Here is a 225,000-nt window from a genome sequence, read left to right on the forward strand (position 1 = left end):
ACAGCTCATGGCCAATTGATTATAATTAATGATTATTAATACAGTCTTAACTACAGTACAGCTCATGGATAATTGATTATAATTAATGATTATTAATACAGTCTTAACTACAGTACAGCTCATGGATAATTGATTATAATTAATGATTATTAATATAGTCTTAACTACAGTACAGCTCATGGCTAGTTGATTATAATTAATGATTATTAATACAGTCTTAACTACAGTACAGCTCATGGATAAATGATTATAATTAATGATTATTAATATAGTCTTAACTACAGTACAGCTCATGGATAAATGTCTTTGTCACAGCCAGACAAACAGTATTTTATTGGCCACTTGTCACCATAGCTTTGTGTGTGATTTGCATCACTTTGCATGTTGTTGGTGGTTAGTGAGTGAAATACGTCACACAACAGCCTGTACACTCATTGCAATATATATGTGATATATGTAATATTGTATTACATATTCATATTGTTAGTGGTTAGTGAGTGAGTGAAATACATTGTTGGTTCTCAAAGTGGGGTCCGGGGACCCCCAGGGGTACTTGAGGGGGTTCCTGGGGGTACCCAGCTAAATGATGGATAGGAACCAAATGGACCCTTATGGGTCTGTAACTCTGAGAGTAACTCTCAGAGTTAGATTAACATTGATTTTACAATATGAATTGGGGTCCCAGAGATATAAACGCCATTAAATGGGGGTCTGTAGCCCTAATGCATGTCAAACTGGGGGTCCTTGAAATTAAAATGGTTGAGAATCACTGCTATAGAGCCGTAAAAATCTTCTCTTATGGGGGTCCCTGACATATCTTTTCAAATGGGGGTCCGCGGGCTAATAAGTGTCAATTTGGGGGTCCTTGACATGAAAAAGTTTGAGAACCACTGAAATACATCACACAACAACCTGGAAAGTTAACATAAGTATAACCTTTGTATTGAAACTTTAAATACTCAATAATTGTTTGCTAGCTGTCTCTCCTACACAGCTGGTGGTAAATCCCCTTGATTGGGAAGGTGGAAGGTACCAAGAGGAGAGGGGTGTTTCATATGCTTCATGAGTAATGTTTATTTAAATTGTCATTGAGTTGTACCAGGTTGTACTTGTTTAATTGTAAAACGTCTTTAGTAATGTTTAGGTTACTCTCGTATGCAGGTGGGGATTTATGGAAGTATTTGGAAGAAGTGTTAATTGCTAATTGGTTGTGTGTGTTGTGGTAGGATCCACTGCCTATTTAAAGGAGGCTGCAGAGACAGACAGAGTGAGTGACAGACAGGGCCTTAATGATCAAGGTTATCCTGTAGAGAGCTCTTAAACGTGTAGGTTTTGTTCAGTAGTGTTTGCCTTAAGTGTTTTTTTTTCCCCTTCTCATTGCTCTATGTTTTGGCCAGTATTATTATGGTTGCTATTTGTAATCTATTTTTTTGCACTGGAGTTCGGTGGGAGGAGTTTGGCGATAAAAACAAAAAACAAATTGCATCTCTGACTGTTTCTGGAGCCTTGTCCGTTCAGACACACAGTGATGATGTCAGGAAGGAGGCGGGGCCTAGTTTCCCTAGCATCACTGAAGTGACGGTAACACGAAACACCCTTTGAGCACCGGCTTCGAATGCTATCAATGCATTGAATGGGAGATTATCACGTTTTATCAGACCATTGAATGGGCGAAGTAGGCGAGCTACCGTCTACCCCGCGATTTGTCAGACCATTCATTGGGCGTAATCAGGAGCTACTGACCTACCGACGGAGGCAGAGCAGTCCCCACAACAATATTTACGATTCTGTCCATATCGGTACATAACTCGAACGGCGCTGAGTAGGCACAGGCGAGGGTCGCACCGCTCCGGACGGCAACTCAGTCGCCTTAGCTCCTTCGGTGGCCCGTCGCGGGGCTCCACCTCGCCTGAGACTGCGCGCCTCCGTCATGGTCCGAAACCGAAACAACCAAAACCAAAACCGAAACTAAAGTATTTAAGTCATCTCCGTCGGTAGGTCAGTAGCTCCTGATTACGCCCACTGAATGGTCTGATAAATCGCGGGGTAGACGGTAGGTCGCCTACTTCGCCCATTCAATGGTCTGATAGAACGTGATAATCTCCCATTCTATGCATTGATAGCATCCGAATCAGGTGCTTTGAGAGTTATCTCTGTTATCCTGGAAATACATCATAGGGACAGACAGACAGACAGACAGACAGACAGACAGACAAGGGACGTGCACAGATAGACTCTAGGTGGTGCTAAAGCACCTGCCCTTTGCCCTCTTGACCAGAAGTGCCCTTTTGCCCTTTTTTCAGTTTACAGCAGGGGTCTTCCAACAGCGGTCCGGGACCCCTAGGGGGTCCTCAGAGTTACTACAGGGGGTCCGCCAAATCTTTATGTGATATGATTTTTCTTTTTACCATAACCACTCGAAACCTAGCATCCCTTTTCTGAGGAGAACTTTAGCCAAAAATAGCAGATCTACAAGCCCACAACGCCTCGCGCTGCGAGGCGTTGTGAGCTTGTAGATCGGCTATTTTTGGCAAAGAGGTTTAGGTGTAGAGGGAAAAAAGAGCAGACCAAGTGAACAAAAAAAAGTATAATTTACTTGAGCACCTGCCCCTCAAAATGTCTGTGCACGCCACTGGGACAGACAGACAGACAGACAGACAGACAGACAGACAGAAAACAAAGAGCCACATGATTTCTGTTGTTTCTTATTTGATGATGTCACCGCAGGGTGTGGTCAAGGCCAAGGTTGCCCAGGTGTTCACCTGTTTCCTAGGCTGTGTGTTTTCCACTTCCTGTCGGATTTCATTGGATATCATTAGTCATCTGACCAGTTTCATTGGATTTCATTGGATCAAATCGACAGGAAGTGGAACACACACAGGAAGTGAAAAGCCTAGGAAACAGGTGAATATAACAAGGTGCAGGTGTTGCTTGTGGCAGAGGCACACCGTTGTTTGGACTGTGTTTGCGAGGGCTGTTGGTCTTTGTTTAATTGTATTTATTGTGTATGCTAAAGTCACTGGCAATTTCTATGCTACAAAGAATAAAGTAGAGAGACTGTTTCAACCAATTAGAGAACTACCTGTATTTATTACAACCTGTGGACTCATTGTAATGTATAATATAAATGATAAAATATACCAGGAACAGTCATTAGAATGTATGTTACAACCTGTGGATGGGGTCCCCCAGGGCTCCGTACTAGGTGTGCTAGCTAGATGGACGTTGGGCTTGTTTCTCTGTTGAGTGGCTTGTAAATATTGGTAGTTTTGGTAGGATTTTTGGGACTTCCTGTTTCTTAAAGTGTAGTTGATTGTTTGGTTTTTGCTTCCTAATGTTGTCGCGTCGCGTTGTGAGCTTGTAGATCTGCTATTTTCAAATGATTTTATACATTTTGAAAACATGAAATGGAAGATTTCTGCATGAGTACTTTTACCTTTGGTACTTTAAGTACATTTTAATGGCAATACTTTTGTACTTTTACCCAAGTACATTTTGAATTCCGGACTTTTACTTGGAACAGAGTATTTCTACATTGCAGTATTGATACTTTTACTTTTAAAAGAAAAGTGAGTTATTTTCCCACCACAGTGCAGACACACATAAACAGACTGAGTTGATGACAGCATGTTGGAGGAACCTCTGATACTGGACAGGATATCCTGTTAACCATGATTCATGCTTTCACCAGCTGACCAGACAGACTGTTGTTTCATTCTATTGTTTTATTATGACTGTTGTTTCATCTGGAAGCATCTCTACCAGAAAGAGGAAACGGGGTCTCCTACGGCACCTTTCAGGGGGTCAAAGCGTTCCTTAAATAAAGAACAAAAGAGAATCCTCATCAGTTACAACCTGACAGTTTAGTGTCTTCCTCTTCCTGTCAAGATGAGAGGAAGAGGAAGAGCAGTAAAGTTACACATGATGCTAAACGTCAGTATTCACATGTTTTACTTAAAGGGATATTTTTCGATTGGGCGTGTTTTTTTGATTATTTTTTTCGGGCAGGATTTAGTAATAATTTTTCCTCCTTTAAACCTTGTTGTTTACTTAGTTGACCAGAGTCCCACAGGGCTCTGTGCTTGGCCAGCCTCCTTTAGTCACCTCTAAAGCATGTATTTGCAGGATGTTTGTCCTCGTGCAGAACGGGGTTCAGAGGGTTAAACGTGGCTTTTTATAGACGGCGGTTTATTTTTAGACGTTAAAACGCTCTAAGGGAAAAAGCTCATGAAATGACTTTAAATTCAACCCTGAACGTCTCTCTGGAGGCATGAAGATCACTGAGTAAAGCTTTAATACATGAAGATCACTGAGTAAAGCTTTAATACATGAAGATCACTGAGTAAAGCTTTAATACAACCTCTCTCAGTGCTGGGAAGTAACTAAGTACATTTACTCGAGTACTATAAGGTCACATTTACTTTAGTGGAGTATTTACATTGTTTTCCTTTTCTTGTTTTGTACTTATTACTTATTACTTCTACTGCACTAAATCTCAGAGGCAGCTAGAAAAAGTACAGGTCTCCACCAGGTCAGGTACGTTATTGTGGCCTCCTGGTGGCGCTATAACGGGCCAATGTGAAAAAGGGTGGCATTTATTCTTAGGTCGTTCAGGGGTCCCTGCTTCACCTGTCTCTCTGCTAAGGGGTCCCTGCTTCACCTGTCTCTCTGCTAAGGGGTCCCTGCTTCACCTGTCTCTCTGCTAAGGGGTCCCTGCTTCATCTGTCTCTCTGCTAAGGGGTCCCTGCTTCACCTGTCTCTCTGCTAAGGGGTGATGATGATGTCAGGTTTCCTGTATGTGATGATGAGTCACTGCAGAGAGAAGCTTCTCAACCTGTGTGCCAGGGCCCACACACCTGACCCCCATCTGACCCCCATCTGACCCCCCATCTGACCACCCATCTGACCCCCATCTGACCACCCATCACAGGTTGAGAACCAAATGGACCCTAAGTTGGTTCCATTGGTACACTCTCAGAGTCACACACCCATAAGGGTCCATTTGCAACCCCTCAAGGACCCATGAGGGTCCCTGGACCACACTTTGAGACCCACTCTGCTACCCACTGTAGCAGAGTGTTTCCAGTTTGACCCTCTATAACTTTTATTAGTGTTGTCTCCCTCTGCTGACAGGGAGAGGTAACTGCAACCACGTTTAACCACCTGAACCACACTAGACAAAAATATCAGATCTGTAAGCTCACAACGTTTCATAAGGGTCCAATGTGGTTCCATCTTATCACTCAAACAGAGAGCGTCTCCTTTGAAACCCCAATGGTTCTAATCAGCCCCCCGCCCACAGGAGTGGCCCAATTCTTATCACTCAAACAGAGAGCGTCTCCTTTGAAACCCCAATGGTTCTAATCAGCCCCCCGCCCACAGGAGTGGCCCAATTCTCTCACAACTTGCTACAAAAATCCCTCATGAAAAACTATATAATCTCCTACCTTTCATTTTCAACCTTCACATGTGTCTCCTTCTCTAATAATCAAAAAGTGCTATATATTTCATCTCGCAATTTACTTCCGGATGGTTCGTTTTGCACTTTTTTTGCCACATCGGTCACGGGAAAGAAATAAGCGCTGCCGTGGTCCATGGAAACGAGCCCAAAAGTGCACCCAAATAAGCCCAAAATCGCTTATACAAACAGTCAGACCTGGCAACGCAGCCTACGCCAATCATGCGTGAGAGATCTACAAGCTATGGGGCAGAGACGCCACCGTATCTTAGCAACAACTACAGCGCTCACTCTCATTGGTCGTGTCACGCTAAGAGCAGTCTCCAGACAATGGCATCGCAGACAGCTTGCTGTTACTGCTGACAGCAGTGTAGCCATCACAGTTAGTCCCAGCGACGACGGACAGGGCGCTGTGATAGCTGCCATGTCGCTAACGCTAACGTGGTTGTCATGCCTGCAGCGGCTGTGCAATCACTTTGTCAACAATGCACGTTCGTGTGGTGAATGTCAATATTGCTGCTCAGTTAGTCCATTGTAGATGGTGTATGTTTGTGTGTGTCTTCTGGAGAACTATGTAGCTCCACAGCAACTACAGTAACTAACGTAATGGCAGGACCGCCCCGTGCAACGCATGTTAGGCTGCATTATGGTCATGTAGTAATTTCAGATAATTTCGCTCCGATTACAGCAGTGCTTATCAACCCTTTCACGCCCCCCCCCCCCAAATAAACGTACTTGATCTGGGGACCCCCCCATTCTGTTTGACTCCGTTCCACAAGTACATATTGTGAAAATAGCCGATCTACAAGCTCAAAACGCCTCACGTTGAGAGGCTTTGTAAGCTTGTAGATCGGCTATTTTCTACATGACTGCCTCTTTCTTACATTCTTTGACAATGTGGCCCATGTTTTCATAGTATAGTTTGTTGACTACTTTTGTTGCAGAAATGCTCATTTCCTTTACTTTCCTTTTTTTATTGTCTCCGCCAGGCCGAAAGGCATGGCGCAAGACTATGTTTCACCCCCTGTCCGTCCGTCTGTGATAGCTAATCTCTCACATCGTTGACTTGATCGCAGCAAAATAACAGCCCGATGAGTCAGTGAGAGCTGGATAAACGAGGTCAAATGTGTCAAAAGGAGTCTGTACGGCTGTCGATAAATGAACACATGACGTCGGTGGGAGAGGAGATATTGTGTCTTTTGGGCAAACAGCAGCGTCGTGCTGATGTTTGTTGTGTGAAGCAGCTTAATGTCAGAGTGTTTGTGTTGGAGCGCCTCAGTGCGGCTGCAGAGTTCATGTGCAACCTCTTCCAGAGAGAGACAGAGACACTAGAAACTCTGCTGGGGAAAAAAAACACTGCTGGGCATTGACTTTCATATGGACATTGATCTACACACTGCAGGTATATCTGCTACACACACAACATCAAACTACACACTGCAGGTATGATGCAGCGTTTGCATTACAGCCAGCATGCCAGCGTAGTTCCCATATGGTTTCAAGGTGGGCTAAACCATATGGACCCCATGTCAGCAATGTCAGCGGCATCCACTTCAGTCCCAACTGCGATGCCCATGCAGGCTATAAGTAGCTTCTACCTGGCCCTTAGGTGGGCCCCAACTACCCATGTTTATGTGGGACCAATGCGGGTCCTACCTGGGTTTGCCCATGCAGGCTTTAACTGGGTTCTACCTGGGCCCTAGGTGTACCCTAACCAACCACAGTGCAGTGCCCATCGCTCCAATTGTTGTGACGTCAGGGCTCTCAATACTGCACATTGGTGGAGGAGGAGGGGCCGCAGGGCGACCGCACACATCGCTGAACCAATGGTAGCCCACGGATGTTTCCTCTGGGGATTTACAATCTGCCCCTCTATGCCACATATCATCCGCACTACAGGGTCTTCACTGACCGAGCCACGGCCCCACTGACCCTCATGACGCTACGCCACTTATATGAGTTGCCAAGTGGCCGCGGGCGCTACGTGGGCGTGGCCGCGGGCTAGACGCGAGCCCCCGCGTAGCGGGGGCGAGCTTCTAGTTTGTACAATCTCAGAGTCACTGACCTGTAAGACTGTTGTGAGCTTATAGTTTGTATATTTTCAGACTGAAGACTCTACTCTTCACCTCTTCAGACTCTTATAGCTTTTAGCACTTGACCTAGTTATGACCACCATACAGTCTTATGGAAAGTTAATATGTTATTTATATTGTTTAGACTGATGCCTGTGATCCTATAGTTTACTGAGACACTACACTGTCTCTGTATTCTATGATCCTATAGTTTACTGAGACACTACACTGTCTCTGTATTCTATGATCCTATAGTTTACTGAGACACTACACTGTCTCTATGTATTCTATGATCCTATAGTTTACTGAGACACTACACTGTCTCTGTATTCTATGATCCTATAGTTTACTGAGACACTACACTGTCTCTGTATTCTATGATCCTATAGTTTACTGAGACACTACACTGTCTCTGTATTCTATGATCCTATAGTTTACTGAGACACTACACTGTCTCTCTGTATTCTATGATCCTATAGTTTACTGAGACACTACACTGTCTCTGTATTCTATGATCCTATAGTTTACTGAGACACTACACTGTCTCTATGTATTCTATGTATGTCTCTCTGGATAAAGCGTGTCTGATACATGATACATTGTAACATGTTTGTTTGTTTGTCTATCAGATGACAGAGGAAATATGATATTAATAAATGTTTGTGTTCAGATGACAGAGGAAATATGATATTAATAAATGTTTGTGTTCAGATGACAGAGGAAATATGATATTAATAAATGTTTGTGTTCAGATGACAGAGGAAATATGATATTAATAAATGTTTGTGTTCAGATGACAGAGGAAATATGATATTAATAAATGTTTGTGTTCAGATGACAGAGGAAATATGATATTAATAAATGTTTGTGTTCAGATGACAGAGGGAAGGATCTGTCAGGTTCATCTACTGGATGACAGAACGCTGGAGCTGCTGGTTCAGGTAATATTTAATAACTCTATACATATTTACACATAATGAATAACTCTATACATATTTACACATAATTAATAACTCCATACATATTACATGGTTCAGGTACAATGAAAATAACATAATTAATAACGCCATACATATTTATGAAGTTAGTATAGGCGGTTGTCCAGAACCTTTAACACATATGAGTCAATAGATTGCCATGGCAACCCCCAGCCTAAACTCAAATTGGCAAATCCCCCACACCTGTCCAATTCCCCACACCTGCCATTTGATTACTTATTCAGTCACTTTACTGAGTGAGTCTGAACTCTTCTATTAATATTAGGATGAAATGCTTTCTTCCATCTCTCTAGTAATGACGATAATATTTATATTTCTTCCATCTCTCTAGTAATGATGATAATATTTATATTTCTTCCATCTCTCTAGTAATGATGATAATATTTATATTTCTTCCATCTCTCTAATAATATTATTAATATTTCTTCCATCTCTCTAGTAATGATGATAATATTTATATTTCTTCCATCTCTCTAATAATATTATTAATATTTCTTCCATCTCTCTAGTAATGATGATAATATTTATATTTCTTCCATCTCTCTAGTAATGATGATAATATTTATATTTCTTCCATCTCTCTAGTAATAATAATACTATTAATATTTCTTCCATCTCTCTAGTAATGATGATAATATTTATATTTCTTCCATCTCTCTAGTAATAATAATAATATTAATATTTCTTCCATCTCTCTAGTAATAATAATAATATTAATATTTATTCCATCTCTCTAGATAATGATGATAATATTAATATTTCTTCCATCTCTCTAGTAATAATAATAATATGAATATGTCTTCCATCTCTCTAGATAATGATGATAATATTAATATTTCTTCCATCTCTCTAGTAATAATAATAATATTCATATTTATTCCACAGCCAAAGCTTCTGTCTCATGAGCTGCTGGATTTGGTTTCTTCACATTTTAACCTGAAAGAGAAAGAATTCTTTGGATTAACATTTACAGACGACAAGTAAGTAGTGTGTGTGTGTGTGTGTGTGTGTGTGTGTGTGTGTGTGTGTGTGTGTGTGTGTGTGTGTGTGTGTGTGTGTGTGTGTGTCAGGGTTAGACATGTTAGATTTAGGGATTAGAGGGATTAGCCAATCTGTAAACCCAGGGCTATTGTTCGGCATTATTATTATTATTATGGTAAAAAATGGAAGTTAAAGAATAAATGCCATTCATATTGTCTTCAATCGTTGATGTCCTCACAAGAATAGTAATACAAACGTGTGTGTGTGTGTGTGTGTGTGTGTGTGTGTGTGTGTGTGTGTGTGTGTGTGTGTGTGTGTGTGTGTGTGTGTGTGTGTGTGTGTGTGTGTGTGTGTGTGTGTGTGTGTGTGTAGTGGTCAGTGTAAATGGTTACAATTAGACCGCAGGGTTCTGGATCATGATTTCTCCAAGAAGGCGGGGCCTATCGCCCTCAACTTCCTGGTCAGGTAAAGGTTCTTATATATACTTTATGGTTTAAAGTTCTTATCTACCTATATAAAGGTTCTTATATATACTTTATGGTTTAAAGTTCTACCTATATAAAGGTTCTTATATATACTTTATGGTTTAAAGTTCTTATCTACCTATATAAAGGTTCTTATATATACTTTATGGTTTAAAGTTCTTATCTACCTATATAAAGGTTCTTATATATACTTTATGGTTTAAAGTTCTTATCTACCTATATAAAGGTTCTTATATATACTTTATGGTATAAAGTTCTTATCTACCTATATAAAGGTGACGCCATACCCCTAAACACAACACCTATACATCACATGTCAGCACAACACCAGCCACAACGTGCACGCTGAATGTACGGGTGGCGTAGGGTACTTCTCATTGGTCACTACACATGGCGTAGGGTACTTCTCATTGGTCACTACACATGGCGTAGGGTACTTCTCATTGGTCACTACACATGGCGTAGGGTACTTCTCATTGGTCACTACACATGGCGTAGGGTACTTCTCATTGGTCACTACACATGGCGTAGGGTACTTCTCATTGGTCACTACACATGGCGTAGGGTACTTCTCATTGGTCACTACACATGGCGTAGGGTACTTCTCATTGGTCACTACACATGGCGTAGGGTACTTCTCATTGGTCACTACACATGGCGTAGGGTACTTCTCATTGGTCACTACACATGGCGTAGGGTACTTCTCATTGGTCACTACACATGGCGTAGGGTACTTCTCATTGGTCACTACACATGGCGTAGGGTACTTCTCATTGGTCACGACACATTTGCCTCCACGGAACATAATTCATTCTACTCACCACATTACGACCACAACGGACGGGGAAACACTTTGGCACCGTTTACCGCGCGCACCACCGAACGCCGACGGCCATAGCCCAAACAACACGAAGCGGCGGCCATTGAAATCTCTCCATCGCCACAACAACAACAACACAACAGAAGCGTGTCCTTCGCTTCAACCCCCCCTTCAACCCCCCCCCCCCCCCCTCTTGCTTACCTTTTTGTTCGACCCACGCCCTTGCTTTCACTTTAGTCATGTCTCTATCACACCACACTCATGGTAATATGTCCGTCATTCACGTGCCATGTACATCCCAAAGACAACCAACACCACGTAATGTCCCCACAACAACACACAACAACACAACAACACACAACACCACGCAGCCCATTGTGTAATGTCCCCACAATGTCCCCACAATGTCCCCAAAAAACAAAAACCAGTCGAAGGGGTCGGCCATGTTTCACGGGGGTCCGCAGTGGTCCCAACACTCCCAGGTCCCCGGACCCCCTGGCAGATATAAGTGTTGCCAGACGTGCGCCAGAAACAAGCAACCACCTTCATGAAAAAAACAAAAACCAGCCGAAGGGGTCTGCCATGTTTCACAGGAAATTTTTATCCCACGATTCTGGTACCCCAAAATAAGCGTGACCTCGCTAGAGCCCCGTGCGGCGGGCGCCCGGACCTTTAGTATAATATATAAGAAGAGTAGTGTACTTTATGGTTTAAAGTTCTTATATATACTTTATGGTTTAAAGTTCTTGTATATACTTTATGGTTTAAAGTTCTTATATATACTTTAGGGTTTAAAGTGGTGAAGAAAACAAATGACTTGTGTGTAAAATAGTCACTAATAATGTTTAGTTAGTCACTCCATGGAGATTTTAATTCATGGATATTTTTTAGTTTTTGTCTCATTCATAAGCCAATAATTTGATAGGTAGGCAGCAGTTCCGGTAGGAGACACAAAGGAGACTCTTTGTGTCTCCTACCGGAACCACTGCCGATCATCAAATTATTGTCTTATGAATGAGACAAAGAACTACCCCTTTAACACCCTTAAAATGTCCTCTTGTTTTTATTTACAGGTTTTACATAGAAAACATCACACAGCTTAAAGACGTCATTACTGTGGAGTTATTCTTCCTGAACGCGAAGTCTGCTGTTTACAATGTGAGTGTGCTGTTTGTGTTGTTTGTGTTGTTTGTGTTGTTTGTGTTGTTGTTATTGTTAAAGGGCTAGACCCTTTAACAATAACCTTGCCATGATGGAACTCCAAAGGTGGACAATAAAATCCACCTTTTAAGTTATATAAAAAAATAAAATAATTGCTCCATTGATTAGAAATTGATAATGCTAATGCTCCTAATTGACTTGCATTGTACGCTGAAACAGATCTCAAAGTCGCTCTTTTAGCACATAAACAAACACAAACAAAGCTGATTCAGACAATATACGTAGAACATCACCAAACCCAGCACTGTTTTTTTTTTAATACAAATGTTAACTTCCTGTTGATTTTACTATTTGAAGATCCGGATCCGGATCCGACGATCCAGTCCAGGTATTCTTCTTAATAAAAACATTGCAAAATCAACAGGAAGTTGAAATTTGTATTAAAAAAAAATAAACAGTTCTGGGTTTGGTGATGTTCTATATTGTCTGATTTTATTTTATTTGACATGTTTATGTAACATGTTTAATGTTTATGTAACATGTGTTTAATGTCTCCTAGGGGAACATCGAGGTGGAAAGTGAGAATGTCTTCAGATTAGCTGCCAACGCCTTACAGGTCAGAGGTCACTGTTCAGCATGAATATAATAATGATAATAATAAAAATAATATATTATAATAATATCTGTACAATAATGAATACAGCAATAACTGTAGTCTAACTTTTTAAAAGCTTGTATTAAATAACATGTTTTAGTAAAATAGAGTTTGTAGAGCTATAGTTGTCTAGAACACACTCTGGCATCACACACAGTCAAAAATAATGAACATGTATTTAATGTTTTGTTGTTTTTGTCAACAGGAGGCAAAAGGAGATTACACAAGGTAACAGCTTTCAACCTTCTAAAATAAACATTCATTAATTAAAGGTATTTAACAACAACATTAATTAAAGGTATTTAACAACAACATTAATTAAAGGTATTTAACAACAACATTAATTAAAGGTTTATTAACAACAACATGAATTAAAGGTATTTAACAACATTCATTAATTAAAGGTATTTAACAACAACATTAATTAAATGTATTTAACAACAACATTAATTAAAGGTATTTAACAACAACAGTAATTAAACGTATTTAACAACAACATTAATTAAATGTATTTAACAACAACATTAATTAAAGGTATTTAACAACAACATTAATTAAACGTATTTAACAACATTCATTAATTAAACGTATTTAACAACAACATTAATTAAAGGTATTTAACAACAACATTAATTAAAGGTATTTAACAACAACATTAATTAAAGGTATTTAACAACAACATTAATTAAAGGTTTATTAACAACAACATTAATTAAAGGTATTTAACAACAACATTAATTAAAGGTATTTAACAACAACATTAATTAAAGGTATTTAACAACAACATTAATTAAAGGTATTTAACAACAACATTAATTAAAGGTATTTAACAACAACATTAATTAAAGGATTTAACAACAACATTAATTAAAGGTATTTAACAACATTCATTAATTAAAGGTATTTAACAACATTCATTAATTAAAGGTATTTAACAACATTCATTAATTAAAGGTATTTAACAACAACATTAATTAAAGGTATTTTAAAAACAAACAGGACAAGAAGCCAATTTGTTTTCAATAATCCATGAGTTAGTGTGTCTGTAGAGCTGTTTACTGTACTTACTGTAACATGGTTGTAACTGGGATGGATGAATGGCGTTATGATGTTATGTTTATGTTTATGTTTGTGTCACAGTGATGAAACAACCAGATGTGACTTAAAGAAACTGCCAACTCTTCCTACCAAGGTGTTAAAAGAACATCCATCTCTGGCTTACTGGTATGTAAAATGTGTATGTCATATATAATGTAGACACAGGCCGGCATTCATGTCCAGCATTTGCATAGAGGTTTCGATTGGCCTGGCTATAGGCATTGTTCTCTAGTTTCACACACCAGAGTACCGTTTATTAATGTTGCTACAGTATCATTGTTTATTCATTCATTTTTACAGTAATGTTACACTGTGCAAAAATTCTCCTACAAATGTTGTCCAAACATCATGCAAATTGGTACATATTATCTCTTAGTGACTCACTCTTTAAGTGATCAAGACGGACCCGTCCGATTTTGGTCGAATGGTGAATTCTGAACATTGCTGGCCCACACTAAACTGTTTCTAGTTATTATTATTATATTCATGTGTTGCTTCAGTGAGGACAGAGTGATCGAGTTCTACAAGCAGCTTAAAGGAGTATCCAGAGGACAAGCCATCGTACAGTGAGTATTATTATTATTAGTAATTATTCATATTATCCATCTTAAAGTGAACATTTATCTACAGTGAGTATTATTATTATTAGTAATTATTCATATTATCCATCTTAAAGTGAATATTTATCTACAGTGAGTATTGCTGCTCTGTCTCAGTCTTCAGATAAAAGACACTCAGGCTGATTTCAGACTCGTAAATGTTCTTCTTCTTCTGCTCTACCAGCCTGATCATGTTCTTCTTCTTCTGCTCTACCAGCCTGATCATGTCTTCTGGCTCCATGCTCACATTCTCTCTCTACCTCTCTCTGCCCCCCCCCCTCTCTCTCTCGTGCTCACTCTCTCATTCTCTCTCTACCTCTCTCTGCCCCCCCCTCTCTCTCTCTCTCTCTCTCTCTCTCATGCTCACTCTCTCTCTCTCTCTCTCTCTCTCTCTCTCTCTCTCTCTCTCTCTCTCTCTCTCTCTCTCTCTCTCTCTCTCTCTTTCTCTCTCTCATGCTCACTCTCTCATTCTCTCTCTCTCTCACTGTATGATAAAAATCCATATTGGTGTTCATGTCTGCCCAGTGAATCATTATCATTATAATACACTGTAGTGTAAAGCAGAGGTTCTCAAACTGTTTCATGTCAAGGACGCCCAAATGGACACGTATTAGCCTGGGGACCCCCATTAGAAAAGATATGCCAGGGACCCCCATAAGAGAAGATTTTTTTTACAGCTCTAGCAGTGATTCTCAACCATTTTAATTTCAAGGACCCCCAGTTTGACATGCATTAGGGCTACGGACCCCCATTTAATGACATTTCTATCTCTGGGACCCCAATTTATATTGTAAAATCTATGTTGATTTAACTCTGAGAGTGTACAAATGGAACCAAATGGACCCGTTAGGGTCCATTTGGTTCCATTTGTACACTCAGAGTTACAGAACCATAAGGGTCCATTTGGTTCCTGTCCATCATTTAGCTGGGGACCCCCTGGAACCCCCTCAAGTACCCCTTGGGTCCCCGGACCCCACTTTGAGAACCAATAGTGTAAAGAATCAGTAGATCACTATATGATCCACTGTGGTGTAAAGAATCAGTAGATCACTATGATCCACTGTAGTGTAAAGAATCAGTAGATCACTATGATCCACTGTGGTGTAAAGAATCAGTAGATCACTATATGATCCACTGTGGTGTAAAGAATCAGTAGATCACTATGATCCACTGTAGTGTAAAGAATCAGTAGATCACTATGATCCACTGTAGTGTAAAGAATCAGTAGATCACTATGATCCACTGTAGTGTAAAGAATCAGTAGATCACTATGATCCACTGTAGTGTAAAGAATCAGTAGATCAATATGATCCACTGTAGTTGATCCACTGTGGTGTAAAGAATCAGTAGATCACTATGATCCACTGTGGTGTGAAGAATCAGTAGATCACTATGATCCACTGTAGTGTAAAGAATCAGTAGATCACTATGATCCACTGTGGTGTGAAGAATCAGTAGATCACTATGATCCACTGTGGTGTAAAGAATCAGTAGATCACTATGATCCACTGTGGTGTAAAGAATCAGTAGATCACTATGATCCACTGTGGTGTAAAGAATCAGTAGATCACTATAATCCACTGTGGTGTAAAGAATCAGTAGATCACAATGATCCACTGTGGTGTAAAGAATCAGTAGATCACTATGATCCACTGTGGTGTAAAGGAATCTTTAAAAGCCTGATATACTGTATACACTTGGTTGCACATCATGTCAGGTGAAAATAGCCGATCTACAAGCTCACAGCACATGTGTTGTAGATGTTGTAGATGTTGTAGATGTTGTAGATGTTGTAGATGTTGTAGATTAGGCTGTTTTTGCTCAACTAACTAAGTTAATGTTGAACCAATCTGTGTGAGTTTTACAAAAGAATCAGTAGAGGAGTAATTAGAAAAGTGTTTGGCCTTTAGAGTTATAGGCTAAAACGTAAAGAGGCTTGGTATAGCGCCACCTTGAGGCCGGTGTGAACACTTCGAGGTGGAGTGTGCGTGTATGTGATGCAAATTGATACAGCAGACAGACAGACAGACAGACAGACAGACAGACAGACAGACAGACAGACAGACGGGTGGAGAGTATGTTTTTGCCCCTGTTTGTCCGTCCATCATTGTGTTTCTTTTTCAGGTATTTAACTTTAGTGGAATCACTGCCTACATATGGAGTCCATTACTATGAGGTTAAGGTATGTATATACTGTACTGTACTGTACGCGAACAGTCTTCTACCGGGCTGTTGAAGGCGCAAGGGGGCGGGGGGCATGTGGGGAGAGAGTCAGCGCACTGAAGTCAAGGCACAGACTAGTGTTGACTGTTACTGTGTTGTTACTTGTTGACAGACGGATGCACGCTTATGTGAAACAACAAAAATAAATCCTGGCAAAACAGTTGCGTGCATTAGCGCAAGTCGAGAATAAAGGAAACATTCAGTCTAAATGTATAGTAATTTGCAACTACTACTACTACTTTTGTATTTGAAACTTTACATTTCTCTAAATATTATAAACTTTCAGGGCAGCGTAATATATATATCATTTATAAAAAGGCTACTATAGGCTACAGTGAAGTTGGACTGAATGACTGAATCGTTTTTTCTTTTCTTACTCTCTTGGTGATTATCTGGCACAGTAGTTGTGAATTAGCAAACAGGACATTTAGACTGAATGTTTCCTTATCCTAATCTTGCGCTAATGCACGCAACTGTTTTGCCAGATTTTATTTTTGTTGTTTCTCATAAGCGTGCATCCGTTGTCTGTCAACAGCACAGTAGTCTGTGCCTTGACTTCAGTGTGCTGACTCTCTCCCCACACGCCCCCCGCCCCCTTGCGCCTTCAACAGCCCGGTAGAAGACCGTTCGCGTACTGTACTGTACTGTACTGTGCTTTTATTTTGATAGAACAGGAGCTTTTATTTTGACAGGACAATATGCTTTTATTTTGATAGAACAGGGGATTTTATTTTGACAGGACAATGTGCTTTTATTTTGATAGAAAATGTGCTTTTATTTTGACAGGACAAGCAGGGCATGCCATGGTGGTTGGGGATCAGCTATAAAGGAATCGGACAATATGATCTACAAGATAAACTGAAACCTAGGAAGGTAAATATTATAATAAATATTATAATAACTATTATAATAAATATGATCTACAAGATAAACTGAAACCTAGGAAGGTAAATATTATAATAAATATTATAATACATTAATTATAACACACTATGGTTTACAGGACAAACTGAAACCCAGGACGGTAAACATTTGTAATAAATATTATAATAAATACATTATAACACAATATGATCTACAAGATAAACTGAAACCTATAGGTAAATATTATAATAAATATGATCTACAAGATAAACTGAAACCTATAGGTAAATATTATAATAAATATGATCTACAAGATAAACTGAAACCCAGGAAGGTAAACATTATTAATACATTAATTGTCTATTTATTCCAACATATTCCAACAACAACATGACTTTCTATCCACTGTGAGATCAGTTCAACTTGTCATCATATACAAAACATTGTTTATGTTGTGAGCTTGTAGATCCACTGTTTATACTGTAGATCCACTGTTTATACTGTAGATCCACTGTTTATACTGTAGATCCACTGTTTATACTTTAGGGCTCACAGTGGTTCACATGTCTGAACAAAACGTGTGTGTGCGTGCACTCATAGCATGATGACTCATAGAGAGGTGTGTGTGTGTGTGTGTGTGTGTGTGTGTGTGTGTGTGTGTGTGTGTGTGTGTGTGTGTGTGTGTGTGTGTGTGTGTGTGTGTGTGTGTGTGTGTGTGTGTGTGTGTGTGTGTGTGTGTGTGTGTGTGTGTGTGTGTGTGTGTGCGCTCATAGCATGATGACTCATAGAGGTGTGATGGTGTCACAGCTGTATTCTGTCAGTAAGGGTAAAGCATGAAGCTGGGTTTGTGTAGCCTGAGGCTACAGCACCCTGTCTCTGAGGTGATGCTACAGCACCCTGTCTCTGAGGTGATGCTACAGCACCCTGTCTCTGAGGTGAGGCTACAGCACCCTGTCTCTGAGGTGATGCTACAGCACCCTGTCTCTGAGGTGCTGTAAGCACCCTGTCTCTGAGGTGAGGCTACAGCACCCTGTCTCTGAGGTGATGCTACAGCACCCTGTCTCTGAGGTGATGCTACAGCACCCTGTCTCTGAGGTGAGGCTACAGCACCCTGTCTCTGAGGTGATGCTACAGCACCCTGTCTCTGAGGTGAGGCTACAGCACCCTGTCTCTGAGGTGATGCTACAGCACCCTGTCTCTGAGGTGAGGCTACAGCACCCTGTCTCTGAGGTGATGCTACAGCACCCTGTCTCTGAGGTGAGGCTACAGCACCCTGTCTCTGAGGTGATGCTACAGCACCCTGTCTCTGAGGTGATGCTTCAGCACCCTGTCTCTGAGGTGATGCTACAGCACCCTGTCTCTGAGGTGATGCTACAGCACCCTGTCTCTGAGGTGAGGCTACAGCACCCTGTCTCTGAGGTGCTGTAAGCACCCTGTCTCTGAGGTGAGGCTACAGCACCCTGTCCCTGAGGTGCTGTAAGCACCCTGTCTCTGAGGTGAGGCTACAGCACCCTGTCTCTGAGGTGATGCTACAGCACCCTGTCTCTGAGGTGATGCTACAGCACCCTGTCTCTGAGGTGATGCTACAGCACCCTGTCTCTGAGGTGATGCTACAGCACCCTGTCTCTGAGGTGAGGCTACAGCACCCTGTCTCTGAGGTGATGCTACAGCACCCTGTCCCTGAGGTGCTGTAAGCACCCTGTCTCTGAGGTGAGGCTACAGCACCCTGTCTCTGAGGTGCTGTAGAAGTTCCAAAGGTTTGGCCATCATGAAACCTTTCTATTAACTTGTCTAGCGTGTCTGTCTAGATATTATGACACTTTGACATTCATTCTTTTATGTAATTCTGATGTTATAATAACTGAGATGTTATAATAACTGAGGTGTTATAATAACTGAGATGTTATAATAACTGAGATGTTATAATAACTGAGATGTTATAATAACTGAGCTGTTATAATAACTGAGGTGTTATAATAACTGATGTGTTATAATAACTGAGATGTTATAATAACTGAGCTGTTATAATAACTGAGGTGTTATAATAACTGAGCTGTTATAATAACTGAGATGTTATAATAACTGAGATGTTATAATAACTGATGTGTTATAATAACTGAGATGTTATAATAACTGAGATGTTATAATAACTGAGGTGTTATAATAACTGAGGTGTTATAATAACTGAGGTGTTATAATAACTGATGTGTTATAATAACTGAGATGTTATAATAACTGATGTGTTATAATAACTGAGATGTTATAATAACTGAGATGTTATAATAACTGAGGTGTTATAATAACTGAGGTGTTATAATAACTGATGTGTTATAATAACTGAGATGTTATAATAACTGAGATGTTATAATAACTGATGTGTTATAATAACTGAGATGTTATAATAACTGAGGTGTTATAATAACTGAGATGTTATAATAACTGAGATGTTATAATAACTGAGGTGTTATAATAACTGAGGTGTTATAATAACTGATGTGTTATAATAACTGAGATGTTATAATAACTGAGATGTTATAATAACTGAGATGTTATAATAACTGAGGTGTTATAATAACTGAGCTGTGAACCAGCTGGTCTAGTTTGTTGATGAGAGAAACACCCAAAATCACTCATCTTTAATACTGTCATGCTTGTGTTCTCTACATAAACATTTTATTATAAATACTGTCATGTTATTATAAATACTGTCATGTTATTATAAATACTGTCATGTTTAAACAGATAAACAATAATTGAGTGAATGTTTGTGTCATTAAAATGTCACCAGTCTGAGCAGTGGGCTGTCAATCACTTTATTGTGGGGATCAGAGGAGGGCGGGAGGTTGTGATGTCACAGGGAGGCGGGACTAAGGAGGCAGGGTAAGGAGATAGGGGACAGGGTAAGGAGACATCAGAGGTAGAAGTGGGTGTTCTCCAGAGTTCTTGTAGCGTGAACAGACATGCACCGAAAATATGTGTGTGTGTGTGTGTGTGTGTGTGTGTGTGTGTGTGTGTGTGTGTGTGTGTGTGTGTGTGTGTGTGTGTGTGTGTGTGTGTGTGTGTGTGTGTGTGTGTGTGAGAGAGTGTGTGTGTCAGTGTAACATCGGACGGAGTGTAACATATGTGTTTGTGTGGAGCAATAAGTAAGAAGCTTCATGTGGTTAAAATAAACACCAACAGGACGTGAGACACATCCTCTGGTAAGATTTAAACCCACAGGATCAATGATCTGTTGTAATACAGATCTACTGTAGATACATGTAGAGATCTAGTGTCTATTTTATCTACGTGTTCTGTGTGTTTTAGTTTTTTTTTGCTCTAAACATTTCCAAATGACTTGTAATGAATTGTTAGTTTCAACAGTATGTTAAAGGTTGGGTAAGTGATTTTTATGTTTTTGTTAAAAAGGTTAAAGTACTATATTGTGATAGTAATCATTGCTACATAGTGTGTGTTGGGTCACAGAGGTCTCTCCAGCTCTTTAGTAAACACAATATAGTACATTTTTAGGTAGGTGACAACATTTAAGCCAATCAGGAGAGAGTACTGAAAATGTGTTTTCTGTTTAATAAAGAGCTGGGGAGACATGGAGACTCCTTATATGGACAGAGACTCCTTATAAGGACAGGACACTCTATAGTAACGAGCACTATCAGAACATAGACCCATTTTGCTCTTATTTGAATAATTGCAATCTTACCCTACCTTAAGTAGGTGGTGTTGAACTTATGTACGTGTTTTAGCCCAACTAATATTCTATATTCTTATAGTTGCATGATTATTATGACGCATACAGTATGGTAGCTAAAAGAACACAAACATGTTGATTTAAAACATGTCTATGTTATACAATAATACAATGGTGGACATACGTACAGGGCACAGGAATAGCAGTGTATTGTGGACCTGTAATAATATAATGTAATAATAATGATAATAATAATATGTAATAATAATAATGATATAATGTAATAATAATAATATGTAATAATATAATGATATAATGTAATAATAATAATATGTAATAATAATAATGATATAATGTAATAATAATATGTAATACTAATATAATGGTGGACATAGGGCACAGGAATAGCAGTGTATTGTGGACCTGTAATAATATAATGTAATAATAATGATAATAATAATATGTAATAATAATAATGATATAATGTAATAATAATAATATGTAATAATATAATGGTGGACATAGGGCACAGGAATAGCAGTGTATTGTGGACCTGTAATAATATAATGTAATAATAATGATAATGATAATATGTAATAATAATAATAATAATAATATAATGTGATAATAATAATATGTAATAATATAATGGTGGACATAGGGCACAGGAATAGCAGTGTATGGTGGACCTGTAATATTATAAAAGAGCTCCATTTATTCACTCCTTTAGTTAAATGAACACTGAGCATTTTACTGTGTATAAAAGCATAAGTTGTGTTTCTCATCACAAAGCTTCTAGTGACTGATCCTCCTCACTGTGACTCACACAACACCTGGTGTCTTACATTACATTACATTACATTACATTACAGTCATTTAGCAGACGCTTTTATCCAAAGCGACTTACAATAAGTACATTCAACATAGGTAGGGAACTGTAGAGAAGTACTTTTCTTACAATGGTTCAATACAGTTATACTCAGTACTCCAGTACTTTATTTACAATGGTTCTACTCAGTACTCCAGCACTTTATTTATAATTATTTATAATGGTTCTACTCAGTACTCCAGCACTTTATTTATAATGGTTCTACTCAGTACTCCAGTACTTTATTTATAATGGTTCTACTCAGTACTCCAGTACTTTATTTATAATGGTTCTACTCAGTACTCCAGTACTTTATTTATAATGGTTCTACTCAGTACTCCAGTACTTTAACTCAAGTTAAGTACAAATGTGCCAGAGCAACTTTCACTTGTAGTTTAGTAATAGTGTTTGACCAGGACTATTTATACTCTGACTCAAGTACTTGAGTACTTTGTCACCTGGTGGTTGTGGGGGGGTGGGGTGGGGGTGAGACATGGTGCAAACACCTGGATGTTTTATATCTTCTCCTGTACGGTGGCATATCCTCTGACTCAGTCAGCCCAGGACACTGTATAATATAATAATGACAGCTCATGTTTCTGTCTGATGGTTTTATCTGCCTGTGGTTTAGACCAGTGTGGTGTTTGAATGTGACTCATGATGAAAACTATTCAGTGGATCTCCTCTGGTGTTGATCAGTGGATCTCCTCTGGTGTTGGTCAGTGGATCTCCTCTGGTGTTGGTCAGTGGATCTCCTCTGGTGTTGTCAGTGGATCTCCTCTGGTGTTGATCAGTGGATCTCCTCTGGTGTTGATCAGTGGATCTCCTCTGGTGTTGGTCAGTGGATCTCCTCTGGTGTTGATCAGTGGATCTCCTCTGGTGTTGGTCAGTGGATCTCCTCTGGTGATGTCAGTGGATCTCCTCTGGTGTTGATCAGTGGATCTCCTCTGGTGTTGATCAGTGGATCTCCTCTGGTGTTGGTCAGTGGATCTCCTCTGGTGTTGTCAGGGTGTTCACTCTCCATTCCGACATCTCACCACTCCGACTAGTGGCTTCCGCGTGCGGTTAGGGTTAGGTATAGGGTTCGTCAACGTCGGAAAGGCGACATGTCGGAAAGGAGAAATGCACCCGTTGTCAGTGGATCTCCTCTGGTGTTGTCAGTGGATCTCCTCTGGTGTTGGTCAGTGGATCTCCTCTGGTGTTGGTCAGTGGATCTCCTCTGGTGTTGGTCAGTGGATCTCCTCTGGTGTTGTCAGTGGATCTCCTCTGGTGTTGGTCAGTGGATCTCCTCTGGTGTTGGTCAGTGGATCTCCTCTGGTGTTGGTCAGTGGATCTCCTCTGGTGTTGTCAGTGGATCTCCTCTGGTGTTGGTCAGTGGATCTCCTCTGGTGTTGGTGTGGGCGTTTGTCACTCTTTTGCATTTCTTGTCTCATCAGCTCTACCAGTGGAAACAGTTAGAGAATCTTTACTATAATAATAGTAATAATAATAATAATAATAATAATATCATGTTGTCTCCTCAGCTCTACCAGTGGAAACAGTTAGAGAATCTTTACTATAATAATAATAATAATAATAATAATAATAATAATAATAATAATAATAATAATAATAATAATAATAATATCATGTTGTCTCATCAGCTCTACCAGTGGAAACAATTAGAGAATCTTTACTTCAGGGAGAAGAAGTTTGCTGTCGAGGTCAACGACCCACACAGGTCAGTAGACGTCAACGACCCACACAGATGAAAGCTTTATTAGTGTTAATGTATTACTTTATGATTGTGCCTTTATTAATATGAATGTTGTATCTCTGTTGTTTAAACCTTATAGACTTATTAATATTAATATGAATGTTGTATCTCTGTCGTTTAAACCTTATAGACTTAGCCGACATAATCACAACGCTTGTGAAAGTGTGTAGATATGCTAATATGTATTTGTTGTGTAGATATAGTGTATTTACATACATATTTGTATAGTGTATATATAGTGTATATGTAGTGTGTGTTGTTTTTTAACCAATAGGAGGGCTGTAACCAAGCAGACCTTTGTTTTTTAACCAATAGGAGGGCAGTAACCTAGCAGACCTTTGTTTTTCAACCAATAGGAGGGCTGTAACCAAGCGGACCTTTGGGCAGACAGGGCTGCTCATCCACACCTGGTACGCCAGTCATTCTCACATCAAAACCATCTGGGTGATGGCTATCAGTCAGCATCAGTTCTACCTGGACAGGAAACAATGCAAAGTAAGACTTACACTCATAGAACATTATAGAACCTCATAGAACCTCATATAAACCTCATAGAACTTCATATAAACCTCATAGAACCTATAGAACCTCATAGAACCTCATAGATCCTCATATAAACATCATAGCACCTCATAGAACCTCATAGAACTTCATATAAACCTCATAGAACCTCATATAAACCTCATAGAACCTCATAGAACCTCATAGATCCTCATAGAACCTCATAGATCCTCATATAAACATCATAGAACCTCATAGAACCTCATAGAACCTCATATAAACCTCATAGAACCTCACAGAACCTCATAGAACCTCATAGAACCTCATAGAACATCATAGAACCTCATATAAACCTCATAGAACCTCATAGAACCTCATATAAACCTCATAGAACCTCAGAGAACCTCAGAGAACCTCATATAACTCCTCCTTCTTACTTGGAAACATTGAGCCCTGTGATGTTATTTGCTCTCTGGGGCTATTTTATGTTAAATCAATTTAAATAATTGTATGTAAAATATATTTAAAGGTTGGGCATACCTGGGGGGGGGGGGGGGACTGACAGGTTCATGAGCTCCGGCACCAAATAATTTACAAATTAGAGCCAAATATCAAACTTTATAGATATCTAGAAACGCTCCGGAAGGCATCGCCGAGCCCTATTATGGCTGGTTCTTCTCCAGAGTCTTCGTCAGCTCGGGGGTTTCTCAGCGAGCGCCAAAAAAAGGTCCCCGACCGCATAATCGGACCAAATATCTTGCAGTGTGTTCTAGCCTTTAATCACGTTACCAAGATGGCCTTCTTTCAGCTTAGAAATTAGAGCGAATCAGAGCCTATCTGTCGTTGGACGATGCAAAAACATTGATCCACACTTTTGTTTTCTCTCGGCTTGATTACTGCAACGCACTCTACTCTGGCCTGCCAAAGAAAACAACTGACAGATTACAACTTGTTCAAAATGCGGCAGCCAGAGTTTTAACTAAAACTAAGATGAGAGAACATATTACTCCAGTGCTAGCTTCACTACACTGGCTCCCGGTTGTTTTTAAAACATTTTTTCTAGTTTATAAAGCTCTAAATGGTCTGGCACCTTCCTACATCTGACTGCCTGCCTAGATATGTTCCAAACCGACCTCTCTCGAGGTGCCTACAATGACATAAAACATCACACCCAGTGTGAAGTGGTGCTATTTATAGGTTATTAATTTCAAGGCTTGTCTCTCATGATTCTCATTTGCTCTGACATGCACTATGAGATATACTGTTTTATATAGACAGGTGTGTGCCTTTTCCAATCAAGTCCAATCAATATATAATTAAACACAGCTGGATTCCAATGAAGGTGTAGAACCATCTCAAGGATAATCTGACAAAATGGACAGCATCTAAGTTAACAAGACCAGGAGACCTGGTTCTGCCAGACCCAGAATAAATTCCTAGTACTTTATAAGAAGCACTACCGATCACGCCGGACTTCGCATGACGTGTCAACCTGTGTCCCTTTTATGCCCATGTATGGAGAAGAAAGGGACAGACCGAGGTCCCTTTTATGCCCATGTATGGAGAAGAAAGGGACAGACCGAGGTCCCTTTTATGCCCATGTATGGAGAAGAAAGGGACAGACCGAGGTCCCTTTTATGCCCATGTATGGAGAAGAAAGGGACAGACCGAGGTCCCTTTTATACATACAGTCTTTTTTGCCCATGTATGGACGAAAGGGGGCAAAGCCTCAAGTAGGGCCGTCCCTCTGGGTCTGGCAAATATACTAGTGTCACATCAAAGTGGTTTTAGATTCATGTCATCATGTGTCTCACTAGCCAATCACAGCACGTGGAATTGGAGCACTATGTCACTGTTGTTATTTAACAGTGGTCATCACAGTGATGGAAGCTCACTTAAAAAGAAATGTGTTTTTTTTAAGTGCATAGTCCTATTTATAGGTTATTCATTTCATCATGTGTCTCGCTGGCCAATCACAGTGCTGAATAGAGTCAGCCTATAGAGTCATGCCAGGGGCAACCCATTGTGGGTGGAAGGGGTGTACAATGGGTGCACAGTGCAGGGTTTGGCGGGGTACAATGGGTGGCTAATTGGGGGTACAATTGGGGGGGTACAATGGATGGCCTATCACAGTGCAGCAAATGTCAATGTCCCAACCTCACATATAGGGGCGGCTAGACCGCCCATAAATATAAAAAACACTGTGAAGCAGCATTCTGCTTCTACAGGCTGACGGCGTGGAATAAACTCCCGTTACACCTCAGACAGACCTCTGTGGATAGCTTTAAAGCACCATTACATAGACCCTCCAGAAAAATGCGTTTATGCGATCGCAGAATTTACCGCATAATCAGCAAAATGGCGCATAATTATGCGGGGGTAACGTTTTTTCAAAAAGGCCGCATCGCATAATATGCGCATCGCATCGCATAATACGCACATCGCATCGCATAATACGCACATCGCATGGCATAATACGCACATCGCATCGCATAATATGTGATTCGCATCGCATATTTCCGCATATTTCGCAACTTTTAACATATTGCGCATTTTTCGCAACTTTTCGCATATCGCATATTTCGCATATTTCGCATATTGCCGCATATTGCCGCATATTGCCGCATATTTCTGCATATTTCGCAACTTCCCGCAATTTCACCGCATAAAATTGCAAAAAAAAAACGCATATTTCGTCGCAGAATCAAGGATTTTAGCCCGCATAATCAAGAGTTTTAGCCCGCATAATCAAGGATTTTTGCCCGCGTTTTTCTGGAGGGTCTAATTACACTAAGACAGGCCTCTGTGGATAGATTAAAGCACCATTACACTAAGACAGACCTCTGTGGATAGCTTTAAAGCACCATTACACCTAAGACAGGCAGCCTCTAATGGTTTTAAAGCTTTTCCTTCACGGTAAACTATAGATCTCACAGATCATGTCCTTGTCTTCAGGATAAACTATAGATCTCACAGACCATGTCCTTGTCTTCAGGATAAACTATAGATCTCACAGACCATGTCCTTGTCTTCAGGGTAAACTATAGATCTCACAGACCATGTCCTTGTCTTCAGGGTAAACTATAGATCTCACAGACCATGTCCTTCTCTTCAGGGTAAACTATAGATCTCACAGACCATGTCCTTCTCTTCAGGGTAAACTATAGATCTCACAGACCATGTCCTTGTCTTCAGGGTAAAGTAGCGTCAGTGAGGAGTGTGGAGGACATGGCAGCAGATCTCACAGACCATGGAGGATCCAGGTCAACTCGTCTAGATGTGATGAAGAACAACGTGATCACAGCCAGCAACGGAAGCCTGGTCTCTACAGGTCAGTGTGTGTTACTGCACCCAGCTGATGGTGGAAAGTAACTAAGTACATTTACTCAAGTACTGTACTTAAGTACAATTTTGAGATATCATAACATAGCACAACTGCTGTTGCTGTGAATTTGAACTGGAACATACAGTGTGTGTGTGTGTGTGTGTGTGTGTGTGTGTGTGTGTGTGTGTGTGTGTGTGTGTGTGTGTGTGTGTGTGTGTGTGTGTGTGTGTGTGTGTGTGTGTGTGTGTGTGTGTGTGTGTGTGTGTGTAGGTTCTGCAGACTCTGAGGCCAACGATGAGCAGAAGAAGGAGAAGATCTCTGAGCTGAGGAAGAAAGAACAGGAGATCCAAGGAGTTCTGAACAAAAAGACTAAAGAGCTGAAAAAGATTTGCCTGAGAGAGGCGGTGAGCATCATATTATTATAATAATATATTATTATTATTATCAGAAAGATTTGCCTGAGAGAGGCGGTGAGCATCATATTATAATAATAATAATAATAATAATAATAATAATAATAATATATTATTATTATTATTATCAGAAAGATTTGCCTGAGAGAGGCGGTAAGCATCATATTATAATAATAATAATAATAATAATATATTATTATTATTATCAGAAAGATTTGCCTGAGAGAGGCGGTAAGCATCATATTATAATAATAATAATAATAATAATATATTATTATTATTATCAGAAAGATTTGCCTGAGAGAGGCGGTGAGCATCATATTATAATGATAATAATAATAATATATATTGCCTAACACCAGCAGGGCCGGTGTTAGGCAATTTGGCGCCCTAGGCAATATATTTCCTCAATAATCTGTATATTGAAACTATACAAACTACAGGATGCCAGATCTACAATGACCTGCTATCAGTCTACACAACATCCATCTAAATAACATTTTAACCTTTGCACCAACAATTGAGAAAATAGCTGATCTACAAGCTCACAATGTGTCACCATGTGGAGCGTTGTGAGATTGTACATTACATCTATTTTCTAATGTGTTAGATAGTTACAGGACATAGTTTTATAATAATGTGTTAGATAGTTACAGTACATAGTTTTATAATAATGTGTTTTCCTTCCAGGAGCTGACAGGCAAACTGCCTAAAGAATATCCTCTGTCTTCAGGAGAGCGCCCCCCTCAGGTCAGACGACGTGTTGGGACCACCTTTAAGTTAGACGAGCTGTTCCCATACAATGAGGTGTGTTCACTCTCTCTCTCTCTCTATCTCTCTCTCTCTCTCTCTCTCTCTCTCTCTCTCTCTCTCACTCACTCACTCACTCACTCACTCACACACACACACACACACACACACACACACACACACACACACACACACACACACACACACACACACACACACACACACACACACACACACACACACACTCACTCACTCACTCACTCACTCACTCACTCACTCACTCACTCACTCACTCACTCACTCACTCACTCACTCACTCACTCACTCACTCACTCACTCACTCACTCACTCACTCACTCACACACACATCTTTATTATCTATATACTATGTTTCATATATTTGTTATGTATCTTTTAGGACCCATACCTGTATTCTTTATGATTCATATATTTGTTATTGTCTCCACCAGGCCGAAAGGCGAGAGAGTATGTTTTACCCTCCGTCCGTCCGTCCGTGTGTGTGTATGTGTGTCCGTGTGTGTGTCCTGTCCGTGTGTGACCAGCTAATCTCTGGCATCGTTGGCCCGGTCGCTGTGAAACTGTGCACACCCACTCCCTGGATGCTAATTCAGAACCTCTGCCCCACATTTTTCACATGGGCCTGTTATAGCGCCACCTGGAGGCCGATTAGTGCAAAACCCATTTTTTTTACATTACTCCTACAGATTTTATCCAAACGTCACACAAATCGGTACACAGTGTCTCTATAGTCATGTGATCAACACGAATCTGTCCGATTTCCCATATTCCATCCTCATTGGCTAAGGTTCGCTTCCAAAATGTGTAGGATTGGTCCGTTTTGAACAAAAGGCCTCAAATCATGAACGCAGCTTGTGATTTCCGTGAAATTTCACACACATTCCCACTAGGCCGAGGAAGAAATGCCACCCTTTTTCACATTGACTTGTTATAGCGCCACCAGCAGGTCAAATTTAGCAAAACATATTTTTGGAACAAAATGCCTCAAATCATGAATACAGTGTCTGATTGCCGTGAACGACCTAAGAATAAATGCCACCCTTTTCACATTGGCCTATTATAGCGCCACCAGGAGGCCATAATAACCTACCTGACCTGGCGGAGACCTGTTTTTTCTTGTTTATCTTCTAGGACCCGTACCTGTGTTCTTTATGACTCATATAGTTATTATGTATCTTCTAGGACCCGTACCTGTGTTCTTTATGACTCATATAGTTATTATGTATCTTCTAGGACACGTACCTGTGTTCTTTATGATTCATATAGTTATTATGTATCTTCTAGGACCCGTACCTGTGTTCTTTATGACTCATATAGTTATTATGTATCTTCTAGGACCCGTACCTGTGTTCTTTATGACTCATATAGTTATTATGTATCTTCTAGGACCCGTACCTGTGTTCTTTATGACTCATATAGTTATTATGTATCTTCTAGGACCCGTACCTGTGTTCTTTATGACTCATATAGTTATTATGTATCTTCTAGGACCCGTACCTGTGTTCTTTATGACTCATATAGTTATTATGTATCTTCTAGGACCCGTACCTGTGCTCTTTATGACTCATATAGTTATTATGTATCTTCTAGGACCCGTACCTGTGTTCTTTATGACTCATATAGTTATTATGTATCTTCTAGGACCCGTACCTGCGTAACTTAGAGAGCAGGTTTGCTCTCCAGAGGAAGATCGTAGAAGCTGCTAAGAAACTGGCCAACGAGGCGGACATCTGTAAAACGGTGAAGAAGAAGCGGAGGCGGAACTGTCTGGACGCCATGACGACGTTACAACACATCGAGAACCAGATGAACGCCTATCGCATCAAACAGGGAAAGAAGCCGACCCAGAGAGCCTCAGTCATCATCGCAGGTACATTAAATGAACACCTATCACATCAAACAGGAACATTAAATGAACACCTATCACATCAAACAGGTACATTAAATGAACACCTATCACATCAAACAGGAACATTAAATGAACACCTATCACATCAAACAGGTACATTAAATGAACACCTATCACATCAAACAGGTACATTAAATGAACACCTATCACATCAAACAGGAACATTAAAGAGAGACATTTCCCTTCAGAAGGAGACCGGGTCATTCAGGAGTCTCCTGATCAAATCACAAGTGTTGCCAGGTATGAGATAGAATCAAACAGGGAAGATTAAATGAGAGCATATAGAATCAAACAGGGGAAAGTAAATGAGCGCCTATAGAATCAAACAGGGCAATAAGTCAACCCAGAGAGCTTCAGTCATCATCTCAGGTACCATGCAATCCGTGATTGATCGCTACATAATGTCTGTTGACACCATTGGCAGCCGTCTGTTGGCAGCCATTCTTACTTGTTTGGTTCTTTGTGCTGCTTCCTGTGAGCTGGTTGGTTCTTTGTGCTGCTTCCTGTGAGCTGATTGGTTCTTTGTGCTGCTTCCTGTGAGCTGATTGGTTCTTTGTGCTGCTTCCTGTGAGCTGGTTGGTTCTTTGTGCTGCTTCCTGTGAGCTGATTGGTTATGTGTGATTTGTCTTCTTCTTCCAGATGAACTGGGCCGTTCAGACTGTAGTTCTGTCTCCAGTCTACCACTAGAGGACGATGGTGAGTCACACCCATTTAAACACTTAACGTCCAACATGTCACATGACCAAAATAGTCGATCTACAAGCTAGTAGATCTATTGTTTTGCTGTGCAGCACTGGCTGATAACGAAAAAACATCACATGGATGCACCTGGGACGTATCATCAGTGTTGTAGCCTGGGACGTATCATCAGTGTTGTAGCCTGGGACGTATCATCAGTGTTGTAGCCTGGGACGTATCATCAGTGTTGTAGCCTGGGACGTATCATCAGTGTTGTAGTCTGGGACGTATCATCAGTGTTGTAGCCTGGGACGTATCATCAGTGTTGTAGTCTGGGACGTATCATCAGTGTTGTAGCCTGGGACGTATCATCAGTGTTGTAGCCTGGGACGTATCATCAGTGTTGTAGCCTGGGACGTATCATCAGTGTTGTAGTCTGGGACGTATCATCAGTGTTGTAGTCTGGGACGTATCATCAGTGTTGTAGCCTGGGACGTATCATCAGTGTTGTAGCCTGGAGGACGTATCATCAGTGTTGTAGCCTGGAGGACGTATCATCAGTGTTGTAGCCTGGGTCGTATCATCAGTGTTGTAGTCTGGGACGTATCATCAGTGTTGTAGTCTGGGACGTATCATCAGTGTTGTAGCATGGAGGACGTATCATCAGTGTTGTAGCCTGGGTCGTATCATCAGTGTTGTAGCCTGGGTCGTATCATCAGTGTTGTAGCCTGGGTCGTATCATCAGTGTTGTAGTCTGGGTCGTATCATCAGTGTTGTAGTCTGGGACGTATCATCAGTGTTGTAGCCTGGGTCGTATCATCAGTGTCGTAGTCTGGGTCGTATCATCAGTGTTGTAGTCTGGGTCGTATCATCAGTGTTGTAGTCTGGGTCGTATCATCAGTGTTGTAGTCTGGGTCGTATCATCAGTGTTGTAGTCTGGGTCGTATCATCAGTGTGGTAGTCTGGGTCGTATCATCAGTGTTGTAGCCTGGGTCGTATCATCAGTGTTGTAGCCTGGGGTCATCGGGTGTTTCAGGTCTCGTAACATACACCCTCGCCCAGGTGACCCAGCCAGGGTTGATCAAGCCCTGACTCCCAGTAGCTACTGTACCCACGGTCAGCCCTCTGAGGGAAAGACAGAGCCACTCAATACGTTTGTCCCAAACTACTCTGCGGGAGAGGAGAGGCTCTGGCACGTGGAGGGACTAGGCTCTGTGGATGCCTGGCCTCCTGGCCGGCCTCTCCTCCGTCCAGGACCTGAGCGTTGCACCAGACTCCCCCGCTCCAAACATTTCATTCTGGTGTGATGTTGTCTTGGGCCGTGGTGGTACTGCAGGCTCCCTTTGCGGCTTGCTTGAATGGCCCTCCTAAAGGCCTCACCGTGGGTTTGTTGGGCTTCTTCCTCACGGAAGACGCAGACTGGGGCGCTAACCCAAACATTTAATCATAATACTAACATATAAACACATGCCCAGAATAGGAAGGAAAGGATTCATCCTACATATCATTTAAGGAATGTCTGTCTGTCTGTCTGTCTGTCTGTCTGTCTGTCTGTCTGTCTGTCTGTCTGTCTGTCTGAAGTGCTTGGTTCTCCTCAGTGGCTGAAGCAATTGCAAACATTCAAACATTAAAACAAATAAATCAATAACCTGATCAAACATGTCTCACTGTCACACACCAAGCAAACACACTCTTATTCCACTGAAACCTGACCTGCACTGACACACATCAGTTACACACAGTGTGTAGGAACATGTTTACATGTTGCCTGGCAACTGGCCACACCCACTGCATAGTGGGAACTATGTGTACTGTGTGATATGTACGAAATATCACTCCACATGAGTCACACAGTAGTAGAGTAAATGTACTCAGACAGTAAATGTACTTGGTTCATTTCCTCACACAGTAGTAGAGTATATACATGTATATACATGTCTAACAACATACCATGGTATATGCCACAGTAATTCAAGGTATTAAATATATATTTTTAAACGTTAACTGTCAGTGTATCATTTAGAATATTAAAAACAAATGTTAAAATAATTATTTTTTTGATAGTAAATCAGTAGTTTTTTAATGTAATAAATGTACTCTATGTTTAGATGACTCAGACAGTATAAATGTAATAGAGTAATAAATGTACTCTATGTGTAGATGACTCAGACAGTATAAATGCAATAGAGTAATAAATGTACTCTATGTTTAGATGACTCAGACAGGGACCAGAGACCTCGGTCCCGGTCCGTCCAGGGCTCTGCGTCTCCTCAGCTCAGCCCCGCCCTCAGCCCCATGGTGGACCTGGACAGACATGTGTCTCCTAAAGACAGACACCTGGCCAGGTGAGTCTCACACACACACACACACACACACACACACACACACACACACACACACACACACACACACACACACACACACACACAAATTGCTACACGTTAGGCCTGTCACAATTATTACATAATCGCCTAATTGCAATTATTTGAGATAATCCCAATAATGTTTTGCATAATAAACATAATCGTCATAAACATTTCCATGTAAATGAATGTTTATGATAGATTCAGTGATTCAGATATCTGGTACCAACAGCTCACCATGCATTTATATTTTATATTTATCTTATCTCATGTTATTATAAGGTATGATATCTTATCTTATCTTATGTTATTATAAGGTATGTTATCTTATCTTATCTTATCTTATCTTCTAGGTTTGCGTTTGAAGGCCACCAGGAGGCGGGTCTGTACTACCAGAGCCCCAGAGAAGCCTCGTCCAATCACAGCAGCCCTTATAAGACCCTGCCCCGCCCCCCCAGAGACCCCCGCAGCATGCCCCCCACCCCCGTCATGACCCGCAACGCCTACAGCAGCAGCCAGCTCAGGTACGACCCCTGACCTTTAAACCACTACGCAACGCGACCCGACCCGACGTTTTGGGCCGGGCCCAAACTACATGCTAACTAGTCAGGCCTAGCCTCCAGTTCGGTGAAGAAAAAAAGAATAAAAAAGGAAACTAAAGTCTATTACCCTCCAAAAAATGATTTAAACTGCTCCTAGTGGCCTAACGGGAAGGCAAAGGGAAATGGCAGTGGATGTGTTGGCTGTGTTGGATGTGTTGGATGCAGATCAAAGTGAACGTTACTCAGGTGTCTAGTTTGTCGCCGTACGACCTTCCTAACCCGTGTTATTAAAGACAAACAGGCGACAATGACCAAAACTCAATCTAAAATCTGATATCGAAAATCTGTGTTTGGTCCAATATCTCTGGAACAGAAGGTCCAATCTGTTCAGTTCAAAGCTTGTTGGATGCGTGACTTTGAGGACATTAAGCACATAATGACACCTTTTCAGGGTTTTATGGTTTTCGGGCCTAATAGTATGGTACTTTTTTTCCGGCCGAGCCTCGGGCCGGTCCCGTGGGGCCCAGTTAGGGCCGGGCCTTCATATTCAGGCCCGTTGAGAACTCTAGAAGGAGCAACGACTCTACTCTGAGTCTCTACTCTGAGTCTCTACTCTGAGGCTCTACTTTGAGTCTCTACTCTGAGTCTCTACTCTGAGGCTCTACTTTGAGTCTCTACTCTGGGTCTCTACTCTGAGTCTCTACTCCGAGTCTCTACTCTGAGTCTCTACTCTGAGTCTCTACTCTGAGTCTCTACTATGAGTCTCTACTCTGAGTCTCTACTCTGAGTCTCTACTCTGGGTCTCTACTCTGGGTCTCTACTCTGAGTCTCTACTCTGGGTCTCTACTCTGCGTCTCTACTCTGAGTCTCTACTCTGGGTCTCTACTCTGAGTCTCTACTCTGAGTCTCTACTCTGAGTCTCTACTCTGGGTCTCTACTCTGGGTCTCTCACTGATCACACTTATTTATTTATGTATCTCCAGGTCAGAGGTCACAGGTCGTGATACTGTATTTATGTACTTCCAGGTCAGAGGTGGGAGGTCACGGGTTCAGGCATCGTAGCGGCAGTCTGGAGTCTCAGCCTCGGCTGGGTAAAGACCTGGACTCAGAGAAGCCGGTGTTTACGTTGTCACCGCGTCACCGTAGCAACAGCACCGAGGCTCTGGAAGACCTGGGATCAAACTACACCAGTCTGTCCAGTCTGGATTACTGTGGACCCCCCACCCAATACAACCACCCCAGGTATGTACCCCCCCCACCCAATACAACCACCCCAGGTATGTACCCCACCCAATACAACCACCCCAGGTATGGACCCCCCCCCCCACCCAATACAACCACCCCAGGTATGTACCCCACCCAATACAACCACCCCAGGTATGTACCCCCCCACCCAATACAACCACCCCAGGTATGTACCCCCCCACCCAATACAACCACTCCAGGTATGTACCCCCCCACCCAATACAACCACTCCAGGTATGTACCCCCCCCACCCAATACAACCACTCCAGGTATGTACCCCCCCACCCAATACAACCACTCCAGGTATGTACCCCCGCACCCAATACAACCACTCCAGGTATGTACCCCCCCACCCAATACAACCACTCCAGGTATGTACCCCCCCACCCAATACAACCACTCCAGGTATGTACCCCCACCCAATATATAATTGGGTTAGCTTTAATAATGCATCATTTATTTGTTTCTGTGTAACAGGAGGGTGGAGGTGTATGGAGGAAACACATGTTTATTATGTATTATTATGTATTATTATGTAACAGGAGGGTGGAGGTGTATGGAGGAAACACATGTTTATTATGTATTATTATGTATTATTATGTAACAGGAGGGTGGAGGTGTATGGAGGAAACACATGTTTATTATGTATTATTATGTATTATTATGTAACAGGAGGGTGGAGGTGTATGGAGGAAACACATGTTTATTATGTATTATTATGTAACAGGAGGGTGGAGGTGTATGGAGGAAACACAGGTTTATTATGTATTATTATGTATTATTATGTAACAGGAGGGTGGAGGTGTATGGAGGAAACACATGTTTATTATGTATTATTATGTAACAGGAGGGTGGAGGTGTATGGAGGAAACACATGTTTATTATGTATTATTATGTAACAGGAGGGTGGAGGTGTATGGAGGAAACACATGTTTATTATGTATTATTATGTAACAGGAGGGTGGAGGTGTATGGAGGAAACACAGGTTTATTATGTATTATTATGTATTATTATGTAACAGGAGGGTGGAGGTGTATGGAGGAAACACATGTTTATTATGTATTATTATGTAACAGGAGGGTGGAGGTGTATGGAGGAAACACATGTTTATTATGTATTATTATGTATTATTATGTAACAGGAGGGTGGAGGTGTATGGAGGAAACACATGTTTATTATGTATTATTATGTAACAGGAGGGTGGAGGTGTATGGAGGAAACACATGTTTATTATGTATTATTATGTAACAGGAGGGTGGAGGTGTATGGAGGAAACACAGGTTTATTATGTATTATTATGTATTATTATGTAACAGGAGGGTGGAGGTGTATGGAGGAAACACATGTTTATTATGTATTATTATGTATTATTATGTAACAGGAGGGTGGAGGTGTATGGAGGAAACACATGTTTATTATGTATTATTATGTATTATTATGTAACAGGAGGGTGGAGGTGTATGGAGGAAACACATGTTTATTATGTATTATTATGTATTATTATGTAACAGGAGGGTGGAGGTGTATGGAGGAAACACATGTTTATTATGTATTATTATGTAACAGGAGGGTGGAGGTGTATGGAGGAAACACAGGTTTATTATGTATTATTATGTATTATTATGTAACAGGAGGGTGGAGGTGTATGGAGGAAACACATGTTTATTATGTATTATTATGTAACAGGAGGGTGGAGGTGTATGGAGGAAACACATGTTTATTATGTATTATTATGTATTATTGTGTAACAGGAGGGTGGAGGTGTATGGAGGGAACACAGGTTTATTATGTATTATTGTGTAACAGGAGGGTGGAGGTGTATGGAGGGAACACATGTTTATTATGTATTATTATGTATTATTGTGTAACAGGAGGGTGGAGGTGTATGGAGGGAACACATGTTTATTATGTATTATTATGTAACAGGAGGGTGGAGGTGTATGGAGGAAACACATGTTTATTATGTATTATTATGTATTATTGTGTAACAGGAGGGTGGAGGTGTATGGAGGGAACACAGGTTCGATGCCCAACCTGGTCCATTCTCCCTCTAGCTACGCCTACGAGCCTCCGGCGCCCCACTACGCCCCCTGTAGTTCATTCTACGCCGCTGCAGGTTTCCCAGGCAGCTCAGACAGCGAGGCCTTCTCCACCGCCGCCGCTTACGTCTACGAGAACGAGGTCGAAGGTCACTACAACCTCAACCCTAACTACCAGGTAAACACAGTGAACAGCAGATCTACAAGCTCACCCCTAACTACCAGGTAAACACAGTGAACACAGCAGATCTACAAGCTCAACCCTAACTACCAGGTAAACACAGTGAACAGCAGATCTACAAGCTCACCCCTAACTACCAGGTAAACACAGTGAACACAGCAGATCTACAAGCTCAACCCTAACTACCAGGTAAACACAGTGAACAGCAGATCTACAAGCTCACCCCTAACTACCAGGTAAACACAGTGAACAATGCAGATCTACAAGCTCACCCCTAACTACCAGGTAAACACAGTGAACACAGCAGATCTACAAGCTCAACCCTAACTACCAGGTAAACACAGTGAACAATGCAGATCTACAAGCTCACCCCTAACTACCAGGTAAACACAGTGAACACAGCAGATCTACAAGCTCAACCCTAACTACCAGGTAAACACAGTGAACAATGCAGATCTACAAGCTCACCATGCGTTGCATCACGGCACAATGTGAGCTTATGGATCGACAATTTTCGACCATTTTCACTCATTTTGAACACGGTTTGTTTTGACATTTTTTGAAACTTCTTGCCTATGATGTCATGATGACATCATGATGTCATCATGATGTCATCATGACATCATGCTCCAGATAGGCACTGATTACTAATCATAGGCATGTAACGAGTCACTCAACTCACGATACGATTCCAATCATGATATTAGCTTCACAACCATTTTTCACCATTTTTTAAAACACAAAATTATTTTCCAGACAATTTTTTTTACGAAAAATATATATTTTTCTCTTTTCTTTTACACAAATCGAGTATTTTCTTCTCTTTTTTAGTTTTTTTGTTTTCTCTAATCCTCTTTTCAATACAGTAGCAAATGACTGAAAACTCTTTATCAATTCTCCTGTATTTTATTTTGCACATGTCAGTGACATCTTTATAACCTATAAAGCTATAGCTTCTAACATAATGGCGTACGTCCGTGCTACTTCTGGGTTGCATAATAGTGACATCACTGACGAATCCTTGGTATCTTTTGGTAAACGTGTGTTTACCAGCAGCGTCACTACAAGCTGTATTTAGATGTTCATGCTTGTGCTAATGAAACACTAAACATTTCAACATTCAGTACAACTATCAGAAGATGTATTTAGATGTTCATGCTCGTGCTAATGAAACACTAAACATGTCAACATTCAGTACAACTATCAGAAGATGTATTTAGATGTTCATGCTCGTGCTAATGAAACACTAAACATGTCAACATTCAGTACAACTATCAGAAGATGTAACCCTATAGTAATGCGTCACTCTGCAAGTTTAAATAAAGTTTTCCACCTGTGCAAAAAAAAAATATCTGGCAATTTTTCACATCGCAATACATTTTTAATTAAATAGATTTAAATCATCACCCGTTTGTAAATTATTTAGTAAATTATTGATTTATTGTTCATAATTTATTCAAACAATTAGTTTTGATTGACTGATTAACCCCTTCCTCCCAGGTGAACGGATACCACGGTCACGACAGATACAGACACTACAGCGTGGACCAATCAGACGGCCTGTCTCAGCAGAACCCGTACGCCACGGTGCGCCCGCCCCCTCGCAGCAGGAAGGGGGCGGGGCCCCGGAACCAGCTGCTGGCTAAGAGCATGCAGAAGGCTCTGGTGGCCGAGCACCTGAGGGGCTGGTACCAACGCAGCGGGGGGCGGGACAACGGGCACAACGACGGGCACAAGGGTACGGGGGGGTACGACGGGTACGACGGCGGCTCACAGCTCAGCCTGGGCTACCAGACCCTGCCGGCCCCCTTCAGCCCCTCCAGCCGGACCACCTCCTACTCCTCAGGCAAGAACCTTCATGTGTTCATGTTGTGTTTCTGTCCATTTCCTTTCTGCCAGACCCAAGGGGCCGGGCTTACATGAGGCTTTGGACCTGTGTTCTCCATACATGGGCATGTTTTGTACCTGTTTTCTCCATACATGGGCATGTTTTGTACCTGTTTTCTCCATACATGGGCATGTTTTGTACCTGTTTTCTCCATACATGGGCATGTTTTGTACCTGTTTTCTCCATACATGGTCATGTTTTGTACCTGTTTTCTCCATACATGGGCATGTTTTGTACCTGTTTTCTCCATACATGGGCATGCCCCCTTTGCCCTTAGGCCCCAGCCATAAAAGTCTGTCCCCCTTCCGTCCATACATGGGCATACACCGTGACGTAGTGCTGGGTCTGGCAGAACCAGGTGGTCTTGTTTGCCAGACCCAGAGGGTCAGCCTACATGAGGCTCTGCAACGTTTCGTCCATACATGGGCGAAAAAGACCGGCTGTATAAAAGGGACAGACAGCCTACATACATGGGCATATAGGGGACCTCGGTCTGTCCCATTCTTCTCCATACATGGGCATATAGGGGACCTCGGTCTGTCCCATTCTTCTCCATACATGGGCATATAGGGGACCTCGGTCTGTCCCATTCTTCTCCATACATGGGCATATAGGGGACCTCGGTCTGCCCCTTTCTTCTCCATACATGGGCATATAGGGGCCCTCGGTCTGTCCCATTCTTCTCCATACATGGGCATAAAATGGACACAGGCTGACACGTCATGTGAAGTCCGGCGTGACGTAGTGCTCTGAACTTATAAAGTACTAGGACTTTATTCTGGGTCTGGCAGAACCAGGTCTCCTGGTCTTGTTCACTGACCAAAACTAAATAAGAACTAAGCTATGACGACTAAAATACATTTTGGTCGACTAAATCAACTGTATATTTAGTTGACTAAAATCTTGGGTGAAGTCGTCCTTTAATGGTTTCATTGTGTTAATGTTTTTATTGTTCAGTGTCGTCAGTGAACAGCACGGGCACAGGGACCTGGCGCAACAATCTGTCTGTGGGCCTGACAGACTACGACAACACACCGGAATCTCCTCCTTACGGACAACAGGGGGCGCCATACAGCCGCAGTCCCACACACAGCAGGTAGGGGGCAGCATACAGCCGCAGTCCCACACACAGCAGGTAGGGGGCAGCATACAGCCGCAGTCCCACACACAGCAGGTAGGGGGCAGCATACAGCCGCAGTACTAGAATGTAGTGGTACAAGTTGATATATATTATATTTGGCCGTGAACCCACAATCCCAGAAGAGAAGATTTATGTAAAGATTCAGATTAAAAAATATTTTAAAAATTTCAAACATTTTCGAAGCTCACAGAAGTGACGTGCTGTGAGCTTGTATATCTGCTGTTTTTGAATATCCAACATATAAATGGATAACGTTTTTTAAATGAGTGTGATGCTATACCAGGCTTTTCCCCGAAGTGGGAAGTCTGGTGATGCGAGGTTAGCCTCCGCAAGCTAGCTCGTGAGTCCATCCCATTGGTTGAAGCCGTTTTCGCTCGTTCATGTAGAGGGCCCTAGCTGTAGTAAGCTACTTTAAGTCACTCTGAATAAAGAGCGTCTGCTAAATTGCCTCAATAGTAAATAAATAGTAAATAAATAGCAAATGAATAGTAAATTGTGCCACAGTTATCACACAGCATCTTTATAAAACATGTGTGAGTCACTTTGTAATCAGAATGACTCACCGGCGTCACAGTTTGTCACTCAATGGCTCCGTGGTTCATTTACACGTTCTTATAATCTGATCCTTTATCCTCATGTTTTTCCTTCATAAGTAGCAAAAAATGTTAGATCTGCAAGCTCACAACACGTTCCGAGGTTGTAGATCGTTTTTTTCCCACTATTTGTCGAATGACCAATTACGTGTGTGTGTGTGTGTGTGTGTGTGTGTGTGTGTGTGTGTGTGTGTGTGTGTGTGTGTGTGTGTGTGTGTGTGTGTGTGTGTGTGTGTGTGTGTGTGTGTGTGTGTGTTAGCCCTTCATAAAGAGTTGATTCCTTCCTTCCTTTCCTTGCTTCCTAACCTCATGGTCCTCAGGGTTCCTGGCTCTGACACACTGCCTCCTACTAACACTACAGAGTCAGTATCAGAGGTGGCCAGAGGGGGTGCTGTTTCCTCAGACAACCTTTCTAACACTTAAAGGGTGAGATCCATCGTGAGGTTCAGGGTGTCTGCAGGGTCCTAAAACATCTGAAATATTATTAAAGTCATATTAGTTAAAAAACAAAACAATAAGGCCATTCAACATAAATGTGTGTTTTCTGTTTGACAACATTGTATTGTTCTTTAAGGTCTTTTAGATTGGATTAGAGTCTAGGTAGGGAGTGGAGATCTTTAATGGGTTTTGGTACAGTAGGTCATTCTACATTATGGTGGCAGCAGCAGAATGAGGTTTTACCCATGTTTGAGCCCAATTTAGGGGGAACAAGGTCATATGAGCTGGGAGAAGGAGGAGCCTATCTTATTAGTTTGTTTTTAGAGATCAGGTTTTAGTGACATTGAGATGTTAGTAAACCCCAGGAACAATCTTCACTGTGTGATGAGGCTCCATAGAGTCCTCAGTGTGGTGATGAGGCTCCATAGAGTCCTCAGTGTGGTGATGAGGCTCCATAGAGTCCTCAGTGTGGTGATGAGGCTCCATAGAGTCCTCAGTGTGGTGATGAGGCTCCATAGAGTCCTCAGTGTGGTGATGAGGCTCCATAGAGTCCTCAGTGTGGTGATGAGGCTCCATAGAGTCCTCAGTGTGGTGATGAGGCTCCATAGAGTCCTCAGTGTGGTGATGAGGCTCCATAGAGTCCTCAGTGTGGCGATGAGGCTCCATAGAGTCCTCAGTGTGGTGATGAGGCTCCATAGAGTCCTCAGTGTGGTGATGAGGCTCCATAGAGTCCTCAGTGTGGTGATGAGGCTACATAGAGTCCTCAGTGTGGTGATGAGGCTCCATAGAGTCCTCAGTGTGGTGATGAGGCTCCATAGAGTCCTCAGTGTGGTGATGAGACTCCATAGAGTCCTCAGTGTGGCGATGAGGCTCCATAGAGTCCTCAGTGTGGTGATGAGGCTCCATAGAGTCCTCAGTGTGGTGATGAGACTCCATAGAGTCCTCAGTGTGGCGATGAGGCTCCATAGAGTCCTCAGTGTGGTGATGAGGCTCCATAGAGTCCTCAGTGTGGTGATGAGGCTCCATAGAGTCCTCAGTGTGGTGATGAGGCTACATAGAGTCCTCAGTGTGGTGATGAGGCTCCATAGAGTCCTCAGTGTGGTGATGAGACTCCATAGAGTCCTCAGTGTGGCGATGAGGCTCCATAGAGTCCTCAGTGTGGTGATGAGGCTCCATAGAGTCCTCAGTGTGGTGATGAGACTCCATAGAGTCCTCAGTGTGGCGATGAGGCTCCATAGAGTCCTCAGTGTGGCGATGAGGCTCCATAGAGTCCTCAGTGTAGTGATGAGGCTCCATAGAGTCCTCAGTGTGGTGATGAGGCTCCATAGAGTCCTCAGTGTGGTGATGAGGCTCCATAGAGTCCTCAGTGTGGTGATGAGGCTCCATAGAGTCCTCACTGTGGTGATGAGGCTCCATAGAGTCCTCAGTGTGCCATTTATGAAAGGTCTTAATTATGTTATGAGGTGATGTCTCCATTCTGACAACTATTATACCACCTAGTTTATCAAGTGATAAACTGAAAGAAAACCAAGTATCTATTAGTGTTTTTTTCAATACCAGAACCAGTAGTGTAGCTTCATGTTTGTAGCTTCATGTTTGTAGCTTCATGTTTGTAGCTTTAATGTCTTAAAAAGTCTTAAACTTCCTGGAACCTGCAGACAGCCTGGCCTACGTCTTGTTGTCATGGTGACCGCCAGCTTATTATGAGAACCCGTCTTTGCTAATGCTTTGCTAATGCTTTGCTAATGCTTTGCTAAAGCATGCTAATCGCTGTGTTGTCTGTCATCACTTATGTTTTCATATTTCATATTGTCAGATGTGGTTGTATATGTCTAGACTGTCAGATCAGATGTGGTTGTATGTGTCTAGACTGTCAGATCAGATGTGGTTGTATATGTCTAGACTGTCAGATCAGATGTGGTTGTATATGTCTAGACTGTCAGATCAGATGTGGTTGTATATGTCTAGACTGTCAGATCAGATGTGGTTGTATGTGTCTAGACTGTCAGATCAGATGTGGTTGTATATGTCTAGACTGTCGGATCAGATGTGGTTGTATATGTCCAGACTGTCAGTGATTGCCGTGAAACTTCATGCACATTCCCACTACGCCAAGGAAGAAATGCCACCCTCATCACATTGTCCTGTTATAGCGCCACCAGGAGCCCGATTTTTGCAAAACATTTTTTTTTATATCACTCCTACAAACATCATGCATATCGGTACACATTATCTCTATAGTCATGTGATCAAGACAGATCCGTCTCATCTTTCATATTCCATTCTGATTGGCGAATTCCGAACATTGCTGGCCCACAATAACCTACCTGACCTGGTGGAGACCTGTGCTCCGACGAGCACTTTTTATACTTATGGTTCTGACATGTTTGTTTTTAAACATTTTAACATGTTTGGGTTACATTTCCACTCAGGTTCCTGATGGACAGAGTGGACAGAGGGTTCCTGGTGGACAGAGGGTTCATGAGTCTCCACTGAAGAGCAGAGGACCAAATTAAACCCTGGAGCACATCTTCATCATCATCAGCCCTCCAGAGACAACAGGAGACAGATGAGGTCTTCTATATTAAATGGTTCTCAAAGTGGGGTCCAGGGACCGTCTGGGGCCCTTGAGGGGCTTCAGAAAGGACCCTTACAGGTCTGTAACTCTGAGAGTGTACAGATGGAACCAACATTTGGTTCCATCTGTACACTCAGAGTTATGAGGGTCCTTGTTGACAACCTGTTGTGTTCTAAACTAAGTGTCACTTCCTGCCACGACTCTGCTGTGTGTGTGTGTTGAGTGGAGACAGAGTGGGGACAGTCCATGTTAATTACATGTTAATTACATGTTAATGAAACTCTCAACACAACAGAAAGACTTTCCCACGTGCCTTTAGACCGGACTGGACTGGATGGGTCAGAACTGATCGCAGAGGAGAATGTGACTTTATTTAAACTTTATGAATCTTAAGACAAACTTTATGAATCTTAAGATGTTGCACAACAATAGTATTAATATTAGAGTTGAACCTTTTGTGTATTAAACACTTGCCCTGTCATAAACAACAACAACAAAAAAAAATCTCAATTTTCACAAAAAAATCAGAAGATAAGAATGAATAACTATTAAAAAAATACCTATACTGGCAGATCTACACGTTCACAATGAATCATGATGCATCATAGGCCTGTCACAATTATTACAGTTATTAATAATTAATAATGTTTGAATCGTTAACATAAATAATCTCCATAAAAACTGTGAAATAAAATGAACAGAAACGTCATAATTATTTCCATAATCTTTTACATATTTTTTCCATGCTCTTTTAACAACCTGGCATCCCTAATTTGCAACATTTTTCTAAAATGTTTCAAACATTTTAATTGTTTTTGTTAAAAATAGTGAAAAGAATAAAAGCAGATCTACAAACTGTGAGCTTATAGATCTGCTATTACCGCTATTTTGGAAGATTTCTGTAAGTATAACATTATTAATCAATCATTATTAGTCATTTGTGTGTATATTATAGTTATTTTTCATAATCTGTTCTGTACAAGTTTTATTTATGAAGCCTAAAAACAAAAACATTTTTATTTACATGTTAAAATGTTCAACGCCAAAAACAATGTTTCACGACAAGACGGCCCATAGACTGTAAAATGAACATAGTCATATAAAGGCCCATAGACTGTAAAATGAACATAGTCATATAAAGGCCCATAGACTGTAAAATGAACATAGTCATATAAAGGCCCATAGACTGTAAAATGAACATAGTCATATAAAGGCCCATAGACTGTAAAATGAACATAGTCATATAAAGGCCCATAGACTGTAAAATGAAAGGACAAAGTGTTGGTTTCTAACATAGACATATAAAGGTCGACGCCTCCTCCGGCTCTGAGGCGTCTGTATCTCGGGGGAAGCATGTGTCAGCTAAAATCTTTGAACTTTGAAATGAAACCGGAAACAACTGCTATTGGCTGCAACCGCAGCGAGGGGGCGGGTCTTTACTCAGTAGAACCAGTAACCATAGAAACATACCATACTTCATCATTCAGTTTTAAATGAATGGGAGCATAATTTACTAACCCTACGCATATGATGATTTATAAAAGACTTTAAACTAGAGATTGAAAACATAAAGTGTTTATGAACATGTTTACTAAGGTAATAAAATCAACTGTAATGTCCGGCCAAAACCTCCTTGACTTCTATTGAGAGTAATTAGTTCTACAGCCAGCACTGCCCTGCAGAAGGTGAAATAGCGACATCTGCTGGTTCATTGATAGGAACTGCATGTTTTAAAGACGGGGTGCCGTGATTTTCAGTGATCCCCCCCCCCCTAAAACATAATCATCAGGTATTATGGTTATACTAGGAGGAAGATTGTTTTCAAAAAAGTGTACAGAAAGTGTTAAAATTATGTTTTTATGTGGACATGCCTCCAGTTCATCAAGTATACCTGGTTCTCACCTTAGCACCTCCTCCACCACCTTAGCACCACCCACATGTCCTAGTCCCTCCTCCTCCTCATGCCCACACCTGTTGTGATATGATAATGAGGGGGAGGGTATCTTTTTACTTTTTACTGTGTCATTAAAGGGCTGTTTCTCTATTGGCACGTTTGACCCTCAAGGTTTCAGCCTCCAGGAAGAAACTCAAAATAGTCAGAGAAGACATAAAACACCATAAAAACACCACCAGGGGGCTTAATGAAGTTCTATCAACCTCATAGACACATGAAAAACAAGTGCAAAACCATGACACCACCTCTTTAAGAGAACCTGGTGACAGCCCTAGTGACGCAACTCATTGTGAGCTTGTAGATCTGCTATTTTCACTCATTGTTGTACAAAGCAGTATATTATAGGGCTATGAGAAGGAAAGAACAACAATGCTACTGTATTGTACTGTACTGTATTTATAACTATTGCCTTATATGAAATGCAAGGTGATAGGATGAAAAAATGAAACATTTTCAGTACTTAATGTCATTAAATATGATAAGAACGAACACAAGGGGTTAATGCCATTACATATGATAAGAACGAACACAAGGGGTTAATGCCATTACATATGATAAGAACGAACACAAGGGGTTAATGCCATTACATATGATAAGAACGAACACAAGGGGTTAATGCCATTACATATGATAAGAACGAACACAAGGGGTTAATGCCATTACATATGATAAGAACGAACACAAGGGGTTAATGCCATTACATATGATAAGAACGAACACAAGGGGTTAATGCCATTAAATACGATAAGAACGAACACAAGGGGTTAATGCCATTACATATGATAAGAACGAACACAAGGGGTTAATGTTCACAACGTTCACAATGATGACAAAAAGAGAATAGTAAAACGTTCTTCACAAGGTGTGTATCTTATGACTTTAGACTATGAATCAGAATGTATGTTCATATTGTTTATAGAATATGGTTTCTTTCATAGTGAGGTAAACGTGGTTGCATGTCCAGAAAAAAACAATTTTTGATAAAGATTGTTTCTGTTTTTTTTTTCCTTTTGTTTTTTTTGTACAAATACAAAGTGACTGCCCTTTAATTTGTTGACACATTTGTACAGTGAGTGTGTAGATCAGTTGTGTGTTTCTCTTTCTCATCTCTTAATAAAATACTTTCCATTTGGAACAAGAACAAGAATTACAAACTTCTGTCAGACTTGATGCAAAATATCTGGAGTAATCTTTAGTTTAACGGTGAAGTTACAAGCATGAGTATTTCTACTATATCTTAGAGTATTTCTACTGTACCTTACAGTATTTATTTTACAGTATTTCTACTGTATCTTACAGCATTTATTTTACAGTATTTCTACTGTATCTTACAGTATTTATTTTACAGTATTTCTACTGTATCTTACAGCATTTATTTTACAGTATTTCTACTGTATCTTACTGTATTTATTTTTACTGTATTTCTACTGTATCTTACTGTATTTATTTTACAGTATTTCTACTGTATCTTACAGTATTTATTTTACAGTATTTCTACTGTATCTTACAGTATTTATTTTTACAGTATTTCTACCGTATCTTACAGTATTTATTTTACAGCCTTTCTACTTGTGAGCTTGTACAGCATTGTGAGCTTGTAGATCTGCTATTTTCAAATGGCCAAAATGTACATAGGGCTGAAGTGGTTAATGTATGTTTTGTAATAACTATCAAAATCTACAAAGTAACTAAAGTTTTCATATAATTGTAGTGGAGTAAAAGTACAATACTCGCCTCTGAAATGTTGTGCATTGTACTTAAGTACAGTACTTGAGTAAATGTACTTTACACCACTGGTGACGTGTCAACCAACCAAACATATGAAGTGTCCTGGAGACAAACAAACCACCCTGGGGTGACGGGGGCCTTCTCGGTCCCCCCCCCCTCGGTGCCCCCCCCCCCCCCCCCCCTTCTTACCATTTCAGACTCATTTCTACATAAATCCCCCTTTTGTACCTTTCTTTGTTTTATAGGTTTTTTTTTTACACCTTTTTCTCTTCCTGATAAAGTATTTTTTATCTTGTTCTGTAAAGAGACTTTGAGTTCCTGGAAAAGAGCTTCATATCCTGTGTATTATTATCATTATCAACCAACTAGTCCTGTTCCACTGGGCCTGTGAGTCCAGATCCACCAACAGGTGTTAGTGTCAGTCCCCCCAAACCCCCCCAATGCAACCCCCCCCCCCCCCCCCCTGTAGAAACACCCAGAACAGCTGACACATGCTTCCTCAAATATCTTCCATGTCTCTCCACGTTTAATTTTAGACTCTCCAACAACAGAGAGACAACGTCTCAACACTCTGTCTTCACTGTAGAGTACTGTAGACTACTCTACTCTGTCTTCACTGTGTTCAGACTCACTGTGTTCTGGACCTTCAGCTTCTCTCATCAATAGGAATAAGGACTTTAGAGTTTTAATCTTCAATAGAAGCAAGACGTTTGGTTTTCTCTTTAACAGAAGCAACACCTTTTGAGTTTTCTTCTCTAATAAGTAAGGACTTTAAAGTTTTCTCTTCAATAGAAACAAGAAGTTTAGAGTTTTCTTTTAATAGAGGCAACAACTTTAAAGTTTTCTCTCTAATAGAAGCTCTTTGATAGAAGTAAGAAGTTTTATCTTTAATAGCAGGAAGACGTTTAGAGTTTTATCTTTAATAGAAGTAAGAAGTTTAGAGTTTTGTCTTTAATAGCAGGAAGACGTTTAGAGTTTTATCTTTAATAGCAGGAAGACGTTTAGAGTTTTATCTTTAATAGCAGGAAGACGTTTAGAGTTTTATCTTTAATAGCAGGAAGACGTTTAGAGTTTTATCTTTAATAGCAGGAAGACGTTTAGAGTTTTATCTTTAATAGCAGGAAGACGTTTAGAGTTTTATCTTTAATAGCAGGAAGACGTTTAGAGTTTTATCTGTAATAGCAGGAAGACGTTTAGAGTTTTATCTTTAAAAGCAGGAAGACATTTAGAGTTGTATCTGTAATAGCAGGAAGACATTTAGAGTTGTATCTGTAATAGCAGGAAGACGTCATGTCTAAGGACAGAGACGTCATGTCTAAGGACAAAGAGGACAAAGAGGACAGAGAGGTAGAAGAGGACATGGAGGAAGGAGAGATGGATGAAGATGAGCTCCTGGCCATGTTGTCTCCTGAGGAGCTGAAGGAGCTGCAGAGTGAGATGGACATCATCATCGCTCCAGACGAGAGGGTCCCGGTGGGACAGAGACAGAAGGACCAGACAGAGAAACCTCCAACCGGGACCTTTGACCACCGCTCTCTGGTGGATTACCTCTACTGGGAGAAGGAATCTACTCGTATGTTAGAGGAGGAGAGAGTACCTACTACTCTACTGCCTAGTCAGGTAATATATTACTATAATGTAATGTAATATAATGTAATATATCTGTACTGGGAGAAGGAATCTACTCGTATGTTAGAGGAGGAGAGAGTACCTACTACTCTACTGCCTAGTCAGGTAATATATTACTATAATGTAATGTAATATAATGTAATATATCTGTACTGGGAGAAGGAATCTACTCGTATGTTAGAGGAGGAGAGAGTACCTACTACTCTACTGCCTAGTCAGGTAATATATTACTATAATATAATGTAATATAATGTAATGTTAGAGGTTCATACTCTACTCTTCTGCCCATAAGACTGTTAGATCTACAAGTCCATTACTGAGTAGAGAGTTACTCAAGCTGTAGTGAGACTATAGAAACATTACCGTAGATCTACAAGCTGTAGTGAGACTATAGAAACATTACCGTAGATCTACAAGCTGTAGTGAGGGGAGACAGGAGGCCTCAAACTATTCATTAAAGCATCACAATGCCATGTGCTGTGATGCTTTGTGAGCTTGTAGATCTGCTAGAGGGGGGGGGGGAAGGAGGTGACCAAGTACTGACCCCTGGGGAACCCCGGTCAACAAAGTTTTTAGGGTTTAAATTCCAATAGAAGACGTTTGTCCTTCACAATATTTATATATATATATATATATGTATATATATATATATATATATATATATATATATATATATATATGTATGTATGTATGTATGTATATATGTATATATGTATATATGTATATATATATGTATATATATATATATATATATATATGTATGTATGTATGTATGTATATATGTATATATGTATATATATATATATATATGTATATATATATATATATATATATATATATATATATATATATATATATATATATATATATATAATACTGTAACAGGCTCTATGACCAGCAGCCATAATGGACACAAAGTGGGCCTCTTCCTTACTTCCTTCACAGGTCTTACCAATGATACTAATGAAGGCTCTGTTCTATTTAGTGTAACACAGTGGTTCTTAAACCATTTAATTTCAAAGACCCCCATAACTCTGAGATTTTACACATGGAACCAAATGGACGTGTACACTCTCAGAGTTACACACCCATAAGGGTCCATGTGGAACCCCCACAATGACCCATGAGGGTCCGTGGACCACACTTTGAGACCCACTGGTGTAGCAGAGTGTTTCCAGTGAGTCAACACCCTGACTCTGTTTGACCAGAATGGAACAGAGCCTTCATTAGTATCATTGTAACAACCAGAATGGAACAGAGCCTTCATTAGTATCATTGTAACAACCAGAATGGAACAGAGCCTTCATTAGTATCATTGTAACAACCAGAATGGAACAGAGCCTTCATTAGTATCATTGTAACAACCAGAATGGAACAGAGCCTTCATTAGTATCATTGTAACAACCAGAATGGAACAGAGCCTTCATTAGTATCATTGTAACAACCAGAATGGAACAGAGCCTTCATTAGTATCATTGTAACATCCAGAATGGAACAGAGCCTTCATTAGTATCATTGTAACAACCAGAATGGAACAGAGCCTTCATTAGTATCATTGTAACAACCAGAATGGAACAGAGCCTTCATTAGTATCATTGTAACAACCAGAATGGAACAGAGCCTTCATTAGTATCATTGTAACATCCAGAATGGAACAGAGCCTTCATTAGTATCATTGTAACAACCAGAATGGAACAGAGCCTTCATTAGTATCATTGTAACAACCAGAATGGAACAGAGTCTTCATTAGTATCATTGTAACATCCAGAATGGAACAGAGCCTTCATTAGTATCATTGTAACAACCAGAATGGAACAGAGCCTTCATTAGTATCATTGTAACAACCAGAATGGAACAGAGCCTTCATTAGTATCATTGTAACATCCAGAATGGAACAGAGCCTTCATTAGTATCATTGTAACAACCAGAATGGAACAGAGCCTTCATTAGTATCATTGTAACAACCAGAATGGAACAGAGCCTTCATTAGTATCATTGTAACAACCAGAATGGAACAGAGCCTTCATTAGTATCATTGTAACAACCAGAATGGAACAGAGCCTTCATTAGTATCATTGTAACAACCAGAATGGAACAGAGCCTTCATTAGTATCATTGTAACAACCAGAATGGAACAGAGCCTTCATTAGTATCATTGTAACATCCAGAATGGAACAGAGCCTTCATTAGTATCATTGTAACATCCAGAATGGAACAGAGCCTTCATTAGTATCATTGTAACAACCAGAATGGAACAGAGCCTTCATTAGTATCATTGTAACAACCAGAATGGAACAGAGCCTTCATTAGTATCATTGTAACAACCAGAATGGAACAGAGCCTTCATTAGTATCATTGTAACAACCAGAATGGAACAGAGCCTTCATTAGTATCATTGTAACAACCAGAATGGAACAGAGCCTTCATTAGTATCATTGTAACAACCAGAATGGAACAGAGCCTTCATTAGTATCATTGTAACAACCAGAATGGAACAGAGCCTTCATTAGTATCATTGTAACAACCAGAATGGAACAGAGCCTTCATTAGTATCATTGTAACATCCAGAATAGAACAGAGCCTTCATTAGTATCATTGTAACAACCAGAATGGAACAGAGCCTTCATTAGTATCATTGTAACAACCAGAATGGAACAGAGCCTTCATTAGTATCATTGTAACAACCAGAATGGAACAGAGCCTTCATTAGTATCATTGTAACATCCAGAATGGAACAGAGCCTTCATTAGTATCATTGTAACAACCAGAATGGAACAGAGCCTTCATTAGTATCATTGTAACAACCAGAATGGAACAGAGTCTTCATTAGTATCATTGTAACATCCAGAATGGAACAGAGCCTTCATTAGTATCATTGTAACAACCAGAATGGAACAGAGCCTTCATTAGTATCATTGTAACAACCAGAATGGAACAGAGCCTTCATTAGTATCATTGTAACATCCAGAATGGAACAGAGCCTTCATTAGTATCATTGTAACAACCAGAATGGAACAGAGCCTTCATTAGTATCATTGTAACAACCAGAATGGAACAGAGCCTTCATTAGTATCATTGTAACAACCAGAATGGAACAGAGCCTTCATTAGTATCATTGTAACAACCAGAATGGAACAGAGCCTTCATTAGTATCATTGTAACAACCAGAATGGAACAGAGCCTTCATTAGTATCATTGTAACAACCAGAATGGAACAGAGCCTTCATTAGTATCATTGTAACAACCAGAATGAAACAGAGCCTTCATTAGTATCATTGTAACAACCAGAATGGAACAGAGCCTTCATTAGTATCATTGTAACAACCAGAATGGAACAGAGCCTTCATTAGTATCATTGTAACAACCAGAATGGAACAGAGCCTTCATTAGTATCATTGTAACAACCAGAATGGAACAGAGCCTTCATTAGTATCATTGTAACAACCAGAATGGAACAGAGCCTTCATTAGTATCATTGTAACAACCAGAATGGAACAGAGCCTTCATTAGTATCATTGTAACAACCAGAATGGAACAGAGCCTTCATTAGTGTCATTGTAACAACCAGAATGGAACAGAGCCTTCATTAGTATCATTGTAACAACCAGAATGGAACAGAGCCTTCATTAGTATCATTGTAACAACCAGAATGGAACAGAGCCTTCATTAGTACATACAGAGTATCTCCATTTGATTTGATTTATTTGAAATGCAATAAAAACTACAGGTTACAGTTCAAGGATAAACAGAGGATGATGTGATGCCAGAGTGAGATCTAACCAACACCAACTCACCACACTCTATATGTAACATCAGGTCTATAGATCTACACACTCTATATGTAACATCAGGTCTATAGATCTACACACTCTATATCTAACATCAGGGTCTATAGATCTAAACACTCTCCTATGTAACATCAGGGTCTATAGATCTACACACTCTATATCTAACATCAGGGTCTATAGATCTACACACTCTCCTATGTAACATCAGGGTCTATAGATCTACACACTCTATATGTAACATCAGGGTCTATAGATCTACACACTCTATATCTAACATCAGGGTCTATATATCTACACACTCTATATGTAACATCAGGGTCTATAGATCTACACACTCTATATCTAACATCAGGGTCTATAGATCTACACACTCTATATGTAACATCAGGGTCTATAGATCTACACACTCTATATCTAACATCAGGGTCTATAGATCTACATGTGACGGTGGCCAGGTTGTCACATGTAACTTGCCACTTCTTTTTAGAATGCTGACACTCTTTACTTTGTCTCAATAATAAATAAATAACAATACACATTAAACTCACAACAATAAAATATCAGTTGCACGGTAAAGTGCGGGGTGCGTAATTACTGTGAGAATAATACTGTTTGTTAGGTACTGCAAGACTACGCCACCTTTTTATTTAAGAGGTAGGGTCCTCTGTAACACTCTTTCTTAGGCTATTCACAGGTTCGAGTTTACCCAGGTAAGTACAATACTTTTAAATGAGAACAACACTTCAACACGTATCCCTTGGAGAAAGCTGGACGGAAACAGGTTTGTATAAAAAGGTAATCTATTTTATTAAGCTAATACAGTGGCGTCTATAAGCCATAAAATATTGAAAAGCATAAACAAAATATAACACTAATTCTAAAACCTCAACCTCCTAATGCGCCCACTAACTAACTAAAATACAGGAATACAGACAATCACCAAACACTAAAAACAGACAGGGCTTGTGCAAACTATAGCAAATAAATAATGAATTTAGCGTTAAAGTGCCAACTATTACTGAAGCAGTAAAGTGCCAAGTGCCAATTCAATTGCTATATGTCATATACTCATCACGGTTCAATGCAAAAGGTGGGAATGTCCTTATATGGGGTTTAACTGGAGCGGGGGTTTAGGCCAGGAATCACCGTCTCTTCTTGTCTTCGTGCGTATTGCCTGCAATCATAGAAACTAGAACCAGTTCATCTGTTCAGGTATATTTCACATATGAGGTTTAGGACCGTGGGTTTATAAAGGTAACGTTGCATAGAAGGACACTTACTCGCCCGCCAGACTGTACGTCTGGCTTTGAGGGTGTGAAGCGCGCAACGTTATCGCCACTGGACCTCTCCTCCGTTCCTTGGTTCGTCTGTCTGTCCTCCCCGTCTCTGCTGCTACTGCGCCGTCTGCTCACCGTCCGCTGCTGGTGGCTTGGTACGTGCCGCGATCACTGTATTCCCCACCTCTGCTCCGTGGTATGTCTGCTCCTCCTGTGCACAACCGTCCCTTCTGGCTGTCACTTCCACACTGCCCTGTATGCCTGTCTCTCTGCTGTCCAAGTGGCTCGCGCTCACTTTTGAATAAGGTGGGCCACACCCTACTCCGCCCTCATTCGCTCTGCCACCAGCGTGACCTGGGGACATTGGCCGTCCGCTGTCACAAGGCCAATGTCACACAGCCTATAGGGGAGTCCAATGTCAAGTGGCTCGGGGACCGGGGGGAAATACATTGTCAACCATAAAACATGCAGTGCAGAAATATAGTTAAGAGAATGATGTTTTTAAGTGCGTAATACAGGTTTTTCATCATCAATAAAAAATGTTACAATTTGGTTTCACCCCCCTGCTTTGACCCTGTCACATCCCCCCCCACTTTTCCGTTGCCAGTCCCTGCAACTGTCCCTAATCATGTCCATACCTCTGGGGTGGCTGGCCTATATTTGCTCTTCCCGAGCGCCGTGGCTCATCTGGTGCTCTCGGGACGGAGAGAAACCCATAATACTGCGGCGTTGTTGCTTCTACCTGCTCGGGCTGCACTACAGCTGGGGGGTCCTCGTGGGGCGACCTGGGGGCTACACACACTTTCAACGCATTTCTATGTATGGTCTTTTCTCGCCCCCCCTTCTCGGGTCTGACTCGGTACACCAACCCCGTAGCTCCCACCTGTTCCATCACTGCGTAAGGCTCGGGGTCCCACCACGTACTCAATTTCCCCTGGCCATCTCTCTTCCTATTTCGAATCCACACTCTCTCTCCTGGTAATAGGGGTGTAATACCGGCCCTACGGTCATAAACCTGCTTTCTCCTCTTGGCCGTTTCTCCCATCCTCTCCCCTGCGGTCCTATAAGCTGTCGCCATTCTCTGTTGGTGGTCCTGTACCCAGCCACCCACTCCCATGCGCTCTTGCGCTGACTGCACTCCTAACTGGACATCTATAGGGCGCCTCAAATGTCGGCCAAACATTAAGTAGGCGGGGGCATAACCCGTAGCACTATGGATCGTGTTGTTATAAGCATGAACTAACTCGGGTAAGTGCTCATTCCATCTTCCTTGTTTATCAGTGTCTAGTGATCGCAACATGTTCAGTAATGTCTGATTAAATCGTTCCACTCCACCGTTCCCAGCCGGGTGGTACGGAGTGGTGCGACTTTTTGCAATACCATAAGTCTGACATAAATGGTGCATTAACTCGGACTCGAAGTTGGGGCCTCGATCTGAGTGGAACCGGGCCGGACAGCCGAACGGCTGGATAATATGCGTCCATAACGCACGGACAGTGGTGTGCGCAGTCTGGTCTCGGGTGGCAATAGCCCAACTATAACGGGTGAATAAGTCAGTAGCTACCAGAATGTTTTGCCACGCATCAGCAGGCCTACCTAATGTGAGGAAATCAATGGCTATTACTTCTAGTGGATATGAGACTTCAAAGGGTTGTAAGGGGGCCCGAGGCTCTGACCTGTTCCTCTGCAGGCTGCAGGCGACACAACCCTGTTGTAACTGACGCACCGCTCCCTCCATGCCTGGCCAATAGAACCGACGTCGCAGCTGGGCCAAGGTCCTCTCCAACCCAGCATGCGCCGCGGCCGTGTGGATTCCTCTCCATACCTCCTCTCTGCGTGAACCTGGACAAATGATCTGTGAGTATTGTTCTTTGGTATAAGGATCGGTCACCTTCCTATATAACACATGATTTCGTATAATCAGTTTGTTCCACTGGCGTAACAGTTGCCGCGCTCCCCGAGTCCAATTCTTCCTCTCCACCATATTAGGGGCTCTCCCCCGTTCCACGCACCTCTTCACCACCTGCACATCTGGATCCCGATCCTGCGTCTCTCTCCACTCATCCTCCCGGGCTGCTGGCGTCGATTGTACAGCCGCCACATCTACAGGCTGCACTGGGAACCGCGATAGGGCATCAGCGTTGGCGTTGTTTTTGCCCGGTCGATACTTGATGTCGAAAGTAAACGACGCAAGTTGAGCAGCCCACCGTTGTTCCACAGCTCCCAATCTAGCCGTTTGGAGATGCGCAACAGGGTTATTGTCCGTGAATATTGTGAATCGAGCGCCAGTGAGATAATCTTTAAACTTCTCGGTCACGGCCCATTTAAGGGCCAAAAGCTCCAATTTGAACGAGCTATAATTTGCGTCATTCTGCTCGGTCGGGTGGAGACTGCGGCTTGCATAAGCTATTACACGTTCGTGACCGTCTTGGACCTGGGCTAGAACCGCTCCCAACCCACGGCCACTCGCATCAGTGTAAACCACAAAAGGCTGTGTATAATCCGCATACGCTAACACCGGGGCTTGTGTGAGGGCACTCTTTAACGCATCAAACGCCCGCTGGCACTCCGAAGTCCACTCGACTTTACACTGGTGGGATTTTACGTCATTTGGGATTCCTATCAATAAGTTGTTTAAGGGTCGTGCTATAGCAGCAAAAGAGGACACGAAACGCCTATAGTAACCCGCTAGACCTAGAAACGCGCGGACCTCGCGGACCGTTGAGGGTGGTGTCCAGTCCCGCACTGCCACCACTTTCTCCGGATCGGGCCGCACTCCCTCTTTGTCCACGACATGGCCCAGAAATTGCACTTCCCTCCGCAGAAGTTTGCATTTGTCTAACCGCAGCTTCAGTCCATGTCTCCACAGGCGTTGGAAGACGAGCTCGAGGTGCTGTAGATGAGAGGAGAAGTCAGGTGAATATACTATAATGTCATCAAGATATACCAGCAAGGATTCTGTCACCTGACCACTCAGACACTGCTGCATCAGCCTCTGGAACGTCGCGGGCGCATTACAAAGCCCGAACGGCATGCGTTGAAACTCGAACAGGCCCAGCGGGGTCGTAAAGGCGGTCTTCTCCCGGTCCCGGGGATCCATTCCTACTTGCCAATACCCGCTGGCCAGGTCTAACGTGGAGAACCATTGCGCCTTCGTCAGGCTGGTGAGCGTCTCTTCTATCCTGGGTAGGGGGAAGGCGTCCTTGTGCGTCACGGCGTTAAGTTTCCTGTAGTCGACGCAGAACCTCCAGCTGCCATCTTTCTTCTTGACCAGTACGATAGGTGCCGCCCACGGACTGCAACTCTCCTTGATGACTCCCTTCTCCAGCATCTCATTCAGGAGGGTCTTCATCTCCCGGTACATGGAGGGCGGCAACGGCCGGTGTCGCTCTCGTATGGGTGCCGCGTCTCCGGTCGGTATCTGGTGTTGCACGACGTCCGTCCGTCCGAAATCCTCGTCATGGATGGCGAACACCTTCTTCCACCGACACAACATCTCGTGTAACTCTCTCTTCTGCGCCTCCGGCAGGTCATCACGCTCCGTCAACACTTCCATCTCTTCGGGCAGGGTCTTCAGTGGTCCATCATCTTCCACACTGATTACGGCCACTTCCACCTCTCCGTCGGTCCCCAGGGACAGGCTCAGGTCCCTGCCGCCTCGGACATCCGCTTCTTCCACCGGGTACAGCCTCCCCAGCTTCTGGTGGCGGTCCAGGACCAGACTATATGCGTGTGGGTTGCACACTCGTATGGGAACACGTCCGTGGCGCACCGTGACGAGGGCACGGGCCACTCCCAAATCTTTTCCATCCGGCAAGGCTTCCATCAAGGCCTCGTAGTCCGCTCCATTTGGTCCTCTCCAAGCGCGGCCCCAGATCATCACTTCACTCTGCGCGGGGATTCGAATCTTCCGCCGGCCGACCGGCCACACATAACCGATGGACCCATCTTCGTTCGTCACTGCCTCCACCCTCCTACAGGTGGCGAATGCGTCCTTCCACAGCGTCCTTCCCTGCTGACATGGAAACACAGGCCTCCCAGGCCATTTAAAGAGGGCATGCCATACAGCGTTCACGACATTCATCCCAATAATCAGCGGTTGAGTACAATGTTCATCTTTCACGATTACAACTCCTCTCCCTGGGATCTTCATTCCCTCCAGCTCTAGGTCCAATATGGCATAGCCAGTGTACGGCAAGTCAAGACCATTAGCGGCGCGTAATTTAAAAACAAGGGGCCCATTTCCCAACGTTAGGTGTGAGAATTTTTCCTCAAATAAGCTTTGCTGCATTAATGTGACTTGTGACCCAGTATCCAGTAACCCCCTTAAGTGGACTCCTCCCATAGTGATCCCAATAGTCGGACAGTCCCCAATAAACACTTCATTAGCCCTTGATCTGGCGAGTGCGCGCTGCACCCCTGTCTCCCGGACCTCGGCGACAGGGCGTACTAGTTTAAATGATTGGGGCCAGATTTACAAAAGCGAGCAATGTGCCCAGACTGCCTACAGCTCCTACAGATCGGCCTACCTCCCTCATCCCACTCGTTGCGTTGGTACGGCTCCCGGCGTCGTTCAGATGGAGGCGAACCGCGAGGTCGTGTATCGGTGGTGTTGGGTCGAAGGAGCGGTCTGATCTCTTTCATGAGCTCCTGCGTAAACCCCTGCATTTGCGATTTGACGTCTTCCATAATCTCCTGTTTCAGTTTCTCTCTCCATTCAGATTCCTGTGAGGGTGTTGGGATAGAGACAGGTTTAACAGCATGGCACAAGATTTCAGCAGTCCCTTCTCTTCTATGTTCAGTGTCTAGTAGGAAGGCCTCATTTTTTAGGGCGGCGAAGTCTTCTGTGGGGTTTCGACGGGCATATATTCTTAAGGCTTGACCCAGAGGGCCTTCAGACAGTCCTACAAGTAACTGCTCTCGCAGAATGGCATCGGAGGGAGCGGTGTCTGGGTCGAGCCGCCGCAGCCCGCAGAACAACTCTCTAAGCCTCAAAATATAAGCCTGCACACTTTCGCCTGCGCGTTGCGCACAGCCATAGAACAAGGCACGAGCTTGGGAAGCAGAAACAGATGTTTTATACAACGTGTCTAAACATTTAAAGACTTTGGCCACTGTATTGCGATCTTCCTTGTCAATTACACTAATTTGTCGCTTAGCTTCCTCAGTAAGGGTCTGTACTACAAAAGCAACTTTTTTCTCCTCTGTTAAATCCTGAGTGCCCAATAATCCTTTAATCTGTTCTCTCCATTCCCTGTATTTCTCCTCACCTTCTATGCCCGAAAACTTAGGTAGCCACGGTGCCCCTGGATACACTGGCATCATCATCATTACTTTCTTGATTCAACCAAACAAAACAAAACAAAAAGCAGCAAAACAGCAAAATTTCAATACAGTTTCTCTTAGGGATTTTGTGTTGTTCTCTACCCAGTCCTGCCGCGCTACGCCAAATATGTGACGGTGGCCAGGTTGTCACATGTAACTTGCCACTTCTTTTTAGAATGCTGACACTCTTTACTTTGTCTCAATAATAAATAAATAACAATACACATTAAACTCACAACAATAAAATATCAGTTGCACGGTAAAGTGCGGGGTGCGTAATTACTGTGAGAATAATACTGTTTGTTAGGTACTGCAAGACTACGCCACCTTTTTATTTAAGAGGTAGGGTCCTCTGTAACACTCTTTCTTAGGCTATTCACAGGTTCGAGTTTACCCAGGTAAGTACAATACTTTTAAATGAGAACAACACTTCAACACGTATCCCTTGGAGAAAGCTGGACGGAAACAGGTTTGTATAAAAAGGTAATCTATTTTATTAAGCTAATACAGTGGCGTCTATAAGCCATAAAATATTGAAAAGCATAAACAAAATATAACACTAATTCTAAAACCTCAACCTCCTAATGCGCCCACTAACTAACTAAAATACAGGAATACAGACAATCACCAAACACTAAAAACAGACAGGGCTTGTGCAAACTATAGCAAATAAATAATGAATTTAGCGTTAAAGTGCCAACTATTACTGAAGCAGTAAAGTGCCAAGTGCCAATTCAATTGCTATATGTCATATACTCATCACGGTTCAATGCAAAAGGTGGGAATGTCCTTATATGGGGTTTAACTGGAGCGGGGGTTTAGGCCAGGAATCACCGTCTCTTCTTGTCTTCGTGCGTATTGCCTGCAATCATAGAAACTAGAACCAGTTCATCTGTTCAGGTATATTTCACATATGAGGTTTAGGACCGTGGGTTTATAAAGGTAACGTTGCATAGAAGGACACTTACTCGCCCGCCAGACTGTACGTCTGGCTTTGAGGGTGTGAAGCGCGCAACGTTATCGCCACTGGACCTCTCCTCCGTTCCTTGGTTCGTCTGTCTGTCCTCCCCGTCTCTGCTGCTACTGCGCCGTCTGCTCACCGTCCGCTGCTGGTGGCTTGGTACGTGCCGCGATCACTGTATTCCCCACCTCTGCTCCGTGGTATGTCTGCTCCTCCTGTGCACAACCGTCCCTTCTGGCTGTCACTTCCACACTGCCCTGTATGCCTGTCTCTCTGCTGTCCAAGTGGCTCGCGCTCACTTTTGAATAAGGTGGGCCACACCCTACTCCGCCCTCATTCGCTCTGCCACCAGCGTGACCTGGGGACATTGGCCGTCCGCTGTCACAAGGCCAATGTCACACAGCCTATAGGGGAGTCCAATGTCAAGTGGCTCGGGGACCGGGGGGAAATACATTGTCAACCATAAAACATGCAGTGCAGAAATATAGTTAAGAGAATGATGTTTTTAAGTGCGTAATACAGGTTTTTCATCATCAATAAAAAATGTTACAATTTGGTTTCACCCCCCTGCTTTGACCCTGTCACATACACACTCTATATCTAACATCAGGGTCTATAGATCTACACACTCTATATGTAACATCAGGGTCTCTAGATCTACACACTCTATATGTAACATCAGGGTCTCTAGATCTACACACTCTATATCTAACATCAGGGTCTATAGATCTACACACTCTCCTATGTAGCATCAGGGTCTATAGATCTACACACTCTATATGTAACATCAGGTCTATAGATCTACACACTCTCCTATGTAGCATCAGGGTCTATAGATCTACACACTCTCCTATGTAACATCAGGGTCTATAGATCTACACACTCTCCTATGTAACATCAGGGTCTATAGATCTACACACTCTCCTATGTAGCATCAGGGTCTATAGCTCTAAGCTGTGTCACCACAGTGCTTCACCTCCTACTGGCTCTACTGTAGCAGATAGACGATCTACAAGCTCACAATAGATTTGCTATTTGCACTTTCTGAACGTTTTGAAAAAGGTAAAACAAGATTGATCATCAATACTAATAATATCAAGGTCTTCAAACAATATTGTGATATTTGATTTCTTACATAATCCACAGATATTTTATTATTACATTATTAAACACACCAATAGTTGAAATCAGTGTTAATTTTGACAGGAAATATTGATGTATTTTTAGTCAGGCTTTTGAATACAATTCTATTTAGTCTCTTAGTCATATTTAGTCACCTGAAATGTTTCACTTTTAGTCTAGATTTAGTTTAACTAAATATTATATTTTAGTCGACTAAACCTACAGTTGATTTAGTCTACTAAAATGTATGTTGGCCTTGATGGCGTCGTAATGCTTGATTTAGTGTGCCGAAAATAGCAGATCAATGTAGATCGGCTATTTTCGGAGCGTAAGACCCACTCACAACCAAGCATAACACGACTAGTCGTAGTTCTACTGGATCTCTTCTCCACTAGTCTTAGTTCTACTGGATCTCTTCTCCACTAGTCTTAGTTCTATTGGATCTCTTCTCCACTAGTCTTAGTTCTATTGGATCTCTTCTCCACTAGTCTTAGTTCTATTGGATCTCTTCTCCACTAGTCCCTCACTGACATTTTAGACTAGTTTGTATTTGTTGCCAAAATTGTCAGTGTATTTAGTCATAGTTTTTGTCATCATTTCTCATCATAGTTTTAGTCGATGAAATTAACACTGGTTGAAATTGACTTAACTTATTCTGTTTCTTTGTCTTCATCAGAAAACTCTTAAAGAGGAAGCGGAGAGGAAAGAGGAAGAGGAGAGGAAAGAGGAAGAGGAGAGGAAAGAGGAAGAAGAAAGGAGAAAGGAAGAAGAGAGGAGAAAGGAAGCAGAGAGGAGAAAGGAAGCAGAGAGAAGAAAGGAAGCAGAGAGGAGAAAGGAAGCAGAGAGGAAAGAGGCAGAGGAAAAGGCTGAGGAAGTGGAATACGTCTATGAAGTGATAGATGAAGAGTTGGAGGAAGAGGAGGCTGACAGGGGTGGAGAACAGGAAGTGGTCGAGGAAATCATTGAGGAAGTGGAGGAAGAAGAGGAAGTGCCGGAGGCCGAGGAGGAAGAAGAGAACGGGGTCAAACCGGCTGCAGAAAAAAGCGAACGTGAAGAAGCTCAGAATAACACAGACAGCAACAAACAGCAACCGTCTACAGAACCAGAGAAGAAGAAACAGCCGTCGGAGTGTTTAGACTCGAATCAAAGTTCGGCACAAATTCAAGACAAAGAAGAAGACATCCAGTCCTCCAGAGAAGTTCTCCCTTCGTCTCCGGACGAAACCAACAAAGAAACCCCCCCGCAGACCCCCCCGCAGAGAGTGGACGTGAAGAAGATCAACAAACTGAAACTCCCAACACTGTCGCTCCCAGGAATGATGGGAGGGGGAGGGGCCATCAAACTGTCCTCTAGACCGTCTGGAAACGAGACCAATCTGGACACGACGCTGGACAAGATCCGCAAGAACAACCCCATCGTGACAGAGGTCAATAATATTAATAATAATAATAATTATAGACTCATGCAACGTTTAAAAATGTCATTTCAATAGCAGGTTATCAGTGGTTCTCAAATATTTACATTTCAAGAAACCTCCCTTAACTCTGTCAGTACACTGTCAGAGCTACAGACCCTGAAAGGGTCCATTTAAAACCCCCTCAAGGAACCCAAGAGTCTTTGGACACCACTTTGAGAACCACTGATTTAGCCGGATGCTAGGGTCATTGTTTACCTCGTATCCTATAGTTTCAAATGTACAGATTATTATGTTGATAGTATATTGTTTAGACAGATTCTAGGTTCATTGTTTACCTGTAATCCTAGTTAACTGAGACACTACACTGTCTCTCTACATTCTATGTATGTCTTTACCTTGTTTACTGTAAGTCACTCTGGATAAAGAGCGTTTGATAAATGATTACATTGTAAATTTCAGGTCAACCTCAACAACATCGAGAACATTCCCAAGGCGATGCTCCTGGACTACGTCAACGCCCTGAAGAAGAACAAACACGTGAAGACCTTCAGCATCGCCAACACTGGCGTGGACGAGAACATCGCCTTCAACCTCGCCAACATGCTCCGGGAGAACCGCAGCATCGCCACGCTCAACATCGAGTCCAACTTCGTCACGGGGAAAGGCATCGTGGCGATCATCCGCTGCCTCCAGTTCAACGAGACGCTCACGGAGCTACGCTTCCACAACCAGAGGCACATGCTGGGCCACCACGCCGAGATGGAGATCTCACGTCTGCTGAAGGCCAACAACACCCTGCTGAAGATGGGGTATGTAGTCCATAAATACCCTGATGAAGATATGTAGTCCATAAACACCCTGCTGAAGATGGGGTATGTAGTCCTTAAACACCCTGCTGAAGATAGGGTATGTAGTCCATTAATACCCTGCTGAAGATGGGGTATGTAGTCCTTAAACACCCTGCTGAAGATAGGGTATGTAGTCCATTAATACCCTGCTGAAGATGGGGTATGTAGTCCTTAAACACCCTGCTGAAGATAGGGTATGTAGTCCATTAATACCCTGCTTAAGATCTCTGGAAGACTCAAAAGAAATTACACTCATAATCACATTTATCAAAGTGCACACAGACAGACATTGTAGTCAGATTAAAAGCCGCCAGGCAAACCCTTCTTAACATCATAGGATTCATCAGGGGTTCAAAGGCTTGTGAATATAGAAGGGTTTTGAGCCTGGAGCCTGGAACCACTCAACGGAGGGGGCAGACCCTAACAGACCCTACAGACCCTAACAGACCCTACAGACCTAACAGACCTAACAGACCCTAACAGACCTAACAGACCTAACAGACCTAACAGACCTACAGTAACAGCGAAGGGAATACTGTTCCATAGTTTAGCGACAGCAAAGGCGTGAACACCCCTGAACTTCAGTCTCCAAAGTGGCCCTGTCTGCTGACCTGAGGGTCCTAGTGGTGACCTGTCTGCTGACCTGAGGGTCCTAGTGGTGACCTGTCTGCTGACCTGAGGGTCCTAGTGGTGAGGGGAAAGGACAAGAGGTGAGCGAAGATATGATGAGTTTATTATTTTCTTACAATAAAGGAGAGACAAAACAGGAGGTTTTATACACATCATTTGCATATACTTTACATTCAAAATACACAATGTATGGTACAACGTGACTTACACTGAACTTCTGAAACCTTCAGCTCCATGGACCCACTTTCCCAGAAACAAAAACTCCACTGGGTCTTCAGGTCAATACCTCCATGACCTTTGTTATGGTGCTTTTAGCACAACCAAGTCACCGGCAGCGACAGAAGCAATGTGTCATTTACAGATAAGCTGTTAGAAACAGAACTAGTTCCTGCACATAAAAAGCATATAATAATAATGAAACGTGTGTTTTTTTTTTTACCAGGTACCACTTTGAGCAGCCGGGGCCCAGGATGGTGGTGACCAACCTTCTGACCAGGAACCTGGACAACCAGAGGCAGCAGAGGAAGGAGGAGCAGAGACTGCAGGAGGAGCGTGAGAAGAAGGAGACCCTGCAGATGTACGAGAACAGCCTCAACCTGCCTCCCGGGCTGCTGCAGATGTTGGGGTACGTCCCGCCCATCGAGGTTCTGCAGCAGCACGGCCTGGTTCCCCCCGACGAGATACTACGTAAGAACGGCCTGGTTCTGCCCAACATGGAACATCTGCAAGAACAACGAGAGAACAACGCGTCGTCCTCCAAGTCACAACAACAACAACAACAACAACAACAACATAAACGTACGCCGAACAACAACAACATTCCAAAGACGCAGAACGCAGCCGAACCGGCCAATCCGCTGAAGGACGTGCAGCTTAAAAAGACGCCAAAGAAACGTAACCCTCTGTTCGTCATGGACGACCCCGAGGAGGAGAGGAGGAGACCTCTCCCCGATGTCCAGCTGAGGAGGACCTCCAGGGCCAGGGAGGCGGGCGGCGAAGACGACTTCCTGCGGTACGAGAAGCCCAACCTGAAGGCCGTCATCCAGACCCTGAAGCCCGTTCCTCGTCGCAGGGAACCGGCCAAGGTGGACGAGACGCCCAGAGACCACCTGCTCAACCAGATCAAACAGAGCAACATCGCCTACCTGAAAGCTGTGAGTACTGAAGTCTGACATCACTGCCACTAGAGGGCGCTATGCCCCTGGGTCACACATTATTTTCCCAACAGAAATTCCCCATAGAGAAATCTTAGATCACGTCGTATAAGAACTGTGTTCCAATAATAAACTAATCAGCGTTTCAGTGATTTGACTGGATATGAAGCATCAACTGACTGTGAAAAAAGTACAAATTTATCTAAAGAGTAAGAACATTTAAATATATTCTCAAACAGAGACGTTATTAAATGTAACTGAATATCATAAATATCACATGACCTGACAGTCACATGACCACACAGAACATTTAGAACACAATTCTTATGATCATGTGATCTAAGAAATTATATTGGGAAAATACTGTTCCAAATGGACCCATATGGGTGTGTAAATCTGAGAGTGTACAAATGTGTTTGTACACTCCATTTCACTCTCAGATGTATGGGGGTTCTTGAAATTAAAAGGTTTGAGAAACACTGTGTTACACTAAATGGAACAGAACCTTCATTAGAACCACTGTGTTACACTAAATGGAACAGAGCCTTCATTAGAACCACTGTGCTACACTAAATGGAACAGAGCCTTCCTTAGAACCACTGTGTTACACTAAATGGAACAGAGCCTTCATTAGAACCACTGTGTTACACTAAATGGAACAGAACCTTCATTAGAACCACTGTGTTACACTAAATGGAACAGAGCCTTCATTAGAACCACTGTGCTACACTAAATGGAACAGAGCCTTCCTTAGAACCACTGTGTTACACTAAATGGAACAGAGCCTTCATTAGAACCACTGTGTTACACTAAATGGAACAGAGCCTTCATTAGAACCACTGTGCTACACTAAATGGAACAGAGCCTTCATTAGAACCACTGTGTTACACTAAATGCAACAGAGCCTTCATTAGAACCACTGTGTTACACTAAATGGAACAGAGCCTTCATTAGAACCACTGTGTTACACTAGATGGAACAGAGCCTTCATTAGAACCACTGTGTTACACTAAATGGAACAGAGCCTTCATTAGAACCACTGTGTTACACTAGATGGAACAGAGCCTTCATTAGAACCACTGTGTTACACTAAATGGAACAGAGCCTTCATTAGAACCACTGTGCTACACTAGATGGAACAGAGCCTTCATTAGAACCACTGTGCTACACTAAATGGAACAGAGCCTTCATTAGAACCACTGTGTTACACTAAATGGAACAGAGCCTTCATTAGAACCACTGTGTTACACTAGATGGAACAGAGCCTTCATTAGAACCACTGTGCTACACTAAATGGAACAGAGCCTTCATTAGTATCATTGTAACACAGGTGAAGGAAGTAAGGAAGAGGTCCAGTTTCTGTCAAATATGGCTGCTGTGCATAAAGACTATTATTACCTCTGTAATCTGAAGGTTTTTAAATATATATTTTTTACAATCACTAATTATCAAATCTGTAATAAGATTTACCAGCTGTTGTAATTATTACTCTCCGCCAGGAGAGTATTGTTATCACTGCGTTTTCACTTTCTAAACATGACACACCGATTGGTCAAGCCTCACGTGACACGTGAAATACTGTGATGTGATTGGCTAGTGACGCCACCGGGCCTATATATACATGGCATCACTCTGACAGTGTCTCCGCCACTGTCAGAGTGAGGTAAGACGGGAACCATGAAATGGGTGCATGGCTGATACATAATTGGCAGATAGGACAGATAGGACATTTATATAGACAGGAGGGATATGACATAGGACACTTATACAGACAGGAGGGATAGGACACTCACACAGACAGAACGGAAGAGGACACTTACCCAGACAGGTTGGATAGGACACTTACATATACAAGAGGGATAGCGACCTATAAATACATGTGTCACTGTGATAAGCCAGATTCCAATACCGAAAATCCGGCCACTAGCTCACTCCCAGACCTTCGAACCGGAAGTAGTCAAGTAGTCGCGGTCCAATTGTTCCTATCTGTCTTATTGGACAGATAGGACAGATAGGACACTTATATAGACAGGAGGGATATGACACTTACATAGACAGGACGGATAGGACAGGAGGGATAGGACACTTACACAGAATGAACGGAAGAGGACACTTACCCAGACAGGATGGATAGGACACTTACATATACAAGAGGGATAGCGACCTTCGCGACCTTCGAACCAACACAAGTCTTCTGGCGGAGAGTTGTGCTCCGAGGAGCACTTTTTCTAGTTAATAATCTTATTATTTACAGTGTACTGTATTGAGGCCTGAGGGGTCCCTGAGGGAGGGGTCCCTGAGGCCTGAGGGGTCCCATAGACAACAACACGGGTTCTCAAACCTGTTCATGTTCTTCTTCTTCTTCTTCTCTCTCCAGGTTCCTCTTCCCAAACAGTTGGAATCTCCTGAAACGAGTCTCTTCTGAAATAATAAATCCATATTCCAGATACTGTGTATTTTAATGTTTCATTTCTTCCTTTGGTTTGTATTTATTTACCATCATATAATAATAACAATAATAATAAGGGTAATAATAATAATAATAATAATAATAATAATAATAATAATAATAATAATATATATTTAACATCATATAAAAGGCCAGGATCAGTACTATTAACCAAGCATACAGACTGTTTAGAAAAAAGAAAAGTGAAATATACATTTATCGATTTATTGTGGTATGTATTTATGTATCTATCTAGTATTGTGGTACAGTATGTATTTATGTATCTATCTAGTATTGTGGTACAGTATGTATTTATGTATCTATCTAGTATTGAATGATTACATGATTAAAAGTCTGTTGCTATTAAAGCAGTGTTGCCATGTCTGCTTATTATAAGCTACTTGTTTGTAAAGTTGCTTGTAAATATTGGTATTTGGGGGGTTTTCATACTGAGGCTGATCAGACCCCGGCCTGTGTCCAAGTGACATGGTACTGCCCCCTAGTGGCATGCTACTGCCACCAGTGTCTCTTGGGGGCTTATGGTTAGCCTGGCATTGGCCAGACTGATAACGTGGATTCACTCTCAACTCAGGTGGTGGCACTGTGACACTAGGAGCTTCTGGGCTGTGGGTTTCCTCCAGGCCACTAGGAGGCTCTGCTGTGGGTTTCCTCTAGCCCTAGTCCAGAGCGTTAGTGATTCTCTCTAACGCTCTGCCAGGCGCTGGGCTCTGCGCTTGTACAAGGAATTCCACTGTCCTGCGAGGGCTCCAACAGTGAAAATAAACAAAACCATTTCGTTACACACCTAACCAAAGGCTGTTTTGTGTTGTTGAAAGTCTATTCTCGGAGGTGGGAGGCCTCTCAGCACCACCTTCTCTGTAAAATACACTTTTTGGCCAGAAAAGGAAATATTTCACCGGAAGGAAAACATATTTTTGGTTGCTCCACAGTGCCCTCTACAGAGGGTCAATGGAATTTTTCCAGAATTATTTATTTTCCCCCAGAATTATATATATATATATATATATATATATATATATATATATATATATATATATATATATATATATATATATATATATATATATATATATATAATTAAACAATAAAAAATAAATACATACATAAATAACGTAGAATGATAAATATTGTGGACAAAGGAATGTGTTTAAAAACTGACAATAAATTCTGCTTCCTTAAAGCAGGTAAACTTTTATTATCATGGTGGACAGACAGCTGTGTTTATTGATAATGTTATCAATGTGTTTACACTCAATGTTATTAATTAATGTGTTTGTTTACACCATCAATACTCAATAACATAGAAAAACGTAGAATATGGAAGAATCCTCTGTGAGGTCAGCATGCACACACTCCTGTTAATGTGACACATATGTGTTAATATATGTTAATATATGTTAATGTGACACACATATGCACTTAATGTGAGAAATGCCAAAATATAAAACGCACATCAGTATCTTTTCTACTGTACAAGGAAAAACCATGTGATCCTATGTATTACTGTAACAGAAAGTAAGGAACATTGATGTTGAGTTATTATTATAATGCAGGGGAGAAATACACATAATACTGTACACACTTCAACCCTTTATTATGTTCTCTGCATGCTCTATTATGAGAATAAACACGTGAGATTAAAATGTAAAAGAAGAACAGACATGAACTCAAATGAATGAATATTCAAACAATAATAAAAAGCATTTGCCGTTCATTTTAAATATTGCATAGCTGTGATCAGAGGTTTTTACTGAGTGTTCTAGATTAAAGACAAAATTAATACGGCATAAATATGATATGTTAATTATATTCTATTATGGTCATTGGTCAGGTCACAGAAATATACAAACTCCAGAGGAATTGAACCCCTCTCCAAATATACATGATTCCAAGTTATTAATAGTAGTATTATTGCTATTATATATAAATACTGTATTTCATCACCTCGAGGGAATAGAAGAACATAAATAAGTATAACTTGTTTTGAGGCAAAATGTTTAGTTCTGATTTCCTCTATGTATTCATTTATTTATGTTGACACATATATTTGATAATATTTCCAAGCTGCAGTAGTACATGTATATCTAATTGCTTTAACATGCACATAGATATTTACTTCTGTCTCTCTCTAAACTAAATGCAGCTGCAGCTCGTTAATGTTTGGTTTAATTAGCAGGTTTTCTTTGGACTCTTTGAACCTCTTAGAGCCTCTATTTGTATCATTCACAGTGAGTGTGAAAACTTAACATTATGTAAACCAACATTTGACATAAAGGTGATTTAGCATTACATAACATTATATTACATAAATAATAATAATAATAAAGGATAACTCTTAAAGCTGAATGTATCTCCAGTATAAATGAGTCATTAATCACATTATAAACAAACAACAACATGATGATGAAAAAACTTTGACCCCTTGACCTCTCCCTCATCCTCTCATGACCCTTGACCTCTCCCTCATCCTCTCATGACAGGCGTATGCTTCGCCGTACGACAGTGTGCCGCGCGCCCAACATAACCGATCTACAAGCCCACACTGTGGGTGCTATGTTGACCGATCTACAAGCCCACATTGTGGGTGCTATGTTGACCGATCTACAAGCCCACACTGTGGGTGCTATGTTGACCGATCTACAAGCCCACACTGTGGGTGCTATGTTGACCGATCTACAAGCCCACACTGTGGGTGCTATGTTGACCGATCTACAAGCCCACACTGTGGGTGCTATGTTGACCGATCTACAAGCCCATGTGCTATGTTGAGGCGCAGTGCCGTCATACAGAGATATAATATATATATATAGAGATATAATATATTTATTATAATGTTACATTATTATTATTTGGCTTCACGTTGGTCAGCTGCTGGGGGGGGGGGGGGGGGGGACATTTGGCTTAGGGCCCATTATGAAACCCAGGGGGGGGGGGTCTTCTCTTCACTCCTTTAACTAGCTCTCTATGGGGGGGGGGGGTCTTCTCTTCACTCCTTTAACTAGCTCTCTATGGGGGGGGGTCTTCTCTTCACTCCTTTAACTAGCTCTCTATGGGGGGGGGGGGGTCTTCTCTTCACTCCTTTAACTAGCTCTCTATGGGGGGGGGGGGGTCTTCTCTTCACTCCTTTAACTAGCTCTCTATGGGGGGGGGGGGGGGGTCTTCTCTTCACTCCTTTAAACCCAGGGGGGGGGGGGGGGGGGGGGTCACTCCTTCATCTTGCTCTCTATGAAACCCGGGGGGGGGGGGGGGGGGGTCTTCTCTTCACTCCTTTAAATCCAGGGGGGGGGGGGGGGGGGGTCACTCCTTCATCTTGCTCTCTATGAAACCCGGGGGGGGGGGGGGGGGGGTCTTCTCTTCACTCCTTTAAACCCAGGGGGGGGGGGGGTCACTCCTTCATCTTGCTCTCTATGAAGTCCTGGATCTTGTTGATCCTGTCCTCCTGTTGATCCAGGAGATCCAGGATGACTCCCATGGGCGTCCTCTTCAGCCCCGCCCCCTCGATCTTGTTCTCCAGACGGTTCTTCATGTTCCTCAGCCTGAGGGAGGCGTGGACCAGGACCACTGTAGACCACATAACAAGGGGTTAATGTAGACCAGGACCACTGTAGACCACATAACAAGGGGTTAATGTAGACCAGGACCACTGTAGACCACATAACAAGGGGTTAAAGTAGACCAGGACCACTGTAGACCACATAACAAGGGGTTAATGTAGACCAGGACCACTGTAGACCACATAACAAGGGGTTAATGTAGACCAGGACCACTGTAGACCACATAACAAGGGGTTAATGTGGACCAGGACCACTGTAGACCACATAACAAGGGGTTAATGTAGACCAGGACCACTGTAGACCACATAACAAGGGGTTAATGTAGACCAGGACCACTGTAGACCACATAACAAGGGGTTAATGTAGACCAGGACCACTGTAGACCACATAACAAGGGGTTAATGTAGACCAGGACCACTGTAGACCACATAACAAGGGGTTAATGTGGACCAGGACCACTGTAGACCACATAACAAGGGGTTAATGTAGACCACATAACAAGGGGTTAATGTGGACCAGGACCACTGTAGACCACATAACAAGGGGTTAATGTAGACCAGGACCACTGTAGACCACATAACAAGGGGTTAATGTAGACCAGGACCACTGTAGACCACATAACAAGGGGTTAATGTAGACCAGGACCACTGTAGACCACATAACAAGGGGTTAATGTAGACCAGGACCACTGTAGACCACATAACAAGGGGTTAATGTAGACCAGGACCACTGTAGACCACATAACAAGGGGTTAATGTAGACCAGGACCACTGTAGACCACATAACAAGGGGTTAATGTAGACCAGGACCACTGTAGACCACATAACAAGGGGTTAATGTGGACCAGGACCACTGTAGACCACATAACAAGGGGTTAATGTAGACCAGGACCACTGTAGACCACATAACAAGGGGTTAATGTGGACCAGGACCACTGTAGACCACATAACAAGGGGTTAATGTAGACCAGGACCACTGTAGACCACATAACAAGGGGTTAAAGTAGACCAGGACCACTGTAGACCACATAACAAGGGGTTAATGTAGACCAGGACCACTGTAGACCACATAACAAGGGGTTAATGTAGACCAGGACCACTGTAGACCACATAACAAGGGGTTAATGTGGACCAGGACCACTGTAGACCACATAACAAGGGGTTAATGTAGACCAGGACCACTGTAGACCACATAACAAGGGGTTAATGTGGACCAGGACCACTGTAGACCACATAACAAGGGGTTAATGTAGACCAGGACCACTGTAGACCACATAACAAGGGGTTAAAGTAGACCAGGACCACTGTAGACCACATAACAAGGGGTTAATGTAGACCAGGACCACTGTAGACCACATAACAAGGGGTTAAAGTAGACCAGGACCACTGTAGACCACATAACAAGGGGTTAATGTGGACCAGGACCACTGTAGACCACATAACAAGGGGTTAATGTAGACCAGGACCACTGTAGACCACATAACAAGGGGTTAATGTGGACCAGGACCACTGTAGACCACATAACAAGGGGTTAATGTGGACCAGGACCACTGTAGACCACATAACAAGGGGTTAATGTAGACCAGGACCACTGTAGACCACATAACAAGGGGTTAATGTAGACCAGGACCACTGTAGACCACATAACAAGGGGTTAATGTAGACCAGGACCACTGTAGACCACATAACAAGGGGTTAATGTAGACCAGGACCACTGTAGACCACATAACAAGGGGTTAATGTAGACCAGGACCACTGTAGACCACATAACAAGGGGTTAATGTGGACCAGGACCACTGTAGACCACATAACAAGGGGTTAATGTGGACCAGGACCACTGTAGACCACATAACAAGGGGTTAATGTGGACCAGGACCACTGTAGACCACATAACAAGGGGTTAATGTGGACCAGGACCACTGTAGACCACATAACAAGGGGTTAATGTAGACCAGGACCACTGTAGACCACATAACAAGGGGTTAATGTAGACCAGGACCACTGTAGACCACATAACAAGGGGTTAATGTGGACCAGGACCACTGTAGACCACATAACAAGGGGTTAATGTAGACCAGGACCACTGTAGACCACATAACAAGGGGTTAATGTGGACCAGGACCACTGTAGACCACATAACAAGGGGTTAATGTAGACCAGGACCACTGTAGACCACATAACAAGGGGTTAATGTGGACCAGGACCACTGTAGACCACATAACAAGGGGTTAATGTGGACCAGGACCACTGTAGACCACATAACAAGGGGTTAATGTGGACCAGGACCACTGTAGACCACATAACAAGGGGTTAATGTAGACCAGGACCACTGTAGACCACATAACAAGGGGTTAATGTGGACCAGGACCACTGTAGACCATATAACAAGGGGTTAATGTAGACCAGGACCACTGTAGACCACATAACAAGGGGTTAATGTGGACCAGGACCACTGTAGACCACATAACAAGGGGTTAATGTAGACCAGGACCACTGTAGACCACATAACAAGGGGTTAATGTGGACCAGGACCACTGTAGACCACATAACAAGGGGTTAATGTGGACCAGGACCACTGTAGACCACATAACAAGGGGTTAATGTAGACCAGGACCACTGTAGACCACATAAGAAGGGGTTAATGTGGACCAGGACCACTGTAGACCACATAAGAAGGGGTTAAAGGGATAGTTCATCCCATGACTTGAACTCATGGATATTCTTTAGTTGGTCATCACATTATTGTTTTAGGAATGAGACACAAACATTGTCATAGAGGGGGTGAACTATCCCTTTAATGGTGGGGTCTGTTATGTCTCATTTCTCTATAAAGTATAAAGTGATCAATGTGTTTGATGACATTATTCATTATTATTCATACATTATTCATTATTATTCATACATTATTCAGGTTAAAGTCATTTACTGGATAGAAACTCATTACCTTCCTCTTTGCCTACTTGTTGTTAACTAGTTGTACGAACTCTTGTTTTATTGTTGTATTGTTTTATTGGATCTTGTTTAGTCGATACACTTATTTGTTTTATCTCCTGCTCGTTTGATTTTGCTATTTTGTCTCATCTGTTTAAGACAGTAGGAAGCTGATATATTACACTTTTACCTTAGCGTTAGGTATACTCTTAGTTACTTGTTTTAGAAGAGAATGCATTTCAGACTTCTGGTGATTAGTAGTTTAGTTCCATAACTATGGTGAATGTACTTATTGTAAGTCTCTATGTTGAATGCACTTATTAAGTCTCTTTGGATAAAAGTGTAGCTAAATGACTGTAATGAAATGATTAAATCTGCCTGTTGAATATTCATTAATACCATTATGTTTGGGGAGGTGTGGCATTATGAAGGTGACACACACACACACACACACACACACACACACACACACACACACACACACACACACACACACACACACACACACACACACACACACACACACACACACACACACACACACAGCATGACATCAGCCTACTAAAAACACTTTGTGTCCAGATCAACAATCCATGGCAACGTCAACACAACAAGATAACAGCTGCTGTAATCATGTCCATCAATGGTGTGTGTGTGTGTGTGTGTGTGTGTGTGTGTGTGTGTGTGTGTGTGTGTGTGTGTGTGTGTGTGTGTGTGTGTGTGTGTGTGTGTGTGTGTGTGTGTGTGTGTGTGTGTGTGTGTGTGTGTGTGTGTGTGTGTGTGTGTGTGGGGGGGGGGGGGGGTGTGTGTGTGTGTGTGTGTGTGTGTGTGTGTGTGTGTGTGTGTGTGTGTGTGTGACATCAATAAAACGACAAAACGTTTTATATTCTGATGATATGTTGATCATCATGTATGATCACACGTGCTGTGTCGGGTCAATGAAAAAAAACGAGATGAGACGTCATGACTGTACAGTATCTCTGCTGCCATGCACCAAGCTCTCTCTCTCTCTACAGTATCTAACAGTATCTAACAGTATCTAACAGTATCTCTGCTGCCATGATGCACCCAGCTCACTCACTCTCTCTCTACAGTATCTAACAGTATCTAACAGTATCTAACAGTATCTCTGCTGCCATGCACCAAGCTCTCTCTCTCTCTACAGTATCTAACAGTATCTAACAGTATCTAACAGTATCTAACAGTATCTAACAGTATCTCTGCTGCCATGCACCAAGCTCTCTCTCTCTCTACAGTATCTAACAGTATCTAACAGTATCTAACAGTATCTCTGCTGCCATGATGCACCCAGCTCACTCTCTCTCTACAGTATCTAACAGTATCTAACAGTATCTAACAGTATCTAACAGTATCTAACAGTATCTCTGCTGCCATGATGCACCCAGCTCACTCTCTCTCTACAGTATCTAACAGTATCTAACAGTATCTAACAGTATCTCTGCTGCCATGCACCAAGCTCTCTCTCTCTCTACAGTATCTAACAGTATCTAACAGTATCTCTGCTGCCATGATGCACCCAGCTCACTCTCTTTCTGACCAAACGTTTAGACAACACAGAATTGTAAATCACTTCCATAGGATATTCTTTTAGGACTAAGATAAGATCACAGGCTAGGAGATGAAGTGTCAGTAGAAGCAGAGAAGTCTTCCTCAGTTTGCAGCAACGATGTGGTCAAACACACACATCCAGGTTCACTTTGTTATATTCTGACATAATAATAAATGGTGTAACTAACTCTGCTCTCCTCTGCTCCATTCAGCCCTGCAGTACCTACTGGGGAGGGACTGAGGTTTGTAGTCTAGACTGGTCAGAAATAACCCTACTGTAATAACCCTACTGGGGAGGGACTGAGGTTTGTAGTCTAGACTGGTCAGAAATAACCCTACTGTAATAACCCTACTGGGGAGGGACTGAGGTTTGTAGTCTAGACTGGTCAGAAATAACCCTACTGTAATAACCCTACTGGGGAGGGACTGAGGTTTGTAGTCTAGACTGGTCAGAAATAATCACAACCAGAGCGCATATGTCATCATCATCATCATCATCATCATCATCATCATCAGTCATTATTAGAACGTCCCAAATTGATTAACATTTCATGCGTTGCTTTATATTGCTTTACATTTAATGTGTCTGTATTTGAAGAGTTTAATACTGGGAGGCAGACCATTAGGATACATTTATTTTGATAAATAAAATGCCAAATATCGTCTGAAAAATCGCCTGATAAAAACATTCAACGATTGGACTCATCCAATCGCCCAACCTTAGTGTGTGTGTAGTGTGTATGTGTAGTGTAGTGTGTAAGTAGTGTGCAGTAGTGTGTACTCACACAGCAGAGGGAAGCTCAAACCAAAGATAAAAACCATAACTCCTCCACACAGTGTGTAGTGTACGTGTAATGTAGTGTGTATGTAGTAGTGTGTACTCACACAGCAGGGGGAAGGACAGACCAAAGATAAAGACCATAACTCCTCCACACAGTGTGTAGTGTACGTGTAATGTAGTGTGTATGTAGTGTGTAGTAGTGTGTACTCACACAGCAGGGGGAAGCTCAAACCAAAGATAAAGACCATGACCCCCCCACACAGAGACAGCAGGAAGTAGGAGGTTCCCATCACGGCCACCATGAAGAGCGTGGGGTTCTTCTTCTTAAACGTCTTGATGATGGATTTGTTTTCTCCGGCCCAGACCGACCCCGTGAAGACCAGGGTCACCACGGTACCTCCTAGGAACATCCCTAAAGGGTTCATGAACCTGAAACAATACAAACATAACATATTACTGTATATATATATATATATATATATGAAGACCAGGGTCACCACGGTACCTCCTAAGAACATCCCTAAAGGGTTCATGAACAATACAAACATAACATAACAACATAATATATTACTGCAGGGGTCTTCAACAGGGGGTCCGGTACCCCTAGGGGGTCCTCAGAGTTACTATAGGGGGTCCGCCAAATCTTTGTGTGATATGATTTTTTTTTTTTTTTTCCTGAGGAGAACTTAAGCCAAAAATAGCCGATCTACAAGCTCACAACGCCTCGCAGCGAGGCGTTGTGAGCTTGTAGATCGGCTATTTTTGGCAAAGAGTTATAGGTGTAGAGGGAAAAAAAGAGCAGCAAAAGTTTATCTGAAACACATTTTTTTTACAATACAGAGGGGGGGTCCCTGCTTCATCTCTTTCTCAGCTAGGGGGTCCTTGGCCTGAAAAGGTTGAAGACCCCTGTCTTACTGTATATATATATATATATATATATATATATATATATATATATATATATATATATATATACATATATATATATATATATATATATATAACATGAAGCATAAAGCCCATAGCTTCATGGTTCATGTTGGTATAATGACAGCTTATAAGAACCTTAAATAGATGGTTAGTCATTTACATGTTTTAATCATGAGTCATGATGGTGTGTGTGTGTGTGTGTGTGTGTGTGTGTGTGTGTGTGTGTGTGTGTGTGTGTGTGTGTGTGTGTGTGTGTGTGGGTCAGAATAGAATGCAGCCTCATGTAAAGCCTCATCTATACCTCGTGGTACGGCCGTGTCCCACACAGATCTCTAGTTAATCTGTATCAATGCATAGACATGACAGCTTATAGATCTGTGCTTTTTAGGGCCAATACGTGACACAACAAAGCCTGGATATGTATGTCATCATATATAACACTTCTTACCTACTATGAATAATACATTATATGATGATATAATTACCCTACTATGAATAATATTATATTATATGATGATATAATTACCCTACTATGAATAATATTATATTATATGATGATATAATTACCCTACTATGAATAATATTATATTATATGATGATATAATTACCCTACTATGAATAATACTATATTATATGATGATATAATGACCCTACTATGAATAATATTATATTATATGATGATATAATTACCCTACTATGAATAATATTATATTATATGATGATATAATTACCCTACTATGAATAATACATTATATGATGATATAATTACCCTACTATGAATAATATTATATTATATGATGATATAATTACCCTACTATGAATAATATTATATTATATGATGATATAATTACCCTACTATGAATAATATTATATTATATGATGATATAATTACCCTACTATGAATAATATTATATTATATGATGATATAATTACCCTACTATGAATAATATTATATTATATGATGATATAATTACCCTACTATGAATAATATTATATTATATGATGATGTAATTACCCTACCATGAATAATACATTATATGATGATATAATTACCCTACTATGAATAATATTATATTATATGATGATATAATTACCCTACTATGAATAATATTATATGTTATGATGATAATAATAGATCTGTAGTTTACCACACTATGATAAATAATATGATATTATATAAATAATAGATATATAGTTATATGATGATAATAATAGATCTATAGTTATTACATTATATATAAATAGATCTATAGTTATTACATTATATTTAATAGATCTATAGTTATGAAATGATATGGTATAAATAACAGATCTATAGTTTACCCCACTATGATGAAGACCAGGATGGTAAATATATTATATAAATAGATCTATAGTTATTATATGATATTATATAAATAATAGATCTATAGTTGTTATATGATATGGTATAAATAACAGATCTATAGTTTACCCCACTATGATGAAGACCAGGATGGCCGCTAGGAAGTAGTTGGTCTGGTAATACAGCAGGTTGTTTATAACTCTGTTATTCCATTTGGTCAGATCTCCAACGTCCGGCCTGGCGAAGCGGTCCGAACCCGGACAGAAGTCATCCCATGGTCTGAGAGGAGCCAGCTCCATCCTGCCTGAGGCCGCCATGTTGGGTCTGGTTCTGTTACAGTTCTGGTTCTGGTTCTGTCTCTGTTCTGTTGTTCTTCCTCCTTCTACGCTGGGTGCATCCACACATTTACGTTTACGAACGTACGGCGTCCGTTTCCGTTCGCCGGAAGTCCCATCCACTACCATGTTAAAAAAAAACGGGACCCGGTCCCGTTTTTTTTTAACATGGTAGTGGATGGGACTTCCGGCGAACGGAAACGGTATGAAACGGACACGAAACGGTCGCGAACGGACATGTGTGGAAGCATAAAGGCTAGATGGCTCAAGGGGGCGGCGCAAGCGTAGCTCAACCGCGGCCATCTTGCGACGGTCACTCATAACATTATGTCTATGGTGCATATACTTTGAAATAACCATAGCGTGCTCAATTTTCATCCGATTTTCAAACGGTTTGGTGTTTTGTAAACACCAAAGACGTAGTTATGATATTGCATACTTATAATTATAATCATGTTTTTTTTTTTATACAATAATATCATAACTACATCTTTGGTGTTTACAAAACACCAAACCGTTTGAAAATCGGATGAAAACTGAGCACGCTATGGTTATTTCAAAGTATATGCACCATAGACATAATGTTATGAATGACCGTCCCAAGATGGCCGCCATGTGGCGACGTCGTACTCCATTGGCCAGCAGCACGGGTGAGTCATCTAGCCTTTATATATATCTATGTGTGGAAGCATATATCTATGTGTGGAAGCACCCACTGGTCCGTGTGACCACGCCCCCAGAGCCACGGTACTATAACAGTGACGCTGCCGCGGCCTGGCGGTCAGATCTGGGATTGCAACTTTCTCCGCGTTTATAAACCTACTGCGCATGCTTATTTTGTCTGAAATGCTAGTGCGCATGCTCTGTTGGCTCCGATATTGGAGCCAAGCCAAGCCTAGGAAGGAAGGTGAGCACATTTCATTGAAATGAAAGGGTGGGGGCGGGGCCGTCCATTCTCTAGATATATTATAACTATGCGTGACATCCGGTTTAGAAAAAAAGGAAGGAAACAAAGAATCGTGTTTCCGGTAGTGGGTTCCGGTTGAAGTCGCATTGTTTTTGTTCCCAACATAACGATATTAAATTAGTTTAGTCTCACTAGTCACACTACGAGTTATATGTGTGTGTGTGTGTGTGTGTGTGTGTGTGTGTGTGTGTGTGTGTGTGTGTGTGTGTGTGTGTGTGTGTGTGTGTGTGTGTGTGTATATATATATATATATATGTACACATTTCTCTCTGATAAAAACATTAATTTCAAGTTACTTTCCACGTTATTTTCTTGCTAGTACATTTATGCACCGTCGTATGATGGTGTCGCGCGCCAAGAACAACCGATCTACAAGCCTACAGCGCGTTGTGGATGCGACGCGCTGTGGGCTTGTAGATCTGCTATTCTTTTCATCGGAAAAGCCCATCCCTGGCTTCTCTTCTTTGACACTCAGACAGGACAACGGCTCAGTGTCGCCCTCCTGTGGTTCATCATGACCTCCACACTCTGTGCTTTGAGTCAAAATGTATTAAAGAAGTGGATGATAGCGCCCTCTGGTGGGTTTGATTGATGTACTTTATTTAGTGACATGAAGCACAGATTCACAAATCTGGACCCGTTAGGGTCCATTTGGTTCCATTTGTACACTCTCAGAGTTACAGAACCATAAGGGTCCATTTGGTTCCTGTCCATCATTTAGCTGGGGACCCCCTGGAACCTCCTCAAGGACCCCTGGGGGTCCCCGGACCCCACTTTGAGAACCAACGCTATACAGAACACATAAGAAATAATCTGCTACATTTAGGCAGGTTATTATTGATCATAATTTCACTACAGAGATCGTCGCTGCGCAGAGAGGATGCGCCATAGAGGTATGATGCGCAGTCCGTTGGTAGATGCGTTGTTTACAGCGCACCGTTGAGTTGCGTCATCACTCTACGTCATCACTGTGCGTCCATCATTCCATGGAGGACATGATGGTTGTTTAGAAGAATGGATCCGTGAGTAGAAACATTAATATATCTTTATTTACATCTATAAATACATTCATATTTCCATACGTGACTGTATAACATGTAGAAGAATGTCTGAGGTGAAAGAGCCGTGAGTAGAAATGATTATTAGATCAATAAATGACTTTATGTCATGTCAACAATCACAACATTCTCATTTATTCAACTGGATAACTGGATACTATACATAATTGGTTCTCAAAGTGGGGTCCGGGGACCCCCAGGGGTACTTGAGGGGGTTCCAGGGGGTCCCCAGCTAAATGATGGACAGGAACCAAATGGACCCTTATGGTTCTGTAACTCTGAGAGTGTACAAATGGAACCAAATGGACCCTTAACGGGTCCATTTGGTTCCATTTGTACACTCTCAGAGTTACATTAACATTGATTTTACATGTGAATTGGGGTCCCAGAGATATAAATGTCATTAAATGGGGGTCCGTAGCCTAATGCATGTAAAATTGGGGGTCCTTGAAATTAAAATGGTTGAGAATCACTGCTAGAGACGTAAACATCTTCTCTCATGGGGGTCCCTGGCATATCTTTTGAAATGGGGGTCCACAGGCTAATAAGTGTCAATTTGGGGGTCCTTGACATGAAAAAGTTTGAGAACCACTGCTGTACATTATATACATTATATATATATATATATATATCATTGTTTAATGTATGAAAGTCTGAATCTGCCCTCTCCCACTATAAGACGACAGCGCCACTGGTTACAATTTATTGTCTCCGCCAGGCCGATAGGCATGGCGAGAGAGTATGTTTTACCCTCCGTCCGTCCGTCCGTCCGTGTGTGTGTGTGTGTGTGTGTCCGTCCTTCTGTCTGTTAACAGCTAATCTCCGCCACCGTTGGCCCTGTCGCTGTGAAACTGCACACACACACTCCCTGGATGCCACAGCAGAACCTCTGCCCCACATTTTTCAGATCAGCCTGTCATAGCGCCACCATGAGGCCGACTTCTGCAAAACACATTTTTAATGTTACTCCTACAGATTTTCTCCAAATAACACACAAATAATACACAGTATCTCTATAGTCATGTGATCAACACGGATCTGTCCGATTTTCCATATTTCATCCTGATTGGCTAAGATTGGCTTCCAAAGTTAGCAGGATTGGTTCATTTTGAACAAAATGCCTCAAATCATGAACACAGCATGCACTTTCCATGCAATTTTCCACATACATTCCCACTTGGCCCAGGAAGAAATGTCACTTGAAAACTTTCAAATCAGCCTCATGGTGGCGCTATAACAGGCCGATTCACGTTTTTAGCTATAACTGCACCGATCTGCGTGCAACTTTGCATGCACACTCCTTGGCCAAGGAAAAACCTTTGCCGTGTATTTTTCACATATGCCTTTTAGAGCGCCACCAGGAGGCTGAGTTTTGAAAAACACATTTTTTGCTCTTACTCCTTCAGATTCTGTTCAAAAATCACGCAAATCAGTACACAGTCTCTATAGTCATGTGATTAAGATGGATGTGTCTGATACTTCATATTCTATCCTACTTGGCTAACATTGGCTTCTAAAGTTTGCAGGATAGGTCCGTTTTGAACAAAATTCTTCAAATCATGAACACAGTGTGCGATTTCTGTGAAATTTTGCACACACATTCCCACTAGGCCGAGGAAGAAAAGCCACCCTTTTCATATTGGCCTGTTATAGCGCCACCAGCTGGTCTAATTTAGCAAACCACATTTTTGGAACAAAATGCCTCAACTCATGAATGCAGTGTCCTATTAACGTGCAAGGCCTAAGAAGAAATGGCACCCTTTTCACATTGGCCTATTATAGCGCCACCAGGAGGCCATAATAACCTACCTGACCTGGCGGAGACTTGTGCTCCGAGGAGCACTTTTTCTAGTCTTCAAATGTATTCATTTCAAATACCCACAATATTTAAAACAATACATGGATCGATTTTCCTCCGGTTATCTCTTGAGGCATTCCAGCCAAATCTACTTTACTGTTCCCACTTTTACAAAAGCTACAGCCAAGAAAGCCTTTATGTTTAAAGCTCCTTCAGATTGGAATAACCTACCGGCAAATATTCGTTCCATTTCATCTTTTTATCTTTTCAAAAATACGCTGTCTTCTTATTTTGAGAGTGTATGTACATGTCTATAACTAATTAATAACTATAACTGTCATATAACCTCCACTAATCACTCTAAATATACTGAAATTCACGATATTGATCTGTATGTGTTGACTTGATGTTCCATTTTTATGCTTTACATGTTCTGTTGTTTTATGTGTTTGTCCTGTCTGTCTGTCTGTCTGTCTGTCTGTCTGTCTGTCTGTCTGTCTGTCTGTCTGTCTGTCTGTCTGTCTGTCTGTCTGTCTGTCTGTCTGTCTGTCCTGTTCTGTTGTGTATCTTGTCATCTGTCTTGTTGTTTAATTGGTTGTTGTACTTGCTTTTTGTTGTTTAATGTTTTGTTTCCCCCTCTGTTTTGTTTTTGTTTTGTTTTGTTTTCTTTGTTTTGTTTTTGGAAAATGTCTATAAAGTGTATCATGTACCTAGGATCCCCTCTAAAACGAGATGCTACATCTCAAGGGGCTATTCCTAATAAAGAATTTCAATATATATACATTATATATACATTATATACTGTTTATGTGGAAGGCTCAGGCTCCTTAATTCACCCAAACAAATCTTACATGATGAACTGTTTATATATATATATATACACACACACACACACACACACACACACACACACACACACACACACACACACACACACACACACACACACACACACACACACACACACACACACACACACACACACATGCGTGTGTTTGTGTAACAAACCATAGATTATTTGGGACTGACAAAGGTTTCAGTGGTTCAGCTTTTATTTTGTTTTAAACGTGTAATCATGTTTATTTAACCATCAACACTTTGTTATTAAACATGATTTAATTTATTCTCTTTTAGAGAGAAGAAAAGAAGGAGAATAGAAGAGGACCTGACTGGAAAGTTAGTGACAATATGTTACAATATATATCTATATTATTTATTATTAATGTTACAATACTGTTCATACTGCTAATATATATTTATATTATTTATTATCAATGTTACAATACTGTTCATACTGCTAATATATATTTATATTATTTATTATTAATGTTACAATACTGTTCATACTGCTAATATCTATCTATATTATTAATTATTAATGTTACTATACTGTTCATACTGCTAATATCTATCTATATTATTAATTATTAATGTTACTATACTGTTCATACTGCTAATATCTATCTATATTATTAATTATTAATGTTACTATACTGTTCATACTGCTAATATCTATTTATATTATTTATTATTAATGTTACAATACTGTTCATACTGCTAATATATATTTATATTATTTATTATTAATGTTACAATACTGTTCATACTGCTAATATCTATCTATATTATTAATTATTAATGTTACTATACTGTTCATACTGCTAATATCTATTTATATTATTTATTATCAATGTTACAATACTGTTCATACTGCTAATATCTATTTATATTATTTATTATTAATGTTACTTTATTATTTATGAGTGTGTGTGTGTGTGTGTGTGTGTGTGTGTGTGTGTGTGTGTGTGTGTGTGTGTGTGTGTGTGTGTGTGTGTAGTATGGCAGACACTGACTGGGACGGCAGATGGAACCATGTGAAGAAGTTCTTGGAGAGACCCGGACCCTTTACCCACCCGGACTTTGAACCCAGTACAGAGGTGACCTTTAACCTTTAATCCCTGACCTTTAACCCTGGACCGACACTAATGAAGGCTCTGTTCCATTCTGCTCAAACAGAAGGAGTTCTATGTATATATATGTATATATATATATATGCTACACCAGTGGGACCCTCATGGTTCCTTAAGGCAGTGGTTTTCAACCTTTTTTGCATCAAGGACCCCCAAATTGACACACATTAGCCCAGGGACTCCCATTTGAAAAGTTTGCAGGGACCCCCAATAAGAGACGATTTTTTACGGCTCTAGCAGTGATTCTCAACCATTTCAATTTCAAGGACCCCCAGTTTAACATGCATACAGACTACAGACCCCCATTTAATGACATTTCTATCTCTGGGACCCCAATTTTTATTATAAAATCAATTTTGATTTAACTCTGAGAGTGTACAAACAGAACCAAATGGACCCGTAAGGTCAGAGTTATGGGGATTGTGAACATTGAACCACTAAATGGAACGGAGCCTTCATTAGTATCATTGGTAACAGCTGTGAAGGAAGTGATACTATGGCTGCTGTGCATAGAGCCTATTACCCATCCTGACTTTGTAATTCTATGAATGTATAGATCAGTCTGTACAGTTCTTATAGTCAGGGGTCACATCATTGTTTTGGTCTAGTTCTCAGAAGAGCAGCTGGAGATGTTACTTGGTGCACAAAATAAATGGTAAAGGTCCGGTGCCCTCCGACGCTGTTTTGCAGGGACGTGCACAGATAGACTCTAGGTGATGCTAGATCACCTGCCCTTTGCCCTCTTGACCAGAAGTGCCCTTTTAAAAAAAAGAAAAAGAAAAGTTTACAGCAGGGGTCTTCTACAGGGGGTCCTCAGAGTTACTACAGGGGGTCCGCCAAATCTTTATGTGATATGATTTTTCTTTTTACCATAACCACTCGAAACCTAGCATCCCTTTTCTGAGGAGAGCTTTAGCCAAAAATAGCAGATCTACAAGCTCACAACGCCTCGCGCTGCGAGGCGTTGTGGGCTTGTAGATCTGCTATTTTTGGCAAAAAGGTATAGGTGTAGAGGGAAAAGAGAGCAGTAGAGGGAAAAGAGAGCAGACCAAGTCAACAAAAAAAAAGTATAATTTACTTGAGCACCTGCCCCTCAAAATGTCTGTGCACGCCACTGCTGTTTTGTCAACGGGGGGGGGGGGGCGCTGCGCTGCGCGAGAAAAGAGGACTCTTCACCGGTGCGTTTCAATGTTGTAGCGCCTAAATTCTGCCATCCACCAGACTGGGACGTTCGTTCACGGCATATTTTGCACCATCACGGTGCGTTCATCATCGGTGACGAGTGTCTGTACTGTAACACAGCCAACAGCGTGCTGCGTGCGAGTCGCATGACTGACTGTCAGGATTGGAGGCCACACTCACACAATGCACTGCAGCATGCGTCCCCTCCACCTCCGCCTCCTCCCCATGGCTGTGTGTTGTGTATGGGCGTGCATCACCGTGCGTGTGTGAGTGTGGCTTCAGGAAGTAAATTCCTAGCCTCCATCTCCAGGCTTTTATTTTTTTTGTTTTGCTAAAAAATAAAAGCTTGGAAATTCCTGTCCCAGCTGTTGGGACGCAAAAGCGCCTCCCGTCTCCTCTGATGTGCCGCGCAGAGTTTATTTTGGCGACGCATGCGCACCTGTTATGTATGTGCACCCCTGATTATAGTACTTTATGAATGTATTTATATGTATTTCTATGAATATAAATCAGTCTCTACAGTTCTTATAGTAGTATATGAATGTATTTGTATATGTTATGTATATATATAATATATATATATGTTTATGTTTAGTCTCTACAGTTCTTATTGGAGACGTGTAAGATCCTGGTGATTGGAGCTGGAGGTCTGGGATGTGAACTGTTGAAGAACCTGGTAGGAACACATTTAATCATGTATTTATTTATGTCAACATAAGAGTCCACTGCCCCCTGTAGGATGCTCTTTGACAGGGAGGTATGTCATGTGACATGACCATACCAGGCCAGTTTGAGACGTTTTACTTTAGAGTGTAGAAAGGCCTTTCTGTACCCTGTGCTCAGTGTCCGCTGTGAGTGTCCATCTCTCACAGACATAGAGTAAGATGTGAGTGTCCATCTCTCACAGACATAGAGTAAGATGTGAGTGTCCATCTCTCACAGACATAGAGTAAGATGTGAGTGTCCATCTCTCACAGACATAGAGTAAGATGTGAGTCTCACAGACATAGAGTAAGATGTGAGTGTCCATCTCTCACAGACATAGAGTAAGATGTGAGTGTCTCACAGACATAGAGTAAGATGTGAGTGTTCATCTCTCACAGACATAGAGTAAGATGTGAGTGTCCATCTCTCACAGACATAGAGTAAGATGTGAGTCTCACAGACATAGAGTAAGATGTGAGTGTCCATCTCTCACAGACATAGAGTAAGATGTGAGTCTCACAGACATAGAGTAAGATGTGAGTGTCCATCTCTCACAGACATAGAGTAAGATGTGAGTGTCTCACAGACATAGAGTAAGGTGTGAGTGTCCATCTCTCACAGACATAGAGTAAGATGTGAGTGTCTCACAGACATAGAGTAAGGTGTGAGTGTCCATCTCTCACAGACATAGAGTAAGATGTGAGTGTCCATCTCTCACAGACATAGAGTAAGATGTGAGTCTCACAGACATAGAGTAAGATGTGAGTGTCCATCTCTCACAGACATAGAGTAAGATGTGAGTGTCTCACAGACATAGAGTAAGGTGTGAGTGTCCATCTCTCACAGACATAGAGTAAGATGTGAGTGTCTCACAGACATAGAGTAAGGTGTGAGTGTCCATCTCTCACAGACATAGAGTAAGGTGTGAGTGTCCATCTCTCACAGACATAGAGTAAGATGTGAGTGTCTCACAGACATAGAGTAAGGTGTGAGTGTCCATCTCTCACAGACATAGAGTAAGATGTGAGTGTCTCACAGACATAGAGTAAGATGTGAGTGTCTCACAGACATAGAGTAAGGTGTGAGTGTCCATCTCTCACAGACATAGAGTAAGATGTGAGTGTCTCACAGACATAGAGTAAGATGTGAGTGTCTCACAGACATAGAGTAAGGTGTGAGTGTCCATCTCTCACAGACATAGAGTAAGGTGTGAGTGTCCATCTCTCACAGACATAGAGTAAGGTGTGAGTGTCCATCTCTCACAGACATAGAGTAAGGTGTGAGTGTCCATCTCTCACAGACATAGAGTAAGATGTGAGTGTCCATCTCTCACAGACATAGAGTAAGGTGTGAGTGTCCATCTCTCACAGACATAGAGTAAGGTGGAGAGGACAAGTCTGACCTTCACTGAGAAGCTGATGGCAGTGATGTTGCTAGGTTTTCAATGTAATGGGTCCCGGGACCCACAGGTGGATTCAAATGGGTCCCAGAAACATTTTATAGGTCCCCAATTACACCCCCCCCCCCTTTCTATCGTTTTCTTTGATCTCCAATCTCCATATCTTCTATGTGTGTGTGACTGTGTACATTATATCCTAATGCAGTGGATCTCAACCTTTTCAGGTAGCGACCCCCCAAAATAATCATTGCTGGGGACTGGGGACCCCCCACCCTAAGAAGCACTTGGAATTAGGAGTTGAGGCATTTCATTTAGGTTAACTCAGTTCCACAGATACATATTGTGAAAATAGCAGATCTACAAGGTCGTATTTTTTTTGTGTAAATACGATCTACAAGCTCACAACGCCTTGCTTGTAGATCGGCTCTTTCTTATATTATTTAAACATTTGGCCCGTATTTATAGGATAGTTTGGTCATATAGTTATAATATATGGGGTTTGGTGCGTTGCTCGCGGCTCTTTGGTTGTATGCGTCCCGTGGACGCTGTGATGGTTGCTTTAATGCGTCCTTTATTAAAAATGTGCGTCAGAGACGCAGGACGCAGGGCTAAAGCATCTCTGTGATGGTGTTACTGTTCCAAATACTGTCCAGTCTCCTCATGGCTGATGTTGCCATAGACCGGATTCCCACGGCGGCCATGTTGCTGTTAAGTCAATGAAGTGCCACCCCGGTTGCCACGGCAACGGGGAGGAACTTTCAATGTTATATTCCAAAATGGCCGCCGTGTGAATATGGTCTATGCCAATTCTTGCTTTTATCTCTTTCGTGGAGCTGAGCTGCCATCCAGAGGTTCTTAAAGTCCTTTAGTTCCTCCAGAGGTTCTTAAAGTCCTTTAGTTCCAACACACACACACACACACACACACACACACACACACACACACACACACACACACACACACACACACACACACACACACACACACACACACACAGAGCTGCCTCTGTTCAAACACACAATCCACTGGAATAAATAAAAGACGTCTGTCTGTCTGTCTGTCTGTCTGTCTGTCTGTCTGTCTGCCTGCCTGCCTGCCTGCCTGCGTGTCTGTCTGTCTGTCTGCCTGTCTGCCTGCCTGCCTGCCTGCCTGCCTGCCTGCCTGTCTGCCTGCCTGTCTGTCTGTCTGTCTGTCTGTCTGTCTGTCTGTCTGTCTGTCTGCCTGCCTGCCTGCCTGCCTGCCTGCCTGCCTGCCTGTCTGTCTGTCTGTCTTTCTGCCTGCCTGCATGCCTGCATGCCTGCCTGCCTGTCTGTCTGTCTGTCTGTCTGTCTGTCTGTCTGCCTGCCTGTCTGTCTGTCTGTCTTCTATAATGCTGCCATAAGCTTTGTAATAGTTTGTTGTTTCTTTGTTTCAGGCTCTGTCTGGGTTCCGTCTCATTCATGTGGTCGACATGGATACGATAGATCTATCTAACCTCAACAGACAGTTCCTCTTCAGGTAATGACGATGATGGTGAACATGCTGCTTCTTTATGAAACAATACATACAGTGGGGCAAAAAAGTATTTAGTCAGCCACCATTGTGCAAGTTCTCCCACTTAAAAAGATGAGAGAGGCCTGTCATTTTCATCATAGTTATACATCAACTATGAGAGACAAAATTAGGAAAAAAAATCCAGAAAATCACATTGTCTGATTTTTAAAGAATTTATTTGCAAATTATGAGGAAAATAAGTATTTGGTCAATAACAAAAGTTCATCTCAATACTTTGTTATATACCCTTTGTTGGCAATGACAGAGGTCAAACGTTTTCTGTAAGTCTTCACAAGGTTACCACACACTGTTGCTGGTATGTTGGCCCATTCCTCCATCTCCTCTAGAGCAGTGATGTTTCGGGGCTGCCGCTGGGCAACACAGACTTTCAACTCCCTCCAAAGATTTTCTATGGGGTTGAGATCTGGAGACTGGCTAGGCCACTCCAGGACCTTGAAATGCTTCTTACGAAGCCACTCCTTTGTTTCCCGGGCGGTGTGTTTGGGATCATGGTCATGCTGAAAGACCTAGCCACGTTTCATCTACAATGCCCTTGCTGATGGAAGGAGGTTTTCACTCAAAATCTCACGATACATGGCCCCATTCATTATTCCCTTTACACGGATCAGTCGTCCTGGTCCCTTTGCAGAAAAACAGCCCCAAAGCATTATGTTTCCACCCCCATGCTTCACAGTAGGTATGGTGTTCTTTGGTTGCAACTCAGCATTCTTTCTCCTCCAAACACGAGAAGTTGAGTTTCTACCAAAAAGTTCTATTTTGGTTTCATCTGACCATATGACATTCTCCCAATCCTCTTCTGGATCATCCAAATGCTCTCTAGCAAACCTCAGACGGGCCTGGACATCTACTGGCTTAAGCAGGGGGACACGTCTGGCACTACAGGATTTGAGTCCCTGGCGGCGTAGTGTGTTACTGATGGTAGCCTTTGTTACTTTGGTCCCAGCTCTCTGCAGGTCATTCACTAAGTCCCCCCGTGTGGTTCTGGGATTTTTGCTCACCGTTCTTAAAAAAAAAAAAAAAAAAATTGATCCTACGGGGTGAGATCTTGCGTGGAGGAATGGGCCAACATACCAGCAACAGTGCGTGGTAACCTTGTGAAGACTTACAGAAAACGTTTGACCTCTGTCATTGCCAACAAAGGGTATATAACAAAGTATTGAGATGAACTTTTGTTATTGACTAAATACTTATTTTCCTCATAATTTGCAAATAAATTCTTTAAAAATCAGACAATGTGATTTTCTGGATTTTTTTTCCTAATTTTGTCTCTCATAGTTGATGTATAACTATGATGAAAATGACAGGCCTCTCTCATCTTTTTAAGTGGGAGAACTTGCACAATGGTGGCTGACTAAATACTTTTTTGCCCCGCTGTATATGAAACAAACAAACAATACAACAGTGTCACAGGTCATAGTTTAAAGGTCATAATGTGTTCAGACCCTCAGATGTAGGACGCTCTAAAGCAGAGGTCATAGGTTAAAGGTCATGTTGTGTTCAGACCCTCAGATGTAGGACGCTCTAAAGCAGAGGTCATAGGTTAAAGGTCATAATGTGTTCAGACCCTCAGATGTAGGACGCTCTAAAGCAGAGGTCATAGTTTAAAGGTCATGTTGTGTTCAGACCCTCAGATGTAGGACGCTCTAAAGCAGAGGTCATAGGTTAAAGGTCATGTTGTGTTCAGACCCTCAGATGTAGGACGCTCTAAAGCAGAGGTCATAGGTCATAGGTTAAAGGTCATGTTGTGTTCAGACCCTCAGATGTAGGACGCTCTAAAGCAGAGGTCATAGGTTAAAGGTCATGTTGTGTTCAGACCCTCAGATGTAGGACGCTCTAAAGCAGAGGTCATAGGTTAAAGGTCATGTTGTGTTCAGACCCTCAGATGTAGGACGCTCTAAAGCAGAGGTCATAGGTTAAAGGTCATGTTGTGTTCAGACCCTCAGATGTAGGACGCTCTAAAGCAGACGTAGCAGAGGTCATAGTTTAAAGGTCATGTTGTGTTCAGACCCTCAGATGTAGGACGCTCTAAAGCAGAGGTCATAGTTTAAAGGTCATGTTGTGTTCAGACCCTCAGATGTAGGACGCTCTAAAGCAGAGGTCATAGGTCATAGTTTAAAGGTCATGTTGTGTTCAGACCCTCAGATGTAGGACGCTCTAAAGCAGAGGTCATAGGTCATAGTTTAAAGGTCATGTTGTGTTCAGACCCTCAGATGTAGGACGCTCTAAAGCAGAGGTCATAGGTCATAGTTTAAAGGTCATGTTGTGTTCAGACCCTCAGATGTAGGACGCTCTAAAGCAGAGGTCATAGGTCATAGTTTAAAGGTCATGTTGTGTTCAGACCCTCAGATGTAGGACGCTCTAAAGCAGAGGTCATAGGTCATAGTTTAAAGGTCATAATGTGTTCAGACCCTCAGATGTAGGACGCTCTAAAGCAGAGGTCATAGGTCATAGTTTAAAGGTCATGTTGTGTTCAGACCCTCAGATGTAGGACGCTCTAAAGCAGAGGTCATAGGTCATAGTTTAAAGGTCATAATGTGTTCAGACCCTCAGATGTAGGACGCTCTAAAGCAGAGGTCATAGGTCATAGTTTAAAGGTCATAATGTGTTCAGACCCTCAGATGTAGGACGCTCTAAAGCAGAGGTCATAGGTTAAAGGTCATGTTGTGTTCAGACCCTCAGATGTAGGACGCTCTAAAGCAGACGTAGCAGAGGTCATAGGTTAAAGGTCATGTTGTGTTCAGACCCTCAGATGTAGGACGCTCTAAAGCAGACGTAGCAGAGGTCATAGGTTAAAGGTCATGTTGTGTTCAGACCCTCAGATGTAGGACGCTCTAAAGCAGACGTAGCAGAGGTCATAGGTTAAAGGTCATAATGTGTTCAGACCCTCAGATGTAGGACGCTCTAAAGCAGAGGTCATAGTTTAAAGGTCATAATGTGTTCAGACCCTCAGATGTAGGACGCTCTAAAGCAGAGGTCATAGGTCATAGTTTAAAGGTCATGTTGTGTTCAGACCCTCAGATGTAGGACGCTCTAAAGCAGACGTAGCAGAGGTCATAGGTTAAAGGTCATGTTGTGTTCAGACCCTCAGATGTAGGACGCTCTAAAGCAGAGGTCATAGGTCATAGTTTAAAGGTCATGTTGTGTTCAGACCCTCAGATGTAGGACGCTCTAAAGCAGACGTAGCAGAGGTCATAGGTTAAAGGTCATGTTGTGTTCAGACCCTCAGATGTAGGACGCTCTAAAGCAGAGGTCATAGGTCATAGTTTAAAGGTCATGTTGTGTTCAGACCCTCAGATGTAGGACGCTCTAAAGCAGACGTAGCAGCAGACTTCATCAACACTCGTATTCCTGGATGTACGGTGGTTCCGTATCCTTTACACTGTGTGTGTGTGTGTGTGTGTGTGTGTGTGTGTGTGTGTGTGTGTGTGTGTGTGTGTGTGTGTGTGTGTGTGTGTGTGTGTGTGTGTGTGTGTGTGTGTGTGTGTGTGTGTTACTATAGATGTAGAATATGAGAAATAGACGTTGTGTTGTTCTTAATAAATTCATAACAGACACTTTAACAAGATACAAGACTTTGATGATTCTTTCTACAGACGTAAGTACACTCACATCTACACACTACATACACACTACATCTACACACTACATCTACACACTACATCTACATCTACACACTACATCTACACACTACATCTACACACTACATCTACACACTGCATCTACACACTACACTACATCTACACACTACATCTACACACTGCATCTACACACTACATCTACACACTCACATCTACACACTCACATCTACACACTGCATCTACACACTACACTACATCTACACACTGCATCTACACACTACACTACATCTACACACTGCATCTACACACTGCATCTACACACTACACTACATCTACACACTGCATCTACACACTGCATCTACACACTGCATCTACATCTACACACTACATCTACACACTGCACTACATCTACACACTACATCTACACACTGCATCTACATCTACACACTACATCTACACACTACATCTACACACTACATCTACACACTACATCTACACACTACACTACATCTACACACTGCATCTACACACTACATACACACTCACATCTACACACTACATCTACACACTACACTACATCTACACACTGCATCTACACACTACATCTACACACTACATCTACACACTGCATCTACACACTACACTACATCTACACACTACATCTACACACTACACTACATCTACACACTACATCTACACACTACATCTACACACTACATCTACACACTACATCTACACACTACATCTACACACTACATCTACACACTACACTACATCTACACACTACACTACATCTACACACTGCATCTACACACTACACTACATCTACACACTGCATCTACACACTGCATCTACACACTACACTACATCTACACACTGCATCTACACACTGCATCTACACACTACACTACATCTACACACTGCATCTACACACTACACTACATCTACACACTGCATACACACTACATCTACACACTGCATCTACACACTACACTACATCTACACACTGCATACACACTACATCTACACACTGCATCTACACACTACATCTACACACTGCATCTACACACTACACTACATCTACACACTGCATCTACACACTACACTACATCTACACACTACATCTACACACTACACTACATCTACACACTACACTACATCTACACACTGCATCTACACACTACACTACATCTACACACTACACTACATCTACACACTGCATCTACACACTACACTACATCTACACACTACATCTACACACTACACTACATCTACACACTACATCTACACACTACACTACATCTACACACTACACTACATCTACACACTACATCTACACACTACACTACATCTACACACTACACTACATCTACACACTGCATCTACACACTACACTACATCTACACACTACATCTACACACTACACTACATCTACACACTACACTACATCTACACACTGCATCTACACACTACACTACATCTACACACTGCATCTACACACTGCATCTACACACTACACTACATCTACACACTGCATCTACACACTGCATCTACACACTACACTACATCTACACACTGCATCTACACACTACACTACATCTACACACTACACTACATCTACACACTACATCTACACACTGCATCTACACACTACACTACATCTACACACTGCATCTACACACTACACTACATCTACACACTGCATACACACTACATCTACACACTGCATCTACACACTACACTACATCTACACACTGCATCTACACACTACACTACATCTACACACTGCATACACACTACATCTACACACTGCATCTACACACTACACTACATCTACACACTGCATACACACTACATCTACACACTGCATCTACACACTACACTACATCTACACACTGCATCTACACACTACACTACATCTACACACTGCATCTACACACTACACTACATCTACACACTGCATACACACTACATCTACACACTGCATCTACACACTACACTACATCTACACACTGCATACACACTACATCTACACACTCACATCTACACACTACATCTACACACTGCATCTACACACTACACTACATCTACACACTGCATCTACACACTACATCTACACACTACATACACACTACACTACATCTACACACTGCATCTACACACTACATCTACACACTACATACACACTACACTACATCTACACACTACATCTACACACTGCATCTACACACTACACTACATCTACACACTGCATCTACACACTACATCTACACACTACATCTACACACTACATCTACACACTGCATCTACACACTGCATCTACACACTACACTACATCTACACACTGCATACACACTACATCTACACACTCACATCTACACACTACATCTACACACTGCATCTACACACTACACTACATCTACACACTGCATCTACACACTACATCTACACACTACATACACACTACATCTACACACTGCATCTACACACTACACTACATCTACACACTACATCTACACACTACATCTACACACTACATCTACACACTACATCTACACACTACATACACACTACATACACACTGCATCTACACACTACATCTACACACTGCATCTACACACTACATCTACACACTACATCTACACACTACATACACACTACATCTACACACTGCATCTACACACTACACTACATCTACACACTACATCTACACACTACACTACATCTACACACTGCATCTACACACTGCATCTACACACTACATCTACACACTACACTACATCTACACACTGCATCTACACACTACACTACATCTACACACTACATCTACACACTACACTACATCTACACACTACATCTACACACTACATCTACACACTACACTACATCTACACACTACATCTACACACTACATCTACACACTACACTACATCTACACACTACATCTACACACTGCATCTACACACTACACTACATCTACACACTGCATCTACACACTACATACACACTACATCTACACACTGCATCTACACACTACATACACACTACATCTACACACTGCATCTACACACTACATACACACTACATCTACACACTACATCTACACACTACACTACATCTACACACTGCATCTACACACTACATACACACTACATCTACACACTGCATCTACACACTACATACACACTACATCTACACACTACACTGCATCTACACACTGCATCTACACACTACATACACACTACATCTACACACTACACTGCATCTACACACTGCATCTACACACTACATACACACTACATCTACACACTCACATCTACACACTACATCTACACACTACATACACACTACATTTACACACTCACATCTACACACTACATCTACACACTACATACACACTACATCTACACACTCACATCTACACACTACATCTACACACCATGTCAACAGTATACTCATTTTAAAAAACACCACTAGTACCACTTCTCCCTGAGACCCTTCCTTTGACTCTGTTATACAGTGTTGTTGTTTCTGTATTTTTGTTTGGTGCTATTTTATGTGTTTATCAACTGAATACAAGGACCTCAATGGAAACAAGACGGCAAGCACTATTTTGGACGCACCTTTTAGACAAAGTGTTTTAACTGTACTAAAATATTCAATCAACATGTGAACGGTACTAATTTAACCATTATAAACATGTGAACGGTACTAATTTAACCATTGTAAACATGTGAACGGTACTAATTTAACCATTGTAAACATGTGAACGGTACTAATTTAACCATTGTAAACATGTGAACGGTACTAATTTAACCATTGTAAACATGTGAACGGTACTAATTTAACCATTATAAACATGTGAACGGTACTAATTTAACCATTGTAAACATGTGAACGGTACTAATTTAACCATTGTAAACATGTGAACGGTACTAATTTAACCATTATAAACATGTGAACGGTACTAATTTAACCATTATAAACATGTGAACGGTACTAATTTAACCATTGTAAACATGTGAACGGTACTAATTTAACCATTGTAAACATGTGAACGGTACTAATTTAACCATTGTAAACATGTGAACGGTACTAATTTAACCATTATAAACATGTGAACGGTACTAATTTAACCATTGTAAACATGTGAACGGTACTAATTTAACCATTGTAAACATGTGAACGGTACTAATTTAACCATTGTAAACATGTGAACGGTACTAATTTAACCATTATAAACATGTGAACGGTACTAATTTAACCATTGTAAACATGTGAACGGTACTAATTTAACCATTGTAAACATGTGAACGGTACTAATTTAACCATTATAAACATGTGAACGGTACTAATTTAACCATTATAAACATGTGAACGGTACTAATTTAACCATTGTAAACATGTGAACGGTACTAATTTAACCATTGTAAACATGTGAACGGTACTAATTTAACCATTGTAAACATGTGAACGGTACTAATTTAACCATTATAAACATGTGAACGGTACTAATTTAACCATTGTAAACATGTGAACGGTACTAATTTAACCATTGTAAACATGTGAACGGTACTAATTTAACCATTGTAAACATGTGAACGGTACTAATTTAACCATTATAAACATGTGAACGGTACTAATTTAACCATTGTAAACATGTGAACGGTACTAATTTAACCATTGTAAACATGTGAACGGTACTAATTTAACCATTGTAAACATGTGAACGGTACTAATTTAACCATTGTAAACATGTGAACGGTACTAATTTAACCATTATAAACATGTGAACGGTACTAATTTAACCATTATAAACATGTGAACGGTACTAATTTAACCTTTATAAACATGTGAACGGTACTAATTTAACCATTATAAACATGTGAACGGTACTAATTTAACCATTATAAACAATTCAATTCAATTCAATTCAATCTTTATTAGCGGACTCAGGTCCAAATACAGATACAAGGAATAAACATAAAAGAAACACCACAGGCAATAAAAATCAATAAAATATATAAAAAATAATACATAACTTATCCCACAGGCAAAACATACAGGCTTTTTAGCCAGTGCACCCTTAGTCTGGATGCATACCGAGAACTGCTCATTATGGGACTTGAGAGAGCCACAATGATGCTGTTAGTGGATACATCCAGCCGTTTCATGAACTTGAACATTAAATGTCTTAGGAGTGCTTTAAAAGTCCTCACTCCAGCAGTGACAAACATCTGACTAGCACTGCCCCCTCTGGGTTTTTTAAGGAGTATTGTTGCATCATTATATGCAACTTGCAGCCTTTGCATACTAGATTTCTTATAAGACGACCACAGATGAGCAGTGTAAAGCGGTGTGCAATATGTCTTAAACAATGACACTTTCACATTAGTAGAACAGTGACTGAACTTACGAGCAATAGTGTTTGCTTGAGCATACAACTTTCGACACTGTCTGTAGATATCATCATCATCAGTCATTTGATCAGTAACAAAGTGACCAAGATATTTGATTTTATTCCAGACCTCAAGATTATTGTCTGACAATTTGAACACAGGAAAATTAAGACGCTTGTCCTCTTTAGTTCTACAGATTAGGACAGCGCTTTTGCTGTGAACATGTGAACGGTACTAATTTAACCTTTATAAACATGTGAACGGTACTAATTTAACCATTATAAACATGTGAACGGTACTAATTTAACCATTATAAACATGTGAACGGTACTAATTTAACCTTTATAAACATGTGAACGGTACCATTATAAACATGTGAACGGTACCATTATAAACATGTGAATGGTACTAATTTAACCTTTATAAACATGTGAACGGTACTAATTTAACCATTATAAACATGTGAACGGTACCATTATAAACATGTGAACGGTACTAATTTAACCATTATAAACATGTCAACGGTACCATTATAAACATGTGAACGGTACTAATTTAACCATTATAAACGGTACCATTATAAACATGTGAACGGTACCATTATAAACATGTGAACGGTACTAATTTAACCATTGTAAACATGTGAACGGTACCATTATAAACATGTGAACGGTACCATTATAAACATGTGAACGGTACCATTATAAACATGTGAACGGTACTAATTTAACCTTTATAAACATGTGAACGGTACCATTATAAACATGTGAACGGTACCATTATAAACATGTGAACGGTACTAATTTAACCTTTATAAACATGTGAACGGTACCATTATAAACATGTGAACGGTACCATTATAAACATGTGAACGGTACTAATTTAACCATTGTAAACATGTGAACGGTACCATTGTAAACATGTGAACGGTACTAATTTAACCATTGTAAACATGTCTGCCTCTTACAGAATTCCACATCATCGTCTGTGGACTGGACTCCATCATCGCCAGACGCTGGATGAATGGAATGCTGGTACAGTAATACAGTAAATATACATTGTGTGTGTGTGTGTGTGTGTGTGTGTGTGTGTGTGTGTATATATATATATATATATATATATATATATATATATATACACACACACACACACACACACACACACACACACACACACACACACACACACACACACACACACACTGTGAAAATATAACATTTTATAAAGTAATTTAAACAAACTGCTTTAACAGTCATTCAGATAAGATTGTAGATCTGGCTGCGACAACCCGTCGCGATGCAACGCTGGCTTGTGAGCTTGTAGATCTGCTATTTTCAAAATATACGAGCGCTTTTGCGCCGGGAGTCCCGCGGTCGGGACTCCCGGTCGGACCATCTTTTCATGGACAGTGAGGTCTACAAACTTACAGTAGCTTGTCCTATGGTATGGAGTTATGTCATAGAGACTTATATAGGCTACAACCTGGCTGGGTTAAGGATATAAACCTGACGTCTCATGGGGAATATAGCCTACATGACTGCTTTAGTACACGCACTGCTCGGTATGGGTTAAATACATTAATATACAAACGTATTCCATTCATGGCGATGTCATTGGTATCATAATATGTCATACATGTAGGCTACAAGCCTACGTGATTGACTAAGATTGTACCGTAACAGATTATGAAAGACACAGTTGGGCGCATGTGTGTTTGTGTGAGAGAGAGAGAGAGAGAGGTGTGTGTGTGTGTGTGTGTGTGTGTGTGTGTGTGTGTGTGTGTGTGTGTGTGTGTGTGTGTGTGTGTGTGTGTGTGTGTGTGTGTGTGTGTGTGTGTGTGTGTGTGTGTGACTTGACAGGCAGCGAGGCGAGGTCGTATTCTGGTTCTTCATGTCGTAAAATCGGGGTGTTTCGAAAATATTTAAGGGCTCTTCCCACTAAGGACTACTGTCCTTAGTGGGAACACTCTTCCCACTAAGGACTACTGTCCTTAGTGGGAACACTCTTCCCACTAAGGACTACTGTCCTTAGTGGGAACACTCTTCCCACTAAGGACTACTGTCCTTAGTGGGAACACTCTTCCCACTAAGGACTACTGTCCTTAGTGGGAACACTCTTCCCAGGAAAGTAGTCTTTCAACATCTTAAAACCGTCTTTGTTTTGCAAAGTTTATTTCCAGTGTTCTTCAGATCTCTGCTGAGTTATGAATCCTCTGTTGTGTAGATCTCTGCTGAGTTATGAATCCTCTGTGTTGTGTAGATCTCTGCTGAGTTATGAATCCTCTGTGTTGTGTAGATCTCTGCTGAGTTATGAATCCTCTGTGTTGTGTAGATCTCTGCTGAGTTATGAATCTTCTGTGTTGTGTAGATCTCTGCTGAGTTATGAATCTTCTGTGTTGTGTAGATCTCTGCTGAGTTATGAATCCTCTGTGTTGTGTAGATCTCTGCTGAGTTATGAATCTTCTGTGTTGTGTAGATCTCTGCTGAGTTATGAATCCTCTGTGTTGTGTAGATCTCTGCTGAGTTATGAATCCTCTGTGTTGTGTAGATCTCTCTGCTGAGCTTTGATGACGGGGTTGTGGATCCCTCCTCCATCATTCCTCTGATCGATGGAGGAACCGAAGGCTTCAAAGGAAACGCCCGCGTCATCCTGCCTGGCATGACCGCCTGCATCGACTGTACCCTGGAGCTGTACCCTCCTCAGGTAACACTGTACCCTGGAGCTGTACCCTCCTCAGGTAGGACTGTACCACCTCAGGTAGGACTGTACCACCTCAGGTAGGACTGTACCTCCTCAGGTAGGACTGTACCTCCTCAGGTAGGACTGTACCTCCTCAGGTAGGACTGTACCACCTCAGGTAGGACTGTACCTCCTCAGGTAGGACTGTACCTCCTCAGGTAGGACTGTACCTCCTCAGGTAGGACTGTACCTCCTCAGGTAGGACTGTACCTCCTCAGGTAGGACTGTAGCCTCCTCAGGTAGGACTGTACCTCCTCAGGTAGGACTCTACCTCCTCAGGTAGGACTGTAGCCTCCTCAGGTAGGACTGTACCTCCTCAGGTAGGACTGTACCTCCTCAGGTAGGACTGTACCTCCTCAGGTAGGACTGTACCCTCCTCAGGTAGGACTGTACCTCCTCAGGTAGGACTCTACCTCCTCAGGTAGGACTGTAGCCTCCTCAGGTAGGACTGTACCTCCTCAGGTAGGACTGTACCTCCTCAGGTAGGACTGTACCTCCTCAGGTAGGACTGTAGCCTCCTCAGGTAGGACTGTAGCCTCCTCAGGTAGGACTGTACCTCCTCAGGTAGGACTGTACCTCCTCAGGTAGGACTGTACCTCCTCAGGTAGGAGGGTACACCTGTACCCCGGGACTAAGCGGCTCAAACATTTCTGTAGCGTGAGTGAATGTTCAGAAGTCCGGCGGGATGAAGCAGTCTGTTCAGTAGAGTTTAGTTGTAATCTGTGTTGTCTTGTCTGTAGGTTCAGTATGTAGGTTCAGTGGCCCTCATTTATCAACGCGGTGCAGCCCAAATAATGGGCGTACGGCGAGATCACCGCACCTTTCGGCATTTATCAATATATCCTGACGTGGGCTTCATCCTGCGGTATGCTGAAATCTCACGTCTGGTCGAGACCAGTTGTTGACGTTGGCTGAACCCGTTTATTCCATTCTAGACCTGCGGAGCAGCATTGTCTGACTGTCTGACAGGCATCTGGACACATAATCCACTCATAAATGTATATCTACACTAATAAATAATCCCTGTGAAAATATATCATTTTATAAAGTAATTTAAACAAACTGCTTTAACAGTCATTCAGATAAGATTGTAGATCTGTCTGTATTGAAAATAGCAGATCTACAAGCTCACAAGCCAGCGACGCGTTGTGAGCTTGTAGGTCTGCTATTTTCAAAATATACGGGCGCTTTCTGCGAGAGCACTCTTCTGCGCGAGCACCGGTCTAACAGGCGGCGCTGCTGTTATATTTTCATGGCCACCGGGAGATCAGACATTTAACCCATGGTCCAACACACACCAGCCTTCATTCATTAATGTTCTCTCCAGGCTATCTCTCATTAATGCGGAGCGGGACGGGACTCGCCCGTCCGACTGTCCGAGTCTCACTGGGAAATGGGAATAGCCTACATGACGGCTTTATTTTAGTGTAACTCGAACGCGCACTGCTCGGTATGGGCTAAATACATTAATATACAAAAGTATTCCATTCATGCCGATGTGATTGGTATCATAATATGTCATTCATGTAGGCTACAAGCCTACGTGACAATACGCTACGGGCGTGTGTGTGTGTGTGTGTGTGAGAGAGAGAGAGAGAGAGGGGCGTGTGCGTGTGTGGCGAGCAAGGGAAACTCTTTCTTATTGGCTTTTCATGATGTCTTCTTTGGTCGTATTCTGGTTCTTCAATCTTCATGTCGTAAAATCGGGGTGTTTTGAGAATATTTAAGGGCGTGTTATTTAAATGACGCTTGGTTTCAGCCGTGACATTTATCAACGCTGGGACCAAGTGTACGCTCGGATCAGCTGTGTAGGATGCGTTGATAAATGTGACTTCGACGTTGGTGTACGGCAGAATATATGGAAAAATATACGCCGGTTTATACGCTGCGTTGATAAATGAGGGCCAGTATGTAGGTTCAGTCTGTAGGTTCAGGGTTAGGGTTAGGGTTCAGTAGAGTTTAGGGTTAGGGTTAGGGTTCAGTAGAGTTTATTTTTTTATTTAACCTTTATTTAACCAGTAAAAACACATTGAGACACAGTCTCTTTTTCAAGTGGGAACTGGCCAAGATGCAGCGTTAAATTTACACAGTCTAAGCTTAACATACAAATACAAAAACAAACAACAAAATAGTCATCCAAGATACATCACAAATACATAAGATAACTCCTAATGATACACTTTTCACAATAGAAAAAAGCCAATAGTCAAACAAGAAATAGTAATACACACAGTGTACAACCAATACAAATAACCAAGAACCTACCGCTAGGCTAGTAAACCTCCGGACAGGTGCAGTTGTTTGTGAATAAAACTAAGGTGATTCTTTTGAAGCTTCTCAAGGGAATTAGAGCAGCCAATTTGAGTTTGGTCTGGAGATCATTCCACGACCAGGGGCCAAAGAAAGAAAGACATTTTTTACCCCCCTCAGATGAAAATGAGGGTACTTCACAGCGTAACCAAGCATTTGATCTGAGGTTTAAGCCATTTCTAACCAATTTGAATTTGGAGGTAATGTAGTAGGGGAGCTCACCAAGAATCTAACTATATAAATGGCGAGCGACTTCCGCACCCTCGGTGGCGACACCCCACAGCTCTGTTATCGAATAAACAACGCACCGCCAGACCACATGTCGCCAACTGACTCGCCACGGCGGCCGCGCTGAATTTACGCGTCGCGTAGGGGATATCTCATTGCTCACTACACCTTTTCCACCGCGCAACATAATTAATTCTACTCACCAAATGTCGGACAAAACGGAAGGGGAGGCAGCTTCGTACCGTTTACCGTGCACACCACCGACACCGCACGGCGACGGGTTTCGCCGAAACAACACGAGCGGCCGCCATTGCACTCTGCCCATGTCCTCCACAACACCACACACACAGCTCCTTTGCTTCAACCCCCCCCCCCCCCCCCTTCTTACGTACCTCCTTTGTTCCACCCAGGCCGTTACTTTCACTTCACTCATGTCTCGATCACAATATGTCCGTCCTTCACGTGCCATGTTCATCCCAAACACAAAAACAAACAGCCACGGCCACACCACAGCACGCTGCCCACGGTAATCTGGTAAACAAACCTGCCTAGGTTCATGACACCACAGGACTCGACAGTGATGTCATCATTATGCAACCCGGAAGTACAAATACCAAGGATAGGTCAGTGATGTCAGTCGGGTTGCCAAGTTTGCTGCCAGGTTTTAAAAAACAAGCGACAGAAACAAGCAAACCGTGCATGAAAAAAAAAAAAACTGCCGAAGGGGTCCGCCATGTTCCAGGGGGGTCCCCGGGGGTCCCAACACTCACAGGGGTCGGCGGACCACCAGGGGGTCCGCGGACCACCAAAGTAACAATCACTATTAACATTTTTTCCATTTTTTTTTTTTCTTTTCCTTTTGGACACTTTTACTCCGGCGATTTGGGTACCCCAATATACACCCACCCACGCTGGGCCCCGTGCGCGGCTGGGGTTGAGGGGGGCGTAGCCCCCCGAAACTCTAGTAGCTTTATAAATGAAATTATACCAATGTTGCAGCCTGCGCGTAGTCAAAGAGGACCAATCAACTGCAGCATACAGCGTGCAATGGTGAGTTCTAAAAGGAGAATTCTTTATGAATCTCAGTGCAGCATGGTACAGGGGATCCAGCTTGGCCAGTGTGGAGGCATAAGCAAACCTGTAAATATTGTCACCATAATCCAGCTGGGACAAAAACAGACCAGTGACCAATTTTTTACGAGCGGTGCAGGCAAAACAAGCCTTCAGTCTGTAGAAAAAACTTAGAGTAAATTTTAGCTTCTTACTCAAGCCATCAATATGGAATTTAAAATTTAGATGTTTGTCCAACCAGAACCCAAGGTATTTATAGCGATCAACCCACTCAATTGGGGGGTTAGGGTTAGGGTTCAGTAGAGTTTAGGGTTAGGGTTAGGGTTCAGTAGAGTTTAGGGTTAGGGTTAGGGTTCAGTAGAGTTTAGGGTTAGGGTTCAGTAGAGTTTAGGGTTAGGGTTAGGGTTCAGTAGAGTTTAGGGTTAGGGTTAGGGTTCAGTAGAGTTTAGGGTTAGGGTTCAGTAGAGTTTAGGGTTAGGGTTAGGGTTCAGTAGAGTTTAGGGTTAGGGTTAGGGTTCAGTAGAGTTTAGGGTTAGGGTTCAGTAGAGTTTAGGGTTAGGGTTAGGGTTCAGTAGAGTTTAGGGTTAGGGTTAGGGTTCAGTAGAGTTTAGGGTTAGGGTTCAGTAGAGTTTAGGGTTAGGGTTAGGGTTCAGTAGAGTTTAGGGTTAGGGTTCAGTAGAGTTTAGTTGTAATCTGTGTTGTCTTGTTGTTTCTTTGTGTCCACAGATAAACTTTCCCATGTGTACCATCGCATCCATGCCCAGGCTGCCTGAACACTGTGTTGAATACGCCAGGATGCTGCAGTGGCCTAAAGAGAAGCCCTTTGGAGGTATTTATGCTGATGATATTACAGTACACACTACATAGTGTATCATATGTTAGGAGGTATGTGATGATATTACAGTACACACTACATATTGTATCATATGTTAGGAGGTATGTGATGATATTACAGTACACACTACATATTGTATCATATGTTAGGAGGTATGTGATGATATTACAGTACACACTACATATTGTATCATATGTTAGGAGGTATGTGATGATATTACAGTACACACTACATATTGTATCATATGTTAGGAGGTATGTGATGATATTACAGTACACACTACATATTGAACCATATGTTAGGAGGTATGTGATGATATTACAGTACACACTACATACATATTGTATCATTATGTTAGGAGGTATGTGATGATATTACAGTACACACTACATATTGTATCATGTGTTAGGAGGTATGTGATGATATTACAGTACACACTACATATTGTATCATTATGTTAGGAGGTATGTGATGATATTACAGTACACACTACATATTGTATCATGTGTTAGGAGGTATGTGATGATATTACAGTACACACTACATATTGTATCATTATGTTAGGAGGTATGTGATGATATTACAGTACACACTACATAGTGTATCATTATGTTAGGAGGTATGTGATGATATTACAGTACACACTACATATTGTATCATTATGTTAGGAGGTATGTGATGATATTACAGTACACACTACATAGTGTATCATTATGTTAGGAGGTATGTGATGATATTACAGTACACACTACATAGTGTATCATATGTTAGGAGGTATGTGATGATATTACAGTACACACTACATATTGTATCATTATGTTAGGAGGTATGTGATGATATTACAGTACACACTACATATTGTATCATGTGTTAGGAGGTATGTGATGATATTACAGTACACACTACATATTGTATCATTATGTTAGGAGGTATGTGATGATATTACAGTACACACTACATATTGTATCATGTGTTAGGAGGTATGTGATGATATTACAGTACACACTACATATTGTATCATTATGTTAGGAGGTATGTGATGATATTACAGTACACACTACATAGTGTATCATTATGTTAGGAGGTATGTGATGATATTACAGTACACACTACATATTGTATCATTATGTTAGGAGGTATGTGATGATATTACAGTACACACTACATAGTGTATCATTATGTTAGGAGGTATGTGATGATATTACAGTACACACTACATATTGTATCATTATGTTAGGAGGTATGTGATGATATTACAGTACACACTACATAGTGTATCATTATGTTAGGAGGTATGTGATGATATTACAGTACACACTACATAGTGTATCATATGTTAGGAGGTATGTGATGATATTACAGTACACACTACATAGTGTATCATATGTTAGGAGGTATGTGATGATATTACAGTACACACTACATAGTGTATCATATGTTAGGAGGTATGTGATGATATTACAGTACACACTACATAGTGTATCATATGTTAGGAGGTATGTGATGATATTACAGTACACACTACATAGTGTATCATATGTTAGGAGGTATGTGATGATATTACAGTACACACTACATATTGTATCATATGTTAGGAGGTATGTGATGATATTACAGTACACATTACATATTGTATCATATGTTAGGAGGTATGTGATGATATTACAGTACACACTACATATTGTATGTTAGGAGGTATGTGATGATATTACAGTACACACTACATAGTGTATCATATGTTAGGAGGTATGTGATGATATTACAGTACACACTACATATTGTATCATATGTTAGGAGGTATGTGATGATATTACAGTACACATTACATATTGTATCATATGTTAGGAGGTATGTGATGATATTACAGTACACACTACATATTGTATGTTAGGAGGTATGTGATGATATTACAGTACACACTACATAGTGTATCATATGTTAGGAGGTATGTGATTATATTACAGTACACACTACATAGTGTATCATATGTTAGGAGGTATGTGATGATATTACAGTACACACTACATATTGTATCATTATGTTAGGAGGTATGTGATGATATTACAGTACACACTACATAGTGTATCATATGTTAGGAGGTATGTGATGATATTACAGTACACACTACATAGTGTATCATATGTTAGGAGGTATGTGATGATATTACAGTACACACTACATAGTGTATCATATGTTAGGAGGTATGTGATGATATTACAGTACACACTACATAGTGTATCATATGTTAGGAGGTATGTGATGATATTACAGTACACATTACATATTGTATCATATGTTAGGAGGTATGTGATGATATTACAGTACACTAGGGCTGACCTTCGATTATAATTTTGGAAATCGAAGTTTTTTAGGCAAAAAAACGATCAAACTTCGAATAATCGCCGTTTAAAAAAAAAAAACGTCGAAAAATGACGACATTTAGGGCTGCTAAAGGAGCGCCGTGACATTGAAACGCACCACCCCCCCCCCCCCCCCCCCGAACCGGGTCCGCACTGAACCCACCCAATTGACAATAAACGTATGCTCAGGTTCTTTTGCATTAAAATGAACAGCGGAACACTTGCTATGTTTGTCAATTGGAGATTCGAGAGGATTTATTTGTCAGTCACAAAAGTCGTTGTAAAATAAACTTTTATTTTCGTATCTACGAGAGTCTTAGCGACCACCCCCCCAGTTCGCCCTGGAATGTCACCAGTAAAGCCCGTATTTCTCCAAACATGTACAAATGCAAAATATAAGGTGCTTGCCCGCTTGCCTCAAATGTTAACTAGGTGTCCGGAGTATTTGTGCAATATATTAGTCCATATTTTTCAATTAAGAAGTGTTTAAATCCCGTCTGTGACCGATTCTGTCGGAAGTTCCCAATGAGCGGTAGTGACGGGGCGCATCCGGTGAAAGTCGGAATTACACTCAATGTAAACAGGAATTAAACGAGGGGGGGAAATGGCGTTCGTCCACAGACGGGATTAAAACACTTCTTTATTCAAAAATATGGATTAATACATTGCACAAATATTCCGGACACCTAGTTAACATTTGGGGCAAGCGGGTAAGCACCTTATATTTTGCATTTGTACATGTTTGGAGAAAAAAATATAAAATTTAAAAAACCACCAATTACTCGGTTTTTGAAAAAAAAGTTTGAATCATGTGCCATCGAACGAAGCTTCGAATATTCGAGTTATTTGGGTCAGCCCTACAGTACACACTACATAGTGAACCATTATGGTTGATTATTTCTCCCCTCCTGGCAGTCTGGCTGAGAGGTGTGTGACTGGCACCTGAGCATGGGTTCTATAACTCTGACAGACAACTGTCTGTGGTTCCGTTGTGTAAATCTATGCCTGTAAATCTACAGTATGCATAATGTCAGACTGTTCTCTGCATAACGGAACACCAGCTTCTACTTGCCCTGTTGCATCATGGGTCTTATCCTGAAGGGACACATGTGGCATCTGTCCATGGACACACACACACACACACACACACACACACACACACACACACACACACACACACACACACACACACACACACACACACACACACACACACACACACACACACACACTCTCAACAAAGTTACAGGTCCCATGCTCAGGTGCCAGGCACACACCTCCACAAAGAGGAGACATAATAATGTCTTTGTCTCTTATAGAAGACGTGTCTCTGGACGGGGACAGACCATAATAATGTCTTTGTCTCTTATAGAAGACGTGTCTCTAGACGGGGACAGACCATAATAATGTCTTTGTCTCTTATAGAAGACATGTCTCTAGACGGGGACAGACCATAATAATGTCTTTGTCTCTTATAGAAGACGTGTCTCTAGACGGGGACAGACCATAATAATGTCTTTGTCTCTTATAGAAGACGTGTCTCTGGACGGGGACAGACCATAATAATGTCTTTGTCTCTTATAGAAGACGTGTCTCTGGACGGGGACAGACCATAATAATGTCTTTGTCTCCTATAGAAGACGTGTCTCTGGACGGGGACAGACCATAATAATGTCTTTGTCTCTTATAGAAGACGTGTCTCTGGACGGGGACAGACCATAATAATGTCTTTGTCTCTTATAGAAGACGTGTCTCTAGACGGGGACAGACCATAATAATGTCTTTGTCTCCTATAGAAGACGTGTCTCTGGACGGGGACAGACCATAATAATGTCTTTGTCTCTTATAGAAGACGTGTCTCTAGACGGGGACAGACCATAATAATGTCTTTGTCTCCTATAGAAGACGTGTCTCTGGACGGGGACAGACCATAATAATGTCTTTGTCTCCTATAGAAGACGTGTCTCTGGACGGGGACAGACCATAATAATGTCTTTGTCTTATAGAAGACGTGTCTCTAGACGGGGACAGACCATAATAATGTCTTTGTCTTATAGAAGACGTGTCTCTGGACGGGGACAGACCATAATAATGTCTTTGTCTTATAGAAGACGTGTCTCTGGACGGGGACAGACCATAATAATGTCTTTGTCTCTTATAGAAGACGTGTCTCTGGACGGGGACAGTCCAGAACACATCCAGTGGGTTTTCCAGAAGGCTGTGGAGAGAGCTGCTCAGTTTAACATCACTGGAATCACCTACAGACTCACACAAGGTTCAACACTTTATTATTATTAATGAATAGACTCACACAAGGTTCAACACTTTATTATTATTAATGAATAGACTCACACAAGGTTCAACACTTTATTATTATTAATGAATAGACTCACACAAGGTTCAACACTTTATTATTATTAACTAGACCATACCCGGTCGGCGCAGCGCATCCGTGGGGGGATATGTGCACATGATCTGGCAACCCGGGAGGCGACATTGTTTGACACATAAACGCTAATAAGAAGCTGAGATTTGATGAAATTGAAAAACGGGCTTCACAGTTAAGTTCAGATGGTAATGGTCAATGGCTGTGTGCAAAATCAGAGCAATTGGTCCAGCCAGTGAGGAGAACCGGGTAGCTTCACCACCACTACAGAGGTTACTAGAATTATAGTAGGATGAACAGACTCACACAAGGTTCAACACTTTATTATTATTAATGAATAGACTCACACAAGGTTCAACACTTTATTATTATTATTAATGAATAGACTCACACAAGGTTCAACACTTTATTATTATTATTAATGAACAGACTCACACAAGGTTCAACACTTTATTATTATGAATGAATAGACTCACAAGGTTCAAAACTTTATTATTATTAAAACATTGCCAGAGTTTATTCATAATGTACTCACCCCTGTGCCAGCCATTTGCGTTTTATAACCCTTTTCAACGGCTCACAGATCGTTTGTCTGGCTGTGTTTATAAACACACAGGACAGATAGAGAAGCACTGAAACAGTTAAGTTTTCTCTCTACGTCACAATTTTCTTCTTCTCCGTCTCGCAAATAGGCTGTAAACGTGGGCTCTCCTTTCGTCTTTGAAACCGTGTGAAAAAACGTGTTTTGGCCTAAAAAACACATTTTTCAAGATAAAACCGGAAACGTAAATCGCTGATTTTTCTTCCGGCTGAGGTGGAAATGAGTGGAAAGCGAAACTGAATCTCTCTAAATGTGTAGAAAACAGCACGATCTTCTATTAAACCACAATTAAACAATTGTTTAATTGCTTATTGTTTTACAGGAGTGGTGAAGCGCATCATCCCTGCAGTGGCTTCAACCAATGCAGTGATCGCTGGTAGGAAAGATTCTATTCTATTCTATCATCATAAAGCTCTGATTCTATTCTATTCTATTCTATTCTATCATCAGAAAACACTGATTCTATTCTATTCTGGCTGTGGCCAGTAGAGTGAGGCTTGTTTTTGCCATAAAGCAAGAGGAACGGAGATGAATAGTCATTTTCCCAGAGAGAGAGAGAGAGAGAGAGAGAGAGACAGAAACAATGAGAGAGGGAGAGAGAGAGACAGACAGAAACAAGCGTGCACATCACTGTTGCCATGTATGCTAATTATAAGCAGTGTTGCCATGTCCACTGATTATAAGCAACTTTGGCCTACTTTTACAGAATGCTCTCTCTCACACTGTGAGGTGGCTGTGAAGTGGATTTGCTGTGAAGTGGATCTGCTGTGAAGTGGGCGCTATGTCACGCTAGACCTCTAGTTATTATAATTATTATTATTTTTGTTATTAATTCAACTGTATCAACTTGTCTTCATAGCTGCCTGCGCCACTGAAGTTTTTAAAATTGCATCAAGGTAAGTTTGTACAAACTAATGATCTTTGTTTTACACATTAAAGCTGCACTAATATGTTTTACACATTAAAGCTGCACTAATATGTTTTACACATTAAAGCTGCACTAATATGTTTTACACATTAAAGCTGCACTAATATGTTTTACACATTAAAGCTGCACTAATATGTTTTACACATTAAAGCTGCACTAATATGTTTTACACATTAAAGCTGCACTAATATGTTTTACACATTAAAGCTGCACTAATATGTTTTACACATTAAAGCTGCACTAATATGTTGGATTTCCACTGGCATATAGTCACCCGATATAGTCAGACAGGTACATGTCTCACTCTAGTGAAGCAGACAGACAGGTACATGTCTCTAGTGAAGCAGACAGACAGGTACATGTCTCACTATAGTGAAGCAGACAGACAGGTACATGTCTCACTATAGTGAAGCAGACAGACAGGTACATGTCTCACTCTAGTGAAGTAGTCAGACAGGTACATGTCTCACTCTAGTGAAGCAGACAGACAGGTACATGTCTCTAGTGAAGCAGACAGACAGGTACATGTCTCACTCTAGTGAAGCAGACAGACAGGTACATGTCTCACTCTAGTGAAGCAGTCAGACAGGTACATGTCTCACTCTAGTGAAGTAGTCAGACAGGTACATGTCTCACTCTAGTGAAGTAGTCAGACAGGTACATGTCTCACTCTAGTGAAGTAGTCAGACAGGTACATGTCTCACTCTAGTGAAGCAGTCAGACAGGTACATGTCTCACTCTAGTGAAGTAGTCAGACAGGTACATGTCTCACTATAGTGAAGTAGTCAGACAGGTACATGTCTCACTCTAGTGAAGTAGTCAGACAGGTACATGTCTCACTCTAGTGAAGTAGTCAGACAGGTACATGTCTCACTCTAGTGAAGCAGACAGACAGGTACATGTCTCACTATATTGAAGCAGTCAGACAGGTACATGTCTCACTCTAGTGAAGTAGTCAGACAGGTACATGTCTCTAGTGAAGCAGACAGACAGGTACATGTCTCACTATAGTGAAGCAGACAGACAGGTACATGTCTCACTATAGTGAAGCAGACAGACAGGTACATGTCTCACTATAGTGAAGCAGTCAGACAGGTACATGTCTCACTCTAGTGAAGTAGTCAGACAGGTACATGTCTCTAGTGAAGCAGACAGACAGGTACATGTCTCACTATAGTGAAGCAGACAGACAGGTACATGTCTCACTATAGTGAAGCAGACAGACAGGTACATGTCTCACTCTAGTGAAGTAGTCAGACAGGTACATGTCTCTAGTGAAGCAGACAGACAGGTACATGTCTCACTCTAGTGAAGTAGTCAGACAGGTACATGTCTCACTATAGTGAAGCAGTCAGACAGGTACATGTCTCACTATAGTGAAGCAGTCAGACAGGTACATGTCTCACTATAGTGAAGTAGTCAGACAGGTACATGTCTCACTCTAGTGAAGTAGTCAGACAGGTACATGTCTCACTATAGTGAAGTAGTCAGACAGGTACATGTCTCACTATAGTGAAGCAGTCAGACAGGTACATGTCTCACTATAGTGAAGTAGTCAGACAGGTACATGTCTCACTATAGTGAAGTAGTCAGACAGGTACATGTCTCACTATAGTGAAGCAGACAGACAGGTACATGTCTCACTATAGTGAAGCAGACAGACAGGTACATGTCTCACTATAGTGAAGCAGTCAGACAGGTCCATGTCTCACTATAGTGAAGTAGTCAGACAGGTACATGTCTCACTATAGTGAAGCAGTCAGACAGGTACATGTCTCACTCTAGTGAAGTAGTCAGACAGGTACATGTCTCACTATAGTGAAGTAGTCAGACAGGTACATGTCTCTAGTGAAGCAGACAGACAGGTACATGTCTCTAGTGAAGCAGACAGACAGGTACATGTCTCTAGTGAAGCAGACAGACAGGTACATGTCTCTAGTGAAGCAGACAGACAGGTACATGTCTCACTATAGTGAAGCAGTCAGACAGGTACATGTCTCACTCTAGTGAAGTAGTCAGACAGGTACATGTCTCACTCTAGTGAAGTAGTCAGACAGGTACATGTCTCTAGTGAAGCAGACAGACAGGTACATGTCTCACTCTAGTGAAGCAGTCAGACAGGTACATGTCTCACTCTAGTGAAGCAGTCAGACAGGTACATGTCTCACTATAGTGAAGCAGACAGACAGGTACATGTCTCACTATAGTGAAGCAGTCAGACAGGTACATGTCTCACTCTAGTGAAGTAGTCAGACAGGTACATGTCTCTAGTGAAGCAGACAGACAGGTACATGTCTCACTATAGTGAAGTAGTCAGACAGGTACATGTCTCTAGTGAAGCAGACAGACAGGTACATGTCTCTAGTGAAGCAGACAGACAGGTACATGTCTCACTATAGTGAAGCAGTCAGACAGGTACATGTCTCACTCTAGTGAAGTAGTCAGACAGGTACATGTCTCACTCTAGTGAAGTAGTCAGACAGGTACATGTCTCACTCTAGTGAAGTAGTCAGACAGGTACATGTCTCTAGTGAAGCAGACAGACAGGTACATGTCTCACTATAGTGAAGCAGTCAGACAGGTACATGTCTCACTCTAGTGAAGCAGTCAGACAGGTACATGTCTCACTCTAGTGAAGCAGTCAGACAGGTACATGTCTCACTCTAGTGAAGTAGTCAGACAGGTACATGTCTCTAGTGAAGCAGTCAGACAGGTACATGTCTCACTCTAGTGAAGCAGTCAGACAGGTACATGTCTCACTATAGTGAAGCAGTCAGACAGGTACATGTCTCAGTCTTGTGAAGTAGTCAGACAGGTACATGTCTCTAGTGAAGCAGTCAGACAGGTACATGTCTCACTATAGTGAAGCAGTCAGACAGGTACATGTCTCAGTCTTGTGAAGTAGTCAGACAGGTACATGTCTCTAGTGAAGCAGACAGACCGGTACATGTCTCACTATAGTGAAGCAGTCAGACAGGTACATGTCTCACTCTAGTGAAGCAGTCAGACAGGTACATGTCTCACTCTAGTGAAGTAGTCAGACAGGTACATGTCTCTAGTGAAGCAGTCAGACAGGTACATGTCTCTAGTGAAGCAGACAGACCGGTACATGTCTCACTATAGTGAAGCAGTCAGACAGGTACATGTCTCAGTCTTGTGCATATATTATTATTATTTTTTTACAGTGCATATATTAACACATCGGGTGCCAGAGGTTTATTAAAATATTATACGTTCAGTGCCTGCATTTCTTCCATCCACTTACGTTATACGTTTCGTGCTGTAGAAACCCCGACGTGGAAGTGCATGTAAACAAAGTGTGCGTGCGAGACGGCGGAGGGTCCTGACTAACGCCTGGAACATTAATATTTCCAACACGATCCTCCATTGCGTTGCGATCATTGAGTGATCGCCGATCGAAAACGGCTCGCTTCCACCACGTTAAAAAAAAAAAAATCTGTTTATTAAAGAGCTGGAGAGACAGGGAGACATCTGTTACTGAAAAAACACTCTATAGAGCGTCGCAGTTCCCGCCCACTTCCAGTTGCCGGAAGTAAATACTCAATGCATTTTTCCCATTGACTTTTCCGAAAATATTTATATAAATTAATTTAAGCCTAGAATCAAGCTATCCAGGATCCTGGTGAATCATGACCATAAAACGTTTGATTCTGTGAAAAAACTTTTTTGAAAACGGCAAAACAAAGGGTATTTATTAAACATAGTATATCATATCATTAAATATAAAATTTAAAAAATCACAGAAAAAAAGGTTTTATGGTCATGATTCACCAGAATCCTGGATGTCTTGATTCTAGGCTTAAATTCATTGATATAAATCTTTTTGGAAAAGTCAATGGGAAAAATGCATTGAGTATTTACTTCCGGCACCCGGATTCTGCGCAACTGCGATGCTCTATAGCAATGATTACTATCAGAATGTAGTATTTTAACCTTTTAACAAAATACTTTTTGTTTTAACCAAACAATATCACTTACCCTACCTTTAATAATCATAAAATAATAATACTCCTAAATACGAACATTAAAAAAATATGGTGATATATAGCCTATCGTCTATCGTGATATTTCTTGAAAAATATTGTGGTAGTATTTCTTTCAATATCGAACACCCCTAGCCCCACGTATAAAAATAGAATTGGGTCAAAAACGGTCCGGACCGTTTTCGGCACTACTCGTTTGGATTCTCAAAAACGGTCCGGACCGTTTATGGCACTCAATGTGTTAACTGTTTTTTTTTTTACAGTGCATAAATAGAGTACTGAAGTCCTGACGTGACTCGCTCATCCCCTGGGTTGCGGAAGTAATTTCTCTATGGAGAATAACATTGGAATCGTCTCATATAAGAATTGTGGTCCAAAAATAAACACACTGTCCCGGCGATATTGTCAGGGAGGTGTCTCTGTATCGTTTATGATAGTTAGTCACTCAGTTAGTCAGTAACATTAGCGTTTTCTCACCGTCAGTTGATGCTTCATATCCATAAGAGTCAAACCGCCGGGATCATTTGTTTATTTTTGGAACACAGTTCTTATTTGACGCGATATTAAACAAGTCTATGGGGATTCTGAATGGGGGAAATAAACCGCAACCCAGGTAGGATGTGTACATTACGTCAGACTTCGGTGGTCTATTAACTGTTTTTTTTACAGTGCACATATTAACTGTTTTTTGTTTTTTTTACAGTGCATATATTCCTCTAAATAATTACCTGGTGTTTAACGATGTGGAAGGACTCTATACTTACACCTTTGAAGCAGAGAGAAAGGTTTGTGTTACAAATTAAATATTTTACTTTTATAATGATGTTTGCATATTGTTATCTCTGCTTTATTATAATTATTATTATTATTACACTGTTATCTCTGCTTTATTATTATTATTAGTGTTTTATTATTATTGTGTTTGATTGACAGGAGAATTGCTCGGCCTGCAGTCAGGTTCCACAAAATCTCCAGTTTTCACCTTCTGCCAAACTACAGGAAGTACTCGAGTATCTGACTGAGAACTCCTCTCTGTGAGTAATATATTACTTCTCTAGAGTATCTGACTGAGAACCTCGCGGTTCCCATCCGGCCACTCTACCCCTGAGCCACTGCCACCCCTAAAGTTACAGTATATAACGTTATATAACGTTATATAAAGTTATAAACCCTCAAACTAAAAATAAAGCCTGTCCGTCTGGGGGTTGAGACATATAAAGACATTTAAACTCCTGTAGATCTAGCCTGGGCAGACGTCTCACCCCAAAATAGGTCCGTCCTATAAAATCCTTGATGCGGCGTAGTTTAGCTTATTTTTTAAATATAAATGTGAGTGTACTTTCCGGAGACTATTTAGCGTCTGTATTATCCATATTATCCCACAGGGAAATTCTTTTCCATTTAAATAGGGATTGGGGAACCAAAACAAAGCGGCACCGCAAAACCGGATTGCGACAATCCGGAAAGAGGATTCTTTTTTCATTTTTTTTCCAGTAGGCGTGGCCTAGACTGGATCATATGGGTCTTTAGTAACGCAGACCAGGCTTTCCTCCGAGGTGGAAAGACTGGTGACGCGAGGTTACTGTAGATCCACAATGGAAGCTCTGAGACATTTAGAACTTGGCATACCCTCTACATTCTACACATGACTGAATGTCAATATGAACATACACATCTATGTAGAATAGTGTTGTCTTTACTTTGTAGTGACTCTGAAATGGGTTGCCATAGTAACACATATGAGGGCCTGTTAGGTAGAAGGATTGAGCATTAAGTGATTTAAATTGTTTTTCAGACAAATGAAATCTCCAGCCATCACCACCACTCTGGAAGGGAAGAATAAAACTCTGTATTTACAGGTAAAATATATTCATATGTAGATATGTATTTACAGGTAAAATACATTCATATGTAGATATGTATTACAGGTAAAATACATTCATATGTAGATATGTATTTACAGGTAAAATACATTCATATGTAGATATGTATTTACAGGTAAAATATATTCATATGTAGATATGTATTTACAGGTAAAATACATTCATATGTAGATATGTATTACAGGTAAAATACATTCATATGTAGATATGTATTTACAGGTAAAATACATTCATATGTAGATATGTATTTACAGGTAAAATACATTCATATGTAGATATGTATTTACAGGTAAAATATATTCATATGTAGATATGTATTTACAGGTAAAATACATTCATATGTAGATATGTATTACAGGTAAAATACATTCATATGTAGATATGTATTTACAGGTAAAATACATTCATATGTAGATATGTATTTACAGGTAAAATATATTCATATGTAGATATGTATTTACAGGTAAAATACATTCATATGTAGATATGTATTTACAGGTAAAATATATTCATATGTAGATATGTATTTACAGGTAAAATACATTCATATGTAGATATGTATTTACAGGTAAAATACATTCATATGTAGATATGTATTTACAGGTAAAATATATTCATATGTAGATATGTATTTACAGGTAAAATATATTCATATGTAGATATGTATTTACAGGTAAAATACATTCATATGTAGATATGTATTTACAGGTAAAATATATTCATATGTAGATATGTATTTACAGGTAAAATACATTCATATGTAGATATGTATTTACAGGTAAAATACATTCATATGTAGATATGTATTTACAGGTAAAATATATTCATATGTAGATATGTATTTACAGGTAAAATATATTCATATGTAGATATGTATTTACAGGTAAAATATATTCATATGTAGATATGTATTTACAGGTAAAATATATTCATGTAGATATGTCTGTTATTCATGTTCACGTTCCTCTTTATTTTCATTCATAACTTTACATCAGAGGTAAACAACAGAAATGTTATCATTTCTTTACAGTTTAATATAAATGTTATCATTTATTTACAGTTTAATATAAATGTTATCATTTCTTTACAGTTTAATATAAATGTTATTATTTATTTACAGTCAGTTAAATCTATTGAAGAAAGAACGAGGCCCAACTTGTGCAAAACTCTAAAAGGTAAAAAAGACTTTTATGTTTATTTTCCTACATGAAGATGTTTGATATAAATGTGATGTTTATTTTCTCCACCAGGCCGAAAGGCATGGCGAGAGTATGTTTTGGTCTTTCAGATTTTTCCTATTCTATCCTGATTGGCCAAAAATGGCTTCCAAAGTTTGCAGGCGTGCTCCGTTTTGAACAAAATGCCTCAAATCATGAACACAGTGTGACATTTCCATGAGATTTTGCACGCACATTCCTAGCCTGGGACCAGACGAATCTACGAGTGCAAAACAAAATGCACTCTGCGATTTGAGTCTGGCACCGCTCCATAGAGAATCCATTTCCTGCTCCAGAAGACGTGGGTAACCAATCAGGGCCCAGTATTCGAATATGGGAGACTGTAATTGGTAGTTGGTTGTAGGTCTAACCCTTGGGGAAAAAAACTTCCTCATGGAAACACCAGACTCATATCCACGCAGTGATATAGTCTGTATATATATATACACACACACACACACACACACACACACACACACACACACACACACACACACACACACACAGTGATATAGTCTAGCTACGCCAGGCTAACACATTCCCACTAAGCTGAGGAAGAAATACCACTTGAAATGTTTCAAATCAGCCTCATGGTGGCGCTATAACAGACCGATTTGTGTTGTTATCTATAACTGCACCGATCTGTGTAAAACTTTGTAAGCGCACCTAGAGGCCAAGGAAAAACCTTTGCCCTGGATTTTTCACATCTGCCTTTTATAGCGCCACCAAGAGGCCGACACATGATCTCTATAGTCATGTGATCAAGACGGATCCGTTTGATTTTTCATATTCCATCCTGATTGGCTAAGATTAACATCTAAGTTTGCAGTAGTGGCTTGTTTTGAACAAAAGGCCTCTGTTCATGAACGCAGCGCATGATTGCGGTCAAACTTTGCACGCACATTCACACTATGTTGAGGAACAAATGCCACCCTTTTCACATTGGCCTGTTATAGCGCCACCAGGAGGCCACAATAACCTACCTGACCTGGTGGAGACCAGGTCTCCGAGGAGCAATTTTTCTAGTTATAAATGTAATGTGTTTGATATAAATGTGATGTTTCTGACTCTGATATAAATGTGATGTGTCTGACTCTGATATAAATGTGATGTGTCTGATATAAATGTGATGTGTCTGACTCTGATATAAATGTGATGTGTCTGACTCTGATATAAATGTGATGTGTCTGACTCTGATATAAATGTGATGTGTCTGACTCTGATATAAATGTGATGTGTCTGATATAAATGTGATGTGTCTGACTCTGATATAAATGTGATGTGTCTGATATAAATGTGATGTGTCTGACTCTGATATAAATGTGATGTGTCTGACTCTGATATAAATGTGATGTGTCTGACTCTGATATAAATGTGATGTGTCTGATATAAATGTGATGTGTCTGATATAAATGTGATGTGTCTGATATAAATGTGATGTGTCTGATATAAATGTGATGTGTCTGATATAAATGTGATGTGTCTGACTCTGATATAAATGTGATGTGTCTGACTCTGATATAAATGTGATGTGTCTGACTCTGATATAAATGTGATGTGTCTGATATAAATGTAATGTGTCTGACTCTGATATAAATGTGATGTGTCTGATATAAATGTGATGTGTCTGACTCTGATATAAATGTGATGTGTCTGACTCTGATATAAATGTGATGTGTCTGACTCTGATATAAATGTGATGTGTCTGACTCTGATATAAATGTGATGTGTCTGACTCTGATATAAATGTGATGTGTCTGACTCTGATATAAATGTGATGTGTCTGATATAAATGTGATGTGTCTGACTCTGATATAAATGTGATGTGTCTGACTCTGATATAAATGTGATGTGTCTGATATAAATGTGATGTGTCTGACTCTGATATAAATGTGATGTGTCTGACTCTGATATAAATGTGATGTTTCTGACTCTGATATAAATGTGATGTGTCTGACTCTGATATAAATGTGATGTGTCTGACTCTGATATAAATGTGATGTGTCTGACTCTGATATAAATGTGATGTGTCTGACTCTGATATAACTGTGATGTGTCTGATATAAATGTGATGTGTCTGACTCTGATATAAATGTGATGTTTCTGACTCTGATATAAATGTGATGTGTCTGACTCTGATATAAATGTGATGTTTCTGACTCTGATATAAATGTGATGTGTCTGACTCTGATATAAATGTGATGTGTCTGACTCTGATATAAATGTGATGTGTCTGACTCTGATATAAATGTGATGTGTCTGATATAAATGTGATGTGTCTGACTCTGATATAAATGTGATGTTTCTGACTCTGATATAAATGTGATGTTTCTGACTCTGATATAAATGTGATGTGTCTGACTCTGATATAAATGTGATGTGTCTGACTCTGATATAAATGTGATGTGTCTGATATAAATGTGATGTGTCTGATATAAATGTGATGTGTCTGACTCTGATATAAATGTGATGTGTCTGACTCTGATATAAATGTGATGTGTCTGACTCTGATATAAATGTGATGTGTCTGACTCTGATATAAATGTGATGTGTCTGACTCTGATATAAATGTGATGTGTCTGACTCTGATATAAATGTGATGTGTCTGACTCTGATATAAATGTGATGTGTCTGACTCTGATATAAATGTGATGTGTCTGACTCTGATATAAATGTGATGTGTCTGACTCTGATATAAATGTGATGTGTCTGACTCTGATATAAATGTGATGTTTCTGACTCTGATATAAATGTGATGTGTCTGACTCTGATATAAATGTGATGTGTCTGACTCTGATATAAATGTGATGTGTCTGACTCTGATATAAATGTGATGTGTCTGACTCTGATATAAATGTGATGTTTCTGACTCTGATATAAATGTGATGTGTCTGACTCTGATATAAATGTGATGTGTCTGACTCTGATATAAATGTGATGTGTCTGACTCTGATATAAATGTGATGTGTCTGACTCTGATATAAATGTGATGTGTCTGACTCTGATATAAATGTGATGCGTCTGACTCTGATATAAATGTGATGTGTCTGACTCTGATATAAATGTGATGTGTCTGACTCTGATATAAATGTGATGTGTCTGACTCTGATATAAATGTGATGCGTCTGACTCTGATATAAATGTGATGTGTCTGACTCTGATATAAATGTGATGTGTCTGACTCTGATATAAATGTGATGTGTCTGGCTCTGATATAAATGTGATGTGTCTGACTCTGATATAAATGTGATGTGTCTGATATAAATGTGATGTGTCTGACTCTGATATAAATGTGATGTGTCTGACTCTGATATAAATGTGATGTGTCTGACTCTGATATAAATGTGATGTGTCTGACTCTGATATAAATGTGATGTGTCTGACTCTGATATAAATGTGATGTGTCTGGCTCTGATATAAATGTTATGTGATTTCATGACATATTTGATCATAATTTATGAATATGATTGATTTAATTTCAGAGCTGGGTTTGTCAGACGGACAGGAGCTGGCCGTAGCGGACGTCACGTCACCTCAGACCGTTCTGTTCAAACTCCACTTCACCCCCTGAATTATTATTATTATTATTATTATTATTACTACCACACATTTATAACATCTGTATGCAAACTGATGTTGTAATACATTTATAACATCTGTATGCAAAGAATCTGTGTTCCAATGGATCCAATGTAGTTATTTTGTATTATTAATAACATGTGTTCCAATGTAGTTATTATTTAGTCACAATCTCTTAATGCTTTACATTGGTTACATATTTATGAAACACACACACACACACACACACACACACACACACATACAATGTTTTCACAATAGTTTGTTCTATTGAAAATAGCATATCTACAAGCCTAGCTTGTAGATCTGCTATTTCCAATACGTTAGCGTGACAACGATCATACGCAGAAAGTAAGGAATTATGAGGTCAAAATGATTTCACATATAGAGGATCTACCAGCTTGTGAGCTTGTAGATCGGCTATGTTTGAACAAAAGGGCTTCAGTGGTTCAGTTTGTCTGAATGTTTATAATGTAATGGAGGGAGAGACTCATTCATAGAATCATTAAAATACTGTTTGTCCTGTGTTTCAACTAGTGGACTTTCTCTGTTCCTCTCAGTGAAGTCAAGATATGAATAATACATATGAATACATGGTATATATATATATATATATATATATATATATATATATATATATATATATATATATATATATATATATATATAACCGCTCACAAAATGTAAGGAAACTTGAATTTGGGCCATTATATCTCCCCTTTACTAATACCAATCAGTAAAGTGTTATATATCATTTTTATCGTTGATTAGTCTCCTACAACGAGGTACAGCTTGTAAGCAACGGGCATTCATGGAATGAGCAACACAGGCAAACGTGTGGGTAGCGCCGAGCAAAAATGTGCCAAAATCACCCAATATGCTTTTGCTGGTAATCGCTCTTGTTTTGAGCGACCTGCCAGCACACACCTGCTGAGAGGTGGGTTCTGCAACTTTGCGTTCTGCAACATGGGTTCTGCAACTTTGTTGAGTTTGTGTATGCTCCAAGCAGCAACACTGCCCCCATGGAAAGATGCCACGTTTGTCCCTTCAGGATAATGCCCGTGCAATAGGGCAAGTGAAGCTGGTGTTCCGTTACGCAGATTACACATTATTTGATGTCAGCCCTGGTAGCATTTGCAGGCCGGTGTGTGTCAGTCAAAGGTGTGTGTCTGGCACCTGAGCATGGGCCCTGCAACTTTGACATCTGTCTTTGGTACCGTTGTGCAAATCTTGCCTGTAAATCTATGGTTCCTCAGTGAAGCAAGGGGTCTGGGTTGTTGTCTTCCTTGTTGACTTCACCAGTCTCACAGAACTGAGTGGAACCAAAGTCGTCTCCAAACACCGCGTAGCCATCATGATCATGGTTTCCCGTTCAGCCTCAGGCTGACCAGGAAGAAGTGTTGTCATGTCAAGGACCCCCAAATTAACACTTGTTAGCCCACGGACCCCCATTTGAAAAGATAAGCCCCCTAAGAGAAGATTTTTACGGCTCTAGCAGTGATTCTCAACCTTTTTTAATTTCAAGGACCCCCAGTTTGACATGCATTAGAGGCTACGGACCCCCATTTAATGACATTTATATCTCTGGGACCCCAATTTATATTGTAAAATCAATGTTAATTTAACTCTGAGAGTGTACAAATGGACCCGTTAGGGTCCATTTGGTTCCATTTGTACACTTTCAGAGTTACAGACCCATAAGGGTCCATTTGGTTCCTAACTATCCATCATTTAGCTGGGGACCCCCTGGAACTCCTTCAAGTACCCCTGGGGGTCCCCGGACCCCACTTTGAGAACCAATGGTCTAGGCTGAAGGAAAGAACTCTCTGAAAGTTTATCCAGATTGAATAATGACATTAAATAATGAAGCTACTGTAAATCTTACAGCTGCCACATGTTTCTGAAGTCAAACTGTCACTCATGTAATCTAATGTTATGTGTCATGTTTAACATGTAGATTAGTATGAACATGGTCTTTACTTCTATATATTAATACAGGTTTACTGGAACAGATGTTATACATTTTAATAATGTTAACTGAAAAATAAACCTTTTGACAACTCACATGTGAAGACCTGAATCAATGTTTGGATAATGTAAGAGAGGTATCATTGTTTTACATTTATTTTGCATTGGTTTTAAATTTATAGCCTATGTATAACATAGGGTTTTAAAATATAATAATTTATATAATAAGTAACTAGTAACTGAAGTTTTCAAATAATTGTATTGGAGTAAAAGTACAATATTTGCCTCTGAGATGTAGTGGAGTAGAAGTAAAACCTCAAAATTGTACTTAAGTACAGTACTTGAGTAAATGTTCCTAGTTACTTACTTAGTAACAAAAAACAGTGACTTGTCATGGACAGAGTGGAAAACTGCTGCCATCTAGTGGCCATCAGCAGACACTACATGTGTCTAGATATTATAATGGATCTATAAATCAGTTCTCAAACTTTTTCATGTCAACGTCAAGGACCCCCACATTAATAATGTATGTATTTGCCCACGGACCCACATCTGAAAATATGTTGTGCCAGGGACCCCCAGAGGCAGAAGAGAAGATTTATGTTGAGAAATTCAACATTATTCAAACTTTTCCAAACATTTTCGGGATTTTTCAAAACATTAAAAACACATCAGACCTACAAGCTCACCGCGCGCCACGAAGTGACGCGCTGTGAGCTTGTAGATCTGATCCAATGTGGAGCTTTGTGACTCACACAGGTGTAGATGTTTATATTAGTGTTGATGACTGACAGTCTGGGGATCAATTCACTCTGCAGGTTCAACATCCGGTCAAAAAACGGAAACGGAAATGGTTCGTCCATGTTAGGTGAACGTGTTCAACACACCGGATCCAGTAGGCGGGGCTTTAAACCGGAAGGGAACACGGATTTAAAGTAGACGCATGCGCGCGACGCTCGTTTGCTCTGAATTGTTTGGTTAGCAGTGCGGCACGCTGCTGTAGAAGGTATTTATAATATATATATATATATATACATATATTATAGAAGGTAAACTAATGTTTGATTTATATCAACATGACACGTTTTTATCACCAATATTTAACACCATTATTATTTAAGCTTTCAAGGTGTTCTAGTACTATGAATTATTATGACACCAACATGGATAAATATAATAAATATTGTGTTTTTAACTAAGGGAGAAAATGCATCAAACTAGTCCTTTTTATCGAGTCTGACTTGAAATGAAATGTATAAATGGATAAAATACATCTAGGATAAGGATAAGGATAAGGATATCTATTATTGATCCAAGGCTATCAAACATGTGTTCCAAATGATCACAACTAAATTGTCACCTAAAGTTTAAACCTTAAACCACACTCACTGTGAGGGGGTTTGTAGATCTAACCCCGCCATATATACATTAATGTGCGTTTATAATCTATTTAAACTTGATCAAGACGGCCAGGGATTTTATTGATGGTGATCGAGTCTAATGTTTGTTGGTAGTTTTAAACGGCTCATAAATCCCCATAAATGAACCCAATCCGACACATAAAGTGTTAAAACCAAAGCCACGCATGTTACCCTTCCATACGGGTCTGTTGTGTTCCATAATATTGCGTTAAGTTGAATAAAGACGCGTTTTAATCCCGTTTGTGTCTGAACCAGTCAAAAAAACTGACCAGGGGCGGCCATAGCTGAGTGGTTAGTGAGCCCGCCTAGGGAGCCAGAGGCCCTGGTTGCCCCAGGTTCGATTCCAGGCCACGCCAGCATGTGTGTCGATGAAATGAAATTTGTCCCTGAGCAAGACTCTTAACCCCTAATTGCTCACAGGTTCTCATTGGAAACAAGACCGCAAGGACTTTCATGAACGACCTGTTAAAAGGAATTATCCTTAACGCCGTTCTATTAACACGTTTACATGGTGTGTAATACCTGCGTCCACCTGCTGCGCGTCACTTTATCAAATAGTTTGTAGTTCTGTGTTTAAGGCTCGTGCGTCTACATTTATGTATACATTGTAATTATAAAGTGACTATTTTAAAGCCACAGATGTTATCTGTACATACGGGGTGTTAGTGTTCAGTTAATGTTCAGTATAGTTTAATAAAAGTGTTTTAATTCCGTCTGTGGAAGAACGTCATTGTATTTCCTGGATTACATGGGGTGTAATACCGGCGTCCACCTGCTGTACAGCGCCACTTACACCCATTGAATGATACTGTGATGTTCAGACAGACGGTCAGACCAGATTGAAACATTTATTAATTGAATAATGTGGAATATTACTGAACATCAACATACGGTCCGTATGGTGGGATAACATCTGTATATTAATATGACTGAACATAAAGGGTCCGTATGGTGGGATAACATCTGTATATTAATATGACTGAACATAAAGGGTCCGTATGGTGGGATAACATCTGTATATTAATATTACTGAACATAAAGGGTCCGTATGGTGGGATAACATCTGTATATTAATATTACTGAACATAAAGGGTCCGTATGGTGGGATAACATCTGTGGCTTTGGGATAAACACTTTATATCTAGATTGTATACATTTATGGATTTATGTTTGCTGTGGTGTAAAGTAACTAAGTACATGTACTCAAGTAGCCTACTGTACTTAAGTAAAATATTTAGGTATTTTTACTTTACTGGAGTATTTTCAGTTTGCAGTACTTTTACTTCTACTCCACTACATCTCAGAGGCAAATATTGTGCTTTTACTCCACTACAATTATTTGAAAACTTTAGTTACTATTGTAGTTACTTTGCAGATATAAATTATTATATTATAAAACATACATTAACCACTTTAGCCCTATTTTATACCTATAGGCTGTTTGAAAATAGCCGATCTACAAGCTCACAACGCGTCACAATGCGACACGTTGTGAGCTTGTAGATTTGCTATTTTCAAACATTTTAGTACTTTTACTTTTGGTACGACAAGGCGACAACAACAATATGTAATGTGTTCCTCTGGAGTGAGTGTGGAAATATAGTGCCTCTGCATCAACAAAGTTGCATCACCCCTGCACTATAGCCTAATTAAAAGCTATATTTTCTGTTATTATTGTTATTATACAATATATTAAATGTAATGTTGGTGTATATCTGTGTCTTGCAGGTTAATCATGAGGTGACCTTCAGCAGAGTGGACTAAATCTACTTCATACAGTGAGTTTAAAACGCTGAGTCATGGCTTCTAGCTATGACTCAGCGTTTGACTCGCTGTATGAGTTCTACAGTGAAGGTCCTGGATGGATGGAGTCATCAGGAGATAGCTGGTAATAGAGTGTCTGTAACTCAGGACAAGGGGCTTGAAGATGGAACCTCGATGGAGTCGACGCAGCAACGAGCCCTGAGAGCTGAAACGTATAACGGTGCCAACGAACGCTCTCCGTTGAGATACGAGGCGTACGGTGCTCGGGACGTGGTGCCATACAACCTACGCGGCTCTATTAATACCAGCTATCTTCAACCACGCGGTGGAAGGCCCCACACGGTACGTACCTGGATCACACCTGGTCAGTATAAACTAGGGCTGTGTCACCATTAGAGAAGTTGATGATTAATTGTCACACAAATGATTGCGATTTAACGATTTAATTGTGTTTGACGTTGAACATTGGTACATTATAAATACAAATTTGATCTATTTTTGGCTTCTAGGGCTTCGTAAACAACATTTGCACCAGACAGATATGACAAATAATATACATAATTTAATTACTTTTATACTTTCAAAAAATAAATTAATAGTGGAATTAGCCGAGTGGAAATGGCCGATCTACAAGCTCAAAACGTGTGGCGATGGGACACATTTTGAGCTCGTAGATCCACTATTTTTGGAAAGATGGTTGAAAATATATGAACATTTTTAACATGGTAATGATCATGACGATTATGCAAAATACATTTTTAATTCCGATATCGAAAAATAATTGCAATTAGGCATTTACGTAATAATTGTGACGGGTCTAGTATAAACCCTAGGGTTTATACTCATGGTAACTGATGACTGATAAGCTGTGGGGGTTATCAGACCACACTTTGAGAATCACTGGTCAAACGGCTGAGAGGTGAACCAAGATGGAGAAATTGGTGACCTGACAAAAGATGTGTCCATCTTGTTGACTTCACATAATGTCAAACACACACAGTAAATCACTGCTGTTTATGAACAGTTGCTCGGTTAATAAACAAAACAGTGGTTATTTAGATTTGGACATTGATCTTTATGTGAAGTCCAACGAGATGGTCGCATGTTTTCTGAAGGTCACCAATTTCACTAACACCACCATTGTAGGAGGGGGCCCAAACTGGGAGTTTGCCATATTGGAAATAAATTGGGCTCGCTTCCCTTCACAGGTGTTACCAATGATGCTAATGAAGGCTCTGTTCCAAACGGCCCACGGGTGTTTAAAGGGATATTTCACTTTCAAAAAAACTTTTGGTCATTTTATTGTCTACTCAGGCTTTTGTGAGCCCCCCAGACCGTTTTTAAGTTGCTTGATTCAGTATTTAGACATTTGATATTCATTTTATCAGACATGCCCCCTTCCTATCTAACATGCTAAAAATGGAGTTTGAAGTTAATATGGGTTTGTATAGGAAGGGGGCGTGTCTGATAAAATGAATATCAAATGTCTAAATACTGAATCAAGCGACTTAAAAACGGTCTGGGGGGCTCACAAAAGCCTGAGTAGACGATAAAATGACCCAAAGTTTTTTTGAAAATGAAATATCCCTTTAACTCCGAGTGTACAAATGGAAACAAATTACGGGTCCATTTGGTTCCATCTGTACACTACACTCTTAACTAGTATCATTTGTAACACCTGTGAAGGAAAGTATGGAAGAGGCCCAATCCTTGGTCAAATGCATTTTCATTTGGGGTCCTTGATATGAAAACCTTTGAGAGCCACTGTTTAGTTGTTTCTGAAACTGCATTAAATGCTAAGCATTGTATATTTACTTGAAAATGGTGTTTGATACAGGAATAGTGGGCACGTCTTTGTTAAATTGGCTATTTTTGTTTCTCAAATGTTAAACAAATTAAGAATTTGCTAAATGGTCTTAAGTGATGTAAAGTATGTACATGATGTGAACATGTGTACTGTACATCATTATCAGACCTAAACGTACCCTTCAACGTATTGTTTTATGCCCACAGTGGCTGTATTAGGCCTTATTCACATCGGGTCTCGTGACGTCTATTTACTTCCTGGTTTCCATTAGGAGGGGATCAGTCTATTTTCTCCATTGACTTACATGCATTCTGCTCATCAGACACAAGCCAACTAACGTCTTATTTCAAATGGTAAAGTTATTCTAATACTGTGTGCTGTATTATCTTGTTTTCTTGATGATGTTATTGTTCTTTTACATCTTACCATTTGGAAATTGACTTTAATAGATAGATTGAGAATGCTAGCAATGTTACCTGCCTGTGTAGAACACATAGGCTTATTTTAGCATTTCCTTTTTATACCAATATATATACTCACCATACAGTGGTGTAAAGTAACCAAGTACATTTACTCAAGTACTGTACTTATGTACGATTTCTTAGGTATTTTTTACTTTACTGGAGTATTTACAATTTCCAGTACTTTTACTTCTACTCCACTGCATCTCAGAGGCAAATATTGTACTTTTCACTCAACTATTGCATTGTGAGCTTGTAGATCTGTGATTTTCTTAAGATTTTTGTATACATTTGAAAACTGGGACATTCTACATATGTACATAATGCGTACTTTCTACTTTGGTACCTTAAGTAGCCTACATTAACATTTTGATACCAATACCTTTTACTCAAGTAAATTCTGCATTTCTGACTCTCACTTGTAGCATATGTGTGTATGAATGTATGTATGGTCAGAAATTCAGAATGTACTTGAGTAAAAGGTATTGGTATAAAATGTTAATGTAGGCTACTTAAGCTACCAAAGTAGAATGTAATTATTATGTAGAATGTCCCAGTTTTCAAATGTATAAAAAATAGCAGATCTACAAGCTCACAATGCAATAGTGGAGTGAAAAGTACAATATTTGCCTCTGAGATGCAGTGGAGTAGAAGTAAAAGTACTGGAAATTGTAAATACTCCAGTAAAGTAAAACTTGAGTAAATGTACTTGGTTACTTTACACCACTGTATGGTGATGTGTTCTACACAGGCAGGTAACATTGCTAGCATTCTCAATCTATCTATTAAAGTCAATTTCCAAATGGTAAGATAAAAGAACAATAACATCATCAAGAAAACAAGATAATAATACAGCACACAGTATTAGAATAACTTTACCTTTTGAAATAAGACGTTAGTTGGCTTGTGTCTGATGAGCAGAATGCATGTAAGTCAATGGAGAAAATAGACTGATCCCCTCCTAATGGAAACCAGGAAGTAAATAGACGTCACGTGACCCGATGTGAATAAGGCCTATTGTCGAATGTGAGGAAAATAAATGGCCAATTACACATTGAAGTGCCCACTTTTCCCAGGTGCCCACTCTTCCGGTTACATAATCGCAAATTATTTGAGGTAATTGCAATTATTTTGCATAAAATCGTCATAGTTTCCAGTTCATAAAATGGAGGAAATGGCCGATCTACAAGCTCACACCGTGCCGTGATCGCGACACGTTGTGAGCTTGTAGATCGCTTTTTTTTTACATTAGAAAGTCAAGTCAGATAATATGGCATTCATTTAAGTTATTTGTCATATCTGCCCTGTTTACGAAGTTTAAAATCCAGCCAAAAATATATTATTTATGTTCAATGCCAAACAAACACAATTGAATCATTAATTGCAATTATTTGTGACAATTAATGAAGTAAAATGTCATAATGGTGACACAGCCTGTCAGTGACTAGGTTATGACATGTCACTATGGCTTCCAAAATGTCACCCTGTGGGACTGGCACAACTCAACCTTTTGTTTTCTTTTTCTTGTGTCTTTACAGAACATGAAGTTGACAAGAAGAAGACGTCTGTAGATGGCAGGAAGGTAGGAACCTTTTCATTTCTGCTGCTGCTTGTTAAGGGGGCTACATGCTACATGCTACCATACCATGTATGTCGTCATTCGCGTCGTCTATCGTATAGTTTCACGTCATTTGCGTTGCCACAAATGACAAATGTCTGTCCAAATCACATTTATGTGATTTATTTATCGTTTCACGTAATTGTTCGGCTAAAGCTTTGATCACATCGGTCCACATCACATACGACCATATGTGGTCGTAACTTCTCCTCTTTTTCTCTATTCTTTGCTTTAATAAAGCAATAACAAAATGATTTGTTTTTATTCACTTTTGTGTCTGAGTTATTTGATCGATTTTTTATTTTTGTCTTTCTTTCTTTTCACAAACACATTTCTTTCTTCTTGCCTGTCTATTGCACTAGTTCTTCACTAGTGGTTTGTGTGTAGAAATGTATGTGATGTGGAGGTATGTGATTTATGTCTGGTATCATTATGGTAGCATGTAGCCCCATTAACACCGTGTTTACATCCATCTGTGCTGTAGGTCTGTGCAAACTAATAGAGAAAGCAAATGATGTCCGACGTGTCATTTGCTTCTTTCTTAGTGTTTTTTTTTTCATTTGCTGCTGTTTGAGTCGTGGCTGCTGTTGAAGGTAAGTGCTAGTAGTGACACGGTCTATCATTGGTTGTCGGGCAGAAACCTTGTATCTCCATATTTAAACATTATTTTTTGTAAATACATTTCTTTACTTGGTCATACTACAGTGTCACACACTAAAGCAGTACAAACAGCTGATCTACAAGCTCACAAAGCAAAGATCATGATAATTACATTGGCTCCATTGGAACACAGTTTATTTTGTGTCCATTTTAACCCATTAAGACCTGGAACTGTGTCATTTTTAGATTTGAGCTAAAAAGCATTATTTTACACTTTGGGCTATTCAAAAATAGTTAAAATGTGTGCAAATCTTTGAATATATATATATATATATATATATATATATATATAATTTTTTTTTTTTTTTTTTTTTTTTAAGCTAACATTTTTAACTCAAATCTTTGCTTCTGGGGGGTTCCTGGAACGAAATATTTTGATTGGGGTCCGCGGCCAAATACATATAATTTTGGGGGTCCTTGACATGAAAAAGATTGAGCACCACTGATATAGAAACATACGTTTTTCAGAAAACTGTTGAGATTTAGGAGACATGTAGAATCGGCTTCAGGTCTCAATGGGTTAAAAAGTAACAGTTTTGGTTTTGGACATAAAAGGTTTCTACCTGACCTCCATACTTTAACTTTCCCTCTTTTCTCTTTATTATTTGCTTTAATAAAGTTATTACTTTTTTTCCCCCTAGTGTGTCTTTGTGTGGTTTTTGTGTGTACAAATGGAACCAAATGGACCAGTCATTGGTCCATTTGGTTCCATTTGTAGTACTGACAGTATACGTATCCAGGCTGTTTATGTAATGACAGGGTACAGTATATGTAGGCCTACGCTAAGCTGTATAATATAGTGACAGGGTACAGTATATGTATACTAGGTTGTATAATATAGTGACAGGGTAAAGTATATGTATACTAGGTTGTATAATATAGTGGCAGGGTACAGTATATATACTAGGTTGTATAATATAGTGACAGGGTACAGTATATGTATACTAGGTTGTATAATATAGTGACAGGGTACAGTATATGTATACTAGGTTGTATAATATAGTGACAGGGTATAGTATATGTGGCTCTTGGTCACATAGCAAACTCACATAGTTAAACCTATTTGTGCTTTATCTGTTTTTGATAAAGTAAAAAATATAGCTTTTTTTGCCCTGTCATAGTAAACTAAACATTTTTTTAGCTTTAACCGTAAAATTTGCACTATCGTTCGCGTAGCACCGCTTGCGTTGCGTCATTTAACGGGTGGCGGGCCAGCGGTTTGCGTAGTTTGCGTTCAATGCCCGTCATTCGTGAAGAATAAGTAAGAAGGGACTGGACCAGTGTTTTTTATTATTGGGTCACGGCCAGCGTTTGTGTGATTTATGTCTCGTAGCATTTCGCGTCATTTGCGTTAAGTAATTTGATTTGCGTCGCGTCTCAGGATTTCACGTGACCGTGCAGGTAAGTCTTCATCACGTCAGCCCACATCACATAAGTCCATGGTGTAGTGTAGTGTAGTATGTGATGTGGATTGATGTGATGTATGTGTTGTCATTTCACAACACATTACATTTGATTTCACGTCGCTTCCGTCATATGCAGGTAAGTCTTCATCACGTCAGCCCACATCACATATGACCGTACAGGGGGGCCGTATGTGATGTGCATTGATGTGATGTATGTGTTGTGTTGTGTCATTTCACAACATATGCGGGTAAAACATCATCACGTTAGTCGACGTCACATATGAACATATGTGGAGGTATGTGATGCATGTCGTCCTTTACGTCGTGTGTCGTTTCGCGTAATTTAATTGGCGTTGTACCGTTTCAGGCTATTTACGAGCAAAGCTTCATCACGTCAATCCACATCACATAATAATAATAATAATAATAATAATAATAATAATAATAATAATAATAATATCACATTACTGGTCTTATGTGATGTGGATTTATGTGATTTTGTGATTATTTCACGACATTTGCGGATAGCTCGTCATTCACATCGGTCGGCAATTTTTTCTTTTAGGCGAGGTACACGCCGTTGTTTACAGTAGGTCAGAACAGGGAGAGATGTAGGGCCATCATTCATATCATATGCATTTAATGACTTTGGTTATTCCTGTTGCTTGTGTTGTATGATACAACACAAGCAACAGGAATAACCAGTTGTATGTTGTGTATTAATGTTATTCATAGTATTGTATGTTTACTAATGTCATTCATAGTGTTGTATGTTGTGTACTAATGTCATTGATGCTGTTGCTGTATTGCTGACAAATATTGGCACAATTGATTTTGCGTTGCGTCATTTGCGTTAAAGCTTAATCACGCCAATCCACATCACATATGACCAGTATGTGATGTGAAGGTGTGTTTGACGGATGTCGGCATGTGCATCACGTATAGTTACTCGTTATTTGTGCCGTCATTTGCGAGTAAAGCTTCATCACGTCAATCCACATCACATCATAATAATAATAATAATAATAAGGGTAATAATATAAACGATACATATGACCAGTATGTGATGTGGACTTTGTTTCACGTTGTTTGCGTACAATGCTCGTCATTTGGCAGGAGAATAATGCAGAAAATGGACTGATGCTGGACTGAGACTGATGCAGAGAACATGAAGCAAACAATGCTGCTGCCATTGTGTCATATGCGCCTCGTATAATTTATGTCAATCGTTCACAAATGATGTAAATTATACGAGTCTCTCTATCTCTCTCTCTCTGTCTCTCTATCCCTCTCATCTCTATCTCTCCCCCTGGTAAGTATGTTGGTGAATGTAATGCACATTACAAAGTGCTTTGGTTAAAGGTACTATAGATAAATGCACCATTTAAATTGTAAACTTTGAATTGAACTCATAGGCATCAGCTAGCAGCCACTGTGACACTGTGTAAGAGGCAGTTCAGTCACTGTAGACTGTATTACTCCTGGAAAATAAAATAAACATTAGTCATAACTGTGTGATTGCATTCTAAACATTACAGTCATAACTGATGTCATTCAAAATGTGTAAGCTCTATATTTAACAGCTACCAGGCATTGTGCCACTGCAGAGGTTCCCAAACCTTTTAGCTCAGGACCCAAACTAGTGAAGATAATAGATTTGCAAGCTCACAACGAGCATGTAAATCTATTTTCACAACCTCTTTTTTTTTTGTTTCTAATGTATTTCACGAAATAGCATATGTTCTATTTTGCTTGCTTCTTATATGTGCTTTTAATTTATTTTAATTTTACTATTTGACCCCAGGAAAAATAGTCACTGTTTGAATCTGGATCTGAAATTATCAATAAACAAGCAATGGCAAAAACACACTGGAATGTAAACATTTCAGTGTAAAGATTTTCATAACGTTTAGCTCGAGACCCAAAAGAGAAATGTGATGTCTCCCTGGGACCTAGTGAGAATAGCAGATCTACAAGCTCGGCTTGTAGATCTGCTATTTTCATTACTCTTATTTTAAGATTTTAAATGGAATTTCTTTGATTTTTGTTTTTAAATGTATCGGGTTCTTTTGAAACATAAGAACGTTTTACTACTCTAAATATTTTTATTTTATTCATGTAAAACAAATGTAGGATACTAAAAGGAAAGAGGAATATTTACTGACTGATCTCAAAAACAAATGAAAACTGGCAGAAATAAAGACTCACTCCATAAAAACCTTAAGGAAAACTCCTCAGACAGAGACTAAGAACATATATTTTTATTTTATTTTTTCTATGTTCATCAAGTGCTCCAAGTGCTCAAAGTGAAAAGTGCAGCAACACACATTTAGGTCGTAGGACCATCGTCAGTGCTATATCATCAGATGTAATCATTTGCAATTAAAGCTTCATCACGTCAGTCCACATCACATAATGACCGTAATGTAGTGTAGTGTAGTATGTGATGTGGATTTCTGTGTTGTCATTTGTGGGTAAAGCTTCATTATTCATGCCGGTCAATAGGCGAGGCACTGGCGATGGTCCTTTGACCCAAACGTTTGCTGCTGCACTTTTCACTTTTAGCACTCTTGGAGCTCTTTATGAGCATGACAAAATAAAACACTAATATATATTTTTTTGTCTCTGTCTAAGCTGTTTTTCTTAAGGTTTTTGTGGAGTGAGTCTTTTCTTCAACCGGTTTTCCTTTCGTATAAAGATGTTAACATGGCTTCACATTTATGGTCTGTAAATGATTAAATTATTACAAATTTCTAAATGTTTTTGTTTGGAAGAGTCAAGATTGTATTTCACACTTGTAAGTTCTGTGGATATTTTTGCTTTTTTTTTTGATAAAAATATGACGTATTGTTTACCCGATGATTAAATGCATTATCAGGTTGTCATTAAAAAAACAAAAGTAAAACACAAAATCCACAGAGCTTTAAAAAGTGTTGAATAAAATAACCCTTTAAACCCTTTAAAAACAATCTTAATTGTGACACTTAACTACATTTTGCTCATGTACAGAGCGTGAATCGATAGGGTTATGTTTTGATGTTGTAGATCTTTGAAATGTGTAAATCAGTGCTTCTCAACCTTATTCTGGAAGTGGACAGATGGGTGGGCCTTTTCAGAGCATGCTTTAATGACCAATCAATCCATTGGAACCAACTTATTTAATTGGTATCACTTTTTTATATTAAATCTTTGTTTTTGACAATGACTTAGGTGGAGAAACACTGGTTTAAATTTCAACTAAATGTAAGTTTTAGTTGAAAGAGGAATATTTAATGAAGAAAATAAATAAATGTTTGCTGATATTTTCCCCCTACTTTATGGAATTGCTTTTTTTTATTATTTACTTTATGAAATGTGTTTGCGCTTGTGAGCTTGTAGATCTTCACTCGGAGATTTTCACTCTATTTTCTTTTCTTTATGGATTTTTTTATTTAGCATTTTCTTAAAATACATTCTTTTGAATGTTTTTGATTATTTTCGTGACATTGATCTTGTAGATCGGCTATTTTCACTTTTCATGTTTTTGGGACAGCAACAATATTCCAATATGTCGTATCTGCTCTGTGCAGAACCAACGGATATCATTTTCAAATGTATTTAATGAATTACAATGTTCAATGAACTGTAATCCACGGCCAATTACCTTATGGAAGCCTTGATTGAATACTTTATTAACAGGTTCGGGGGGGGGGGGGGGGTGTTATTTACTCATGACCCAAGAAAATGTGTCCACAATTGAGTCCCGACCCATAACTTGGGAAACAGCGGAACAGGGTCCATTTGTTGCCTTAAATCTATGAGGTTCTTTTGAAATATGAGAATTTTCTGTAAATGTTTTATTTTAAAAATTGTAGGAAACTAAAAGGAAAAAGAGGAAGATTTATAGACAGAGATTAAGAAAATCTATTTTTGTTTTATTTGTTTCATGATCATACAGTGATCCAAGTGCTCAAAGTGAAAAGTGCAGCAACACACGTTTAGGTCATAGGACCATCGTCAGTGCTATATCATCAGATCTAATCATTTGCGGTTAAAGCTTCATCACGTCAGTCCACATCACATAATGACCATAGTGTGTGTGTGGGGTGTAGTGTAGTGTAGTGTAGTATGTGATGTGGACTTATGTCTAGTATCGTTTTGCATAATTTGATTTGCGTCTCATCTTATCTTTTCAAGTCACTTAAGTCATTTGCAGGTAAGTCTTCATCACGTCAGTCCACATCACATATGACCAGGCATAGGCCATATGTATGTGATGTGGATTTATGTGTTGTCATTTGTGGGTAAAGCTTGATTATTCACGGCGGTCAGTAGGCGAGGCACTGACGATGGTCCTTTGACCCAAACGTTTGCTGCTGCACTTTTCACTTGGAGCACTTGGAGCTCTTTGTGAGCATGACAACATAAAACGCTAATATATTTGCTTAGTCTCTGTTTAAGGAGTTTTTCCTTAAGGTTTTTGTGGAGTGAGTCTTTTCTTCAACCTATTTTCCTTTTGTATATAGATGGTAACATGGCTACCCATTTATGGTCTGTAAATGATTACATTATTACAAAAAGAAAATTGTTTGGAGGAGTCAAGATTTTATTTCACACTTCTAGTTCTGTGGACATTTTTGTTTTTTGATAACAAATATGATCTATATGTCGTTTACCCGATTAAAAGCATTATCAGGTTTTTATTAAAACAAAGTAAAACAATTTCCACAGAGCTTTAAAAGTGTTGAATAAAATATAGTTCCTCTAAAAATGATCTTAATTGTGAAACTTAATTACATGTTGCACATGTACAGTACAGAGTGTTAATCCATAGGGTTATGTTTTCATCTGCTGTAGTTGTAGATCTTTGAAATGTGTAAATCAGTGGTTCTCAACCTTATTCTGGATCTGACCACTTAACATGGCAGCCGTGTTAAGTGGACAGATGGGTGGGCCTTTTCAGAGCATGCTTTAAAGGCCAATCAATCCATTGGATCTAACTTAGTACGACGTTATTTATTTAGTTTCACTTTTTTATGTTAAATCTTAATGTTTTTGCCAATTATTTAGGCGGAGAACCACTGGTATAAATTTCATCTAAATGTAAGTTGTATGTTAAACAAATGAGAACAATAAATAAATGTATGCTAATACCTTTCTTTTTTCACTACTTTATGGAATTGCTTTTCTTTTTTTAAATTTACTTTATGAAATGTGTGTGAGCTTGTAGATCTTCACTCTTGTAGATTTTCATTTTCTTTTATGGAATTAGCATTTTCTTAAATTACATTCTTTTGAATGTTTTTGATTATTTTCGTGACATTGATCTTGTAGATCGGCTAGTTTCACTTTTTATAATGTTTTTCGGACATCAACAATATTCCAATATGTCATATCTGCTCCATGCAGAACAAACCGATGTCATTTTCAAATGTACTTAATACATTACAATGTTCAATGAACTGTAATCCACGGGCCAATCACCTGCTGGAAGCTTTGATTGAATACTTAACAAGTTTGGGGGGAGGGGATTTTTTTACTCATGACTCAAGAAAATGTGTCCACGACCCACTATTGAGTCCCGACCCATAACTTGGGAAACAGTGGACCAGGGTCCATTTGGTTCCATTTGTTGCCTTAAAGTTTCCTTTGAATTCTTGAAATATTTTTATCATTTGTTTTAATTGTAGGAAACTAAAAGGAAAGAGGAATATTTACTGACTGTAGCTGGTCTCAAAAACAAAGCAAAACTGGCAGAAAAAAAGACTCCCTTCACAAACTCCTTAGACGGAGACAAAGAAAATCTATTTTTGTTTTATTCGTTTCATGTTCATAAAGTGCTCTAAGTGCTCAAAGTGAAAAGTGCAGCAACACACGTTTAGGTCATAGGACCATCGTCAGTGCTATATCATCAAATATAATCATTTGTGGTTAAAGCTTCATTACGTCAGTCCACATCACATATGACCATAGTGTATGTGTGGTGTGGTGTAGTGTACAGTAGTGTAGTATGTGATGTGGACTTATGTCTAGTATCGTTTCGCGTAATTTGATTTGCGTCTCGTCTTATCATTTCACGTCACTTCAGTCATTTGCAGGTAAGTCTTCATCACGTCAGTCCACATCACATATGACCATAGGCGCTGTATGTGATGTGGATTTATGTGTTGTCATTTGCGGGTAAAGCTTCATTATTCACGCCGGTCAGTAGGCGAGACACTGATGATGGTCCTTTGACCCAAACGTTTGCTGCTGCACTTTTTACTTTTAGCACTTGGAGCACTTTATGAGCATGAACAAATACAATGCAAATATATTTTCTTAGTCTCTGTCTAAGGAGTTTTCCTTAAGGTTTTTGTGGAGTGAAAACATGGCTACCTATTTATGGTCTGTTCATGAATTTTCCATGGAAAGTCATTTGGGATCAATATAAGTTAGTTTATTGTATCTATCTGTATTTTGTTTTAGTTTTTCTCCTTTTTTTTTATTGTTGTACTGTTAATTATTGACATGTATTTTGTGCTATTGTTTTCCTGTTCTTCTTGGTCGTCATAACTTCATAGGCCTGTCAAAATTACATAATAGTATTAGTCTTTGATGGATAATATCATTGGAAATTATGTAATATTTGCACAAAAAATATTTCAGTTGTGATGTATGTTTTGTTTTAACTTCCATTTTTATTGTATGTATTGTTTATTTATTGCTTTCTTTTTTTAATAAAGGCGCTATATCATTAAACATTACCGTATCTAATCTCAACAGGCTCCTTATCTGTAACTGTACAGCTGTGCTGCTTCAGGAATTCTATGTGACCAACAGCGTAACTCATCATTGTTGTAATGTGAAGAGACTCATCTTCAGACTCCACCTCGGCCTGTAGCACTTAGACTATGTTCTTGGTTTACCTGTGATCCTAGTTTACTGAGACACTACATTGTCTCTGCATTCTATGTATGTGTTTACCTTGTTTATTGTAAGTCACTCTGGATAAAGAGTATAGATGAATATCTACATTGAAAATTGTGAAGTGACTTTACTGTTGAAATGTAAATGAGTGTGAATGTTACCATGTGATTTGTAAATAACAACAAAAAAAAAGGCTCTGGTGTGGTTCTCCTGGTTTACCGGGATGGGGTTCAATTCCCTGCAGTGCCCTACTCATAGTGTTGTATTTACCCTTTTATATGGTTTTATTCTTTGTGTTCATTGTGTTGTATTTACCCTTACATGGTTTATGTTTTCTTTGTTCATAGTGTTGTATTTACCCTTATGTGGTTTATTTTATCTGTATGTTCATTGTGTAGGGTTGGGATCCTTCATTATCATTGAGGACCACTGGTATTGTAATGGTTTATCAGACGTGAAGTCCACACACCAGCTCTGACAGTGTGATGGATACGGTTCCAAATGCTAACGCAGCTACAAGCTCTTAGCCTGTCTCAAAGTGGGGTCCGGGGACCCCCAGGGGTCCTTGGGGGGATTTCAGGGGGTTCCCAGCTAAAGTAGTTAAGGTAGCATCATAAACATTTTAACCACTTTATCCATTTATATGTTTATACGTCACTTTGTGCTGCGCTGTGAGCTTGGACATCTGCTATTTTTTTTACATTTTCGAAGGTCCGCTCTTGTCCCCCGACGGCCAGGACACGCTCGCCTCTTTCGCTGTTTCCACGCTATGATCCCTGCCGAGACAAAGGGACGATCTCCCACCACCCGGCTGGGTGGAGGGTTTTCCGCGAAAAAGTCCGGAATTCTGCGTGCGATCGCTGTGCTGATGTCCAGAAGTGCTTGTCTGTCATAACTCCTTAGACACCCGACGGTGTAGGAAAAAAAGAAAAGGCTTAAAAATACTAAAAAGGAAAAACGCTGCCACGCTGAGGAGTGTGTATGGAAGCAGCCTTCCCCCTCCATTGGCGCTCCCATATAATGATGTCACATGTGTACTTTTTATAGAATGTCATATCAGAAGACAGAGCCTCGCAGCGTAAAGAATAGTTATAGAGCTCCTATGTCTTGAAGGACCCATGTCTGTCACGATAGAGCGAGCTCTGAAAGCACAGAGATGACCGAAAGGAGCCTTGCCTTTAGGGAAGTGTGTTGTTAGGCTTATGTTCTAACATTAATCGAGTATTGATTCCAAGTCAATACAATACTCTTGGAATCTATAAGCGAATAATAGTTGCCCCTCCCTACCGGCGTCTATAAGGTATATGTTGCATTCTGACTTTGACTCTTGCCTTGAAGACGACTGTGTCCGCCGGGATATGACTCTTGTCTGGAAGGGTATAACTATTCTCTACGCTGCACGGCTCTGTCTTTTGATATGACATTCTGGTCATTAAATTCATGCAATAATAATCCTGAAGTCGTAAAGACTGCTAGTTTGGGGTGTGGCGATCAAGCTCAGCGTAGCCATTTAGCACGAATATAGTATTTGAGTTGATATAATAAATACATATATTTAATTAATCATGAATAAAAAGTACATGTAGTACTAACTACAATTATTTGAGTAAATCATGGTTATCGATTTACAGAAGTACAAGTAACTAAAAGGTTTCAGTTCTGAATACATCTGACTTTTGAGTTTGGTAATCTATATATAGAAGTACAATTAACAAAAAAAAGTTCAAGTTCTGATTATTTAACTTTAAAGGAGACACACCATGAATTTCACTTTTTTTTATTTATTTGGTATTTTTTGGGCTCCCCAGTGTCTCTTGTAGCCCAAAAAATATTTTTTTAACATTCAGTCATTCATTCTCATTTCAGAGATTTTCAGAATGGGCTTGTCTGAACAGGCCATCTCAGAATGGCAAGTTTGCTTACCTCACGAAACTTTCTACCCATGTATTTTGACAGACAGAATTGCTCAGTACCGCAGTACAGCACCCCTCTGCCCAACAGGACGTTTTGGTATTGCAGCTGAAAGTGCTTTATAAGCCTGAGAGAATTGACTTGGGATGAGTATATCTGAGTGTTGATTTAGGCTCAAACCTTTTGAAAATGGTTTGAGGGACATACACCATATGATATTAAATATCACATTTTTTTTTTATTCATGGTGTGTCTCCTTTAATACAAACTGTATAAATGAAGCTGATAAATGGGTACTCTCTCTTGATTAGAGTTTTTGTCGCCTACCTGAACATGTTTATTAAAGAGCTGGAGAGACTGGGAGACTCCTATTACTGAAAAACACAAGTTGAAAATAACTTTATACTTAACTTTTTATTCTGGGTGGAAACATTCGTCAAAAATAGCAGATCTACAAGGCTAGAAGCTTGTATATCTTCATTTGTTGTTTCTGGTTTATTATTGTTGTTGAAGACAAACTATTGGAACTACATTCAGCGAGCGAGTAAGACACAACATCTCCGCTGGACAATTTAAACCTGGTTTTGATATATTTATATAGATATATGTTTAATCGCCCAGCTCTACCATCCGCACTAGATTTTGACCTTACAATTCAGGCGTTTAGCAGACGCTCTTAATCCAGACCGACTTACAGTAAGCAAGGAAAACAACACAAGGTAATACATCAAATGCATAGAAACATCAAATGAATATAAATTGTAAAAAAGGATCATAAAGGTAAACCAATAACCTATCATCACAGTCTAAGCAGTATCTATGATCTGTACATTGAACTGTAACCTTGTTTGGGACCTTGACTGTTCATGTTTAATACTAACACTAGCAGTCCTCTCCTCCTCCACCCCCTCCTCGGCCTAAACTGGCCACGACCCCAGTCATCCCACGACCACAGAAACCAGCCTCCTCCATGTCGGTGCTGAGGAGACGCAGAGTCCGGTAAACACACACACACACACACACACACACACACACACACACACACACACACACACACACACACACACACACACACACACACACACACACACACACACTCACTCATACACATTTGTGTATTTCTTCTGCTGAACTACAAGCTCACAATGCTTCACATTGCCTATAATCTAAAACATGTCCAAAATAGGAATGCCAGGTTGAAAGTGGTTAAAATACATATTGTTAGGGTATAGAATGTGCCTCTGTATTAAGAAATCAGGTAGCACTTTACAATAATGACCCGTTATAAAGCATTTATAAACGTTTATAAGTAGTTTGTAGACTATTAACAAATCATTAACAACCTGTTTGTTGACATTCGTAAATGATTACTAAAACCTTTATAACTACAGTTACAAATCATTTGTAAAGTATTAGTAAGTAGTGAACTATTCATGAATAAGCCATTTATATACATCTGTAAAAGATTATTAAATCATTTGTAACGACCCATTCTAAAGCATTTATAAACGTTTATAAGCAGTTTGTAGACTATTAACAAATCATTAACAACCTGTTTATTGACATTCGTAAATGATTACTAAAACCTTTATAACTACGGTTACAAATCATCTATAAAGGTATTAGTAACTATTCATGAATAAGCCATGTATAATACATCTGTAAATGATTATTAAATCATTTGTAACTGATGTTACATAATATATACAAGCTATTGGTAGCTTGTTCATGTTTAACATATGCTTTGTTAAACATTCCTAAAGTATCTATAAATCCTTAGTACATGTTATTATGTGCCCTATAGTAAAGTGAAGACAGTTCATCATTTACAACTGTCTGTTAATGTGTTTGTTCATGTTTAACATGCTTTGTAAAACATTCCTAAAATATCTATAAATCCTTTGTACATGTTATTATGTGCCCTACAGTAAAGTGAAGACAGTTCATCATTTATGACTGTCTGTTAATGTGGACTTTCTCCTTACCTGTTGCAAACTACCTGGCTTTCATGAATGCAGACACCAAACAATTACTAGAATTATCATTCATGTTAAGCAAATGATGCGTAAGACATTCGTAAAGAGTATGTAAACCATTTGTGGTGTTAGGAACCAAAAAAGTCACTACAAAGTACTACCAATCAACTCTAAATTGCCTGAAACATACTCCTAACAGGTTTTTGGGGGGACGATTTTGGCCTCCACACTTAGTGATTATTTCGGATTTAACTTTCGTTTCGGTGGTGACCAACTTTCGTTTCGGTAGTTTGATTACAAAATGTAAGTTGTGTAAAAAATAATCTGACTATACTAGTTTGTTATTTGTTTGTTTAAGTCAGGCTATACTTTACTCAGAGTCATAAGTTTACAAAATGTACTAAAGTACAGTGAACGTCTGTGCGGTTTGTCTTCATCACTGAAAATAACGTACATGTAAACTGATGTCATGTGCAGTTGGATTGAAGAAACACAACCATTTCACTCCTAATAATACCTATTTGATTTGACATCCTGACTTGCTGCTGTAACTGAGGCTTGAACCTGTTACCTGCGGCTCACTAGTCAGTGACTCTATCAATTCACCTACAGCTATTTCCTTGGAATCTGTGGTTCTGAAACGTTTTGTTGTCAACCCCCTAAATTGACATGTATTTGGGCAGTGGACCCCAATGTGAAAAGATGTAGTGTCAGGGCCCCCCATGAAAAAGATTTATATTTATGCTGTAACACATTTTTTTTAAAGTTATTTGTCTTGTTTGTTGTTCAAGTCAAAGCACCAGGAAGGCTGTACTTGTCAGCCATCTGTTAGCTCAATGGGTTGAGACGCAGTATTCATGATCCAGAGGCCATGAGTTCAAATCCCATTGATGTCTTTCCTATGATTCTTTCCTTGAGTGGGTTCGATTCCCACTCCGAGTCATGTGTCCCCGGTAACTTGGGGCAACGGATACATTGACTGATATCCTTAGTGATGCTTCCCTTTGCAGACTAACTTCTAGAAAAACAAGTTAATTCTAAAAAAAACAAAAAAACAAGTTATAACCACCAGGAAACCTGTAACTCTCAGCCAACAGCATAGCTCAACTGGTAGAGCGTCTGTCCAATAACATGACTTGACTTGACTTGACTGGGTTCGATTCCCACTCGAGTCAAGTGTCCCCGGTAACTTGGGGCAACGGATAAATTGACTGATATCCTTAGTGATGCTTCCCTTTGCAGACTAACTTCTAGAAAAACAAGTTAATTCTAAAAAACAAAAAACAAGTTATAACCACCAGGAAACCTGTAACTCTCAGCCAACAGCATAGCTCAACTGGTAGAGCGTCTGTCCAATAACATGACTTGACTTGACTTGACTGGGTTCGATTCCCACTCGAGTCAAGTGTCCCCGGTAACTTGGGGCAACGGATAAATTGATTGATATCCTTAGTGATGCTTCCCTTTGCAGACTAACTTCTAGAAAAACAAGTTAATTCTAAAAAATAAAATAAAAAGTTATAACCACCAGGAAACCTGTAACTCTCAGTCAACAGCATAGCTCAACTGGTAGAGCGTCTGTCCAATAACATGACTTGACTTGACTTGACTGGAATCGATTCCCACTCGAGTCAAGTGTCCCCGGTAACTTGGGGCAACGGATAAATTGACAGATATCCGTAGAATAACTTGTAGGAGTGTGCTGGTTCAAATCCAGTTCAACCCAGGACTGAGTGGTCCTGGGTTCGATTCCCACTAACGTCAAGTTCCCGGTAAATTGGGGCAATTTATCCGTTGCCCCAAGTTACCGGGGACACTTGACTCGAGTGGGAATCAAACCCAGTCAAGTCATGTTATTGGACAGACGCTCTACCAGTTGAGCTATGCTGTTGGCTGAGAGTTACAGGTTTCCTGGTGGTTATAACTTTTTTTTTTTTTTTTAGAATTAACTTGTTTTTCTAGAAGTTAGTCTGCAAAGGGAAGCATCACTAAGGATATCAGTCAATTTATCCGTTGCCCCAAGTTACCGGGGACACTTGACTCGAGTGGGAATCGAACCCAGTCAAGTCAAGTCAAGTCATGTTATTGGACAGACGCTCTACCAGTTGAGCTATGCTGTTGGCTGAGAGTTACAGGTTTCCTGGTGGTTATAACTTGTTTTTTTGTTTTTTTTAGAATTAACTTGTTTTTCTAGAAGTTAGTCTGCAAAGGGAAGCATCACTAAGGATATCAGTCAATTTATCCGTTGCCCCAAGTTACCGGGGACACTTGACTCGAGTGGGAATCGAACCCAGTCAAGTCAAGTCAAGTCATGTTATTGGACAGACGCTCTACCAGTTGAGCTATGCTGTTGGCTGAGAGTTACAGGTTTCCTGGTGGTTATAACTTGTTTCTGAACTCATGGCCTCTGGATCATGTATACTGCGTCTCAACCCATTGAGCTAACAGTTGGATGACAAATATAGCCTTCCTGGTAGTTTTCAGTTGATCTTCTGGAGCCAGTCTGCAAAGGAAAGAATCATAGGAAAGACATCAATGGGATTTGAACTCATGGCCTCTGGATCATGAATACGTAAAATATCTTTTTACCGAAACGATTTTCTTTTTACCGAAACGAAAGTTTCGGTAAAATTTCTTTTTACCGAAACAATTTTCCTTTTATAGTAGTAGTATGTATATTAGCATGCAAGGGGCTCTCTCTCTCTCTCTCTCTCTCTCTCTCTCTCTCTCTCTCTCTCTCTCTCTCTCTCTCTCTCTCTCTCTCTCTCTCTCTCTCTCTCTCTCTCTCTCTCTCTCTCTCTCTCTCTCTCTCTCTCTCTCTCTCTCTCTCTCTCTCTCTCTCTCTCTCTCTCTCTCTCTCTCTCTCTCTCTCTCTCTCTCATATATTACCTTTCAGTAATATTCTAGCTGTCCGTTTGGAATTTTACTATAACCCCTCTGCTTTATTGTCTGGAAACCACCGGGAGGAGACGGCCCTCCCGGTGCCCACTGCTCGCGCATCGATGGGTTATTTTTCAGTACCTGACATGAGGCTTGAACCAAGTACATTGTACAAGGTGCCCTGCGCCACTAGCCCTGTGACTAGTCCGCTGCGCCATTGGTACCGGCCAATCCTCACTGCTTTCCGGGTGGCTTTAGAGTAGTTCTTCTGGAACTCAGTCTTTAAAGGAAGGTTTCGGGGTAAAGAGTCAGTGGGGTTTGAACCCACAATCTCTGGAACATGTTAACAGTGTTGACAGTGACTCAACCCACTGTGCTACCAGCTGCCTTGCTGTGATGAGGTCTTCATTCCTCTTTGGGGAACAACACACAACAATACAAAAACAAAAAAAAAAGATATTTACAGCATATTATTTTGTCTATGGTTTGTTGTGCTGTTGCTTCTGAATGTTTAATGAACCCCAATGGAAACAAGCCTTTGGCTTTTCTGTCATTATCTAATTGGCCTTCAATCTTTAGCATGGCACAGTGGCCCACTGGATAAAGAGCCTGCCTGAGAAACAAAAGGTTAGGAGTTTGATTCTTAACCCTGACATTGTGTGAAAATAAATATATATATTCTTTTAAAGTTTTAAATATAAATCTTTTTCATGGGGGGCCCTGACACTACATCTTTTCACATTGAGGTCCACTGCCAAATACATGTTAATTTGGGGGGCCCTTGACAACAAAATGTTTTAGAACCACAGATCTAAGTAGAGCTGTAGCTGAATGGTTAGTGTGACTACCTGGTGAGCCGTAGGTTACAGGTTCAAGGCTCGGCCACTGCAGTCGTCACAGTCCGTCGATTCCCTACAAGACCAAAGCACTGATTAGATCAGAAAGTCAGAATATAGAGCTTCAACCTAAAGCCAACCAAAAAAGATTATTTAACACCTTTCAAATAACCCATTATGCACAGAGTTGAGAAGTATTCATCTGGATACAGTGTCTTCATATACATTCACATTGAAGTAATCTTTAAAGATACCTTTTTTTTAGGTAAGTTAAAAAGTTAAAGCTCTACATTGTGATACATACTAACTTTCGTTTCGATAGTGACACAAAAACGTTTCGGTAGTGACACAATGGTGACATTTTTTTTACTCCACTACAAAGTACTACCAATGAACTTTAAATTGCCTGAAACGTACTCCTAACAGGTTTTTGGGGGAACAATTTTTTTTTTTGGCCTCCACACTTAGTGATTTTTTCGGATTTAACTTCGTTTCGGTAGTGACACAATGGTGTCACTACCGAAACGAAAAAAAAAAGACTAAGTCCAGAGCTCGATGAATGTTAGGGACCAAAAAAAAAGTCACTACCAATCAACTTTAAATTGCCTGAAACGTACTCCTAACAGGTTTTTGGGGGAACCATTTTTTTTTTGACACAATGGTGTCACTACCGAAACGAAAAGAAAATTACTAAGTCCAGAGCTCGATGAATGTTAGGGACCAAAAAAAAAAGTCACTACCAATCAACTTTAAATTGCCTGAAACGTACTCCTAACAGGTTTTTGGGGGAACAATTTTTTTTTCGTTTCGGTAGTGTCACTACCGAAACGGAAAAAAAAATTCACAAAAAAGTCACTACCAATCAACCTTAAATTGCCTGAAACGTACTCCTAACAGGTTTTTGGGGGAACAATTTCTTTTTTCGTTTCGGTAGTGTCACTACCGAAACGGAAAAAAAAATTCACAAAAAAGTCACTACCAATCAACCTTAAATTGCCTGAAACGTACTCCTAACAGGTTTTTGGGGGAACAATTTTTTTTTCGTTTCGGTAGTGTCACTACCGAAACGGAAAAAAAAAAATCACAAAAAGGTCACTACCAATCAACCTTAAATTGCCTGAAACGTACTCCTAACAGGTTTTTGGGGGAACATTTTTTTTTTCGTTTCGGTAGTGTCACTACCGAAACGGAAAAAAAAAATCACAAAAAAGTCACTACCAATCAACCTTAAATTGCCTGAAACGTACTCCTAACAGGTTTTTGGGGGAACATTTTTTTTTTAGTTTCGGTAGTGACACTACCGGTAGTGTCACACGCTGGTGACGAAAAATGACAAAAAATGCTGGTGACGAAAAAATGCTGGTGACGAAAAATGACGAAAAATGCTGGTGACGAAAAAATGCTGATGACGAAAAATGCTGGTGACGAAAAAATGCTGGTGACGAAAAATGACGCAAAATGCTGGTGACAAAAAATGACGAAAAATGCTGGTGACGAAAAAATGCTGGTGACGAAAAAATGCTGGTGACGAAAAAATGCTGGTGACGAAAAATGCTGATGACGAAAAATGACGAAAAATGCTGGTGACGAAAAAATGCTGTTGACGAAAAATGCTGGTGACGAAAAAATGCTGGTGACGAAAAATGCTGGTGACGAAAAATAACGAAAAATGCTGGTGACGAAAAATGACGCAAAATGCTGGTGACAAAAAATGACGAAAAATGCTGGTGACGAAAAAATGCTGGTGACGAAAAATGACAAAAAATGCTGGTGACGAAAAATGACGAAAAATGCTGGTGACGAAAAAAATGCTGGTGACGAAAAAATGCTGGTGACGAAAAAATGCTGGTGACGAAAAAATGCTGGTGACGAAAAATGCTGGTGACGAAAAAATGCTGTTGACGAAAAATGCTGGTGACGAAAAAATGCTGTTGACGAAAAATGACGAAAAATGCTGGTGACGAAAAATGACGAAAAATGCTGGTGACGAAAAAAGGCTGGTGACGAAAAAATGCTGGTGACGAAAAATGCTGGTGACGAAAAATAACGAAAAATGCTGGTGACGAAAAATGACGCAAAATGCTGGTGACAAAAAATGACGAAAAATGCTGGTGACGAAAAATGACAAAAAATGCTGGTGACAAAAAATGACGAAAAATGCTGGTGACGAAAAAATGCTGGTGACGAAAAAATGCTGGTGACGAAAAAATGCTGGTGACGAAAAATGCTGGTGACGAAAAAATGCTGTTGACGAAAAATGCTGGTGACGAAAAAATGCTGTTGACGAAAAATGACGAAAAATGCTGGTGACGAAAAATGACGAAAAATGCTGGTGACGAAAAAAGGCTGGTGACGAAAAAATGCTGGTGACGAAAAATGCTGGTGACGAAAAATAACGAAAAATGCTGGTGACGAAAAATGACGCAAAATGCTGGTGACAAAAAATGACGAAAAATGCTGGTGACGAAAAATGACAAAAAATGCTGGTGACAAAAAATGACGAAAAATGCTGGTGACGAAAAAAATGCTGGTGACGAAAAAATGCTGGTGACGAAAAAATGCTGGTGACGAAAAAATGCTGGTGACGAAAAATGCTGGTGACGAAAAATGACGAAAAATGCTGGTGACGAAAAATGACGAAAAATGCTGGTGACGAAAAAATGCTGATGACGAAAAATGCTGGTGACGAAAAAATGCTGGTGACGAAAAATGACGCAAAATGCTGGTGACAAAAAATGACGAAAAATGCTGGTGACGAAAAAATGCTGGTGACGAAAAATGACAACAAATGCTGGTGACGAAAAATGACGAAAAATGCTGGTGACGAAAAAAATGCTGGTGACGAAAAAATGCTGGTGACGAAAAAATGCTGGTGACGAAAAATGCTGGTGACGAAAAATGACGAAAAATGCTGGTGACGAAAAAATGCTGTTGACGAAAAAATGCTGGTGACGAAAAATGACGAAAAATGCTGGTGACGAAAAAATGCTGGTGACGAAAAATGACAAAAAATGCTGTTGACGAAAAATGACGAAAAATGCTGGTGACGAAAAAAATGCTGGTGACGAAAAAATGCTGGTGACGAAAAAATGCTGGTGACGAAAAATGCTGGTGACGAAAAATGACGAAAAATGCTGGTGACGAAAAAATGCTGTTGACGAAAAATGCTGGTGACGAAAAAATGCTGTTGACGAAAAATACTGGTGACGAAAAAATGCTGGTGACGAAAAATGACGAAAAAATGGTGGTGACGAAAAATGACGAAGAATGCTGGTGACGAAAAATGACGAAAAATGCTGGTGACGAAAAAATGCTGGTGACGAAAAATGACGAAGAATGCTGGTGACGAAAAATGACGAAAAATGCTGGTGACGAAAAAAGGCTGGTGACGAAAAAATGCTGGTGACGAAAAATGCTGGTGACGAAAAATAACGAAAAATGCTGGTGACGAAAAATGACGCAAAATGCTGGTGACAAAAAATGACGAAAAATGCTGGTGACGAAAAAATGCTGGTGACGAAAAATGACAAAAAATGCTGGTGACGAAAAATGACGAAAAATGCTGGTGACGAAAAAAATGCTGGTGACGAAAAAAATGCTGGTGACGAAAAAATGCTGGTGACGAAAAAATGCTGGTGACGAAAAATGCTGGTGACGAAAAATGACGAAAAATGCTGGTGACGAAAAAATGCTGGTGACGAAAAATGCTGGTGACGAAAAATGACGAAAAATGCTGGTGACGAAAAAATGCTGGTGATGAAAAATGACGAAAAATGCTGGTGACGAAAAATGACGAAAAATGCTGGTGACGAAAAAAGGCTGGTGACAAAAAATGACAAAAAATGCTGGTGACGAAAAAATGCTGGTGACGAAAAAATGCTGGTGACGAAAAATGACGAAAAATGCTGGTGACGAAAAAATGCTGGTGACGAAAAAAAGTCACTACCAATCAACTTGAAATTGCCTGAAACGTACTCCTAACAGCTTTTTGGGGGAACAATTTTTTTTTCGTTTCGGTAGTGTCACTACCGAAACAGAAAAGAAATTTCACAAAAAAGTCACTACCAATCAACTTTAAATTGCCTGAAACGTACTCCTAACAGGTTTTTGGTGGAACAATTTCTTTTTTCGTTTCGGTAGTGTCACTACCGAAACGGAAAAAAAAATTCACAAAAAAGTCACTACCAATCAACCTTAAATTGCCTGAAACGTACTCCTAACAGGTTTTTGGGGGAACAATTTTTTTTTCGTTTCGGTAGTGTCACTACCGAAACGGAAAAAAAAAATTCACAAAAAAGTCACTACTAATCAACCTTAAATTGCCTGAAACGTAGTCCTAACAGGTTTTTGGGGGAACATTTTTTTTTTCGTTTCGGTAGTGTCACTACCGAAACGGAAAAAAAAAATCACAAAAAGGTCACTACCAATCAACTTTAAATTGCCTGAAACGTACTCCTAACAGGTTTTTGGGGGAATAATTTTTTTTTCATTTCGGTAGTGTCACTACCGAAACGGGAAAAAAAAATCACAAAAAAGTCACTACCAATCAACTTTAAATTGCCTGAAACGTACTCCTAACAGGTTTTTGGGGGAACATTTTTTTTTTCGTTTCGGTAGTGTCACTGCCGAAACGGGGAAAAAAAATCATAAAAAAGTCACTAACAATCAACTTTAAATTGCCTGAAACGTACTCCTAACAGGTTTTTGGGGGAACGATTTTTTTTTCGTTTCGGTAGTGTCACTACCGAAACGGAAAAAAAAATCACAAAAAAGTCACTACCAATCAACCTTAAATTGCCTGAAACGTACTCCTAACAGGTTTTTGGGGGAACAATTTTTTTTTTCGTTTCGGTAGTGTCACTACCAAAACGGAATAAAAAAAATCACAAAAAAGTCACTACCAATCAAACTTAAATTGCCTGAAACGTAGTCCTAACAGGTTTTTGGGGGAACAATTTTTTTTTCGTTTCGGTAGTGTCACTACCGAAACGGAAAAAAAAAATCACAAAAAGGTCACTACCAATCAACTTTAAATTGCCTGAAACGTACTCCTAACAGGTTTTTTGGGGGAACAATTTTTTTTCCGTTTCGGTAGTGTCACTACCGAAACAGAAAAGAATTTTCACAAAAAAGTCACTACCAATCAACTTTAAATTGCCTGAAAGGTACTCCTAACAGGTTTTTGGGGGAACATTTTTTTTTCTCGTTTCGGTAGTGTCACTACCGAAACGGGAAAAAAAAATCACAAAAAAGTCACTACCAATCAACTTTAAATTGCCTGAAACGTACTCCTAACAGGTTTTTGGGGGAACAATTTCTTTTTTCGTTTCGGTAGTGTCACTACCGAAACGGAAAAAATAAATCACAAAAAAGTCACTACCAATCAACCTTAAATTGCCTGAAACGTACTCCTAACAGGTTTTTGGGGGAACATTTTTTTTTTCGTTTCGGTAGTGTCACTACCGAAACGGAAAAAAAAAAATCACAAAAAAGTCACTACCAATCAACCTTAAATTGCCTGAAACGTACTCCTAACAGGTTTTTGGGGGAACAATTTTTTTTTCGTTTCGGTAGTGTCACTACCGAAACGGAAAAAGAAAAATCACAAAAAGGTCACTACCAATCAACTTTAAATTGCCTGAAACGTACTCCTAACAGGTTTTTGGGGGAACAATTTTTTTTTAGTTTCGGTAGTGTCACGCTGGTGACGAAAAATGACAAAAAATGCTGGTGACGAAAAATTACGAAAAATGCTGGTGACGAAAAAATGCTGATGACGAAAAATGCTGGTGACGAAAAAATGCTGGTGACGAAAAATGACGCAAAATGCTGGTGACAAAAAATGACGAAAAATGCTGGTGACGAAAAAATGCTGGTGACGAAAAATGACAACAAATGCTGGTGACGAAAAATGACGAAAAATGCTGGTGACAAAAAAAATGCTGGTGACGAAAAAATGCTGGTGACGAAAAAATGCTGGTGACGAAAAATGCTGGTGACGAAAAATGACGAAAAATGCTGGTGACGAAAAAATGCTGGTGACGAAAAATGCTGGTGACGAAAAAATGCTGGTGACGAAAAATTACGAAAAAATGCTGGTGACGAAAAATGACGAAGAATGCTGGTGACGAAAAATGACGAAAAATGCTGGTGACGAAAAAATGCTGGTGACGAAAAATGACGAAAAATGCTGGTGACGAAAAAATGCTGGTGACGAAAAATGACGAAAGAATGCTGGTGACGAAAAATGACGAAAAATGCTGGTGACGAAAAATGACGAAAAATGCTGGTGACGAAAAATGACAAAAAATGCTGGTGACGAAAAAATGCTGGTGACGAAAAATGACGAAAAATGCTGGTGACGAAAAATGACGAAAAATGCTGGTGACGAAAAAATGCTGGTGACAAAAAATGCTGGTGACGAAAAATAACGAAAAATGCTGGTGACGAAAAATGCTGGTGACGAAAAATGACGAAAAATGCTGGTGACGAAAAAATGCTGGTGACGAAAAATGCTGGTGACGAAAAATTACGAAAAATGCTGGTGACGAAAAAATGCTGGTGACGAAAAATGACGAAAAATGCTGGTGACGAAAAAATATTGGTGACGGAAAATGACAAAAAATGCTGGTGACGAAAAAATGCTGGTGACGAAAAATGCTGGTGACGAAAAAATGCTGGTGACGAAAAATGACGAAAAATGCTGGTGACGAAAAATGTCGAAAAATGCTGGTGACGAATAAATGCTGGTGACGGAAAATGACAAAAAATGCTGGTGACGAAAAAATGCTGGTGACGAAAAATGCTGGTGACGAAAAAATGCTGGTGACGAAAAATGACGAAAAATGCTGGTGACGAAAAATGACGAAAAATGCTGGTGACGAAAAATGACAAAAAATGCTGGTGACGAAAAAATGCTGTTGACGAAAAATGACGAAAAATGCTGGTGACGAAAAATGACGAAAAATGCTGGTGACGAAAAATGCTGGTGACGAAAAATAACGAAAAATGCTGGTGACGAAAAATGACGCAAAATGCTGGTGACAAAAAATGACGAAAAATGCTGGTGACGAAAAAAAGCTGGTGACGAAAAATGACAAAAAATGCTGGTGACGAAAAATGCTGGTGACGAAAAAAATGCTGGTGACGAAAAAATGCTGGTGACGAAAAAATGCTGGTGACGAAAAATGCTGGTGACGAAAAATGACGAAAAATGCTGGTGACGAAAAAATGCTGGTGACGAAAAATGCTGGTGACGAAAAATGACGAAAAATGCTGGTGACGAAAAAATGCTGGTGACGAAAAATGACGAAAAATGCTGGTGACGAAAAAATGCTGGTGACGGAAAATGACAAAAAATGCTAGTGACGAAAAAATGCTGGTGACGAAAAATGCTGGTGACGAAAAAATGCTGGTGACGAAAAATGACGAAAAATGCTGGTGACGAAAAATGACGAAAAATGCTGGTGACGAAAAATGACAAAAAATGCTGGTGACGAAAAAATGCTGTTGACGAAAAATGACGAAAAATGCTGGTGACGAAAAATGACGAAAAATGCTGGTGACGAAAAAAGGCTGGTGACGAAAAAATGCTGGTGACGAAAAATGCTGGTGACGAAAAATGACGAAAAATGCTGGTGACGAAAAAATGCTGGTGACAAAAAATGACGAAAAATGCTGGTGACGAAAAAATGATGGTGACGGAAAATGACGAAAAATGCTGGTGACGAAAAAATGCTGGTGACGAAAAATGACGAAAAATGCTGGTGACGAAAAAATGCTGGTGACGAAAAATGACGAAAAAATGCTGGTGACGAAAAATGACGAAAAATGCTGGTGACGAAAAATGACGAAAAATGCTGGTGACGAAAAAATGCTGGTGACGAAAAATGACGAAAAATGCTGGTGACGAAAAAATGCTGGTGACGGAAAATGACGAAAAATGCTGGTGACGAAAAAATGCTGGTGACGAAAAATGACGAAAAATGCTGGTGACGAAAAAATGCTGGTGACAAAAAATGACGAAAAAATGCTGGTGACGAAAAATGACGAAAAATGCTGGTGACGAAAAATGACGAAAAATGCTGGTGACGAAAAAATGCTGGTGACGAAAAATGACGAAAAATGCTGGTGACGAAAAAATGCTGGTGACGGAAAATGACGAAAAATGCTGGTGACGAAAAAATGCTGGTGACGAAAAATGACGAAAAATGCTGGTGACGAAAAAATGCTGGTGACGAAAAATGACGAAAAAATGCTGGTGACGAAAAATGCTGGTGACGAAAAATGACGAAAAATGCTGGTGACGAAAAAATGCTGGTGACGAAAAAAAGTCACTACCAATCAACTTGAAATTGCCTGAAACGTACTCCTAACAGGTTTTTGGGGGAACACATTTTTTTTCGTTTCGGTAGTGTCACTACCGAAACAGAAAAGAAATTTCACAAAAAAGTCACTACCAATCAACTTTAAATTGCCTGAAACGTACTCCTAACAGGTTTTTGGGGGAACATTTTTTTTTTCGTTTCGGTAGTGTCACTACCGAAACGGGGAAAAAAAATCACAAAAAAGTCACTACCAATCAACCTTAAATTGCATGAAACGTACTCCTAACAGGTTTTTGGGGGAACAAATTTTTTTCCGTTTCGGTAGTGTCACTACCGAAACAGAAAAGAATTTTCACAAAAAAGTCACTACCAATCAACTTTAAATTGCCTGAAAGGTACTCCTAACAGGTTTTTGGGGGAACATTTTTTTTTCTCGTTTCGGTAGTGTCACTACCGAAACGGGAAAAAAATTCACAAAAAAGTCACTACCAATCAACTTTAAATTGCCTGAAACGTACTCCTAACAGGTTTTTGGGGGAACAATTTCTTTTTTCGTTTCGGTAGTGTCACTACCGAAACGGAAAAACAAAAATCACAAAAAAGTCACTACAAATCAACCTTAAATTGCCTGAAACGTACTCCTAACAGGTTTTTGGGGGAACAATTTTTTTTTCGTTTCGGTAGTGTCACTACCGAAACGGAAAAAGAAAAATCAAAAAAAGGTCACTACCAATCAACTTTAAATTGCCTGAAACGTACTCCTAACAGGTTTTTGGGGGAAAAAAAAAATCACAAAAAAGTCACTACCAATCAACTTTAAATTGCATGAAACGTACTCCTAACAGGTTTTTGGGGGAACATTTTTTTTTTCGTTTCGGTAGTGTCACTACCGAAATGGAAAAAAAAAATCACAAAAAAGTCACTACCAATCAACTTTAAATTGCCTGAAACGTACTCCTAACAGGCTTTTGGGGGAACATTTTTTTTTCGTTTCGGTAGTGTCACTACCGAAACGGGAAAAAAAAATCACAAAAAAGTCACTACCAATCAACCTTAAATTGCCTGAAACGTACTCCTAACAGGTTTTTGGGGGAACAATTTTTTTTTCGTTTCGGTAGTGTCACTACCGAAACGGAAAAAAAAAATTCACAAAAAAGTCACTACTAATCAACCTTAAATTGCCTGAAACGTAGTCCTAACAGGTTTTTGGGGGAACAATTTTTTTTTCGTTTCGGTAGTGTCACTACCGAAACGGAAAAAAAAAATCACAAAAAGGTCACTACCAATCAACTTTAAATTGCCTGAAACGTACTCCTAACAGGTTTTTGGGGGAATAATTTTTTTTTCATTTCGGTAGTGTCACTACCGAAACGGAAAAAAAAAATCACAAAAAAGTCACTACCAATCAACTTTAAATTGCCTGAAACGTACTCCTAACAGGTTTTTGGGGGAACATTTTTTTTTTCGTTTCGGTAGTGTCACTACCGAAACGGGGAAAAAAAATCATAAAAAAGTCACTAACAATCAACTTTAAATTGCCTGAAACGTACTCCTAACAGGTTTTTGGGGGAACGATTTTTTTTTCGTTTCGGTAGTGTCACTACCGAAACGGAAAAAAAAATCACAAAAAAGTCACTACCAATCAACCTTAAATTGCCTGAAACGTACTCCTAACAGGTTTTTGGGGGAACAATTTTTTTTTTCGTTTCGGTAGTGTCACTACCAAAACGGAAAAAAAAAAATCACAAAAAAGTCACTACCAATCAACCTTAAATTGCCTGAAACGTAGTCCTAACAGGTTTTTGGGGGAACAATTTTATTTTCGTTTCGGTAGTGTCACTACCGAAACGGGAAAAAAAAATCACAAAAAGGTCACTACCAATCAACTTTAAATTGCCTGAAACGTACTCCTAACAGGTTTTTGGGGGAACAATTTTTTTTCCGTTTCGGTAGTGTCACTACCGAAACAGAAAAGAATTTTCACAAAAAAGTCACTACCAATCAACTTTAAATTGCCTGAAAGGTACTCCTAACAGGTTTTTGGGGGAACATTTTTTTTTCTCGTTTCGGTAGTGTCACTACCGAAACGGGAAAAAAAATTCACAAAAAAGTCACTACCAATCAACTTTAAATTGCCTGAAACGTACTCCTAACAGGTTTTTGGGGGAACAATTTCTTTTTTCGTTTCGGTAGTGTCACTACCGAAACGGAAAAAAAAAATCACAAAAAAGTCACTACCAATCAACCTTAAATTGCCTGAAACGTACTCCTAACAGGTTTTTGGGGGAACATTTTTTTTTTCGTTTCGGTAGTGTCACTACCGAAACGGAAAAAAAAAAATCACAAAAAAGTCACTACCAATCAACCTTAAATTGCCTGAAACGTACTCCTAACAGGTTTTTGGGGGAACAATTTTTCTTTCGTTTCGGTAGTGTCACTACCGAAACGGAAAAAGAAAAATCACAAAAAGGTCACTACCAATCAACTTTAAATTGCCTGAAACGTACTCCTAACAGGTTTTTGGGGGAACAATTTTTTTTTCGTTTCGGTAGTGTCACTACCGAAACGGAAAAAAAAAAATCACAAAAAAGTCACTACCAATCAACTTTAAATTGCATGAAACGTACTCCTAACAGGTTTTTGGGGGAACATTTTTTTTTTCGTTTCGGTAGTGTCACTACCGAAATGGAAAAAAAAAATCACAAAAAAGTCACTACCAATCAACTTTAAATTGCCTGAAACGTACTCCTAACAGGCTTTTGGGGGAACATTTTTTTTTCGTTTTGGTAGTGTCACTACCGAAACGGAAAAAAAAAATCACAAAAAAGTCACTACCAATCAACCTTAAATTGCCTGAAACGTACTCCTAACAGGTTTTTGGGGGAACATTTTTTTTTTCGTTTCGGTAGTGTCACTACCGAAACGGAAAAAAAAAATTCACAAAAAAGTCACTACCAATCAACCTTAAATTGCCTGAAACGTACTCCTAACAGGTTTTTGGGGGAACAATTTTTTTTTCGTTTCGGTAGTGTCACTACCGAAACGGAAAAAAAAATCACAAAAAAGTCACTACCAATCAACTTTAAATTGCCTGAAACGTACTCCTAACAGGTTTTTGGGGGAACATTTTTTTATTCGTTTCGGTAGTGTCACTACCGAAACGGGGAAAAAAAATCACAAAAAAGTCACTACCAATCAACTTTAAATTGCCTGAAACGTACTCCTAACAGGTTTTTGGGGGAACATTTTTTTTTTCGTTTCGGTAGTGTCACTACCGAAACGGAAAAAAAAAATCACAAAAAAGTCACTACCAATCAACCTTAAATTGCCTGAAACGTACTCCTAACAGGTTTTTGGGGGAACAATTTTTTTTTCGTTTCGGTAGTGTCACTACCGAAACGGAAAAAAAAATCACAAAAAAGTCACTACTAATCAACCTTAAATTGCCTGAAACGTAGTCCTAACAGGTTTTTGGGGGAACAATTTTTTTTTTCGTTTCGGTAGTGTCACTACCGAAACGGAAAAAAAAAATCACAAAAAGGTCACTACCAATCAACTTTAAATTGCCTGAAACGTACTCCTAACAGGTTTTTGGGGGAACAATTTTTTTTTCGTTTCGGTAGTGTCACTACCGAAACGGAAAAAAAAATCACAAAAAAGTCACTACCAATCAACTTTAAATTGCCTGAAACGTACTCCTAACAGGTTTTTGGGGGAACATTTTTTTATTCGTTTCGGTAGTGTCACTACCGAAACGGGGAAAAAAAATCACAAAAAAGTCACTACCAATCAACTTTAAATTGCCTGAAACGTACTCCTAACAGGTTTTTGGGGGAACATTTTTTTTTTCGTTTCGGTAGTGTCACTACCGAAACGGAAAAAAAAAATCACAAAAAAGTCACTACCAATCAACCTTAAATTGCCTGAAACGTACTCCTAACAGGTTTTTGGGGGAACAATTTTTTTTTCGTTTCGGTAGTGTCACTACCGAAACGGAAAAAAAAAATCACAAAAAAGTCACTACTAATCAACCTTAAATTGCCTGAAACGTAGTCCTAACAGGTTTTTGGGGGAACAATTTTTTTTTTCGTTTCGGTAGTGTCACTACCGAAACGGAAAAAAAAAATCACAAAAAGGTCACTACCAATCAACTTTAAATTGCCTGAAACGTACTCCTAACAGGTTTTTGGGGGAATATTTTTTTTTTCATTTCGGTAGTGTCACTACCGAAACGGGGAAAAAAAATCACAAAAAAGTCACTACCAATCAACTTTAAATTGCCTGAAACGTACTCCTAACAGGTTTTTGGGGGAACATTTTTTTTTTCGTTTCGGTAGTGTCACTACCGAAACGGGGAAAAAAAATCATAAAAAAGTCACTAACAATCAACTTTAAATTGCCTGAAACGTACTCCTAACAGGTTTTTGGGGGAACAATTTTTTTTTCGTTTCGGTAGTGTCACTACCGAAACGGAAAAAAAAAAATCACAAAAAAGTCACTACTAATCAACCTTAAATTGCCTGAAACGTAGTCCTAACAGGTTTTTGGGGGAACAATTTTTTTTTCGTTTCGGTAGTGTCACTACCGAAACGGAAAAAAAAAATCACAAAAAGGTCACTACCAATCAACTTTAAATTGCCTGAAACGTACTCCTAACAGGTTTTTGGGGGAATATTTTTTTTTTCATTTCGGTAGTGTCACTACCGAAACGGGGAAAAAAAATCACAAAAAAGTCACTACCAATCAACTTTAAATTGCCTGAAACGTACTCCTAACAGGTTTTTGGGGGAACATTTTTTTTTTCGTTTCGGTAGTGTCACTACCGAAACGGGGAAAAAAAATCATAAAAAAGTCACTAACAATCAACTTTAAATTGCCTGAAACGTACTCCTAACACCGGCTTCGAATGCTATCAATGCATTGAATGGGAGATTATCACGTTTTATCAGACCATTGAATGGGCGAAGTAGGCGAGCTACCGTCTACCCCGCGATTTGTCAGACCATTCATTGGGCGTAATCAGGAGCTACTGACCTACCGACGGAGGCGGAGCAGTCCCCACAACAATATTTACGATTCTGTCCATATCGGTACATAACTCGAACGGCGCTGAGTAGGCACAGGCGAGGGTCGCACCGCTCCGGACGGCAACTCAGTCGCCTTAGCTCCTTCGGTGGCCCGTCGCGGGGCTCCACCTCGCCTGAGACTGCGCGCCTCCGTCATGGTCCGAAACCGAAACAACCAAAACCAAAACCGAAACTAAAGTATTTAAGTCATCTCCGTCGGTAGGTCAGTAGCTCCTGATTACGCCCACTGAATGGTCTGATAAATCGCGGGGTAGACGGTAGGTCGCCTACTTCGCCCATTCAATGGTCTGATAGAACGTGATAATCTCCCATTCTATGCATTGATAGCATCCGAATCAGGTGCTCCTAACAGGTTTTTGGGGGAACGATTTTTTTTTCGTTTCGGTAGTGTCACTACCGAAACGGGAAAAAAAATCACAAAAAAGTCACTACCAATCAACCTTAAATTGCCTGAAACGTACTCCTAACAGGTTTTTGGGGGAACAATTTTTTTTCGTTTCGGTAGTGTCACTACCGAAACGGGGGAAAAAAATCACAAAAAAGTCACTACCAATCAACCTTAAATTGCCTGAAACGTACTCCTAACAGGTTTTTGGGGGAACAATTTTTTTTTTCGTTTCGGTAGTGTCACTACCAAAACGGAAAAAAAAAAATCACAAAAAAGTCACTACCAATCAACCTTAAATTGCCTGAAACGTAGTCCTAACAGGTTTTTGGGGGAACAATTTTTTTTTCGTTTCGGTAGTGTCACTACCGAAACGGAAAAAAAAAATCACAAAAAGGTCACTACCAATCAACTTTAAATTGCCTGAAACGTACTCCTAACAGGTTTTTGGGGGAACAATTTTTTTTTCGTTTCGGTAGTGTCACTACCGAAACGGAAAAAAAAATCACAAGAAAGTCACTACCAATCAACTTTAAATTGCCTGAAACGTACTCCTAACAGGTTTTTGGGGGAACATTTTTTTTTTTCGTTTCGGTAGTGTCACTACCGAAACGGGGGAAAAAAATCATAAAACAGTCACCACCAATCAACTTTAAATTGCCTGAAACGTACTCCTAACAGGTTTTTGGGGGAACGATTTTTTTTCGTTTCGGTAGTGTCACTACCGAAACGGAAAAAAAATGTCACAAAAAAGTCACTACCAATCAACCTTAAATTGCCTGAAACGTACTCCTAACAGGTTTTTGGGGGGGAAAAAAATCACAAAAAAGTCACTACCAATCAACCTTAAATTGCCTGAAACGTACTCCTAACAGGTTTTTGGGGGAACAATTTTTTTTTCGTTTCGGTAGTGTCACTACCGAAACGGGAAAAAAAATTCACAAAAAAGTCACTACCAATCAACTTTAAATTGCCTGAAACGTACTCCTAACAGGTTTTTGGGGGAACAATTTTTTTTTCGTTTCGGTAGTGTCACTACCGAAACGGGGAAAAAAAATCACAAAAAAGTCACTACCAATCAACTTTAAATTGCCTGAAACGTACTCCTAACAGGTTTTTGGGGGAACATTTTTTTTTTCGTTTCGCTAGTGTCACTACCGAAACGGAAAAAAAAATCCCAAAAAAGTCACTACCAATCAACTTTAAATTGCCTGAAACGTACTCCTAACAGGTTTTTGGGGGAACAATTTTTTTTTCGTTTCGGTAGTGTCACTACCGAAACGGAAAAAAAAATCACAAAAAAGTCACTGCCAATCAACTTTAAATTGCCTCAAACGTACTCCTAACAGGTTTTTGGGGGAACATTTTTTTTTTCGTTTCGGTAGTGACACCATTGTGTCACTACCGAAACTGAAAAAAAATTACTAAGTCCAGAGCTCGATGAATGTTAGGGACCAAAAAAAAATGTCACTACCAATCAACTTTAAATTGCCTAAAACGTACTCCTAACAGGTTTTTGGGGGAACATTTTTTTTTTCGTTTCGGTAGTGACACCATTGTGTCACTACCGAAACGGAAAAAAAATTACTAAGTCCAGAGCTCGATGAATGTTAGGGACCAAAAAAAAAAGTCACTACCAATCAACTTTAAATTGCCTGAAACGTACTCCTAACAGGTTTTTGGGGGAACAATTTTTTTTTCGTTTCGGTGGTGACACCATTGTGTCACCACCGAAACGGAAAAAAAATTACTAAGTCGAGAGCTCGATGAATGTTAGGGACCAAAAAAAAAAGTCACTACCAATCAACTTTAAATTGCCTGAAACGTACACCTAACAGGTTTTTGGGGGAACAATTTTTTTTTCGTTTCGTGTCACTACCGAAACGGAAATCAAAATACTAAGTCCAGAGCTCGATGAATGTTAGAACAGACTATGGCCCTCATTTGTCAACGCGGTGCAGACCAAATAATGGGCGTACGGCGAGATCACCACACCTTTAGGCATTTATCAATATATCCTGACGTTGGATTCATCCTACCGTACGCTGAAATCTCATGTCTGGTTGCTAGCAGTTGTTGACGTTGGCTGCACCCGTTTATTCCATCCTAGACCTGCGGAGCAGCATTGTTTGACTGTCTGAGAGGCATCTGGACACATAATCCACTCCTAAATGTATCTACACTAATAAATAATCCCTGTGAAAATATAACATTTTATAAAGTAATTTAAACAAACTGCTTTAACAGTCGTTCAGATAAGATTGCAGATCTGGTTGCATTGAAAATAGCAGATCTACAAGCTCACAAGCCAGCGTCGCATCACAAGGCGTTGTGAGCTTGTAGATCTGCTATTTTCAAAATATACGAGCGCTTCTGTGAGGGCACTTTCGGGAGTTTAGACCGGTGCAGCGGCGCTGCTGTTATATTTTTATGGCCACCGGGAGATCAGACATTTAAGCCATGGTCCAACACACACCAGCCTTCATCCATTAATGTTCTCTCCAGGCTATCTCTCATTAATGCGGAGCGGGACGGGACTCGCCCGTCAGACGGTCCGAGTCTCACTGGGAAATGGGAATAGCCTACATGACGGCTTTATTTTAGTGTAACTCGAACGCGCACTGCTCGGTATGGCTTAAATAGATTAATATACAAGCGTATTCCATTCGTTTTCAGACGTGAGATTTATCAAAGCGCCGACCTGATGTACGCTAGGATCAGCTGTATAGGATCCTTTGATAAATGTGACTTCGACGTTGGTATACGGCCGAATATATAGAAAAATATACGCCGGTTTATACGCTCCGTTGATAAATGAGGGCCACTATCTGCACATTTCTAAAGTGACAACTTAAAGACTTTTTAAAAAATCTGCTATTTTAAAAACTCACAAAATAAAATGTGACAAATGTGGAAGTATTTTAGATATACAAGGGGTAGAAAATAAGGGAAATAAAATGAACAGTCCTTTTAAGGTTTGTTTTATTCTTTGTTCATAGTGTTGTATTTACCCTTAAATGGTTTATGTTTTATTCTTTGTTCATTGTGTTGTATTTACCCTTACATGGTTTATGTTTTATTTTTATATTCATTCATTGTGTCATTGTGGTTTATTCTTCATGTTTATTGTGTAGGGTTGGGATCCATCATTATAATTGTTGATGACCAAATGGACTATTATTATTATTATTTTACTCAAGCAAAATGAGAATAGATGGACTGTTACTTGTAACAGAGTATATAGGCTATTTTTATATTATCTCTACTTTTACTTAAATAAAAAGTTTATCATTTATTTATAAATTTAATTTAATATAAAAAGTTCGAGTAGGAGCTACTTCTTCACCTTTAATTGCGAAAGCAGCGGAAGGAGGCGCGCCTCCGCAAGTGGAGCTTACTATGACACCGTGCTCGGCTTGTGTGTCTGTCTGTGTGTCCGTGTGCACTATTGTGTGCACTGCCTGTGTGCAGCCAAGTAAATGTCCAATATAGACGTACCATACATCAAATGAAAGGTCTTTGAAAACTGAACACACCTGTCAAGGTTGCGTTTAAGCCTGCCCCTTCCCCCGGAAGCCACGCCCCGGAGAAGGCTCCTAAAAACTCCCCATTGAAACCCCATGTTAAATGAAAAGTGCCCGAATCGCTCCAAAACTTTTTCTACCCCCCCTAAGTGGGGGTCTACGAACAAATGTTTCGCGATTGGATTTTGTCTCCGCCCCCCGGAAGTGGGTCAAACAGGCACTTCAAACACTTTGTTGAATTGTTCAAAAACATTCAAAGTTTTTTTTTTGTGAATTTGTATTTTTATAAGATGCTCCTTTTAACGCAGATTTTTTTTGTATTTTTTTTTATTGGTTACTTTTTTCATTAAGGTTTTTTTTCATTAATATTATTTTTTTTGCGTTCGCTTCCCGCGTTTGCGCGTCTTACTTGTTTCTACTATCACAGGGTGTGTGTGTGTGTGTGTGTGTGTGTGTGTGTGTGTGTGTGCGTATGAACAGTGTTGATGATTGAAAACTCTGATGGATGAAGATCCGGTCAGGAAACGGTTCATGTGTGTGTTTAAGGAACCCAATGGAAACAAACCATATTGTCAATTCACGCAATATCCATGAATTGAAAAAACAGGTCAACATAATTGGTGATAAGCAGAAAGACCAAATAGATGTACAAGCTCATTCAAATAACCACAGCCCAGTCTCACTCTGGCATTTATTCTAATGCATAATTATACTGGACATGTGAATGTAAATTTGACATAGTCTGTTTGATATAGCGTTTGAAACATCAGAACCAATCTCCATGGCAACATGCTCCATCATGTGATCTTTGGCCTGATGACGTCATGCTAGACCACACATTATATTTATATAACGGCTCACAACCTCCATTAATCATTTTGTGTTTCAGAAACGGCTCTAGTTAGATTTCCCTGTGAAAAGACACCAGAAACCAGAACGTCTGGTTTAAGCAGCGTTTTAACCTCAGTCCGGGTTGCGACAGCGACAGCTGAACCCGAAGCTTCCGCTTCAGAAACAAGACAAACGATAAAGATGGAAGCGGAGCATCTCTCGTCTCTGTCCGGACCGGCTCTGGCCCAGGCAGTCAGCTCCGCTCTGGAGACTCCGGGTCTCTACGTCTTCTCCGACATCCTGGATCTTCCCAACGTCAGGGAGCTGGAGAGCGGTCCCCACGCCGCCGTCTACCAGCTGCTCCGCCTCTTCGCCTACGGGACCTACAGCGACTACGTGGCCCGGGCCGCCTCCCTCCCGGAGCTGAGCCCCGCCCAGAGGAACAAGCTGCGCCACCTGTCCGTGGTCAGCCTGGCGTCCAGCCGGCTGCGCTACCTGCCGTACTCCCTGCTGCTGCAGCAGCTGGAGATGAAGAACGTGCGTCAGCTGGAGGACCTTCTGATCGAGGCCGTGTACAGCGGGGTGATCCGGGGAAAGCTGGACCAGAGGAACCAGCAGGTGGAGGTGGACTCCAGCGTGGGCAGAGACCTGAGCCCCAGCCGGCTGCCCGCCATCGTGGCCACCATGCAGGAGTGGTGCTGCGGTTGCGAGGAGGTGCTCGCCGACATCCAGGGTCAGGTGACCAGAGCCAATCAGCACAGGAAGAACCACCTGCAGCTGGAGGCCGAGGTCTCCAACCTGCACAGGAAGTTAAAGGCCGCCAGTAGCTCCGCCTCTTCCTCCTCGCCGCCGTCCTCTTCCGGCCAACGCTTCGGTGGCCCCGCCCACTCCAGAGGAGGAGGGCACGGCGGCGGCGGCGGGTACTCCTCGTCCAATCAGGACGAGGACATGCCGTGGGGGGACCCGCCCTCCTCCTCCTCACAGGAAGCCAACAAACAAGCGGGTGGTAAGAAGAGTTCAAAGGGCAAAGGGACCAGCGGGAAGATCTGGTCCAAAGTCCTGAAGACGTTTAAGAGACAACCGGAGATGAGTCCTGTTGGAGACGAAGGACACACCGTCCAGATGAACCCTGACCCTAACTGACTGACCTTTGACCCTAGCTGACCCTGACTGGACCGTCACACCATCCAGTTAACAGCTAGACCGCCATGAAGCCAGGCACATGAAGATACCAAGTTACACCTTCCAGTTAACAGTTAGACTGCCATGAAGCCAGACACATGAAGATATCAAGTTACACCTTCCAGTTAACAGCTAGACCGCCATGAAGCCAGACACATGAAGATACCAAGTTACACCTTCCAGTTAACAGTTAGACTGCCATGAAGCCAGACACATGAAGATATCAAGTTACACCTTCCAGTTAACAGTTAGACCGCCATGAAGCCAGACACATGAAAATACCAAGCTACAAGCTACCATTCATTTTCAGTGGAAGCCACATGAAGACACATTCAATCATTTCCAATGGGAATCATGAACTGCTGCACGACCAACGCGGAGAAAAGTGGGCGGAGCGTCCATAGAATAAAAGTGAATGGGGAGACACGTCCCCAAAGCTATGATCCAAGCTGGCTTCAACTTCAGCTACAAAACCACTAAGCATCGTTTAATAATCCTCTCTTCACACAGTTCCTGCTTCTCCTTGTTCTTTTTAAACCCATGCAGGCTTGTTATTTTACTTTGTATTTTTCTGGCTCATCAGACGCATGCTTGCCGTCATCATGTTGTTCAACACTTTGACGTCAACATGTTGTTCAACACTTTGACGTCAACATGTTGTTCAACACTTTGACAGTGACTTGACGTCAACATGTTGTTCAACACTTTGACAGTGACTTGACGTCAACATGTTGTTCAACACTTTGACAGTGACTTGACGTCAACATGTTGTTCAACACTGACAGTGACTTGCCGACAGACACTCTTTTGTAGCTGGCAGTGGGAACGCAGCATTAAAACAAGCACATTTCTTTTTCACCTTTCAGATATTGTAGGAGGAGCCTCTGAAGAAATTAAACTGTCTTTTTAGGATGGAAATAGGTAGTTGTCTATAAGAGGGTCTTTACGTATTAATTTATTCATTTCCTTCCTTCTTTCTTTCTGGAGCTAATCTCGCTAACCGTTGTTGCACTCCGTCTGTCACTAGGCTAATGTAGACTCCCTCTACTTTTTTGTTAACTTTATGTTTTACATATTTAACTCCTTCAGGACACTGGCTTTCTTTGTTTTTTCCAAATTACATTTAAGTGCTTTTTTAGGGGTAGTTGTAATGATTTAATGTTCTATTAGTTTTGCTTTCATGCACATCCTCCTGGACCTGCCGTGTGAATGTTATGTTATGGTGTCAGAGACAATATAACACAGTGAATGTTATGTTATGGTGTCAGAGACAATATACGTTATAACACAGTGAATGTTATGTTATGGTGTCAGACACTATACGTTAACACAGTGAATGTTATATTATGGTGTCAGACACTATACGTTATAACACAGTGAATGTTATATGTAGAACACACATTAGTTATAGGGATGTTATCGATATCTATTTTGGGTTATGATGAGGTTTGGAAGACACCAATCTAAGAGGAAAACACAGATCATAGGCTTGAGAGATACATTTTAAAAACAGAGTATAAGATTCTTGTGGGTCTTCAGAGTGAAGTATATCTGTCCATGGATACTTGCTGATCACTGATTCAAATTTAGCTGTATTTGCTACATTAAACGTTCTCCTATATTTGGGATATAGGGTAGAAGTAGACTCAATATGTTCCTTGAATGTTATTAGAAAAATTGGACAATGATCAGCAACCTCCACACACAGGACCCCTGACTTACTGTTAACACCCAACACATCTGTAAGAATATTATCAATCAGAGTGGCAGAAGTCTCTGTCACTCTGGTTGGAACTGAAATCATAGGATGAAAGTAATACGAGTACATTGTATCAATAAAGTCCTTGGTTAGATTATTAGTTAGATTATTATTTATGTAGTTTGCAATGTTGATATTTAGATCACCCATTAAATAACAGTTTTTCCCTTCTTTAGAGATAACGTCAAGAACCTTTGCTAAATCCCTATTGAAATCAGGCAGACTAGAGCTAGGTGGTCTATAGATACATGCAATAATGGACTGATCGGTTTCAACAACCACGGCTTCAGCAGAAGACATGAAAAAGTGTTCAATGTCATGTCTTTCTTTATAGAGCAGATTAGAATTGAGATACAAAGAGACACCCCCACCCCCTTGGTCTTCTCTGTGTCTATATATGGTTATAGTTATTCATTTCATACAAATCAGCATTGTCTTCATTCAACCAAGTTTCAGTTAGTCCAATCACTTTGAATGAGAAATCAAGTTTGGTCAAACAAAGGGATAAAGTGCCATAATTTGCCTTCAGGCTACGAACATTGAAGTGAATGATGGAAAAATCACTATTCATGTTTTGATGGTCAATAAAGGATTTAAATTCCTTCTCAGTGTAATAATCAGATATTCCAATAGAAACTTGTTTGAGCTGAGTAAAACAGTTTGTATCAGGGTCAGTATTATATAAGATGTTCGATGTCATGGTAACCTGTTAGGGAGGAAAAAATGTTAAAGATGAAAAACAATCACAACTAGAAAATGTGCTCCTCGGAGCACAGGTCTCCGCCAGTACTGTTCCTGATTAATCCTGTCTTAAGTGTTACTTGATTAATCCTGTCTTAAAGGGTAAGACCACTTTGGTAGAGGTTTGGGTTGTGTAGTTACCTTGCCATGATGTAACTCCAAAGGTGGGCAAGAAATCAAAAAGAATTGCTCCATTGATTAGAAATTGATAATTCAAAATATGCTTGTACGGTAAAACAGCTCTCAAAGTCACTCTTTTAGCACATAAATGAACCCAAACATGGCTGATTCAGACAATATAGAGCATCACCAAACCCAGTACTGTTTGTTTTTTTAATAAAAATGTAAACTTCCTGTTGATTTTACTATTTGAAGATCTGGATCCGGATCCGCCGATCCAGTCCGGGTTTTCTACTTATTAAAAAATGGCAAAATCAACAGGAAGTCGACATTTTTATTTTAAAAAAAACAGTACTGGGTTTGGTGATGTTCTATATTGTCTGAATCAACTTTGTTTGCGTTCTTTTTTGTGCTAAAAGAGTGACTTTGAGAGCTGTTTTACCGTACAATGTAAGTCAATGAGGAGCATATTTTGAATTATCAATTTCTAATCAATGGAGCAATTTTTTTAAATTTCTTGCCCACCTTTGGAGTTACATCATGGCAAGGTAACTACACAACCCAAACCTCTACCAAAGTGGTCTTGCCCTTTAAGTGTTACTCCGCCATTTCTCATCCATTTCGTGATTACTCCTGTCTTACCTCACTTTGAAAGAGGCTAAGACTCTTTCAAAGTGACACATCTATTTATAGGCCGCTGATACGTCATGCGTCTCACTAGCCAATCGGAGTACACTCTTTCAACGTATTGTCACGTGTCACGTGAGGCTTGACCAATGTTAGCTTGGCCGAGGGGGGGGGGGGGGAGGGGGGGGGGGGGAGTGAAAACATAGTCTCCTGGCGGAGACAATAATATTGGGATACATAGATTCACTCATCCTGTGGCTTTCATGGTTTGATTACCAGCCGGTCATAGTTTATGACAGCATAGTTTCCACTTTCCCTGGCCTGTTTCATTGCAGGAATGAGGTCTGCTCTCTTCTTCCTTATCAGTTCAGAGAAGTCCTCATTTACATAGATTGAAGTGTTCTTAAGGTGGGCTCTCGCTTTGGCCATTATAAGTTCTTTGTCTTTGTACCTTAAGAATTTCACAACAATTGGTCTAGATTTTCCAGTGTTCTGTTTCACAGCTCCAGTGCGGTGGGCTCTTTCAATTTCAATAGACTTAGAGTCAATTTTCAGTTTATTGTTCATGAGCTCTCTAACCTTCTGTTCAGTGTCTGCCCAAGACTCATATGAGTTTTCCTGTAGCAGACCGTCAATAATTACATTGTTTCGTCGACTCTGGTTTTCTATTTAATCAATTTTGGAAATAATGTCTTTGTTTTCATAGTTCATACCCTGAGAGGGCAGAGACTGCAGTTGTGTTTCAAGTGAACCAACTTTCTTCTCCATCTCTCTCAGGTCATCAATTTGGCCTTGAGAGAACTGAAGGCTGGATTTGATCTCCTGTACCTCTTTCATGAGTCCATCGATTCTGGAAGTTGCAGATTCCAGGATCATCTTGGTGAAGTTCATGAAGTTTGTTTCTTGCCTGTTGAGCATTTCCGTGTAGAACACCTTCTGCTGTTCCATGATCTCTTTCATGGTCCCCATAGTGACAAAATCTTCATCATTAGTGATGTTTCTTCTGTCACCACGTGGCATGGTTACCCGCTGTTTGGGGATGAGATGAACCTGAAGAAATACTAGGGCCTTCACAGTCAGAGTGTCTTTGTCTCTGGTTCAGGCTACTTCAAGCACAGCAGATGAGTAGGCCGAGGAAGAGTGAATCCACCAAATATCCGGAATCACAGAAACCATCCACCACTGTTGTCTGCTTGTAGTCTTAGCTTGTCACTCAATTATTGAGTAGCAATTTGAATTAAAAACGTTAAAGTCTATGGTATAAAATTATAGTTAAAAAACAGGTTGTGGTGCCAGGAGCCCAAACAAATTCAGCTGCCAAACAGGAAACAGGAAAAACAGTTACAGCCATACATCACCAAATGGAGAGATATTAAGCCAATGGGCTTCCAGCGCTAATGCGTTGCTGCTGTTTGACCCGAAAGAACCCCCAAGCTTCTTTTCCGCACACTGGAATACCCATACCAACCCAGACCTGGCCTTTGCTGTGTGTCACACGGCCCAAAAGCCAGAGAGACGAGTTCTGGAAAGTTCCCCCGCCCACACCATCGGCCATAAAGATAAGATAAGATAATCCATCCATTATAAAAGTTCCGTCTCTGGTGCATCCTGTAGCAGGGAAACCTGTCAGAAGATGGAACTTTCGGAAGGCAAACTGGCAGTCATTCACTGAGGAGACAGAAAGAAAATCAGTCTGCCTCCCAGACCCAGCCTACTGCAAAGTACTCCTTGGGGTAGCAAGGAAAACCATCCCCCGTGGCTTTAATGCAAACTACATCCTGGGCTGGGATGAAGAAGCCACCTCCTGCATGTCCACCAGCAGGCAAGCTCCAGGGAAGAAATGGATGAGTCTGCAACGGCTCTCCTGCAGAAGCTGGAGGCCACCCGAAGGTCAAGGTGGACCGAAGTTGTGGAGTCAATCGACTTCACCCACTCTAGCCACAAGGCGTGGCGGACAATTAACCAACTGACAGGCAGAACACCATCGGCCCCCAAGTGCCCAACAACAGCCAATGCCATCGCGTCCCAGCTCCTTAAGAACGCCTGCTTCCCGGATGCAAATAAAAACTTTGCCCGCACAACATCACACAAGGTATCCTCCTAATGTAGGGCAGCCAGTGTGGATGCTAACATGTCAGGAGACTTTACAACAGCTGAGGTCCAGGTGGCCATGGACAAACTCAAACAAGGGAAGGCACCAGGTCATGATTACATCCACCCTGAGTTTGTGACCCACCAGAGTGCAAACACATCTGCATGGCTCTGCTCGTTCTACTCAGCATGCTTCCGGAGGTCCAGGCTCCCAAAGATCTGGCGCCGTGCTGCGGTTATAGCCCTTCCAAAGCCAAACAAACCTGCTGAGGACCCTAAATCCTACAGACCCATCTCACTGCTCTGCGTCCCATTCAAGATCTTGGAGAGTGTAGCGGACCCAGCTGGACATAAAAGGAGTTGGAGCTCGACTGATGAGTTTACCATTTTATTTGTATTCCCAACGTGATAACTAAGAACAAAAGAAACATACAATACATAAACCACAAGTCAAATAAACATCATTGCATCATGAAGCCTGGCAAAACGTATCTAAAATTCAAATAAACTCCTAATCATTAAGGGTGCAGTACGTTAGTCCGACAGCGCATTCCTCCGACAGCGCATTGCTCCGACGTTAAACAGTACACCCGAACCAAACCCGCACCCTAACCCTAACCGCACGCGGATGCCACATAGTCGGAGAAAAGGTCTGTCGGATTAACGCATGCCTCCCAATCATTAATACATCATCATTATGAATACATTATCCCACATTAGATAGAGCATACATAAACAACCATAAGAAACCAATAAAACTCAATGAAGCATCCACAGTGACAAAAACATTTATACAAAAATATCTTTTTCCCCTTCCAGCTAGGCGCTAATGCAGAGTTCTGTAACTTTCTGTCCTTCTATTGACCATCCTTTCAGGTCCATTATTAGACATGTGTGCAGTCTTTCCTTCCGTGCCGTCCGTAACAAACATTTCTCCTGCCATGCTGTCACTGAACTGGTTTAAATAGCCCCCTTTCAGGAAGCCAGCCGCCCTGACTTCCGTGTTCCGGCTACAGCCTTCAAAATAAAGGTTTGGCCGTACCAGGGTCCGTTACACTCCCACCAAATTATACAGTGATTTTAAAAAACGTTAAAATTACAAATGATTTACACTCAAAATCATGTGACCCCAGACGCATTCAAAATTCTTAGAACAGGTAGCAATGACCTGTACCATTGTTCTCCCACCTTGAGTCCTTCTCCCACCTTGATGATCAGGTTTCCCTCCTGGTGTTTAGGAAGGGATGCCTTTGCTTCGTCCGATTGTCCTAGTTGCAGCGGCACTCTAGCCCCCCGTTCCGCCTCTGCTGCAGCAGCTGGGGCGGTTTCCTTGGCGTCCTCCTTGCAAGCCACCAGAGCCACTACTTTAGGGGCCTGGCCCTCTGGACTCCTGGCAACAGCCTGGGTTTGCTTCTGAGGGACGGCATGAAGCTTGGCCCCTGCGACGTGCGGAACATCAGCTTCAACCGAGTCCCCAGGTGCCATGCCAGCTGCCCCCTGCTGGGCTGGGTCTTTGGGCTTCACTGCTGCTCCCTCCATCGCCTGGTCTTTGGGCTTCACTGCTGCTCCCTCCATCACCTGGTCTTTGGGCTTCACTGCTGCTCCCTCCATCGCCTGGTCTTTGGGCTTCACTGCTGCGCCCTCCACCACTTCCAAGTGTTCCTTGATGCCCTTGTCTTCCAGAGCACTCGGGCCTGGCCGTTTCTCCTTGTGTTGCTGCTCTTGATCCATCCGTGCCTGATCCTCCGCTTCCCTTGTGGTGAGCTCTGCTGCTGCCTCAGATGAGGGTGTGGAGTGAAAAGGATCATAACTAAACCGTTCATGAAAATATGGCACTTCCATTCCATTAAATTTTCCTTCTACCATACCCTCATGAACAAGTTCAAAAATATCATTCGATATAGATTCACATGCATCCACTTTCCATCGTAGACCATTTTCTGGTGTGATGCATTTTCGGATTTCAGAATACCTTTTAGAGATGTCCTTACTTTTCTCCAATGTGTCAATGACAAGTTTTGGGTCAGTCTCAGCAACATTGGACTTTAACTGTTTCTTTGCTACTCGTACCAGGACCTTCCACTGGTCAAATAGGCAGAGAAGCGCTTTTACTTTTTTCTCAACCCCCGAGTCTGTATGGTCATCTGGATCATTTACCATTGTGCTAACATCTGGCATTCTGCCTTAGATTTTGCCCACAGTAACTTATGAAAAGCTAAGCTTAGCTAACTAAATACAGACCATAAATAATCAGAAATAAAAGTAACAATGAATAATATTTTCCTCATATAACTGTATTGCAAATTTAACAAGGCCTTGGAAATCATAAACAGCTGAAAAATTAAATTAAACAATCCTTATGCAAAACATTTCCAAAGTTAAATTCGCTTTCCATATGGTTTTCCATTATCTTTTGTTTCCCGACCTTGAGTATAATGTTAGCTGTAGCTGTACCGTTTGTGTCCATGTAACTGTTCATCAAATCCATGAAACAGGTTTGATGTATTAGAAGTTGAGCTCAGATGCCACTGAGTGAGAGAAGTCCATTGTATTGTAGGTGTAGACAGCAGGCCCTTTGGGTGAAGTGTGGTAGATGTAGAGATGATGGGTAAAGTTTTCGGGGAGTTTATTTGAATTTTAGATACGTTTTGCCAGGCTTCATGATGCAATGATGTTTATTTGACTTGTGGTTTATGTATTGTATGTTTCTTTTGTTCTTAGTTTTCACGTTGGGAATACAAATAAAATGGTAAACTCATCAGTCGAGCTCCAACTCCTTTTATGTCCAGCTGGGTCCGCTACAGTGAAAACTTTGGGTGCAGTACGTTAGTCCGACAGCGCATTCCTCCGACAGCGCATTGCTCCGACGTTAAACAGTAAACCCGAACCAAACCCGCACCCTAACCCTAACCGCACGCGGATGCCACATAGTCGGAGAAAAGGTCTGTCGGATTAACGCATGCCTCCCAATCATTAATACATCATCATTATGAATACATTATCCCACATTAGATAGAGCATACATAAACAACCATAAGAAACCAATAAAACTCAATGAAGCATCCACAGTGACAAAAACATTTATACAAAAATACCTTTTTCCCCTTCCAGCTAGGCGCTAATGCAGAGTTCTGTAACTTTCTGTCCTTCTATTGACCATCCTTTCAGGTCCATTATTAGACATGCAGTCTGTGTGCAGTCTTTCCTTCCGTGCCGTCCGTAACAAACATTTCTCCTGCCATGCTGTCACTGAACTGGTTTAAATAGCCCCCTTTCAGGAAGCCAGCCGCCCTGACTTCCGTGTTCCGGCTACAGCCTTCAAAATAAAGGTTTGGCCGTACCAGGGTCCGTTACAGAGAGGATGATTCACAGCCGCATCGAGCCAGTAGTAGACCCACAACTCCCACGGGAACAGGCCGGTTTCCGTCGCGGACGGTCAACGGTCGACCAGGTGACACTGCTCACTCAAGATATAGAGAGCTTTCAGCTAAAAGAGAAGGCTGGAGTAGTGTTGCTGGATCTTACAGCTGCCTATGACACCGTCTGGCACCGTGGACTCCACCTGAAGCTACTGAAGACCATCCCCGACCGGCATATGGTTAAGTTCATCATGGAGATGCTGACGAACCGCAGCTTCACCTTAAAGACCAGTGATGGACAATGCAGTAGGCTCAGGAGGCTGAGGAATGGCATCCCGCAGGGGTCTGTCCTCGCACCGATGTTGTTCAACATATACATCCACGATCCACCAGAGACAACATCCCGGAAATATGGCTACGCTGATGACCTGGCCATCATGACGTGACGACCAACATGGGAGGCGATGGAAGTCGGCCTGAACCAGGATATGGGTATCCTTGAAGCCAATCTGCGCAAATGGCGCCTACAGCTCAGCATTGGCAAGACAGTGTCAGCTGCGTACCACCTCAACAACCGCGAAGCAAAGTTCCAGCAAGCCCCGCGGTACCTTGGTGTACGTCTGGACAGGACACTTTCCTTGAAACAACACCTTGAAGAAGTGACAGCCAAAGTGTCATCAAGGGTCTCGTCGGTACCATCTGCCAAGATGCATCTGCGCAAGCCCTGGTCTTCTCCGCAGCTGAGTACTGTGCCCCAGCATGGTGCAGAAGCCCACATGCCAGGAAGGTCGACGTTGCCATAAACAACGCTCTTCGGACCATAACTGGCTGCCTGAAGCCCACCCCTGTATTCCACCTGCCAGTACTAGCGGGAATTGCCCCGGCCGGCTTCCGACGAGAGGCTGCTACCCTCGCTAGTGTTTAACACCGGGATTCCCGGGATGCGGGAATCCCGGGAATTCGGTTTTTTTTACCATCCCGGGAATTCACTTCGGTTCCCGGGCTTCCCGTTTTTTTTTTTCTTGTTAGAAATGAATACTAATTAGTAGAAAGACCTATCTACAGCGTGGAGGAATTACTATTATAATTAGGCAAGTTACTTGCCGCGTTGCCGACCAGGGCAGGGTCCCATCGTCCCGTTGTGAACCAATATGGGACGCACTGAATGAATGTAACAGTAATGAACAAAATAAAACACAAGTGGCCGTGATGCCCCATGCCTGCCCTGCGCAGTACGCACGCTGATTTCACTGTTTCCTCTGCTGTCAATATGGTAGACACCAGTTGACTAGTTCAGATTCAACATCATCAAGTGAAACGCTGCATAAACAGTAGGTAGGTTTGATCGAGCCTATATTCCAGCTTAAAATGCGCACAAGCCAAGCAATGCTTTTGATAGAGAGAGAGAGACAGACCGGAGAGCTGGAGAGAGAGAGAGCAAGACAGAGAGAGCGCGTGCGAGAGAGAGAGAGAGAGAGAGAGAGAGAGAGAGAGAGAGAGAGAGAGAGAGAGAGAGAGAGAATTAGACCGATGTGGTCCGATTTTTTTTATCATCATTAATGTAGCCTACCCTACCTACACTTGCATTTTAGAACGTTCAAACTACCATTTTACTAGAACTACCCAGTAGAACAAGTGAACTGCACAACAGCTGTCTGTCTCATTGATTGTCAGTGCTGCATGGCAGCGCATGCATGTGCACATCAAAATCACACTACAAAACCCCACATCTCTACCACTCAAACAGAGAGCGTCTCCTTCCCAAACCCCAATGGTTCTATTCAGCCCCCCGCCCACAGGAGTGGCCCAATTCACTCACAACTTGCTACAAAAATCGCTCATTAAAAAATATATAACCTCCTACATTCCATTTTCCACCTTCACATCTGTCTCCTTCTCTAATAATCAAAAAGTGCTATATATTTCATCTCGCACTTTACTTCCGGATGGTTCGTTTTGCACCTTCTTTGCCACATCCGTCACGGGACAGAAACAAGCCCTGCCGTGCTCTATGGAAAACAGTCCAAAAGCGCGCCCAAATGAGCCCAAAATCGCTTACACACAAAGCAGACCTGGCACCCCATTTCAACGTCACAGCAACATGCAGCCAATCAGCGTCGACGGCAACGCAGCCTACGCCAATCATGTGTGAGATCTACAAGCTATGGGGCAGAGACGCCGTGTGCCATGCACCGTATCTTAGCAACAACAAAAGCGCTCACTCTCATTGGTCGTGTCACGCTAAGAGCAGTTCCCAGACAATGGCATCTCAGAGAGCTTGCTGTAGTGTTTATATATCTATGGCTGTAGCCATCAGAGTCAGTCGCAGCGACGACGGACAGGGCGCTGTGATAGTTGCCGTAGCTAATGGCAGGACCGCCCCGTGCAACGCACGTTTAGGCTGCATTATGGTCATGTAGTAATTTCAGATCATTTCGGTCCGATTAGGGCAGTGGCTACCCCCCCCCCCCCCCCCCCAAATAATCATATTTGAACTGGGGACCCCCCCAATTTTGTTTGACTCCGTTCCACAAGTCAATATTGTGAACATAGCAGATCTACAAGCTCACAACGCCTCACGTTGAGAGGCGTTGTAAGCTTGTAGATCGTCCATTTTCAACATGTTTGCCTCTTTCTTAAATTTTTTGACAATGTGGCCAATGTTTTATAGTATAGTTTGTTGACTACTTTTGTTGCAGTAATGGTATTTTCCTTTACTTTAGCTTTTTTATTGTCTCCGCCAGGCCGAAAGGGATGGCGCGAGAGTACGTTTTACCCCCTGTCCGTCCGACGGTCTGTGGATAGCTAATCTCCCGCATCGTTGGCTTGATCGCAGCGCAACTGTGCACACACACTCCCTGGATGCCAATTCAGAACCTCTGCCCCATTTCTTTCACATGGCCCTGTTATAGTGCCACCAGGAGGCCGCTTTTTGCAAAACACATTTTCTCACAGTACTGCTACATATTTTGTCCTAACATCACGCAAATCGATACACAGTATCTCTATAGTCATTAAAAAAAACACGGTATTTCAGATTTCTCATTTTCCATCCTGATTGACTAAAAATGGCTTCCAAAGTTTCCAGGACTGCTCCGTTTTGACCAAAATGCCTCAAATTATGAACACAGCATGCACTTTCCGTGCAAATTTGCACCCACATTCCCACTATGCCGAGCAAGAAATTCCACTTGAGATTTTTCTAATCAGCCTCATGGTGGCGCTATAACAGTCCGATTTGTGTTTTTACCTATACCTGCACCAATCTGTGTAAAACTTTGTATGTGCACTCTCTAGAGGTCAAGGAAAAACCTTTCCCCTGCATTTCTCACATCTACCTTTTATAGCTCCACCAGGAGGCCGCCTTATGTACAACATATTTCTTTACATTACTCCTTCCGATTTTATCTACATTTCACGCAAATCGGTACACATGATCTCTATAGTCATGTGATCAAGACGGATCTGTTTAATCTTTCATATTCCATCCTGATTGGCTAAGATTCACATCTAAAGTTTGCACAAAATGCCGCAAATCATGAATGCAGCGTCCGATTGTGGTCAACTTTGCACGCACATTCACACTATGTTGAGGAACAAGTGCTACCATTTTAACATTAGCCTGTGGGGGGTCCCCACCGACTCTACCTGGCCCTTAGGTGGGCCCCACCTAGGCAATTCTATGTGGGGCCGAGGTGGGTCTTAACTGCGATGCCCATGCGGGCTATAAGCCGCTTCTACCTGGCCCTTAGGTGGGCCCCAACTAGCCACGTTTATGTGGGACCAAGGCGGGTCCTAACTGGGTTTGCCCATGCAGGCTTTAACTGGGTTCTACCTGGGCCCTAGGTGTACCCTAACCAACCAGAGTGCAGTGCCCATCGCTCCAAATGTTGTGACGTCAGGGCTCTCAATACTGCACATTGGTGGAGGAGGAGGGCCCGCAGGGCGCCCGCACACATCGCTGAACCAATGGTAGCCCACGGATGTTTCCTCTGGAGATTTAAAATCTGCCCCTCTATGCCACATATCATCCGCGCTACAGGGTCTTCACTGACCGAGCCACGGCCCCACTGGCCCTCATGACGCTATGCCACTTATATGCGCTGCCAAGTGGCCGCGGGCGCTACGTGGGCGTGGCGGCGGGCTAGACGCGAGGCCCTGCGTAGCAGGGCCGAGCTTCTAGTTTGATCAACAACAAAATATAGATTAATAGACAACATACAGTCAACATCCCAAAATGGAGTCTTATAATATCCAGCAAGTAGCCTAATATAAATGAATAACTGCAAACAAATGACAAGTTTAGGATATCAAATCAATATCCTACAAAAGTAGAGAAAAGCTGTGACCTCACCGGCGCTCTGATGGACAATATACATATTCCTTTTGCAAATTCTCTTGTCAATAATGATACAAATGGAACGTTTATTTCAGCTGCTAGAGTTTGACATTGTTTGAGTGCGTTTTGAGCGCAGCTCGTTAAGTTAATTGTCTTCACCCGCTGCGCAACAGGGCAGATCTCCGCCAGGGCAGGGCACTATAGGCTATTATATTTATATTTATATGATTTTAAAAAATCAAATTAAGTCATTATTAGTGCAAGTTCATAGGTGGACACAATAGGGATATTTGGGCACCTCGGTGTAAAATTGGCTATTTAAGTATCTACATATAAATGCATTTTGGTGGGCACTTTTTTTTTTTTTTTACCCTTTAACGGGAATTCCCGGGAAGCCCGGGAAAAGGTCTGAAAATTCCCGGGAATTAAAATTAGCTATTTCCCGGAAAATGTTAAACCCTAACCCTCGCCCTTGCAAGGAAAGCCCGTAGACATGACTGGCAACACCACCACAACAGTGTTGCCTCTAGATAGGCTGCTCAAGTCCCGCCACCCGTACAACAAGGCGGTACAAGAGCTGCTCAGGTCCATCCCTGAGGACCTGTCTACAGAGGCATGGCTGGCGGCAGCCTGGAAGCAGGAGTGGGAGTTGGCCGGGCCCACACGCATCCACCGTTACATCCAGGACCCGGGAGGCGGCATTAAAGGAGAGGAACTGCCACGCCGGCAATGGACCCTGCTGAACCGCCTGCGAACCGGGGTCGGACGCTTCAAACCATCCATGAGGAAGTGGTGCCTGGCGGACGGACCAGCATGCGAGTGTGGGGAGCCGGAGCAGACCGCTGAGCACATAATCACAGTCTGTGGCACAACCAATGGGACAACCTAGGCAGCCAGACAACCCAATGGACCGAGAGAGGCATCATCCCAGATGAATGTCTCGGTACTGGCCACGACCAACCTTGGACTGTTTGGAAAACCCGGAAACGCCTGCGGGTCGGCGAAGGACGCTGCAAGGCATCCATGAAGAAATGGACATTAACATCTTCTGATGCATGTGTGTGCGGTGAACCACAAACCATGGACCACATCATGAGCTGCAGCTACGCTCCACAATGTACTGGAGTTGACCTGGCCAAACCAAATTCCGCTGCACTAGCCTGCGCCAACCACTGGAAAGACGAGATATAGAAGATGGCCGGACATGAAGAAGAAGCTGATATATTGCACTTTTACCTTAGCGCTAGGTATACTCTTAGTTGCTTGTTTTAGAAGAGAATGCACTTCATACTTCTGGTGATTGGTAGTTTCGTTCCCTACCTATGTTGAATGCACTTATTGTAAGTGGCTTTGGATAAAAGTCTGCTAAATGGCTCTAATGTAAAAGTTAAAGAGCCGATACAAAGGAACAAATGTACTTACGTTAAAGAACTGATCACAACACGTTAAACTAGGTTAAAGAACAGATGAAGAGGAACAAGTTAAGTTTGTGTGGATTTTCTGCCAAGAGATTTCATGTAGAGGAATAACGGAGGGTTCAAGTATTGAGCCCTGGGGGACCTTGGTCTGATTTATTAAGAAAGTTGTTTCACATCCAATCATATCAAACATTGTGCAGTTTTTTTCCATTGAAAGCAAGCAATTTATTTACTTAAGGATGGAAGCGTTATGAGTCAAATCAAGTATTTATACATGGTAAATATAATTAAAATAATAATAATAGTAATAACAATAACATATCATTATTATCATTACTATTAAACACAGTAAAGAACAATAATACTATCATATCATTATTATCATTATTATTTAACAGTAAAGAACAATAATACTATCATATATCATTATTATCATTACTATTAAACACAGTAAAGATGTTACATATTAAACATTAGTTGTTTCCATGTGTCTGAGTGACAGGGATTGCCAGTTGGGGGCAACATTACATACAAATGTATCTATGACTGATTATATGGCTGCTTTTATCAATACTTTATGAATATAATATAACACACAGAATGATCAATATGTATCCTTTATCAATACCTTATGAATATAATATAACACACAGCATGATCAATATGTATCCTTTATCAATACCTTATGAATATAATATAGCACACAGCATGATCAATATGTATCCTTTATCAATAATGTATGAATATAATAGAACACAATGATCAATATGTATCCTTTATCAATAATGTATCAATATAACACACAGAATGATGATGATCAATAATGTATCAATATAACACACAGAATGATCGATATGTATTCTTTATCAGTAGAAAGCACAGAATGATAATAAAACTTGCTCTTACCACACTGACGACAAAGTCAAACTCCCAAATGACACTTTTATGGTGTTTATTTATGGTCATTTGTCAGCATTTTTTTAGGATTCATATACGAGTTAGATATTCCCAGAAAATATGAACCACTTTCAACCCTATTTCAGGCATGTGTCATTAACAGTATAAATGAAACTCTGAAATGATAATAAACAAACACATCTTCAAAAATAGCTAAAATGGCAGATCTACAAGCTGATACAAATCACCAAATACATTTTAGTCAAATATAATTTAAAATATTTCTGACAAAAATAAAATCAACAACATAACACTTTGCTGTCAAAATGAACAGTAACTGTAGGAATGGCAATGTTTTTTGTAAATTATTGCCCTACTTTAAATTAAATGAATTATGTCACACATCACGGCACGGTGTGAGCTTGTAGATCGCCTATTTTGTATATATTTTAAAATGTGTCTGTGATTTGTGAATAATTAAACAAAGAAGAGTATTAACAAGAGTTGGTGACTAATTAATAACTACATTGGATCTATTGGAACACAGTTTATTAATAATAAATAATAATTACACTGTTGTTGTTTTTTTACATTCCTGAAAAGTAACAGTTTTGGACATACAAGGTTTCTACCTTATGACAGATTTATGGAGTATTTTCATCAGAATATTTCAGGCATGGTTTAGAATGTAGTTCTAAACCAATAATATATTATTATTTTATTATTATTCTCTTATGAAAGAACTTCTCATATAAGATGAGAACTCATATTGAAGGAAACACAGAATAAACTGAATAAATAAAGTCAAATGGAAACAGGAAGAAGCGATGTAGTTCAGATGCTCATTATTATTATTATTATTATTATTATTATTATTATTATGGTCTCCTTTTTATCAACATGATAAAACTGTCACTATGTCTCCATTAGTAGGGTACTGTATGTACACACACACACACACACACACACACACACACACACACACACACACACACACACACACACACACACGCACGCACACACACCCACATGCACACGCACAGTATGCGTGACTATATACAAGGAGCACGATAACAAAATGTAGCCTTCTCTTTATCAAATATATAAGTGTATCATATCCATAAGACTCTGTTAAAATGCTTGTGTGTCGGCGTGTCTCGTCGTGCCACATCGGCGCATTGTCGTGTCGTTGTGTCGTGTCGTGTAGTGTTGTGTCGTTGTGTCGTGTCGTTGTGTCGTGTCGTCGTGTCGTGTCGTCGTATCGTGTTGTCGTGTCGTGTTGTCGTGTCGTGTTGTCGTGTCGTGTTGTCGTGTCGTGTCGTCGTGTCGTGTCGTTGTGTCGTGTCGTTGTGTCGTGTCGTTGTGTCGTGTCGTTGTGTCGTGTTGTTGTGTCGTGTCGTTGTATCGTGTTGTGGTGTCGCCATCGTGTCGTTGTGTCGTGTCGTTGTGTCGTGTTGTGGTGTCGTGTCGTTGTGTCGTGTCGTTGTGTCGTGTCGTGTCGTTGTGTCGTGTCGTTGTGTCGTGTCGTTGTGTCGTGTCGTTGTGTCGTGTCGTTGTGTCGTGTTGTTGTGTCGTGTCGTTGTGTCGTGTTGTTGTGTCGTGTTGTTGTGTCGTGTCGTTGTATCGTGTTGTGGTGTCGCCATCGTGTCGTGTCGTTGTGTTTTGTTGTGAAAGTGAACTCATGGATACTCGTGGTAGTTCAGGCTGCATCCAGTTCCCTCTTGCGCGCACGGCACGGTTCAGCAGGGATCAGACCCGACAGTCCACAGAGTTACAATTCAAACCACAGCTTCTCAAACTATGGGTCAGGACCCCAAGTGGGGTCGTGGGAAGGTGACGGTGGGGTCTCAAATTGACAAAGAAGGGGGAAAATAACACCCTTCCCATGGAGTTTTCTTAATAAGGTCCTGACAACAGATAAAGGCTAATATACTGTATGTATACTGTATGTTTCCAATTGCAAAGACTAACAAAGAATGATTTACTTTTAAATATGTTTAACAGGCTCTATGAACAGCAGCCATATTGTAAAGAAATTGGGCCAAACATTCCGCTAAAATAGCCGATGTACAAGCTCACAACGCAACACATTGTGAGCTTGTAAGACATTTGGTATAGAGGGGGACAAAAAGAGAGGACCAAGTGCAGACCCCTGGGGGACCGCGGTCAGGGTTTGAGTGGTTTTAAGAGAGTTGATGGTTGAAACGCTACACCTAGGCTGCAGTTCTCATGCCAGGCTGTAGATGGCGCTCATAGGAGAGTGCAGCTCCAGACTGTCTCCGAAGTCCGGCTCCTCTCTGACGTCCCGCCTACTTCCTGTGTACTGGCCAATGAAAGAGCCATCCTCGTTGAACTGGATGTCTCCGCCCTCCCCATACTCCACTAGGCTGTCGTCACTGTCGCTCCGTTTCATCATCATGGCCTCTAGCGCTGGTCTCTGGATAGACCTCTCCTCCTCTCTATGAAATATATATATATATAATATATATATATATATATATATATATATATATATATATATATATATATATATATATATATATATATATATGTATATATATATATATATATATATATATATATATATATATATATATATATATATATATATATATATATATATATATATATAGCAAACTGCTAATAACTGCAAACTGCTAATAAAGTATTCAATCAATCAAATACATTAATACAATAGAATAGTGTACATGTTTATAATGTTTTATACGTACCGTCGTGAGTAAGGCATTGTGGACACACGTGCTATCCTGTTTGTTCACATGAGAAGATAAATATAAATTAATGGCACAATCAAACTTCATTTATTACCCAAACGCAAATACACTTCATACAGTGTGTAAATAAATAAATGAACAAATCCTAATATATATAAACCATATAGTATATATACAATAGAGTCAATGTTTAGTCTTTTCATACCTTTCCAGAGACCTGGAACGATGATATCCAATGAAGAAATGAAGTTCATTTAGGAAGAGAAGAGAAGAATAAATGGGTAAAGAGAAAAAGAAGGGTAGAATAGATAGAGAAAAGTAAGAAATGTTGGTTAAATCATGGAGTTATCAAACTATATGGATAATATTATCATTATCATTATATAGACTATAGTTTAATGTGTGTTTCTCTGTCTCAATACATTCATAATGTAAGAAACAAGATGCTTTGTCATTGTTGTTTTCATACTGTATCAATGACAGTAGAGTGTGGAAATACACACACACACACACACACACACACACACACACACACACACACACACACACACACACACACACACACACACACACACACACACACACACACACACACACACACGCACGCTGACCCTCTTAGAGGCAGACTGTCAAAACAGAAGTGAATGAGACTGAAGTGAGTGATAGTTTAGCAGCTACTGAAGCTTCTTCAAACGTACATGTATTTGTGGTACTTATAGTGTTTATATAAGTACATGTATTGGTGGTGTAAAGTGTTTATATACGTAGCTACATGTATTTGTGGTATAGTGTTTATGTACTGTAAAAACTGTAAAACTCACCGATAGTCAAAGGTTCCTTCCTGATCCTTGTCATCTACTGGTTCCAGTGAAATGTCTTTTTTATCTCGAACTGAAAGAGACACCAGAAGCTTGTTAATTTCATCCACATTGTCCTTTAAGATCTGAACATCTGTGTGTCTGAAAAACATCTGAACATCTGTGTGTCTGAAAAACATCTGAACATCTGTGTGTCTGAAAGACATCTGAACATCTGTGTGTCTGAAAAACATCTGAACATCTGTGTGTCTGAAAGACATCTGAACATCTGTGTGTCTGAAAAACATCTGAACATCTGTGTGTCTGAAAAACATCTGAACATCTGTGTGTCTGAAAGACATCTGAACATCTGTGTGTCTGAAAGACATCTGAACATCTGTGTGTCTGAAAGACATCTGAACATCTGTGTGTCTGAAAAACATCTGAACATCTGTGTGTCTGAAAAACATCTGAACATCTGTGTGTCTGAAAGACATCTGAACATCTGTGTGTCTGAAAGACATCTGAACATCTGTGTGTCTGAAAAACATCTGAACATCTGTGTGTCTGAAAAACATCTGAAAGACATCTGAACATCTGTGTGTCTTAAAGACATCTGAACATCTGTGTGTCTGAAAAACATCTGAACATCTGTGTGTCTGAAAGACATCTGAACATCTGTGTGTCTGAAAGACATCTGAAAGACATCTGAACATCTGTGTGTCTGAAAGACATCTGAACATCTGTGTGTCTGAAAGACATCTGAACATCTGTGTGTCTTAAGGCAGCTCTCCACCACACCGCTTTTGGGCCTAATTGGCGTCGGAAAGCATTGGAGCATCTGCCACCGACAAATTGTTGTGGCATATCATGGTTTTGTCGGGTCAGACCTCGTTCGGCCCGACTCAAAGAAACCGAACATGTTCAGTTTTTGGGTCGACTCACCGACTGGAAGAGACGTCGGGTAGTGAAGAGGGGGGAGAGAGGGGGGTGAAGGCTCTGTAGAGCACCCCGATTGGCTGTTTAGCTTGTTTGACAGACCTCTCCTCTCTGTTACTACTGGTGCAGAAGCAAGCTAACTAAAAACTAACTAAATAATCCAGAGACATTTCCCCGTCGCACATTTGAACTAGATACCATATTCTCAATCTCAACTCTCAATTCCTATACCAATCGATCGTTTCACCACTTGAGCCCCATTAAATCAGCTCTTTTCAAAAAGAATCTACACTTCAGAAACAAGCCAAAAGCAACCAGCAACTGAATATTTACAAGCGACTTTACAGGAAAACAAGCCCAAAGCCGCTTATAATAATCAGACCTGGCAACACTGGCACAATCCTGCAGGCCAGTTCTGCCAGCTCAAAGGCATTAGCACAACAATGTGTGCATCGGCCGACTGCTTTTGCTGAACTAAATGCCAACTTTTGCCAACAGACTACCAGTCTGAAGTAGTCTGAAGTAGACTGTTTGGTGGAGAGTCACCTTTAAAGAGAGGTCTCACAGCTCGTAGCCACGATGCAATAACTTGTTTTATTTAGAAAGACAGCAACGTTTGACACAATAAGTCTTCTTCAGGGTATTCATACCCTGAGCTGTGCGACCTCCTCTTTTATACAGTCCTCACAGCACCTCCTCACTGCTGGTGTGCTCTCCTGTTCCATTGTTTTCTTTGAAGAAATCTGAACATCTGTGTGTCTTAAAACAGATCTGACAATCTGTGTGTTTTAAAACAGATCTGACAATCTATGTGTCTTAAAAGAGTCAAATGTAATTATGCACCTTGTTTGTCAACAATCTAAGGTTCAAGGAGTATATATACATAGATATATATAATATATACATACAATGACAGACATCAGCCTCCTCCGAACACACAAACAATACAATAAATAAATACCTGGATATTTTCCTCCTCGACTCCTCTTGATGAAACACACAATGAGCAGGATGAGAACCATCACGGCTATAGCACACATGATACCGATGAACCATCCTTGAGTACTGATGTCCACCTGGTCCCTGGCGTACGCTGAAAATATATAAATATATGTGTTACAGGGAAATTGGAGAACCAGGGAAATTGGAGAAGGAGCACTCGTTTACACCGCCCCCCAGGCAATTCTGTAGAACCAACACTAGAGGGCAATGCAAGCCACGAGGCTTCCCAACCACAGTGCACTAACATATATGGCCCCGACCACACACACACACACACGCGTGTTCAGCGTTCCCCTAGCGTAGCTTCCTGGTTGCTATGTGGGGAACAACAACAAAAGACAGGTCGGCCTCGCATCAAAGCCCCGTAATAATACCCTCAGTAGTATAGTGCAGAGACTCCTCTGTATGCCACACAGGTTAAAAGAAGAAGAAGAAGAAGAAGAAGAAGAAGAAGAAGAAGAAGAAGAAGAAGAAGAAGAAGAAGAAGAAGAATACCCTCAGTAGTATAGTGCAGAGACTCCTCAGTATAATAATAGAATACCCTCAGTAGTGTAGTGCAGAGACTCCTCAGTATAATAATAGAATACCCTCAGTAGTGTAGTGCAGAGACTCCTCAGTATAATAATAGAATACCCTCAGTAGTATAGTGCAGAGACTCCTCAGTATAATAATAGAATACCCTCAGTAGTGTAGTGCAGAGACTCCTCAGTATAATAATAGAATACCCTCAGTAGTATAGTGCAGAGACTCCTCAGTATAATAATAGAATACCCTCAGTAGTATAGTGCAGAGACTCCTCAGTATAATAATAGAATACCCTCAGTAGTATAGTGCAGAGACTCCTCAGTATAATAATAGAATACCCTCAGTAGTATAGTGCAGAGACTCCTCAGTATAATAATAGAATACCCTCAGTAGTATAGTGCAGAGACTCCTCAGTATAATAATAGAATACCCTCAGTAGTATAGTGCAGAGACTCCTCAGTATGCCAGTCTCCTGTTCCCTCTTGGGTGCGAGCTGAGAGTGAGAACCTGTAACGGGTGTAGCGGTCGTAACGACGCACAGAGAAGCTGGTGACGTTAGGAGGAAACTCTTCAACCTTCATCTCCTCTCCTCTGGAGGTGTTTACTGTGGAGAGAAGAAGAACATAACACATTTACTGTGGAGAGAAGAAGAACATAACACATTTACTGTGGAGAGAAGAAGAACATAACACATTTACTGTGGAGAGAAGAAGAACATAACACATTTACTGTGGAGAAGAAGAACATAACACATTTACTGTGGAGAGAAGAAGAACATAACACATTTACTGTGGAGAGAAGAAGAACATAACACATTTACTGTGGAGAGAAGAAGAACATAACACATTTACTGTGGAGAGAAGAAGAACATAACACATTTACTGTGGAGAGAAGAAGAACATAACACATTTACTGTGGAGAGAAGAAGAACATAACACATTTACTGTGGAGAAGAAGAACGCCGTTAACTGCATCTATTGTATCGCTGTTAACTGTAACTATGGTAACGCTGTCAACTGTAACTATGGTAACGCTGTCAACTGTAACTATGGTAACGCTGTCAACTGTATCTATGGTAACGCTGTCAACTGTATCTATGGTAACGCTGTCAACTGTATCTATGGTAACGCTGTCAACTGTATCTAATAATAAACTTTATTTATATATATATAGCACTTTTCAAAAACAGGTTTACAAAGTGCTTAACAATACAAATACAATACATGCACAGGGAATATAAAAACAATTCAGTGATGGAAAATGTACAAACAAAGGAACCATACAAAAATAATAACATCAAAAATAAGACTGAAAGCAGAGAAATAGCAGACTAATTCCTTCTAGGTAAAGGCCGTTCTAAAGTAATGGGTTTTTAAAGGTGGGCACCGAAGTGGCCTGTCTAATATGCAGGGGGAGTTGGTTCCACAGAAATGGAGCCCTAGCAGCAAATGCCCTGTCACCTTCTGTCACAAGGTTTGTCTGGGGGGTCTAGTAAAAGTTTGTGTGCAGATCTGAGATTGCGGGTGGGTTTGTGGGGAGACAGGAGGTCAAAAATATAAATAGGAGCAAGTCCGTTCAGAGCTTTAAAAACAAACAATACAATTTTAAAATCAATTCTGAACGCCACTGGTAGCCAGTGCAGTGAAGCAAGAACCGGGGTGATGTGGTCATATCTCCTGGTTCTAGTAAGAACTCTAGCTGCTGTGTTCTGAATGAGTTGGAGGCGATTGATTGACTTTTTGGGGAGTCCAGAAAAAAAGTGAATTACAGTAGTCCAAGTGGTTAGTGACAAAGGCATGAATAAGGGTTTGTGCATCGCTGAATGAGATAAATGATCTGATTTTGGAAATATTCCTAATTTGGAAGATGGCTGTTTTTGAAATGTTAGAAAAATGCTTTGTGAAGTTTAGGTCTGAGTCAAGTAGGACACCCAGGTTCCTGTAACCCCTGTGTGTGTAGTAACTGCGTTACCCTGTCTCTACGGGTTTTTGGTCCAAACACAATCATTTCGGTTTTGTCATTGTTAAGCATGAGAAAGTTGTTTGACATCCAGGATTTTATAGCAGAAAGACAGGCAATCAAAGGGGAGACAAGAGAAACCGGAGAAACAGCGTTATCTATGGTACCGCTGTCAACTGTATCTACGGTAACGCTGTCAACTGTATCTACGGTAACGCTGTCAACTGTATCTACGGTACCGCTGTCAACTGTATCTACGGTAACGCTGTCAACTGTATCTACGGTAACGCTGTCAACTGTATCTACGGTAACGCTGTCAACTGTATCTATGGTAACGCTGTCAACTGTATCTACGGTAACGCTGTCAACTGTATCTACGGTAATGCTGTCAACTGTATCTACGGTACCGCTGTCAACTGTATCTACGGTAACGCTGTCAACTGTATCTACGGTAACGCGGTCAACTGTATCTACGGTAACGTTAACTGTAACTATGGTAATGTTGTTAACTGTAACTACGGGCAGCAGTGGATCAGGAGCCAGAACGGCCGTCTGGGAATCTGAAGATTCCAGGTTTGATATGATGACTCCATGTTAGGGTATAAATGTTACCTGTCTGGTATGTTAAAGTGTATTTCAGGGTGTATTCTAAGGTATAAATGTTACCTGTTTGGTACTTTAAGGAGTATTTTAGAGTGTATTCTAAGGTATAAATGTTACCTGTTTGGTACTTTAAGGTGTATCCTATAATCACTCCATTGGGTTCAGCAGGAAGGCTCCAGTCCACATAGATGGTGTCCAGATGTCTGAGCTGGATCCTGAAGTTCTTAGGAACAGATGGCACTACACACAGAAAGGAGATTTTAATCATCTCCACTGACACCGTCACTCTCTTCCCGCTCACTACACACAGAAAGGAGATTTTAATCATCTCCACTGACACCGTCACTCTCTTCCCGCTCACGTCTGTACTTTTGGAGACGTTGTGTCTTTGGAGACGTTGTACTTTTGGAGACGTTGTGTCTTTGGAGACGCGGTGGAGTATCGGCTCTAGACATTTCTAAAATGTGCGGTGCTGGTGCAGTGAGCAGCGATGGTGTCGGTAACTAGGCAACCATGACAGCGCAGGGCACACACAGACAGAGGATTGGCACAGAGACAGGGCACACACAGACAGAGGATTGGCACAGAGACAGGGCACACACAGACAGAGGATTGGCACAGAGACAGGGCAGGCACAGACAGAGGATTGGCAGAGAGACAGGGCACACACAGACAGAGGATTGGCAGAGAGACAGGGCACACACAGACAGAGGATTGGCACAGAGACAGGGCAGGCACAGACAGAGGATTGGCACAGAGACAGGGCACACACAGACAGAGGATTGGCACAGAGACAGGGCAGGCACAGACAGAGGATTGGCACAGAGACAGGGCAGGCACAGACAGAGGATTGGCAGAGAGACAGGGCACACACAGACAGAGGATTGGCAGAGAGACAGGGCACACACAGACAGAGGATTGGCAGAGAGACAGGGCACACACAGACAGAGGATTGGCACAGAGACAGGGTTGCAGCCACGGCCACAGGAAGTGTACATGCACAGCCAAAGATCACGTGATCATAACAAAATCGAGCTGGTTTCGTTTAGTATTTATATAAATAAAACTGTATCTGCTTTCTGTTGCTTTTTCGAGAAAACAATCAACATTCAACTACCAATAACTATGAACGGATGATCACGACGGTTCTTTGGTTGAACGTGCAGCTATGGGAATCAAACGGGTGAATGTATTCATCATAAGGGCTTATGTCATCATGCAGTAGGTCTTTGTTTACTGTAAGAATACAAAAAAATGTATTAAAAAATCTATAAATTGGCATCTATTGTTATGTCCGTATTATGACCACGGATATCTAAAAGTGTGAAAAACATATTGTTCATTTCACCGTCTTTTAACCGACCACTTCAGCTGTAGAACACTGTACGGTATAATAATAATAATAATAATAATAATAATAATACTAAACGTACCTCCTTCAAGTGTAGAGAACTGTATGGTGTTACTGGCCGGTCCCTCATAACGGTTGTTGGCCACAACGATGTACATCTTATAGTTACTGTAAGAGAACAGATCCTCTACGACCCCCGAGGTGTCGGGACCCTCCGATGGAAACGACTTAGATTTCAACCCCCTGCTGACACCCAGCCATCTGAGCTGACTGCTGTCTCTCCAGTAATATATCTGTAATAACACAATGATTATAATATAAATAATATGATTATTATTATTGTTATTATTATTATCCGTCCTGTAAGACCACTTACCAATTGTGAAGCATTTATCACACTGGGAACTGGAGTTATGGCTGTTTAAACCCCAGCTAACCTCGCGTCACCAGTCTTTCCACCTCGGAGGAAAGCCTGGTATGCGTTACTAAAGACCTGTGTGATCCGGTCTAGGCCACGCCTACTGAAAAAAGAATCCCTATTTAAATGGAATCGAATTTCCCCGTGGGATAATACAGACGCTAAATAGTCTACGGAAAGTGCACTCACATTTATATTTAAAAAATAAGCTAAACTATGCCGCATCAAGGATTTTATTAGGACGGACCTATTTTGGGGTGAGTCAGGGTGAAGTCTTTCCGGCTCTGCCCATCCGGCCGCTTGATGACGCGGATGACGCCCCTGGTGACGTAGAGTTACTTCCGCTCCCGACCGGATCATAGAACCGAAAAGATATGCTGCCCAGGCTAACCCCAGCCAATAGGGACACAGAGGAGGCGGGGCATCAGCAAATTACAGCCTGTCCCTATTGGCCGTCTAAGAGCACCTGAAAAGTTTTGGGCCTTTAGCATGCTGGGAACTTGAGTTATGGCTGTTTAAAGCCCAGCCAATAGGAACGTAGAGGGGGTGGGACTGTGCTACTAACCGCAAATAAAGCCCGTCCCTATAGCACCCACTAAGTTTGGGGCCTTTAGCATGCTGGGAACTGGAGTTATGGCCAATCTTGGTGCTTTTAGACGGTCGGCCAATAGGGACAGGCTGTACTGCCCCCTCTGTGTTCCTATTGGCTGGACTTTAAACAGCCATAACTCCATTTCCCAGCATGCTAAATGCCCCAAACTTGGTAGGTGCTCTTAGACAACCAATAGGGACAGGCTGTAATTGCTTAAGCCCCACCCCCTCTGTGTTGCTATTGGCTGGGGTTTAAACAGCCATATCTCCAGTTCCCAGTATGATAAATGCTTCAAAATGAGTAAGTGGTCTAACAGGACGGGCTCCAGTTACACTGTGTAAATAAATCAAGTATGATTGATTTAAACACCTTATATTCCTTCAGTTCTCCCATGAGGGATCCTCTGGCCACGGGGTCCCACTGAGCTGTGACCTGGGTGCTCTCTATGTCTGACACCATGAGGTTGAGAGGGGCTTCTGAAGGACCTAGAAATATAATAATAAATATTAATTATTATAATACATATATGCTCTCTATGTCTGTTCTGAAGGACCTAGAAATATAATAATAAATATGAATTATTATAATACATATATACTCTCTATGTCTGACACCCTGAGGTTGAGAGGGGCTTCTGTAGGACCTGGAACTACACATCAAATACACATTAAAAATCACACCCAGTGTGAAGTGGGCGGTGTGTGGTCATCACAACATGAATCACTTTTTTTTTTTAAAGCATAAATTCCTTTTTTTAAAGTCCATACTGCTATTCATAGGGCTGCACATGTGTCATTTGTTTCGCTAGCCAATCACAGTCCTGAATTTGCAAAGTCAGCCAATCACATTACAGTTAGTGGTGATGACACTAGCTGTAATGTGATTGGCTGACTTTGCAAAAGTATCGATTTGCATTAACAATGGAAGGGTTAGGGGGTATACAAATATTTTGGTTGGTGTCCAAAACTCACTTATAGGGGGCGGCTACACCGCCCCAAAAATATGCAGAGAATACATAGAAAATACATGGAAATACATATACTCTGAGGTTGAGAGGAGCGACTGAAAATACACAGAGAATAAAATACACAATTCTTATTTCTTTCTCCTTCTCCTTGAGCGTCAAGGCTTTCAAATAGAACCCACTGACACCACAGCCTTATAAACAAAGCTTTCATTTTGACATCGCCTTAAATGACACAAGACATCAAACATCTACAGTACGTTTATTTTTAATCCCTTATTTCTAGTGCTTCACTGTATATAATTTATATGCAATATATTTCCCCAACATGTTCCATCCCACCCAAATGAACCAATAAAGATGGTTCAGTAGGAAGCTTTAACTTACGGTCCTCTCCAGAGTAGCCAGTGATAACGGCAGACTCTGGACCCAGACCAAAGTCGTTGGCTGCCTGGACTTTGATCTCGTAGGGCGTGAAGGTGTCTGCATCATAGATGTAATATCTGAGCCACTTCGTGGTGGCGTTCTTCCATTCCTCTCTGGAGTCTTTCCTCTTCCACCACACCAGGTACTTCAGATGAGGCCCGTTCCACTCTCTGTACGTTAGAGGCTATGATATATAATAATAACAACATAATCATTATTTATACATCTACACAGTCACACCAGGTGAGGACGTTAGAAACTAGAACATATGAACTATAATAATGAATAATAATAATAATCACAACATCACAAAGGTAATCATTATTTCAGAGTTCCATTATCTGTAGGTCAGAGGCTATAAAATAATCATAATTAATAATCATTATTACCTCCCAGCTGATCTCCATGTTATTCCTCCATGTTCCCACTCCTTTGATGTTCCTGGGAATCACATCTGGAGCTGTGGGACAAAACAACTTCTGTTAACTACAGTTATCACTTCAATAAAGGACACGTCTTTTAGTGTCCAAATAAGGGACGATTCTGAATGTTTTGCCTTTCTATGACAATTGACCCCCCCCCCCCCACACACACACACACAGACACACACACACACACACACACACACACACACACACACACACACACACACACACACACACACACACACACACACACACACACACACACACACACACACACACACACACACACACACACACACACACACACACACACACACACGTGTAGACACTCGACAAAGCGGGTGCACCGCGGTGGATTCGAACCCACAGCCCTAGTTGTAAAGAGCCTCAGACTCACGCGCTCCGCTGGTCTGCAGTCGGCTGGAGGTTCGACTGGGACGACTGGGACCGATGGCGTTGACAGCGATCACTCTGAACGTGTAATACGTGAACGGAGTTAACTGCAACATCACCGAGTTCAGACTTCCTGGATACGACGACAGGTTCCTCCACTTCCCCGGCAACCAATCGTCATCGTCGTACTGAATCAGGAACTCTGTGATTGGACAGTATTAACAACAACCAGTCAACTTCATCCAGTGAATATCATCCTGTTATAGGACTGTGTTAATATCCAGGTGTTTCATACCTGTAATAGGACTGTGTTAATATCCAGGTGTTTCATACCTGTAATAGGACTGTGTTAATATCCAGGTGTTTCATACCTGTAATAGGAGTGGGTTATTATCCAGGTGTTTCATACCTGTAATAGGACTGTGGTTTGCATCTCCTGGGATCCAGGTGAGTCGTACGCTGCGTTCATAAGGATCAGACAGCTTCAGGCCAGTGGGAGGGTCCGGGCGGTCTGACAGAGACAGCACATGCTCAGTACGATGCATTCGTTACCTTAATTACATTTAATGAAGAGAATGCAGCTTGTTTTAACAACTTAAACCCAGGGTCCCCCAGGGATCTGTACTTTGTCCTCTCCTTTTTTCCGTCAACACCAACTGGTGGTCTGTGACTTATTTTCCATCACACTGAGGTGGGTAGCATTAGGGTTAGGCCTTACCCTTTATCCCTAAACGTATTAGCCATGTTTCTCTTTTTTTAAAACATTTTTAAATAGTTAAACTAGCCGATCTACATGGAAACGTTGTGATATTTATATTGTATTGCTTGTATATTGGCTATTTGAACTATTTGAAAATGTTTTTCAAACTAGTAAAAAATGGCGAATAAGTTTAAAGATAATAAGGGGATAAGGGGTTCCTATCCATAAGGGGTTAACGGTAGGTTTTTAGGGGTCCTACCCATCACGATGAGGTGAGCAGAGGCAGACTTGGTCTCCATGTCAGTCTGAACCAGGCAGGTGTAGTTTCCTTCATCTTCCCTGTTTACACTGGTGATGACCAGGTTAGAGTCATCTAGAGAGATCCTGAAATATAATAAAATAACATATAATAATAATATAACTATGTTTATGAGACCCCGCTACGTCTATGAGACCCCTCTACGTCTATGAGACCCTCCTACGTCTATGAGATTAAATATTAAATATTAATATATGCATTATATAAGGTTAAATATTTTGTTTAAATATATAAAGGTGAAAATACTAATGTGGGGAGTTCCATTCACAGCTTTACCCCCAGTTTGATATAATTATAATGATTATTAAAAGTGTGTATTATAATAATTGTAATATAGAATAAGATAGGATAGGATATGATATTAAAAGTGTGTATAATAATAATAGTAATATAGGATAGGATAGGATAGGATAGGATATTAAAAGTGTGTATAATAATAAGGGTAATAATATAATAATAATAGTAATAATAATAATGGTAATAATAATAATAATAATAATAATAATAATATAATATAGGATAGGATATAAAAAGTGTGTATAATAATAATAGTAATATAGGATAGGATATAAAAAATGTGTATAATAATAATAGTAATATAGAATAGGATATTAAAAGCGTGTATAATAATAATAGTAATATAGGATAGGATATAAAAGTGTGTATAATAATAATAGTAATATAGAATAGGATATTAAAAGTGTGTATAATAATAATAGTAATATAGAATAGGATATTAAAAGTGTGTATAATAATAATAGTAATATAGAATAGGATATTAAAAGCGTGTCACCTCCATCCAGTGCTGACCAGATGTCTGTTCTTCATCCAGCTGGTGGAAACAGCTGTACTGGGATCAGATGTTACGCCACATTCCAGCCGCACGTCTGTTCCCCGAATGACCCTCATGTTCTGAGGTCTTTTAACGATCACTGTGGGCTCTGTGAGGAAGAGCACACAAACCATACCGTTCAGACAGTATATTATGTTTTAATATATTATATATTATATTATAGACGTCATTTCAATGGTTATAATATAGACGTCTATATATATATTTGATTTGATTTGATTAGATTAGACGTTATACAGGAGAAAACACATTTTACATCATGTTCATCGTAGAAACGTCAAGGATACAGACACAAAGTCTTAAAAAAATAAAAGGCGACTTATTTTCATTGTGGTCCTTGGTCTGAGACAAACAACATTGCAACAAAATACATACAGGTAGACAGTACAGTAATAAATAAAACATATAAATAGACACTTAAAAACAGTTCATCAACGTCTAGCCTAAGACTAGACGTTGAAAAAAACAGGTATAACCCGGTTTTAGCCTCTAGCCGTTAGATATATTTTAGACGTCTAATAGCCTGGAAAATGCTCATTTGGAAAAGACTATGACACTGATAACATTATGATGTTATTTCTGTGAACATAAAGACTATGACACAGATAACATTATGATGTTATTTCTGTGAACATAAAGACTATGACACTGATAACATTATGATATTATTTCTGTGAACATAAAGACTATGACACTGATAACATTATGATGTTATTTCTGTACACATAAAGACTATGACACTGATAACATTATGATGTTATTTCTGTACACATAAAGACTATGACACTGATAACATTATGATGTTATTTCTGTACACATAAAGACTATGACACAGATAACATTATGATGTTATTTCTGTACACATAAAGACTATGACACTGATAACATTATGATGTTATTTCTGTACACATAAAGACTATGACACTGATAACATTATGATGTTATTTCTGTGAACATAAAGACTATGACACTGATAACATTATGATGTTATTTCTGTACACATAAAGACTATGACACTGATAACATTATGATGTTATTTCTGTACACATAAAGACTATGACACTGATAACATTATGATGTTATTTCTGTGAACATAAAGACTATGACACTGATAACATTATGATGTTATTTCTGTACACATAAAGACTATGACACTGATAACATTATGATGTTATTTCTGTACACATAAAGACTATGACACTGATAACATTATGATGTTATTTCTGTACACATAAAGACTATGACACTGATAACATTATGATGTTATTTCTGTGAACATAAAGACTATGACACTGATAACATTATGATGTTATTTCTGTACACATAAAGACTATGACACTGATAACATTATGATGTTATTTCTGTGAACATAAAGACTATGACACTGATAACATTATGATGTTATTTCTGTGAACATAAAGACTATGACACTGATAACATTATGATGTTATTTCTGTACACATAAAGACTATGACACTGATAACATTATGATGTTATTTCTGTGAACATAAAGACTATGACACTGATAACATTATGATGTTATTTCTGTACACATAAAGACTATGACACTGATAACATTATGATGTTATTTCTGTGAACATAAAGACTATGACACTGATAACATTATGATGTTATTTCTGTGAACATAAAGACTATGACACTGATAACATTATGATGTTATTTCTGTGAACATAAAGACTATGACACTGATAACATTATGATGTTATTTCTGTACACATAAAGACTATGACACTGATAACATTATGATGTTATTTCTGTACACATAAAGACTATGACACTGATAACATTATGATGTTATTTCTGTACACATAAAGACTATGACACTGATAACATTATGATGTTATTTCTGTGCACATAAAGACTATGACACTGATAACATTATGATGTTATTTCTGTACACATAAAGACTATGACACTGATAACATTATGATGTTATTTCTGTACACATAAAGACTATGACACTGATAACATTATGATGTTATTTCTGTACACATAAAGACTATGACACTGATAACATTATGATGTTATTTCTGTGCACATAAAGACTATGACACTGATAACATTATGATGTTATTTCTGTACACATAAAGACTATGACACAGATAACATTATGATATTATTTCTGTACACATAAAGACTATGACACTGATAACATTATGATGTTATTTCTGTACACATAAAGACTATGATAACATTATGATGTTATTTCTGTACACATAAAGACTATGACACTGATAACATTATGATGTTATTTCTGTACACATAAAGACTATGACACAGATAACATTATGATGTTATTTCTGTACACATAAAGACTATGACACTGATAACATTATGATGTTATTTCTGTGAACATAAAGACTATGACACTGATAACATTATGATGTTATTTCTGTGAACATAAAGACTATGACACTGATAACATTATGATGTTATTTCTGTACACATAAAGACTATGACACAGATAACATTATGATGTTATTTCTGTACACATAAAGACTATGACACTGATAACATTATGATGTTATTTCTGTGAACATAAAGACTATGACACTGATAACATTATGATGTTATTTCTGTACACATAAAGACTATGACACTGATAACATTATGATGTTATTTCTGTACACATAAAGACTATGACACTGATAACATTATGATGTTATTTCTGTGAACATAAAGACTATGACACTGATAACATTATGATGTTATTTCTGTACACATAAAGACTATGACACTGATAACATTATGATGTTATTTCTGTACACATAAAGACTATGACACTGATAACATTATGATATTATTTCTGTACACATAAAGACTATGACACTGATAACATTATGATGTTATTTCTGTACACATAAAGACTATGACACTGATAACATTATGATATTATTTCTGTACACATAAAGACTATGACACTGATAACATTATGATGTTATTTCTGTACACATAAAGACTATGACACTGATAACATTATGATGTTATTTCTGTGCACATAAAGACTATGACACTGATAACATTATGATGTTATTTCTGTACACATAAAGACTATGACACTGATAACATTATGATGTTATTTCTGTACACATAAAGACTATGACACTGATAACATTATGATGTTATTTCTGTACACATAAAGACTATGACACTGATAACATTATGATGTTATTTCTGTGAACATAAAGACTATGACACTGATAACATTATGATGTTATTTCTGTGAACATAAAGACTATGACACAGATAACATTATGATGTTATTTCTGTGAACATAAAGACTATGACACTGATAACATTATGATGTTATTTCTGTGAACATAAAGACTATGACACTGATAACATTATGATGTTATTTCTGTACACATAAAGACTATGACACTGATAACATTATGATGTTATTTCTGTGCACATAAAGACTATGACACTGATAACATTATGATGTTATTTCTGTGCACATATACATAGAGAATCAGTTTGAAAACACTGTGCTTGACCTTTGACCTCCACTCGGATCTGGCTCTCGTCCCGTCCGGCGATGTTGCTGACCACACAGAGGTACGTCCCCTCGTCGTCTGAACGCAGACGTTTGATCTCCAGAGTCCCGTTGTCATGAACCTTAAAACGGTTTCCTTCCAGGTTCCCCTGTCCGTACTTAGACCTGTGTAGACACACAAACTGCCAATCAAAGTGACTGTACTGGCCAATCACAGCGCGTCTTTTCCGGGACTTTGCAAAACACATAACATCTGTTTAGCAGACTACGGTGGCTCATGTGGGACAACCAAGGCATGGCTGTGTGTTTAATAATGTCAACTTGTCAGCAATGTAGCTGTGTTAAAGTTTAACATGTAATGTTCTCACCATGGATACATAATAACATTACATAACTCAGTATATAAAGCTTAACATGTAATGTTCTCACCATGGATACATAATAACATTACATAACTCAGTATATAAAGTTTAACATGTAATGTTCTCACCATGGATACATAATAACATTACATAACTCAGTATATAAAGCTTAACATGTAATGTTCTCACCATGGATACATAATAACATTACATAACTCAGTATATAAAGTTTAACATGTAATGTTCTCACCATGGATACATAATAACATTACATAACTCAGTATATAAAGTTTAACATGTAATGGATACATAATAACGTTACATAACTCAGTATATAAAGTTTAACATGTAATGGATACATAATAACGTTACATAACTCAGTATATAAAGTTTAACATGTAATGGATACATAATAACGTTACATAACTCAGTATATAAAGTTTAACATGTAATGGATACATAATAACGTTACATAACTCAGTCTAATGGATACATAATAACATTACATAACTCAGTATATAAAGTTTAACATGTAATGGATACATAATAACGTTACATAACTCAGTATATAAAGTTTAACATGTAATGGATACATAATAACGTTACATAACTCAGTCTAATGGATACATAATAACATTACATACCTCAGTAATGTAATGGATACATAATAACATTACATACCTCAGTAATGTAATGGTTACATAATAACGTTACATACCTCAGTAATGTAATGGTTACATAATAACGTTACATAACTCAGTAATGTAATGGATACATAATAACGTTACATAACTCAGTAATGTAATGGATACATAATAACGTTACATACCTCAGTAATGTAATGGTTACATAATAACGTTACATAACTCAGTAATGTAATGGTTACATAATAACGTTACATACCTCAGTAATGTAATGGTTACATAATAACGTTACATACCTCAGTAATGTAATGGATACATAATAACGTTACATACCTCAGTAATGTAATGGTTACATAATAACGTTACATAACTCAGTAATGTAATGGTTACATAATAACGTTACATACCTCAGTAATGTAATGGTTACATAATAACGTTACATACCTCAGTAATGTAATGGTTACATAATAACGTTACATACCTCAGTAATGTAATGGTTACATAATAACGTTACATACCTCAGTAATGTAATGGATACATAATAACGTTACAAAAGTATCTCACCATCGTAGCTCAGGAACTGGAGAACCAAAGTAGCGACAGTCTATGAAGACACGACTTCCCTCCACCAGCTTCACATGCTCCACCCGGGGGCCCAGGATACGAGGGGTCGAATCTGGAGATATAAACAACACTATGACCTCTGACCCCTGACCCCGGGGGCCCAGGATACGAGGGGTCGAATCTGGAGGAATGAACAACACTATGACCTCTGAGCTCTTCACTCTTCCTCATCTTTGGCTCTTCCAGAATGTGGAAGAGCCAATCACAGGGCCCTGAGCTTATAGAGCCAATCACAGCAGGGCCCCGAGCTTAAGAGCCAATCACAAGGCCCCGAGCTTAAGAGCCAATCACTGGGCCCTGTGGAAGAGCCAATCACAGCAGGGCCGTGAGCTTATAGAGCCAATCACAGCAGGGCCCTGAGCTTATAGACGCCGATTGGCTCTTCCACATTTTGGTTTCTGCAAAACGCCCGCCCAGCGCTCTGGACCAATAGACCGCTCTGCAGGAGTTCAAGCTCCTCCTACACATGGAGGAGGAGCTCCAGTGACACGCGCGCGCGCCCACACACACACACACACACACACACACACACACACACACACACACACACACACACACACACACAGTGGTTACGTACGCAGCACGTTGACAAAGGCGTTGGCCAGCAGGTATCCGTACTGGTTAGAAGCGTTGCACTGATACACTGCAGTGTTCTCTAACGTCACTCCTCTGAACATCACTGTGTCCCCAGAGACCTGACGACTGGGATGGACCGTGGCCGCTGTGTGGAGGACATTAATACACATTATATAAAGTATAATAGATGATGGCTGTCTGGAGAACACACATTACAATGTTACATCACATACAGTCATTTAGCAGACGCTTTTATCCAAAGAGACTTACAGTAAGTACATTCATTACATTACAACATCAGATTGACCAGACGTCCCGGTTTGGCCGCGATTTGAAGCTGCATGTCCCGAGTCCCGACAAATATCTTTAAAACACTAATACTGTACGTCCTGGTTTTAACATTCACCACAACACTGTCCTGGTTTTAACATTCACCACAACATTGTTCTGGTTTTAACATTCACCACAACATTGTCCTGGTTTTAACATTCACCACAACATTGTCCTGGTTTTAACATTCACCACAACATTGTTCTGGTTTTAACATTCACCTCAACATTGTCCTGGTTTTAACATTCACCACAACATTGTCCTGGTTTTAACATTCACCTCAACATTGTCCTGGTTTTAACATTCACCACAACATTGTCCTGGTTTTAACATTCACCACAACATTGTTCTGGTTTTAACATTCACCACAACACTGTCCTGGTTTTAACATTCACCACAACATTGTTCTGGTTTTAACATTCACCACAACATTGTTCTGGTTTTAACATTCACCACAACATTGTTCTGGTTTTAACATTCACCTCAACATTGTCCTGGTTTTAACATTCACCACAACATTGTCCTGGTTTTAACATTCACACAACATTGTCCTGGTTTTAACATTCACACAACATTGTCCTGGTTTTAACATTCACACAACATTGTCCTGGTTTTAACATTCACACAACATTGTCCTGGTTTTAACATTCACCACAACATTGTCCTGGTTTTAGCATTCACCACAACATTGTCCTGGTTTTAACATTCACCTCAACATTGTCCTGGTTTTAACATTCACCACAACATTGTTCTGGTTTTAACATTCACCTCAACATTGTCCTGGTTTTAACATTCACCACAACATTGTCCTGGTTTTAACATTCACCACAACATTGTCCTGGTTTTAACATTCACTACAACATTGTCCTGGTTTTAACATTCACCACAACATTGTCCTGGTTTTAACATTCACCACAACATTGTCCTGGTTTTAACATTCACTACAACATTGTCCTGGTTTTAACATTCAGCACAACATTGTCCTGGTTTTAACATTCACACAACATTGTCCTGGTTTTAACATTCACCTCAACATTGTCCTGGTTTTAACATTCACCACAACATTGTCCTGGTTTTAACATTCACCTCAACATTGTCCTGGTTTTAACATTCACTACAACATTGTCCTGGTTTTAACATTCACCACAACATTGTCCTGGTTTTAACATTCACCACAACATTGTCCTGGTTTTGACATTCACACAACATTGTCCTGGTTTTAACATTCACCACAACATTGTCCTGGTTTTAACATTCACACAACATTGTCCTGGTTTTAACATTCACACAACATTGTCCTGGTTTTAACATTCACACAACATTGTCCTGGTTTTAACATTCACCACAACATTGTCCTGGTTTTAACATTCACACAACATTGTCCTGGTTTTAACATTCACATAACATTGTCCTGGTTTTAACATTCACACAACATTGTCCTGGTTTTAACATTCACCACAACATTGTCCTGGTTTTGACATTCACACAACATTGTCCTGGTTTTAACATTCACCTCAACATTGTCCTGGTTTTAACATTCACCTCAACATTGTCCTGGTTTTAACATTCACCTCAACATTGTCCTGGTTTTAACATTCACCACAACATTGTCCTGGTTTTAACATTCACCACAACATTGTCCTGGTTTTAACATTCACCTCAACATTGTCCTGGTTTTAACATTCACCACAACATTGTCCGGGTGTAATCAGTGTAATAATAATTATAATAAATACATTAAATACTTACTTTCGATTGGCTCTCCGTTGATGAACCAGCGGATGGAGGGTCGAGGAACGCCGTCAGAGCGACACGTTAAACTACCGCTTTCCTCTGGAGCCAAAACCAGATCTACAGGTTTCTCCAACCAGAACGGAGAGGCTGGAAGTACATGTTATCATCTATATATCTAATATTACATCATTACTAATCAAATGAGCTAAAACAATTAAGTGCATCAAACGATAAGTGTATCATAACAGTGATGGTGTGTTCAATATATGGTAGTTTATAACAGTGATGGTGTGTTCAGTGTATGGTAGTTTATAACAGTGTGTGTTCAGGGTATGGTAGTTTATAACAGTGATGGTGTGTTCAGGGTATGGTAGTTTATAACAGTGTGTGTTCAGTGTATGGTAGTTTATAACAGTATGTGTTCAGTGTATGGTAATTTATAACTCACCTTTGACTCGGACAGCGATGGTGTGTTCAATGTATCGTAGTTTGTTGGTAGCGGTGCAGGTGTATTCTCCCTGGTCGTCAAACGAAGCTTTGGGGATTTGAATCATCTTGTTGTAGTTTTTCACTTTCATTCGTGAAGTCACCACTAGGGGCTCTCCGTCTTTTATCCAGCTGATGTGAGGAGTGGGCCTTTAAGGGAGGGGTCACAAGGTCATTCACAGCATCTCCTCTCAAGGCTTTCTGACAGAAACCTTGGACACACCACATGGCCGTGCCCAAGTCTTTCCTTGTTTATCCTTGAGTCTACGTGTATCTGTGGAAATATTTTGTTGCGCTTTTGCAAATTAAACCTAACCGTAAACTCTGAAAAACTATGCCTAAACCTAACTGTAAACTCTCAAAAACTATGCCTAAACCTAACTGTAAACTCTGAAAAACTATGCCTAAACCTAACCGTAAACTCTCAAAAACTATGCCTAAACCTAACTGTAAACTCTCAAAAACTATGCCTAAACCTAACTGTAAACTCTGAAAAACTATGCCTAAACCCAGGGTTGAGCTGTAGGGGGTACGGGGGGGTACGGCGTACCCTTAGTTCTGACACTATGGGAGCTGGGGGCGCGCGTGCACGCACCGTCAGCGGCGGTCTTTAACGCCTTAAAGTTTAAAAACAATAGCCTCTCAAGGTTCGCGCCGTCAGTGGCGAGCCGTTCTCAATAGCCTCTACCTGGCTGCTTTGCATAACATTAGGCTACTCGAGAAAAGACACGGACTTGAATTGAATGTGTTACATTCCTCTCACAATGAGAGACAACATCTCTGCACTGCAAGGTGTGAAGGGGATCGCTTAGCAGAGGACCCAGTTCTCTGAGACAAGACAAAGACAAGTTGTCTGATTATTTTAAGTAGGCCTACTTATGTGTGGGTGAGTCTATGTAAAGGGCTTTTATATAAAATTAAAAGGAAAATAAAATAATTAAAAAAACAAAAAAAACAAATTAACAATACAACAAAATAATAATACATATGATTACATTAATAATCACATGTTGAATACAATATTTCAACTAGCACTGAGCTGAGTGGCTATGTGCGCGCACGTGCGCGCGCGTGACGTCATAAAATACAGTACCCATAGTTCAAAAATCCACAGCTCACCACTGCCTAAACCTAACTGTAAACTCTGAAAAACTATGCCTAAACCTAACTGTAAACTCTGAAAAACTATGCCTAAACCTAACTGTAAACTCTGAAAAACTATGCCTAAACCTAACTGTAAACTCTGAAAAACTATGCCTAAACCTAACTGTAAACTCTGAAAAACTATGCCTAAACCTAACCGTAAACTCTCAAAAACGATATATATAGTACCTTTATTGAAAGGATAGCCCCTTGAGATGTTTCATCTCATTTTAGAGAGGGTCCTCTTTACAGAAATACAAAGAAATACAATGGACGATACAATACAACAGATACATCCATGCAAGCTGTACATAAACAGGACAAAACAAACGTGACAAAACAAAACACAAACATAAGACATATGCTCTCTTGAAACTGGCCGCTCCCACCCCGCCTGAATACTAACAAGTTAACAGACTTCATGCATTAATAATGTAGACATGTAAGGCTTAGAGAACAAAAACAGGAGTAGGAGCTACAGACATTATATACATGCACATGCGGTAAACATGCAATGACATGCCCAGGCAGATACACATAATTCAGTCATGCACATGCGGTATATAACTCATTATTCACAGGATAGATTGTAAGAAACAGAAATCAATCAGAAGCCAATTAGAAGCAAGAACAGGTTATTTGCAGATGTGTAAAAATGGATGCTTTAAAAGTATTAAAGGAGTTAATAGATCTAAGGGAACTGGGGAGATCGTTCCAATCGGATGGGGCTTTATATTCAAAGGCACGTCGGCCAACTTCTTTATCGATTCTGGTAGGGATAATGAAGTAAGGGTACTCTGTATTTCTTAGGCTGTATGGTGAGCTGAAGGGACGTAGATATTGTTTTAAATAGTGAGGATAATTAAAGTATATACATTTGAAAAGAAATAGCAGCCAGTGAGAGTATGCCTAAACCTAACTGTAAACTCTGAAAAACTATGCCTAAACCTAACTGTAAACTCTCAAAAACTATGCCTAAACCTAACTGTAAACTCTCAAAAACTATGCCTAAACCTAACTGTAAACTCTGAAAAACTATGCCTAAATCTAACTGTAAACTCTCAAAAACTATGCCTAAACCTAACTGTAAACTCTCAAAAACTATGCCTAAATCTAACTGTAAACTCTCAAAAACTATGCCTAAACCTAACTGTAAACTCTCAAAAACTATGCCTAAACCTAACTGTAAACTCTCAAAAACTATGCCTAAACCTAACCGTAAACTCTCAAAAACTATGCCTAAACCTAACCGTAAACTCTCAAAAACTATGCCTAAACCTAACTGTAAACTCTCAAAAACTATGCCTAAACCTAACTGTAAACTCTCAAAAACTATGCCTAAACCTAACTGTAAACTCTCAAAAACTATGCCTAAACCTAACTGTAAACTCTCAAAAACTATGCCTAAACCTAACCTCAACGTAAGAAAAAGGAAAACAATTCTATTACAAAGGTTTTCTGTCAATAAGCGTTAAAAAAAACTGCTTTATGTCAAAAAGCATAAAAAAAACTGCTTTGTCAAAAAGCATTGTTCTGTCAGAAATATTTCTGTCAAAAACCCCACTAAGGGGACCGCCCTTTCTTATAGAGAGCCTTGATGGGAGATTTTGACCAACTGTGTCAACCCGTGTGTGTGTGTGTGTGTGTGTGTGTGTGTGTGTGTGTGTGTGTGTGTGTGTGTGTGTGTGTGTGTGTGTGTGTGTGTGTGTGTGTGTGTGTGTGTGTGTGTGTGCTGACACTCACACTCCTGCTGCGATGCATTCCAGCAGTAGCTCCTCCCCCTGAAGAACCCGGATGTGGCTGGATGCACCTTTAGGAGACAACCAGGAGGGGGCAGCCTCCGCTATGGAGCGCACTGGAGAGACACAACCACCACATGCACGCACGCATGCACGCACACACACACGCACGCACATACACACACAATTCAGCATGTCAACAAAGTTGCCTGACAAACAATAACAAATAGTTAATCAGCACAACAAGCAGAGTGTGATTATTTGAGCAAAGATAGTTTTATAAATGAAAAAACTCATAATCATAAATGAAGCAGAACAACGCACTCACCACAACCAGTCAGTAACATGTGGAGAAAAATGTTGAGTCATTTTAGAGGATTGTCTGAAATAAAACAGCATGTTGTATAAGTCCATTAGTTTGTAAATAAAACAGCATGTTGCATAAGTCCATTAGTTTGTAAATAAAACAGCACGTTGCATAAGTCCATTAGTTTGTCATAATTATAAACACACATGGTTACTGGTGCTAGTGGGGAAAGTGAGTGGTACAATTAATTAATTCATTCATTCATTCATTCATTCTGAACTTGATACATGACTGATACATATTATAATGAGCATTCGTGAGGACCAATTATATGAATATAGGTTTAAAATGGGTGAATTAAGTGATCCTATAAGCAACACAGTTAGTGTTACGGCTCGCTCCTCCTCGCCTTCACTTCCCCCTCCCCCGTTATTGGCTACTCACCTGTTCTCCTCAACCAATCCCTGCACCTGTTCTCCTCAACCAATCCCTGCACCTGTCCCTTGTCTCCTCTACCAAAGCCCAGTCTGCATGTCACTCTTTGCCAGAGCTGAACTGTCTACTCGTATGGTAAAGTATAGGCCTTGCTGTACTAGTGTATCTAACTTTACTATTTAGCTGATTTTTTATTTTAGATGTTTTTGCCAAGATGTACAACTTCACACTGTTGTTCTCCTGTTGTGGTTGTTTCCACTGACACTACTTCTCCTCTCCAGTATTCCTGACCCCAGAGCTGAGTTATGTCAACCAGCGGAGCCACCAACCCTCACCAACTCCAATGACCCCCCCCCCCCCCCCCCAAAACACTTGAATAAACTCGCCCATTCGGCCTTCACCAAACTGTACACACCAGCCGTAACAGTTACAGCAATGTGCAGTTCTCTTTATTGATCTATACGGTGGATCACCTGATATTATTACAAAAACTATCTTCCATTGGCTTTGATGAACTCTCTGTCAGCTGGTTCTCACAGTATCTGTCAGGGAGAACACAGGCAGTTGTTGCTGCCTTTTAAAACCTAAAACACGCTCACAGACTCATCTCTCCACCAATGAACAGTGAACAAGGAGAGACGTTCATCTTTTATGCTCCAGATGAAACATTGGTCTCTATAGAGACATTTAGGATGCATTAAACTGCACCTACTGTATCTGTATTATGATGCTTTTAAATTGCACCTTATTTAAAATAGCATTTAGTTGTTGTATATGTTGTGATCATGTTGTACTCAGGGCGTCCTTGAAAAAGAGAGCTTACTCTCAACGGTCTTCCCTGAATAAATAAAGGTCTCTATAATAATAGATCTACAAGCGAACTCACTTGTGAGCACTTTGACCACCACAGGTCTCTTCTGGTGAACAGCGTTCTTGTGGGGGAAGCGAGCGTTGCAGCAGTAATCGTGCACAGAGTCGTTGAACAGAACGTTAGAGAAGTACAGATCTCCATTCACTCCCATCGACACCCTGCGGTCCTGGCGGACAGGTTGCATTGTGGGAAATGCAGTCTGAATGGGCCAGTTGAAAGGCCTGGCATAGGAACCTGTAATGACACACAGCAATGCTTTGTGGGAAATGCAGTCTGAATGGACCAGTTCATAGGAACCTGTAATGACACACACTGAATGTATTATGGTAAAGGGTTAGTGGGTTGGTGTTCCTCAGGTTATTGTACAGTCAGTGGGTTGGTGTTCCTCCCAGGGATTCCGTTAGCCGGTATATACCGGCCATTGACCGGTAAAATGTTTAATTGGCCGGTAAATATAAACACCACCGGCCACCGTGGCCGGTTGGGAAAATGCTGTTATTAGGCTATTTTATCATTTAAGCCTATTATTAATATTATTATTTGCATAAAGTAGTTGGCTACAACCGTTACAATCATAATCATTTAAAGTTTTTATCATGTTCTGACTGTGTGGTTTAATTCCGACAGCCTGCTCGGCTGCTGCTGTGCGCTGCAGTTATAGAATAGCCTATTCGTTGTACGATGGTGTCGCGCGTTGAAAATATCAGAGCTACAAGCTCACAGCACGTCACAACGCGCCGCGTTGTGAGCTTGTATGTCTGCTATTTTTGATTCGCCACAACACTGCTAAAGAGACACAGCTGTGTCTCTTTAGCAGTGTTGTGGCGAATCAAAAATATCAGAGCTACAAGCTCACAGCACGTCGCAACGCGCCGCGTTGTGAGCTTGTATGTCTGCTATTTTTGATTCGCCACAACACTGCTAAAGAGACACAGCTGTGTCTCCTCCTGATCAACGCTGAGTAGGGTGGCTCGCTCGGGTGTTGATATACAGAACCGGGATTTTCCGAGGTGATAGAATCTGAACCAAACCGGACCCAATTGTCGATAAAGGGACCCGTCCCGTCCCGAACACGTGTGGGTCGTGGATATTATGCAAAGCACAGTTACTGCAATGGATAAAGTGGTGAAAGTTGGTGAAAGCAACTATAAAGGCAAGTAATCAACCTCGCGCAAGGCCACATATATAATTAACGTTAACAAAACAAAACAAAACCTACTTTTGTATATCAAGGTTGAATGAGAATCGATGTAAAGCCCAAAATATATATGAATTTGTTTATACTGTGCGACGGTGTTGCGCAGGGAAACCACAGCCCGAATTTGTTTTACTGAGGATAAGGGTAGAAATAGGTTTAGGATTAGGTATAGTTTTACTGAGGTTAAGATCAGGAATAAGGTTAGAGTTAGGCATAGTTTACTGATATGTTTAGGAACACCAGGCGAATACCGCCGGATTTTCCCCGGGGCGACTGTTTTGGGGCGCGCGTTTTGGTATTCGTCACGCAGCAGTTCAGCAGCACAGCAGCGCAGCTCTAACGTAGCGAGGTGTAATGAGCCCAATCAGTTGGGTGCATGTATGCAGTGCAAACACGCATGTGACGTTAATTATAATATGGCCGGTAAATTTATTCTTTGGCCGGTAAAATATAATCCTGCCGGCCATGGTGGTGCCGGTCCCAAAAATGCCTATGCCTAGTGTGTGTGTGTGTGTGTGTGTGTGTGTGTGTGTGTGTGTGTGTGTGTGTGTGTGTGTGTGTGTGTGTGTGTGTGGGGAGTCTCTGTTTTCGTCAGGGGCTCCAAGGATAAAGGTTGGAAGCCACTGACTTGCAAGACCTTTAACAAGATGTAACATAAAGTGAGGCTCATCCAGTAGGTCTCAGGTCTCAGGGGTTAGGTTAAGGGTTAGGGTACTAGGGTTAGAGTATTGGGGTTAGGTTAAGGGTTAGGGTACTAGGGTTAGAGTATTAGGGTTAGGGTACTAGAGTTAGGTTAAGGGTTAGGGTACTAGGGTTACAGTATTAGGGTTAGGTTAAGGGTTAGGGTACTAGGGTTAGAGTATTAGGGTTAGGTTAAGGGTTAGGGTACTAGAGTTAGGTTAAGGGTTAGGGTACTAGGGTTACAGTATTAGGGTTAGGTTAAGGGAGGGTTAGGGTACTAGGGTTAGGTTAAGGGAGGGTTAGGGTACTAGGGTTAGGTTAAGGGTTAGGGTACTAGGGTTAGAGTATTAGGGTTAGGTTAAGGGAGGGTTAGGGTATTTGGGTTATACTTACAGCTACTCATCCAGTAGGTCTCAGGGCGGGGGGGTCCGGGTGGGGGCTCACATGACAGAACTAGAGGCAGACCTGCACTGACCACAACTGGTTCTAGAATCTCTCTGGGCCACAGTGGAGGTCCTGAAAATATATCATTTATATAAACTATAGATATACTGTATATAACACTAAACATGTAAACTATAGATATACTTTATAGAGCACTATTGAGTACAGAAGTCTTGACGTCACTCGGCCATCCCCTGGTTCGTAAAGTAATTTTTCTATGGAAAAGTCTCATAATGATAAAGGTACTTACTGGACAGTCTCAGAATGATAAAGGTACTTACTGGACAGTCTCATAATGATAAAGGTACTTACTGGACAGTCTCATAATGATAAAGGTTCTTACTGGACAGTCTCAGAATGATAAAGGTACTTACTGGACAGTCTCATAATGATAAAGGTTCTTACTGGACAGTCTCATAATGATAAAGGTACTTACTGGACAGTCTCATAATGATAAAGGTACTTACTGGACAGTCTCATAATGATAAAGGTACTTACTGGACAGTCTCAGAATGATAAAGGTACTTACTGGACAGTCTCATAATGATAAAGGTTCTTACTGGACAGTCTCATAATGATAAAGGTACTTACTGGACAGTCTCATAATGATAAAGGTACTTACTGGACAGTCTCATAATGATAAAGGTACTTACTGGACAGTCTCATAATGATAAAGGTTCTTACTGGACAGTCTCATAATGATAAAGGTACTTACTGGACAGTCTCATAATGATAAAGGTACTTACTGGACAGTCTCATAATGATAAAGGTACTTACTGGACAGTCTCATAATGATAAAGGTACTTACTGGACAGTCTCATAATGATAAAGGTACTTACTGGACAGTCTCATAATGATAAAGGTACTTACTGGACAGTCTCAGAATGATAAAGGTACTTACTGGACAGTCTCAGAATGATCTTGTGTGAATAGGCAGATCCATGCTCATTAGAGGCGATACATTGATATTCAGCTTCATATTCATCAGGGTTGTTCCAGGCGTAGATGTCCAACGTTCCAGAGCGTCTCCTCATCGAAGTCTGAGGATCACGAGCCACGTTGAAGTACCGTCCATTACGCCTCCACGAGAAACTGTAATATAATAATTATAATAATAATAATAACTAGTCCATACCCAGTATTGGCGAAAACTTTGGCCGTAGACGTAGAGCTACACAGAGTTTCCAAAAAAGGCTAATAGAGCAGCTTGCATTTGGGAAAAGTGAAAAACAGGCTTCCTCACGGTCTGCATAACGCTAATGGTCCATCTGCAAGTTCAGATCAATTGCTCCAGCCAGTGAGGAGAACCATGCAGGACAGAGAGTGTGACTGACTTTCCTTAATTATATGTAGGATAATAATTTACAGGTCGTACCTCTTATACTACTGAAGGCTCTCCATTTATCTCAAACTTTTGAATGTCAAGGACCCCCATAACTCAGAGAGTGTAGCAGTGTTTCCAGTGAGTAAACATGACAAGACGTGCCAACATAACCAGAATGGAACAGAGCCTTCATTAGTGTCATTGGTAACACCTGTGGAGGAAGTAAGGAAGAGGCCCGATTTCTTTCCACTATGGCTGCTGTGCATAGAGCCTATTACTGACATAACAACAACAATAATGAATACCAATAAAAATAATAACAACAACAACAATAAAAAAAAAAAATATTAATAAATGTAGCTGCAATCAGCAATAGGGGGGCCAAGAAATGCGATAGGCAATATGCAAAACGCAATATGCAATATGCAAAATAAGCCATAGAAACAGAATAGATTGAACTTTAGAGAAAGCAGCCCGCGCAGTTAACAAACGAGCATTGGAAAAAGCTAAGCTGAGTTATATCCCTCAGAACTTGCATATTAGTCTTGCAAATTAAAATGCAAGTCTTTATTATGTTGCTTATAATAGCAGATTTCAAGCTCATGTTGAAATGTCATCCAGACAAAAGTTTGCCAAATGTTTTACTTTGTCCAGTTATTCATGACAATTTCTTGCCAGTCGGTTTAGCCGTGGCCTGGATTCGAACCAGGCGTCCTTTCTACCCATTCAACTACAACAGCACTGTTTAATTTTGATGAAAAGCATAACCTGTTTCCTTCTGTCATGCGCCATGCCCATGTTTCACTAGAACATACGTCACAACATTTAAAACAAATATCTTGTTTTAAAGTTCACATGCTTTAATTAATAAAGTCTTGATTTTTGTTCGGTGAATTACATTTGGACTGGATAAGTCGCGGCTTGAACCAGGGACCTTCAGACTGACAGGTAGACGCTTTACCGACTGAGCCATTGGAACCACAGACTTAAGATCGAGAGATTTTTTTTAATGAAGCCATGCCCTCTACAATATTCATTGGCTCATGAGGATACATTTTTTCACGTACAAACTCCTCCCCAACTGGGATTTTAGATAATGGTCTATAGATTGTGTGTTTCACGCGAATTGCTAAACAATCCCAGGAGAAAAACGTGTTTAAGTTTTTTTCAAACTGCATGAAAAGGCAGAAAATCTAAGGGCGGAGCTTACTGTTCAAACTTACAAATGTGTTCCTCATTAGTCAAGGCACATGTGTAAGCAAGTCTCATGGCTTTAGGCCAAACGAGGGCTTAAGTCTGTTCAAAGTTTGTATTTTTTAAAGGATTGCTGTAGCGCCCCCCTTTGGCCAATTGGAGTAAGATTGGTTTCAGCCCTATTTGGAATGACCCTCTACCATACTGCAAAGTTTCATACAAATGTGACGTGGTTTGTAGATATTGGTCCAAAGTCCACGTGTAGAAAACGTCTTGCAGATTGCTCGAAAATCTCAGGAGAAGTTCAAATGTAGCAGTTTTTAATGTAATTCAAAACGTAAGGGTCAGAGGTGTCAAAGTCAAAGTGTTAAAGTTGTTCGGCATGAGGAGACACATATGTGTAGCGGCTAGCCCTCTACCTTATTGCAGAGTTTTGTAAAAATGGTTAGGTTAATGCTGCGAAATATGAGAAAACGGTGGAAGAATAAAAAAAACAATAGGGACCACAGCACTACGTGCTTGGCCCCTTAATAATAATAATAATAATATTAATAATGATAATAAAATAATAATTACATTGGCAGAGGGTTTCCTTTAGCTTCACATTCTATCACCATGGTGTCTTTAGGGTCAACGATGTGGTCCTTAGGAGACTGTCTGAAGATGGTAGGAGGCTGTCTGACTGTAAGAGAGATATATGCGTTATTATTATTATTATTATTATTATCATGGTCCTTAGGAGACTGTGATGATGGAGGGAGGTTGTCTGACTGGAGGAGAGACATACATGACATATACATAATATTACTTTACAATTTGCAGTTATATAACGTTGTAATTTATCAGAGGCTCTTTATCCAGAGTGACTTACAGTAAACAAGGTAAACAGATACATAGAATGTATGTTTAACTAGACAAAGTGCTCCTCGGAGCACAGGTCTCCGCCAGGTCAGGTGTGTTATTGTGGCCTCCTGGTGGCGCTATAATAGGCCAATATGAAATGGGTGCCATTTATTCTTAGGTCTTTCACGGCAATCAGACACTGCATTCATGATTTGATGCATTTTGTGCCAAAAATGTGTTTTGCTAAATTAGACCTGCTGGTGGCGCTATAACAGGCTAATGTGAAAAGGGTGGCATTTCTTCCTCGGCCTAGTGGGTATGTGTGTGTGTGTGTGTGTGTGTGTGTGTGTGTGTGTGTGTGTGTGTGTGTGTGTGTGTGTGTGTGTGTGTGTGTGTGTGTGAGAAATTTAACGGAAATCACATGCTACGTTCATGATTTGAGGCATTTTGTTCAAAACGGACCAATCCTGCAAACTTTGGAAGCCTACCTTAGCCAATGAGGATGGAATATGGGAAATCGGACAGATCCGTGTTGATCACATGACTATAGAGATACTGTCTATCGATTTGCATGACGGTTGGATTAAATCTGTAGGAGTAATATAAACAAATGGGTTTTGCACAAATCGGCCTCCTGGTGGAGCTATAACAGGGCTATAAAGATTTGGGGCAGAGGTTCTGAATTGGCATCCAGGGAGTGCACAGTTTTGCAGCGACCGGGCCAACGGTGCCGGAGATTAGCTGTCCGCAGACGGACAGGACACACGGACGGACGGACGGACAAGGGTTAAAACATACTCTCGCCATGCCTTTCGGCCTGGCGGAGACAATAATAATATAACAATATAATTTAACTTACAATAAACAAGGTAAACACATACATAGAATATAGAGACAGTGTAGTGTCTCAGTAAACTAGGATCACTGGTAAACAATGAACCTAGCATTGGTCTAAACAATATAATATCAAACTAATAATCTGTATACATTAAAACTATAGGGTAGGCCTACCATTACCAGGTAAACAAATGAACCTAGCATCTATAGAAATAACATGCTGTCCCGTGAGATGCATCATCGTCTGCATGGTTTTCGAGGGGCTCCTACTTACTTTCCAGAGGTACGTCCAGGCCACAGACACGATGCCAGAACAGAACCATCACGGCTGCTTTGACCAGCGCCTCCATCTTTACTGCTGTGCATCGATTGCTTTGGTCTGCTGCCTGCTCCTGTATGCAAATTAAAACAATATGATGCTAAAACACATACACAGAATACAGAGAGACAGTGTAGTGTCTCAGTAAACTATAGGATCATAGAATACAGAGACAGTGTAGTGTCTCAGTAAACTATAGGATCATAGAATACAGAGACAGTGTAGTGTCTCAGTAAGGATCACAGGTAAACAATGAACCTAGCATCAGTCTAAACAATATAATATTTAAATATTAATTTGTTTACTGAAACTATTGAGTATTGTTAAAACTTTAAAGTTCAGTTAAAGTTAAAAGTTATAGTAACGTTTCGTTATCGTTGATTTTTTTTGATTCCCCGTATTTTTTTCGTTGAGCATGGAGTATTTGAATGTATATGGACTAATTGTTTTTGACACACTGGAAATTTGAAATTGAGTATTCATATAGGAGCTATGTTCGTCCCATGTTAGGCATAAGCCACGTCAGTTTTTAAACTTTCGTGGATTTGTTTTTTTTCTTGTATTTTTGTAATGTTGGGGTGAAGCGGTAGTAGCAGTTGGCTCGGGGGCACAGTACGTGGCTGACAGCGTGGTTATCAACTGATTACGTTGTCCCCTGCGTATATTAAGTGCGTAAATACCCCCGCAACACCTCATGAAGAGCTAGGGGTGAGTTATATAAGATTGGATTAGGCAGCTAGGGGACGCTCCTGATTACTCGGTTACAGTTTGTACCAGTGTTGTATTTAACTTGTGTCCAATATACATTCAAGTGATAATTCAAATGGCCCAAATTGATACATTTGTGGCGTCGCCGTCAGTAGATTTTTTGGAAAGCTGTACAAAGGAGCAGCTCCTAGAAATAGCTGACCATTATAACATTGACATTGGGGACAGGAGACGTAAAATACAGACAATTAAGATAGTATTAAGTGCTGGCTTGGAAGATATTGGTATCTTGCCAGGTAATGAAACAGGGGAGGGAGACGGTGCGGCGGTGCCGCCACCGACTCAAACTCTGTCTTTCTCAGAGCAAAAAGAACTGATGCTTATTCAGCTAGAGATGGAGAGGACCAAACAACAGCTTAACATTGAAAAAGAAAGGGTGGAAGTAGCGAGTAACGAGAGAGAATTGAAATGGAAAAATTGAGAATCAATCTGCAGAGGGAGAAAGTAGAGCTAGTAAAGGAAGGTAAGATGGACCAGACGATGTTGGAGGGAGGAGGAAGTGTAGCTTCAGAAAAGCAACCTTTTGATTTGGTGAGCAGTTTGCGTTTGATGCCAAAATTCAGTGAGAAGGAGCCTGAAACTTTTTTTTCATTGTTTGAAAGACTGGCAAACTGGAGAGGTTGGCCTGATGCGGACCGTACTGTGATGCTGCAGTGCGTGCTTACTGGGAAGGCACAGGAGGCGTATTCTGCATTATCAGTAACGGAAAGTTTAAATTATGCCACTGTGAAGTCTGCTGTTCTTAAAGTGTATGAAATGGTGCCTGAGAGTTTCCGTCAGCGCTTTAGGAATAACAGAAAAGACGACAAACAGTCACATTTAGAATTCTCACAGGAATTATTGATCAACTTTAACCGTTGGCGTATGGCTGCAGGTGGGAGCACATGTGAGGGGTTGTGGGACTTGATACTGCTAGAGCAGTTTAAAAATGCAATTCCCAGTCACATAGCAACTTATATCACCGAGCAGCAGATTAAAACTGTGGCAGAAGCAGCCGCTTTGGTTGACCAGTACGTCTTGACGCAACGTGAATGTGTACCACGGGGCTCCCATATTACGCATCAGGAGGGCACCGCATCCAGCCATGGCGACGGCGGGCGCAGCAGCGCACCTTTCAGTAGGAATTTTAAAATGGAGGACGGGACAAGCTGGGCTGCCCGTGACGGTGACAAAACATGTCACTATTGTGGCAAGAAGGGTCACATTAAAGCTAGTCTCGCGTAGCCAGACCCCACAGAAAATGAAAAACAGCGACCTCTGCTTTTCTGATATTCTGTGGAGTCTGGCAGGAGTATAATGTTAGACTAGAGCGCAGGGAAACACCGGTTTCATGTCTGCCTATAGCGCATCACTTCCGGTTGGTGCGACCATGTTTTCATTCCCACTAACAATATTTCTACACGGAACACTAACACCACTTCTCCCAGAGAACATGGATGGTTTTGGTTATAAGCCCACTTGTTTCTATGATGAAAGAGTAATTTAAAATGTGAATATCTTTCCGTGGTTTTGTCCGCTCCGAGGACGCTATTGTTAAATTAGTTTCGGCTAGTTTCGAGGGGGGGAGGGTGGATCATGGTGGATGGACACGTGAATCCCGCCCACTACATTTGATTGGGTAAAGCGCGGCCCACTTCCTGATCTGAAGGCACGCCCACTTTTAGCCAATGCGCACTGGTTAGGACGAACCGCTCCGACAGATTCCACCGCAGGTCGGAATCTGTTCTTGAGAGATTACATTAAAGCAGACTGTTATTCACTGAAACAGAGAGAAAAAATGGAGGTGAAGTCGGCAGCGGCTGTTGCGCCGGTGTCAGTGGTGTCAAGGTCGGAAGGTCCTTTACATGGGAACGAGAGGAGTCTCGGCGATGTAGACGAGGCGTACCGTCCATTCGTGGAGAGGGGATTTGTCTCCCTTGCTGGATCCAGTGAAAAAGTACCCGTGACAATTCTGCGGGACACAGCTGCACTGGGCACATACGTGCTTGACTCTCTCCTGCCATTCTCTGCACAGTCTGCTACTGGGGGTGACATGTTGAGCCGTGGTATGGGCATGTCCATAATCCCTTCTCCTATACACACACTCAATCTGGAGTGTGGTCTGGTTCAGGGCGAGGTGGAAGTGGCGTTGCGCACAGCGTTGCCGATGGCTGGGGTGGATGTTCTCCTGGGTAACATGCATGCTGGGGGGCGCGTGTGGGCAAATGTGTCGCCATCACCACTGTTGAACCATGTAGGTCCTGCTACGCATTCTAAAGAGGTCAGTTCAAATGTGACGGTGAAAATTAAACGTTCATTTGGTCGGCGGGCTGAGCCTGGCGTTGTGGTCCCTGGCCTGTCCTGCTCCTTGACAGCCCTATTGCTAGCTGAAACACCAGGATGCTTTGCATTAACTCTTGCCCTATAGGGAAGCAGGGTGGGGCCTGATTGCTCATTGGAAAGCACCTGGGCCCGGTGCCTCCAGGAGGCTATAAAAGCCCCGCCCTGGCCAGTCTTTAAAAGAAGCTGACAGAAGCAGACCTGTGTCCACCAGCTCCAACCCTCTATTCTCCATGCCCTTATTACTATGATTATGTTCTTTCTTTCCATCGACACACCTCGCACCACACCATGCTTCACACATCCACATCTACACCACTGATTACTGACTCCACTCTCCATAGGATCCTTATCATGTTTTGTTTATACCTCCTCAGTTCTTTATCATTAGTTCTTGTTTAATAAATATGTATTTGATTTATAACTCCATCCTGGTCTCCGTCCCAATGTTTGTCACGGCCTAGAGCCAAGCTGTGACAATAGTAATACAGCCCCTGTCAGGGACCCCCTGAGTCTATACATAGTAATACAGCCCCTGTCAGGGACCCCCTGAGTCTATACATAGTAATACAGCCCCTGTGAGGGACCCCCTGAGTCTATACATAGTAATACAGCCCCTGTCAGGGACCCCCTGAGTCTATACATAGTAATACAGCCCCTGTCAGGGACCCCCTGAGTCTATACATAGTAATACAGCCCCTATCAGGGACCCCCTGAGTCTATACATAGTAATACAGCCCCTGTCAGGGACCCCCTGAGTCTATACATAGTAATACAGCCCCTGTCAGGGACCCCCTGAGTCTATACATAGTAATACAGCCCCTATCAGGGAGCCCCTGAGTCTATACATAGTAAAACAGCCCCTGTGAGGGACCCCCTGAGTCTATACATAGTAATACAGCCCCTATCAGGGACCCCCTGAGTCTATACATAGTAGAACAGCCCCTGTGAGGGACCCCCTGAGTCTATACATAGTAATACAGCCCCTATCAGGGACCCCATACACAATATAATGTAATAAAACTGTTTTCATATGAAAGATTCTTAACGGAGCAATTTAAGTTTATGCCTGACACACACACACACACACACACACACACACACACACACACACACACACACACACACACACACACACACACACACAGGGGGTGAATTCCCCTGCAGCCATGCCGTCTCACACCATAGATCTACCAAACCATCTAACAGGGTTCTTTTGTTATTTTACACACAATACACAAAACAACACAACACAACACAACACAACACAACACAACACAACACAACATCCAGCAGCACATGAGGTCAAACTCTGTATCACATAAACTGAACACACACACACACACACACACACACACACACACACACACACACACACACACACACACGGCGGAGGAAACCATTCAAGGCACCAACCTGCTCATCGGGAACGATTAGGGTTTCAGTGCTTCAATATTATAGAAATAATCCGTTACAAGTAAAAGTAGGAATTAAAAATGTACTTGAGTAAAAGTACAGAAGTATTGGTATTAAAATGTACTTAAAGTACCCAAAGTAAAAGTTTTCAAAATGTTTGAAAATAGCCGATCTACAAGCTCACATCTGTGAGCTTGTAGATCTGCTTTTTTTCAAATAGTCTATGTATAAAATAGGGAAGTGTAAATGCTTACTAATGTAATCATTTACATCTGTAAAGTAACTAGTAACTAAAGTGTTCAAATAATTGTAGTGAAGTAAAAGTACAATATTTGCCTCTGAGATGTAGTGGAGTAGAAGTATAAAGCAGTGAAAATACTTTACTTAAAGTACAGTACTTGAGTAAATGTACTTAGTTACTTTACACCACTGGTCTATATCACAATCTCTGTATCAGCAGAGATAGTTACATGAATACATATATATACAGTGTGAGTGGCACCGTCCCCCCCCCTCCTTTCTGTTATCATTATAAACTGCATATTTTGTATATTTTTGTATATCATGGTTTGAAACCTACGTTACCTTTCTCTCATATGGAGTGAATCAGGAATGTCTCTCCCTCATCTCCTGGTATTTCCACATTTCCATCGATAATTCCAATAATGAGTTTATCCAGGCGAGTATCCTTGTTTCTTATAAACTAATAAAGTTATTAACTCTTTAGTCCTTGTTTCTTATAAACAAATACAGTTATTAACTCTTTAGTCCTTGGTTCTAGAAGACGTTTCACTAATAGAGTTTCTGTCTGTTCCAGTCACTTACACTCAGCCCACCCTCCTCATGAATTATTCATGAGCTGTAAATGCCACCAACATAAACACCCACGTCTCTGTCTCGACCAATCACAGCACACTGTGACGCCCACGTCACTGGCCCCGCCCACGTCACTGGCCCTGCCAGCCTGCTATCATTCATTCTCATCTAAACCAGTGGTTCTCAACCTGTGGGTCAGGACCCCCAGGGGGGGTCCCAATTATTAGCTTAATGTGCAACATTGTTTTCTCACTCAACAGTAAACCAACCAACATACAGTATAAGTGTAAACAGTATATCTGAACATTTATAAACTCCACACAGTTCATGACATCATGTTGCTTTATCTGTATGTCTTTGTTGATGCAGCTGTTTGTTTTAAGTGGATACATTAAACTAAGTGGAGGTGCAGCTGTTTGTTTTAAGTGGATACACTAAACTAAGTGGAGGTGCAGCTGTTTGTTTTAAGTGGATACACTAAACTAAGTGGAGGTGCAGCTGTTTGTTTTAAGTGGATACACTAAACTAAGTGGAGATGCAGCTGTTTGTTTTAAGTGGATACATTAAACTAAGTGGAGGTGCAGCTGTTTGTTTTAAGTGGATACATTAAACTAAGTGGAGGTGCAGCTGTTTGTTTTAAGTGGATACACTAAACTAAGTGGAGGTGCAGCTGTTTGTTTTAAGTGGATACACTAAACTAAGTGGAGGCAGCTGTTTGTTTTAAGTGGATACACTACACTAAGTGGAGGTGCAGCTGTTTGTTTTAAGTGGATACACTAAACTAAGTGGAGGCAGCTGTTTGTTTTAAGTGGATACACTAAGTGGAGGTGCAGCTGGGGAAAGAAGGGGGGGTCTTCTCTGAGAGTATTGGGGAGTGCATTCCACAGGGTTGGGGCGGGGGGCAGTAAGGAGGTTGGGAGAGGACATGACCAACACAATAGTAATGAGCATCATTCATTCAA

General features: G+C 40.6%; 6 protein-coding genes across 10 annotated transcripts; 4 read left to right on the forward strand and 2 right to left on the reverse strand.

The window, feature by feature from the left end:
• Window positions 1-8,405: 8,405 nt before the first annotated feature.
• LOC311052898 (FERM domain-containing protein 4B-like) lies at window positions 8,406-44,281 on the forward strand (the record flags this gene model as incomplete). Its single annotated transcript, XM_084068197.1, has 25 exons — window positions 8,406-8,471; window positions 9,414-9,508; window positions 9,882-9,974; window positions 11,888-11,972; window positions 12,535-12,591; window positions 12,836-12,858; window positions 13,771-13,854; window positions 14,229-14,294; window positions 16,452-16,509; window positions 17,337-17,423; window positions 23,614-23,690; window positions 24,083-24,221; window positions 27,423-27,558; window positions 27,823-27,956; window positions 28,656-28,772; window positions 30,396-30,624; window positions 31,303-31,359; window positions 33,554-33,686; window positions 34,058-34,228; window positions 35,273-35,488; window positions 36,219-36,247; window positions 37,513-37,709; window positions 39,213-39,558; window positions 40,558-40,696; window positions 44,205-44,281. The coding sequence occupies 25 exons, from the start codon at window positions 8,406-8,408 to the stop codon at window positions 44,266-44,268; spliced, it is 2,898 nt and encodes a 965-aa protein (XP_083924323.1). The 3' UTR covers window positions 44,269-44,281.
• A 4,370-nt stretch (window positions 44,282-48,651) lies between these two features.
• Window positions 48,652-68,873, forward strand: lmod3 (leiomodin 3 (fetal)). Of its 3 annotated transcripts, none has more exons than XM_084068311.1 (6): window positions 48,652-49,340; window positions 49,380-49,652; window positions 62,811-63,560; window positions 64,011-64,360; window positions 65,472-66,183; window positions 68,561-68,873. In XM_084068311.1, the coding sequence occupies exons 1-6, from the start codon at window positions 49,323-49,325 to the stop codon at window positions 68,606-68,608; spliced, it is 2,151 nt and encodes a 716-aa protein (XP_083924437.1). In that variant the 5' UTR covers window positions 48,652-49,322; the 3' UTR covers window positions 68,609-68,873. The 3 variants fall into 3 exon arrangements, with proteins under 3 accessions (XP_083924437.1, XP_083924436.1, XP_083924438.1); XM_084068310.1 differs by having other exon boundaries at window positions 48,652-48,794; window positions 49,311-49,652; XM_084068312.1 differs by lacking the exons at window positions 48,652-49,340; window positions 49,380-49,652 and adding an exon at window positions 49,820-49,880.
• Window positions 68,874-71,552: 2,679 nt separating this feature from the next.
• LOC311053696 (PRA1 family protein 3-like) lies at window positions 71,553-80,133 on the reverse strand. Of its 2 annotated transcripts, none has more exons than XM_084069366.1 (4): window positions 79,871-80,133; window positions 77,699-77,916; window positions 72,023-72,214; window positions 71,553-71,632 (listed from the first exon to the last, which is right to left on the reverse strand). In XM_084069366.1, the coding sequence occupies exons 1-3, from the start codon at window positions 80,056-80,058 to the stop codon at window positions 72,039-72,041; spliced, it is 582 nt and encodes a 193-aa protein (XP_083925492.1). In that variant the 5' UTR covers window positions 80,059-80,133; the 3' UTR covers window positions 71,553-71,632; window positions 72,023-72,038. The 2 variants fall into 2 exon arrangements, with proteins under 2 accessions (XP_083925492.1, XP_083925493.1); XM_084069367.1 differs by lacking the exon at window positions 71,553-71,632 and adding an exon at window positions 71,726-71,763.
• A 1,884-nt stretch (window positions 80,134-82,017) lies between these two features.
• LOC311052923 (NEDD8-activating enzyme E1 catalytic subunit) lies at window positions 82,018-124,354 on the forward strand. Of its 2 annotated transcripts, none has more exons than XM_084068231.1 (18): window positions 82,018-82,065; window positions 85,034-85,075; window positions 85,737-85,836; window positions 87,647-87,727; window positions 90,570-90,652; window positions 93,996-94,076; window positions 94,261-94,304; window positions 100,656-100,720; window positions 102,234-102,389; window positions 106,761-106,863; window positions 111,391-111,504; window positions 112,539-112,592; window positions 113,076-113,112; window positions 117,852-117,933; window positions 118,082-118,182; window positions 118,944-119,007; window positions 120,152-120,206; window positions 123,731-124,354. In XM_084068231.1, exons 1-18 carry the CDS (start codon window positions 82,058-82,060, stop codon window positions 123,817-123,819), a joined length of 1,359 nt encoding a protein of 452 aa, XP_083924357.1. In that variant the 5' UTR covers window positions 82,018-82,057; the 3' UTR covers window positions 123,820-124,354. The 2 variants fall into 2 exon arrangements, with proteins under 2 accessions (XP_083924357.1, XP_083924358.1); XM_084068232.1 differs by having other exon boundaries at window positions 111,394-111,504.
• Window positions 124,355-167,778: 43,424 nt separating this feature from the next.
• On the forward strand, window positions 167,779-168,720 carry LOC311054316 (COP9 signalosome complex subunit 7b-like; the record flags this gene model as incomplete). The annotated part of the gene is made up of 1 exon (XM_084070189.1): window positions 167,779-168,720. The coding sequence occupies one exon, from the start codon at window positions 167,779-167,781 to the stop codon at window positions 168,718-168,720; it is 942 nt and encodes a 313-aa protein (XP_083926315.1).
• Window positions 168,721-185,763: 17,043 nt separating this feature from the next.
• Window positions 185,764-218,769, reverse strand: nfascb (neurofascin homolog (chicken) b). Its single transcript, XM_084068415.1, has 26 exons — window positions 218,675-218,769; window positions 217,297-217,402; window positions 215,104-215,294; window positions 214,152-214,274; window positions 211,895-212,113; window positions 210,271-210,382; window positions 207,347-207,534; window positions 206,914-207,045; window positions 204,836-204,979; window positions 204,199-204,310; window positions 202,630-202,793; window positions 199,052-199,199; window positions 198,199-198,323; window positions 197,649-197,750; window positions 197,244-197,441; window positions 196,811-196,881; window positions 196,383-196,605; window positions 195,401-195,516; window positions 194,104-194,314; window positions 192,788-192,910; window positions 190,539-190,712; window positions 189,543-189,674; window positions 187,667-187,736; window positions 187,051-187,062; window positions 186,843-186,878; window positions 185,764-186,569 (listed from the first exon to the last, which is right to left on the reverse strand). Exons 1-26 carry the CDS (start codon window positions 218,748-218,750, stop codon window positions 186,338-186,340), a joined length of 3,540 nt encoding a protein of 1,179 aa, XP_083924541.1. The 5' UTR covers window positions 218,751-218,769; the 3' UTR covers window positions 185,764-186,337.
• Between the last annotated feature and the right edge of the window lie 6,231 nt (window positions 218,770-225,000).

Source organism: Gymnoscopelus microlampas (genome assembly GCF_963454915.1).
Source record: "Gymnoscopelus microlampas genome assembly, chromosome: 10".
In the NCBI taxonomy this organism is placed as follows: domain Eukaryota; kingdom Metazoa; phylum Chordata; class Actinopteri; order Myctophiformes; family Myctophidae; genus Gymnoscopelus; species Gymnoscopelus microlampas.

Coding starts and splice junctions, on each gene's coding strand:
- lmod3 (XM_084068310.1), top strand. CDS start 49,323: ATGTCTAAGGACAGAGACGTCATGTCTAAGGACAAAGAGGACAAAGAG. Junction 49,653..62,810: donor CTACTCTACTGCCTAGTCAG/GTAATATATTAC, acceptor TGTCTTCATCAG/AAAACTCTTAAAGAGGAAGC. Junction 64,361..65,471: donor AACACCCTGCTGAAGATGGG/GTATGTAGTCCA, acceptor TTTTTTTACCAG/GTACCACTTTGAGCAGCCGG.
- nfascb (XM_084068415.1), bottom strand. CDS start 218,750: ATGGAGGCGCTGGTCAAAGCAGCCGTGATGGTTCTGTTCTGGCATCGT. Junction 199,200..202,629: donor GATCCGAGTGGAGGTCAAAG/GTCAAGCACAGT, acceptor TCTTCCTCACAG/AGCCCACAGTGATCGTTAAA. Junction 196,606..196,810: donor ACATGGAGATCAGCTGGGAG/GTAATAATGATT, acceptor TATATATCATAG/CCTCTAACGTACAGAGAGTG.
- LOC311053696 (XM_084069366.1), bottom strand. CDS start 80,058: ATGGCGGCCTCAGGCAGGATGGAGCTGGCTCCTCTCAGACCATGGGAT. Junction 77,917..79,870: donor CTGGTCTTCATCATAGTGGG/GTAAACTATAGA, acceptor GTATTGTTTCAG/GTTCATGAACCCTTTAGGGA. Junction 72,215..77,698: donor TTTGAGCTTCCCCCTGCTGT/GTGAGTACACAC, acceptor TGTGGTCTACAG/TGGTCCTGGTCCACGCCTCC.
- LOC311052923 (XM_084068231.1), top strand. Junction 90,653..93,995: donor AACAGACAGTTCCTCTTCAG/GTAATGACGATG, acceptor TGTTGTGTTCAG/ACCCTCAGATGTAGGACGCT. Junction 117,934..118,081: donor CCTTTGAAGCAGAGAGAAAG/GTTTGTGTTACA, acceptor TTTGATTGACAG/GAGAATTGCTCGGCCTGCAG.